The 221,280-nt window shown below is 36.5% G+C and overlaps 2 protein-coding genes and 1 non-coding gene across 9 annotated transcripts; all 3 read left to right on the forward strand.

Moving 5' to 3' along the window:
- Positions 1–45,380: 45,380 nt before the first annotated feature.
- Positions 45,381–150,281, forward strand: CNOT2 (CCR4-NOT transcription complex subunit 2). 7 transcript variants are annotated; one of them, XM_010986394.3, is made up of 16 exons: positions 45,381–45,496; positions 80,001–80,143; positions 106,770–106,892; positions 116,989–117,055; positions 127,397–127,544; positions 128,293–128,475; positions 130,788–130,867; positions 133,542–133,667; positions 135,395–135,519; positions 136,458–136,578; positions 136,673–136,829; positions 139,298–139,359; positions 139,449–139,498; positions 141,447–141,547; positions 143,281–143,425; positions 149,136–150,281. In XM_010986394.3, the coding sequence occupies exons 2-16, from the start codon at positions 80,096–80,098 to the stop codon at positions 149,220–149,222; spliced, it is 1,623 nt and encodes a 540-aa protein (XP_010984696.1). In that variant the 5' UTR covers positions 45,381–45,496; positions 80,001–80,095; the 3' UTR covers positions 149,223–150,281. The 7 variants fall into 7 exon arrangements, with proteins under 7 accessions (XP_010984696.1, XP_064347602.1, XP_010984695.1 ...); XM_010986393.3 differs by having other exon boundaries at positions 45,387–45,496; positions 80,071–80,143; XM_010986395.3 differs by lacking the exon at positions 45,381–45,496 and adding an exon at positions 97,031–97,088.
- An 11,913-nt stretch (positions 150,282–162,194) lies between these two features.
- KCNMB4 (potassium calcium-activated channel subfamily M regulatory beta subunit 4) lies at positions 162,195–216,293 on the forward strand. Its single transcript, XM_010986398.3, has 3 exons — positions 162,195–162,566; positions 187,665–187,792; positions 215,171–216,293. Exons 1-3 carry the CDS (start codon positions 162,231–162,233, stop codon positions 215,337–215,339), a joined length of 633 nt encoding a protein of 210 aa, XP_010984700.1. The 5' UTR covers positions 162,195–162,230; the 3' UTR covers positions 215,340–216,293.
- On the forward strand, positions 177,762–177,833 carry TRNAA-CGC (transfer RNA alanine (anticodon CGC)). The gene has a single exon. It is a non-coding gene; the product is annotated as a tRNA-Ala (tRNA).
- Positions 216,294–221,280: the final 4,987 nt, after the last annotated feature.

The following is a 221,280-nucleotide window of genomic DNA, read 5'->3' on the forward strand; positions in this document are numbered from 1 at the left end:
GTAACCTGCACAATGAACAACAATAATGCTAAATCCTATTTGTATAGTGTTTTACAACTGCATCAACAAAAATGATCTTATTCCTGGTAACAACCCTGTGTGGTAGGTAAAATAAGTAAAAGCTCAATTTTATGCATGAAGAAGTTGAGATTCAAAGGATTCAAAGAGATTAAATGAAATACAGTTAGTACATGACGGGAAGACAGGGAGGTGAAAGGGTTTCAATTCAGGTGACTATAACAATATTAGCAACCACCACCATTTATTAAATATTTACTATGTTCCAGTCATTATGTTAAGCATTTGTAAGGATAGTACTGCATTATAAAATCTTACTTCTCAAAGCCCCCAGATGAATATCTGCTAGCAAAAGGGAAATAAAAAGTAGACTTGCAAAAATGTTTAATTTAGCAAAACAATTTAAGGCAGATGATGATGATAACGATCATTTGCTGAACAGCTACTGTTTGCCAGACACTGTGCTAAACACTTAACCTATTTTTTATCTAATTCTCACGACTACCCAGCGAGATCCAGATTATTTATCTCATTTACACATGGGAAACGTGAGGCACAGAGTGATTAAGTGACTTTTCTAAGATCGCACAGCTGGTAAGGGATGAAACTTGCTAGTACACGTCAGGTGGTACCCAATATCTGGTTATATGTGATTCTTCACTCTTTCAATAATTTTTTAACTGCCATGAAAACTCACCTATCATAGATTTTCCTATATAACTGGCATTTAAAACTGTTTATTCTTGTTTCCCACTACTCTTTATAAGCTTTTCAATGAGAGTAGTCCTTCTTCTCTCTTTGGATTAAAACTCAGGTAGACCCCATATTTTTTTCTGGCCACCTTTGGGTAAAGTCCTATAATCACATTAGGTCACAAACACAGTCTGAGTACAATTATCATAAACGTCCAATAACAGATAATCATCAAAATGCCAAAATAGTTTTAACATTGGAATCTTCCCATGTCTTCCAACAAGGTCCCATTGCAGGCTGGACACATGCAAGTTGGGAGAGAGTGCAGTCTTCCTTTCTTTCCCTGATCTTCTTCCCCTGGTTTATTAACTATGGTTTCTGATTTTGTTTCTATCAGTTGAAGTTGGGATGGGGAGGAGAGATGACATAAAAGGAATGAGAAAGTTCTACATGGCTATTATTGCTATAAGGTGGCTTTGCGTTCTCTGGGACTGGAAGATATGTAAGTTTGATTTTTCTTCCCATGAGACAGCTTTACTGGCACTTCGAAAATCTCCAACCCTGTTAAGCACCTCTCAACTTTAGTTCCCTTGATCTGCGTGAATGAATGTCATTCTGGCAGTAATTACTCTGTCCTAGCTCCTAGAATCCCGCAGCACACCTTCACTTCTCTGCCTCTGGTGTCATCAGCCCTCCAGGTAGCACTGGTGAGCAGAATCTAGCACAACTGTAATGCTGGCTGAGGCAGATGGCCTTTAAAGCTAGTTTTAACATTTACCCTTCATCCCGCTTCGTTTTTGCCATGTGTGTTTTCCACTCCTCCCTTGAAGAACTGAATTCTGTTTTCCTTCCTTTTGAAAGCAGGATGGTCCCAATAAAATGTGGCAGAAGTGATGCTATGTGACTTCCAGGACTAGACTTTAAGAAATGCTGCAGCTTCTGGTTTTTTGTTTTTGTTTTTTACCCTTTTGGAGTCTGAGTCATCATGTAAAATAGTCCAATGACTCTGCTGGAGAGAGAGGCTTAGCCAGACCTCAGGTGTTTCAGCCAAGCCAGATGAGGCACCAGATATGGGAGTAAAGTCAGAGCAGAGACACTCCAGCCAACACAACACAGACAAGCCAGACCTGAGTCCTGCCTACATTACAGAATTGTTAACAAATAAATTACTGTTTTTATTTTAAGCTCCTATATTTTGGGGTAGTTTTTGTTGTTGTTGTTGTTGTTGTTGTTTTAGCAGTAATTCATTACTGATACAAAGGCTATCTGGTTTACAGCAAAGATGCATGTATTCCTTATCCTGGCATATTTTGAGAGAGCAGACAGCTCTCCTTCATTCTACTGCTAAAGCTACTGATCAACCCATCCTGAAGATTTCCCAAGTGGAATCAAACAGCAATCCAATAAAATTAATCATATACTTAACATATTGCCCCAGAAGCCCAAGAGAAAAGAAGACATATTCACAAAACAGATCAAGCAAATGCTTGAAACAGCTTTATACATAATTGCCCCAAACTGGGAACAACCCCCAAACTTACCATCTTAGGAATAGAAAAAATTCATCCATAAAACGATTGATACATGCAACAACATGAATGAATCTCAAAAATAATGTGTTAATTGAAAGAAGGCAGACACGAAAAGCTGCATTCTATGTGATTCTGTTTATATGACATTTTGTAAAAGACAAAACTTTAGGGACAAAAGTCAAATCAGTATGTGTGTTAGTGACTGGGAGTATGGGGAGGGAATTGACTACAAAGGGACACCAGGGAACTGTTAGGTATAATGATGTGGTGTTATTTATATGACCGTATAAATTTGTCAAAGCTCATAAGACTGTTCACCTAAAAAAGGGAGGATATTATTGTATGTAAATCTCAATAAACATTAATTAATTAATTAATTAATTAATTAATTAATTAATTAAAGTAAGTCCACTGTGCCCTTCAACCATATCAAGCTATCCAAATGGGTGGTCCCATTGCAGCCCTTTTTATTGGAAATGAGTGCCAGAAACCCCTACTCCAATCCATTTGGGTGATACAGGTTGGTAATCACAGCACAGCATAGCTCTCTCTAAGTTAATCATCCTCAAAAATCTCTTCAATCTTCCAAAAATCCAAACTTTTTATACTCTTAACACGGGTGACTCATCTAACTTATTCTTAGCTATTTCCTTTGAAAACTTGCATCTGGATTACCATATCCTTTGAAATGTGCACTCTTTCCAAGACACCGTGTATCTTGGTGTCCAGTTGAAAGTTCTGATCTAACACGCTTTCATATATATTTATACAAATTATTGTAATGTAACATTGCATAGAGAAACCATTATTTTCATGTCAATTGCTAGGAAATACTCATCCACCCACACAGTTACCATTTGAAAAATTCTTCATTCTTTCCTAAAGATCTGAATTTTCATCTGCTATCATCTTCCATCTGCCTGCAGAACTTCCTTTTTCATTTTCTTGCAGCTCAGGTCTGCTGGCAATGAATTCTCTTGGTTTTCTTTTATTTGGAAACATGCTTATTTTGCCTTCATTACTGAAGGATTTTTTTTTTCTGAGTATAGAATTCTGGGTTTTCTCTTTTTTCCTTTTAGCACTTTAAAAATACTTTCCCTCTGTTTTCTAGCCTCACTGTCACTGAGGAGGAGTCAGCTGCCATTTAAATTGTTCCCCTATACACAATATATCACTTTTCTCTGCCCTCTCTCAAGATTTTCTCTTCAGCTTTTGTTTTCAGCTATTTGACTCTGATGTGACCAGATGTGGCTTTTCTTTGGATTTATCCTGCTTGAGGCTTTCTGAGATTTCAGGTGTGTAAATTTCTTTCTTTCACCAAATTGAGAAAATTTCAGCCATTACTTCTTCAAATATCTCATCCTGCTCCGTTTTCTCTCTTCTCTCCTTCTGGGATTCCAATTACACAGTCTTAGACCTTTGGATATTATTCCTCAGGCCTTTGAGGCTGTTGACGTTTTTCAATCTTTTCTCTCTGTTCTTCAAGTTGTATACTTTCTATTAATCTGTCTTTGAATGGCTTTATTTTTTTCTTCTATCATATTCATTCTGTGATAATCCCTTTCCTTGAATATTTTTATTTCAGATATTGTATCTTTTAGTTCTAGAATTTAAAAATTTTTTATAGTTTCTATTTCCCTGCTGAGATTTCTTATCTTTTCATTCATTGTAAGCATATTTTCTTTATATCCCTGAGCATAGTTATAATAGCTGCTTTAAAAACAGCTGTCTGGTAGTTTTCAGCACTGGTGATTTTTAGTGCTCAGGCTCTGATAATTGTCTTTTCTCTTTAGAATTGTTCATGTTTCCTGTTTTCTCATCAATAACTATGGATTATATTTCAGACATTGTGAATGATGAAGAGACGCTGAATTCTGTTATATTTCTCTGAAGGGAAGTGTTGACTGTTTTAATAGACACTTAAATTGGCTGGACACCAGCTACAATCTCTCTCTCTCTCTCTCTCTCCTGCAATAGGCAGCAGCTTAAATCTCAGTGCTGTTACTTTTTATTAGCCTGTTTGAGTCTGCCCTATGCAGCTGCGATTCAAGGGTCTGTCAAAACTTCGGGGAAAGTCTATGAATAGAATTTAGGGCTGTCTCTTTCAGGAACTCTCCTTTCTTGGGTTTCTTCCCTCAATTTCTGCTGGCTGTAGTTGCCCTAAATTCTGTCCTCAGGTTCTTAAGTCAGCAAGAATGCAGATTTTCAGCCTCCCCACCTCATGAAGACTGGGGTCTGTTCTCAGTCCAAAAGCTATAAAAATGAGAAACTCACCCAGCACTGTGCCCTTCATCCAAGTATTAACTCTCCTCCAGTATCTGCCTGCTTGGGGTTATTACCCAATTTCATCAAATAGTTGATTTTAAGATTTTTTCAGGAGTTTATAGTTGTTATCTATGTGAGATTTGATTTAATAGGCACTACTCAGCTATACCAGAGCTGGAAAAAAATTATTGACACAGTGTGCTAAGTATCAGTTCAAATGTTAGAGGCCCTCCCCACCACCACCATGATATCCATATATATGATAAAGAGTTACAAAAAATACAGGAGAGAGGTATTATTTTCCTCATTTTAGAAATAAAGAGATGCAGCTCAAAGAAGTTAAAGAGACTGGCTTTACTAACCAGGGTCCAGGGAGGAAACAGAATTTAACTCAGATGGTTCAAAAGAAGGTTACAGCAGACTACCTACAGAGATATAGGCACGATTAGGAAACCTGAAAGGAAGGATGAGGCACCCAGAGATTAGTAACAAAGGGAAGCCTTTGCTATTCCCAGAGCTGAGAAATCTACAGGAGGAAAAACTGTGACCAGAATCCTGGAGAGCTGAAGACATGCAGGAGGATCTGCCATGCATGAGTTGTAGATATAGAAGAATACTGCCACCGTCAGAGAAGCTTCTCTGAGGCAGGGAAGAGGCAAGGCCTCTCTCTCCTCCTGCTCCTCTCTACTCCCCTCTCAGTCTCTCCCACTGGCTGAAGTCAACAAGAAGCCAGCTGGCAAGGGAACACAGGAAACAGACCACAGGAGTCAACCTCCAGGAGGGAACCAGTAGGGCAGAAGAGGGTGGGTGAGTTTGGTAAACTATAAATAACCAGCCCACTTGCCCAAAATAGATTGCCAGATTTAGCAAATAATAACACAGGATGCCCTGTTAAATTTGAACTTCATACTTTTTAAAGTAATTTTTCAGTGTAAGTACGTTCCATGTGATGGGGTATACTTATAATGAAAAGTCACTCATTGCTTACTTAAAATTCAAATTTAACTAGGTGTCCTGTATTTTATGTGGCAACTTAGCCTAGACCAGTTAGTAAGAGAACCTTATTTTGAGTGCACACCTAAGATCCAATCCCAGTCGTCTTCTTTTTACAATCCCACAGCTTTTTTGTATCTTCCATGCTTACCTTGCACAAGTGTATCTGTCTCATTAGACTGGAAGTTCCTTGGGGAGAAAGACCATGTCTTATTCATCTACATATTTTATTATTTTTCATCTCCCTCAAACTCACTCTCAGAATTTTGCAATGTATTGTACATAGAAGGTGCTTAATAGATTTTTGTTGAGCATGCTGAACCCTTTATGAGTATCTCATTGAATTTGATTTTTCATTATACGTTTTTTAAAGATATATTTCTGCTAAACTCACATATTGACTGAGATGAAAGTCTGTTGTCAGGTCAATTGTCATAAGTATTCAGACTCCATTTTCTGCCTTTTCATCCCTTCCTCTTAGAACTCCATAGTGAGCATATAACAAAATCGTTATTCAGGCATCTTGCGATTCAGGTTTCATAAGGTTTCTCTGAATCAAGTGACTGAGCACTGGCTCAACACAGCCTAAATTGAAAAACAAAACAAAACAAAACAAAAAAACCTTTTAAAATGTATTTTGATCTTCATCAAAGCATTAGGGGGGAAAACACCCCTGCTCTACTATAAAATACTGAAAAAAGACTTCCAAATCCTAGTAAGACTACATTCCTGAAAATAAAAACTTACTTTCTCCCTGATTTTTAAAAATTCTATTGTTTATTCTCCAATGATGGAGCAAGTTATCAACAGATCATTTCTTTTAGGGTGATTTGCAGGATTCTAGTATTTATTATTAATGAGCTTTTGCACATTGTATATACACACACAAATTTAATGAACAATAATTTCTGAGTAGGTAAATAGTTGTCAATTACTTTATTTTACTTTTTTACAAAAAAAAATCCCTTTAACAGGATAAATGTTGCAATAATGTTGAAAATCGACAAACCTCAAATATGAAAAATATAAAAAGAACCCTGTTGCCTTCAGAGCTCCTAGAATTATATACTTTAACACTCAATTTCTATCTGCATTGAGAGAATTTTTTTTAAAATGAGATTAAAAGGAATACTGTGCAGAACTCAGGCCATAGTGAGCTAGTTCACTGGTTTTAGAAAAGTGATTTTGTGGCCTATGATCTTTAAAATATGAGCAGATTTGTCTGAATAATACATGCTAATTGAAATTTCTCAGACCACAATGAAACTCTAATCAGTATCTATCAGTGAAAGAAAAACTTTGAGTTTTGGCTTATTTTTCAAAAGGTTTCTACATGATCCTTCCACATGACCTTTTTCAGTCATACAAGTACCTAACATTTTTTTTTACTATAAACTACACACTAAGTGCTTCATATTCATCACTAAGTTTACTCTTCAAGCAACCCTATGAGATAGGTATTATATGATTATTACCATTCTACAGATGAGAACACTGAGGCATATAGAGGTTATATAACTTGCCTAAGAACGCATGCACTTACATAGCCAGTAAGTGCTCAAGGTAAGAATCAAATCTAAGTCTATCAGGCTGCCAAGCAAGCACTCTTAATCTTTACACTTTACACTTCTGGTTTCCTAACTTCTTTGACCTTACACCCTAGCAGTAAAAATTTTTTTACATGTATACACATGTTCTACTAGGTTATCATATTATGAAAGTACTATGTACATTATAAAACATGCAAAGATTGAAATTTTAAGACAGTAAAACATTCAAAGAAATAGAAGCACCAGTAGTTTTATCACATATCCCATGATCATGTTGCATAAACCCTGTGTGCTGATGTCTGTTCTAGAGAACGTTACTCTAAATTAGAATCTCTAGAAATTAATCTTTTTATATGAAAATATTATTCACAGCTTTTGCCAAATCTAGATATACTGTGTTTGAACTCATGATTTCTTGATTCATGACTTCCTGATTCAGCAGGAACAAGGAAACATACAGTGAGGACAGCAGCTGAAAGAGACGGCTATAGAGAGGGCAGGAGAGGATAAAACAGAGATGGAAGAACATTTGCTGGCGTTTAATAAATTAAGCTAATTAACATTTAAAAATTAATAGCTTAGAATCCTTTTTATAATAAGAACAAATAGTAATTATAAATATAAACATTGTTTATATAATATGTAAATAAATAATAAATATTATATGAGTACATATAATTATAATTTAAAAAAGAAAGCAAACCACATGATGACCAAAAATAGCCATTACTTAAAATTGAAAATATGGTTAGAAATAACACAGGTATATAAATGTTAACCCCAAATCAGCTAATACTGAATCTATAATTTACTGTAGGTTACCTATATGTTACTAGAAAGTGGATTAAGTGAAAGCACATATTTAAATTCATAAACTCTATCAAGATTATTTCACAAACATCTGCCTGGATTTCTTGCTCATTTATGTGGTCTGTTTTTCACAAGGTGACACAAATAAAACTTGCATATGTGATAAATGAAGTCTTAAAATTATTACACATACCTGAATGAAAAAAATGTTTAGTTCTTTCCCCTACTAACATTATTTTGTTATTCTTTGACTCTCAGTTGTATTTTTCCTTGGTCTTTTTTGGATTGTTTATTTTTGGGAAATGGGGCAGGGGAGGGATGGGGTGGAAAAGGGCTCTCTAAAACTTCTCAGGATCTTGAAATTCTTTTTAGCCTTTCTACTCAGACTTTTCCATTTCAGTCATCCTTAAACTCCAGATTCACACTTTGTGAGGTTCCTTTTCAATTTGAAGCTAGAAAATTCAGACCAAAGAAGGGCTTGACATCTCTCCGCAGGGGAGATAGATTCTCATAAACATACATCAGTAACAGCAGATTTTATGAGAAATTCCTAAGAAATACCAGCTAATATAATCACCTATCCCATTAACTAAAATCTCAGCTTCAGTGCCTAAAATCTAATCTTTTATGACAAAGAATAAGATACGAGCTATCTTTTCTCCAAACCTGAGTCTTATTATATGTTTTTCTTCTTATTTTCTGTTCTTACTATATATCTTTCTTCTTTCTAAATAATAATTTTTCAAAACATCAACTTTGAGCTCCCATGAGATATAATTTACTGTTTCTGCTCTAAATTTGCAAAGACTCTATTGATATAAAATGCCTTTTCTTTGCCAATCTTTGAAAGAAATCAGTCTTTGGAAAAAGTAATTGCTGCCATTACTTTATTTCTTTAACTGAACTGATCATAATCTCTTGTGCTAACGTGCAGAACATGCATTGACCATTCTCAGAACATCACAATAAACATTGTTTTGATCATGAACTTGGGCAATGAAAACTACCTTGATTTCATTAAGCTTTAACTTAATTGTACCCACTGCAAGGATTCCAGGTAAACCTGTCTTCTGCAAAGCCGTATCTGGAGGAGATTAATGAAGTATATAATCTATTGAATTACTGTTAATTGATATACACACATGCCATTATTTTATTTTTTGTTTGTTTGTTCTGTATTTCTTAATACCATTCACATTCATATAACATAAACTTGGAACACAAACACCAAAGTATATCATTTACAACTAAGAGAGCATTAGATAATTTATTTTATTATTCAGAATCAGTATGCTTATTTACTAATTTTTATTTATACTCTGACTTTTTCCACAAAGGATTTGACTAGTTAAGTAAAAAGTTTAGTATCTACAATACACGGTGCTCTTAAAAAGCAACTTCAATGCACTAAAGAATACAATGCTGATAGGTAACTTAATCAAAAATGTAAATTAGGTTAATAAATCCATGATGAAGCTGTGACTTAGCACAACTTAGTTGCAGGAGACATTTTTCAGATTGACATGTTGTTAGCTACTTAGAAGGTTAATTTTAGTATCAGCTGGAATACTAATTACTACATAATTATGTGAAAGAGCAGTCACGGGGCCAAGCGGAGGCTCTGTGGGAAATTTAGCTCCCTCCACTCCATGCATAATTTTCATCAGCCCCCAATTTCCCCAAAGAAATGTTCAATCTTAGTTACAAAGAGTCCTATGTAAACCTTGCTTTAGCACCTTCTTTCAACCAGATTGCCTCCCCAAGCTCTTCCTGTGTAGAAATTTTGAAGCTACCACTAGCAATCTGCAAAATCATGGGTTTAAAGTGACAGTTCAAATCTCCATTTGGTACTGAATCTCTGTTTTCAAAGAATAACCAAAAGAAAGTAGGCACTTCTAAGGTAAAAATAAATAAATAAATAAATAAATAAATAAATAAATAAATAAATAAAAATTCTGGTAAATTAATTGGAGTGGGAGCAGACAATGCTTATTAAAATATTTGATCAACATAAAGTCTAACTAAGAGAAGACATGAACTTAATGTAGATCCAAAACCATCACTGAAATAGATCTAACATTGTGCTGTTGGTGTTTTAAAATAGCAATCCGCGTTTATGGTTTGAGTTGACTCAAAGTTTTGAAGTTGATATACATGTAACACTTTTGTTAGAATTCCCCCTGGCTTCATTCCTTGGTCCATACTTTTAATTCTGCTTGTTCTTCCTGAGTGATTTTTAATATTGTCATAGTTTTAACTACATCTATATGCTGCTGACTACCAAACCAGGGTTTGTAACAGAAGCTTCACACATATCCATTTATCTCCCAAAATCTCCACTAGGTATGACACAGACTTCCTCAATCTCAACTTGCCCAAAACTAAACTCATGGTTATCTTCCCCAACCCTACTCCTCCTCTTATAATTACTTAATTGCTGGCACTCCATCCACCCGATCACCCGTGTTAGAAATTTTGCATATTTCTATCCCTCACTCTCTTAACATTCAATCAACGATCAGGTTCTGTCAATCTAACCTCCTAACCATTTTAAAAATCCTTGTCTTCCTTCTACTACCTAAGTGCAGATCCTCATTTTTGCTCCCCTACACTACTGCTGGAGAGTTCTGAAATGCTACCAGCATGCTCTAAAATGCAAATCTGTCCATATCACTGATCTATTTAAAACCCTTAATGATTGCCCAAAGTTTTGTGCATTGCATCCCAAAGTATGCTTCTCAGAACTCTCGTCCCCAAAGGTGATCTTTCATAAGTGCTTCATGGCCAGAAACTGTATAGTATATCCTTGTTTTAGAGAGTCACGATACACATTAGCACATTTAAGTTTCTAAGAAACTACATTAAAGAAGTCTTTTTGATCCAATGTTTTCCAAAGATTTTTCCCCCCACAGAATTCTCCTGCTAGGAATAAAATATTCAAATATCAAGTATCTGCTAGGATAGCTCCTTAACATGTGAGGAGTTAACACATGAGGCCTTGGATGAGCTGGACTCTGCCAAACTCTTCAGCCATCATACCCCCGCCTCTCCACATCCTACTCTATTTTCCAGTACCACTGAAGAATTGTTTCTCAGTCCTTGGCCCTAGCTCAAGCTGCTTCCTCTTTCTTCTAGTCTCCTTTGAGACTTGTTTCAGAAGTCACTTCTGCAAAAACCTTGTCTAGGTCCCACTGTGTGCTTCTACAGCCCTCCAGGCTTGCTTCTTTCATTACACTTACCATTTTGTTACTGAATGTAACTATCTATTCAGGAGTTTCTCTCCCCTGCTAGACTGCTAGCCTCCTGAAGGCGGTGATTACATTTTACTCAGCCTTGTGTCCCCAACACAAGCACAATACTTGGCATTTAGTAAGACTGAAATGAAATTAATAGTGCCTGGCCCAGGCAGCAGGTACCCAGAAACCAATCCCATAGATGATAGTTGTATCAGAAACAGGTTTCCTCAACCATAAAGTACTTATTTGAAAGTCTTTGAATATAAATCAGTTCTTTTGAGTGATGACTTTCATCCGATGCATTCAATAAATTCTTTATAATCACCTCTGTGCTTGCACAGACATGGATGCCCCTTTTACTGATCTGACAGCACATATGATATTTTTCTAGAAATCTGAGGAGTTGTGGCCTTTCATTGAGTTTCTTTTTAAGCTAAATCTTTCAGACACAGAACTGAGTAGGCAAAGGAAAGTGGATGCAGCTTAGGAGTCCCTGAATCGGTTCATGAAAGGACACAGTGAGGTACAGTAACGCTGACACAGTGCCCTCGTGTCAGAATAGTGTGCTGGTCTAAGAAAATGATCACAAGCAGCACGTGAGCTGGTTGGGGAAGAGCAGAGCATTTCGGATGGCTATGCTACAGCTGAAATTTTTAAATGGCCAGACTTCCAGAATAGAGAAGGGGGAAATGTGGTATACAGGTCAGGCCTAACACTTCCTCAGGGAGATCATCTGAAGCTGCCTTTAAGCCCCCAGCAATCCTGAGGGGTAAATAATGACTACTTAGTTGTAAGGCAGATTGTCCTCTTAGAACAGGAAGTTGGATGGATGTTTACTAAAAATCATGCTGAAGTATCTTTTTTTTCCATCTAATTCTGTTCCCTTTTTAACTTATCATACATCACTTATCACTTCTCTTATACTTTTGTGAATAACTAAACCCCTACATACCTGCAGCTTAGTGAGAATTTGTGTATTTGGATCCTTTAATATTTCTGGGTAAGTCAGCCTTTAATTTAAATCTCTTATAATCTTAATGGAGTCCTTCTACCATGAAATAGAGGTAACTGCCAAAACGGCACCTCAGTACTCCATCCAGCTGTGCAGGGAGGATCCCTCTCTGGTCCAATGGCATATGATTTCTGAAAGAATCTCGTTACATAGCAGTGATATGTGCTGAATTTCATTATGACATTACTGTACAGTGGGAAACAGACTACAATATGTTTAGATAAGGAACTTTGAAAGGATTCTAACCCTACAAATTCCAAAAATGTGGGAGGATGATAAAAGTTGAACAGAACTGGCTCTGGTCCCCTAAGACATCAAGAATGCTCCTAGGAAAAAAAAAAAAAAATGCTCCTAGGATCACAGAGGGAGCGTCAGCGTCACCAGCTTGCCACAGTTACAGCTGTGGCCGGCTGCTCTTCTCTAGACCTAGAAACTGGCAGAGATTTATCAATTTAAAACTTCTCTTTATTTCTTCTCAGTGAAGCAGCAGAGAAAAAAGATAACAGACAAGAGAAGGCAGAAATAGCAATTTTCTTCTTTTTCTCTTTGTTTCAATTCTTCCTCCATTTCAATTTAAATGGGGTCCTGAGGATACTACCAGCACCTCCACATTGTACTCACAGTCCCTTTTATATGCAGCTCATTCCTTCACTAGGTCATTTTGATACCATCTCCAAGTCTACATCAAAAATGCTTATATCTCTAATAACAAATATTTTTACTCATAGGTTTTGAGATGAAAGAGTTATGTAAAAATATGTAAGTGCATGGTCGCACCTTTTTGTCTGGGGTATTTTTTCCCTCTATTCCCTATTATAATCTTGTCTCGTTTTGCAAACTATTATAATTCTCCTTTTTCAGTCATTATCCTTTTCTATGACTTTCCTATCTCTAGCGTTTCTGGACCCCATTTCCATTCCAAGCTTTTAGGTTTCTTCTGAAGTGAAGTCCCAGTGTGTCTTCCCTGGCATGTATGTCTGTACTTGTATTTCTTTTATTTTACTTCTCTGTCCTCATTCACACTGACAATGTCTACCAATTTAGGTCACCGAATGGACTTCATTATCATGTTCTTTGCCTTCTTAGAGTCTAGATAAGGAATAAAATGTCCACTAGAATAAACATGACCTTATTCTGACTCCTTTGGCACTTAGCCAGGCATCTTGACACAACAGGCTCATTCCTACCCTTTGTCTTTTGGGCTAAAAACTATTGCCCAGATTAGCTGAAGCCAGACTTCAAATGATACACATCATTTCGCATCAAAAAACGTTTCAGGGCCCAAATAAGTTTGCAACCTATATTCCCTTCTTTTGTTTAGTAGTTACAGGAGGAAAAAACTCATTTAGTACAGTGGATATAATTCACTTTTATAAAAGGCAACATGACTTGAGATTCCATTCCACTTAATGTTTATACATTTTCTCCCAGGGTTTGATATCAGACTTTCAGGATCTTGCCTTTGGCTTTTTGCCTTGCTCTGCTTGGTATTTTTGTGGGCTTTGAAGGTATGTAGCTAATACCTGGAGTTGAGGTAACTTGATACCGTGGGAAACCCATTAGATTAGCAGTTAAGAGACCTGGGTTCTAATTCTGGCTCTGTTTATTAACTAGTTATAATCTTGGGTAGGACAATCAAGTTGTTGAGACTTGAATTTTTTCATCAGCACCATGAAAGAGTTAGATTTAAAATGATTACATCTCTATGTATTCTGAATCTCTGACTGTGTGTTTAAGACTTTCTTCTTTTGGACTGGTCCTATGGAAGACTGAACAGAGGCTGCCAACACAACTTGACTTACAAGCCTCTGAAAGGTTCATCTAACACAATCATCCACAGAACTCTGTCTTTTCTTTCATGTGGCGTTAGATTCCATCGTAAGAAGTTGTCAGTATGTGTGACAACCAAGGAAGGAGAGGTACTGTCCAGAAGGCCCTGATTAACTAGTATATATATTTTGGGTATAGTTCACTCATTATGTCCCTTTATTGGGTATTAATTCCTTTAACTACTGAGGCAACTCTTGGGAATTTGAAGGTGTGAAGGGCAAAATTATAAACGTGTTGCCTAGGTAAAGGACTGTAAATTTTACAAAGGACTTTGATGTCTCTCTCAGTGAAGGGGCAAGCAGCAAGGGATCATGGGAGTAAATGGTCACTGGTAAGTGCCACTTAAAGGAGAATACAAGCTTATGAACTGGAACACAAGCTCACTGAATACATTTTGAATGATTCTTGCGTCCATATTATTTTGTATTCTCTCTCCTTTTTCTCTCCCTTCCACCCCCTTACCAACCCTACGAAGTACCCACTGCTGTCACCCTGAACTTCCCAGGACATCCTGCCACAGAATTCTGCCCAGAATTGCCCTGCTCTTGTCATCTCTATAGCTGTAGGTCTTTACGAAAACTGCCAACATAGCTTTCAGAATGTGCTGGGTCTGACACAGTAACCCACGGTTATGTCTCAGTGGATGCTATCTTTCTAAATAAAATAAGGTAGATTTCATAGGAAGAAAGATAAAGGAACTTTAAACAAAAGAAGTTGCTCTATAGGCATTTTAAGGGCTGATGCAACCAGTTAAGGAGATACTTTAAGACACCTAGGGGCCTGTAACAATCTTTAAATCACACCAGAAAAGGAAAGCCTACCGATAGAATAAGTTTTAATATATTGAATAATATAACAATTTGTCTTCTTACATTCTATGCTCCAAACTTGTCAAACTAGACATGTTATTCTGAATTCAAGTTGATAAATGTATTTATGAAAATAATTTATTATTAATACTATGATTAATTAGCTCAAAGATCCTGACCTGTGTTTATATAACATGACCTCCCTAATCTTGAATTCTTTCTCATTGCGCTTTTCTTTTGATTACAAAATGTATATATATGTACACATGCAGTAACAGCACTAAGGACAAAGGGTAAATGGAATTACACTACTGCAAGATTTCTATATTTTATATGGAGTAATTCAATATAGCTCTAAGTAGATTGGGATAAATTAAAGATGCATTTTTTAAACCTTAGAGAAACTAAAAAATAATGAAAAGAATGGTAGTTAGGAAGTCAATGGAGGAATTGGAATTAAAATATTTAAAAACACTCAGTTAACACAAAAGAAGGAAGGAAATGAGGAACAGAATAACAAAAAAAATCAATCAGATAAATAGAAAACAGCAAAAATGCAGACTTACATATAGCCATATGAACAATTATATTAAAGCAAACAAACTAAACACTCCAATCAGAAGAAAGAAACTTTAATTAAAAGTGGTAAAAAAGCAAGTACTAAATATATGAGATGCACTTTAAATACAAATAGACTAAAAGTTTAAAAAAAAAAAAAGATGCCCCATGCAAACAGTAAACACAAGAAAGCAGGAGTTGTTAATTAATATCAGACAAAATAGACTTCAAGAAAAGGAGTATTACTAGGGACAAGAAGGGATAACTTCAATAATGATATAGGATGAGTATATTAGGAAGATATGAGAGTTATGGATACCTATGTAGTCTGTGATGAATAGTAAATTCTCCATGAAAATGCCATTCTAGGGAAGAAGCATGAATTTTGGGTAGACCACTAGCTCTTTCTGCCACAGGCAGATTACTTATCCTCTCTGTAAAATAGCGTAATACTTCATAGGACTGTTGCGAGAATGAAGCGATTGTCCATTGTAAGCACTGAATCACGTGGCTTGTTGGTGCTATCATTATTATCAACTTGTGGCAGATTGCAAAATACTCAAAGCCTCACTGAGCGAAGGCTCAGGTTAAATAACTGTCCCTCTGCCAGGGAAAAGAATCCCTGAAGAAGAGCTGAAGCAAGTAGAATGCCCACCCAAGTGTCATTATAGGATCAGAGATATGGAAGTGAGACTCCAAGAGAAGAAAAAAAAAATGTTACAGATGGTTGGGGTGAGCAGAGAGGGTCTTAAGAGAATTTGGGTCTGGGAAGAGACTACAGAGAGGACTTGTATAATGAAAAGATTGTTTGCTGTGTGGTGTGAAGTGTTGCCTTCTCCGTCACAAAAACATCAGCAAAATCTACATTACTCACCAAATTGGTTAGGATAAAGTTCAGCAGAGTTAACAGAAACTCCAAAGAGCAGTATCATAAACAAAACAGATGCTTCTTTCTCTCTCATGTAAGAGAATTCTAGAGACAGTCAGTCCAGGGCTGGAAGACTAGCTCTACACCATAAAAGGTTCCTTCTAGTTTTCTGCTCTGTTTCGTCTTAGGTATAGCCCTTGTCTTTTTGGTCCAGTAAGAATTTTGGAGCACCAGTCTCAGCTGTACTCCAAGCAGCAAGATGGAAGAAGGAAAAGAGCTTCTCCCTCAAGATTTTCCATAAATACCACACAATACTTCCTTCTAAATCTCACTGGCAAATATACAACATAAAGCCACTCCTAGCAGAGCTCTAGGCTAGGAAATGCAGCCTTTTAGCTGGACCATAATGTGCCCAACTAAAATTCAGGGTTTTCTTATTGAAAAAGGATGAATCAATACTTACCGATTGTATTTGTAGGTGTGTTATTTGTGTACGTTTATGTGTGGAAAAAAGATGTGCATGATAGGTGGGACTGAATGCAAAGTGAAAGGCTAACAATGGGAGTTTCACAAGAGTTAGGTCTTAAAAAAGATGTTTCTTTCCCTTCCTTCTCATTAAACACTTATTACAGTTGTAAGCTAGCACTTAATTATTCCATGTAAGCTCGCTTCTCACTCTTAGCTCTCCAGTTAGATTTAACTTCACTGAAGATTTGGAAGGCCTACAGGTCTAGTGTAGGGTAGATAACGTAGTAGGAAACAAACTGCATAAAGATATTACTTAGTGCAACAAATTTTTTTATGGTAATGGAATAGATCCTTAAGCATGACCCCTTACCTTGTCTAATGTTATGAACGTATGCAGTTCTGAAACTTTTTTTTATTGAAGTATAGCATGTTGTGTTATTTTCCATACAGTACAGTGGTTCAGTTATATATATTCTTTTTTGTTATAGGTCGCTACAAGATATTGAATATAGTTCCCTGTGCTGTACAGTAGAACCTTGTTGTTTCTCATTTTATCTATATTAATTTGTATTTGCTAATCTCAAGCTCCCAGTTTATCCCTCCCTTACTTCCCCCTTTGGTAAGCATAGGTTTATTTTCTATGTCTTTGAGTCTCTGTTTTGTAAGTAAGTTCATTTCTGTCATTTATTTTTTAGATTCCATATATAAGTGATATCATATCTGTATTTGTCTTTCTCTGTCTGACTTCCTTCACTTAGTATGATAATCATCCATGTTGCTGCAAATGGCATTATTTCATTCTTCTTTATGGCTGAGCAATATTCCATTGCATATATATATATATATATATATATATATATCCCCCATCTTCTTTATCCATTCATCTGTCGATGGACATTTAGGTTGCTTCCATATCTTGGCTATTACAAATATGCTGCTATGAACATTTGGGGTGCATTTATCTTTTTGAATTAGTTTTCTTTGGATCATATGGTAAGTCTATTTTTAGTTTTTTGAGGAATTTCCATACTGTTTTCCATAGCGGCTGCATCAAATTACATTTTCACCAACATTATAGGAGGGTTCCCTCTTCTCCACACCCTCTCCAGCATTTATTGTTTGTGGACAAATTTTAAATGATGGCCATTCTGACAGATGTGAGGCGATACCTCATTGTAGTTCTGATTTGCATTTCTTTAATAATTAGCAATACTGAGCATCTTTTCATGTGCCTATTGGCCATCTGTATGTCTTTGTTGGAGAAACGTCTGTTTAGGTCTTCAGTTCATTTTTTGATTGGATTGTTTGGGTTTTTGTTACTGAGTTGTATGAGCTATTTGTATGAAACTCTTTGATCTGATTCCTCATAGGCTGAACCTGGGCATGTGTGAGGTACAAGGAAGGCATCAGGGGGTGGCATCCACACATTTGTATCCTTATTAGGTGTGCAGATCCCTAGCGCTTCTTGTTTAGTAGTTCAGCCATAAACTTAAGTGAAAGTAGTTTTGAACTGAGTCATCATTCTCATCAATCTTTGAATCTGGATTGTATTTTATAAACTGGCCCAACTCAAAAGGAAAAAGATTATGCTATATACATTTTCAGTAGTTTTCCTGCACTCTCTTTCCTACCATATTTTTGTATCATTAGGCCAGCCTGACTCATGTACATATGACCAGAACAAAAAGAAGAGCTAATGATGTTTCAGCTCTGTTCAGATGCCTCTGTTCAAGGTTATCACCCATCATCATCCACCCTTTTACTCAACAAATGTTTACTGAACATTGACTACGTACCAAACATTGTGTCTGGTGCTGGGAATATAGCAAAGAACAAGTGCTTAAAGGTCTTAACAGAAATGTCTTTCCTGAAAGTCCCACCCAAAGTCGTTTCCCTCAGCCTCCCAGTACACACTCTGTCTCTGTGCTCCTTATTTGTTTTATTCATATCCTCCTTCAGCAATCTGTTTGTCATTTTATTTCTTTTTAGTCTATTACGTCTAAGTTCCAAGAAGGCAGGGCGAGTCTATCTGCTCCTTTCACCACTGCATCACGTCTAGTACAGTATGATCCTTCAACACTTAAATATTTCACTAGTCAACTAACATAATGGACCCTCAATACATATTTTTGGTTTTTCTGATTAGCATTCAGAATTTAGAATAAACTCCCCCCTAAAAAGCTTTGATAAAAATCTCTTTAATAATTGAATTATTCAGTTAGTAAATCAAATCAGCATTTTCCACAATGATTCTAATAGCTAGTACATGCTTTATAGAAAACAAGCTGATTGTTCTAATCTCCCAGCATAATTCTTGTTTTTGTTAGCCAAAAATTATTGGATTTAATTTACCAGCAGGTGGCACCCCAAAATAAAGCTGAACATGCTGTAACTACCCACCCTCTCCTACCCAACCCCATCTCCACAATTTTTTTCCATTGGTTATGGAGTGATTAGTAAGTGGTTATCAGTGAAAAAAGTCTTCCACATTTTTCTTTGTAATAAATTCGTCACACTTTTGCATGGCATGTAGATAATTTCTGTCAAAGGAAAATCCCTAGACAAATGTATGTGACATGCAAGAAATTCTAAGGAAAGAGTTAAAAGTAAAAAATTGTGTGTTGCAATCCAATAAAATTTAGAACCAAGGAGAGGTAAAATGTAAAAACAAAATTAAGAAAATAAAAAAGCAAACTGTTGTTATGTCTTGCCAAATCAATTCATTTAGAGATCTGACAAACTTGAAGCAAGTAATTGGCAATTGGGATTATTAAATTAAAAGTTCTTCAAAAACAATCACTATGACTTCCTATTACATCAGACGGTCAGAATATTCAAGTTTACATATATCCATGATTATATTAGCTGATTTATGGAAGTGTCATTGCAAAGTTTTATATACACATGGCAAGTATCATATGAGACTTTATGAAGCACTTATTAAAGTATAAAGTATGTATATTAATACATTAGCTAATTTCATATTTAATCTTCACACCAATCCTGTCAGGCATGGTAAATGTTTTTATGCTCATATTAAAGTTGACTCAGAGAGATTCGATAATTTAAGTGAGCTAATTTAAGTGAGCTGGTAAACTGCAGAGCAGGGAATAGAACCCAAAACTTTTGACAATCTCAAAGCTCATTTTTCTATATCGTATTAATTTTTCTTTTTATTCATCTAAGATTTCTTCTGTAGTATTTCAATTACAATCACAGACACAACATCAACATTTTAGAACAAAGTTTGATAGGTACAGAATTAATGTACTAGTTAAAAATTTATGTGGTCTGATTTAAGCAAAAACACAATCTTCTATTTCCCCTCCAAAAAGTCTCTCTGACTCTGCTTAGAATTTCCATAATAGCCATTCTTCTAGGCTTAAGGTCAGTTATAACACTAATTAAGTTATCTGAAAAAAAATTAAACACTTTCACTCACTAATATTTCAGCAAGAATTAGTTTACTATATCATCAGCATTAATTATTTCGCAAAGGCCTAGGGGAATAAGACACAGAATCTGGCCATTTTGTTGGAGGATATTTAACAAGGTCATTAAAAGTGAAGAGTCTAGAAAGAAATAAGACACCAGAGTATATACTGTATGATTCCACTTTAGGAGGTTCAAGAATAGGTAAAAAGCTAGTTCATGATAAGAGATAGTGGTGTTTACCTTTGGAGGATTATCTACTAAGAAGGGGCATAAGAGAGCCTTTCCAGCTGAGAATGATCTGGTGATTATTACATAGGTGTATAACTTCTCAGAATTCATAGAATTATCTATTTAAGCATTATGCACTTTACCATATATAAGTTATACCTTGTTTTTTTAAAAATAAAATAAAATAAAAAAGCAAGAGGTCTGAAATCAGACAGATCTGACCAACCCACCCAAGGTCTGTCATTTATTAGTTTTAAGATTCTACACGTTACTTAACTTTTCTAAGTCATAGAAACTTCATCTGGAAAATTGGGATGACAACAATAATAAATATCTACCTCGTGGGGTTGCTGCTGACATTAAGAGAGCTGGCACATTTAGCACTCCATAAATTTAGCTGTCGTGATTATCATCATTACTATTGCCTCAGTAGTTAAAGGAATTACTATCCAATAAAGGGACATAGTGAGTGAACTATACCCAAAATACACATACTAGTTAATCAGGGCCTTCTGGACAGTACCTCTCCTTCCTTGGTTGTCACACATACTGACAACTTCTTGCGATGGAATCTAAAGCCAGATGAAAGAAAAGATAGAGGTCTGGGATGATTGTGTTAGATGAATATATATATATACACATATACATATATATAAACATATATACATATATATATATATATATATATATATACTCTCCTGTGTGTCTGTGTCTTCTCCATTTTCTCACTTTATAAAGACGCTAACTAGCCCCCTCTAATCCAATACGATTTCATCTTAACTAATTACATCTTCAAAGACCCTATTTCCAAAACACCACATTCTGAGGTTCTAGGTGCATGTGAACTTTTGGGGAACACATTCAACCCAATAAAAATAACTTTTACCAATAAGACAAAAAATAAAGTCGTCCAATAGACCACTGACACTCTTTATTAAAAACAGGTATTTTCTTTACAGCACAAGTTGAGTTTTTTCACTTCTTTATTATCTGTCTCTCCCAATTAGAATCCAAGCTTTTTGAAGGTAGAAACCAGGTTAGAGCCTGGCATTACCATTGGGGTTCAAAAAATATTTGAAAGATTAATTAATTATTTGATTCTGACTGGGAGAAATAAAGAAAATTATGTATAAAATAAAAAGTTCTTAGCCATTGCTCCAGGAACTTTTTCACCATTTTCAAGTCACATTTTAAAAAAATCGTGATCAGTAGGTAACCAAATCAGGTAAATACTGAAAAACTAAGCCATTTAACCAAGTACTCCAGACACAACATGGGCTTTAAGTGACATTCTGAACCCTGGGGTTTGTAAGTACTCCATCAGAGGTTACCAGGGAAGTGGGGGAGGGAGCCGGGCAGGGAGCACACAGCCTCCGCCCCCCACTTGCGTCCTCGCTTCAGTCATCCTCATTTGTTTGATACAGTTTTGTGTGGGAAAAAGAAATCTTTTTTTTTTTTAAGTTTGAAAGTTACTGAGCTGCAAACAAGCAAACAGCTCATCCGATTTTTTCTCTCTTAAATATTTTGTCTAAGTAAGTATTCTCTTACAGTAAAAATAATTAATTGCTGTTTGGTATTGCCCTCCTGATAATGAGAGCTATTTACATCATCATACTTACCTTGGAATGTTCAGTTGAGTTTTAAGAATAAAGCAATCATTTGTTTGGTTATTTTTTTTTTTAAATTTTAACTCCTAAAAACTATCAACGTCATAGATTTGTGAATTCACCATAATATTTGGATCCTAATCATTTACGTAGTGTGGTAGAGCTGAAAGAACATGAGTTTAGGAGTCAGAACTGGCTTGGAATGACCTTGGTATTTCCTATGTGTGATCCTAGGTAAACCATTTCTTTCAGTTTCTTATCTGTAAAATATGGATAATGACACCCATTTCACAGGATTATTATGAGAGTTACATACAAATTATGTCAAAGCACTTGGCACATAGGAGATACCAAACAAATGTTTGTTTCTTTCCCTCAGAGAGTATATTTAAAACTTTTTTCAAGGATTTGTTATAACACTTTTTCTAATTTCAACTTTTTCATGCTGAAGAAGCCTAGTGTTCTATTTATTAATTATTAGTAAAGTTAAATTTTTGGTTCTATTTTGCTTTCTATACATGCCTAATTGAATGTTACTTCAAATCAGTAATTAGCTGAAGTTCTTTCTAAAAACATAATTCAAAGAAATTAAGTAATAGATGATTTATATCTCAAAAATACATATTGCCTATCTTGATTTACACATGACTTTTTGAAACTGGCATAAATCTCATGAATGGGCATAGTGCCCTGTAAACAGATGGATGTGCACGCTCAGGTGCCAGAAATCCATCCTGGCCACAGTTCGTGTAGAATGTTAACATGGTGACAGTTCTTGTAACTGGGTCATCTGTTCCTAGTAATAATTAAGGCTATCAGTAACAGGAAACAAATTCTGAAATACAACAACGTTTATTCAGTCTTGAGCACGAATTTATAAATATTTCATATTGAAATATTTTTGGTGTCCTTTAAACTCTATCAACGTGCATCTGATGTGGATAATCTTCCTATGGTTATAGCTGAAAAAAATACCAATCTAGGTTGTTGGTTTATAGTAATAGCTCTGCTTTCCTAGTTTCTGCCTTTCTAGTTCAATATCAGCAGAGCCATTCTGAAAATCAATAGAGATTCCTACATTATGTTGTAATTATATTAGCAAAGATATAACAATGAAGATGTTCATTTTAGTGGTATTTATAAGAGAAAAAGTAGAAAATGCTTAGATGGTCAACAACATAGGAGTGGTTAAATAAACTGTTCTATCTATACAATGGCTAAATTATGCTATATCCAAACTGTACTATGCAGCCACTAATATTTGTGGTAGGAAGATATTTAAAGAAATGGGAGATGGGGTATATTTAAAAATTGGAAATGGGTAGTAGAGAGCATGCTTAGCATACATGAGGTCCTGGGTTCAATCCTCAATACCTCCTCCAAAAATAGATAAAATAAATAAACTTAGTTACCCCCCCAAAAAAATTTAAAATAAAAAAAATTTTTAATTAAAGAAATGGGAAATGATCATAATATTCTACCATGAAAATGTATAACACAAATGATTATAAAAAATACTTCAATCAATGATAAACTAAATAGATTTGGGAGCTCTTTATTCTATATTTAGAATCTATTTATCACCTCCTGTGCTATTGCTCTGGTCCAAGTCCTCATTCCTTTCACCTGGACTCTTGCTAGTGCATCCTAACTGGCCCTCCTGCTTCTGCTTCTTGCCCCACTTCTATCAGATCTTAACAAAAGACATCATGTGACCACTCTGCTCCAAATCCTCTGATGGACCGTTGGCTTACTTAGAGTGAAAGTTACCAAAATAGCTTACAGGGACCTATGTGATTGAAACCCGAACCCTTCTACACAGGACTTTCTCAACTCCCCCCTCATTCGCTCTCTTACCTTGTCTCCTCTCATACTTCCACCTGCTCGCTCCTGTTTAGCCTTCTGGTTTTCTTGCTGGACCTTGAACACACCAGGACTTTGCATTTGCAGTTCCCTCTTGCCTGGAAGCCTCTTCCCCTGGATATTCAATGGTCCATATTCTTTCTTCCTTCAGGTATCCCTTTAGTCATCTTTTCAGAGAGGACTTCTTTTCATCTTGTTTAGCATTACAATCCTCCCTCATCCCCAACCCTACTCTAGACTTCCTAGACTCCTTCTCTGACTTCTCTTTCTCTCTAGTACTTAACTACATCTTATATACCCATATTTTACTTATGTATTTTTGTCTACTGCCTGCTTCACCCTCTCTAGAGTCTAAGTTCCATGAGACAGGGGTTTTAGTCTGCTTTGCTAACCGTGTTATCTACATCTGGCACACAGACTGCTAGAGAGAGGGTAGTGTGAGAAGAGATTCCATTCATTCAATTTCTCAAGGCCAAGAATAAGTTGTAAAATTCAAGAGAGCAATTTAGGAGGGTTGAAACTTAAGTTTTGTATTTATATAGCCATTAATTTGTTTTATAAAGAATTGTCATAGTGAGAATTAATAATGTCTGTTTATTAATTTCATCCACTATAATCGGGCAGCCATCCTAAAAATTCAAGTCAGAAATTTTTTTAAAAATCGAGTTAGCTTGACTTTCTCAACTGTCGCAAAGTTTTTAAGGAGAGAAAGGGTATTAAATCTATTGTAATAGGTTAAGTTGAAAGATTCTTGGTCAAATTCCACCTTCTACATTATAAGAATATGTAAACTAAGCAAGTTTGATTATACACATTGCAATTTAACTGCTATACTTTTCAAGTTCTCAAGTCATAAGCTTGTCTAATAAATGTGTAATTTTCTCCTCTAGCTATTTGTCTAGTGATTATTAATGATAAAGCCAATGAAGAAGTTATTTGGCATAATACTAGTGAGACAGGAGGGAAGAGGGTAGGGCACAACCATTAAAAGAATGAAACAGCAACTGAGGACAGGACATAAACCGGTTAGAGCCAACCAGGCCTGAGACGGCAGACGATCTGACTCCCAGTGGACCTTGAGCCTTGTTACAGGCTCCCTGCAATACATCAGCTGCTGAATGGCACATCCACAAGTGCTATGACAGTTCTGAGGCAGACCAAAAAAGGCCAAAAAAGCTGTCAATGGCCCAATTCTGGGAGATACCCCTCCTTCCTCAAAATAGTTGAAACATTCCCCCCACTTGTTAGCATAAGAAATTACTGAGCCCATAAAAACTAACCACCTCCACACCCCAAGGCCTCTCAGCTTTTGAGACGGCCCACATTCGGCCTAAGGGAATGTTATCTCCTAGGCTGCTCTCACTTTCCAAGACCACTCCATCTCCAGGGCCCTTCTTGCCTTCTGAAATGGCCCACACTATGAATATGTCTATGTCAATGTCAATGTGTTATCTCCCTGAATAAATAAACTTGCTTTTGCTTTGTCTAACTCTTGAATTCCTTCCTGTACAGAGCCAAGGATCTTAATTTGGCCAAGCAAGTCCCAGGGACTTGCCCCAGACCTGGGACATGACCATCCTCTTGCACCCCACTATTCTGCAACACATTTTCCTTCACTAAAGCACAACTTTTTATTAACGAGGCCAAGAGAATGTTCTACTGAAACTATAATTCAAGCTGATGTCATTAACTTACAGAAAATAAGACCTAAGACTGCTTATTAAATTTTCAACCTTTATCAGAACTGAAAAATTACTTTTTTCTTCTTAGAAAATCTGAATTTTATGTTTAGAAAAATAACAAAAATTATGGTTTAAGTAGTACTGATTTCTAACATTTTAAATAGCTAAAGATTTTAATTTGGACTATGAGAAAATATGCTAATGACAACTCTTTACAATAATAATATCAAATAATTTTCCAAATAAAAGCTTAATGAGCACAGGTTATTCTCTTATTACTCTTAAGACGTCTTGTAGAAGACAAGATCAGAAGTTGTGTTAGCTGCAGCAGACTTCTAGGACTTTCATCATGTATCTTGCACTGGTATAGAGAGCCAGCTTCATGGGTATGCATTCTGTGCAGGAGCATAGGGTTCTGTGCTTGGTTGTATTATCAGATTAACTACTGGACACCCTTTTTAAAGGAGAGCTCTCTTGACTTTGAGACAATCACATATAGCACAAGTAAATTTCTGTGAAGAATGGGTATAATTAGAGGGAAGGTAGGCTGAGGAGTAATATGGCAGCAAAAAGTTATGGGGAACTGAAGTCAGTGTGGACTGCTCGATTTCTCCACTACCTACAGCTGTGAACTTGAAAGTTCACATGATGCTTCAGCTCTGCCAAAAGCTAGTGGGTCAATACTGCCCTTTGTCAGGAAAAACTCAGGGAGCACCACGTCTTTAGCTCACCTTACTCTGCATCAGGTTAATCAGCGAATCCTTCTGCAACCTTCTAGTAAAAGCAGTTGGGTTCCTAGGCCTTGATAACCTGTGCAGTACCAGATTTCTCTAAACTTGGAATCTGTCTTCCCCTACTCTCAATCTACTCTGGAACTGGAGCACCCCTGCGGAGAGAAAAAGTACTCAGGGATAAGGACCTAAAGTGAGTAAGGGCTAAGTGTCAAAGATTAACTTGTTTTCCCAAGGACATTTCAGACAAAACGGATTCTGACACATGATCTAGTTTAGCATCAGTAGCTGAGGGCATGTATAGTTGGGTAGAACCACGGAACATGTTACCTTAGTTATCTAAGGGTTAAGTTTATCAGACAGCAGGATTCTTATGGCTGGTTTTAAAATACAGTGCTCATATTTTAATGGTCAGAATGTTTCCACTGCTGTATTTAACATTTTGTGCAGATTAGAGGAGAAAAAAAAAATGGAACACTGTCTTCCCATTTGCTTATCTTTTTATATCTTCACATTGTGTTGTTATAAAAGAAAGACATTTTGGTGTCAATATAAAACAAAAACATTTGGGGGGCTAAACCTTATTTCTAGCTAATACTGCTCATGACCAACTTTTTATATCTGAAAGTTAGTGATTGCCAGTTTGGCTACACAATTTTTTGGTAACAGAATTTCAACTGCCCCAGAGAAAGGAGGAAAAGTGGAAAGTCTGGCTCCTTCCCTAGCTTAGGGAGGCATACTACATAAACACTTTTGAACTCAAAGAGACTCCAATTTGAGTATAATATAACTTTGTATGCTACTGTATTCATACATTTTCACTCACAATTCATTTCTGACAATTCTACTCACCAAACGTGTGGGTTTTCCCCCCAACACCAAGCAATTCTCCTGTTCTCTGCGAATATAAGCTGGGTATCTTACCATTCAATTCAATTCAATTCTTTTTTTTTTTTTTACAGTTATAATATTTTAATGTTATTTGTCTTTAAAAAATAGTGTGTATGTTAGAGCAGGGAGCCTATGGAAAACAGTTTGTTCTTACAGAAATTTCTATGTTTCTGTGTTTCTGGCTTTCACTCACATTATCCTCTCTTAAAAGTCGATCCAAATATCTGTTAACTCAATCTCCCAATTCAATTCAATTCTGAGACTATCCACCTGGACACATCAGATCCCACAGGCTCAGTCACATAACGCTGCCTCTAGTTTAGATGCCAATCATAAGTCCAGGTTGTTCCCAGCTGGCTTTAAATTGGGGGGGGGGCCCTCACGACCCCTTCCTCAGGTTTGATTAATCTGCCAGAATGGCTCACAAAACTCAGGAAAACAGTATACTTAATAGACTACTGCTTTATCAGAAAAGAATGTAAGACTCAGGAACAGCGAGACAGGAGAGTTACACAGGGTAAGGTATGGGAGAAGAAGCATGGAGCCTCCAAGCCCCTCCAGGTGCACCACCTTCTCAGCACCTCCTCGTTTACCAACCTGAAAGCTTTCCAAACCCTATCTTTTGAGTTTTATGGAGGTTTCATTACGGTAGGCATGGCTGATCGAATCACTGGACGTTGGTGACTGATTCAACCTCCAGCCCCTCTCCTCTCCCTGGAGGTTGGGTGGTGGGTCTGAAAGCTTCAATCCCCTAATAATGTGGTTGGTTCCCTTGGCAACCAGTCTTTCGGGGCCTCCCAAAAGTCATCTCATTAGCATAAACTCAGGTGTGGATGACCAGGGCTTGCTATGAATTACAAGACATCTTCATCTCTCTTATCACTTAGGAAAGTCCAAAGGTTTTAGAAGATCTGTGCCAGGAATGAGGATGAAAACCAAATTATATTTCTTATTAAAAATCACAGTATCACAATAGTATAGTATAACTTTGAGTTACACAAGTTATAATTGTATCTACTGAGCAAAAAATGTTAGTGAAACAGTTACTTGGTGAAAAATCATTATGCTAAATAACTGCTAAGGACTGAATATTTGTCCTTGGAAAATAAATGGTCTAAATATATGGAAGCTAAAACAGACACAGGACAGCTTGTATTAAGTGTTAAATAAGTGATATATAAATCATTTCTGAAGAGTGAGAGAAATACTGCAGACTGGACTGAAAAGGAAGGATTTTATGGGAAAAAAAACTTGGTTAAAAATTTTAGCAAATCAAACTATTACTTTCATTAGTAAAAGAAGTATATAAAAATTTTTAAGTTTACAAAACATCTGCAACCTTTTCATTAAGATACTGAATCTAAAGTTATAAAAAGTTGCCCCTTATTCAATACTTATTCAAAAGAACCAAGGAGGTGAAACATAATTTTGTCCTTACAAAATTAAAATAGAAAGCAATTTTAAAATGGAATATAAATTTAGTTACTATATCTCTATAGCTAGTTGTAATTGTCTAGTTATTTTTTTAAAAAGCCATGTCTTAAAAACAAAGATTAGAGTTACTTAACTCTGCAGAGTAACAGATATTTTATGTAAATTGATGAAGGTTGGCTTTAAACAAATTTATAATAAAGTTAGCAATAACTGGAAAACAGATGAAGCAAAAATAAGGTGGAAGAATCTAAATTATTCTAATTTTATTGAAAGAACTCATAAAAATCATTTTTCTAACTACTCATATCAACAAATCATTTTCCTTGTTAGTCCTGCACTCAATTTATAGCATGAAGTAAGTAATCTACTGTTTTTCCAATTTAAATTATTTTAGATTTCTAACATAACATTGAGAACACCATTATCCTTAAACAAGAAAGGAAGGATACAGTAGCGTAGCCACTATTACAGTCTGGAGGTGCCTCAAAAAATTGAAAACAGAACTACCATACCATCCAGCAATTCCACTTCTGGGTATTTATCTGATGAAAACAAAAACACTAATTTGAAAAGATATTTGTACCTTTATGTTCATTGCAGCATTATTTGCAATAGCCAAGATATGGAAGCAATCTTAGTGTTCACAGATAGATAAATGGATAAAGAAGATGTGGCATGCATAAATATGCATGTATATGTGGTGTGTACACACACACACACACACACACACACACACACACACACGATGGAATATTACCTAGTCATGAAAAAGAATGAAATCTTGCCATTAGTGACAGCATGGATGGATCTAGAGGGTATTATACCAAGTGAAATAAGTCAGACAGGGAAAGACAAACACTGTATCATCTCATCTAAAAAAACAAACAAAAGGACAAAATAATGAAAACAAATGACAAATACAGAGAACAGGTGACTGCCAGAGGGGAAGGGGACAGCAGGTTGGGTAAAATAGGTGAAGGGGATTAAGAGGTACAAAATTCTACTCATAAAGTAAGTCACAGGGATATATCATACAGCATAAGGAATATGGTCAATAATTCTATAATAACTATATGAGGACAGATGATTACTAGGTTTATTTATCATTTTGTGATGTATTTAAATGTTGAATCACTATGTTGTATACCTGAAACATAATAGTGTACACCAACTATACTTCAATTACAAAAATAAAATATAGTATGTTTGCTGTGTGACCTACACATGCCAGTATATAAAAATATACATTTTAAATCATGTGATTTTCAGTGCTTTTTAAAGTGGTAGTGACTCATAATCTGGTGATAAAAATTTTATCTATCTATCCACATGTCTATCTGTCTATAATAGTGGCTATCTTTTAAGTAAATAAAACACCTTCAAGTAAATACATTTAGTGATGGTATACCATATCCACTCTATTTCTATAAGCTAAAAAGTCTTGAAGATAGTAACTTCCTCGAAGGCAAAAAGCATATGTATGTGTATACATAATACGTGCATAAATATGTATACACCATGCATGTATGCAGCACACGTCATAGGTGTACATGTCATGTGTGTACACATGTGTAACGTGTGCAGATGTACATACATGTCGTGTGTAGGTTATGTGTATACACACGTTATGTGTTGAGGACAGCTGTTCCCTCAAACAGGTACGTCGCTAACTCCCTCATCTTCAGATGTTTGCTCTGATCTAACCTTACTGAGATTCAACCTAACTAGCCTATTTACTAATAGAACCTATCCTTCTCCCAGTATTTATAATTGCCCTTTTTCTGGTCTACCTTTTCCTCCTATATCACAAATCACTTTCTATCACTGTATATAAGTTTTTAGTAAATTCATTATTTATTGTCTGTCTTTTCTTGCTAGAATATAATCTTCACGTAGTCAGGGATCTTTATTTCATTCACTGGCTGTGGCAGAGCCTAGAATACAACCTGAACATAGCAATCATGCAATAAAGATCTGTTGAATTAAAGTGAAATGAAATGAATGAGACCAGAAGTAACAAAAAAAATCAAAGTTTCTATGAATATATAACTGTACATAGCAATATGCTACTTTTTGTAAGAGCAAGTTAACTGTGTTTCTTGAATGGGGTTGCTGGTAAAAAAAAAAAAAAACTCTGTCTCTAGGAGATATAAAATTCATAGCCTGACACCTAATTTACATCTATCAAATAAACTTGATGCAACTTCATTTCCTGCAGAATTCTTGCTGAAATGTTACCTCCTTAGAGAAGTCACCACTGACCACTTTATCTAAAAGAGCACTCCATCCCCCTGTCACTCTCTAGCCCTTATCTTGCTGCATTTCCTTCATAATTCTTATCATTGTGTAATATTACGCTGAATATTTATTTGTTTGTTTACTGTCTATCTCCTCCAGGAAAACAGGGACCTGATCTGCCTTCCTTACTGCTCTATTTCCCTGTGTTTGGATCAGTGCCTGGCACATAGTAAATACTTGTCAGTATTGACACTGGAATTTGTATGCATTCATGTTGTTTTTCATACGAGAATGATCCAATTGTTTGTCTCCAGATCTAAAGTTGCTCAGCAATCACTTGTATTGTATTATTCTGTCACTAATAACAAACTAACAAACAGCAATTGTTCTTCACGCTTCATACCCTAGTAAGATGGTTAAAAGGTTTGAGTAGGTATATGCTAGACATTATTCCACCAAATATCAATGAAATTTCATACAATCTGGAAGCTTAAATCATATTAGATAGAAGTTTTAGATTTATTCTTTGCTCTTTTCTGAGTGAAACTAAAATTTTATTGAATTTGAAGTAAAGATACATATAAGATTCTGTGAAATTCATTCGATTTAAAAACTTAAGCAAGGCCAATATGAAAGTAAGAGGTAGTTTAGACTCCTTTGTTCTTAAATTCTGCTTTTCTGTTTAAAATCTGTATTGGGTGACAATATTAGGATTGGATGACATAGCTGCCGGTCATTGTAATGGGTGACAAAAGCAAAAAGGAAGACTTGAAAAACATTCTTCTGTAATGGGTGTTGCTTACTTCATTTAGGCTGCAGAATATTCATCAAAACTTGTCAGTTATGCATATATCTCTAAAATATTGCAAGGATGTTTTAAATTTCAGAACTTCATAAAGTTCACAAAAGAAATTGATGAATTATGGAAACCACACTTTGAAATGAACTAGATAATTTAAGCATAAATGTTTTTAAGCATTTGTCTTCTTTACTGTTTCAACTTGTTGAGAATATAAACAAGAAATATCCTTATTTTTTTCAATAAGTATCTCCAATAATACGAGGTAGAACGTCCCCTTTTTCAGAATGGTGGCTCCTTTAATGATATCTTATATAGTCTCATGATTTTCAGCCACTTTATTAGAACAAACACAAGCTAAGTTTAAAGAATCAGTCTTAACTCGGAAGCTTCAATCTCTAGCTCAGTCCAAAATGTTTTCCCCATACTTCTCCCACCTACCCAACCCCAGGGCAAGTAAAGCTCTAGCACTTGGAGGTGGGGAAAATCTGCCCCTCAGACAACTGCTTCTCCTCTCTCTTCCAGGCTTAGTGCCCAAGGTTTGTGGCAGAGGGAAGGCAGAGAGAAAAGGGTTAATGCTTCCTTACTCGAAAGAGAAAAGGGCAAATGTTTCCTTACTTTGACTGGGTGAGGATGAGGATGCAGTCTTCATTGATTGTATACTCATAACCTCTATGTGACAGTGTCCAAAAGCTGGATCGCCAGTAAGGCTTCTTTGAGGGATCCTGCAGGGGTTTACCATTACCTACTTTCCTGATGGTGGTCGTCTAGCTTCAGCTTACTGAACCTCTTTCATTTCTCTTGCTGCGGCACCCCCCTCTTGCTGTGGTCAGCCCTCATACTGACAATACGGCTCAAGCCCACTTACATTCCCTGGTATCCACACCACCCACAGGAACTCCATTATTCTTGCCACACTCAATGATAGGCATGAAGGCTATTTCCCTGTGGTCCTGGCCTCTCTCAGCCTACCATCGTTCAAATTCTCTTTGCCCTACTCAGCTTCAGGAGATCAGCAAGTCCCATGGCCAAGCAAATGTCCAACTGAGAAAAGAAATGTCTCCTCTTCTTTTATGAATCCAGTCTTCAGAAGTGATTCTCTTTGAGCATCCTCCACTTCAAATACATATTTGAAATAGCGTGTCCATGAACATTGCTTTCTCTAACAGGCCTCCTGTTTATCTCTCATTTTTTTTGACTACAAAAGGACAGAAGTGGCGGCTGGTGATTATAGGGCTGGTTGCGACACTGCTCATTTATAACTGTGCGTTTAAGTTAATGTGGGGTATTTCATATATTTTATTTTCAGCTTGGGGGCATAATCACAATTATAGGGCAATGGGGAAACTCCCATTCAATATGCTGTAAGTGTATCTACAAAAATCCAAACTGCATCCTCCCTGTCTCCCTTCTTTCCCTTTTTTGTAATTTTTGTTTTCAGAAGGAATGACACAGATTCATGCAAGTTCTTCAGCTTAAAGAGTTTAATAAATATATCTGCCATTGGTTTATTCAAAATAGAGGCTTTCTCTTCCCTCTGCTGCTATGGTTAAGAGGTTTTGTTTTTGTTCTGTTTATTCTTTTAAAAAATAAGATTCCTTGCCTTTTAGCAAGAAAAACAAGCTTTTGAGATGAGGCTACCAGAAAAGGTCTTAATTATGACTAAAGGTTCTAACTACTTCATGTAGTTGGACGTCGTATTAAAAATGTAGTTGTTTGAGAATTATTGTAAATATTTAGTAACTATCTTTTGTAAACAATGTCTTTAAAAAGTGATGGGTCTTTTAAAATTCTGTTAGTAACTGTGGAAGGGATGGTACCACAAGAACTGAAAAAGATGAGTTAATGGTTTATTTTTAAAAACTCACTATTAAAAAATATTCTTACAATAGCAAAATAAAACATACTAACTAGTTGATGCTATGATATGTAATCATTTTATGAATGTTTCACTTTCCTACTTACCTGATTTATTTTTATTTCTTAACAGAAAACATATACCAGCTACCTAGCACATTTACATTTGTGTTGTTTTTTAAATGGTCATTTTTATAACCTATTATATTCTTGCATTTTCCCCTTTCAAAAGCTCCCTTAATAATTGTTACTCTATTTAAAATTCTTAGATTACACACAGTATTTCACATAAAAATATTATCATTATCATCATAGCAACTACTATTTTTTGAGTGGTTCATTCCATATATTATGCTAAATAGTGACAAAGATCATCTTACAAAATTTTTATCAACTCTGAAAAGCATGATGGTATTTCTACATAAAATTTTCAGGTATCAAACGTGAAGCTTGCCCAAGGGCACTCAGCTTGCCTGTGTTTCAGTTGGACAAAATTCCAGATTTGAGCTATTCTAAAACCCTAAGCTCTTAACCTTTGCTTCTCAAATTCCTGGTGATTCACTAACGTATTCTTGACTATCTCTGATTTCTCATAAAAAAATCTTTAGTTTTGAAATTTCATTTCAAAAATAATTTAAAAATTAATAGCTATACTATGGATCACAGGGAAGCTGGTACATAAATAAATACTTTTGTCTCATTTGAATTCCATGTTTTTGTTTGTGTTTTTAAGTTGGAGCCAAGCTATAAAACTTAAATTGCCCTGGGCTACAGCACAGACTAGAAAAACAAAGAATGATGCATACCTGTCAAGTAAAGGCCAAAAATTGTGACTGCCTGCTTCTGAAACTAAGGTTTTTAAAAAATTAGAGAAAACTGGTGAGAAAACTGAGTTATCATGAAGCAATATAGGTATCTCCAATTAAAACAAATTTGTGCTGCATTAATCTCCAATGATGCCTTAGGCTCAGCAAAACAATATTCTTTGTTACATTAAAATTGATGTTATTGAAGTATTTTAGTTTAATTTCTATCTTTTCCAGATTAATAGTTTAAAAAAGCTATCAGCATAGGTTTACATCAAGTTTTCTACTGTATAATAAAAATAATTTATCACATTGGGTATACACAACAATTCCTACAAAGTGTTCCTATATATTCAAGCGTGAGAAAAAGTACTACATAATCTGTATGGTGGGTGCACAATAGAACCTCAGTAAGTGTTAGTTGAACCAGAATTTTAAAGGTATATCTAGCTTCTCCACGCTTATTCATTCAAATGACTCGGCCAAACTATCTCAGTGTTACTGTCTTCCTCACAGTAAGTGCACTGAACTCACAGTAAGTTTTAGTGGTTCTTAGACTTGTTTTGTACTAGGGACACCTTGGAGAATCTTATGAAATCAATGAACCCTCACTCCACAAAAATGGACATATACAAATATTATACACCATATAAAAACTTACATATATTAACAACAACAACAAAAGGAGAACAGGTTTTTAAGTTAGAAACAATCTGTATAATCTAAGGTCTCTCTTGAAATCTCCCTTAAAGCCTCCATTTCCCCAGCTGTAAGGTGCAAATCCATGTTATGCAGATTGAGTGAAATTATGTAATTATGGTGCTTGCAATTTAGTAGATGCCAAATTAAGTCATAGCTGTAATTACTATCAGGCCAACGTTGACCTCCTATTTTATCTCTAATTACTGTTGTTTGAGGATTTCTTGTGCTGATTGGTTTGTTGCAGCCACTCTTGAGTTTCCAAGGTCCTTATATTTTTCTCACTGGTTACCTCCTCAATTTGGCTTTTCCTTTCAGGATACATATTTTTACACGATAGTAACTTATGAAAGCACTGGAGAGTAAAAACGTCTTTAATGTTCGGCTGAGACTATTAAGTGGCTTTAGTATCAGTGATCAGTTTCAAAGGTGGTTAAGTAATAGAGAGAAATTCAATGTAAGAACAAGATACTTGAAGGGAAAAACATGGCTCACTAGTTTAAACTGGAGATCTGCTACATATATGGGGCACACAAGAATATGGGAGAAATTATACTATTATATCTATATCACACAGCTTTCTTGAGAACCAAACAACGATAATACACAACTGGCGCACAAAACTGAGATTAAGCCATATTTAAATAATGAATGATAAATGGAAACTACGTCAGAACAGAACATTGTATTAAGATGAGGAATAATTTATTCTATTATTCCCAAAACTAGTTATATTAAAAACTTACTTTTATGTTCATATCTGGAAAACAATTAGAAAAGGACACAGAACATTTACAGAGTTTGGGGAAAGTGCCATGAAAATAACACAAACCTTTGGAAACTCACAATTATTCAGAAATCCTTATATGACAAACTCCAAGGGACTGTCCAAATTTTCTTATTTTATTTTCATTGTCACTTGGGTATTTTTAAGCATCAATTATTGCATGAAATGTATAGGTGATACACATTGAAGATAAAAGTATTTTGGATTTGTGTTTGATATAGTGTCATCACTGGCTTTATGAGATTAAACAAAATGCTGAAGTTTAATATTCTCAAGCATTATAAAATGCTTTTATAAGTCAACAGTAACCTCAATCTGAATGGAAGATCATAAAGAAGTGATATTAAGAAGAAGATATACAACGGAACATGTCCTGCTCCCCAAAATGATAGCATTATTAAAGATGCTGGTCACTTACCATCATAAAGACTCTCATTTTAGAATGGTGAATGCTTCATTTTAGAATGGTGAATGCTTCATTTAAAGTACAGTATCCTATTTTTTTTTAAATTTTTGTTTTAGATCTTATGCTCTTATGAGTCTACAAAATTTCTAAAAATATGGGTACAAGCTGAGCCTGTGATCCAATAGCACTTTTTATTAGTTCTACTGAATTTGTCATAGACTGGGAAGGCAAGCTCAAGGCTTTATTCCCTTCTTTGTATTTTGAAGGACTTCAGAGTTGAACACTAGTATATTTAACCTGTTACTGACTTTTCTTAAAACTCGGCAACTTAAGGCATCTTGGCATATTACTAGTGAAATATTTGTCACTCTCACCACACAGACTTTTTTTGTGATCATAACTGTTTTGTTTAAATGAAACTGGTATCATGTGTCCTCACAGACTATTACCTACGCAGTCTTTGCCAACTAAATTAACTATTCATCTTTAATCAGATAATTGACAGAGGGTTCCTTTTTTAAACAAAATGCTTACTTTTGATTTCAAAAGCTGCAGTTTCTAATGCATACTGAACAAGTGTGTGAAACTTCTGTGTCAAGAGTTTTGACTATTATTAAGCACTAAATGTGAGGGGATGGTTAGAAACAATAATGTTAAAATTTATATTTCACCCTTTCAGGGTTGAATTGTATCTCTTTAAAAATTTTTCCCCTGGGTTATGACAATGTTTGCCAGCATTCAGTACTGTACTGGTCTGGATGTAGGTGCATATGCTCATTTTTAGCTTATTTCTTGTACCTTGCAGCACGCTCTGTACATTCAGTCCCTAGGGGGTTTATTTCACAAACTGTCTGCTGTAAGGTTTATTAGCAATCAGAGAGAAAACTGAGTACGTTTATACCATAGTTTTGTAGAAGAAAAATCTGTTCAGGTATGTATTTCATCCATGAACAATCTGTACTGTGGACAGTTTCAAGGAATAAATAAAAATAAAATGTAAAAACAAAAAAAGCAATGTCAAAACTTTAAGTTAAACATAAAAACAGTCCCTGAAAGCAAGATTTATTGAATAGGAGGAATTTAATTTGAAGTAGGGAGTTTTTAAGATTGTTTCTTTTAGGCCGAAGGTTTTCTTGGGATCTATACACTTAATCTGTATTGCTACATCGTCTTTGTAATTTTCATTTTCTTTTATTCTGAATGTATTTTCATTTTAAGTATAAATTCCTCAGTTAAAGAACAGGTTAACATGCAGCATCTGAATGGCTATCACTAAGGCCAATACTATGTAAGAAGCACAGATAAGTATTTCATCAATCTATTATGTGATTGTGGTTATTTTCATGTAGGATTTAATCCATGTTTCCCTTTTGAACAGATTTCAGTTAATTTTTCATTGCAAGCAAAAATGTATTGACTGATGACACGTGAGTCTTAAAGTGGTTTACTATTAAATATCCATTGAATCTGGTAACTTTGGGAGAGTAATTTTACTTTTTTAAACTGGAAGATACCTTATAATTCATGCATAGGATAGAATAATTGGTGCTTTTATTAAGGAAGCAGCTTAACCATGGTATTTAAAATTCAACAAAGTTGATGCAGTTGAGAAAACAGAGTAAAAAGTTACAGTTGACCCTTGAACAATGTGCGAGTTAGGGGCACTGACCCCCCCTCCCACACCCACCCCATTAATAATCCGAGTATCACTTACAGTTGGCCCTCTATATCCGCAGTTCTGCGCTCTTGGATTCAACCAACCTTGGACTGTGCAGTGCTGCAGTAGTCACTGAAAAAGATCCATGCTTAAGTGGACCTGCAAAGTTCAAACTCACGTTGTTCACGGGTCAACTACATTTTGTTGATTCTTTCACATGTGGGGAAATAAGAATTTTTTTTATTGTATGAAACTGATTTGAATGGGTTAAAAACTTATATCAAAATTAGTTTTGAAGGAGGCTATAGCTCAGTGGTAGAGTGCCTGCTTAGCATGCATGAGGTCCTAGGTTCAATCCCCAGTACCTCCATTAAAAATAAAAATAAATAAATAAATAAACCTAATTACCTCCCCCTAACAACAACAAAAAATCAGTTTTGAGATGATCCACAGATAATTTAATTATCCTGGCAAGATAACAGCAGTGATGTTAGGTGATAAAAGTGAATATGATAAAACAAGTACTATGTATGATTCTATTTAATTTTTTTTCTTTTCTTTTCATGCTAAAACCTTGGGAATGGATTGATTAGCAAACTTACTGAAAACCATCCATATCAACTTTTCCACCTGGCATTTAAAACAACCCCAAATCCTGCGACCTATTCTACATAATTCCACTAGCCCCCGCTGCCTGGGTTGGTTCTAGTCTCTGGACCGAGCTCATTTCTGCTTCTGAGTTGGCTTGAATTGTGCCCCCCCCCCCAAATTTATGCGGTATTTATCCCCAGTATCTCAGAATGGGACTGTATTTGGAGACAGGATATTTAAAAATTAGGGTTAAATAAGGTCATACGGGTACGCCCCAACCCAATATGACTGGTCTTCCTATGAAAATGGGAAATCTGGAGACAGGCTCACCTACTGGGAGAATACCACGTGAACATGAAACAGGTATCTATAAGCCAAAGACAGAGGCCCTTGGAAGAAACCAACCCTGTCTTGGACTTCTAGCCTCCAGAACTGGGAGGAAATAAATTTGTTTAAGCCATCCAGTTGGTGGTACTTTGTTATGGCAGTCCTAACAAACGAACACAACCTGCCTTTCCTCACGTTACCCACCTCACTGAAAATGTCCCTTCCTTTCATCCGTATCTATCCAGACTATGTCACTGAACATGGAATGTAAAGAGCCACGTGGTGAAGTTACCCCTGACACACCAGTCCAATCTCACTTCCCTTTCTGATCTAGCAGAGAATTTACATCCTGTATCACAGGTTTTAGCAATTCCTAGCACATAAAGTAGATGTATGGATTTCACAAGTTAATACAGGTAGAATGGTTAAAACAATACCTGGCATGTAGTGAGTCTAGGTGTTTGCTGTATCTGTTGCTGTTATTATTATTTCCTAGTTGTATTTTTCTCTAATCAAATCATGTTACTCATGACTCTTTTTAGTACAATGTTGGGCATATTAGTGCTAAAAACGCTTGCTGGTGCATAAAACACTTAGGTCTACCCTTATTCATCACACAGATCTCTCTGGAGCATCTGCTTATCTGCTTTCCTATTCTGTGTAAAGGAGGATAAATAAAAATACATGGTCTCTACCCTCAAGTTGCTTATAATTGATCAAAGAATTTTTCACTTTCTTCTGGCAAAATATTTTTGAGGACTCAACATTTATTATGCTAGAAATAGGGAAAACAGATAAATGACACACACAGTTCTTGCCTCTAAGAAGCTCACTGTCTAATAGGACAAAACCCAATTCTATAGGAAGGTCAGGTGAAGAAAAGTGGGTTCAGAAAAATGTCACACAAGATGAGTCCTGAAGGAAGACATATTGGTTCCACTGCTCCACGACAAATCAACCCAAACCACAGTAGCTTAAAACAACAAGAATTATCTCAGATTCCAGAGGGGCTTAGCTAGGTGGTTCCGGCTCAGGGTCTCTTATGAGGTTGCAGGCAAGCTGTTGGCTGGGGCTGGAGTCATCTCAAGGGGGCTCAAGGATTTGCTTCTAAGTTCACTCACACAGTTGTCGGCAGGCTTTGGTTCCTTGTTGCTGTTAGATTTCATTTCCTTGGCGCATAGGCTTCTGACTGTCCTATGACATGGCAGCTGCCTTCTCTCACAGTGACTCAAGAGAATGTGCATGACGAAGAAGTCTTAAAGCCTTTTATGACCTAGTCTCAGGGTCATAGTCACTTCTACTTTATTCTATTTATTAGAAGAAAGTCACAAAGTTCAACCCACACTCAGAGGGAGATGAATTAAGTAGTTCTACCTCTTGAAGAACAAAATATCAAAGAATTTGTGGACGTATTTTTAAAACCAGCTTAGAAGACTAAAGAGAAATTTAAGACATTTTGTGAGGAGGAGGAAGTCACTCAAGGCAGAGGGGAAAAAACTGCCAAGGTTTGAAGAACGAAGGAGCATGGAGTATCGGGACAGAACCACAAGCAGTACCCAAGGCTGCAAATGCAGGAAGGTGTCACATCAGGAAGGGCTTTATACCTCATGGAAGGGAATTTGCACTTTTATCTTGTAGTGGATGAGATATCATTATAAAGATCTTATGCAAGGGGATCTCCTAAGATGTGCACTACAGAATCTGGTGGTAGTCTGGAAGACTGGAGAGAGGTAAAAATTAAGAAAGACCAGTTTAAAAACATCTCTTTTAAAATTCAAATGAGAGATTATGAGGGAATGATTAAGGGAATGGCAGAAGGAAAGAAGGGTAGACCTTACACATATTCAGAAGGTAAAACATATAAGAATTGGTAATTAGTTGTGGGGCATGAGAAGAAGAAAGAATAAAAGTTATCAGGTTTGACAAACCTATCTCCCCAAATTATCCACATTTTTCTTTAAAGATAAAGATAGACTCTTAACCAATATTATAAAAAAATGTATTCCATGAAAAATTTAAAAACTATGAAACAGAAATAATGAAACAAAAATAACTGTAATAGTTACTTCTGTGGGACTGAATTAACACCTTGCACATATCCTGTTAGACCTTTGAGATTTACAAATTTTTACAAAATTGGACTTACATTTGAAAACTTTCTCTTCACACTTAATGTATCATGTCAATAAAATTTCTTTCACATTATTTTTAATGGCTGAATCCTGTTCTGCTGTATGGATGTAGCTAAACTTATTTAACCAATATCCTAATAAACAATGCAGTAATGAACATATTTGCAATCAAATTGTTACACATATTCTATTTCCTATGATACATTTGCAGAAGAGGAATTGCAGGGTCAAATGCATAGGCTCAAGGCTTTTGATACATATTGCCAAACTGCATTCTAGAAATGTGCCAATTTACACTCTCAGCAGTATAAGAGGCCCTGTTTCGCTGAATCCTTGCCATTATTATCAAGACATAATCACTTGTTAAAATAACACCTGAAGGCCAAATTAAGGTGTATCTCTTACATCATGCATAAGTTGGACTTACTATTAAACTTTTATAGTATTACCACTCAAAGCTTGAGTCTTACACGTATTTTAGGTGAAGAAGCCAAGGTCCACTAAGTTACATAAATCAGACCGCTATTTAGTAAGGGTTTCTGCCTTCAATATTATTTTGCAGTGCTTTTTGGCTTGCCAGTTTGCCTCATCAATTAAGCTTTTTCCTGTACTATCTTGGTATACATCTTCGTCATCAAGGGCAGGATGTTAGGTATATTCCATTAGATTAACACTATTTTTCCTAGCTGCTTCCTAGCTTGGATTTTATATATTATGTGTTGAAGGAAACGTTTTAAGACATTTATTTTTAAAAAGTCTACCTAATCTTGGATAAGGATCTATTTCATTCATTCAATGGTTCATTAATCCACTGTCTCATTCATTCAACAATATCTATTTAATGTATATAATGTGTGGAGGATAAGGCAACGAACAAAACAGATGCAGTCTGTTCTTATGTAACTTACATTTTAAGTAGGGTGAAGGGAAAAAGATAATCAATAATAAAGAAGATAATGACACAATTATAAATGCTACTAAGACAACAGAAGGTCATGTGAGAGAGAATAAATGGGAAAAAGAGCTCCTTTAGATATGGTGGCCAGGGAAGACCGGTCAGAAATGATACCTGAATCAAGACTTGAGGGATGACAATGAGTCAGCCAAACAGACACAGAGGAAGTACATCCCAGGCAGGAAAAACATTGCAAGTGCAAAGGTCCTGAGGTAGAGTATTAGTTAAGTTCAGCTGAGAACAAGACACCCTAAATAGTGGCTTTAGCAGGATAGAAGTTTACATTTTCCTCACATCAAAATACGTACGTAACAACTGCAGGGCTGATATGGTGCTCCACAAAGGTCTCCAGGACCCACATTTTCACCAGCTTGAGGTTCTACCATCCCTACGATGGGAAGCTTGCATATGACCCAAACTGGCAGCGAGGGTTCCAGGCCATCACATCTGTATTCCAGGGTGCAGGATATAAGAGAAGAAGAAGCAAAGGACTAAAGGTGTGCACCAGCTATCTTTTAAGGATAGTTCTGGAAGGGAGCCACATATCTGCTTATATTCCATTGGCCAGAATACCAAATGGCTACAGGGAGGCTGGAAAATATAGTCTTTATTCTGGTCAGCCATACATCCATGTCTATTACTATGAAAAAAATGGAGAAATTTTAGGGGCAACTAACAGTTTTTGCTACAGACTGGAAAAAGTTTGGTATATGACAGAAACAGAAAGGAGGCAATGAGAAGGGTGAGAATAAGATGAGTTTGGAGAGGTAGGCAGGAGCCAGATTATACAGTTTTAAGGCCGTGGTAAAGAAATTGGATTTTATTCTATTTCAAGGAAGCCATTAGAGGTTTTTAAATAAGTAAGTAACGTAACCTAACCCAGTTTTTAAAATGATCACTCTGACTGGTATGTAGAGAATGGTTTAAAGGAGTGCAGGGAAAAGTGGAAGCAGAGATAGTATGGATATTGCTGTGCAAGTGATCATGATGGCCTGGACAGGGTGGTAGCAACAGAGGTGATGAGAAGTGGCTGAGCTCAGAATATACATAAGGAACAGCTGATGGTACCGGCTCATGAGTTGGACCTAGAGTGTAAGGAATCACAGAAGAGTCCTAGTTTTTTAGCTTGAGCAAGTGAGTGAACTGTTGGTGGTACTGTTTATGGAAATCAGAAAGGCTACAAGAAGACAGTTTGGATTCAAATGTTCTGTTTCAGCACATGTTAATTTCGAGATGCCTGCCCTTTTTATTCCTTGTCATGGTTAAGATTTTCAACACTGTCTATACCTTTTAAATAAGGAGGTCTCTTTTCTCTACAACTAGTTATATACAAATTCATTCTTTCCTTGATAAGGAAATTTTTTCTCAATCATTTTAAGTTGGTAATTTTTCTATTAAGATGCACAAGGAATTTACCTTAATACACTTCAAAAACACACAAAACACATACTCAGTATAAATTGTTTTTCAAGGAAAAGACAATCCACTAGAGTGAATAGTTAAAAAAAACAAACAAACCCACAACCTACCAAATAGGCAAATTTGACAAGTATTAGCAACAAAGATGAACTTTTGGATGCAATAGGACAGTTTTTTAAATGTTCCACTTAGAGTGCTTATTAGAAAGCCATAAATATAAGCCCTTGCTCAAGAATGCTTAAAGTAAATTTATCCTAAACAGTGTTCTCAAGAAAACAATAGTATCAGTGTGTTCTTCCCTAACTGCTATGCTACAGTTATCATGAAAATGTTTGTTGTTCTTTTTCAGTAAAATGTCCAAGGTAACCCTCAAATTAGACCTGTCTCCTTTTGGAAGTGATTTTTACAATTTTACCAATGTTTATACTATTTAAAATTTGTGCTTTGAGTAAATGTGTGGATGCTAAGAATAAGGGTCACCTTTTGGCTTGAACAAAGTCCTAGGCTCTATATAAACCAAACTAATAGATTAGAATGGTAAGTAATACTTGATTACTATACATCTATAAACATACCCCATTTTTAACAATTCTTCTTACAACCCCAAATATTAGTCATCAAAATACATTATTTAATGTATTACAATGCTCAATAATACATAGATACATGTATTCATATACCTATATGTATCACAGATACTGAGAGGTATATTCAGTCTTTTAACACTCCATCTTACATAGTAGAAGAGAAAGCTCAAGAGGCAGGAAGGAACTTTTAGGGGAAGGGGAGGAAAAGGGCTGGAAGCACACAGAGAAGTGTTGCTCCTTTTTGAATTTTCCTTAAGTGAAAAAACACAGTGAAGGAGAATGTGCAATAAAATGAATAATAGGGCAAAACATTTTGTACTGGCTACATCAGCATCATTTGGAATTTAAACAAATTCAGAGTATCTATTAACACACCAAAATATCTTGTATTCTGTAAATACGGCAAAACCACCTATTATTTTATAGTATGCTTATTTTTCTTGCTATTTACAACTGACAGATGTCCCTTGCCCTTCAGCAATCAATTTTAAATTGGATTACAGTGAGTTTTTGGAAAGAGTGACTTTATAAAAGAAACAAAACAAGGGAAATAGGAATTTTATTTACTGCAAATGAACTGTACTTTACATTAGCAAATTCTGTCACTCTAACAGAGAAGAAGTAACAATGTTCATTTCATAAAACCACACAATTCCTGAACACACGTGCAGAGGCTCTTTTTAGGTTCAAAAATACCGGGTAAAACGGTGAGAGTTTATCGGTATACAAAAGAATAAAGCGAGATTTCTTATTTCAAAGAAGGTAAAATTAATTTCACTTTGACAATTATTTTTCTGGGAAGCAAGAGACTTCACTCCCCTGAAGTTTCCACTAAAGCCACCATAATTTCAAACGGTCTTGCTGACAGCTAGCCCAGGCAGTCACTCCAGCTTACGTGGGGATTGGGGAGTGGGAGCAAGAAAAGTGCTATAAATCCAGCTCGGCAAACCTCAACTCAATAGTGCTTTAAAAACCTGCTCCCCAATATGCTCCCTCTCAAGGAGTTTAAAAAAAAAAAAAAAAAAAAGGAAGAGTGGTGAGTAGAAAATACCAGTGGTTTCGGCTGAGGGGCACTCACTTCTCAAGAGGTGATGCTGACGCGCTGCGGGTCCCTGGAAGTGCGTGCACCAGTACCGGAGGTTTCCGGGGCTGAGGGAAGAAGAGGGGACAGCGATGAGATTTGCAGGCGGTGGAGTGACGGGGCCCGGTACGTGGCGGACGTGGGGGGAGGCGGGGTGTGCGACACGAACACAAACACAAACACAAACACGCTCCGCGTCCCCGGGGAGGGCGGGCCGACGCCACCTCACCATTCCCCGCCCCTGGACCCCGCGGCCCGCCTCGGACCTAGAGCCCGCGGCCGGTGCGAAGCAACCCGGCCACAGGGGAGCCGTAGCGGCCGCAGAGGCCCTGCTCGCTGTAACGTCTCGGAGAAACAACGAGCCTCCCCGTGAGTCGGTGAGAGAGACAGTGTTGGCCGCGGAAAGCAAGGTGAGGAAGTGAAGAGCCTCTTCCAACCCTCGGTCTAACGCGAGGGAAGCGGCCTACCCACCCCAAACTCTGTCCCGTCGGCAATCGCCGCTCCCACCTTCCGCCGCCGCCTTGAGGGAAGCCGGAACGACGGGGGTCACGGCGGAGGTCAGAGGGTAAAGGTCTTGCTCCCAGCAGCCTCCGCGGTGGATACGTCGCCATCTTGGATCCGCGGGACAAGAAAATTCATGCGGTGAGTTTTTGGCAAATTTTCGGAAGTCTGGCAGCGGGGCGCGCGGCGGGGGCGGCGGATTCGGGGCCCCGGCAAGGCGGGGGAATGCCTCGGGGCCGGTCCGGTCGCTCCAGGGGTCCGCGGGCAGCGTCCCGGCCCGCCGCTTCCCGTTGCTTTTGTCTCGGCTCCAATCGAGAGAGGGAGAGCGGAGCGGGCGGGGAGGGGGGGTGGCGGCGGTGGAGGGAGGGAGGGGGTGTGTATGAGGAGGGTGGTGGACGGGACGTAAAGCGTCGCTGTACTCGGGTCGCTGCAGCGGCAGCTGTGGATCCTAGGCCCGGTTCTTTCGGCTGACGCTGGGGCTTTCCCCAGACTCCTCTCCCCCGGGCTCCCGCCAGCGCGGAGGAGCCTCCGCCGCGCTGCTTCCTGGGGAAGAAGAGAAGGCGGCAGCGACGGTGGCCAAGGAGCCCGGGCCCGCTTTGGACGGCGCTGCCGCTTTCCCAGCAGCTGCCGCGGTCTCTGGCTGTTCATATTTTCTCAATACACGCACATCACCTGCAACTTGTCTGTTTCTGTGTATGTATATGTAAAAGATGGGGGACACTGGACTGGCTAACGGGCCTCAGGAGCTTCCAGGCCCTGGGGTACCGAAGGCTGTGGATGGTGGAAGGAGAAGGAGTGTTAACAGTGATGCTTTCTCTGCTTCCGCACCCGGAGGGTGAAGCTTCCGTGGTCTGGTAGAGACAGTCCGGAGAGTCCTGGGGCGGTGGAGGAACCCGAGACGCCTCTGTCTGTGAAGTTGCTAGCCCTAGGTTTCTACTTCCGCCGGGGCCTCTCCACCTTTTGCTGTTTTGGGTCTAACTTAAAAGTTTCACGGAAGAAGGGAGTGGGGTTAAAAGAGACGCTCCTAGTTCTTAGTTCAGGCTCTGATCCGTCTAGGAGATTTCTCTAACTCTTGATAACTATGGTCCTTGCGAATGCGAGTTGTTTTCTTTTATGAGAACATTTCCAAGGTCTTAGGATTTGCATTTATTCCAGGCCCTGTGGGTACGGTATTACAACCACAAAAGTCTTACATACGGGTACCACCCTCTTGGAAGGAACTTAAAAACATCTACTTTTTTCGAATCCTAGGAGATGCTTTCACTTTTCAACATCCAGAACACCGACTGCAACACATTTTTGTTTCATTTTCATAAAACTCTTAGTCAAAGAATCCTACTCCTTTCTTAATCTTATGGAAAGTTTCTAATAATTAAGTACACTGATATAAACCCTTAGATTCTTGGCGAAATGACAGAAAGTATCTAAGTTGGAATCTGTTCACAAGGGAGGCCATGCATGAATTTAGAGCTCAAAATCGAACAACTTTTCTGTCATGCTTGATGTTAGGACTCTAGACCTCTAGAATCGTAAGTACAGCTTTTGATTTGCCTTTTGAAACAACGTAAGTGAAAGTAATGAAGTATAGGGGCAGGAGATAGAAATTAGAAAATATCTATTTACATACCAAGTTTATGTTGTTTGGGAATGCTTGGTATATTTGACAAGTTATTTTCCAAGCGCCAATGTACACGTCTCTTTTGCAGTTTTGGAACTTTATCTCATTAAAGAGTTGATTAAGAATCACAGTGGACTGAAATGGCTAAATGGCTGGATGTGTACAGTCAGATCTCTTTTCGTTCAGGTACTTCTTAATGGACCAAGGTCTGCAGTAAACTTTGTATGTTGAACTCTTTAGTTTGTAGTTCTTTTGTAAATATTAAATCTAAAGGAAAAATACAAAATACATGTTAAAAAAGACAAAATTCCTTCTGCTCCATTTCTTTCTTGACTTTGTAAGGTCCTTATGTAATTTTAAAAAGGTACGTTTCTCTCTTTTTTTCCTGAGGGCTTGAATTGCAGTGACTTCTATGAATACTTTGTATTTTAGATAGGAATTGAGAAACTTTCACATTTTTGGCATCCTAATTAATACTGCATCAATAAAAATAAATTAATGTAAGTATCGTTTGTTGGTAGAACGCTTTTATTCTGTGTATACTGTGTAGAGATATCTGTAACTTAATCTGATACTCTTGGGGAATTAGAATTGCCTATATGTTTAACCAAGCAACAAATACAGCGTCTTAGAAAGGTTTTCAGTTTCTATAGTATTTTATTTTAAAGTAAATTTGTATGGCAGAAAATTGAAGGCAAAAGGCATGAGTTTGAGTGATTTATATCTTCTTCCATTCCATTGATCTTTAAGGTAAAGTAAACCTCAGAATGATACTCCTCCCCACAAGAACTTGTTACCTGTATTTTTACTTAATAACATTGGATGTTAAATTTACTTTTTGATTTTTCAGAGATACTTTACAGTTAGTTATAGCCTGAAAATCCTCTTTGTTCAAAGGTAAATACTTAGATTTATGAGTAGATTTCATTAGAAGTTCTTCTAACTCAATTGTTTTGGTTGTTATTTCTTCAGTAGATATTGGTATTAAAAATATTCGTATTTTAAAACACCCAGATTTTTTTGCAACGTGTGGGAAGTTACAGTTTTACCCTGTTTAGTCATAATATTTTCTGATAATATAGAAAAATAAAGAAAAGGTACACTGGTGTACATATGAAATAATGACTAGACATTACTGGATTGGTAAAAATAAGAACGGTTTTTTGCTCTTTAAAAGCGGTGTTAAACAGTGTTTTTAAATTGTCTTAAAATTTTTAACTGTATAAAGTTTGTTCTATTATGATTACATATTTAAAAGCAAACTTCTCATGTGCTTGCTTACTAGGCATTTGAGGACAAACTTACGCAAATAGTGATACAATCTTAGGAAAAGATACTACTAAGTAAAATTTTATTTGTAACCTAGACTTCTAGTGGATTTTGTAGCACAAAGAAATAAAAGAAACTAAGGTCCCAACCAGGTAGGGCAGTTTTAGAGTGAGAGTTAATCTGAGTTGCACTGTAATGTTTGAATCAAATTGCATACAATATTGATTTCAAGGGATCTGGTGCTATGATAGGAATCATTCTGGTTGATGGTACAGGTGACTGTTCTTCCTTACTTTGGGTGATTTCTACCTGTGATACTTAAAGGAGTTGAATTTCATAGTGACTTTTACTAGGTATTTTTGCAAAGATCTATACTGAAGTTGGTGTCTGCTATAGAAAGTCTGCCTTTGAAAAGAAATAGAATGAACATTAGGGTTTTAAGTTTTTTAAATTATTTTATAATTTTTAACCTTGGTTTTTTCATTGAACCTTTCCTTCTTCAACTTAAATACTATATATATAGTTGCTTTAGTTCTGTTTGACATCCTTTTTTAAACTCTTAAAACTCCTGTCTTATGACAAGTCATGCTGATATGGCTTGTTTATTTACTTTGTCTCTACTATTAGAAATAACCTGGAAAAAGAATTCCTAATTTTTTTTTCTGACAGCTTGTTCTCTGAAATACAGATGATAATTTCTTGGTATTATCACTTGGGGGTATGCTACATTATGAATTAATGAAATGGTTTACAATATTTTATTTTTTGATAAGCCCTCATGGCTTACATAATCATGAAATGCAAAATAAATTACCTAAGAGGAAAAACCCCAAATTTTCCTTTTCTGGAGACACTTTGATGTTTTGTATATGTCTATTTAGATATAGCTAGATATTTTGGACATATTTGCCACTTACTCTGAAAATTTCTCCCTTTGTTTGCTTTCATTCGTATGTTATTATATGGAGTTTGTGTGCGACAGTGGTGGTGGTGGTCTTTACTATCGTTTCTCTGTTTGACAAACTTCTTACTGTTCAAAACTACTCTGGTGTCACTTTCTTAATGAAACTTTTCCCGACTCTCCAAATCCCTTTGCTGTACTGCTTTTATTCTTCAAACTTCTACTACTGAATGTGTCACACTTTATTATAATTTACTGTCTATGCCCCCCCCCCATGCACCATAACCCTCCTGGACTGTAAGCACCTGAGAGGTGGGGCTGTGTCTTATTTATGTTTACATTTCTAATGCCTTCTATAGTGCATAGTACTTAGTAGGTTATCAGTAAATATGCAGTAAATTGTACTGGAGCCAGATTGTCATTTCACACTTAGTGCTGTCAGGGCGCTCAGTTTCCTAATCCACAAATCAGAAGCAACAGATTAAAAAAAGGAATGCGGAGAAGGGCATCCTGTGTTCCTTTATTTTCCTGAATCCTTTCTTACAGTTTTGCTTCTTAACTACCTCTGGGAAACTAGATAACCAGCTTCTTAGAGAAATGTGTGTGGAGTGAGTACAGGACTGAGGGAAGGATGTTAGTTACAAAGTGCTCTGGCAATGTTCAGGTCTATATGCTTGCTGTATTTTGTATGACTAAGGTCATTGGTTGAAGGAGATATTTTGTAACTACTCGGGAACTTAATATTTACTGTTGCTTAACCATGAAGCCCTATTAGATTTGGGCTTTCTTAAGTCAGATTCAGTGTTTTTTTCCTCCCCTCTACCCACCTTTTTACTCTTAATACCTGGCCCAATGCCTAGTACAAGGTAGAAATTCTCTAGTTTTTGAGTACCATTCTCCTTATGAAAATAGAGTGGGATGATTTGATGTATCTTTATGGGCAGTCCAAATTTCAGAAAGCTCTAAAAAGGGATTTTTTTTAAAGCAAGCATGATGGCAAATTCCTACTGCAATTGGTAACCTAATCACAGTCTATCTGTCTTAACTTAATTTTCTATTTTAATGCAGAAATATTAATGCATTTGATTGCAGGTGCTGCCTAGGGCACCCTGGGAGGTGTTAGGTCATGTATGATAAATACGCTACTTTACCTTTCTAAAATCTGACAAATTCCAATTCTGAGAGATGTCTGGCCTTTGAGGATTTGAATAAGAGATTGTGCACCAGTTTTGTGTACTTTTTTGAGACAATAGGAATCAAAACAGAGTAAATGACTCCCAGAGTTGCATTTAGTGGAGATGATAACATATGACTTAAGATTTTAAAAATGTCCCATTTTTCTATGTATTTTTCAGAGACTTTTTAATGACTAAAAAGCTAGTAAAGATACAGAGAGAATTTTTTTTTTAAAAGAGAATTTGTTCTAGAACTCAGGACACCAGTTTTTCTCTGCTTTTATTGAATTGAAGTATCTTTCCTTATGTGAAAGCAGATGAGAGAGAAGCAGATGAGAGAGAATATTTAGTACATACTTACTTTGCCAAGGAATGATAAACAAGAGGAAATTCTGTGTTTTGGCAATTTAAGTAACAGTGAGTAGACTTGCCTTTTTTCAAATGTATTGATTTACCATTGTTTCCATTTATATATTTGGATGTTGAAAGGTAACTCCATTTTGTATCAGCATCTGGACAAAATGTAATGACTAATTATGTAATACAGTGTGTTTGGGAGAGGAACATTTGGTTTTATGTCATATCTGGCAGGAATGTGTTTTTGTGTTGTTTTGCATTGTAAATTAGTGCTTATTCACACAAGTTTTGTACTTAATTTTCCATTTTAAAAGAGTCTTTCATAGATTGGTAAAATAATAATAATTCAGTAAATTTACCCTGCCTTTCAAAGGACCTGATACCTTTCGGCTTAATTTTACTGCTTAATACCTAGAAAATACTTTACAGCTTGCAGAGCACTTTCATATACACTGTCATAATTTTATATGGTTGTCATTTTGATATTTAGTTTTAAAATAAGGTTAAATTTTAACATTAACATAAAGATAGAACAATCAAATTTTTTTATTAGTATGAAAAATAGTAATTGGGAATTTTGAAGACCATTTTATCCTTAGACTGGACTCGGCATTTAATGTCTTTCTCACTTAATATTACTCTTTAGGAAAAATCCTGATTTATCAAATTAAGTAGGTGTAAGTGGAAGGTTTGTTTTTGTTTTTAACTGATCATCTTGAAGATTCAGTATCATTGAATTAAGTTTATGTGGAAGTTTGAAAGAGAAGTAGTGGGAAATTTTTGTTTCAAGCTTAACTTTCTGGAAAAATACAATAGCTGCTCACATTTTAAAAAGTTATAAACATATTCATCAAGAAACACCAAAACTTTAAGTAAAAATACTGTTATGATGAGAGTAAGTAATAAAATATCACACAGATGCCACATTTTACAAATTTACTTGCTATTGCATAATTATTTTTTGAGATCATGTCCTAACTTTGCCTTGATTTAATAGTGCATGAAATAGTGTTTTAGGGGTGTCATTTGTATTATTATGTGAGTGAGCAAGTCTGACCTTAGATCGGAGAAAAATCAGAGCTATAGAACCTTTCTCATCTATGTATACTTATGAGAAATTGTACATATGTTCATAGACACATGAGGCCAAGCTTTGAGGTCTGTAGCAGAACTGTTTAACCTGACAGCAGAGATAGCAGCCTTCAAAGTGTAAATATGATATATGAAGCACTTTTGTGTTCTGTATGTTTGTGAATCACACAACCTAAAATAGATATATGTGTATAAAACAATTGTCCAGGACTTCAGGGAATTTGACCTCTAACTGCTCTTAAGATGTTTCATAGCATAGTTTAAAAACTACTGTACTTTTGGTCTCTAAAATCACTTCCAACCTAAAATTCTATGTTTTTACAAAGTCAGGACTTTTTCTTCTCTCTGCAAATGCAAATTTCATACAGTTTACTTGTTTTTGAGTAGCATTTGGGTAGAAATTGTTTAAATTTAAATTTTAGACTACTGGTTGAATGTTAGCACTTGAGACATTTTCAACTAAATCCTTTAATAATCTGAGTATGTATTCTTTTCTAGACATTTGCCTTAATGGAACTAACTTCTTAGAGGGGGAGACAGAAAATAAACCAGTGAACATAATTTCAGAAGATGGCAATTGTAATGAAAAAATTAAGGGGTAAGGGATGGAAGGAGGAGACTATTTTAAGAAAGTAGGGTGATGATGAGAGGAAGACCCTTCTCTGGAGGTAGCTTTTGAGCAGAAACTGAAAAAGAAGAAAGCCATGCAAAAATCTGGGTGAATGTTTTTCTGGCCAGAAAGAAGACCCTGAGGTGGAGTCAGATTTTTTATGTTTGATGGAAACAAGGAATTTAATCAGTAGTTACTTTGTGCTTTCTACATAAATAGGGGTGAATTCTAATGGGAAAAAGAGATGATTAAGACATAAATCTTTGTCTTTCAACTGCTAAAAATGTTGTGATGGACCTAGTAACTTGTAATACATTTTATGAATAGCTATAGGGAAGAGGGATTATTTTTCATTTAAGAGGCCATGATAATGTTTTCCAGGTCAGGTGGAATTGGAGAGGGGGTTCCTGTCTGTTAGTGGAAAATTATAAAGGAGAGCAAACTTAAAACTTTGTGTTTGCATAGGATAATCAAAACCTTTAAAGATGTTGGCTTTGCAAAATTTTTGATAGATTTTTCTTAGCAATTAGTCAGTAATGATTTTCACATTTAATTAATTACCTGCTATAGTTCCATAATATTGCTGTGCACTTTGCACTGTGCAATGAATGATTCTTCAAGTTCAGTTTTTATAGTGCATGTGATGGATACATGGTAGTGTAGAGGAACCTTGTTTGAGGGCGTTAGAGTTGGTTTCAGGCAGGTGATGTTTGAACTGGGTTCTGAAGGGTGATTTAGAGTTCATCTAGGTGGGGCAGGGTACACAATCCACCTTGCAAATGCACAAAGTCTGAGAGAATAGACTGGATTTAGAGAGTGGCAAAGCGATCTGCTATATAGTCTTGATGGAGTTTTGGGACCTCTTGAGAAGTTGGGTGAAGGAATGGATTTGCCATAGTGTGAGAGACTTTTTTTACATGACAAAGAATAAGTAACTTTTTTTTTTTTTAAACAATGTGAGTGATAATTAGATATGTGCTTCAGGAGGAAATTGTTAGATTCCACAGTTGATTTATAATTAAACTTACAAGCTTGATGGTTTTGTGCATTTGTGAAATTTTTGAAGGATTTTTTAATCTGTATTAGTCAAATTGAGTATTCTGTATTCATACTGGCAGGAATTTTTAATTATTAACAACTGACTTTGAAATTCTGTAGTTTCTTATCTTCCAGAGAACCTGTTATAATACATATAAACCAATGCCTATAATGAAAAGTATTACATTAATGGATGGGATTTTTCATGTAAGTTTCTAGGGCAGGCAAAGTTTGAAAGTTCTTATTTGGCATTATTGGTCGGCATAAGATTTAACATTGCTTCAATATATTAGAATGATACCCAAAAAATCCAAATTAGCAATATAATCATTGATAGGAACTTATACCTATATTACTAGAAGTTCATATTTTGTAATGCTAAGATGTGTGTGTTATTCAGAATATGTAACAGTTATGCATTTATTTTAGGTTGCTAGGATAGTTAATTTTGACATGCAAAATAAAAAAAAGAGCCCAAATGAATGTTTTTAAATAAAAAGAATTGATACCCTAAGAATGCAGTTTGAGCAAATTACTACTTTGATAGGTATGCATTATATACCATTTTTTCATAGCAAAAGTAAGTGATTCTACCGTGGTGACTTGGAACTGCCAAGTTGCTTAATTGTCTAGTTCGTTTTTTGACTGAATAAAATGGAACTGATTCTAACTGTTTCCTATTAAAGAGAGTTATATTGTGCTGGAATTTTATATGATGCTATAGTCTCTAGCCAGCCTGAAATGGAATCACCAGTTCTGCTTTTAATGAGCTGTGTGACTTACCCTTTCTAAACTTCAGTTTTCACGTTCAGAAAATGAAGGTAAGTAACAATATTTACCTCATAAGGTTGACATAAGGAATAAAGGCTCTTGTGTGCTTTTTTTTGGTTTTTTGTTTTTTGGTTTTTTTTGTAGTGGGAATTGGCACTTAAGATAAGCTTCTGAGACAAATGAGAATTAGCCACAGTTTATTTCATACAGTGCACTATGCTCTTTTTTTTTTTGTATCAAATTTGTAAATGTAAACAAGAAGAATGCAGTTTGTTCTTAAAGTGTAGACATGTTTTTCCTACCAGGAATTTCATTTAGATACTGTGTTAAGTATTGTGTAATATTTTGAGTAACAAAAATACATCTTAGTACTGCTCTATCTGAAAGCATTTGGCATGGTGCGTGGCACATAAATGGCACTTAATAATTCCTTTGGTAAATGGGATAAATCTAATGGGGAGATCATTGATTTAGGACTCAACTGTGTCTACCACTTACAACTTGCAAGTTTCTTCCCTATGCATTTTTCCATTTCCTTAGAATGAATAAAATATCTTCTCTTAGGCTTACTTAGATTTTAGTTAAATAAAATTGTGCCAAACACCTGACCATAGGTTCTTAGCAATGTTGGTTCCTAGGTCTTTTCCTTTATGCGTTGTAAATATTCCAGAATTCTGGAGGAAGTTTAGAAGAAATACTTAACATAGCACCTGTCATTATTTTTTGGAAGTTGAGAAAGTTCGTTTATTTGCCTTTGAGTATATGTCCATGCTTAATGGACAGGACTACCACACTTGGATTCAGACAATGGGTTCTACTCTGGGCTCCATGAATGTATTAGCTATGTGCTTCGGCAAAATAGTATTAGAGAAACTCAGCTTTTTAGCCATTTATACCTCCTAATGTTGCTGAGGAGAACTGAGATAAAAAGCAGAAATATTTGGCTAACTGTAAAGCATGTGAAAAGTATCATGGTAGAGTCTTGATTGTTAGCGGTTATTATGAAACTAGGAGTTTCTTAAGTTTGTGTGGTTCATTTATTCATTCATTCTACCTTATGATACTGCTACATTCATGTGGTTTGCCCTTTATTTCTGTTTAATTAAATATTTGGCAGTTGGAGGGGGAAGTGTGGAGAGTAGGGAAAAAATGATTCTGCTATGTTTCAGAGTGGGCCATTTAATACTTGGATGTTTTTGCGTGCTGAAGTCCTGATACTTTCTGTATGTAAATACATATAACAGGAAGTCTGCCTCATCTTCATTCCCTCTTCATTAAGGATGAAAGATCGTGAATATTCTCTGGGTTTTTTCTAGTTTGGGGAACTTGTGTGCTTGCTTTTTATCATTGTTAGCCAAATATGTTTTTGTGAGCATCATGCCTGTTTTCCCCTACAAATAAAATTGAATTGTAATTTATAATTAGAGCATTGAGAATGTCAGTGCAGTAGTTTGAAAATGTTGTATATTCTTTGTGTTATATAATGTGTATGAATAACTTTAAAGATCTGTTAGGTACTGGCCTTTTGAAGCATTAAAATAAACACCATATAAGGAAAACAGAATAGTACTAAGTAGCTCCAGTAGCAAAGTAAGGAAAGTGAATCAGAGTAATGAATTTGGAAAATGATTATGTGTTGAAGAAAAAGGCATTGCTTTTTCTGTCACTCTTCTGAAAACCTAGGTAATGATTTTATGTACTTGTGAGTTCTGCTGATTGTGATTATTTATTTATTTATTGAGGTGTAGTCGGTTTACAATGTTGTGTCAATTTCTGGTGTAGGGATTATTTTTAATCTCATATTATAAAAAAAGCTACTTTCAAGTAGAATATTTTTTCCTTGAAACTTGATACCCCAAATTCTCAGGTTGCACCTCCATTTTTTCATATTGTCTAAGGCAAATAATTTAAAATGGAGCAAAGTCAACTCATATCTAAAACTTACATGTATAACTTATATTTATAGTATATAACCTATAAATTTCTGCAGATCTGCAGGTCCTGTTCGAGATATGCCCCTTTATAATTTTTAATAGTTTTAATAATTATTATGAGGCACAGCAGTATGCTTGGGCATTAGATACTGATTTATGTTTATTCTAAGAAAGAGATGATTTATTAGTGCATTTTTAGAAAAGTTTTCAATACCAAAGGCTTTTTGCTTAATTTGCTGCAATTAACTAGAACTAATTGAAGAATTCGTTCTTCAGAGTAGTCTACATTCTAAATGGTATGGTTAAGTGAATTTTATTTTTATTGTATATGCCAGCCTTAGGCAAATAATGTAGATGCTAAAACCCCAAGACATGGTAAAGATATGTATTTTTGCTTTTACAAAGTTAGACTGTCAGTTTTATCTTTATTTCTGATTTATCAGTTACAGAAAAAGGACAGTTAAGTTTCTTTGATTTCTAACATTCAAATTAATGTCTTGAGATTTGAATTTTTTTAAAAGGAAGACTTGTAATAGAGACAATTTTCTTATAACTATATATTTTGTAATTTTGGATTCTTGAATATAGGTATATATTATTGAAGCATACCAAGGAAGTAATACTATTATTTATTGATTTTTAAATTTTTATGTGAAGCAAATGTCAGGTTATTTGCTGAAGTAGCCTGAGGTAAAACAGTAATAATAATGACATACACTTATAGAAAAAGTGGAAAATAAAGATGAGGAAAAGAAGGAAATAAAAGCCACTTGCAATTCTGCAGACTAGAAAACTGTTAACCTGGGCAGACATAATTTGTTGTTTCCTGTGTGTGTGTGTGTGTGTGTGTGTGTGTGTGTGTGTATTTGAAAGCACTCTAATCTCTTTTGCTTTTTCTCCCTGATTATTAAAGTAACAAAAGTGAATGTGGAAAATTTTAAATTTAGAACAGTATAAAAAAAGAGGAAAAACATCCAGAGATAACACTATCCATTTTTGTAATACAGAAATTGGGCTATGCTTACTGATTTGTAATCTCTATTTTTTTTAAACTTAGGTCATAAGCGATTTCCAGTGTGATTTCATACTAATCCAAACAGGACGTATTAGATACTTTTTGTGTGTCACTCATTTATTCATTCATTTGGCAAATATTAATTTAACTCCTATGTGCCAGGCACTGTTCTAAGAGAATTATACTACACAAAATCAAAAAACATGTTCTGGCAATTGGTGTTAAGAGTATGGAGAAAAAGAGACCAAAGGCGTGTGGCGTATGTATGGGCTGCAGATTTAAATTGGCTGGTCATGGAAGTCTTCCCCTAGAAAGTGATTGAGTGCGCCTGTGGTGAGGGAGCAATCTTGTGCGTATCTAGGAGGAAAGAGTTCCAGAAAGGGACGAAAAACAAGAGCAAATGCCTTAAGAGAGGATGTTTTATGGTTTGATGTCTTATGATTGAAAAATTGCAAAAAGTCTGTGTGGCTGGAGTTTGGTGGGAAAGGAAGGGAATGGTAGATTGGTGCAGAAAAGGTAGGGGACCAGAGGTATGTCAGGAAAGATTGTGTAAAGCCGTCATAAGGATTTTAGCTTTTACTTTAAGTGAAATAATTTCACATATATACTCTTCACAGTTGTTACACAAAGTTAGTTGAATACTTCTCATTTTACAGTTGAATAAATAAAGGTTCTTAGGATAGCCTATAGTTAGCTCCTCTGGGGTCGTATCACTAATAAGTGGCAGCAATGAAGATAAAAAAAACTTAGGTCTTTGACTTCAAATTTTATGACTTTTCATTGCACTCTTACTCCTCTTGCTCTAGCATATTCCTAGAGGCATTCACTTTTTTTCCTTAAACTAGGATCCATAGTGTGGATTCAGGTGAGTGTTGATGCACATGTGTGTGACTGAAAGAAAAACAAAAGGCAAACCTCAGAAAAGAGTTTCCCTACTGCAAGATGCATTCAGATGTTTTCTCTTAAAGTATATATCATGTTTTTAAACAGGCTACTTTTGCCTCACTGAATTGATTTCATGGCCCATTATTGGAGTCTATAGTTTGAACATTTCTGCACTGTTTCTTTTGGAATACTAGAAATTCCATATTTATCTCTGGCTCTGAAGTATGCCAAGAGTGGCTGCTTTGTTTACTTTAAAATCGTTTCTTGTATCTATAGAACTGGCTCTTAAATTGGGAAGCAAGATGTAATGCAATTAGTAGATTATAAAAATATATATGTGTAACATTTGAAAGTTTATATATGATTTAAATTCCCTGCAGAAAAAGTGTAATTTAGTAAGGAAACTTAAGTTGGCTGAATTAAATCTTGTAGTAAGAGGACAGGGCAGTTAAGACCAAAGAGGCTAATGCTGTTACTACTACTATTACTGATTTCTGTCATGTTTAATATACTAAAATTTTCTGAGAGCACATTAATGTGCTACTTAAATATTTTAGAAACATTTTAAATATATATGTATATCATGTATTTCCTATTAAGATTTTGCTCTTTCTCAGGGAAGGGCCCATTTTCATTTTGATATCTATAGGAACTAATACCATTCTTTTTCTTTTCTTCAAGGGATTTTCTTACCATTCTTCTTTTTAATGAACTTTGTCAAGAAAGTTTACATATAATTCATAGTACCCATTTAAGGGTTTTTTTTCACAATGAGTTTTGACAAATTTATTTACCTGTATAACCATCACCACAATCCAGATACAAACATTGCCATCATACCCAGAGTTCATTATTCCAGGCCGTCCTCATTTGTAGCCACAGGCAAACCACTGATCTGCTTTCTGTTACTATAGATGAGAATTTTTTTTAGAGGTTTGAATGAATGAAATTGTACAGTATGCATTCTTTTGTGTCTAACATCCTTTGCTCAACATAATTTTGACTCATCAGTCTTGTTTCATGTATCAATCACTCATTTCTTCTGGTAGTTTTTTGTTGTGCTATTCTAAATGATGCCTAAAACTGTGTTGGTTGAATGAATGCATATTTGGTACAGTGAGTATTCCTCCATCCTGTTTTACTGCATTTCTTTTCCTATCATGAGGGTGCTAAAACCTCTTCTAGATTTTGTGTGTTGCTAGAGTTAAATTTGTGTATAGATTATGTGAAGGTGTGATTTCATAGTGAAAAATACACAAGATTTAGAGCTAAGTGACCATGACATGAAACCTTGTCATGCCTGCCACTGTATACATATAGGCATGTTACTTAACCTTTCTGAAGCTTTGTTTCCTTTTTTTCTAAAATGGAGGTAATTATATTTAAATATTATTGATACAAAGATATTGTATGTAAACATTGTGTGTAAAGCAAACCTATTACGCTCTTGTAAAAATGGTAGTGTAATTCATTGGTGATTTTTGGGCAGCGGTGTCTAGTGACTGCTTTTTTGTTTACTAACAAAATAGTGCCCACCCTTAGAGTTGCAGTTTTATATTTTTTATTAGTATTCGTTAGTGGTTTGAAGAAACATGTTTATGCTTACTAAAAGTTTTATCTAGTGAAATTGATTACTTTTAGATCTTGATGAGTTTACTTTTAGGTCATAAAATTGTAGGTTTCTGCTAATTAAAATTATAAGAAAAATATAATTTATAAAGCTTTTTTTTATAGCAACTTGGAAGGCTTAGTAAAATATAAAGAAGGGATAAAAACAAATAATACCAACTCTTCATTACTGGTGGATAATTATTTCAAAGAGTAATAATGGTAGTGGGGAGTAAGCACCCAGGAAACTAATACTTATTTCAGTCATGTTCTGTAATAGGTGCTTTCTAAATACCATTTATTCTCAGCAAATTTTAATTAGTACCTAGTAGGTACTAGATACTTTTCTAGGACATGCCTCACTTTTGTGGGCTTTTGAGATTTGTAGTGCTTTTTTTTTTTTTTTAATCTCCTGTATGTTTCTTTAGTACATTAATATTTTTATTTGGCCTTGGAGCTGAGGAGAGTTAATGTGGATTTTAGCAGATTGAATCAATAGGTTGTGCTTTTGACCAAAAGATCGTTTTTAACTTACATAAATAATTTAAAGTTTATTAAAATTTGTATTTTGATCATAAACATTGATTATGCTTGTATCAAATTAGACTTGATCTTTGGAAAGAAAAACTGAAAATGTTGGGGGAACAGTACTAGGTCTTGCAGCTGGTACATGGTATATAGAAAATTTAGAATAAGAACACCAAATTTCGAAGGATATCTTTTCGTGGTTCTTTCACTACAAAATTTTAGTTTGCTAATATGTCACTTTTTTTTCTCAAATTTTACAGGCTAAGTCTTAATGGTTTATTGTCTTACTGAAAATTTTAAACCAAATATTGATAACAGTTTAACCACACATTCAATAGGAAAAGTTATTAGATGGAAACAGGAAGAAGGATGGTTAAGTCTGAAAATGTGTAATGTGGAAGAAAAGAGAGAAGTTAGAACAAGTACAAGGGGAAGTTAAATGGGGTTATATGTGAGAGAATGAAAGTGCGACAGATAATAGACTGAATTGTGCCTTTGAAGATAGAAAAAAATGAGTCAAAATAAGATCCTTAAAAACTAGTATTCAGTTGTTAAGCATTCAGCTAGTCTAGAAATATTTTCATTTAGGCTTTTGGTTCTTAATCCTGAGTGTTTTAGACCCCAGGGGGTCATTGAAGATAGGAGTATGTTCATTATTTCAGTATTTCAAAAAATTAAACCTAATGAAAGTTGTTAATTTATTTTAAATGAGACTGATCAGATTATTAAAATTAGTATTCTTGGCTTTTCATAAACAATATATCAATTTGTGGTAATAGTGGTCATTTTCTGTAGATTAAAAATCCCTTGGTTAGTTACGTGTGTTTAATAAAGAGAAAAACCATTTTATTTAATAAAATGATAAATAGAAAAATACTTCTGAGTCCTTATTGAACAGATGAGCCTTTTTACACTCACACACACACCCCATCTCATCCTTTGAATGACTTACCAGCTATAATCTCAGAAAGGTCATTTCTCCTTACTTTATCTAGTATACCTCTTGCCATCCCTCATTGCAGTATCATAATACCCTCTGTCTGGCTTAATGTTTATCACTATCACAATCATTTCTGTTAATTATTTGTTAGATAGATGAAAATTCCATGAGAACAGGTGTCTTGCCTGCTTTAGTTTTACTTAGTATCTTGTCTGTATTTCCAGCACTTAGAGCAATGTTCCATTCCTACCAGCAATGTATGAGGAATCCATCTTTTCCGTTCCCTCTCCAACACTTGTCTATTTTTTGTGAATATAGCCATTCTTGTGTGTTAGATCTCATTGTGGTTTTCCTTTGAATTTCCCTAATGACTAATGGAAATCTGTTTCTCTTTATCTGTAAAAGAATCCTGTTGGGATTTTTATTGGCATTGTATTAATTGTTCTGTAGATCAGTAAGAGGAGAGTTGACATCTTAATTATATTGCTTTCTAATCCTTGGGCATGGTATGTCTTTCTATTTAGTTCTTTGATGTAATCATCAGTTGTTGTTTTCAGCAAGCAGAACCTGCACATGTTAGATTTACAACTATGTATCTCATATTTATACCTAAATAACTAATTTGGGAGGAACTATTTGGAGCTCTACTGGCTATTACTAACATACAAAAGTAGGATTTTGTTCATCTTGATCTTGCTTGTGACATTACAAAACTTACATAGTAGTTCTAGGAGCTTTGTTGTAGGCAGTTTTGCATATTTTATGCAGGCAATCCATGTCACTTGCAAATAGGGAAGATATCTATCTATATAGATAGATATATTTTTTCCAGTCTATATATTTTTTGTTTCTTTTTCTTGCATTATTTCACTGCCTGGGATATCCTTGCGTGATTTGCAGTCTTAAAGTGTTAATAGCTTTTTTAAGTTACAATTCGCATACCATACATTAACTCACCCATTTAAGATATGCAGTTCAGTGGTTTTTAGTATTTTCACAGAGCTTTGCAACCATCACCACAATTAATTTTGGAACATTTTTCTCACCCCCAAAAGAACTCTCATATACTTTGTAGCAGGCCCTTCCCATTTCCTTCCAGCTGCCACCTCCAGTGTGGGGTTAGGCAACCACAGATGTACTTTCTGTCTCTATATGTTTGTTTCTCTACCCTACATATCTCATATAAGTGGAATATGTGGTTTTTTGTGACTGGCTCCTTACACTTGGCATGTTTTCAAAAATCATACATGTTGAAACATTTATCAATATGTTAATCCTTTTATTGCTGAGAAATATTCCACAATATGGATAATACTCCATTTTATTTATGCGCTTATCAGTTGATGGACATTTTGGTTGTTTCTACTTTTTGGCTTATGAATAATGGTACTATGAATGTTGTATGCAAGTTTTTGTGTAGATGTATGTTTTCAACTGTTGGATTGCATACATAAGTAGAATTGTTTGGTCAAATGATAGCACTATGTTTAGCCTCTTGAATTGCCAGACTATTGTCCAAAACAGCTGTACCATTTTATATTTCCACCAGCAGTATATGAGCGTTTCAGTTTCTCCAAATCTTGGCAATGCTTGTTACTGTTTTGTCTTTTTTATTGTTGTCATCTTCCTGTGTATGACGTAGATAACAATTGTGGTTTTGATGTACATTACCCTGGTGGTTAGTGACATTAACATTTTTTTGTGTACATATTTGGCCATTTGTGTATCTTCTTTGGAGAAATATCTGTTCAGATCCAGATCCTTTGTCTATTTTTAAACTAGTTTATTTTTTTATTAATGAGTTGTCAAGAGTTTTGTTTATATATTCTAGGTATGAATTCCTAACTAGATAAGTGACTTTCAAAGATTTTCTCCCATTCTCTAGTTTTTATTTTCACTTTTTTATGATATTTTCATCACAAAAGTCTTTAATTTTGATGAAATCCAACATATTATCTTGTTGCTCATGCTGTCATAGTGAAGAAAGCATTGCCTAACCTAAGGTCATAAAGATTTATCCTTAAGTTTTCTAAGAGCTTTATAGTTTTAGCTCATACATATATGTTTCTGAGCCATTTGAATTAATTTTTTATATGATGTGAGAAAAGGGGTCCTGCTTGATTCTTTTACATGTAGGTTTTAAGTTGTCTCCACACCATTTGTTGAAAAGACTATGCTTTCCCCCATTGAATTATCTTGACATCCTGTGTAAAATGAAGTGACCATAAAGTGAGGGTTAATTTCTAGACTCTGAGTTCTTTTTTGTTGATATATATGTATCTGTCCTTATGCCAGTATGTCTTTATTGCAGTGTGAAATTTTCAAATGTGGAAGAATGAATCCTTCAACTTCCTTCTTCTTTTTCAAGATTGTTTTTATTAGTCTGAGTCCCTTCAATTTCCATGTGTATTTTTGGAAGAGCTTGTTAATTTCTTTAAAGAAGCCAAGTGGAATTTTTTGAAAGATTGTTTTGAATTAATAGATAAGTTTGGGGAGCCATCTTAAATCTTCTGATCTATATTTACGAGCTGTCTTTCCATTTATATAATTGATCCTTAACTTCTTTCAACACTGTTTTGTAGTTTTCAGAATATAAGTTTTGTAGTTCCTATGTTAAACTTATTTCCAAGTATTCTCTTTGAAGCTTCATAAATGGAATTACTTTCTTAATTTCATTTTTGGATTGTCCATTATTAGTATTTAGGAATGCAGTTGGTTTTTGCATACTTATTTTGTACTCTGCAAACTTGCTGAACTCCTTTATTAAACTATTACAAAATCTATTACAGACAGTCCCCAAATTACATATTGTGGTTTTGATGTACGTTAGTTACCCTGGTGGTTCACTTTACAAGTTTTCAACTTTACAATGGTGCAGAAGTGATATACATTCAGTGGAAACCGTATTTAGGATTTTGAATTTTGATCTTTCCCTGGGCTAGTGATAATCTGGTAGGAAACTCTCTAATGATGCTGGGGCATAGCTCCCAGGCAGCCAGGTGGTCATGAGGGTAAACAACCAATACAGGCATAACTTGTTCTACTGAGTTTTGACGATACTTTGTTTTTTTTTACAAATTGAAGAGTTGTTGTAACTTCACGTTGCACAAATCTGTCTGTTCGTGCCAGTTTTTTCAACAACATTTGCTCACTTTTTGTTTCTGTGTCACATTTTGGTAATTCTTGCAATATTTTAAACTTTTTCATTGTTACTGTATTTGTTATGGTGATCTATGGTGAGTGATCTTTGATGTTACTATTGCAGAAAGATTATGACTTGCTGAAGACTCTGATGATACTTAGCACTTTTTAGCAATAAAATATTTTTTAAATTCCTTGTTTTAGTTGAAGTATTGTTAATTTACAATGTTGTGTTAGTTTCAGGTGTACAGCAAAGTAATTCAGTTATACATATAAATATATTAAACTATTCTTTTCCAGATTCTTTTCCATCATGGATTATTTTAAGATACTGAATATAGTTCCCTGTGCCATACAGTAGGTCTTTGTTTATCTGTTTATATATATTAGTATGTATCAATCCCAAACCCCTAATGTATCCCTCCCCCTCTTTCCCTTTGGTAACTGTAAGTTTGTTTTCTATGTCTGTGAGTCTATTTTTGTTTTGTAAATAAGTTTATTTGTATCATTTTTTTAATTCCACATGTAAGTGATATCATATGATACTTGTCTTTCTCTGACTTACTTCACTTAGTATATTACTCTCTAGGTCCATCCATGTTGCTGCCAATGACATTACTTCATTCTTTTTTAATGGCTAAGTAAACCCATTGTATGTATATACATACATCTTTATCCAGTCATCTGTTGATGGACATTTAGGTCCTGTGTTTTTTTTTTAATTTTTGCAGTTGGTCGCTCTGCCTTTTGATTGGATTCTTTAATTATTTACATTTAATGTTATTGATGTAGTGGGATATGTGTCTGCCATTTTGACTTTGTTTTCTGTATGGTTTCATGTCTTGTTTTGTTCTTCCTTTACTGCTTTCTTTTGCATCAAGTGATGTTTTTCTAGTGTAACATTTTAATTCCTTTAATGCTATTTTCACTGTTTTTTGGCATTTTCTTAGTTGTTGCCCAAGGGCTTACCATATTCTTACTAGAATCTACTTCAGACATACTAATTTAATTCCAGTGAAATATAGAGCTCTTATTCTCTTGTAGCTCTGTTTGCTCTTCTCCCTTTTTGTGCTGTTATTGTTGTACATATAGCAGCTGTATATTTTGCAAATGCAACAATATATTGTTATTTCATATGATTTTATCTTAAAGAAACTGAGAGAAAGAGAGCAAGTATATTCCCAGAATGAGGATTATTTGTTCATCATTTACTAATTTTTCCTTATCTTGTTGAATTTGATTTACTGATACTTTGTTGAGGATGTTTGCATCTATGTTTATGAGGAATATTGATCTTGTAAGTTTTTTGTTGTATTGTCTTTGGTTTTGGTACCAATGTAATGTTAGCTTCATAAAAGTGACTTAGGAAATAATCCCTCACATTCTATTTTCTGGAAGACATTCTGTCAAATTGGCATTATTCTTTAAATGTTTGGGAGAATTCACTGGTGAACCTGTCTGAGGCCTGGAACGTTTTAACTGCAAATTCAATTTTTTTCGGTAGATGTAAGACTGTTCATGTTTTGTCTTGGTTCTGGAGGTTAGAAGTCTGAAATCAAGGTACCAACAGGGCCATGTTTTTTTGAAGGCTTTCGGGAAGAATCCTTTATTGCCTCTTCTACCTTTTCTGGTTGTTGTCAGCAGTCCTTGGTGTTCCCTGATTTTTTGCTGTATCACTCCTATTTCTGCCTTCACTTTCACTTGGTTGTCTTTCCCCTGTGTGTGTCTCTATGTCTCGCTCTCCTTTTCCTTTAAGATACTATTCATCAGATTTGGGCCCACCCAAATCAAATATTACTTCTCCTTAATTTGACCGAATCTGAAAAAGACTTTATTTCCAAATATGGTTACATTCAGAGATGCCAAGGATTAGAACTTGAATATATCTTTACCAGGTACACAGACCAAGCCACTACACTTATTACAATTTATATTTTACCACTTAAAGTGGAATGTGGAAATCCAATCAGTGTGTAGTTCCTTTTCCTCACACTCATCTATACTGTAGTCTGTTATATCTGCATGGTTCAAATACCCCTTCAGACAGTGATGTAAATTTTGCTTTAAAATATCATGCATATTTTAAAGAATTTAAGAAGAAAAGAAGAGTGTGTTACGGGGATTGACAAATTATGACTGCGTACCAAATCCAGCCTGCCACCTGCTTTTAAAAATAAAATTGTATTGGAATACAGCCACACTTGTTAGTTTGTGTATTGTTTATGGCTCCTCTTGTGCTACAGTGCAAAATTCATGAATTACAACAGAGACCATTTGGCCTGCAAAGGCTGAAATATTTATCATCAGGCTGGCCCTTTACAGAAAATTTTGCCATCTCCTAGTCTGTTATACATTCCCACCTATTTGCCATTTTTGTTGCTTTTCATTCATGAAATTCTATTTCATTATTTACCTTTGTCCAAAGAAACCTGTTTTTAAAGCAGGTCAGCTCATGATGAATTATCTTAGTTTGTTTCATCTGAAATTTTATTTATTTCACCTTTACTTTTGAAAGATAACTCTTGTTCCATCTAGAATTCTGAGTTGACAGTTCTTTTCTTGGTAGCATTTAGCTAGAGTTGAGAAGTAGCGACTACCTTCTTTAGATGGCTCACAGACACCAGGTTGCCACGGTCTCTGCTTTCTGTTGTTTCCTTAATACTGATACCAGCTGTTATTTGATATTTACTATTGTCCTTATGCTGCTGTACTTCTTATAGATCAGGAGGAAAGTAAAATTTTCATTCTAACTATAAAGTGGGAAAACAAACCGAGAAGTACATGTTTCAGGAAAAGTGGGAAAGACAATGTATTTTATAACATTTGGGATATTTAGATATTTGGACTGTTTCTACAGGTTCAGTGCAGAGTGTCTCAGCTATTTGTTTTCTAACTATCTTTTTCAACATTTAAGTTAGCATGTTGTGTTGTGTAATTTATTTTGTAAATGCTTTAACACTTTGACCCATCCTTTTTCAGACTGGCTCTTCTTCCTGTATAATTTCTTCCTTTCTGTAATAATTTTTTGGTATGTATTTGCTGAGTTGTCTTTGCCCTGTCTTGCTTTCTACTTTCTTATAGCCAGATCACATCAAAATTGATTTAGCATTGGATCCTGAGTCAGAAAACCTGGATTCTAGTTTTCTCTAGCTCTGTCACTAATTAGCTGTGTGTGTGTGACCTTGAACAAGGTGCTACTCTCACCAGACCACAATTTCTTTATCTCTAAAACAACGAGTTTCAACTAAATATGCTCTGAGGCTTTTTCTTGTTCTTAAATTGCTGTGCTTTCTGTTTTCCTCTGCAAACAACCTCATCCTTGCTCCAATATTCTGATCCAGGTGGTGTTCTTGTTTTTTTGGTCCATGAACCTCTTTGGCTCTCTGGTGACACATGTGGACCTTTTCTCAAAATAATATTTTAATTGTGCAAAATTAAATACATATGCTTACAAGGACACCAATTATATTAGGGTATGGTTTTTTAAATATCAAATATTCAATAATGTGCATATCAACGATGTCCAGTGGTAGTAATGTTTAGGCTAGTAATGAGCATAAATGAGAATTTGAGATTTGAAGCAACTGAAGTGTTTTGAAAATACCTATAGTTTCTAATGGCAACAGAATCACTGGTGCAGGTAATACCACTATGGGTTGCTGCTTACTTTTTTTTCACATTGTTTCTTTCAATCGGAGTATAGGTGATTTATAATATATTGGTTTCAGTTGTACAACATAATGATTCAAATTTTTTATAGGTAATACTGCTTTAAAGTTACTATAAAATATTGGCTATATTCCCTGTGCTTTACAACATACTATTATAGTTTATTTTATACATGGTAGTTTGTACCTTTTAATCTCCTACCATTATCTTGCCCCTCTCCTCTGCCTCTCTTCATAGAATTACATGGTAACCACTAGTTTCTTCTCTGTATCTGAGATTCTGTTTCTGTTTTGTTGTATTCATTCCTTTGTTTTATTTTTAGATTTCACAATAAGTAATAACATACAGTATTTGTCTTTCTCTGACTTACTTCATTAAGCATAGTCCAAGCCCATGCTGTTGCCAGTGGCAAAATTTCATTCTTTTTTATAGCTGAGTAGTAGTTTAGTGTGTGTGTGTGTGTAATTATATATTTATATATATTTTATATATATATATATATATATATATATATATATATATATATATATAAACATAACGCATCTTCTTTATCGGTTAATCTGTGATAGACACTTAGGTTTCTTCCATATCTTGGCTGTTGTAAATAATGCTACTGTGAACATTGGGGTCCATGTATCTTTCTGGGTTAGTGTTTTCATTTTCTTTGGATAAATACCCAGGAGTGGAATTGCTGAATCACGTGGTAGTTCTGTTTTTAGTTTTTTGAGGAACCTCCATACTGTTTTCCACAGTGGCTGCTTAATTTACATTCCCATGAACAGAATACAAGAATACAAGGGTTCCCTTTTCTCTACATCCTTGCCATCATTTGTTATTTGTGGTCCTTTTGATGATTGTTACTTATATTTTTAATTAAAGATATACTAAATTTCAATTAGAGGTTAGTAAAATAAAGATGTAACATTTTTCCATCCAAGTTCATACTCTGCATTTAATCAACTGACTGAGGATTTTTAGAACCCAGGTTAAAAACTCCTGCTCTTATCGGTCTGCCAAGATACTTGATTTAGTGTCTCCTGTGTATTAGATAAACATAAATTGTGTTTAATAAATATTAAATAAATTTCTTAATGAATGAATCTACTATTAAAGATGTGGATATTGTTGCTGTTTGTGTTGCCATGGAGCATAATTTGGAAACATGGTTTCTGATCCCAGGATCTGTACAAATGGAGTTTTTATTCCAGAAATAAATTCTCCAGTTCTGTGTTTCTTATGTGCATTTCTAATTGAGTCTCCTTAATTTACTGTCTGGTATATAGTAAAGCTTAATAAGTATTTTTGGCAGGAAGTTAGAAAACAATATGATTATTAGTTCAAGGATCTTTGGCTGCTTTTAATACTGAATAGTTGTTCCAAGATCTTTAGTAAGTTTCTGTTTGAAATAATTTGGCTAGCATTTCTTAAAAAGGAATACAAATATCACTTATAAATGGCACACTACTATAGTTATCCTTATGACATATGTTACAATGGACCTTGGCTGTTATGCAGATTAAGCAAATAATATATTATGTCTTCATTGCCTAAAATTTTTTAATTTTGAGATTTTTGTCTATCTTCTTAATTTATTAGCGGTAAAACAGTATATTGGGTGCAGGTTCTTTATAGTTTTCTGTGTTCTCTTACTGCAGTGCTGCTTGGTTAGAGTTGAGACTGAATAGACTCATACTCCTACTTCTTTGACTCTAGGCTTACTCTTATTTTCTCTCCTGGAAACATATGTCCTAAGTTTTATAGGACATATGCCTCCCTCCGCAACCCCCACCTCCCATAAAGAGATATATATACAGAGTCTACCATATACAGAAATATGTTTGTGGCTGATGTCCTTAACAACTCTCCACTTAACTGACATGCTCCTAAACCACTGCTTTCAATTCCTGTAGTCCAGAGTATTCTGAGCACTTACAGCTAGTGAACTACTCCAGTTTTACTCATGCACCTGTCCTCCTACTGGGTTAGTTATGTGCCCAAGAATCAGCTGTTTTTATACCAATGTTAATACAATTTTTAGTTTAACTATGGTCTAGGCAAATAAAATATGAGTGTAGAAAGAACTGTTGTTTGAAGTTGTTTGTAATTGCTTTGGAAAAGTAAGGTGGAGGCTTTGGAAAGACTTTACATAAAATGCTTTTAAAAATGACTAAACGATTAGGTGTAGATAAGCCTAAAGGTTTAGGAAGCTTTTGGTTCAACAAGAAAATTTATTTTCTCACGTATCTGGAGGAATGGCCATATGTGTGTTGGCTAATGTGTTTCCCCTGCTTTCCTAAAATCCTACAGTCAGATTTCCCTTCATGTCTCACTAGCCAGAATTCATTCAAATATTCTTCCATAAATCATTTACTGACGGAGGTAGCATTATAATACTTGCTTTGATCAGCATTTCCTCTTAGTCGTGAGGGAAAGGTTGAACAACTGAACAGCTCGGGCAGTCACAGGGAAAAGGAGTGTCTGCTATAGTGAAACAATTTAAAAAGTAGGTAACACTTGCAGAAATTCAGAATGATGTAGGAAGTGGACTCCTGAAGGAATTTTGAAGCTCCTTTCTTAGAGAATTGTGTAAAGATAAAGTACATTGAATTTATTCATTACTGTGACTGAGATAGACACAAGGACCTTGGTTGACAAAATAGTAATCTGCCAGCCTTAAAACTAGTCAGAATGGCCATCATTAAAAAGTCCACAAATGATAAATGCTGGAGAGGATGTGGAGAAAAGGGAACCCTCTTACGCTGTTGGTGGGAATGTAGATTGGTGCAGCCACTAGGGAGAACAGTATGGAGGTTCCTTAAAAAACTAAAAATGACTTACCATATGATCCAGCAATCCCACTCCTGGGCATATATCTGGAGAAAAATATAATTCAAAAAGACACATGCACCCCAGTGTTTATAGCAGTACTACTTACACTAACCAAGGCATGGAAACAACCCAAATGTCCATCAACAGATGACTGGATAAAGAAGATGTGGTGTATATACATACATGCAATGGAATACTACTCAGCCATAAAAAAGAATAAAATAATGCTATTTGCAGCAACATGGATGGACCTGGAGATCATCATTCTAAGTGAAGTAAGCCAGAAAGAGAGAAAAAAATGCTTATATGTGGAATCTTTGGGAAAAAAAAAAAAGGACAGAAATGAACTTATCTACAAAACAGAAACACTCACAGACGTAGAGAACAAACTTATGGTTACCAGGGGTTGAAGAGGGTGGGAAGGGATAAATTGGGAGTTTGAAAATTACACCTTTTGGGGTGTGATGGAAATGCTAGCTATCATGATTGTGGTAGTGGTTTCATTGCTGTATACATCTATCAGAATTCATCAAAGTGTACATCTGAAATATGTGTAGTTTACTGTAGAGGAACCATACCACAATAAAGGTTTTTTTTTTTAAAGACAATGTTATTTAAAAAAATTTTTTTAGGTGTTTGCCATATGACACAGTGCCTGTTTTCTCTACTACAGTTCTAAAACTTGTGTCTGAAAGGATATTGTGGGAACTTTATTGCCTGATAGGGGTCTGTCTGAACTTTGAATCTCCAGCTAGTTAGTATCTATTCCTTGTCACTCCATTGCTGATTTCCTCTTTGTTGAAAATGTGAGAAATGTGTGTGTGTGTGTGTGTAGTTGTAAAGACTGAATTTAAGTCAGGTGAACATGAGCTCAAATTCTGGCCATGTTATTTTTAGCTTACTACCTCTTGATCTTGTGTGATTTCCTATGTATAATTTCTTTCCATCTTCAAAATAATTCTATAAGGTAGATATTACTGTCCACTTTTTACAGATGAGAAAAGTTAATTATACATAAAATATTTAGTGCACAGTGCTTAATGCTTGGCAAATGATAATTAATATAACATTTCTATAGTGAAATGTTAAGATAGTGGATGTTTTTAAAACATAAGTACTGAATATTATAACAGCGACTTTTTTATTAAAAATTTCTTATAATAAAGAAATTTTACTGTAATATTTTCATCTACTTCTGATTATTCATTTCTAAACTTACGATGTTTGTATTTCAACAAAAGAAATCTTATGCTTAAAAAAGTTTAAAAGTTAATGTTTAGTGGAGAGGGTATAGCTCAGTGGTAGAGTGTGTGCTTAGCATGCATGGGGTCCTGGGTTCAGTCCCTAGTACCTCCATTTAAAAACAAACAAACAAATAAACCTAATTACCACCACCCCCAAAAAATTAATGTTTAAAGCCCAGCATTATATTGCAGAGGTAAAGTGAATAAGAGGCAAGGAGAGGGCACATTGGCACATAGGAAATGTACCATGCTCTTATACACTACCTTCAATTTATATAGTGTTTCTTTTTGCTCACATCTTACACTGAAATGAAAACATTTTTGAATTTCACTTTCTTATAAATTCCTAACTCTTAACAATCTTAACCTTGGCTGTGCATTAGAATCATCTGGAGCACTTTAAAAAGCACCCAATGACCAGGTTCCATCACTGACAAAATAATTTAAGTAGGGACAAAGAAGGGGAACATCAGTGTCTTCTTTTTTAAAAAAAACCCATAGGCGATTCTAATGTGCATCCTGTGATTAAAAACAGTGTAAATCCTTTAGCCTATTTCTGTCCTCTATGAATATGCCTATTGTCTCTTCCTCTCTGTGTTAGTGGTCCAGACAGTCATGTACCAGTGCTCTGCAGAGCATCTGTTTCTGTTCCCTTGTCTGTCATGAAGGAAATAGTATACCAGTAGTTGCACCTTTGTCTTTTATAAAAAATAAACTTTGAGGAGCTGGGGAAATGTTTGTTTAGTTAGTGTTCACTGACTATTATGTTATCTTCTTTAAATAGAGAGCTATGATTATTCTTTTTTGCTTTTTACTTACGGTTTATTTTAATACTCTTGTGAAAACTGGAAAAAAAATAGTTTTGAGATTTTAGGAAAGAAAAGCCTGTAATTTATACAAGTTACTTAACCTCTGTGTGATTCAGTTTCTTCATACTAAGATAGTTATATCTACATAGTCAAGCTAATGGCTAAGATCAAATAAGTTTGTGAACTAGATTTGTAATCTATAAAACCTCATTTAAGTTAACAGTTTTTGTTTGCATTCATTAGACTAACAGATGTGAACAAAGTGAATGTGTAAATGGCCAAACTATTAGTATTTATTTATTTTCTGCAAGTTTAGAGATACTAAAGAAATATTAAAATTAATGAAATGTTTTCAAACCTTTCATTACAATTAGCTGAAAATCCAGAAAGGTTTCCAAGGACTGCAGTAGCTATTGCCAAAGCAATCCCTTTAAAATAAGACTAAGTAATATTAGCCTCAATATTCTGCAGAAGGGACATACTATACGGGTTCTATTAATTCAGCAAAGGAACTTGTGTAAATTATAATCTGTAAGTCAAATTCTTTACAATATATAACAGCTTCTTTCTTACTCTGCCTAGTAAAATGGCTGCAAGGTTATTCAATATACTGAATTTACCACATGGAACTGAATATACTACATGGGACAACCAGAAATCTGAAAATAGCAACTTTAATTCTAACAATTTTTGTAGGTAATACATATATATTTTTTCTCAATTTATATAAGTTCGTCCTACTGATAGGGTGATATTAAAAACTGACTAGTTCATATCAACTACTTAGACTTAATTATCAAATTCATAACTGATTGGGCTTACCAAATTACCTCAAAAATGATAATCAAGTACTGAGGAAAATTACATGGCTGTTTCTTATAAAAGTTAATTAAAAAGTTATTCTTAACATAAATCTAATAAGTCAATTATTTGCTTGTCAGATTTTAAGCTGATAGCCTGACTAAATCTATTTAAAGGGTTTTCAGCACAGAAAAGAAGGTGTAAAATGTTTATTCTTTATCATTTATACTAGTATATTCAGTTATTCTAAAAGTATCTTGAATTTGAGAGAAATTACTGCATGAGTAGACAATAGTGACACATGTGTTACATGAATTACTTGGCACTCTTGAAATTTAGTTCTGCTACCAATCTGTTAAAAAGATTAGAGATAAATTTAGTTATTTGCAAATATTCAATACAATTTGAAGACTTTAAAAAATTGCTTCATTTACATTGTTAAAGAATCTTTTAAATATTATGTCATTAAGCTTGTCTTTTAAAATATAATTTTGATGTACATGTTAATAACCTAGCATTTTATAAACTTTTATTTTCAAGTAACATACAACATGAGTCAAATGATCTATTCTCTAATAATAATCTGAATGATTACTGTATTTAAAATGTTTTATAGTTGAGAAGAAGCTTATACAATGGAGATCTCTCTCTGACTCTAATCCAGTACTACATAGTTCATTCTAGCCTTCCCTCCTTGATTACCTGGAGGTGGGAAATCTGGCTTCCACCAACCATCTGTTTTGCTTATTGTTTATCTCCAGTAGACATGGATAGTTGTTTCAGAATTATTAATCCATAGCCCTGTAAAGTACCACTTTACCAACCAGAACACAGTGTTTATGTAGAGTTCTTTTTTTTTCTGTTACAATTACCAGTCAAAATACCATCTTCTGAAGTTAGTAAGGAACTCCACACTGTTTTTCATACCCCCTTCAGTGTGCCTGTGTCCTATGTTCGTAATATGGTTACTCTTTTGCCACTTGTGCATTTCTAACCTCGTGGTTGGTTTTTTTTTTTTTTAATTGCATACATTCAGCTTTACTCTTCATATTGTGAAGTTCTGTGGAGTTTGGACATGCATAGCATCATGCAGCCACCATTAAATACCATATGGAGTAATTCCACCTCTTTAAAAGTTCCTGTTTTCCCTTTGTCACTCCCCCATACTTCTCCAGTCCCCTGGCAACCACTCATCTATTTTCTGTCTCTATAATGTCGCCTTTCCAGGATGTCATATTAATGGAAGCATTTAATATATGGCCTTTCTGGTCTGGATTCTTTGCCTTAGCAAATGCATCCATGTTGCATGAATTAATAGCTTGTTTTTGTTGTTGTTGAATAGAATTATATTTATAGAGGTACTATTTTATTTATCCATTCACCTATTGAAGGACATCTTCTTGGGATAAACATTCACATATAGTTTTTGGTATGAACATAAGTTTTTAGTTCACTTCGGTAAACACCCGAGGGCACAATTGCTGGGTCTATGTTTAACTGTATTTAAAAAAAAAAAAAAAAAAAACCTGCCAAACTCCTCCGAAGTGACTCTATGTACTTTCATTTTTGAAAGATATTTTAGCTAATTTAGAGTTCTTGTTTGATAGTTTTTTGCTTTCTGTAATTTAAAAATGTTGATCTCCTTTCCCCTGATTTGCATTGTTTCTGATAAGTCCGCCATCATTCCTATCTGTGTTTGGCAGTGTATTCTTTTCCCCCCTTTTACAGCTTTATGATTTCTCACTGTTTTTTAGCAGTTTGACTCTAAAATGAACAGGTGTGGTTTTTTTGTTCTCCCTAGAGGTTGTTGAAGTTATTGGATCTGTGAGTTTATAATTCTCATCAAATTTAGGAAAAATTTGGCCATTGTTTTCTGTTTTTCCTGCTCTTCTGCTCTTTCTGGGATACTAGTTACATTAATTTTAGACTGCTTGATTTTGCCCAGTAGTTCTCTGTCCTGCTTAATATTCTTTCACAGCTCATTGTCCTACAGTTCCTTTTTTTCTAGTCTCTTTTCTCCCTCTGTGTTTAATTTTGGATTTTTTTCTTTTGCTATGTCTTCACATTCATGAAGTTTTTCTTTTGACATATCTAATCTGATGTTAATCCTATCCAATGCATGTTTAATTATAGATATTGGATTTTTATCTTTAGATGATCAATTTGAGTCTCTTAAAAATCTTTTAACTTTCAAATAGTTAACAAACTCATAAGATGGAAAAATAGTACAGAGAGGTCCCATATTAACATCACGTATCTTCCTCCAGTGATGTCATCTTACACAACTATAGTGCATTATCGAAACCAGACATTGGTATAATATAACTGATTAGACTGCAAGTCTAACTCAGATTTTAACTCATTTCACCAATTTCTGCAATTTTTTGAATGTTTTTATCATTTTGTGGCATTTTTCACATGTGTAGTCATATAACCAACACCACAACAAGCAAGATACAGAACTTTCTGTCACCAAAAATAAAAATTCCTCTATGCTGTCAACTTAGATCTTTTAGATATCTTGCATTTTTGGTATTACGTGTATAGTTTTCTTTATTTTCTTGAATGTATAGGATATATTTATAATACCTATTTTAACCTCCATATCCACTAATTGTTGTCTTTATTATATCTGGTTCTATTTCCGTTTATTATATTTCACATTGTTGTAGGTTGTGTTTCCAACTTCTTTGCATGGATAAGATTTCTGATTGGATGCTAGACATTTGATTTTATAATATTTAATGCAGGTGTTCATTGTATTATTTTAAATATTGTTGGACTTTGGTTGGGGGTACAGTTATGGTACTTAGAATTAGTTTGATCTTTTTGCTGCTTGGTTTTAAGCTCTGTTGGTCTGGTCAAGAATATCCTTTTAGTTTTAAGCTTATTTGGTTTCATTGCTGAGGCATTTATTACCTTTTGGTCTCTATTTAGTACCCCATGTGTTAATAGGCCCTACTCTTGTTGATGGGAACATGAGCTCTGGGGATTGTTTTGACTACTTCTTTTCAGAGACTTTTTCTTCAGACCCAGTAGTTTTTTCACATGTGTGCACAGATCATTACTTAGCTAAAACCTTGAGAGGAATCTCCCTCTAGATCTTTGGAGCTCTTTGTCTGCAGTTTCCTTCTCTCCATTTGCCCTGCAAATTCTAGCTGTGTTGGTGTTTCTCCTAACCCTGAAGTTTTTCCATAACGCAGTTAAGATTGTTAGGCTCTGATTGGGTTCCACTCGCTAACTCCCTCCCTGTGTTTCAGCCCCTCATAACTCTACGGGCAATAGAGGTTACTTCATTTGTTCTTTTTCTCTTGATGATCTCTGTCCTGAGATGACATTTAGTGTTTGAAAAATCGTTTCATATAGTTTGTCTCGTTCTTTAAGGCAGAAAGGTAAATATAGTCTGTTTTTTTTTTATCTTGGAAAGCATCCCTCCCTGCCTTATAGAAAATCTCATTTTAGTTTTAAAAACATTTGTCTTTTCCAATTTTTAAAATATTTATAGGACTTTGTGGGAAAACCAGTGCATAAACTTCAATAAATTGTAGGCAACTAGGGTGCATGTTCTCTCTCATGCTTGCTTTTTTCACGTATTCTCTGTTTCACGTGTATAGTCATATCCTCTTTTATCTATTCACTATCCTTTCATTCCTAATATGATGAATGTCGATACAATCTATTATTGAACATTTTTATTTCATATAAGATAGTAGCAACAAATGTTAGCTCTTCCTGTTTATCCAGAAGAAAATAGAGTGTGCCTTCATTTTTCCCCCCTTGTTTACTAAAAGGAGATAATAATTCTTCATTATTGTTCAGTATAGAGTATTGATTCCTGTATTGGTTAGAGCATATACAGGCATACCTGCTGTTTCATTGCACTTTACTTTATTGTACTTTGTCTATGTTGAGTTTTTTGCAAATTGAAGATTTGTAGTTATCCTGCATGGAACACCTCTCTTGGTGCTGGTTTTCCAACAGCATTTGCTCACTTCATGTCTCTATCACATTTTGGTAATTTTCAACAATATTTCAAACTTTTTCATTATTGTGTATTTGTTATGGTGATCTGTGTTCAGTGATCTCTGATGTTAATATTGCAAAAAGACTGATTCATTCACTTAAGCCTCCAGTGATGGTCTGCATTTTTTAGCAATAAAGTTAAAGTATGTACATTGTGTTTTTAGACATAATACTGTTGCACACTTAATAGACTACATTATAGTATAAACATAACTTATATGCATTGGGAAACCAAAAAGTTTGTGTGATTTGCCTTATTGTGATATTTATTTTGTTGCTATGATCTGGAACCAAACCTACAATATAATGGAGATATGCCTGTAGTGGCTGTTGTTTGAAACTCTAAGCCACGAAATAGTTGAATTTATCCCAAAATGTAGAAACAGAAGAAATTTAAAAAGTTTTACCTTCGTACTAAATCCAAAGTTATTACAAAGTTAATATCCTTTTATCTGGTAAATTTACAGATTAAATACTAACTTTTGTTTTAATTACAATATTATTTAGCATATAAAGTCTTGATTATCTTTTCACATAGTTAGATTATAGTGTTGAAAATAAAATAGCCTTGCCTGATTTTAGACGTCTAACCTATCTTTTGATGAAACTAGTACAAATTGAAGATAGTGCATGGACTTTAAATATAACTTATTGAAGAAGGAAAATATTCTCTAAGACAAAACTGAAATTTTACATTTACTGTCCATTGAATTCAGAGTTGTCATAAATATGTTAATAGTAAGGCAAGTACCAATTTAAACTCTTAATATTATAAAACATATTGAAAAAGGGATAATATTGTTTAGAGGATGCATAATAAAATAATTTTGTTCTCATTTTGTGACAATCATGAACATTTAAGTTGGAGCTGAATGGTTGTCCCTAAACTGTTCTCAAACATCCAGTTCACTTGATAGTTTTTCTTCATGATTAACCTAATTCCTTGCTAGATGGTAAGGATTATGTTTATGATAGTAAATATACTTATGGTTTAAAAGACCTTTCTTCTTTGTTACTTTTGAGAGAGACATTTAATTCCAGTAGTACACATAAATTGGTAATGCACAATTACATTTTTGCCATAGAGCCAGGCATCTTGAAGAATTTCAACTAAACATACACCAAGTAAGATGGTAAAAATTAAGTAAAATTATATAGCACCCATTAACTTGTGATCAAACATAAAACAAGAGGTGGAGAGGTGGAGTGTAGGTTTTCATTACATGAATTCTTTTTAAAAATTTAAATTATTAATTTTTAATGTTTTATTTTCCTTGAGAAATGTTCTGCCCTTCTTACTAGATTGCTTTTTAGAGGTAATCCATGTGTATGAGTATGTGCGTGTTTATTGGTTTTAATAAAATTAGATGTTTTTACTATCTTCTCTCAGAGTAAAATTTTTTTCTGATGTTAAATAACTGGTCTAAATTTGAATATAATTTTTAGTGGTTAACAACTATTATTAGTTCAGTAGGTATACTATTTACTACTTTCCTAGGGTAAACGTTTTACTAAAAGTCAGGTAAGAGACATTTATTGTAAAAACAACTATTTACAAATTCTTTGTAGATACCACTTTTGAATTTTTGATTTTTCATTTTTGATTTACACTTTTAAGTTAGCATCTCTAGCAACTATTACCTCTGCTTCAATGAATTTTTGGTACCTGAGGTGTACAGTGCCTAGTCATTTTAAATTTGTTTATCTCTGTCCAGATTAAGAAATAAGCTCCATTATTTTCCTGCCCTGATGTAAAAAAGCAAATTCTGTTACCCAGTGTTTGAAATTGGAGGATTGAAAGACAGAGGCATCCAGAAAGTTGACATCTGTTGCTGCTCTTCATTGGAGTAAATTTTAATAGAATATTGAGTTAGGTTTGCATCTATTAATCATCCTAAGAATATATGATGTATTCCCATCTTGTGGCATAGGAATTAACCTCATAAACTGAATGAATAGTAGCTATATGAATAAGCATTTGAAGGAGAGGGGTTTGAAATTAAATGACTGAATCTGAATTAATTGGGTGTTTCTGAGACTAAACAGGAGAATATTTATTTAAAAGAAAAAAATATGTCACTTGAGGGCTGTAGTTTTTTGTCCACTCCGTTTTTATTTACTGTAAGTTTCTTCCTATATGTGAGGTCTGGCAGACAGGTTTAATTGGAGAGAGTACAAATGAAAGGGAAGAGTTTTTCGTATTTAATAATTTGTCTCAAATAAAGTATGCTTGCCAGTTTAGCCCTACTTAGATGGTTAAGATGAAGATCAGTTAGGACAAGAGTATTTTTTGTTTTTGTTTTCTGTGTATCGTATTGGATATTTTTGCTACTGTTCCTATATTTACATGTTAGTAATTTTGACGGCTTTTGGATAATTCCACTCTAGAGGGAGAACTGGTGGGCGGTCCTTCCTGTGACACGACCCTTGAGTGACAGTTCTATTTGATTGCCTCCAGTACTGTGAGGAAAGGACACGACTCTATGGTGAGGACTGATGGACATACATTATCTGAGAAAAGAAACTACCAGGTAAGATCTTTTTTTTTTTTTCCCTTTTTTCAGTTGGTCATATAGTTACATTGAACTGTTAAATATGTTGTATTTAATTGGAACCAGCAGTTTGGATACACCTCAACTGAAAAATCTGAGTTGTAATTTAACATATATGTATGTTGGGTTTGACAATTGAAATAGTTGGGAACATTTTTCAGGATAAAGCATGCTTATAATAAATGTGTATTGTTTTAGCATCAGAACGTAAATTTTCGGTATGTGTATATATTTCACAACTTAAATTATCTGATATACAGTGTATGACTTTGTGGCTGGATTCGGAGCTAGTTTTCCATAAAACAAAATGTTGATTGCTTTTGTACTATTATTCCTGGAAGACTAAACCTGAAGTCTTAGGCTATGCTCAGGGTACTAGAGCATCACAGGAATGTAGACAGAATTGGTTAGCGTGTAGAAGAAAGAGAAATGAAAATCCCAGGGTGCTCAGAGACCCAAATTCTACTGAATTTGTCATTAGGTTGCTGTCCTTGTAATACTAGATTCTTACTTTATTTTTTTTTTGTTAAGTTAATTAATAATATCCATCATTTGTGTAGTATGTAAGGGTGCTGAAACTATGGTTGGAGTGTAATATTCCTTTTTCTTTTTGAGCTTTTTAAAAAAGGTGAATTTTAAAGATAGTGCTATTAGATAGTGATTTTTTTAAAAAATTGAATTTAATTTTTTCAAAGAAAATCTGCTTTATTCATTTGATAATCATTTAATATCAAATAATGTAGTGATTCAGAATACAAAATAGTTCATCACTCAAGTAGGAGTAAGCTTTAGGCTTCCTTCACAGGTACCTATCCAGCCTCCCTTTTCCCCTTCCACCTGCCAATGTTATTCTCTGTAGGCTGTGAAGGGAACTAGTATGATAGCAACAGCTTTTGTAACTAACCATTTATCTTCTAACCATTTATTTTAGCCCAGTTAGTCTTCTCTTCCCCCAGATTATAAAAGTGAACAGTGGAGAAAATTGTAAATGGGTCTTCATGGTGACATAGCAAAGAGCCTTTGAACATAAGACTTAGGTTCTGGCTTGGGCACTGCCCCTGATAAGAAATAGTGTCATATTTAACCTTTCTAGAATTGGACCTAATTTGATATCTGATGTTTCTTGCCAGATTTTTGTAGTTTCAGTAAGCCAGAGTAAGCTGTGGCTATGCAGAATCAGTTCTCCTGTAACTTTTCTGTTCTGAGTTGTTTTTATAGACTAGACCAACATGGCCTTTGCTCATTACTTGATACAGCTCCCCTGCCTCACAACCACTTCCAACTACCTTGACTCAGAAGATTTTAATTGGTTACAATACCTACAATACCTGGACTGTTGTATCTTTTGATAGATTCTGCTAAATTATTTTAAGAATATCATGGTTCTAGATTGTGTGACTTTTCAGTGTTTATAAATCCAGTTTGTAAAGTGTAAGTATAGAACTTTTGTATGCTTGCACAATATGATTAATTTACCTTATGGAAACAATAATAATTCCAAATTTAACACTGAAGAAAAGAAATAAAATGAGATTATGTTTCACATATGAAGAGATTTCCTAATTCCTGTTCATTCTACTCTAAAAAAATTGTTTAGAGTCACACTGTGTTAGTCACATTATTTACAAATAGTCCACATTTTTGGACTTACCTGAAAATGTATTCTTGGTTAGGGTTATCTGCCTGAAAAGCTTTTCCCTTCTCTCTTTTGTTCTTACTTAGTGATAATTAATGCATGTTGAAATATTCTTGAAAACAGTTGTTTAAATTTCCATTGTAAAGTTATTTTTGAAAGCCTCTTCTGAAAAGTACATGTATAGGAATGTAATTTCATATCTAATAATTTTTAACTATAATAAGAACATACGGGAAATTCAAAGGAATATGCGATAAATTACTAGTACTTGCATTGGTAGCACTAAGAGTGTATATCCTGAGATGAAATGACTTGGATTTTTAAAAATTCCATTTTGGAGGAATTTTATTTGTTTTTCATGGATAAAATAGGATTTCTTTGTATCTGTGTTTATACTCATTTTAATTTATCTTTGAGGCCTTTTATTTTTGGAGGGCACTTGATGTCTTACAGTGATATTTAAGCATTCTGATAATATGCTAATCCAGAATTTAGTATATTTCTCCAATTCTCATTTTGTTGTGGACTTAATTAAAGACTTAGAAATTTAGTTTCAGAAGGTCCATTCCCTCAGCTTTCTGCTAAAAGCTAGTGACTTTTAAATGGGTGTTCGTTGAAGTATTCATTTTTATATTGGAAACTACTTTGTGTGTTTCAGTTTTTACTACAAATTTAAGCCCGATTAAGGTTTTTGAGTTTGAATAGAGTAGTTGAAGTTTATTTGCATAGACAGATGGGTATATTAGTTCAGGCAAGATAATTTAATTAAGTAAATGCTTCGTAGTTTATTTTTGGGGGCAGGATTGTCAAGCTTTTTCCAAGGAAATGTAACTCTGATTTTTGGCTAGAATTTTATCTTCCTCTAATTTATACTAATTTACTTTAGCTATGAGCATGCAGAATCTAACCATATTTATTACCAGTTTAACTCATCAGTGCCTTCTTCCCCTCCCTTATATAATAAAGACAAGCTCCTAAACATTACATATAATCGTTCCACTTTCTGAATCCACATGCTTTTATTTCTGTTGTCTCCTGTTTTCCTATAGTGAGTTTTTCCATTTAGTAATACAAAAATGCTTTTAAATCTCCCTGCTATGCACTTTTACACTTTTAAGCTTTACTTGTTTTGGTTTCTCTTAATGCCTCACCTTTCTTCACATGATTCAAGAATTAGGTATCAATACTTTCGGAAGCCATTCCATGATGGGCTTCAGCATTCCTTTTCCTTGCTTTCATAGCCTTTGTACATACTTCTAGTTTAGTGTGTACCGTGATACACTGTAGTTACCTGTTTATTTTTCCTTGTCTTGCTGTGGACCTGTGCTGTCCACTGCTATAGGCACTAGCCACAAGTGGTATTTAAATTTATTCAAGTAAAATAAAATAATTTAATTTCTCAGTCACATTATCCACATTTCAAATGCTCAGTAGTTACATGCTGCCAATGGTGACCATTATCGAACAGTGCAGGTGTAGAACTTTCCATCATTGCAGAAAGTTGTGTTGGACAGTGCCATTGTATGTTACAAGCATCTTGAAAACTGGAGCCATATTTATTTAGGTACTGCCTGTTCCTAGCATGGTTTTAGTTACATAATAGCTGTTCAAATGCATGTTGTTTTAATAAAATTAAATGAAACAATGAAAGAAGTGAAAGGAAGACATTGCAAAGTGTGCTATGGGAAATCCTACTGATATTTCCAAGATTTTTAGGTGTTACTCTGAGTGGAACTTTTAAAAAGTTAGAAATTAAACTTGAGGTCATTGGTCACATCATATGCTGGCTACTTCAGTATATGTGTGATGCATCCCATTCTGTATGTTCCTTAGGAATACCTCATTATCTGAAACACCACGTGAACTTTGTGGAATGTAGAGTGTCAGGGAATGACGGCAGTGATTGTATTGCTGTTTCCTCCTCTCTCCCCCTGCTGTGAAATATTTTATTGCCTTTTTATTTTTCAAATAGGAGATATAGAATGTCAAAGTTTACCTGCACAATTTTAATCTTAACAGTTTAGGGTATATCTTTTCAGATCTTTTCTAGTGATGATATAGGTACAGATATGATTTGTTGTCTTTGTTTTTAACAAGCATCCATTTTTCTGCAGTTTGCTTATAGTACTTAATGGAAATGCTTCCATGGCCCAACCCTTCCAGTGCCTCCTTCCCCAGAAGTACTCACTAGTTTGAATTTTGTGTTTCATTCTTTTTGTTTTTATATTTTTACTACATACACATTTTAATATGTGAAGATAAAGGTACATCTTTATGTATTGTGTGGCAGGTTTTTAAAAAATGGTACCCTATATTCTATTATTTTAAATAGGAAAAATGTAATGAATTTTCAGCCCACCCAAAATTAAACAATTTCACAGATATTGCTAAAACACTCAACACCTATCTGACAATTTAAATAGTTCAGATATCGGACAATTCTGCATAATGTAAAGCATTTAAAACACAAGTTACCTAATTATTTAACAATTAATGATGCACATACAAATGCATCTGGTAGGTGTGTTTCCATTCGGTATGCAAGAGTGTTATACAATACTGTATAGAAATTAATTTTTTTCTTTTTACACTGCAAAAAAATTAAATAAGCGATGAATTACTCCATTTCTTTTATTATGTTATACATTATTGAAAATTTTTATCTTTCTGCTGTTAACAATGCGTCTTATAACTGATGGTATCTTAGTCATAATTGTAACCTAGTAGCTTACAACTTTCTTTTGATACCTTCCAGTATCATTGAAAACAGCACCACCATCAAAGTATTTTAGAATCTGATATATTAAAGTATGTTACAGATACATAGTATAAGGAACACTTAAAATGAAAAAGAATTTTTGAAAAATGAATACTTAGCAATTCAGGAGTTCTCAGAATGGGTCTAGTACCTAGATTAGAAAGATGGAGGCCTTAGTTTTTGTCACTGTTTGGCGTTGGGTTTAAGGTTAACAAGAGTGAGCTGAGGAAGGCATTCATTCAAAAATAAGTACCTGAAACCAATGAGCTGGTTCACAGTTGGTTGCTCTTCAAACTCTTGCAAACATAGCTGTAGTGAAGCACGGGGATTAAAAAAACTCAAATTGGATACTGTTAAGTTCCCTTCTCTTGCAGTTCCTGCTACAATGAGGTCACTTTTTATAACTGCACTTTAATGTGATGCTTCTGCTCATGTCATGATCATATTATCAGCAGCAAAATTTATTTTGACTCTGACCTAAATATTTGTTTAAAATAAATTTTGACATTTATTGTCATTCATGGCTCCTCTTTTTCTTCTTCCTCTGACCAACAAAAAACATCAAGTTAAATGACTTCCCAGGTTCCTTGCTGGCTGGCTAATTATTACATGATGCTAACAATAGTAGTCTTTCTTTGAATGCATTATATGTGCTGATACCTTTTTCCCTCGTTTTCTGAAATTATCAAATGAGGTGACATTTATTTTCCAAAAAGCAGGTTTCACTAAGATACATGGTTTTATGGCCCCTTTGTGTCTTGGTTTTTGTTTTTTCCAGTGTCCCTGGGCCAACAGAAATGCTAACTGTTCTGTTAGATTAAGTAATTAAGTCTAAACCACTTATGCAGTTCAGATGGTATCTGACAGATAGTGCCATGTGTTCCAAAGACGATTTAAAATATCTGGCAGCACCCCTGTGTTTTCACTGTGGTGCTCCTTTGGGAACTTAGGCTCTAGGCTTTTACACATGAAATACTGTGTTCTCCTTCAGGAATGTATTTTATATTTAAGCAGTTTGCCCCAGTCATGAGTATGTAATGTGTTCATCATTAAATAGAAAGTTAAAACACTAATGCACATATTTCTATCAATCAGATAATAAATAGAAGCAAAGTTATCTTTTAAAATATAATTTTAACCCTTACTTAGATTTTGGGATGATTGCACTGATGGTGGCAGCTTAGGTGTTTTTTGTTGTTGTTGTTTTTCAAATCTTTCTGATTTCCCCCATAAAAGTAGAACAGCTGGATAGCAAAACCAGAACCCATATTTGTAATGGAAACTAGTAATGAGATATCCTCATGAAGCCTAAAATGTAAGCAGGTGAGAACTAACAAAATCCTAAATTTATCCGTTTTTGTGCATAAGAAAGTACAGAGAAACTTTGGGACGTCCGGACCTTAGAGTAGAAGCACCTCAAAGTGGTGAAGAGCCAGTTTGAAAGTGATAAGTGTTATTACCCAATTTGAAATTGGGGAGGTTTTGTCCACTTTATTAGATTACTGTAAGGGACCTGTGGTGAGGTCTAAAGTGACTTGAACAGCCTAGCTCTGTGAACTCTCAAGACTGACCCACCAGTGCTCCCTTCCAGGACCCTGTTGAGAAGTTTCTGGGAGTAGAATCAAAATTGAACAGGATAGGGACAACAGAGACAGAGGAAAGAGGACTAGATAAAAGTGGGAGGGGGGAAAAGAACCAAGAAAACCTCAGAAAACATGCCATTGTACTTGTAAAGACTGCATGAAAACACTAAAGAGAGAGTTTTATGAAGTTAGAGAAGTTTTCTGAACCACGCCATAGTCTCAAATTTTACAAAAATTAAATTCACAAAAGGTCTTCCAGGAATATGTTTAGATGTGTTTGTACTAATTTTGAGTCTCATCAACAGTGTTCATATTGATTTGACATTTGATAATGTCAAATTTTTAATTTTTCTTATTTACTGAGGTTGTGTTTAAGAGATATTTTCCTATTGAAATTAAGTAAATGAAGATATTCTCTTATCTTTTTAAAGATTTAATATTTTGTCTTTCATATTTAAATCCATTTGAAATTGATCCTTATATGTGGTGTGAGTTAGGAATCCAATTTCTTTTCCTTGGCATAGAAATAATTATATTAGCATCATGTATTGATTTGTTCTGCCTTCCTCAGCTAATCAGCAGTGCTCTGTTGTGTATCAGTTTCTTTTTAATTCATGGGTTTGTTTCTTATGTCTTTATTTTGTTACTTTGATTGTGTCTGTGCCTGGACCAGTATCACATTTTCTTACCTACTATGGCTTTGTGTTAATCTTCATGTCTGTCTGTCCACGCTGGTCTTTATGAATGTCTTGACTCTCTTGGCCTTTCGTTCAATGGCAAATTTAGAATACTAAGAAAGTATTGTGTTTTTAAGTGAAACTTTATTGACTTCATTTCTTTGTGGGGAAAAATTGATACTCTTCCTTGACTTCATACACTGAGGTCTTCTGTATTTTCTCTCAATAAAGTTTTATTATCATTTTTTTAAGTAATAGACTTACTTAGAAATCTTTAGTCAGAGTTATACATAAGTACTTCTTGTTGCCTTTTTTGGCAAATTGTATTTTTAAAATTATATTTGATAGCTATTACCATTATATTGACATACAATGGACTTTTTTAATTGAAGTCCAGTCAGTTACAGTGTATCAATTTCTGGTGTGCATCAGTGTCCCAGCCAATGCATATACATGCATATATTCGTTTTCATATTCTTTTTCATTTAAGGTTATTATAAGATTGTGAGTATAGTTCCCTGTGCTATACAAAAGAAACTTTTATATATATATAAATATTTTTTATATATAAGACTTTTATATATATATATAGTGGCTAACATTTGCATATCTCAAACTCTGAAATTTATCCCTTCCCACCCCCTTTCCCCTAGTAACCATAAGATTGTTTACTATGTCTGCAAGTCTGTTTTGTAGATGAGTTCATTGGTGTCCTCTTTTATTCCTTTCCTTTTTTTTTTTAGATTCCACATATGAATGACATCATATGGTATTTTTCTTTCTCTTTCTGGCTTACTTGACTTAGAATGACAATCTCTAGGTCCATCCATGTTGTTGCAAATGGCATTTTATTCTTTTTTATGGCTGAGTAGTATTCCATTGTATAAATACACCACAATTTCTTTATCCAGTCATCTGTTGATGGACATTTAGGTTGTTTCCATGTCTTGGCTATTGTATATAGTGCTGCTGTGAACATTAGGGTGCATGTATCTTTTTGAATTAGAGTTCCCCCAGGATATATGTCCAGGAATGGAATTGCTGGATCATATGGTAAGTCTATTTTTAGTTTTTTGAGGGCTCTCCATACTGTTTTTGACAATGGCTGCACCAAACAACATTCCCACCAACAATGTAGGAGGGTTCCCTTTTCTCCAAACCCTCTCCAGCATTTATCATTTGGGGACTTTTGAATGATGGCCATTCCGACTGGTATGAGGTGATATCTCATTGTAGTTTTGAGTTGCATTCCTCTGATAATTAGCAGTACTGAGTATTTTTCATGTGCCTATTGGCCATTTGTGTGTATTCATTGTAGAATTGCTTGTTTAGGTCCTTTGCCCATTTTTGGGTTGGTTTTTTTTTTTTTTTTTTTTTTATAAGTCGTATGAGTGACATACAGTTGACTTTTAAAATTGATTATTGTATCCATTGATATTACTAAATTTTTACTCTTAATTTATTTGTAGGTTCTTTGTGGGAGGAGGGTTTCTTGTAAATAAATACATCATCTGGAATGTACAGTTTTGTTCTTTATAATTTTTATAACTTGCATTTCTTTTCTGAACTCACTAGTATTCCTCGTGCTATGTTGAATAGAAGTGTTAATCATAAAAATCTTCCTCTCATTAGTTATCTTACCAGCTTTAAGTTGTCACCAGTAAATATGACATTTGATAGAGGATATTCTTTTTGTAGATATACTTTATCGGGAGTAAGAAATTATTCATAATGCTACCTTCTTAAATATTTTTTTCCCCTTTAACACCTTTTTCATCCTTAATGTTGTTTTCTGTGTGCCTTTTCTTCCTGTCAGCCTTGCTAGAGATTTGTCAGTTTTACTAGGAATCAACTTGAGCTTGATTCACTTATTTTTTAAATTTATTTTTTCTTTTATATTCATCAGTTTATACTGTTTGTTTAGTTCCTTTTACTTCTTAGGATTTGTTCACTGTTCTTTAATCTTAAGTGTTTTTACTATTCCAAACTTAGGAGGTTTTTCTAGTTATCGTTCTATTGCTGATTTCTCATATATTGCACTGTAGCTGGAGAATGTGGTTAGTAAAATACAAATTATTTTTTAATGTGCTTGAACAAAATGCATATTGACCAGTTAGCGGATGTATTGCTCTGTTTCTCTCCATTAGATCAAGTTTGTTCTCTGTATCTTCTGTACCCACATACTTATCATTCGTATTCACATTTTTACCATTATTTATTCCTTTGTTTAGATTTTGACCCCCATGTATTCTTTTTTTTAAATCATTTTATACATTCTTATGTTTAGTATGTGATAAATCCAGCAATTGGAAGTTGCCATATATTATTCTAATGCCTTTTGTTTCTACTGGTTCTCACTTATGGTACCCTGTTTTCTTGTATGTGTGTGTTAACAACTTTATGCTTCTTAGAAATCGATGGCACTTCTTTGAGGATTATTAGATGGAAAGACACTTTTCCCAAGGGGATTTGCATTTGATTTTGCCAGTGCCTGAGACACTACCATTCTAGGCCCAATTAAAAAATCAAATGTTGTTTTGAGGTTGTAGTTCACACAGGTAATGTGAATTTGAGCTGGTTTATGACTGTAGATTCTCAGAAGAGATTTCCTTCACCTCTTTCTACCTAGCGTCAAATTCAAGACCATCAAGAATTTTTTATGCCTTCTTCACTACGGGGTCATTAAAATTACGATGTACCCTTTTAAGGACCTGCTGTATGAGAACGTCTTTTAATAGATTTCTGCTTTGGGCAAATTCCTCTTTGGGGATGTAAGCATTTTGTTTTGGCCTGCTGGATTTCCCTCCTTCCCCACCTTCCAGTCTCAGCAATTCATTTAAAAATCAAAATATAATCTCTGTGTTAGTTCACTGATTTTTTTTGTTCACACTGCATAGCCAAGAATAATGCCTGGCATATGCTAAATATATATTCGTTGCCTGGCTGAATCAGTATTTCATTGAACATTTTTAGTTGGTTTTGAGTGGAGCATTTTTTTTTAATAGTCTGCCATACTACCAGAAACATGTATCGTTATTATTCTCTAGGCTCAGTAGAAATTTCATTTCTTAAGAGAAGCACTTCCTTCTTAGATTTCTGTTAAATATTCTAATTGTTCATTGTAATTTGGTGGCGAGGGGAGGGTTAGTGTTATTTCTACTTTTTATTATTACCAGTAGTTGAAGATGTTTGATGACTCTTTTTTATCCCAGTCTTTCTTTTCTTTTTCCATTCCTTTTATTCCTTTCCTTCCTTCACTTCCTTATCTTTTTCCTTCTTTCTCTTCTTTCTTTATAGTATCATAGTATCATTTTCTTTCTGCCTGAAAGACTTTAAAAATGTTTTAAAGCTTTTTAAATTAGTGCAACATAGATAAAATTATTTAGTTATTGCATTTTTATTTAAGAATTTTACATGTGCTTTCTTCCACTGCCTATCAATTTACCTTATTAGATCCTCTGAAGTTGAAGTCATGGTCTTCAGCATAGCCTCTTTAAAAAGAACTGCTTACCTCACAATTGTCATGTCAGTCAGTGCACAATTCTTCTAGTTTGATAAGGCTTCTTAGATTTCCACTTGATCTCCACTTGAATATGGACATACTGATGACATAGTTTTAAAAAAAACTCCTTACCTATTACAGTCTTTGGGATCCAGTTTTTTCAAGCAGTTTACTTTAGGGTCACTTTTAGGGTCAGAGTAGATGGAGCTACCTGGTTCTCAATTTCACACACCCTCTAAACAAAAAGTTCAACTGTACTGTCACATTCTAGAATAGTACAGATCTTTGGGATATACTAATACCTGAAATTTAAAAATTTGACCATTAGATCTTTTATACTTTCAGTAGCATCTCTGTCTTAGACAGAAATCTAACAAATAGTTCTGTGAGTAAAGCAAAACACGTGTTTATTCTATGAGGAGTTTCCAATGATGTCGTTCTGCAGAAAAGCTCCATCGGGATAACTTTGACCAAAAATTTTTTTTGTAATACGTTCTGATAGTGATGAATTCTTTTAGATTTTGGATGTCTGAAAAAGTATTTCAAAAAAGTCTTCTGAAAAAGTCTTTTATTTTTGATAAAGATTTTTGCTGGATATGGAATTCAGAATTGACAGATTTTTGTTTTTAGTGCTTTGAAGATTTTGCTCCCCTAGACCATTTCCAGTAAAAGGTCTGCTGTCATTCTATCTTTAGTCCTTTTTACATAATGTAACTTTTTCTCTCTGGCTACTATAAATTTTTTAAAAAAAATTTTATTGAGGTATAGTTGATGTACAATATTAATATGTTTCAGGTGTACAACATAGTGATTCACAGTTTTTATGGGTTATACCTCATTTATAGTTACATAAAATATTGGCTATATTCTCTGTGTTGTAGAATATATCCTTGTAATCTATTTATTTTATACGTAATTGTTTGTACCTCTTAACCATCCACCCCATCTTGCTCCTCCCCCCTTCTCCTGCCCCTCCTCTTTTCTCTCTCCCCCTCCTCCCTTCTCTCTCCCCGCTGGTAATGACTGGTTTGTTCTCTGTGAGTCTGTTCTTTTTTTGGTTATATTCACTAACTATATTCATTTTTGTTTGCTTTTTAGATTCCACATAATAAGTGTACTATTAACATTATTTGGTCATTGGTTTTACACATTTTTGGTTTTACACATGATGTATCTTGGTATAGTTTTCTTTTTCTCTCTTGTGCTTGAGATTTATTGAGCTTATTGAATTTGTGTGTGTTTAAGTTTTTTTTGAAATCCTATTGGAATTTTCTGTACATTATTTCTGTAAATGTTCTTTTGTTTTTGTTTTTGTTTTTGTTTTTGTTTACTCTGTTCTCGTTCTGTCTTGGGGACTACAATCACATATTTGGTTACCAGAAGTTATCCCTCAGCTTACTGGTACTCTCTTCATTTTTTAAAAACTTTTTGATCTCCATGTAGTTAGAATAATTTATAGCTGTGTTTTTAAGTTCACCAGTCTTTCCTTCATCATGTCAATTATTCTTCCCTTTACATACAAAACATATTTATAATAACAATTTTATAATATCATTGTCTTTTCTATCGTCTGCATCATTTTTTTGGATCTGTTTCTATTGATTATTAGTTCCCCATTATGTGTTTTATTTTACTGCTTCTTTGCATGGCTGCAAACTTTTGCTTGGATGCCAGTCCTTGGAATTTTTACCTATTCAGTGCTATACTTTTTGTTGTTGTTGTTGTATTTCTGTCAGTATTCTTGAGCTTTCTTGGAGACACGGTTAAATTACTTAGAAGCTGTTGGAGCTCTTTGAGACTCTCCTCCCCGCCTTTTTTTAATTGTAAGTTTGTTACAAGGAACCACAGCAGCCTTTAGTCTAAGGTTAATTTTTCCCAGCCACTAAGGCTGTAATTGTTTGCTTACTCTATCTGATGCCCTGCAAAGTATTGCGTTTTTCTGCTCTGGCCTGGGGAACAGTTGTGTGAGCCCTGGATGTGATTTCTGCTGTCTCTTTTCCCAGTCTCTGGTAGTTTCTTCACATGTGAGTGCTGATCCATACTTAGCTGAAGACTCGCGAGAGACCCTTCCCAGATGTCTAGAACTGGTTCTCTTATAGCTCTATCCTGTGTGGGGCTCAGGCCTTGTCACTCTGGCTGCCTTGGTCCCCGCAGATTCCGTACACTTCTCAGTTCACAGAGATCTCTGACCTCCAGCAGGGCCCCTCCTCCTTGGTTTGCAACCTGGCAACTCCTCCATTTGATAAGCAAGGTCAGCTGTAGAGCTCACATCGGTTCTTCCTCTTCTCTCAGGGATTATTATCTTGTACTGCCTGATGTCCTATGTCTGGAAGCCATTGTTTAATACATTTTGTCTATTTTCAAAGTTGTTTCGGTCAGGTAAGGCAGGAGAGGAGGGAGTTTCTACTCCTCTCTCTTGGCTGGAAGTACAGGTTCTAAGATTTCATTTTAAAAATTATATTTTGGTTGAGAAGATGGGTGAAAAATCATTCCTGATAGAATTAGCTTTTGTGTCAGTGTTCAGTCAAGGTTTGAATACTCCCTGCTGTGTAAGACACTATGTGGTATGCCATACACAGAAATATCAGACCTGTTTTCAGCACCTCAGTTCATTTGCAAAGAAACATCAAACAGTACAAATCACTAAGTCATTTCCAATTCATATATGGAATCATCATAGTTGTGATTCTGTTTTACCTAAAGCAAAAAATTGGACAATTTCCCTTGAATTTCCTAAGGTTCTCTGGAATCTAACAGACCCATAAATAACAGTGGCCATTTATGTTCTCATCAGAAGTAATAACTTTACTAACAACTATTCCTCACTCCAAAAATGTGTGTTCTGTCACAGAGAATAGTATATTACCTGTTCTTTAACCTGACTGAGTAAATTAAAGACATTATAGTACATGTGCTAATGAAAAATAGGATACTTTTTCAAAGGAAAAGAAAAGTAAAGGTCTTTCTTATTTCGGACTAGAAGTGCTAATAAGAGAGACTGCTTGGGACATACGAAATTTTAAACCTGTTCTTTTCTACTGGAATAAAGGCAGTGTAATAAAGCTGAAAGATTCCAAGTAAGGGATTCTGGTTTTGAGACATTATTCTTTACTTTCTGCCTATTATCACTTGGGGCTAGTTAGGTAAAGCCTTTGACACTCTATATTTGAGAGTGAGATCTTTAAAAGATGGTTTGTCTACTTGTAGAAGCATTTTGACTAACAAATACAGCATAGAAGAAATGAAGAAAATAGAAAATTATCTTTAGAACATCATAGTAATAGATGCTGTAGGCAGTACCCTTGGATGAATGCTATAATTAGTGGGTAATTAATTTAAGGACAAACAGGTGTTTGCATGCTCTCAAAGTGCTTCTTTCAAAATATTGTTTTGAAAAGGATTAAATAGTAATTTACAAAGGAGAAAACTGGCATATATACCATCTTAATCAAGATCAAGGTTAATGTCACCTGTAATAGGACATTATCATCACGTGCACTCATATATTAGAATATACCCATCGTGTATGATGTGCTTGAGGACACATCACCCCTGTGGTGATGGGGCTTTTAAAATACATAACCTCAGTCTAGTCATGAGAAAACATCAGACGTACCTAAATTACAGGACGTTCTGCAGTGCAGTTACATTGGTATAACTCATGACATCAGTGCTGTGAAAGACTGAGGTAAAGTCTGAGGTTGCAGAAGACTGAGGAAGCATAAAACTAAGTAAAATGTGGGTCCTGGAACTGAAAAAGGACATTAGTGGAAAATTGGTGAAATCTATGTAAAGTTGTTAGTTAATAGCTAATTTTTCTTAGTTTTGATACTTGTACTAATAAGATGTTACCACAAGGGGAAGATGGAGTATATGGGAACTCTGTCCTGTTTTTGCAGGTCTTCTGTCAGTCTAAAATTATTTCCAAATAAGTTTTTAAGAAGTGATAACAGTGTTTGTGGACAGAGTGTTAACATGTAGTTGAGTTAGCTTTTTCTTTGGGGAGGGCCTCATTCTGATAGTGTGACATTCTTATCTCTGGAGCAGTTCAGTTTTTCCACAATTAGAATCAAGGTCGGGTAGAGAGGTAGTTGTTACATCTGATTGATAGTGTTCTGAAAGCAGGTTAAGGAAAGAAAGCTGAGGATCCCACAGTTCAGAATGTAAGGCTTTACTTTATCTCTCAGTTTTCAAGATACCTCACCCCTCACCTATGCTTTGGTTTTGTTCCAAAATTTGGAGCCTGTCCACTTGGGTTTTCCTGGAGAATGAACCTTTGGTGTCTTATTGGGGTTCCAGGGGCTAGAGAAATATTTTTGATCTAATGAATCTGTAGACCATATCCTTCTGTGCCTCAATTTGAGGTAAAAGTACATCTTACAAAGGTTTTGTTATGATTAAGTGACATTGTAAGTGCTTTGAGCAGTACTTAATTTGGTAAACACTCGGTACATATTAGTGCTTATGTATACCAGGCCCACTGTGTTAGACTGCTCCAGCAGTATGCTGTTCAGCTAACTCCAAGGAGTGCGTTTTCCCATGGACTACAGTGCAACCCAGTGGCTCTAAGTAGTATAATTCTTCCAGTGGGATTTTTTTTTTTTTTGTAGAAAAATAGCATGTGTGTTGTCGCATCATATTAAACTGTTAAGTCTGAAACAACTTTTTAAGAGTAATCTAACTTGAGAAAGAGCTTGGAAAATAGAAAAAACAAATTTTAATCTCCAAATTCTTATCTAATATTTCTCATGGTAGAGCATTCTAATCACTGAAGATGTCTGGTAGTCTATTAGGTATTTTGGAAGTGGTTGTCAATTTCAGTGAAAAAGGCATAAAACAACTTTATTCATATATGTTTCAGAAATACTAAATTTAACATTAATTTTTGACATAATGCCATTACTTTTAACAATAAATGTTGTTGCTCATAAAATTTCCGCACATGCCGTGAGTGCTGCATTGATGGATTACTGTCAGATAACCCTTAGGTAACAGTTTGCATGGAGTAAGTGGAGGACATATTCATGTCATGTGCCTGCTCTGTGCCAGGCACTGTTCCAGATTCTGTGTGAGCAAAGAGACCAAAAAAAATTCTATTCTCATGGAGCTGATGTTTTTAGAGCATAGGAAGACATTAAACAAAATAAAATGCATTGTGTATTATATGTTGATACATGCTATGGAGAAAAAATTAAAGTAGGGAAGGGGATAGAGAGTGCCTAAGGGGTTGGGGTAAAGAATAGTGTACTTTTAAATAGAATAGACAGGGAAGTCCTCACTAGGCTGGCTCAGTACCTGAAGTATGGTGAAGTGAAGCGTAGATACCCAGGGGAAGAGCACTCCTGGAGGGTACAAGAAGTATAAAGGCCTAGAGGCAGGAGTATGCCTCCTGTGTTTGAAGAACAAGAAGGCAAGGGGGCAGTGTGGCAGGAACATTCTAAGAGAAGGAGCAAATGGTAAGAGATTGGAGGTAATGAAGGGTAAGTTCACTAAGGCCTTGGAGGCCAGAGTAATGGTTCAGGAGCATTGTAAATGTGTTTCCAACTTGACCCTCTTTGATTTGTGATGTTCTTTATTCTGAGCATCAAATGGATGAAGTATATAAAGGTATAAATGTAAATATTTAGCACATTACATGGTAGATGCTGAGTGAGTATTTGTTGGATTAATTTATATGGCAAGGTGTTTAGAGGTATTTGAAGTGTCCTGTGTTCCCTTGCTGAAAGACTACTTCTCATTTTTAATTGCTTCATATAACATAATTCAGTATTCTGATATTCCTCTATATTTAGTTTACTGTTTTAAAACATTTGTCACTTTCAATAATATGTTACTGAATATTGTCTTTAAATAACTTAAATGAGAATCTGTGTTTATTAGCCTTAGTCATAATAGTCAGAATCTAGTTTCTTCTGAATCAGTAATTTGCTTTTTATATTATAAAAGAAGGATTCAAATTCTCATAAAACTATAAGTCTCATTTAGTGAAAGTCCTGTATTTAGATTGATTTCCGTAAAAGTGTTTTTTTATCATCTAGTTTGATTAAAGTTGTTTTAATTGAGAGGTCCTTCTTTGCTTTTATCAAAGTGGAACACTTTTAAGAAATTAGATTTTTCCCAAGGCATATACGTATACCAAAAGTTACCCCTGGGTATTTAAAAGCTCCCTGGTCCACTTTTAGGAATTTAAATACATCCAGGTAGTCCACCTGTCATTCTGCTGCTTGATGGTGTTAATGTGTATGAGAGCCTTAGATTTCATGTTTAGGAGAGCAAGAAAGTATACAAGGGGCAGATAGGCAGAGTCTAGACACTTTTATGATGGCCAGGTAAGCCCCATCCTTTTCATTTTTTGTGTGCAGGTTTATAGAAAGCTCTGCCTAAGCACCATGCCCCCCACCCCCTTTGTTTTGATTAGTACTTTGACTCAGTCTGAGAGGTGAACCTGGGGTTGGGGAATAATGAAGATGTGAACAGGGAGTCATAATGTTTAAATTGGACGTTCAGATCTTTATAGCATGATTTCCTTATTTTTCAAAGAGCAGAAGAATCCCATCGTTTATCATGTTCTGGTTGGACTCCTTTCTTATCGTTTGCTGGAGTTTGAACTTCAGAGCTATGGTGTCAACCCTGCTGTAGTATCTCAGGGGAGCTCCTAGTGTGGGGCTGGTGCCATGGCTCACCCTCCAACCTTTCCTTCTTCACTTCAGCCTCCAGCTCTGAGCTTTCCAACCCCCAGAATAGCAAATGTTGAAAGAAGTTTCACAGGTAAGTATGTGGTGGGAGAGGCTGGGGAAAAAAATGGTACTGTCATCAGTGTTTTAAGGGTGGATGTTGGGCCATTTTGCCAGTGAGTCATTTTGTTTAAAAATATGATGTTTCTTATCAAATTTTTTTTGATAAAATTACCTCATGAATTGTCAAATGAAGTCCTAGTAATCTAGGAAATAATTCTATTTCTTATTGGTTAGATGTGAAACAGGGGAAACTGAATAAACCATTAATGTTATAATGCAGAAGCGAGTTGTTAGGTTTTTTAAAGAATATGAATTCTCCACAGAGTATAGCAGCACTAGAAAACTCATTTTCAGAAAAGTAGCTAAGAGAAAAACTCAGGGAAAGCAAAAATCCATAGACCTAAAATTTTGCCACATGTAGCTTGGTATCAGAAGGAGGCAAGCTTTTGCTTCCTTCTGCTAGCTTTAGACATACTGTTCTTGCCTTTCCCATAGTTTTAGGCAGGTAGCTATATTTTTAATATTTGCAGAAATGGAAACTTCAAACATCTTTTTCTTTGAAATCTAGGTGGGAAGACTGAAACACTTTTACCCATCTCTAGATTTGAGGTTAACAAAAATAAGTATAGAAGCAGTGAAGGCACAATATCTGGTACAAAGTTCAGCAAACATTTGTTGAGTGGACACGTTCACCAGATTTTATGTGTGTGGAGTGTGTGTGTGTATAAAATGCCAACACTCCTGGCATTTTCTACTTGTCTTCCTTGTCCCCCAAATCATGATCTGACAATACAGAGTTTTTTTTCCTTAATGCATAATAAATACTATCGTTTTAGGCTCTTGCTTCTCAGAAAGCCCTTAACGATTGTTTCTTTAGTTCTCCCTGATCTATCCTGTATAATTCTTATTTACAGTCTTAGACTCTTTTGCACATAGCAAGACATTCAAAATTATACCCAGGAAAAATAAAATTAATGTGGCCTATGATTTATTTAGTTTTTAGTGGAGGTAGTGTGGATTGAACCCAGAGCCATGTTAGGCATGCACTCTACTGCTGCTATACCCATCCCCTAATATGGCCTATGATTGCTAACATTTCTTCAGAGAAATGTTCTTCAGAATTTAAATTTTTTTTTTTTTCTGAAACGAAGAAAGCCAAAAGGATTAAAGAGATTGGGTCACAAGTATTTGGTATTGCAGGTCTCAGAGTAGGTTCTCAAAGTATGGAATCCTCAGCAGTTTCTCTCTCCTTTTCCTCTAAGTTCTAGGGATTTTTAAAATCTATTGGGAGCTGTGTAGAAATCCATATCCCCCAGCACAGCAGACCATACTTCCAGTTTCTTTTGGATTCCCTTCCTCTCTCCTTTATTAAAGAGATCTCATACCCCCACCCCCACCTTTAAGCATTAGTTTAAGATATTCACCCTTATTAAAAAACTTACCTTCATGTTTAGAGGATTTGTTTTATATTCAAAATTTAAGGGTGTTTTTACTGTTATTATTATTCTGCTTGTATTTTATAAATTTATGTTTTAATATTTAAGGTAAAATATTCCTTATTTTAATTTTAGATCCTGTTATGTGAGTTCTCAACTCCAACTTACTGCTTACAAGGCATACTAATTATAGTTGGTTCTTTAGTTGATATATGATTGTGTGCTTTTTTTTATGGTTAGCACTGTTTGAGTTACTAAAGTTTTTATTTTAAGATGATGCACTTTTAAAGCTGGTATGTTGGTGGTTCAAGTTTGAATCTGTATAAGGTATGTTGATACAGGTGACTTCAAGATTTTGGAAAACCACAGAATCTGTTTCTTCAAGTCGAATTGTGCACAACATATTCTCCCTAGGTCAAAGTCAGATGGATAGAGGCATTTATAGGCTTTTTGGTAATACTCTTTAGAGAATTTTAGATTTCGGGGGCACTTGTTAACACATGGTGTGTGTGGTTTTGGGACTATCATCTGAGTAAAGCAGCTTCGGACACCAGCTTCCAGTAGACAGTCTTTGGATCAGGGTTTTCTTCTGTCTCTTTGCACGCCCTCTCCATCTTTTCCTCCAATATGAGCTACCCCATGTTTTTGTTGTGTTTTGTTTTTTGATGAGACCATTTATACAATAGTCCTATAATCCCCGGAAAGGACTCTGTGCCTGCCCTTCGAAATAATGATTGTGGATATGTTCACATAGGCCCCTAGTTTTCTGCTGAATCACATTTCCAACCAGAGTTTCCTGTGCAACTGTTAACTGCCTTTTAAGTATTCATGAAGGCTTTTGTTGCTCATTTATTGCATTCTGCATGTGCTGAAACTGAAATGAATGGCGTTTATTTATTTCCATGATACCAATTTAAGTTGATGAATTTAGGAAATCTCACTTTAAAATTTATCTAAAACTTCACTTTTCTTAGATCCATCCTAAGCAGATTAAAAAACTATTCATTATACATTTATCATATTATAGGTATCAAGCCGTGGTATTCTAGAACTGGTAGGACTTCAAAAGTAGTATTTTTTTTAATACGAGGAAAGATTGTTCCTTTCCTGAAGACTTCCAGATATTAAATTCTTTGTTCTTTGAGAAGCTAGATCTTTTTTCCAGTGTAAGTACCCTTCTCTCCTTTACTTAATCCCATTTCGCTTTTTTAGTGTTTTTCAGGAATGAAGTAAAATTAGGATTATTTATAACAGTTGTGAAGTAGGATTGGTAGCTCAGAAGTCCTATTAACAAAAAACACTGCTAAAACAAAAATTCCTTGGGTTATAAATATTTCTAGGTTGTAGTATATATCATGTTTGATATGTGTATTCTAGTTCCATAGAATTTGGGCAGTATTTCAGTGAGATTTGATCTATCAGCTTTTCCCTCTAAAGGCTATTAATAAAGGTACCAGACTGTCTTCAGATATTATGGCTTCTCATGATTGGTTTCAATTTTGATTGACTACATCTTGTTAAAGGCAGATAAATGTTAATTTCAGTTGGCTGTGATTTTTATTTTATTTTCTGCCTACTTTGTAGACAACAGAGAACTTGTGTGTATATGTATTTGTGTGAATTATTTGCTGATAATGAATATGAAATTGGGAGAGAGAAGTAAGCAAGAAATCAAATTCTGTATTCAACATTCATAGTTAGTAAATTCTCCATTATGGAAATGGGGGTAAAAGAATAGTCTCACACCCCACATCCCACCTGCAGTTGGTGCTCTTTATCCTTTTAATACAGGATGAGTGCAAACTATTGCTAAAGGTGAAAAGTTGTTGGCTGTAGAAAGTCTTTATACTTTAATGTTGTGAAATAGTTGATTTTATGATGGAACACATGTATCATCATGTTAACAGTAAAACTCTTAGCTACTATAGAAATAGAATCCACAAAAACAAGTTGCCATTAGGGCTTTATTCTTGTTTTAACCAGGTCTGTAAATATATCCTACTTGTTTAATGCTACAATGTCTATTTCAGTAGCTTATAATAAATTTAGAGTTTTTATTCCTAATTCCTTCCTTGAATGATTAAATTATATTTACTATTTTGAAAGTAAAAATATTAGTTCACTAGAAATATGGAAACTAATTACTTTTTAATTGGTGTAATAGTGTTCTTTTAAGCATAATTTTATTCTAAAATTAATGTCAATTTCTCTAAAATAGATACACTCAGTCTGGTAGAGACTGGCTTTTATTTCACATACCTCTAGTCAGTTCATTCTCATTCTTCTGCTAAAGAAATCTTTTTGACATGCACAAATATTTCATGTGGTACCCTTTACTTACCATTATTTACTACAAAATTAGCCCTTCCATTTTTTTTCCCCCTTACTGCTTCTCCCATCATGAAGCTTACAGCTTGGGGAGAATAAGCACATTAAACTGTATGTCTGAGAGTCAGTGTACTGCAGTGGTAAAAAGGGGGGGACTCTAGCAGATTGTCTGGGTTCATATTCCATCTCTGTCACTTATCAGGTTTGGAACCTTAGACACATCAGATATATTTCCTTGGGCAAGTTACCCTGCTTCTCTAGTTCTCAGTATTCTCATCTAAAGGTGAGGACTAAATAACTAAATACATGAGGATTACATACATAAATTACGTAGTTATACTAAGTCAATTATGAAGATTATATAAATAAATACGTTTTAAAGCATTTAGAATATATTGCCTGGCATTTAGTACATGGTCAATAAAAGTTATTTCTTATTATTGTATAGTTATAGTTATGATAAGGTATTTTCAATGATTCTTTAAGTCAGGGGTCCTGATTTACTGTGAAAGTTTCAAAGAATGGGAGAAAGTATTCTTAGTAGCGGTGTCAGCACATACAAAGGCCCAGAGGTAGAAAACTTGTGTTTGAGTAACTGAAGTTGTGGCAACAGTTTAGTGGTGGCAGGGTATCTGGGAAGGGAGTTAAGGCCAGATTACATAGGGCCTTATAAGTCTTACTGATTTAGGAGGCTGTTGAGGCATTTCAGTCAGCAGGGCTATGATAATTAAATTTTTATTTTAAAAATTCACTTGGCTGATATAGGAGAGTAGACTTGAGAAGAATGAGAATGGATTAGTTAAGATTTGTTTGAGGGTATTGGAAATGCTTATGCTCAGAAATGACAGAGTTGGAAAGATATGGATGATTTCAATAAATATTTAAAGTTAATCTGATCAGCTTGAGTTTTAATTGTTGAAGATGGCAGGTGTTACAGATGGCATTTTTCAGAGATTATGAATAGGAACAACTGTGAATAACCCAAATTAAGATGAGGCATAAGGTTTGTGTTGGGTTTTGAGCTAATTACTGCGGCAAAATTATGTTCAAGTCATGATCTAAGGAATCTTGGTCTGTATCCTTTAGGTGGATACAGGTGGATAATTTCCCCCTTTAGCTGGGGGAAATTAACAAGAGAGATGAGAGCAGGAGAGTGAGATTCAGCATAGTGGTTATGAATATGACACCATAATAAAATGTTGGTTGATGGAAGTCTTCATCCTGATTTTTGTACCTGATTTTCCTACCCATATCCTTGCCCTCTTGACCTGGTGCTGAAATTTGTCCTACTTTTCCTTACCACCCATCGCTGTCCTTCCAGATGTCCTCCTTGTTGGTTATATTAAAAGTTCTGTGTCCTTTGAGCTTTCTCTCTTCTGAGCACTTAAGTATGCTATTTCTTATGTCAAAGTTTTCTTCATCTCCCACTGACATACTTCTACTTTTTTTTTAAATCAAGGCTTTGTTCAGATATTACTTACTATATAAGATCTTTCAGTCTCTCCCTCAGATAAAGTTAAATATTCCCTTATTTGTGTAGACCTGGGACTGCTACTTACTCATTTTTGTCTTCATTAGCACAATTTTTGGCATAACTGATGGTAAACCCTCAGCATGTTTATTGAAATGTAAAGAGAGATCAGTCAGGAGGCTGAAAAAAAACACTAGTCCAGGGCTTAAACTAAGATGATAATAGGAAGAATGGCAAGAAACAAATGTGAAGGCCACTGTGAAGAAAGGGTGTAGTGTGATGATGTGCAGAATGAAGCAGGAGAAAATAACTTGAAAATCAGTTTTAAATATTACCGATTTAGTTTATTAAAGTGTACTTCTCGGATAGAAGTGTCTAGCAGCACTTTAAAATGTGCTGCTGGAACCTTGAGTTAAGACTGGAGATGGATTTCAAAATCAACCTACATTTGTTAATTATCAGGAAAAGGACCACTCTGCCATGGGATGTGTTCTGTTCCCTGGAAATAGGATTCCATGCCTGGACCAGACTTTGCCAGCTTGTAGACAATAAATGATCTTAGAGTTAAGTTCCTCTCCAGAGGCCTTGCTAAAAGAAATTTGTGAAGATTAAATGATGTCCATCCTGCCTTGGCTGTGATCTGAGTCTGTTTTTCACCTTTTCCTGTTTATCTTTCTATCTTTTCTATCTCTCAACCTAAATTTTGTTTTTGCAGTTTCACTTGTAAAGTGTCCTAGTTTTGTTTCCATGACCATTTAAAAAGCCCCAGTCTTGTGTCTTGTCTCTTCGTTCTGTAGTTACTATTCATCACACTTGGATCAGGGGCCACTTTACTAGTCTTTGAAGTTGTTGGTTAAGAATCTCTCAAGGCTGAAGTTTTGTGAATTCTTCGGTAATTATTCTGATTTATTGCATTTGACTTTGAAATATTGTATGTACATGTTAAAAGTTAGGAATTCACAGCTAGTCCCAATTAAATAATAAAGACATTTACTAGGAACATCCAGCCAACTTAGTGCTTCCATTCTGCTTCTCAGTTTAATTCCTCTCTGTGTTACATTTTGAGGCCAACTCTTTTTTTGGGGGAGGGAGAGAGTTTGTAGGGCTGACAGAATTAGTGTAAGCACACATACACACACTTTCTAATTAGTTCTTAAGAAGTCAATGCAGACATAAAATGCCTTAGTTAAACGTTTTAGATCTGTGTTCATAAAAGCCTTGAGAAATTCTGCTTTTAGTACATACATATTTCATATTTTTTCTTGGTAAAATCTGTTTTTACTTCTCCTTTGTTAAAACATCTGGTATGAGAGTTGAGAGAGAAGGTGGTCAGCTAACAAAGTAGATGTAAGCCTTTTTACATGTTTGCTTGAAAAAAGCTAATAAATCGTATATATCAAATATTTGAACAGATTTTATATGTATGTAAAATGACGTATGATTTTGATTTTAAATTAGTTTTTAAAATTTCTATTTACCAATTGACTTTATGGCATAACTGTGATTTCAGTATATTTCGATTGTGTATTGACGTACCCTCCTTGATAAAAATTGACTTCTAGTTTCCTTTGATTCCTACTTATTCTCTTCTAGGGGGTAGTATGAATACTTTACCCTTTTATATCATTCATCCATCCTTATATTCATTAGTGTCAGCTCTCCCTCAAAATATGTTCTTAAACTGCTTCACCGCTTCTGCCACTACCACTGTAATCTGAGCCACCATCATCTCTCACTAACTTGTTTTTGCTTCCACTCTGTCCCCTCTTTTATCCATTCCTTACAGAGTAGCTACAATCATATCTATATGTATATCTACATGTATACATATATATGTCATATATATATGATTGTATGGCATATATATGTGTGTACACCCACATATATATATACACATATACCTGTGCCAAATTATGTCACTCTTAAACTGCCCCCAAATTCTCTCTTAACTTCTCATTTCACATAAGATAAAGTCCAAAGTCCCCCAGGCCTGCAAGGTGCAACGTGATCTGCTCCCACCAGTATCTCTGACTTGAGTCCCTACCCTCCTCCACTGAACTGATTCTGCTTGAGCCACACCACTGAGGACCTTGCTGTTCCCTTTGCACTGAATGCTCTTTATGCCAGTCTTTGCCTAGCTGGTTCCTTTACTTCTCGGTTTGATTGTTTTCTTCCCAGTTTCACTCTTCCTGGCTATTCTAAAATACTTTTGTACTCAATTCTATCATTCTGATATGGAATAAAGGACACACCCTTTAAAATTAAATAAAGCTAGTTTTTTTTTGAAAAATTTACTGTGTTGTCTTTTTTCTTTCTGACTTTGCCATGGATCAGAGAATTCTTTGTTTGATCCCAGTACCCATCCCTGGAAGTAGGGTTTACTGTTGAAGGTCCTGTTGTTACACTCTATTTTTTTTGTCTGAAGTCATGTAAAAGTAATTAGTATTTTCACTGATGTATAATTTCTGTGTTGAAGTACACAAAACAAAAATGAAATTCTACATATTTGTGTTTTCTCCCTCCTTCCTACACGTACACAGTGAATCTTGGGAAACTTTTGTATTGATGGAAGAGAAATATTGCTATTTTTCTCTGTCTTAGGCATTTCACGTGTTTGGTGTTGTGTTCAAAACAGTAAAACCTGTTTGCACAGTATTAGCATGAAGTCTTTTTTTATTTTGTACAATTAATTTCAATTTTGGAATTCTAAGTGTCTGTAATTGGTTCTGTTGACAAATGTTTATACAAAAATTGTTAAAAGAAGAGTTCGCTTTGTATCTATTTGAGCTAATTTATGTGTGTAAAATTTGATGAGAGATATGCTGCTTCTCTCCTGAAATTTTGTTGAATTCTGCAAGTTTCATGCCATTTTCCTATGTTTATTATCCTTTTTTAGATTTAGAACTCTGTCGTAATGATCCTTTAAAGAGAATTAAATGTATCTTTAACTTTTAAAAAACAAATGTAAAGAGTCTTAATTTGCAGACTATTAAAGTACTTTTTTTCCACTGTTACTTTTTTGAGATAAAACTCACTAAAACACACTTCTTTTTCCTGCTAGGGACTACTTAGGGGGTTGGTGGATAGACATGTGGGATCCTGGTCCCTGAAATTACATTCAGAGTTATAGAGTAGTTTGCCTGAGATTGACCAGGGAGTCCATTGCCCGAAGAAGATTAAATATGCTTTAACAAATCAGTAGACCCTTAAAAACGTCTTTCTAATTGCACACCTAAAGAGGTTTATAGTCTAAAAACATTCAGCAAAGCAGTGGTTAAGCTGTCCTCAGACTTCTTCATATTTAACTGAATAGCTTTTTCTCAGACCTCAACAGGAATATTTGAGTTTCCTACAAATTTAACAAGGAACTTAAGAAATAAAGTAATTATTAAATAGCATGGGTGCTTTTAACAAACTTGCACATCCAATTTGGCCTTTAAAGTCTGCAACGTATTAGTGCACCATGTCTACTGATACACAGTAGTAAGCTACAGTGTTTCATTTTGAAATGAGAAGTAAAAGAAATTGTTCATTCTTGCTTACAATGGAAGAAAACACCCTTATTCATAATGAATGTACCAGACAGATGTCCATTTGATGTGAGTTTTTCCCCAAATTGTTTGTGTAAAGATGTAGTCACCATGTATTTAAGTCTTCAAAAATCTCTCCTATCATAACATTTCAGTTTACTTTGAACTACAGAGTACTCTCAGGGATAAGACACATTGACTGTCAATAACTTGTCAGTTGATAATTTTTGAAACTTTAGAGGTCACCCTAAGGGAAAAAAAGAAAAATTAGCACAGATTTAGTAATTATTTATCTTGATGTGGGCTCAAAATTATTACTGTTAGATGTGGTAAAGACTTCTTTTAAAAAAGCAAAAGAGTAAGCAGATTGTATAGTGGAGATCATAAATTTACAACAGGATGATGAATGAAAAACTGGTCCTACTGTTACATGAGTAAGAACCTGTGGCCTGAGATAAAACTTCTGGTATGCTGTTGTACACGGACTCAGAGAGTGCTGTATCTCAATACACTTTGATTGTAAGTGAAGATGATATACTCAGGAAGACAGTTTAGAAATCAGATGTAGCGATGACAAAGACACTGATGCTGAAGATGCATTTGAAGATTTTGAGTAATTAAACCCAGACTTAATTTTTAAAAAATCTTTGTATGAGAAAATTATATTGGGTTGCCATTTTTCAAGAATAAGTGATATTTTTCTTTTAAAGTAATTGGAATCATTGCATAATACCAGCTTTAAGTTTCTCCTCTTACTTTCAGAGCTTGAAAGTGAACATTTAATACTGTATTATTACAGCTTTTTCACACATCCCACTAATCCTTAGTTGATCTGTTTCTTTATCTTAGCAAATGTGCCCTTCATTTTATGTTTTCCACATAGGAATAAGGTAAAGCTTGACATTTTCCAAAATACTATTCTTGACAAAAGTACTGTTTTTGTTTAGGTGACAAACAGCATGTTTGGTGCTTCAAGAAAGAAGTTTGTAGAGGGGGTCGACAGTGACTACCATGACGAAAACATGTACTACAGCCAGTCTTCTATGTTTCCGCATCGGTCAGAAAAAGATGTAAGTTAACCAGTTAAGTTGTGTTCTCTCGTTATCGTATGTCTTTTTCTTATTCCTGAAGAACAGTGTATGAACTGCAGAGAACCATCCCTGGTTGAGTGACTACGTTTTAGGCACAGTGCTAGGCCCTGGGGATACAAAGATGATGAGCTGGGAGACAAAATGTCCTGTGATTCTCAAGTTGGGATATGGTGATACTGTGGTAGGAAGTACTCAAAAGACATGGGGAAACGTTGTATTACTTCTAGATTATCAATTGTTTATTGAACTTAAGTAACCTGTTTTTATATTAAAACAGCACATAAAGAGCAGAAAGCCGATTGCACAGATTTAACAATAAAACAGCAGGCTTCGATGAAACTTTTCCTTTGCTTTGTAATATTCTGGTTACAATCCTAGACCTCAGGTAGGAGGAGCGTCTCTCCTGTTAGCTTTAGGGATGCTACAATAGATAAATTTTAAAGAACTGTATTCAGAACATGGGAGATGATATAGAAGTGTGTATTAAGTACTTTGGAAGGCTAGTAGTTCAGTAATCCCATTTGGAGTTAAAGGATTTAGGACGCAGCCAAGTCATAATTAGCAAATTGATAAAATATTTTAAAATAAACTCCATTGTTATTTTCAAATTCTGGTAAGCTACTTTAAATTATATACTATATAATATAGGCAAACCAGTTGCGTTCCTGTACTTTGTACCTGCCTAACTTTTTTCCCCTTTCAAACTTCTATCAACTTGCTATTCCTAATTTCTGTATCCGTATAACAATCTACTCTAGACATCGATGTAATGAGATTCTTACTGATGTTTTAAAACACTTACACAATTCTAAGATATGTAACAAATGCCCTCATTTTTCATTTAAGTTGATCATTAGCTAAATCATTTCCTGTGTCTTTTTAGAATTTCACAGATAGGCTTACTCAAGATTTAAGTTAGAATTTTGGTTTTATTTTGTTTTTCTGTTTTGATGTTATTCCCCTTTATTTTTATTTGAAAATTCTGTCATTTTGGCAACAGACTATCAAGTGCATTATTAGGACTCTTCAAATTTTTGTATGGTGGCTTTGTTTATAGTGTGCAGTTGAACGGCTCAGAGAATGTCATCTAGTTAGTTTTCTGTTATCTTACTGCACTTTTAGTTATTTCTTATCTGATGAAAATTATAATTGAATTATTTTTTTCATAAATTTCTATGTTTAAGTGTTGATCTTACAGCTAAATAATTTGAGGTATCTTTCTGTTAGCATCACCACAGAACTACTAATCTGCGTGTGTGTTACTCTTGTATATAGTGCAAGTTAAGTTTGATGGAAAAGTGGTAGTGTGGAATATTACTTACTGATGAAAAGCATTCATTCTGACTAGGAAGATATGAAGCTTTCAGACTGAAATTCTTGATAAAGTATGTGCAGAGAACGAGTGACAGAGATGTTTGTCTTCTAGAGGGCAGAAATAGTACATGTCAGTTTTTTAGTCAGAATTACTACACACACTCACATACGTGTGTTGGTTACCATTCCAGTTTAGTTGTCATAGAAATAACAGAATGATTTGCTTCATGAAACTTTTTTTTTTTAAATTTAAGAAGGTTGTAAGACAGAGAGATTAAGAATTTGGGCTCTAAAACAGCACTCATATGGGTTTGGATCTTGGGTTTGCCTATTAGCAAGAACTCCTCCAAGCTTCAGTTTTCTCATCTGAAAATGGGAATAATAATATAGTAGCTACTTATAAATTTCTGCTGCTGTTGCTGAAACCTTTTTTCATTACCAAATAGTATATGGGTATTATACAAATTTTTTAAGATATGCGTGGAGAGGGTAGAGGAAAAATTACCTGTAGTATTGCCAACTGGGAATAATTTACTGCTAAAATTTTGACTTTATGTTTCAGATATTTTTATTAAAAAGTGTATTACTATTTAAATCTCTGGGACATATTGACATTTTTCACTAGAAAATTTGTACCAATTTTTACTCTTATCAGCATTCTCTGTGCCCTTGGGAATACCAGCTATTATGTTTAAGTTTTTGCCAGTAGACAAAAGAAACTTACTGTTTTTATGGGCATTAAAACATTGCTAAATTTGCACACACACGTTGATGTGGCTTCCATGTAGTTGCCGGCCATTTGTATTTCTTCCTTTGTGTAATACCTGTTTTTGTGCCATTTTCTATTACTCTATTGAGACAGTAAGTCTTGTTTGTTAGTATTTTCCATATATTACAATTAATAACCTCTTGTCATTTGTTACAAATATTTTTCCAGTTTTTTACTCTGTTTTTTTTTAAATACAAATACCGTTTTTATTGAATTTGACTCATCTGTTTTGTTTGTTTGTTTGTTTTTAGTGGTTTCTGGTTTTGAGATCATACCTAGGAAGGCTTTCCCCACCTGCTTTCTTCTAGCACTTTTGTACTTAATTCTTCACATATAATTTACGTCCATTAGAAGTGTATTTTGGTTTAAGCTGTGAATTTTATGGTGCCAGATTACCCTCCCTCTCCATGCCCCATCCCATGATGTTATCTGGTGTCCAGTTGTCCCAACACTTTTTATGGTTTAGATCACAGGTTAGAAGACTTCTCTATGAAAAATCAGATAGTAAATATTTAGGTTTTGTGGGTCAAGAGGATATTATGTAGGTACTTATATAACCATTTAAAATGGGAAAAACCATTCTTATTTTATGTACCTCTGCAAAACAGTGTGCTGAATTTGGCCTGTGGTCAGGAAATTGGCCTCCCCTGAGTTGGCCCATTTATTTATGGCTAATTAGAGTTCTCTCTTAATACATGCTAAATGTCTTGATGTGTTTGGCCTATTTCTAAACTCCTTTGTTCTGATTATCATACTGATTCTGTGGGAGAACTACAACACAGTTAAATTGCTGTAGCTTTATTGTTTTTACATCTTAGTCAGGTTGGGTCTTTCACATCTTTTACAAAAATGTTTTTGGCTATTGCACATTTATACTGATGTTTACCTTTCAGCAGAGTATGTCTCTTATTCCTGTTCTTCATGCCCTTTAATAAGTAGGGTTTTATGGTTGCCATTTTCATTACATTTTTCTGATTGATTTTTTACTGGTATATAGGATAGTTTGTGTGTGTATATATATTTATTTTATAACCAACTACTTTACAAATCTCTTTTATTCGTTTTTATTGATTGGGGATGTGGGCTCTACTTTGTGTTTATCTCTCAGTCACATGACTTACTAGCTATGTCCTTGTGCAGATTACTCAGTCTCTGAGTGTCTTAGTTGTCTCATCTATAAAATAAGAATAATAGTACATGACTCATGGATGGTGGTTGTAAGGACTGAATGAATAACTATATGCAAAACTTACAGAAGACCAAATAGTAAATGTTAAATGTTGCTACTAATATGAAAAATAATAATTTTCATTCCATTTGATTCTTTTGGGTTTTTTTAGGTAGCTGTGTATATCATCTGCAGATAATGATGATTTTGTGCTTCATAAGGCTTTTGAAGAGGAAAAACTGAAGCATAATAAATAAATGACTGGATAATTTTGTAGTTTTTTTCTCTCAGAGGACTGAGAAAATAATTTTGAATTGAAATTTATGATAAAGGAAAACTGACAAGCAGCTGAGTGAATCTTTAAGCCAGTTATCCCACAAAACCCAAAAAACAAACAAAACCCCCTCCAAAACCCAATCAATTGATTTACCCTAGCCATAGACCATAAAACGTAATTGTTTTCTCCTCATATGCATGGTTGTAGAAGTATTTGGGAAACATTCTTTATAGGATTGTGTGCTAATTAAATTGCCAAGTATTTCTTTAGGACTACTACTTATTTTCCAAGGCCTTGTATTTCAAGAGATATCTGTACATGTATGTGTCTTTCTGTTGAATGCTAAATTTGCTGTTTTTCAAGTATAAAAGTAATTTTATAAATATTACAGACATGTCGCTTAAATGTTTTCACAAGATTAAGTAGATCATAGGCAGATGTGGGCTTGATTTCTCCCTTTTCTTTTCCCTTTTTTAAATCTTGGTGTTGGTACTTATTAGCCCTGTGGTTTTGGGCAAGTCACATGAGCTCTCCTATGCCTTGGTTTCCCTTCTGTATGTAGAACTTAGATACTAATAGTACCTGAATCATATAATTGTGTGAATTTTGTTTATTTGTTATTAATTATTATTTTCTTTTTGGAGACCTTATAGAAAATGAAAAGCACTCATGTAAGACATAATAGACAACTCTTTGGAGGTAATATAATCTAGGCAGTTTAGAGTTTTCTTTAATAGTACGTTTGTATTTTAGTTGCTAACGTATTTTCTAATCTTTGTTGCACTCATTTGATGATTGTTAAGCATAATCATTTTAGAAGCACAAGCTTGTGGGAATTGCTTATCTTGTTCTAATATGTGCTGTGAAGACATGAGATAGAGCACCTATTCCTTACTTAAAAAAAAAAAAAAAAAAAAAAAAAAAAACTCTTAAACCTAATTAGAGTAGGCTACTTCCTGGTTTTGACAAATGGTTCCCAGTTGGAGCTCATACCTCACTTTGGTACTTGTGTTAGCCTGCAGCAGTTATGGCAAGTAGGATTTTCCTCAGGCTAATGAATGATCAATATTTCATTAAAATCTAGTATAAAATAAGAATACATTCTGTCACCGTTATCATTGTCATCCTCAGGATTAGTATTTAACCTGACACTGGAGTCATGCTGGCTGACTCTTCGAAGCTCATTGAATTTATTTCTGTCTCAGGACCTTGGCACTTTGTTTTTTCAGATCTTCACATAGTTTTCTGTCTCACTGCATCCATTGTCTGCTAAAATCTCTTAACCTGAGAAGCCGTCTCTCTGAGCATTCTGTGTATATGGTGTCACTACTACTACTATATATCCTTCTAAATTCTTCCTTGCATTTTAACAGTTGTAGCTCCTAACTCCACCTGAAGTACAGATTTATTAATTGTTTATTATCCTGTCTACTCCACTAGAACTTAAGTTTAACAAAGGCAAGGACCTTGGCTCTCTAGTTTACTACTGTGTTCTTAGAACCTATAATAACATGTAGGAGATAGTAGACACTCACTGAGTATTTGTTAGAGAAAGGGAGGGAAAAGAGTTGATATTGAAAATAACAAAATTAACATTATTTGCAGATGATATGATTATTTACCTAAAAACTCAAAAATAACCTTTAAAACTTGTACTAGAAAATTTGCATATATATAAATATGTCAGATTTTTATATGCAAATAACCTAATAGATTTAAATACAAATAAATCAGACCATGCCTTAAAGAAATTGAAATTAAATGTCAAATCATTTGAAGGGAATATTCATTAAAATCTCTTAAATTCATTGACATTCTCATAATCTTCAAACTAAGTATTTTAAAGATAAAAGGGAGTTAAAATGATATACTTAAAATATATAACAAATTTTGATACATCTACAAAAATAATTACAAAGTGTTTCATCCAGTAATAACAGTAATAAAAATTCATAGTCAGAAAATACCACTTTGTTCCTATCATACCAGCAAGGAGGGTTTTGTTTTTTGTTTTCTGGGTTTTTTTTAAGTGGAAGAGTAACCAGTGTCTGTGAGAGAACACTGAAGTAACTGCTGTGGAAGCGCAATAAAATTTGTAGAAAACAGTTTAGAGTGCACATTAAGGGCCTTTAATATATGTTGCTGTTAATTCGTGCTTTGATTCTATCCTAAAACTCAGATGATGTAATATAAAGATGTTCATTGCCAAACTCTTCATAGCAAAGAATTTGAATTAGGAGTTAATCACTTTGACTGTTTCAGCATATATTATCCTGTTTAAAATGACTTTTTTTAAAACTTAAATGTTTTCATCAAAATTACTTACAGTACCTGGTAAACTCATAATTTGTTGTTGGTTTCTGATTTATAAGCTGCCAGGTCCTATGACTGACTTATTTTGGTTTTTTGCCTTCTTCCTTGTCCCTTTTCTTCTTTTGATCTTCTTAATGTATTATCTTTTTGTAGTCTTTCTTTTTGTGCCTGTTTGCTAGATTTCATTCTGACTTCAGTGATTTCTTATTTTTTTAATCATACTATTTTTAACTTTAAAATGTTCTTCAGATTCTGTCTAGATTTAAACTTTATTTCCCTTTGTTTCTTTTTCTGTTGGTAGATATGATATAGTCAAAGTCATATTCCTTTGTTGTTTTTGTCCTTATAAAAATAATAGAATGCTAAAAATTGTATTATCACCAAACCTTTAAGTATATTATACAATGAACATTTAAGGAACGCTTAAAAACTTACTTATTTTTAAATTGTTTTTGTGGTCAGGGAATTTTTATTTAATAAAACTTTGTTGCATTTTGAAGTAATTTGTTATGTAGAAAATTATTTCTTCACCAAAGTGATTTTTAATGTTTCTTAATATAGATTTTGTAGTTGAAGGTACATTTATTAGAGGGAATAATTGTAAGAACTGATCCCTATTGGGAAGCATGAGGGAATAGAATAATTAACACTTCTGGCTGCTGTGGCTTGCTGGAGGGAGCCAGATTTGCCTATTATTAAGTTTTTAAAGACGCATTTTGTAAAACAAAATAATTTTAGACTTTGGTCATAAATTTCAGAAATGTATCTAGTAACAGTGGAAATAATTTACAAAATACAGTTTCTAATTTGTTGATTTCCTTGACATTCTATATATTAAAAGGATAAGGGAGCTCTTTGTTGAGTCACGGAAATGATTTGAATTACGTTACTATTTTTTCTAGTTGCTTCCTGGTATTTATTGTTATTTGACTGAATTATGTATTGCACACAGAAATGAGGAAGAATATCATTGTTATGATGGTTTTAGGTTGGGACACAGTAACCTTCTTACTGGTTTCAGCATTCTACTGATTGTGTGACATTTAATCTTTTCCTGCTGTTTTCCCCCTCTGAGAACACATGTTCTGCTCCTTATTTTACCTAGAATTCATGTTGATAAGCTTCTTTACTTTCTTAGGCAAAAATGAATATCAAATTAGGGTACTATTCAAGAAATTACCCAAAGGCTGCCCCTTTGACTCTGTTAGTGAGAGTCTGCATCGGGAGGAAGGTTAGGTTGCTAGCAGCTGCTACGACCCTTTATTGAGCACTGAATGTGTGCAAGTCTTACCTCATTTCATCTTCACTTCAGCCCTGTGAGGTAGGTGGTGCTACTTCCATCTTACAGGAAAGAAGCAGGCTTGGCTCTCCCGTAGGTAAGTGGCAGAATTAAGAGTTCAAACCCAGATTTTTTTCTCACTCCAAAGTGGGGCTCTTTGCACTTAGCTACGTTCGCTAATCCAATATGGCTCTTGATTTAAAGTTCCAAATTTTTCAAAGAAATTTAACTTCATATAGTTAAGTTTCAGCATTTGAAAAAATATGTAACTCTTCTGTGGTCTGTTAACTGTAGCTATTGCTGTGCCAGGGTACACTTCCTGTACCTTTTCTTCGCCCTCATCGGTAGCATTTCTACCCCATATTCCTTCCTTGTGTGTTACATCCAATTTCAAATCCATTTTTAGCAGTGATATATTTTATGAAGCATGCTTTCAGAGTTTAAAAATTCATACCATTAGGGACTATTTGCATTTTTGATACATTTTGAGGCAGTCATTTTAACATCCGTTTGTATAGCTTTTCAATGCTTATTTTACTTGGATGGTTTGTAGGTTATAAACTGTTAAATTTAACAAACTACTTTCATATTCCTGTAAGGCAGTGTTTGCTAACCTTCTTCATGTACTTACACATAAAAAATGATGCTGTTTAATATGTCACACTGGTCAAGGGGTTACCCTGCTGCTCTTTGTCTCAAGTGTTTGGCACCGGGAGCCAAGCCCCCTTTGCCCTCATGCTGTGTCTCCTCTCCTGAATCTCCCGGTGCTGAGAGGGGTGATGTGTTGGCACACCTATAACTCACTTGTAAATGTATAACTTTTGTGAGAAAGTGGGCTAAAATGTCTGTTCTTTTGAGTTTATGTATTCAATAAACAAATACACTTCTGGGGAAAGTAAAATTTTTAGTGGTTCATTCAGAATATTCATATTATGGACCGTTCTAAAGCGTAAATCCACGTTGGCCAACAGCTTATATTTGAAGCCTTTGCAAACTATATTCTTTTACTTTCTTTTGTAGCTGATAATGATAACAAAATATAGTTGTTAAGGCATTTTGTAGAAAGATTTTACTTTCTGTCACCAACTAAAAGCATCATTATGTGTTATACATTTTCTTTGATCTTTTTCCTGCAATTTGGAAATGAACCTTTAATGTGCTTGAAATTAAAATATTTATGGTTATGTGGCGATAGTAACCACCATTGTACCTAACAGAAGAACATGATCAGGCATAAAGTGCGTGTTCTTTGAGTTTAACTGTTTACATTGTATACCCTCTCGATTTCCCAAGGAATATTTATAAGATTTGTTGCTTTTTTTTTAAAGAAAAGTTGTTACTATATTTAAATATTGTTGTTTTTAGAGTAGTGTGTAATTCAGCCCTACCTCCACTGGAAACCACGGTGGCCTCGGAGAGTTCCCTGTCTAGTGATTCTTCACGCATCTCCTTTCCCCTGTACCTCAGCCATTTCAGCAGACATCAGACACTGTTGCTTTTACCACAAGAATACCTCTCCTTCGTGGTTTCACTTCTGCTGTTCTAGCTTACCATTCCCATCCATTTTTGCTATTGGAATTATCTTCCCAAAGCACAATTTGATCATGTCACTTCCTGACATAAATTTTTTCTCTTTATCGCCATAGTTAGTAGCCATCTTTGTATAAAATTTAAGAAAACCTTTTACATCTGGCTCCCATCATAATCTTCTATTTCCCATTCTTGTGTACCCCAGTGTACAGAGAGTGGGCCTTATCTCCTTTCCCTAATTACTCTATTGTCCAGACACTAACGTTTCTTATTTTGTTTGTATTCTAATCATGTCACTAACTTTTATCACAGTCACACTCCTGGAGGAGCCCTCATCTGCACCCACATCAGATGTTAACACTCTACAAAGTATTCCTGTTACCTCACCCTTGTTTACAGTTATTTCTCTGGTGCTACTTTATACTTTGTCTGGAGCACTTAGAACACTGTACCTTGGAATATAATTAGTTGTATAATTCATTCTGTTCTTACACTAGATTATAACCCTCTTGATAACTTGGCTCATGTCTTATTTAATTAAGGTGTTTTGATGGTTGCTTAATAGAAGGCAGGGAATACACAAACATACACTTAAACATACACATTTTCATTTACTCAGTTTAAATATCTAGTTTTGTGTATAGTACTGCCACATGCAGTGCTAGTCTCTGTGAGAAAATAAAAAATGAATATATCATGTTCCATGAATATAAATACCCTGAAAGAACTTGTTCTAAAGGAAAAAAAGATGACGCAATAAATTGAAAGGCATTGTACACAAATGCTGTGAATGTACATACAGTGTACATGCAATGTACGTTGTGTACCATGTCTTACATGTTTGTAAGTATTTGTGGCTTATCCTTTGGTATTGTACCGTCTGTTTATTATATGGTCATGTGTACGTTTGTTAGATTTTTCTACCTATTTGATACACATTTCTATATAAAAATCAGGAACTATTATAAAATATAAAATTCTATTTAGACAATTTTATTTTTAACTTCAATAAACTGAATTTAGAATTTAGCTTAATATATTATTTAAGAATCAAGAAACTTCACTTATAAATTTATAGAAAGACTGACTTTTTGAGGTATTGTGTTCATGTATTTGTTAGCCAAGTTTGTTTTTAAGTGAAGACATGATGCTGTTGTAGTTTCATTTAGAGTAAATTGAAGAAAAAAAAAACTTTGTAGTAATCGGAATTAATTTTATTTGCACAGTTTGATATCGCCCAATTGTGATATGCTCTTAATAAGTAACATGGATTTTATTATGCAGTGTTTGTTTTATATTTTTCTGAAGATTGAGAACTGTGGATTTGACTCTCATGTATTATGATGTGTTCTACAGATTTGTAAAGTGTAAATGCAATGCTCTGTGTACTTTCTTTATGCTCTAATATAATTAATTTGTTTCTAGATGCTGGCATCACCATCTACATCAGGTCAGCTGTCTCAGTTTGGGGCAAGTTTATACGGGCAACAAAGTAAGAATTTTGTATTTATTTTGGAATACTTTATTTAAAGGAAAAAAAAAAACTACCAAATAAAGAACAACCAATGCTGCCCTCGTGGGTTTATTCTAAGGCTTAAAAGGAAGGATACTTAATTTTCAGTTCTCCTTATTTCACTTACATAGCAAAACCTCATTGTATCAGACATTTCTAATTCAAAATTATTTGGGTGTAGGGTAGATTGAAGTTTATTTTTGCATCTTTTGTATCAGTATGTTCCTTTGCAGTATTTTTGAAGAAGATTTGCTAAACAAATTAAAAAGTTGACATCCTCTGTGTTTCAGTTAGGGGAAGTTAAAGGTTTTTTGTTTGGTCAGTTAAGTAGGTTGTTTTGTTTGTTTGTGTTTTTTGGCCTTTTATTATTGTAAGCCCATTACCTAGCAGTTTGTGAACTGTTCCCTTTGTTTAGCAAATACTTCTTCTTTTACTATAGCTCAGTCTGGGTATAGAGTCTATGTTTTTGACTCACAGTTCAATGCTTTTTCCATATATAAGGTTTTATTTCTTTTTATATATTGTCATACTTTTATAGCGCTTAGCACAGTGCCTGGCGCATAGTAAGCGCTCAATAAATGTTATCTATTATTATGACATAAAATTTTTATAAAACTAAATGATAAAATCTTCCCATTTTTCAAATTAATTTTCCAAGCTGTTATATATCAATAAAATTTTGTCATCTCTGTTAATGTCAGAGACTGCTGATCTCATCTCTGTGGTGGAAGGGGAGTGTTAAAAGGGGTGTAAGTTCCCATCAGAGATTACAGAATAAGAAGATACCTGAAGGAAACAATTTGATGACCAAGTAATTTAACCAGCTTCAAATAAAAATCGGTTATTTGATTCGGAACTCTTTCCCAGCATAACAAAAAGCAAGGTTTTGATAGGTATCAGAATAGTTTGTCATACCACTTTACCCTTCAATTTTATTTTGAAGTTTAGTAGGGGGAGAAAACTTATTTTATTAGACAAATATAGTTACCATCTGTTTTTTTCCTCACCATCTTTGTGATCTTCCTCTTTTGCTATGAAACACAGTTTTGTTACTGTAGATTTAGTAAATAAAATTAATTGCTTATAGATATTAGCAATTTTCCTCTAGTTAAGTAGACATTTTTAAAGCATTTTATTACATAAAAAAATGCATTGCTTATTCATCCACAAATACTTACCCTACTTATTGAGGGAGTTTTATTAGCTAAAGATTTGTTTTGTTTGGACTGTTTTAGTTTAAAACCTATTGTTTTCACCTTTCTTGTAACCTTTACTTTGGAAATACCTAGTTATTTTAAAGCTGTCCTTTACTTCTGTAGAGTAACTGCCAAGAACTTAACTTTGTTTTCTTTTTAAAGCCCATTATAGCAGAAAGTGAATAATGGAATGGAGAAAAATTATATTTGAGAAGCCAGTGTTATTTAATGAAGGAGAATGGAATTATCTCACAATATAATCAGCTATATGGACTTTAAAAAAACTGATCGAATTTTTTTAACCTACAAATGTAAAATTATAATTGGGCTAAGATACAGAATGGGTTAGATTTGAAATAGGAGTTATTTTGTTGGTATGGTAGACATTTATTGACTTTTTAATTTGTGTAAATGATTGTGCTAATGGTTAAGGATATACAGAGATTAATAAATGAGCAAAGTTATTTCCATTAGAAATAGTATTTTAAGGTACTTATTAGTTTAAAAAGAAGTCATATATGACATATGTTTCCTGTTGGAGTTTATTATATTAAATGGCTGTATTACTGTAGCATTGGTGAACCAGTATTTTTAATGCATGGCTCACTCTTTTAACTGACATTGTAAGTGTTAGCTTACAGAAAAAGGAACCTTAGATCAACTGGAACTGAAATATCTCAAGTCAGAGTACAGTTATTCCTTTCCAGGGTACAGATCTAGAAGCCACAGCTAGTGGCAGAGGGGTGACAGTGAGGGGGTAGGGGCAGAGTCTGAATTTCTAGTCCCTGTTAGGATAGACCCGACGGGGCCAAGTAGGTCTTTTAGTTGCTGAGTAGTTTGAACACACACCTTGGGCCAGAGAGAACACTGGCTGCCATGTGGGACTTGAGGCTCAGGGTTTCAGTAGTAGAAGTAAGTAGAAAGATAAAACTTGAGGGGCTGACCTTAATAAAGGGTGGGGAGATAGAAGGAATAAGTAGATGGGTATAGATTAATGATGTTATTCTTGTGGCAACTAGTCGTAATTGTGCATTGGGTTTGATGTAACTAAAAGTTCTTTTGCCTCCGAAGTGTATTGAATACCACCATGAACTCTGCATTCAGATTGGCAAAGTTCGGTAGAAATTTGAGCCATTAAGATGAAGATATGCTATTGTTTTGTGTTCTTGGTGATTAGAGAGAAAATGCTGGACTAGGGGCTTGTGTGATCATGGGTTCTAATATCGTAAAGTTGTATCCAGATATGTAAGTAACTTTTCATCCAAGGGTTTATGTGACTCCTGTGCTTCAAGTGAGAACTGTAGAAGCCAGTGAATGGAATCTTGCATTCAAGTTGCTTGGTGTTCTCTACTTGTCTTCTTTGAATGTGTGTGTGAGATTTTAGGTATATCATCTAGGTTTAAAGACCCCTGGGCTCCTTGAACCTGTGTGCTAGATTGGAATGTACAGGGAACCAGGAATTAATTCCCCTGGGTATTTAATGCGTTGAAATTAAGTGGTAGTATAGTTGTTGTTGACTTTTTCTTACCAACAGGATTTAGGGCCCTGGGTTATTTGTGAAAAAGGAAACTACTGTTTTACTGAGTGCTTCTTATATGCCTATTACCAAGGGCCATAGGTTCACTAGCTGCCTGGATGAATCCATTATACACATTTGTATCTGAATTCTCAGAGGACCCAGACATTTAGCTAGGAAAGGAAATAAACTTTTCTGGAATCTGGATTCCTGGCTTGAGAGCAGTGGCATAGTCTTACGCTTTCAACATCTTTTTGGCCTCCTATTTGAAGAATACCTAAATGAAGGCTACTTGTTTTGCGGAAGATCAGAAGACAGTTGGAGTGGTTCAGAAGTAATGCTGTTGACAGTATAGTTAGACACGTGACACATTTTGGTGACTTTCAGCGAGTAGTAGGATCGTTTAACAAATACTTGAATGAATACTGAATGCCCTGGGAGTTCTTGCTCTCTAGAAGCACACGTTATATAGTTGGAGAGATCAAGACATATCTGTATGCAAAATATTAAATAACAGGTTAAATGTTGAATGGTATGGACAGGCTTGTTGATGGGAGATAAAAGCACAGGGAGCTACAGTGGTATGGGGAAGCTTCAAAAAGGAGGTAGGAATTGAGTTTAGCAGATAGTTACTGAGTGCCTGCCATATACATTGCATCATGCTGGATACGGCAGATGTGTGGTAGAAGAGCTCATTGTCTCTCATGCCATCTCTGTACAGTGCACATACTCCTGTAGTGTTACTGTATTTATTACATGTCTTCATTGTACTCTGTACATGGCAGTACACTCTGTACTCAGTAAATATTTGTTGAATGCATGGTAAGAAAGGTTACAATCCTTATATATAATCAAGTAGGATAAATACACAGGTTATTTTACTACAAAGTAGAGGAAGAAGTACAGCGTTTTCTGGATATTTCAGATGCGGGAGTAATAATGTACCTAGAAGAATGGTCAGGATAGGATTTATAAATGAGGTCGTGTTTGACATTGGTCTTGAAGAGACTCTGGGTAAGGTGGTTTCAGTAGTGGGAATGACATCTACAGTGTGGGATAGATTTGGGAGCGATCTAGTTTATCAAAGCAAAGGAAACCTCTTAGGCTATAAACATTGGCTTTGGCCAAGAGGAACAAATCTTCACAAGTTTGTGGGATATCTCTCAAGGTCTTTGCTACTTTCCAAGTTCAAGAACACAGCTGTAGCATACAGTTTTCCCCAGAAAACAACTATTTACAAGTGAATACCATTACTTCATTACTATTTTGTTTTATCTTCACTTTTAGGACCACCTGTTGACTTTCTTTTCCTAGGCAAGTTTCACCATCCTCATCCCCATAAGTTACTAGTTATTCACTATTTACTGTGTGTCAGGTGCTATTTTAAATACTTTATATGAATATGAACTCATTTAATCTTCACAATAACCCCATAAAGGTTAAGGGACTTGCCCAAGATAGTAAGTAGTAGAGCCAGGATTGTATTACTTTGTAAGTTTAACTATGTGAATGAACGTGAGTTGAGAACAGCAGTTTCTTTGAAACTTTGATGCTGCGTATTACTTACTGAATGTCATGGCCCTAGGGGGCCATTTGCACATAATAGAAACTACAAATGTTAAATCCTCTGATTCCTAGAGCCTGCTGACTAAAGCATTATGATAGGATTTATTCACTATTGTATTATATATTGAATACCTACCATGAGTGAAGACTTACTCCAGGATTGAAGAGTATGGCAAACAACAAAGTTCCTGCTTTCATGGAACTTATGTTTTAATGAAAGAAGACAGAATAAGCATGCAGACATTTAGCAAATAAATAATGTAATTCTGGTAATAAGAACTATAAAAATTGTCAGATTAATGGATGAGTGGGTGGGATTTAATAGTTTTGGAGCAGGCAGAGAGACTGTCTCTGAGGAGGTAGTATTTGAATGGAAACCAGAATGTTGGGAAGTACAAGTTCTTGAAAATATCTAGGGGAGAGCTCTTCAGGTACAGACGATAGCAATTGCAAACATCGTTACTCATGAGAATAAAGGAATGCACTTAATGTGTTAAGGGACAAATGAGAAGGCCAGATAATGTAGTAGCAAGTGTCAGATTGTGGAGTCCTGTGAAGATTTGGAAAAGAATTTGGATTTATTCTAAGTTTAATGGGAAGGATTTTAAAATACAGTTTCATTGTTAAAAGATCACTTTGCTATGTAGAAAATGGACTGGGTGGGGAAGGGGACAAGTGACAAGAAAGAAAGACAAGACTCCTGGACTACTGCAGTGGTCCAGGCAAGAAAACAGGATCACTTGGACTAGTGGTGGAAGTATTGAGAAGTGGTTAGATTTGGGGTATTTTAGACATACAGCTGATATGATCTGGGGATGTGGGATATGACAGAAAGAAAGGGATCAAGGATGATCTCTAAGGTTTGAGACCTGCATAACTTTGTGAAAGGGTGCCACTAATCTATCATGCAAACTTAGGTTGAGGAGAAGGATTACAAAGTATACGTAGGAGATTCACACAGCTATTCGACAGGTAGAGTGCCAGCTGCTGTAAAGATGCAGCCAGATGTTCCAAACTCTCAACTGGTTCTAACATAGCAGCAGCTTCTCATAGTTGAGGATGTTGAAGCCACATTCATCATCATCCTTAGTTCCCAGAAGCAAGCCCACTCCTCCTCCAGGCATATCACTTGTTCTCCTTTTCGTATATCTTGCTTTTTTCTCAGACTGAACTGTTGTGGCATTTTTTACCCACCTGACTTCTCATCACCACCACCAAATGTCTGGCTAGATCTCTTTCATTATTCAGTTCATATACAGTATCCTCCAGGAAACATTTTCTGATCCCAAATTCTTTCTCCTTTCATGTTTGAGTTAATAATCCCTCCCACATACACCCAAATATGCTATACATAAACTATGAAAACACCTTGATCTTAGCAGTTCTGTTTTAGTTTTGTTTTTGTTTCTGTTTTTTGGTTTTTGTTTTTATTAATAGTCTTGTGTATCTCTGTAGAACAAGAGGAGGAAAGTATTCTAGGTGGGGAGAAGGATATGATTAAAGATGCAGGGGCAGATACTGGGAAAGGGTCTGGGGAAAGAATAAAGAAAATTGTAAGTCAAATATGTGATATGTAAAAAGAGTTTGTGTTGGGGTGAGTAAAATATTAAGATTGACTAGAAGAGTTATATGTCAGTTACATCTCAATAAAATGGGAAAGATAAAGATTAGAAGAATCTTTTGCATTCTAACAGATCATATGAAAGACTAAAACTGTGATTGGATTTAACCACAGATCAATGGTTCTCAACCCTGGCTACCCGACTAGAAACACCTGAAGAGTTTGAAAAATCCCATTGCCCATGAGTTGTCCAGACCCAGACTAAGTCACAATTTCTGGGCATGGGACCCAGATATTAAAGTATCCCAGGTAATGCAAAAGTCAGCAACTAGGGTAAGAGGTGGAAAGTGTGACTGATTGAAGAAAGGGATTGAAATGAGTCAAGAAATTTGATCCTTGTTTTTATTCTTCATTATTTGTGATCTTGGGCAAGTCATTTAATGCCTGATGTTAGTTCATCTATAATTAAGTTGGATGATCTTCATCTGTAACTTAGTTGGATGATCTCTGGAGACTTTTCTATCTCTAAAATCCTTTGTTTTTAATGAAGGAAATTGCATAATGAAATAGTGTTACAGTAAAGATTAACCAGCTAAGTGCAGGACAGGTTGGAGGTAAGAAGACATGAGGACAGGTTGGAGGTTAGAAGATGGTTGCCCTTTAAGTGTGGGCAGGACAGTGAGTTTAGGAAAAGCTATTTGGTTTGGGAATGGAAAAGGGGATACTTGAAGCTTTCTTACAACAATTAGGAATTTTCTCCCTTCTCCTTAAAGATTTCAGGAGACTTAATTTAAGTATGAGTATTCAAGAATTTGGTTGCTGTTTTTTTCTTTTTTTCTTATAACTTCTATTATTAATACTGTTTATCTTTATCAAAAGACTGAATAAAGGAAGGCATATCATGCTATAAGTCTTTAAGGGATGTGCTGTTAATCATTTTGTGCAATGGAAATAATTCATGGAAACATTTCTTAGGTCATTTTTTTTGGATTTCTGAAAAATGATCAATAAAGAATTCATTCTTTGTTCAGCACCCTGCCAAATAAGAAATAGGAATCTACTTAGGATGTGTTCATGTATTCCTTCTAATATTACATTATCCTTTACTATCATTTTGTCCAATTGAAGGAAAAATTTGCTTCAGAGCTATAACCTTTTTTACTGCTTTTAAACTGCTTTTTGTTCATTTTTTAATCCTTGTCTGTAAAAAGTGGATAAATACCTTCTCTAAAATATTTTATAAGGAGATGAAGTATGATAGTGCTTGACATATAGTTCTTAAGTGCTTGATAAATGTTAATTCTTCTGCCCTTACAATATACAAGTTCATGCATTCATATTTATATTTTTTACTTGTTATTTCATGCCAGATTTTTTTTAAATGAGCTGGCTTTTTATTCCCCCTTTTTTTCTGTTCAGCTTAACGTGTTTTCTTTTTGACATAGTATTTTAGAGGTGATTTTCTGTGGTATTTCTAATTATACTAGTAAAAGTAAGTTTTTCCCTCCCTTGACCCTACCTAGTTGTAATAATTTGATTCAGGCAACTCTGATTTAACGACTTACTGTACTTTCTTTCCTAAATAAATCTTTTTCTGTTCCTGTTCAAAGGTATTATGTCTACACATTCTAAAGGAATTCAGTTTTTAAACTGAATTTGAAATAACTTGATTTTTAAGTATTCAGGGGGTTGATGATCCAGTTTGAAATTGATGCATTTTTCTCTCCTTTTGATTTTTTTCATATCCACCTAGTTCAACAAAATTCAACTCAGACCTCTAGAATTTATTAGCTGTTTTTATGAAAACAAAAGTATTAAAGGAAAAATAGAAGTAAATGTGAACCCTTGAGTTCTTTGTTTCATACTGTCTTTCTCTACTCTTCACTATATAAATTAATTCAAGTGTGCCAATCCCTAATCGACTAAATAAACTACCTTACGCATTCTTGTTTCCTTCTCCAAAAATTTTTTGCTAATGTTCAGATAATCTCCAATCTCAAATATTTCTGAAGTTATAAATTTTCATTATACATCACAGAATAATAGATATATGAAGGGTTGGAGTAAACAAATCCCATGAGTCTTTAGAAGGGCTTATTGATTATTAGAAAAGAGCTGAAATGTACTAGGTTTTCGGAACATGTATGTTTATTTATAATGATGAGAGTGTAGAGAGAGTGGGATAGGAAGGAAACGTAAATCTGGAGAAGAAAACTTGACAGGTATAGAGAAGAGAAGAAAGAAAATGGAGGGAAGAGAAGAAATGTTGGTTTAGAAGTTCAAAGAGAAGTAAACATTCAGAAAAAGAAAGCAAGAGAAAGAATAGATAAAAGGTATTACAGCTCACCCTTGAGTACTCACAGGGGTGCTCATTTAGTGTTTCATTGGGCGGCCATAGAGCTGCTGTTAAGAACACTAAGAGTTAAGAAATCTAAATTCTAGTCTTGGTTCTTTGTGTCACCTTGGAGAAGTCAGTTAACTTATTTGAGGCTCAGATTCCTCATCTGTAAAATGAGAACACTGAATTGGGTGATTTTTTAAGGTCCCTTCTGGTTCTAAAATTGTATAATGTTTCTTGGTCAGTAACTGTGAGAAACACATTCCAGTGGGAAATTTGCAGCTGTAGGTGACTTTAGGACAGCATATTGAGGGAGAAGTATGTAAGCTCCCTGAGGGTAGAAGCTTTTTCTGTGTTGATCAGTGCTGTATCCCCAGCAACTAGCACCGTGCTTGACATGGTAGGCACTCAATAAATGTTTGTTGAATAAGTGATGTGAAAAGTATCACGTTGGTGGTTCATAATGGGAGCATCTGGAGGGCCTTAGGAGAACACCAGGGTGTTTGAGAAAAGGAAAAGACTGATACCTTCTGAAGAAATCTATATAGGCTGATTTTTAATTCCTTATTCTTCCTTATTTTGCCGCAAATTCAGAGAAAGTGGCTGCAGCTAGTGGTATATTCATAGTCTCAAAACTTGTAGTGACCAGGCATACATATAATGACTAAATCAACATAGAATCTAAGCCAGTTCCCTTTATATAACTTAAAAGAAATGCAGAACCAAGCTCAAGTCTTCATGGAACATGAGTGAAAAGGGGTATACATAGAATATGGTAGCTATATTGAGTTTGATTTATTGGCTTTATTCAGGCTGGCAGATTCCAGTGAAATCTTTGTGATCCACTGGTATCCCTATGTTAGAAGGTGGTACACTGTTATGCGAAAAGAGAAATTTGCAAGGATATTTGAAGGGAAACATTCAGCGCATATGTAGATGCCAGTTTTTTGGAGGTCATAGTTTCAGAATATTCAGGTCTTTGTAATTCTTGGACCCCAGATTAGACCCAAAATGGGGGAGGGAGTCACTTTAAAACCCTAGTGCTAAAGTCCTCTACTTACTCATTAACTCTCATTCCATATTATCACTTTTATTTAACTTCCAATTCAGAATAAGTTTGGTTGACCGGTGTGCCATTACACAGACTAGAAACAGAAAGCACCAAAAAGTGTGGTTAAGGAAGGTGGGGCCAGGAGGCATATTGGCTTCCATAGGCAGTTATGACAACATAAGTTATAGCTGGACATCCTCACCTTGCAGGATACAAAGGGGAAAACTGTATCTAGAACATTAAATATCCATGATAATTATTCTGAATCATTAAGAAAATAATAATATATGTTTCATATTAATGCAGGGCAAGAAATAATGTTTACCCCAACTGGTTATGTTTTTTTTAAATGTTTTATTTCTGAGTGGTAAACTCCTCAGTAGTCTTTAAGAAATACACATATTGGAACACATCCATCCCCACATCTGGCCCCAGAAGTACTAGTTAAATAGAAGCTCATTGTACTTTGAATTTAAAATGTTATATATTCTTGTCTCTTATATCAGGTTGAGTTTTTAACAGTTGCTAACATTTTATGTTGGGTTTGTAAAAATTGTAATGTTCAGAAGTATGTATGTGTAAATAATAGTAAAGAGACTTTCTTTAAAGTGCATTTTAAAAGGATCATATAAAAACTAAAACTACTTAGCAAAGTGGGGCTAAACGTCTGTATACCTCAGTTATGATTTAAAACATAAAAACACACAAGATTGCAAATTTCTTAAAGGCATATTTGTACAAAATGTTTTTTATTGAAACATAAGTCATCTAATTTGTTACAGTCATTGGCAGATGTAGTTTATTGTAAAATAGAAATATGAAAAGATAGAAATATGAAAGCAAAGAAGAAATAGGAAAGATAGAAATAATGGAAGCAGTATGAAAATTCATAATATTAAATTTCAGACTAAAACATATTTTTGTTAATAAAATCAGAGTCCATTTGGAGCGAATTGAATATTTCCATTTAAAATTTGCATACTATATTACGTTAGGTCATTTTTAAATGTTTTAAATTGCCAACTCCAGAAGATGGATGACAATTTCATTCCTGATGGCAATGAATTTCCTTCTTCTGAATTTTTTTAATAGGTGCACTAGGCCTTCCAATGAGGGGGATGAGCAACAATACCCCTCAGTTAAATCGCAGCTTATCACAAGGCACTCAGTTACCGAGCCACGTCACGCCAACAACAGGGGTACCAACAATGTCACTTCACACGCCTCCATCTCCAAGCAGGTATTTATTGATGGACCAGAATATTTCTCAAAATGTATCTTTGTAGAGTAAGCAAGCTTTTTTAGGTTTTTAATAAGGTTAACTAATTATTTGATTTTCTGGTTCAGTGCCTTTTACTGAGGAAAAGAAAGTTGATACCCTATGCTCATTTTATTTCATTGCAAATTGATAAGTATAGTGTAAGATGTTTTTATCTTGCAGCTAGCATACTGGTTATCAGCTGGGGTGGGAATCTAGGGTTAATCACCACCTGGGAAGTTTTTTTCAAAAGGCAGCTCTCTTTCTCTGAGGAGGATGTGCAATTTCAAAACACTCCTCAGATAATTCTGATGATTGCTCCCTCACCACACATCCATTGCTCTAGTGAGAATAAAATAAAACAGATTACAAAATGATGCATATTTATGTGAAGATGATAGAATGACGTACATTTGGAATGAAATTCTTCTAGATATGTGTGAAATACATGTTTTATGTCGTAGTCCCACCAGTAGTTCTCTCATCTTCGATACCGCCTTATATTAAGTTCCTCTATAATTAGCCCGTTCTTGTTGGTTTGCTTACTTTGACTTTTCAGAGAGCTTTTTTTCTTTTCAAATGACCAGACAAAATAATTAAATGAATAAAAATTAGGAATGCAATTTGAAAGTATATTTGAGGTTCTAGGGTTAGGCAAATTGATTATTTACAGAGAATTTTAATGAGTGATTGTAGAGAGCTTATTTAGTATAATGGACTTCTTTTTCAGGGGTATTTTGCCTATGAATCCTAGGAATATGATGAACCACTCCCAGGTTGGTCAGGGCATTGGAATTCCTAGCAGGACAAATAGCATGAGCAGTTCAGGGTTAGGTAGCCCCAACAGAAGCTCGCCAAGCATAATATGTATGCCAAAGCAGCAGCCTTCTCGACAGCCTTTTACTGTGAACAGGTAAGATGTTTATTGATACTGTGTATAATTGTTCTCTCTGGATATTTTCAAATTTGCCTTTTCATGTTCAACGTTCTGTTCCTTGAGTCTTGGCTTCTGTTTCATAAGTGTGTTTCATCATATATTTTGAACAAAGCTTCTCTTTCTGTTACACATCAAAACTTTAAACCTCCCTCCCTCCCCCAAACTAAAGACATGTTCTTTTGAAAACCAGTTTGCTTTTTGTTGCTGTTGTTAGAAAAGGATTGTTCTTAGGTTGCCACCTGGCAAATTTTTGTTGATATGTCCTTCGTCTATTAAATGAGGCTGGTCACCTGTGTGATAAGAGCTCCGTACTTATGAATAGGACTCAAGACATGTTTGACCATTACTGCCTTGCTTCATTTATGCTTTAGTTAAGTTATTTTTCAACCGAAATTCAGTTTTGGTCTTTGGAGACTTACTGACCAAAGACTTTTTAAAAGACTTCATATTTAGTATTTGAAAATAACGTTATGTCCTCGGATTTAAAACCAGAAGATGAACTGTTGTGCTTTTTCACTTCTTTTTGTACCGTTCATTGCATAGATTACTATGCAAATTACAGTAACAATATGAAGAACAGTTATCCATTTTACTAGGATTTTAAAGCTGTTCAGATAATTTACATGAGGGTTAATGTCTATAATATAGGACTTTCTTTACTGTAAAAACAGCATTTTAGTTTACTAATTTTTCTTTAATGGAGAATGTAAGGTGAAATGATCTAGTTGCTGTCGTCATTCCCACTTAATCCACTTTCTTTTTATCTAGTTCTGTAAAATCTGAATTAAAATAAGTTACTAGCACATTTCCTGTTTTAATCTTCATCCCATAACCTCCAGTTCTTGCTTTTATTTAGACTTATTAGTATTTCTTTTATGATTTTACTGCTCTTTTGATTTTTACAAGTTATTTTTGTAAAAAGTTATCAAAATTCTCATCTCCTTGAGAGTTTCCTAATCATATAATACTTCTTGGCTTTGACACATCTTTCTGCATTCTTGTAGTATTGTTCATTGAATATATATTTAAATTTTTCACTTTCCGTATTGTTTCACATTCTAATTGTTTTTAACAAATACTTTGTGTATAAATTGTCAATGAAGTATGGGTCTCTAAAACCCTGCTTATTACTATTGACAAGTTGTATTTATGGTGGAATGTTTTCCTCTCTTAGTACTTATTCAGTGTTTGAGGGTTCCTGTGTCATCAGTAATTCTAAAATGCTATTAAACAAAAATTTCTATTGGCTTTTGTACTCTTCTCTAGAGTATTGTTTCACCAGCTGCATAGTTTATGAAAATATTGTTTGGCCATAGTTAGTTTTACAGATCTTTGCAAAAAACAAAAATCTGTCATCTTCAAAGTTTAACCTTACTCATAACAGTGATAATACTATCTTTTATCAGACTATTTGATGTTAAAGATGCATACTTTCATTGTAGAATTTGTGTTAACAATTCTTTTTGACATGCTTAATTAATTCTTGCCTTGCTTTAAGTTCAGCCTTACTATTTTTTCTATTTTTATTTTGTTTTCCCATGTTTAGGCTTGTGCAAAAAAGGGAGGCTTTGATAGCTATCTGGTAACTACTTATCAAGTACCAATTGTGCATTAATTTAGAGTTGAGGGCACTTAGGAGAGATTTTTTTTAAGTTGCTAAAAGATAAACTAGGTAAGAACAATGTGTTTTAGAACGCTGAATTGAGTTAAAAGCACCATTTAATTCAGGTCAACTAAACATTTATTGAGTGCCTCTTATATCCTCCTGACTGCTAAGGACAGAAGATGCAAAGATGAATATGATATGAACCCTGTCCATGAGGAGTTTATATTCTAGTTGGGGAAGACAGTCTGTATGAAAGAAGATTTTTAATGAAAAGTAATAATAGCACATTTTACCAGTAGTGGAAGAAAAATAAGTATTCAGGAACAATAGTCTTAGACTGAATTGCCTGTTTTTGAGGTTACTTCTTCCAGTATATACGATAAGTTGGCTCTTCAACTACACAAAATGGTACCTTTAATCTCTGTTTTCCTCAAAGCTTAAATAAATTCTTTGTTTTTTTTTTTTAATTCACCTGTTAAAGACATTTTGGTTCTCAATTGTTCATGGAAAGACTTTAGGGAAGCTTTAAATAAAAATAGATTCAACTCAGAAAAATAAAATTAGTATTTGTTTTTATACATGTTGTTTTATATGAGGAGATCAAAAGTATACACTTTTGTTTTTCTTCATCTGAAAGTTAGTGTTCTTACTGTATATCTAAAATTATTTTCTATGTACCCAGTATGTCTGGATTTGGAATGAACAGGAATCAGGCATTTGGAATGAATAACTCCTTATCAAGTAACATTTTTAATGGAACAGGTAAGCTTATTCTGGAGCTAGTACCCTATAAAAATATGATAGATCTTGAAATATAAAGCAGTTCAACATACTGGTCTTAAAATATTAACGGATTCTTTTGTGTTAGAATAATAGAACTTAATTTAGGGAGAATTTGACAGGAAGTAGGATTTAATTCAGTGAACAGTTGAGAGATAGTTAAATAAATACATTTTTTCACTTGACATGGTAGTAGCAGAGTGTTTATAACATTGAGTTTATTTCTTTAACACCTGGAAAAAAGCCTAAACATTAACTTAGTCTACACTTGTGCCTCAGTATCTTTTTTGCTTCAAGAGCTTTTCTTGTCCTCAGTCCCGTCACTACAGTCTAAACTAGGTTGAGTGGTATGGCATTCTGGCTACAGAAACCCAGATTGATGAAACCTTTCAAATTACCTGGAGCACTTGCAAGTTTTTCCTAATAGTCTTAATAATACTAATTTGGGCATTTAACTCTTGACACATTTTTAATCCATTTTTATGTGTAAAATTCAAAATTTAATTACAAGGAAAACCAGTTTCTGATTTTGACAGTAAAGAATTCCTTCAGTCTGTTGGTTTATTTCTTTTATCACCTGCTTCAGACAGAAGAGAACAGGAGGCTTTGTTGCTGTTCTGCTTCAGGTTTCATGTTCTTCCACCCTCGCCTCCAGATCCTTTCCTGAGAAAGGGAATAAAGGGTGTTGTTATGGTCATAGGAACAAAAATAATTGATTGTTGAGAGAGAAATACATGTAAAGGAAGTGGAAGGTGAAAGAAAGATTAGTGCAATGGAGCGAGGGGAAGCAAGAGAAGATTTAGTAATGAAATGTCATTTGTGGCTATCGGCTTTTAATTTTTAAATGTTTTTTAAATGTGTAGCAACATAGAGTGACCAAATGAGACTTTTAAATTTAAAATTTTAGCAGTTAACGTTTTGTGTTCTAATATGAAGGACCATATTCCATTGTTTCTCAGGTGCATGTTTTTTCATATTTTAATCTCTCTGAAAAATTAGGCTGCATATCATATAGTTTAATTGACGAGTTGATTCTTTCCCCTAAATGAACCATGAATTAACAGTGTGTCTCACAATGCCATCTTATATTCTGAATTACAGTTTTATACACCTCTATAAATTTTAGAATTATTTTTTAAAGTCATTTTTAACTAAGTATATCTTACTTAGTTAAATAGGAAAATTAAATAGGAAAATTGTTTTCAGGTCTTACCCTAAAAATGACAGTTTGTGAGTTAACACTACTCTTAGGTTAAAATTATTCTCAAATAACATATGATAATTTTAAACTCCATCTTAGAGAACCTGGAGATGTAATTTAAAGTTAATACATATCCAAAGTTTATAGTTAATTCGTAATTAATTCAAAAGAGATTACTTTGTAAATTAAAGCACTATATAAATTGTTAATTTCTATTTTTTATATAATATTATCTTTAAAATTCAAAGTTCATAAATTGCAATTTGTTTAAAAACAATGGGTATGAATGATTTTATCTTTTACCCTTCATAATTTTAAGTTGTCACCTGACTTGGAATGTTAATAGAGTATATAAATTATTTTTCTATCAACAAAGTAATCTTGAGTTAACAGTTTCTTTTCTCAGATTCTTCTAATTATGAAACTTAGAGAAAAAATAAACTGGAAAGGGGGTCAAAGTAAATTGAAAATGGTTATAATATACTAGGTGAAACAAAGATTAATGAAAAAACTAATGCAGGCTAAAGCTAAGGTAGAAAATTAAATTCCTCAAAAATTAAGATTCTGAGATTTTAAGAGTAATAGAATAAACATTGAGAAGAGATCAAGGTGATTAAAATAGGCAAAGTAGAAATGGGTTAAATTTTATTTTTCAAGAGAAGCTGATTTTTTTTTATTTAAAATGAACAAAAATAAATTTTATTCATTCAGTATGTATTTATTGAGCGCCTACTGTGTAATAGGTAGTGTAAACCTCTGGGCTTTGTGTCATATTCCCATACAATTCAAACCCTCACCAGACATGGGAACCCTTCGTATGCCCTGCGTTCTCCACCCTGCTTATACCCTCAGCTGCAAAATACACACACACACACACACACACACACACTCACTCACTCACTCACTCACTCACTCACATGCATACACATTTGTGTATGGGACCTGTAGGCCATGGACAGAAGTCATCCTTAGGGCTTCTGCTTCTGTTGCCTGTGCCTCAGAAATGAATCAGGCCCTTTGCAGGAGGCACTGTTATTATCATACCTGTGTTACAGATGAAGCTTCCAAGCATTCCAGATACAGGCTCTGCTTTTGGATATAGTGAAAGAACAGTTATATCACAGCAGTCTCCATTCTTGCTAGCTAACAAGCCAAAACTTTAGAGTGTCGTCTTTCACAGGGCAGATGATGTACCACCTTACTCCCTATTCTCTAATTAGGTTTGTAGGATTTGGGATTTTTATTATGCTGTTAGATACATACTGCTATGCTGAGTTCATTAAGTCTTCCACATGAAGTCAGTCCACAAATATTGTACGCCTTCATATACCAAGCACAGTGCTATGCTTTGTGTAGGAAGAAGGCACTGTCATTTCTAATTATGTTATAGTTGGTCTTTAATAATCTCTTTAAAATGTTTGTAGAATCATTAACTAGTGTTTTCTTATTGTTTAGATGGAAGTGAAAATGTGACAGGATTGGACCTTTCAGATTTCCCAGCATTAGCAGACCGAAACAGAAGGGAAGGAAGTGGTAACCCAACTCCATTAATAAACCCCTTGGCTGGAAGAGCTCCTTATGGTAATTAATTCGGCTTTTTAATGCTGGCCAGTGGAAACTTTCTGTTGCGCGCACACACACACATACATATATGCATGCCTATACATGTGAGTGCACATTGTACACACATATATTTATGTGTTTTCTAATCAGAGTAGTGTAATTTTGTCAGTGTTGATAAATGCAAAGTGCTTTTTCCTCTCAGAATACTGTGATAGCCAAGTTAAATGGGAAAACTTAGTTTGTATAGAAGCCCCAAAAGGAAGTCTTCATTGGTGTCCAGAAGTTATTTTCTTCTGGTACTTTCTGCCTTAATACACCTAAGTGATTATTTTGTAGTCTGCCATTTCTCAATTCATCATACCTTTTTTCAAAAACTATATTCCCACATTCCTAGTGATTAATAATGACAAACTAGACTTTGACAATTTTTTCTAAGCCCATTTCTCAACCTCCACGCTACTGACATTTGAGTCAGATAGTTTTTTGTAAATGGGGAACTGTCCCGTGCATTGTAGAATGCATTGTAGAATGTTTAGCAACGTCCCTGGCCTCTGCCTACTTGACGCCAACTGCACATCCCTCGTCAGTGTCTCCAGATGGGAGAAAAAATTGTCTCCTCTTGAGAACTGCTCATGGGTCATATGTAGTTTATGGAGACTCTTGGTCACCATTAATACCCTTTTTCACTGTCTTTAATAAATAAGAGATTTGGCTAATAGAGGCTAAATGGACTAGACAGGAAAATTATGTAACAACAATGTAACCATATTCTTTTTATCCTTTGCTCATAGTTGTTTCCTTTTAGGAGAATCTGATAAAGACCAGTAGCAGAAACAATGAACTTAGTGGGATCATTTCATAACTTTTCTAAGATAACTGTTTTTCCCGTTTTCAACCGAGAAGGATTTCTGTACCTTTCAGAATATGAATACAAATAACAGTATGTGAAGAAGGAAAACATTTATTTATTTACATTCTATAGTTTCTTAATTAGTCTTCCCTCAGAAAACCCCCAAAATGACCTGCCCTGGAAGTTGAGTACCTAGCTGCTTGATTCTCAGTTCAGACTCTAATGTTTTTAACCTTTCCTCATAGGTCCATTTTTTCATCCCTTTAATCATTCCCGTTGCTCTCCTTGGACCATCTCTAGTTTCTCCATATCGTTCTTGAATTGTGGAGCCCCAAACTGGATATTGTTCTCCAATAAGGGCCTGACTAATGCCAAGTATAGTGGGAGGATTACTTCCCAGTTCTTGCATGTTTTACATCTATTACATGGAGTCCAAGAAAATCTGAAATGATATGGAGTTGTTTTATAATTGATTGCAATTTGCTCACTCTGTAAGTCACTTTCAAGTAGAATACTGACATTTTTTTTTAATTTATTTTGTTCATTTGTATTTGACAATTAACTGGTATTTATAATAGCTAATGCTTTTAAACCAAGAGTTTTAATAATTATTACCAATATCAAATTATGTTTTTTAAGCATCTATATATAACATTAGGTAGAATTATAGGATTGCCAGTATTTCCCTTGTATTTTGTCATATATTTAGTTATTAATCAGTATGTAGAAATTGAGTTATTCATTGTTATGCTGAATACTGATTTTTTGAAGTGTGCTTTCATAGCATAGTAAGAAAATCCTTTTGGTATATTATGAAGAAAGTTAGCTTCTTATAATTTGTAGCAAAATGCCATAAATATCAATTGCAACTCTCTGGATTATTTTCCTTGCATAGTTGGAATGGTAACAAAACCAGCAAATGAGCAATCCCAGGACTTCTCAATACACAATGAAGATTTTCCAGCATTACCTGGTTCCAGTTACAAAGATCCAACATCAAGTAATGATGACAGTAAATCTGTAAGTAACTGAGAATTACGTATGTGAGGGATGTAGTTTTTTTCCCTTCAGAGTTCTTTTATATTAACAGTTCCATAGACCATATTAAAGACTTACTAAATACTATTACAAAATTGTTTATCTTGAATATCTGTAATAATCTAACTTCTGAAGAATGTGGAAAACTTTTATAACTTAGAAGATAGCCTATTTTTTTCCTATTTCATATAGGTTTGCAAATTTCTGTTGAACTTCTCAGAGTTAATTTAGACTTTTATTGTAGTCCCTGTCAGCTGGATCCCATGAAGTTTGATATTATAGCCTTCTAAGGAGCTGTGTTTTTCTTGAGTAAGTTTTCTCCTTGAAGAATCTTTATACACATTTTTATTCCTGTGTTGATTCAGCCAACTCAGCTTCCTCTTTCTGACTTAACGAATGTGTTTATTTCTTCCACATTTCACTGAAAGTAGACTTCTTTTGTGTGTGATGAGAGTTTGTATGTTGTTAAAATAATTCATAAAGAAGATTACTGGGTAAGAATTAAATATGAATTTTTAAAGTATACTGACTTATCTTGGAAGTGTTTATGGTGATATTTTAGGTAATGTACTATATTTAGTCTGTCTTCTAAATGAAAATATTAAAGAGTAGCTTCAAGTGTTTCCCAAAACATAAAGTTCTGAGATAGACAGATTTTTTTTTGTGACTGAAGATCTGAGATAAGTAAAAATATTTTCCATATATTTCTTGTCCTCTGTATAATGTGTATAATACAGGATTTATTTGTATACCATGGGACAGTTGTGGAAACAAAAAATTTCATGTAGAACTTGAACAACAGGTAATAATTTAGTACCAATTTAAATACACTAAAAATGAATAAAAAGGTACTAATATATGAACTTGAAATATTTACACTTAACAGATTTTAATGTCACATTATTTTTTTTTCATGTTAGAATTTGAATACATCTGGCAAGACAACTTCAAGTACAGATGGACCCAAATTCCCTGGAGATAAAAGTTCAACAACACAAAATAATAACCAGCAGAAAAAAGGGATCCAGGTGTTACCTGATGGTGAGACTCTATAAAGTATATTAAAGATATTATAGAATTCTTTTTTTTTTACTTTTTCCTCAAAGCTAAAAATAACTGTGTTTTTCTTATCCAGGTCGGGTTACTAACATTCCTCAAGGGATGGTGACGGACCAATTTGGAATGATTGGCTTGTTAACATTTATCAGGGCAGCAGAGACAGACCCAGGAATGGTACATCTTGCATTAGGAAGTGACTTGACAACATTAGGCCTCAATCTGAACTCTCCTGAGTAAGTTTTTTTCTTTTCTTCTACATTTGTATATAATAACCTTCCTGCAGTTTTTAATTTCATGTCATCAAATTGTATCATCTGCTGCCACTCAATTGTTGCTGGTATCTACTGACTTTTTGGGTCATTCCCTCTCACATGAGCTCCTGGATCACTGTCACTTTGTAGTAATATTCCTCTTTTTAATTTGGCAGTTTCAATATACACAGATCTGATCCTTCCCAAATCCTGAAATCCCAGCTCCTTGAATTTCTTTCCTCCTGAAATCTTACCCTTTACCATGCCTCAGTTGCTCACTTCTTTAGTCATCCCTTTGACTTTGCCATTATTGGTAACCTCGGTTTCTCTGTAAGTGTAGGTCTGCACTCCCACGCCACTTCCTCTTCTCCCTCTAGGACTGACTCCTGTAATCATCAGATTCCACTGGGACCTTCAAGCCGTTGATTCTTCTACCTTGTCACTGTTCCTCAGCATCCCTGTCTCTCTTCCCCTTCGATGAACTCACTTCCTTCTTCTCCAGTTAAATTCTGTGGTCAGTCATAATTGCTCATTTATAATATAACCCTGACTGCTTTGCCCCTCTCTTGCTTTGTCATACTTGCATCACAAAAACTCTAACCCTAGTGATACCTGCCTATTTCATTCTTGACCTATTCCATTTTTGTGATGCTGGGCCTGGCTAGAGAAAATACACAATTTCACTTCCTGGTCTCATTTCAGATTCATGGCCAGGGAACCTCAAGACGGGGCCCTTTTTTCTGTTAACCAGAGTCATAGCTGGCCTGCCTAATCCACTCATTCTTTGGTTCCCCTGTGTAACCATGTAACACTTGCCTCTTCAGATGCCTAATATCTTTTCCTCTGTGCTTCTGTCAGATGATGACCTTGCTCTTTATTTCTACTTAATAAGAAAGATGAAAGCAATCAGAAGAGTGTCAGCATAGTCCTGCCACAGAATGTCCCCTACAACCATGTGCACCCACCTTACTCTTGTCTTACACCCCGTTGCCATAGTTGATCCATGCTTTCTACTTAAACTTTCCTTGAAAACTCAAAAATACGGATCTAACAATTTTTTGCACTTTGTTGGATCATTTCCATCAGCATACAGCTATGCTCTTCCTTCTTGCATTTTAAATACCTTCTCTTGACCCAGTTTATTCTGTAAGTTATTGCTCCCCATTTCTTTATTCTCCTTTGAAGCAGAACTTTTTCAAAAGAGCCATCTCTGTATCTCCTATTTGTCCTTTTCTCTCTTAAACCTATTTCAGTTAGGATTTTGCCCTCACCACTTTACTAAAAGTGCTGTCTTCAGAGTCATCAAATGATCTCTGTGTTACTAAATTCAGTGGTCACTTCTGGGAACTCAACCTTCTTGACCGACCAGTAATATTTGACATAGTTCAGTCACTGCTGCATTATTTCTCACTACTTTTAACTACTCCCACCCAGGTTTGAATCACCATCTTCTCTTGCCTGGATTACACCATTAGCCAATCACCAGGTGTCCCTGATTCTCCCTTTGCCCCTTATAATCTTTTGTTCATATGGCAGCCAGGACAGTTCTCTTTGAATATGTTATTTTTCAGCTCAGTACTCAGTAAGGGTTTGTGGTTTTATTTTAATTAAAAACCCAGAATCTTGATAGGCCTACTAATCTTTATAGGCATGATCTCTCCTCTACCCACCCCTCAAAAGCTTCTCCCTTTGCTCACGGCTCCACCTACCCACTGGCCCTTTTGCTGTACCTCAGACATGTCAGTCCTAACTCTGCACTGGTTGACCTAGCACTTCCCTCTGACTGGCATAGTCTTCTGCTGGGTAACTAGTGAAGTTACACTCCCTCATACCCTTCAAATCTTTGTTCAGACGTGGCCTAAGTGCAATTACCCTATTTAATTGTGCAGCTCATCTTCCCTCCCTACCCCACCACTAACATGGAATGTTGTTTGTTTATTATGCAAATTATTTTTGTCTGCCTCCCTCCCAATCCACCATCCTCAACCAGAAAGTAAGTTTCATGTTGTCACTGAGCTTTGTTATGTTCGCTAATGTATAAGCACCTAGAACAATGCCAGCCGTACAATAGTGGACACTCAGTAAATATTTGCTGAGTGTGAACTTTTGTTTTTAATAATTGTTTTTAATAATTACTGATTTTTTTTTCTGGCCATGTAAGTGGGAAAGTAATTTTACTTGGGGGCATGTTATTAATAAATTTAAAGCTTTCTGAGTTAAAGTAATAATTTTTATATATGTGTGTGTATATATACATGCATGTGTGTGTATATTTTTAACCTTGTTTCAGTTTCCTGCTGTATAAATCATAGTACAACCAATAAAAGAAATAGAAGTAAAGTTGTTCACTTTACATTTGAAGTCATTGTTTTTCCTGATTTCCTGAAATAAAATTAGAAATCTTTTTTTCTACTTTGGACTTCAGAATGGTTTTTTTTCCCCTTATTCAGAAATCTCTACCCCAAATTTGCATCACCCTGGGCATCTTCACCTTGTCGACCTCAAGACATAGGTAGGAGAATCTGTTTGTGTTTAGACCTTTTAAAAATATATTTGTAACTGAGAATCAGTTAATAAGGCTTTTTTCATTTTATTATCCAGACTTCCATGTTCCATCTGAGTACTTAACGAACATTCACATTAGGGATAAGGTGAGTGTAGTTTATTATTCTACTCAGTCAGTATGAATCTGTCTGTTTTCAGGTGCTGTTTTTCAGTTCAGACAGCGTTATATTTTTGAAATAATTAGCAGTAGTCTCAAAGGTATGCTTTTTGTATATCCATTCAGTTATAAATAATAATTTTATTTCTATTTTTGTTTATAATCCTGTGTTTTGATGAGGTCTGGGTTATGTTTTAAAAATATTTTTAAAACACTATTAGGACTGGTAAAATGTTGTATTTATTAATAACAGGGTACAACTATAACCACAGTTGATAAGAATAAACTAACTTGGAAAATTTGATAAATTTCCTTCTGATATTCTAATTTTATGCACTTACCGGTAAGAAGGATTTTTCTTTACAAATATTAGATACGGTGTTTTTTAATGAAAAAACTGTACATATATTTTAAAACTGTTTCTAGCCTTTAACTTTTTTTCTGTAATTTTTTCCATTTTTTAATTACATAAATTTCTAATTATAAAGTAACTGTTAATGGATTGCAGCTTCAATCTTTTCCTTTTTTAATTCTAAGAAAGAAAATAACACTTTTGCTTTAGGGGAAAGTGCTGAGAGTTCATTTCTGTTAGAAATGGTATTGAGATTATGGTCTTGTGAAAGGGTAGATATAATTTGTTAAAATATATGTTTGTGTCATACACATTCATGTATAAATATGTGTATGACACAAAAATACATATGTGTGTACAAGCATGTATAATAACAAATATAGATAAATGACAGTATTTTATATCTGTACCATGTAGTTGTATAGTCAAATAGCTGTTGATGATGTTGACAGGCAAGTAAAGACAACTGTATTTCTCAATATTTTTCAATACTGGAGTAGATGGAAGACAAGAAGTATGAGAGAAAGAGCGAGCTAGTGTTTTCTGTCTGTGGATTATGTGATTTGCTGCCACCTCCACAATGACACTCTTTTTTGTGCTCCAATTACCTGAGGGTTCCAGAACTTTTTCTTATGCCAGGTTAAGAAATACTAATTTAGGAGTGAGTACTTGTCACATTTAAGACTGCTGCCTGAATGGGAGTAATATGATTGGAGAGAAAAATAACATTCAGAGAATGAGTAGCAATAGTTAAATAAACATTTAGATACAGGATTAGGTAAAGAGGTAAAAATGTTTCCAATTTAAGTGAACTTTTAATAAAGATTTATCTTAATGCAAGAATTTGAGGCTGCTGAACTTGCATTTGATAGTTTAGTGGGCAGTTATGTTTCTGCACTGTGGAGGGACAGGTAAAGCATCATCTTTTAGTCATCCATTTAAACAAAATAAAGAACTATCCCTTTTTGATTTTTGTACTTATCTGTGATTTACTAAAAATACACAACTGACTTGTGAATTGCTATCAGGTGTAGATTCAGTTAATACTTCCTTTAAGTTTTCTGTGTATCAGGCGCTCTACAAGATGCATTCACTGTGTCACTTACTTAATTTTACTTACATTTTTAGTAATCCTTAGAGGTATTATTGACTACGTTTTATAATTGGAAGTTCAGAGACATCAAATAACTTGGACATGGTCGTATTAGTAAGTGATGAAGCTAGGACTTGAATGTAAGCCCTGCATCTGTGAGAACAGTGTTCGACTATTGTTGTCACATTAAGTATTAATGCACATCTTGAGTAAGAGTCAGCATTAGGTCTTGCTTAGATATTTTTATTTAGCTTTTTTTCCCTGTTAGTACATAAAATAGAGTACTAGAAATAATTAAGTGACTTTAGTCATTTAAATGATGAAAACTCCCCTTTAGAATTATAACTACCTGTGTAATCACGTAATAACTGTTATCTGCTACAAAGAGGATTTTTTGTTTTATCTTTCTATTTTTACTTTAGTGGAAGTAATTATATGTTAGGATTTTCAAACTTGTGTTACATGTCAGAATAATTTATTTTCCTTTTCCAGCTGGCTGCAATAAAACTTGGCCGATACGGAGAAGACCTTCTCTTCTATCTCTATTACATGAATGGAGGAGACGTATTACAACTTTTAGCTGCAGTAGAGCTGTATGTTCAAAGCATTTTTAAACACTTTTGTATTATAGTGGATCTTGTTTATTCTAAAAGCTTTTTTTAATGATGATGGCTGTAGTTTTTGTCTTGTTTTTAAAGTGGAAATATTTCTCCATCAAGAAATTTAAGTTGTTTATTTTTATATTTAGTAAAATTAAGTTAATTAAGGTTGAAACCTTATTATTACCATGTCTTCATAATCATTGTATACATAAACAGAATTTCAAACTTAAATAATCCTGAATTTGTAAGAATACAGAATCAGCTTGATTCATTGATTCGGTGAATCTAATTTTTATAAATATATAAAAGTGTAAGATATGGCTCACAACTGTGGCTCATCTTACTCCTTGTGGAATCACATATGTTAATAGCAGTGAATTTCATCATTTAATAAATATTTATGGGCATTATATGGGCAAAGCATTGTGCATATTTGTTTTGTGTTTTGAAGTATTGATAAAATAAAGTCCACGTTCATTATCAGAAGCCTATTGGCCAACTTAAATTAGTGTTAAGAAATTTGTACATTGAATACATTGTTTTTCTGAGCATTTCTATTTTTGCCTGATGCTCTAAGAATAAAAATTTTGTGTCATTTCTTTTATGTCCATTTGGTAACATTTTGTTACCAATAGACTATATTAATCACATTTACTAAAATGAATTGTTACTAAAAACTTATGATGTAATGATTGGGAGACCTTTTTATAGACTTACGTTTTTATAGTATTCCTAATAACATTTCTATAAATGGCCTTGGATCAGATACTTTAAAATTTTTGTAAAATTCACTGTGTTGATAATAAATTGTTTTTTATTTCTCAGTTGAGAATTTGTTTTTTTCCATGTTTTTCCTCATTTTTTGTAAGAAAGCAATTGTTACCTGTTCCTTTTAGTTTATTCGTAAGTAAATAAATTCATCAGTCATTCATTTATCCATCACTGGCAGTTCTGTCTCATATCTTATTTATGTCTAGAAAAATATAAACATATATAAAATATGTCTTTAAAAAAACTCTCATTGTATTGGTAGGAAGGTGTTTGCATGGAGGTTTGTTCTGCTAGAGGTGTTTTTTGTGGTATGTTTACCTCCTTTAAACGTTACTCCCCTAGTTTACAAGTGGTATAAATTCTCATTGATTCTTGCATGAATTCTAACGGATATCCCTTTGGCTTTTGAGAATTTAGGCTCAATGAGATTTGAATAAAAAATAAAAGTAATACATTAAGAATTTTCAAAATGGATTTTTAATTTTCAGCACAGTTTAAGAATTTTTGTGAATTTAAGTAGTTAATTCAAATAGACCTTGTATTTATTTTCTTACAAAATAATGCAAATAGTTGGAGGTTTTGTTTGTTTTAATAGATACCTCAATTTCTTTTGAATGTTAAGAATAAGAAGTGAAGTTTCTGGAACACAATGTATCTATTTCATTACATTGCTCATAGAGCTTTTAAGATCTTGTTTTTTCTTTGCATAAAAAATTTCTTTAGTTAAAGTTGTGTATGTAATTAAGGAGTATGGTTTTGAGGCAAGTTAAGAAAGTATTTCTTTATAGTTATCTTACTAGGGTCGTATTTAATAATAGTAAAAATCAGGGTAAAGAAGCATCAAATTTTTTTAATGTGTAATTATTTTCTGAAAAATATTTTACAAAATGTAGAAAATGTTTGCTGTGAGCCACAGGAAAAAATTAATTGTCTTTTTCTCTTAAAAATTGAAGTTTTAACCGTGATTGGAGATACCACAAAGAAGAACGAGTATGGATTACCAGGGCACCAGGCATGGAGCCAACAATGAAAACCAATACATATGAGAGGGGAACATATTACTTCTTTGACTGTCTTAACTGGAGGAAAGTAGCTAAGGTATATTTTTTTCCATGTGCAAATGTGTAAATGTATAAATCTAGATTTTAAAAAGAAGTGTCCTCTTTTATCTGTTGTATGTAGCAATACATCCGTTCCAATAATGTGCCAGATATTTGCTGAGTCGTCTGTCTCCACCTCCTTGGCTTGATTGAAACTAGGAGAGTATCCAGAAATAGTTCATTTTACCTGTAGTTAGGAAAATGATTGAACTTGGTAAGAAATTTTGTAATTTTTCATAAGCATTGATAACATATGAAATATTTTTGTGTCTACTCGGTTGTAAAATAAAGATACCCTCTTTGCAATCCCAGTCATGTATTCTTATATTATTACTTTAAGTTAAGTAAATATGAGATTACCCTAAAACCAGTTTTTAAGTAGATACAGGCTTTTTAAAACACTTGCACTCATTGCAGGAAAGATGCTTGAGTAAAAACTGTCCCTTGTGCAGTTTTTGTCAGTGTCATAGCATATTTCACATTTGTTTGGTTCCTTATGTAAAAACTTAGTCTACCTAATAGAAAATAGAACTCACGTTATCTGATTTCATAACTCCAGGATTTCTCTGAATGCTTTTTCCATTGATTAGTCTTAGGATTAAAAACTAGAGAGTTATTTTTGTTTGTTTTAAATAAATTTAAACAGATATTGACAGTTCATTGGACAACTTTTTAGTTTTTGGTTTAGGCTTTTTTTTTTCTTTTGAGTCAGCTTTACTAAACTGATAAAAAGGTAAAACATTTTAAAAAGACAGTGTAAAATGCTTACCAGAGAATTATTACAAAATTTAACATCACAAGAAGACTTCATATAAAACATGAAAAATAGAAAAGATAGAAGAAACCCCAAACAAGACATACACAAGACTTGGCTAAATCTTTTTTTATTACTATTTTTGGGTGTTTCTCAATGGTCAATGTCATTTCGCCTCAGACCAAGTCTGTATATCACCATGCATTATATTTGAGTTATTTTTAACAATTCTTAATTAATATACAGCTCGTGACTTCAAAAGAAGATGCATGACCTAACCTTTTAGTTAAATAGAAATAAGTACATTATTTACAGATAGTACATGGGACATTCTGTGTGTTACCTGTTCTTTAAGAAATACAGTGTAGTAGAAAGCCTTAATTTTTTGTATCAGGATTTGAATTTAACTCCTGTGTTCTGCTACTTATACTTTAACCTTGTGCAGGTATCCTTTCCATGCCTGTTTCCTTATCTTTTAAGTCAAAATGATTTTTGCCTCTAGATTTTCACGAGAAGTAATTGAGGTTACACAGACACGTATGCACTGAGTATAGTGCTTGGCATATATTGGGTATTTGATACAGGAAAGTAGTGGTAGTTTGTTGCTGTTGTTTTTATCATCGTTACCATCGTAGCTTGTTTCTGTTCTTCCAAGATGGAAAAACTGTGAGTGTTGTTCAGTTAGGTCAGTGGCTTGAGCTTGCATCAGAATTACCTGGAGGCCTTGTTAGAACACAAAGTGCTGGGCCACACCTTTGTTGCTTCTGGTTCAGTAAGTCTGTGGATGGGGCTTGAGGATTTGCATTTCCAGCAAGTTCCCAAGTGATGCCAATGATAATGCTGGTCTTTGTCTGGAGCCATAGTTTGAGAACCTTAGTTGGTTCTACAGGAGAGAAAAAGTATCTTTGGAGAGGGGAAATTAATAGCAAATAATTGAAGTTTTTTTCTTTTCACTTAAAACTTTTTGCTCAATATCATCGTAAATTATTCCAATCATTACTCAGTGGTAGAGCACGTTCTTAGCATGCACAAGGTCTTGGGTTCAGTCCCCGGTACCGTCATATATGTAAATAATATGTAAATACCTAATTACCCCCCCAAAGGAAATGGATATTTACATTAGATAGATGTATACTTTTAGTAGAATTTTAGTTTGATATATGTGAAGGAATCAACTTATGTGAAAAAATCAGTTTTCCAGAACTAAGTTCTCCCCATAAAGTTAAATATTCAGAAACAACTTGAACATTAATAAGGCCCCTATTTTCCCACAAAAGCAATTCCTCAATCAGGTAAATGTTATTTTAAAGAAAATTATTTTTATACGTGTGTGTGTATATATAAAGTAATAATTTTGCCCAGTTTTATCTTTTCTTTCCTATGTACAGTTGAGCTTTTGTCTTAACTTTTACCTTTAAAAATTTTAGCTTTGAAGCTGGAAAATAAAATTTGAGAAATATCATTATTAAACTATTTTTGAGAACTCTCTCTCAAGGTAATTTGCTGGCCACTTGGCACTGATACTTTTCAAACTTGTTTTCATAGTGATGAAAGCAAAAGCAAAATTATTGGTTTCTATCAAGTTTTAATATGCAGTGCACTTTTGATTATATTAAAAAGCAGATTCATGGACTTAAAACTTCTAAGTTGTGTTATATTCACAGAATAAAATTTTCACAAAGGCTTTTGGGTTTTTTTGGTTTTGTTTAAGGGTGTTTTCAGTGTTTTACCAGAAACTGGATTAGGAATTAAGAAATTTAGTTCCATAGTATATGTATGAACAGACTTCATCAAACTATAGAAAATCCATTGAAGTGCCATGTCTCAAGTCAAAGTCCCCATCTGTAAAGTAGGTGTGGTTTATTATTCACAGGTAAAAACATGCCTTATCTAGCTTCAACTCATAAGAAGTCTTCAGTATGAATTAGTATTTTAAGTAATAGTTTAATGTTGTCATGGCATTTTTGAAAAGAATTGACCTGATCTAGACCATAAGCATGTCTGTATTCACAATATCTTGTATGAGGTTCTTTCTTTCCCTTTTGCAAATCACTTAACATTTTCAAAGAATTGAAGAACTGTACGATAAATAAGGGATTAGATTATTTAAATCAGAAATATTTCTTACCCCTAAAAATTCTGTGAGTTCTAGGATTCAGCCCATTATTTATTTAAAGAATTGCCTATATGTCAATAATATATGTACATAACAATTTTGATACCACATTTGCTTATTCTTCTCTTTTAGATAATCTTGATTTGTTGTAGAATTATTCAGTATCTCATTAATTTAAAATTTTGTGGTAATTTAGATAGTATATAAAATCTCAGTGAGTAAGCTTTTTAAAATAATTTCACCCACAGAGAATTTTTAGGTAATAGACGTTCTCCTGTCATCAGTAGCTTTCTGAAGACTTTAAAGTTTCAGAATTCTTTCAGCCTGACTTCATCTTGTGGATCCAACACTGAATAGGATTTCTACTGCTTAGGATTCTTTGTCATATCATAGCCTGCTATAAATGTGATGTGATTTTTAGTACCTAGAACTCTTTCTAGCCTTTAAACCATTAAACTGTAATCTAAAAGTCCTTTTTCCATTAGAGCAAATGTATACATAGACCTTCTAATACCTAATATTTGAGTATTTAAAAAATTTAACTCTTCTGTTCCTAAAACAAATGAAGAAAACTTGTGTTCATTGGCTCATCAGCCATTAATTACATACCCACTGGGGGCTCAGCTCAGTGGTTCTCAATATTCTAGGCAGTAGGTAGTGATACACAAAACAGACATACTTTCTGCCCCTATGGATTATATAGGTGTGTGTGTGTACACAAAACATGAATACGTTAAAAAAAGATACTACAATAATAAAGTTAAGGAACAAAGAGATTGTAAGCTTTATGTTTTTTAAGAGTAAAAATACATAGAAGTCAAAGATTTTAAAAATTGGAAGACAAAATTTGACCTATTCAATTTCTAAAACTCTGATACAAGGTCTTTGAGATTTTTGCCCCCTAAATTTAAACTGATCTTTTTTTCAATATGTGTGGAGGAGGGGAAATGTATGCATTAATGAAGTTACTCTAGTTTAAATTCTGATAATACAATGTAGTTCACCAGTGTACAGTGATGAGGACAGGACAGTTGAACAAAATTTTAATTTATATAACTTAGTGGAGTGTGTGATTTGTCAGATACAAACAGACTTTTTACCCAGTAACTACACATATTTTGGAACAAAAATACCAATTTTAATTTCTAAAGAATGATACAAGAAGATACTTTCTTCACTAATTTGGATATTCACCTTCAGCCAGGCAATAAAATTCTTTTAAAGCCTAGATGGGATAGGGAGAAGGTGGTGCCTACACAATGCATGAGAGAGGCAGTGGGATTGTGGTGGTGATTTTGGAGTTTACTAGTTTTTACTGATAAGTGAATAACTTCTGTGCTGCAGTTAAGTCTATGAAATGAACCTTCATAATGTGCCATCTTTAAATAAACATTTGTCAGTGGACTGGATTATTTCAACAGTATTTCTGGACGGGGTGTCATTAAGTAATTTTGGTTTTAGACTTGGGCTAAAAATATTAAAAAATAATGTGTTACACTAGAAAAATCGTGGGCTTTGGTGGTCACATGGGTCTGGATCCTATTCTTAGATCTGCCACTTCTTGTATGACTTGGGCAGTTACTTGTAAGCCTCATTTTCCTCCAATGCAAAATGAAGATAATGATATCTACTTTTCAGAGTTATCATAAAGATGAGAATAAAATTAGCTGTGTCTCTAGTTTTGACACATTTTAAGCTTTTGCGTGCTAAATTATACCTGCTATTTCTGTAATTGTTAATGTAATATCCTTAAATTTTAAATACTTGGTTTTATATCTCAAAATTTAATCATTATGACCTAAGTTTCATCTTAATTTAATAATGAAGTTTTCACTTAATTTAATAATGGAAACATCTATCATGGAATTAATTTGAAATAAGGCAGCTGAGGCAAAATATGTTAAGCCATGGTGCTAACATTACTTGTTGGCGTTCTTTAGTACATAATACATATTAAGGTTCATAATGTTTTAAATAGGAGGTAGCTTATGCCACTTGAATTCAGGTTGTAGAATTAGAAATTTTAGAGCCTCTACCTTTTTGGATTTACAAAGATATGTTTTTTGTTTATTTTTTTTAATAAACAAAGTTGTATTCTGCATCTCTCTTCTTCATCTTGGGTCATATCATGAAAAACTGCTTCACCATTCTTAAACTTTAAAACTCGTAGTGTTTTGAAAGTTTAATTAAAGTAAGCTATATAGTTCATCTTCAGCTGTGCCTACAGCAAAACCACTGTCTAGTTTGGGGTGGCAGTTACGTCTCATCAGGGTTTGGGATTTGTGAAATGGGAAGTCTGGAGATGTGTGAGTTTTAAGTTGTTTTCCCCAGATAATGAGTTAGAGTAACTTTAACATTTGCTTCCTTTTTTAAAAATATGTGATAAGACAAATAGGAAAATCCTTTATTTCTAAACTTTTTTCATGGAAAAGAAGTAAATTTTTAAGTTTTATACTTCATTGAAGGCAGCTTCACTTTAAATGTCCTGTAATTTTCAGTGCTTCTTATTAGTGAGAGAGTCATTGTTCCCTTCAAGCTTTCATTTTTGAGAAAAAATAAAAAGCCTAGAATTTCAGTGTCATAAAACATTCCATGCTCATGACTAGTCTCTGACTTTTATGCAGAAAGTCTACATTTTTGTACTTACCAGAAACTACAGCACATTATTTTCCTTCAAGCTGTATTTTACTTAGGAAAAAAAAGAGTTGGTGTATCTCTGTTCATTCTCATCCATGTAGGTATTTTTATTTGTTCATATAGTAAATAAAATATATTTTGACAAAAATCTGAGATCAAAGGGAGAGGAAATCATCTAAATTTTTAAATTTGGTTTTATAGGAGTTCCATCTGGAATATGACAAATTAGAAGAACGGCCTCACCTGCCATCCACCTTCAACTACAACCCTGCTCAGCAAGCCTTCTAAAAAAAGACTTCCCTTTTCTCGGGGTATGGCTGTCTCAGCACAATACTCAACATAACCGCAGAACTGATGTGGCTCAGGCACCCTGGTTCTCATTCCTTGAGGATCTGGCAATTGGCTTACGCAAAGGGTCACCATTTGAGGTCCTGCCTTACTAATTATGTGCTGCCCAACAACTAAATTTATAATTTGTTTTTCTCTAGTTCGAGCAGGGTCTGAATTTTTTCATTTATTTTCTTTTTTTGCCAGCAGACAGACTTGGGTCTGCAAAGACAAGCAAGTACACTGACAGAAGTTTGCCATTTAGTTTCTAAAATGTAAAAAAGAAAACCCACAAAGGACTCAACAAAATTAGACCACAAAATTTGCATTGTTCATTGTAGCACTATTGGTAATAAAATAACAAATGTTTGTGCATTTTTATGTGAAGATCCTTCTCGTATTTCATTTGGAAAGATGAGCAAGGTCTGCTTCCTTCATTTTACTTCCCCCTTCTGTTTTCGAAAGGCAGTTTAGCCAAGCTTAATGCAAGAATATCTGACTGTTTAGAAGAAAGATATTGCCACAATCTCTGGATGGTTTCCAGGGTTGTGTTATTACTGAGCTTCATCTTTCCAGAATGAGCAAAACACTGTCCAGTCTTTGTTACGATTTTGTAATAAATGTGTACATTTTTTTTAAATTTTTGGACATCACATGAATAAAGGTATGTATGTACGAATGTGTATATATTATATATATGACATCTATTTTGGAAAATGTTTGCCCTGCTGTACCTCATTTTTAGGAGGTGTGCATGGATGCAATATATGAAAATGGGACATTCTGGAACTGCTGGTCAGGGGACTTTGTCGCCCTGTGCACTAAAGGGCCAGATTTTCAGCAGCCAAGGACATCCATACCCAAGTGAATGTGATGGGACTTAAAGAAGTGAACTGAGACAATTCACTCTGGCTGTTTGAACAGCAGCGTTTCATAGGAAGAGAAAAAAAGATCAATCTTGTATTTTCTGACCACATAAAGGCTTCTTCTCTTTGTAATAAAGTAGAAAAGCTCTCCTCACTGCAGTGTTGACTTTGATTTGAAATTGTGAAATTATTTCTTCAACATGAAAAGAGGAAAAAAACCTAAAGTTTTATAACTGAATGGTGTGACTGAACAATTTAAAATCTAGTCTTTTTTTTCCCCCCAGCTTTTGACAAGTCATTTAATGGAACCATATACCATTTTACTTCTAAGTTAAAAATGTAGACCTTCTTAGCATTAACCAAGTTCAAAATGGAGGAAACTATTTTTTAAATGAATTATGGCAGCATTACAAGTAAAAACTTCCTGAACACTCTTGAGACACGATACTGTGCTTTTGTGGGAAGTGTATGAGAAATTTCTTGACAGACCTTTGAGATATATCTTGAAGTAATGTGCAAATGAAGGTAAGCCAAAGAGGAGTGGGGTAGACTTTCCCTTCAGTTCGCTGGCCTGGGTATTTCACATACAAGTTGATGGACTCTTTTCCATCTAAAGATAAATATTTGTTTGAAGGCTGATGCTATAAAAGAACTAGAGATATAAGTAAAAAAAAAAAATCAGTTTTGATTCTTAAAATTTTCATTTTTAACCTATTTTGTTATGAAGAGAAAGTTTGTTGACATTTACCAAACCATGTTTGAAAATGAAACATTTATGACATTGCTGTGTTTGTGTATCAGGCATATAAAGTGACTTACAATTTACCTTTTTTTCTGTGTATTCTGAGATATGAGAAACTGACATACAAATACCAGGATTTTTTAATCTTTCAGATTTAAACCAAAGCATCTGTAGGAAAAATGGCACTTACGTAATTATATTTTAACTTTTGTGCAAAAAAACCCTTCACAGAACACATACCATATTTGATGTAAACGAGAGTCAAATCCTAGAAACTGATTTCTTTAAAAAGATTACATTTTTTCATAATGACTTTGTAAAATGTAACTTTTCCTACATAATCATAAGAAACAGGTGGAAAGAATAAGAGAAAGTGGAAAGGGATCTTTATTCTTATGAGTATAAACATAACAGTTCGAAGTATCACCACCATCATGATTGATGCTGTGTGAATGCCTCAGAAAAACAAGAGTAGCTCATATCATGTGGTTTGTTGTTTCAACTCTAGTTGTTTAACTGCCATATACCAAGTTTTAAGTAAATACTTTTCCAGTTTTCTGAATTCTTTGTACCCTGAATCATCAAAATGAGAAAACTCTTGCATGTAAACTAACCGCTTATAACTTGTTACTATCAGAAACTACCATGCTCTCAACTTCAAGTTTTAAAATTATATTTCACATATTTAAAATACTATATTAAACTTTAATATAACACAGTTAATATTCCTTGGTTTAATAACTTGTAGTTATACATGTACAGAAGTTGACCTAAACTAATATTTCACATTTTATTTAGATTTAGTTGTTAATTTTTCCCTATATAACTAGACACAGATGTGTACATTATGTTATATAATTTTTGTGATTATGCTATAGTTGGCTTTCTGGAAACAAAAGCTATTTAATTGCAAAGGAAAGTCCTTTTAGTTAATTAGTTTCAAATATATTCTGTGCTGCTTGTAATAATATAATAATAATATGATAAAACTCCATCTTCAGGGATTTTTTCACTATACAGACAGTCTTCCTTAGATATAACAAATCTTAATTAACTGAAAATTTAAATTCTTAACCGTATATAAACCATTTAACTGGTCTTTTCCGTTTTGCCACTGAATTTGGGACACAGTAGGTGCTGATAAATACATGTTGATTAAATGGTATAAATTGACAATTTCAATTTGAAAATAAAATGTACAAATTAAAGCACTGGGCTTTGAAGTAATTTACTATTTTTTTTACTGTAATTTCATTTTCAAAAGAATCTTTTTAAGCATTTTCAATTTACTTCCAAAACTTTCAAATTTTTCCCACTCTACCCTTTCTGGATGATCCTTCCTTTGAATCCTCCTTCATTCCAAAATCATAGATCTTCCATTTTTTGGCATCTGAGCATGGCTGCAAAGGATTCAGTTACTTTAACTTAAATGTGCTTTATAGCATCAATTTTGCAATGAAGTTGCTGAAAGCCTAAATGTGCATGTGTGCAAAGAAAGGGGCTGTCCATATTTAACTTTCTCTTGACTGTGTGTGTAGTTTACAAAAAGACATAGAAATACCTAGTAACGGGTTCTATTAAAACAGTCTCTGAAAAATGAGATAAGCAGATAAGTATATCAATGTTTTTTAAAACCTAGAACCTAATGTCATGTCACAAGGTTCTCTCCTGGCCACTAACATTACGAGTGTTAGATCATACCATGAATAAATGACAAATCTAGGAGATGAAGCAAACATGTTGAAAATCAAAATTGGAATCTAAATCTAACCTAGTAATTTTTAAGTTGCGTTGGGTAGGAGGAGGGTATATCTCGTGCTTAGCACGCACAAGTCCTGGGTTCAATCCCTAGTACCTCCATTAAATAAATAAATAAATAAACAAGCCTAATTGCCTCCCCCCCTCCCCCCAAAAATAAATAAATAGGATACATTGCATCAGAATACTTAAGTTTTGCACTTTGGTTGCTAAAAGAATAAATAAAGGATGGTGGAATATATATACCATGGCTTAAGAGTGGTCCATATGTAGATGAATGTAAATTGAGATTTTATTGCCAAAAATACTAATTCAGCTACAATAACTAAAGTATGAGTGCTCAGAACAAGGTGGAAGTCTGCTGTGTTGTAAGAGCTGCCATGGCCTGGGAAGGCAGAAGAAGAGAATGTGGCACTCCTTATGGCTACCAAGGCAACATACCAAGTGTTTTACATGCATGTTATTCTATCTTAAGCATAGCATCACAAAGTAGGTTTTGAGTACCCCCACTGTACATTAAATTTAAAATATCATTTAAAAATAACCACCTAAGAAGAAGGAATGTTTAGCATTAGAGAATAGACTTTGGAAACATGTTACCTATCAGTCTCGAAGTATCAGACTCAAGAGCTGTCAATGAAGGACAAGTTTGTGTAACCGAAGGGCAGAACTACAACCAATAAGAAAGATTTCAGCACCGTATTAAGTTGTAACTGAGGTAACAGATTTTGAAATTAGTTGGGTTGTAAGGCATTAGATTCAACCTCATGCAACATAACTAAGGAAGGACTGGCTGGACAGCGTTCTGGGTATAAGGTAAGGAGTTGAACTGGATATTAAAAGTTCTGTCATTGATTGAAGAAGTGTTTAAGTGGGATAATTACTGCATTTCAGCAAACCTAACTGCCAGCAATTTTAAGGCAAACCATTATTTTGTGTACCACTAAGGAAGGAAAAAGTAGCTCAAGCTGTGACAAGCCACCGACTACAAAATGCATACCAGTTTCAAAGATGTCATGCAGGGGAAGAATTGAATTGATGAGTTTTAGACTTTGGAGAAGAGACAATGGACAGCGAAGGAGAAACATGACCGCTGTCTGCAGATGCGTAGGAAGGACTTCAGTGAAGAGGACGAGTCTGAAACCAGCAGGTGGAAGTTGAGACTGATTTTGCTTCTCTATGTTAAGGCACTACCCTACAGTATTAAATGCTTCATAAAGTGAGGGTTCCATCAAAAATGTTCAAGCAGAAACTAGGTGACTATCAGAATTGCTATTGAGAGGACTTTTTTTTTTTTTTTTTTGAGTGAAATGTTGGATTTGATACCTTCTAGGCCTCTTCAGCTCTTCTGAGATGTTGATACCTTTTTCTTGATCTAAAGTTATGGAACACGATGTCATCAGGGTTAAACATATACTTGAAACACTAACCTAGTTTAAAAGGTGCCCTTTGAGTCGTAGGTAAAGTTTACTTTAAATTACTACAATATCTTTGGAAAGTAATCAAAACAGAGTTAAGAAGGCAACTCTACCCAGCTTACCTTTTTTTTTTTTTTTTAATTTTTGGATAGGAACATGAACAGTACTAAGCACAACAAATAATAAATCATATGTATGTGCATATTCACCAGATTTATGTATGTATTTAGTTCTACACTCAAACGTGGTTTTTAAATTTTAAGGTGAATTTCAGCCTGAAACTATACATTGTAATAGTGTGCAATCTGTTTTCTGCCACAGTAGTGATCACAAAATTTAGATGAAGCAATACTCATTTCTTAATCATAAAATGGACCATTAAAGTTGATTATAAAAAGCTCAGTTTGGATTGAGATAGCTGAAGGAACTCACCAGAGTCAAAGTAAGCCTCAAGTTAGGTAATTCTCAAATGTAATGTGCATGACAGCCAACTGGGGAGCATGTTAAAAGTGTCGATTTTAAGCCTCAGATTGATTTTCAAATGTCTAGGGTGAGGCCAGGAATACACACTTCAGTTAAGTACCACATGTCTTTTCTGAAAGCGAACCACCAATTAACACTTGAACTATACTTCGCCTGCTGCTAACTAGAATCAAGTCTTAAGATTCTGGTGAAACCCAACTAAGCTGATCTGGGGATAATGCATTCCTGTGTTTCAGGGACACTCATTTACTTTTTACTCTATCAACCAGGGTTCAGTGCAGGCAGCAACTGCATTGTAACAACAGTATTTACCCGAGCAGGATGCAAGGAACGCTAAGTCCATTTCCAAGTGTAACACAGCAAAGATGCCTTTTTTTTTTTTTTTCCCCAAACCTTAGCTATTTCTTAGGGATATTTTTGCTAGATCTTAGATTTCTACTTCAGTTTGTATGCATAAAAAACTGCTAAGGGCAACAATGTGCATTATCAGTATTCTGTCCAACAACTTAAAGTTTCTTTTTTTCTTTTAAATCCAGTCATCCTATTGTATAAACACTAAGACCTGACAAGATTTTCATGATATATTTATCGTAAGAATTCAATATTCAGTTTAAAAAGCTAATCATTTTCAGATGTTAGCCATACAATTTTCCCCCAGTCATTTAAATGACTTCTTGAAAATGTACGATGATAGTCTTCATTGTCATAATTTCCTGTCTCTGTTGAAAACCCAAATTATTGCTGTCTAATAGCTTATGAGCACCACTTGACACATGCCAAAAAAAATACCTTGGCTAATCAACTACTCATCTTTTCTGTAGCAAACTAATTTTTCATTCTTCATGAGATTTATCTTGGTTTTCATTTCCAAGGCCTAATAGGCATCTACCACACCACAAATAAATGTTTTGGCATTTTTGTTATAGAAGGCGAAGTAAAACACCTTGTTTATACCCAAAGCGCTAGTTCCTTTAAGCAACAATTGAGAATACTAACTGAGGAAAACAAACAGAATTTTTCCCTATGAAACAAAGCTAGTCTCTAATTTTCATGAGCATATCCTGAAACAATGTTCTGGTAACCTGCACTTGTATTTAGCCTAAGTAACATTTTGACCACATAATACGGTTTTTAAAACTTTCAGTAAGTGATTTTTTTTCTTCCAGACCAATCTATTCTCTAGTATATACTGAAGATAATTTTAGGAATAACGCATCAGTTTTTTTTTTAAACATTCTGGAAGAAATGCATCAAATTTCAAGGGTGTTATGATGTTAACAAATTGCTGGGTATACTTCATTATTCTTAGAACCAGCCCTATTGATGCTCATTTATAATGAAAAACCTTTAAAACTGAACACTGATGGTTATTCAAAAATATACAGCTCAATGAGAAGAAATTACATGCAGGAATGACATAAATAGTTTTATCCTTTGTATAAAAATAAAGATTTGGGGCAGCCAGGCTGTTTTGAAGGTCCCTTTAAATCTGTTACATACTGAACATTTATTTTAAGATGTAGTTTTAATTATCATATGTAACAGTTGCATGAAAAATGGTCTGTCTTAAGAGAAAATTTGAGCTGTTAAATATTCCCCCTCTTAAGAGTCAGACATGTTTATTTTTAATGTTTTAAGTAATTGATTATCTTCAAATGGTTAATATTCTTCAAATACAAAACAAGTCATGTTCCTTTATTTAGTGAAAAATTGTACCTCAGTTTTTAAAAATCAAGTCATATGTTACTCCTCTGCTCAAAAAAGCTTATTTCCAGATTTCCGGTTTTTTAATCTAGTTTTATATAATTTTTTTCAGCTCACTCTAAATGATTTAATATTTGAATATTCAATTAGTTGACTTGCACATAACGTTTTGGAATTCCAATTCTGTCTAATGATGAGCCAAAATCATTTTACAATGATATGGTTAATTAATGAGCAGCAAAATCCACCATCCCAGAAGTGTTTGTAGGCTGCATAACGTGGAAAAGAAAGCTGCAGACTTTGGTTTTAGAGAACGTTACAGCAATACCCTTTCAGTTACCTATTTTTCTTAGCATTTGGGGGTAAGGATATGACATTCGTCTCCTAAACCACATCAAAAGAGAATACTGAAGAAACTGAAGATCAGCCTAAGAAGAAGAGGCCTGAGGACATGGTAATTGTCCTTCCACGTCTGAAATGAAGTCATTTGTAAGGCATTTTACCTTTAACCTACACAACACCAAAGCACAGAACAAGGACATTTACAAGGATGTCAGGGCAGGGCAGATTTCAATTTACAAGCATTACGTCATAATTTTTTTTAAAGGTTCAGCAATCAAATGAGTAGCATTAGCAGTCATCACTAGAAGTGTCCAATCAAAAGCAAGAAAATCATTATTGGAAGTATTAGGTGATTCCCTGCATTAACAGCATGGGCTTCTCTTCGACCCTAGAACTATTTAATGACTTGTGTTAACATCTAGTTGTTCCCTGTGTTTACTTCTACTTTGAATCTAGCTTGAATTTCTAACAAGCCTCTCTGAAACCTAAATACTACACTTAATCTCCCTCTCCTGCATAAAACAGTACTACTTAGATTTGCTGTGCATCTGAAAAAGAGCTATTTTCAACACAAGTGATTCAGAGTAAAATTAAACAGGAGGACCAGATTAAATCACCAGCTCCTTCATTCTCTACCCACTGTCCCCCTTCAGAGTCAGGTTTCACAATATCCATTTTGATCAAACCTGACCATACTTGAACCATATGATTTTAAATCCATATGTATTACCTACACTTCTTTTTCACTAAATACAGACATTTCTTAGAGATGGCACAGTATAGCAGAAAAAGAATGGCCTTGTAAAATCCGGCGTGGTCAGTATAGGCAGAATCTGGGGAAAATTACTTTATCTTGTTCCTCATCATCTCATGGGAAGATTAAATTAGGACATTTGCTTATAGTGGGTGTTCAGCTGATGTAGGTCCATTTCTCCAAAGACAAACCCTCTCCCTGTTAGTCACCGTACCAGGAGGTGCTCTCCGTATTTTGAAAGACCTTTTAACAGGACTGGGCGCTATTAGAGAGTAGTACCCAAGTTTTTTGAAGAATACGGGAAGAACGGAATCAACCTGGAATAAAAATCGTAAAATGTTAAAACCATCTTCTAGTCCAACCCTTTTGTATGAGGAGGAGGAAACTAAGAAACGTCAAGTATCTTGTGTCAAACTATTTACTGTTAATGTTGAGACCAAAACCTCTTAGCTTCTTGCTTTCTAATTCCAAGGCTGCTTTTCCTTTTACTACATACGTGTACATATACCTCCCATAGAAGTTCACTTCTATTAACATGAAAGACAGGTGGCGAGAAGTTAGGAATTTCAGCTGCACTTCCGGTACAGAATTATGAATTTACTAATATGAAATGACTACCTGTGATTTTTGCTTTTCTTTCTCAAGTGCAAAGATAAAGGCCATATGGAAACAAATTTGAACTTTTGAGAAAATATTTTTAATAATCATTCTTCACTATTTCAAGCAAAATGCAAAGTCTTTGGGAGCTTCCTTTCCTGCTTAATATTTAATTAGGTGATATTTAAAATCCCTTCCTGTCATGATTATAAATACCTAGAAGTAGTTAAGTAGTGTTCTCAATAATAATTATCTGCTCAGTATAATAGGTAAAGTTTATGGACAGGAAAATATAAAAATAATTAGAAAAGATAGTGGCCATATAGGAAATTTATTTCGAATTTAAAATTCTGACTGTAATAACAAATATTTAACATTCACAATGAAGCATGGCAAGAAAGTATCAGCAAGCTGGAAACAATTTAGTACAACTGTAAGCACTTTTTAAGACCAAATAAAAAGGAAACTTAATTTTCTGTGACAATAACAAAAATCTAAATTTATATAAGCTGAATGAAAAAGAAAAGATAAAATTTGTCAATTTTTTTGCTGTTGGATCCCTCATGCTTTCATTTATATTTATTCTTATCTAATAATTCTAAAACCTATCCAGAAGGTGAATTTTAATGAGAAAAGGTGGTAATACAATATTAATTTTCTCTCTTATGTATTTTAGCTATTCAAGTGTCCAGTAGCAGTTGGTTACTGAAAAACTACACCATGTGCCAATTTTTAAAACCATGTTATAAACACCTTTCCCAACATACTCCAAATTCCCGTCTATTAAGATACCAAAGCCCTACTGATGAGAATCCTTTTTAGAATCTTTCAATAAAAGTATATATAGATATGAAATTGTATACTGCAACTTTAGCAGCAGTCATGGGACGTCTTGAAAAACACTATCAGAGGGTAGGGTATAGCTTAAGTGGTAGAGTGTGTGCTTAGCATGCACGAGGTCCTGGGTTCAATTCCCAGTACCTCCTGTAAAGTAAATATACAAATAAAGCTGATTACCTCCCCCACCAAAAAAAGAAAAGAAAAGAAAAATACTGATCATAAGAACAAGTTATAGACAATGGTTTTTATGTCCTTGTTTAGACAGGCTTTTTCCTTTAAAAAGAACGTCGTCGAGGCTTGGCCATGATTCTCCTGAAAACATTGCTGCAGACAATGATGTACATCAAATAAGACAGTCTGGTTCTGAGTATTGCATTTTTAATCTTAATTTTAATTGGTGAACAACTATGCAAAGAAAGGACTAACTTTTTTTCTTCTGTGTTGCTTCTGCCTTCCACAGGAAACAAGATCCTCAGTGACCTCAGAGCTTAGCATCCCTGACGTCCCAAGGTGTCTTCCTACTATTCCAACTTAAGAGAGTCAATGGTGATCTGTTTTCAGAAACTGCACAGCTGACATATGCAGTCTTCCTTGGAAATGTGAAAAGGCAGCATCAGCTCCAACAAATGAAACTAATAATACGCACAGTGTTCAAGGACAAAACAGAAATTTGGGGAGTCTTTTGATATGTTTGACTTTCAATAAAAAAAACACATGAAATAATGAAAGGTTCAGAAGAGAAACAAGCTAATTTAAAAAAGAGGAAATAAGAGGAGAAAAGTAAATGTTTAAAGAACAAGAAGGCTAGAAAGCAACAGTTTCTTCCACTACTTTGAGAATAATTATAAGAAAGGAAAGTGACTAACTGCAGAACTTGAAAAAATGGATTTAAAAGTCCTTAAGCATTTAGGTTAAATTAAGACAGAACTTTCTGATATTTTTCTTCTCTATGCTTAGAAGACCATCTTGCTTCTAACTTTTGAGGCAAAAGATTCATTCACAGAACTCTTTGGGCTCTGGAATCATTGAAAAATGAATCACATTCATTAAACTATTTTTAGGCACCCCCATCCCTGTGTTTTATGAGCACTATAGGAATTAATTCTGCCTCAAGGTTAAGTTGCTCAGCATACCGGAGCTAGAATGAGTGGATCTGATTTGCTGGCCACTGCCTCAGATCTTAGATTGGCTTTAGCGTTCTTCAAAAAGAAGATTATGATAACCTGCCGTAGAAAAAAAGATTTAGATTCACACTGAAAATCTGTGATCTCAGGTTAAGCTGCTTCAACTATTAAACTCACTTTCTTTTCAGGCAGTGCATGTAATCAATTGTCTTTATGCCAACAGAAAAGGAAGAAAATAACATAATTTCTAGGTAAAGAAGGAAAGAAGTCTAGTCCCTCAAAATTTGAAAGGAACTAAAGTACAGTGTCTTCCTGATTTGGAAGTTTTCCAAACCCTACACCTTCCCAGTTTATTCAGAAAAACACTCAAGGTCTTCCTGTAATTAAACTTGCTTTGGAAATACTGTTACCTACAACATAATGAAGTAATGCGAACTCAGGACTGCAGTTGAAAGGTACTATACTATTCAGTAACATTTGAAGTCCAAGAAAGAGAAGTCAAGAATTCCATGATTTGATTTTTTCATACTCATCAGGAACATAACTGAACTTAATTTAAGAGTACATTCATTGGGACTTGCAAGTCAAGAAAAAGATGTGTTTTACTTATTTTGCAAAGAAGTTAATATTCTGATTCTTCAAAATGTAGGTCGAAATAGTTCTCCAAGTTTGGTATTTTGATAGAAGTGTGGTTTGGAAAAAGATCATCTTAACTTTAGAAAGGAAAAGGTCACGGAAAGAAGAGAGGCCGAAGGTTGCCTGGGCGAGGTGGGGAGGTGAGAGTGGAGGGAGCATGGGGAAGAATTAAGAGAGCAGAACGCAGCTCTAGAAACAGTACCTGTCCCAAAGTGGGTCTGCACACCGCTACCACCTTGCACAGCGCTCCTGGAAAGCTCGCCTACAAATTCCGCGGTGGCCAAGAGTGGGTAGGCTCCCAGGGAGGGAGACAGAACAGAGAGGATTCCGTTCTCGGGAGGCCGGGAGCGAGGGGACGGTCCTGATGGGGAAGTGGTGTCTCCTTCCAGGACTGCAGGTCTCTGCATATGTTTCCTTCGGGTCCTATTCAGTCGTCCCAGCCTTGGGACAAACTGAGTTGGGGTCGACCAGGCTGTCAGAGACCGAACTTGCCGCGAGGTTCTCCCAGGACCCAGGATGCGAGTTTCCCGGGTCTCGCCAGTCGCAGGCTCCTGCCCCCACGTGCGTCGCCTCCACAGCACACTCCGTCTGACTCAGCTCGTTACACTCCTCTCCGCCGCCCTCGGGGCCGGGCTGGGGCCGGGGGGCGCGGGCTGCGCCGGGAAGGTTGGGAGCGCGGGGACCCCGCGGCCGGGCCGTTAGCGCGCTCACTGTGCGGGAGGCAGTGGGGAGGGGGCGGCGGCGGGGCCCCGCCTCCCGCCCCGCTGTGCGCCCGGCCGTGGCGTGGGCACTGGCTCCCCCGGGCGCCCCCCGGCGCACGCCGCTCGCGCGGGGGCTTCCACCCCAGTCGCCGGGTCCGGCGGCGCGCTTTCCCCGGAGCGCCCTCCGCCTGGCCGCGGGCTCGCTCTGCCTGCTGGCCGACCAATCCTCGTTTGGAGTTCAAAATTCCCGCCGCTCCACTAGCGCTGCCCCCCTCCCTCCCTCGCTCTCTCGTTTTGTTGTTGTTTTTAAACTTTCACTCCGGCTAAACTATATTGATCTTAAGCTTTCATCTCAGACGTCCCTCCAAAGGGTTTAACAGGGCTCCAGCCGCCCTACCCTCGGGGCTCGCCCGGCCGGCGCCCACGGCAGACGCCCCGGGGCGGGGCGCGGCGGGAGGGCCCGGGTCGGCGGCGGGTGGGGCCGGGCGGAGCCGGCTTCCGCACCGCGGAGCCCCCGTGCTCGCCCCGGATCAGCCGCTCCAGTCCTTGGGGCAGCTGCCCGGCGAGTCCGCGGAGCGGCAGCAGTTGGGCATGGGGACGGGGAGACGCCGGCCGGGAGGAGGCGGGGTGGGGGAGGCGGGGAGAGCGCGGGGGCGGAGGCTGGCAGGGGGCGCTGGAGGCAGGAGCCGCCCGTGCGCTCCTCGCGCCCGAGGGTGCGGGAGGCTCTGAAGCCGCGGCTGCACTGTGAGCCTCCGGGACCCGGGCGGCGGCGGGCGGGGTGGGGGGCGGGGGGGCGCTGCCGCCGCCGCCGCCGGGGGCGTCGCCGGCCTCGGCCCCTTTGTTCTCGCGCGCTCCCCCGCGCCGCCCACTCCCCTGCTGCCGCGCGGCGGCGGCGGCGGCGGCGGCGGCGGCGGCGGCGGCTCCTCCCGCCCGAGGCAGTCGTGCTCGGCGCCGGGGGCGGGAGGGGGCGGGGGGAGCGCGCCCGCCGCCGGGAGTGGGGGGCGATGGCGAAGCTCCGGGTGGCTTACGAGTACACGGAAGCCGAAGACAAGAGCATCCGGCTCGGCTTGTTTCTCATCATCTCCGGCGTCGTGTCGCTCTTTATCTTCGGCTTCTGCTGGCTCAGTCCCGCGCTGCAGGACCTGCAAGCCACGGCGGCCAACTGCACGGTGCTGTCGGTGCAGCAGATCGGCGAGGTGTTCGAGTGCACCTTCACCTGTGGCGCCGACTGCAGGGGCACCTCGCAGTACCCCTGCGTCCAGGTCTACGTGAACAACTCTGAGTCCAACTCCAGGGCGCTGCTGCACAGCGACGAGCACCAGCTCCTGACCAACCCCAAGGTAAGGGCGCCCGCGAGGGATGCCGCGCTCCCGCGGAGGTCTTGAGGTTTGGGGGAGCACAGCTAGACCCTGCGCGGGGTGGCTCGGAGTCTGCTCGCGTGACCGGGAGGCTGTACTCAAACCGGGACTAAGTACCACTGTCCTTCCGGAGGGTTTGTTTGCGACGACCCATGGTGCCTGGAGGCTTTCTTCACAGATTTTTTTATTCCCTCACGGATTTCTCAGATTTTGAGGCCTTGGCTCAGCTTAGGTCTGGCGCCTACAGGATGGGTTTTGGAGAAATGCAAGGATCCAAAAGTTAACTTTTCCTCCGATTAAAGCCAGTGTGGTAGCGGGGATCCATGTACTCCCGCGCGTGGTCAAGTTCTGGACTCCCACTGGCCGCGTCCAGAACTCGCCTTGGGAGGTCCAGGGGGTCCAAAGCCCCTTGAAGGGTGTTAGAGGTTTCCTTGCCTTTTAGCTTTAGACAGTCGTTTTTAACTTGGGGTCCAAAGATGAGCTTTTCTGGGTCGACAAAAGACGTGGAATCAGATGCGAAATTCTGTATAGGTTCCTTTTGGGCGGGTGCAGACGACTTCTAGTTTTCGTGAAATTGATGCTCAGAAGGGTCTAGAGGGAGCCTAGGGACAATTGGGAGCCATCTGGAGAACGGTAAAACTTACTGAAAATAGAAAACCCTCCTTGAAATGTACCGAATATTCCTTTCTTGGCAACTTTTTTCTTTCTCACAAGCAAAAAAGAAAAAACCTGGTTAGGACTCGAGGGATGGAGAGCAGAGAAGGGGAGACTCAGAAAACTGTTCCCAATGGAGAAAAAACTTATAAAAAGCAGTGTCCTCAGTCTGTGAACTAATTGCGCTTTGTAGTACACCTGGTTTTGCCAGAAGGGTCCGTTCGTTCGTTCGTTCTTTCTTTCTTCTCGGTCCTTTTTGCTGTTCTTGTTTCTTAACTGTCAGAGAATGTATCTTCTTTAAAGTTGTTGATATTTTCCCCATTTGTGAGGGCAGGGCTTGAAAATCAAGCCAGAAAATAATCCAAAAAGGAATGAATCTTATGTACACAGGAAAACTTTCTGTTCAATGTGGTATAATTATATCAATCCAAAAGAAAAAAATTCTGTTAATATTTTAAATGTATTTAAGACAAGCTTCTCATTTCTGTGCAGTAAAACTCCCGATCTTGTCTCCTAAACAGTAAATTCTTGAATTGCGGAAATTTTTAAAAAGGAATCCCTTTTTGAAAAATATGCCTTCTCAAAAAAAAAAAAAAAAAAGATGCTCCTGCTGACAAAGGAATATTCATCTACCTTAAAAATAATACTATATAAGCAGTAAATATAGAAATACAGAGTTTAGGTAGAGTATAATGTTCAAAGTCTTGAAGAAGCAATAGTGTCTCAAAGACAGATGTTAAGTTAATCGAATCCACGCTCAGGAATTTCAAAATAGATCACAGGGTTTCAGAATCGACACTTTTTTTTTTCCAGAATTAAGCCATTAAAATAAAAGAAGGTGCCGGGCAGTAATAGTGATTTAGAAATTATATGGTAGTTCATCATTTAGGTGTTGTTCTAATTGTTGAAACGTTGCTAATTAGTTTAAGATCATGGTTCAGGCACTAATAAATTACATACACATATACCAGTAAAAAGCTAATGTTTACTCAAGACACTGAGAAGATAGAATTTACTACAAAAAGGCTGTTTTGCAATTTCCAGGCAATTCTGAAGGATCTGGCGGAAAAAGTTAATTGAGATAATTAGGACATAGGTTTTTAAATCACTTGGAAGGAGTGGTAAATGCTTTATGTAATCCTGGGATTTGATCTCTCTCTCCCTCTCTCTGTTGCAAATAATCTTTTTTTTTTTTTTAAACCAGTGCCAGTTTGGATCCTGGCAGCAATCATTTTAAAGAAGTATCAGAACAAAATAAGATTTTATAAAGTTAAGTATTCAAGAAATGACAACTGAAGAAAGATGTGTCAGTGTTACAGAAAATGAGGAATAACATCCCATGCAATTTAGTTAAGGTCTCCTCAGCCAAAGCAATGTATGTCTTTTTATACAAATTATGATTGCATTGTAGCATTTACAGAACGTTAGCATGTTCTTTTGCAGTCACCTTTCTACTTTTGAGCAATTAAATGCTCAATTTGGAAATTCTCATAATTAGTGATGGAAAAATTCCGCGTAACTAAAATATTGTGCCAGAGTCCAGTACATCAGCAGAAGTTTTCCACAGTGCTCTTGCAATTAGGCAATACCCATTGCTGTTGCATCTTGCCTCACCTCTTTTTTTTTTTTTTTTAATTGAAGTACAATCAGTTATAATGTGTCAGTTTCTGGTGTATAGCACACTGTCCCAGTCATGCATATACATACATATATTTGTTTTCATATTCTTTTTTCATTAAAGGTTATTTCAAGATATTGAATATAGTTCCCTGGGCTATGCAGAAGAAAGGCCTGGGCTCCCCACCCTTTGTAGAATGCCTGCATTCCCTACAGTGTCACAGACCCTAATCACTGTCAACCATCTCTTCCACAAGAAACCATTTGAGAAATCTCTTCTTAGAAAAAGAGCAAGGACATTCTCCCCTCCCTTGAGTTGGCTGCATTAGTTACAGTAAAAGGCAGGGAAAGAATGTTGCAAGCATATAACTTCTTAAGCCATAGACTAGAGTGTGAATAAATTTGACCCTTGACTAATGACTTCATTAAAATACCTTTAAGTCCTATTCAACTTATTTATGTTTTGAATCATATCCTGTTCCTAAAGCAATCGCTGTCTCCAGGCATGTAATGTAGCTTTCAAGTCAGTTACCCTAATTATCCTAATTATCAAGTCAGATCTTAATTCTCCACAGGGCAGTGATCTGCTCTGTGAAGTGACCATAGCCAAAACTGAAATTTGGGATCAGCTTCCTCTGGCTCACGTTCTCATTGCTGCGTTACCTCTTTGTGCCTTGCAGTTGTGTGTGCGCTAAGAGTTTTGGTTCTCAACCATGGCCGCACGTTGGAATCACTGGGTGGGACTTTAAAAAGAAATTCTGATGCGTGGGTCCAGCCTTCAGAGATTCAGATGTGGCCTTGAGTAGGTCCTGGGCATTGGTGTTTTTAAAAAAAAGTTCTTCAAGTGATTCTAATCTTAGAATAGACAGAGTCAAAAAATAAATAAGTAACTGGCTTAACTGGCTTAGAAGATGTATTCATCTATTGTGCAGGAGAAGTCAAATAAGTCAAATAAGAACCCCGAGGGTGATTAGTATTTATGTGACTAAGCTGAAAGAATGTTACCGATGCTACTGAATACAGGTGGCTGGTATGACAGGAAAGACTCTAAGGAATTCTGAAGGAAAAGAAGAGAATCATTTAAAGTTAGTGTGGAGATGATCATTTAAAACTGTTCTCTGGCAAATGAAATGAACACATGCAGTTCCAAGCATCTGCTTTTGCTTCATGTACATCAGATGGCAAAAAAAAAAAAAAAAAGGTGAATTTTTAGAACCGGCCTCTTGTCTGTGGAATGAGAGAGTTCATGATTTAAGTCTGTATGTTTTATTTTTGCTTTGAGTTTTTTTTCTCTGATATTAAAAACCTAGAAACAGGACAGAAGTGTGTTTCTAAGAAACCACTACTATTATAAAAGTAAGAGAAATGCATTGAAGAGAAGAGAAACTTAGGCAAGAACCAGAAAAGGGCTCACTCAGGCTTTGTGTATCCCTGGAAACTGGATGTAACTAAGGACTGTGGCTTAGCCATCTTGTTAATATCGCTCACATCCACCCGGTGGCCCCGCCCCACCAGCACGCACGCCCTCACTGTGCAGACAGTATGGTCTGCTGTGAGCTCCATCCTTGAATTAAATGTTCAGTGTGATGTACTTTGTGCTCTAGGGAGAGCCCTCGTATCGAAACTAAGTACCAAAAGGCTGATCTGAATTGTGACAACTTTTCTACAATCTTTATTTCTCCATGAAAAAGTGGCTTACCGTGGTGGTTTTTTCTCTGGTGGTTCTATGAAGTAATTTTGAGGGTGTATGTAACATTTAATTCTGCAAATACTTCTTCAGCATCTGTTATGATCAAAGAACTGGGCAAGAAACAGGAGGACATACAGAGATGAGTTCATTTAAGAAATACTTATTAAGTGTCCACTTTGTGCTGTGCGTGTTGCTCGGTTCTAAGACTAGAATACAGAGCAAAACAAAGTGTCTGCCCTACATTTTAGTGGAGTGACCAACAAGAAGTAGATTTATAACATAATGTCCTATAATGATAAGTATGTAGAGAAAATTCAAGCAGCATCAATGTATAGACTGTGGTAGGAGGAACGAGGGGCTGCTCTTTTGCATGGGGTGGTCGGGAAGATGGCTCTGGTGAAGTGATGTTTCCACAAAGGCCCAAAGAACATGAGAGGATGATCAGAAGCCTAAGGGACATACAGGAGTGAATCATGTGGCTATCTGGAGTAAGAGTATTCCACTGGCTAAGGGGACAGCAGGTGCAAAGGCCCTCAGGCAAAGTGATTACCACGCCCGTGTGAGGACCAGTGAGGATGACGTTGAGGTTGGACCATGATGAGCCAGCAGAGATGAGTGTCAAATGAGGCTGGGGCCTTGTAGAACATTATAAGGATTTTACAGACACACATTGCTATATATAAAATAGTTAAACAACCAGGACCTACTGTATAGCACAGGGAACTATATTCAATCTCTTGTAATAATATATAATGGAAAAGAATCTGGAAAGAAAATATATATGTATGTATATGTATAAGTGAATCACCTTGCTGTACACCTGAAACTAACATTGTAAATCGGCTACACTTCAATACAAAAATAAAATTTAAAAAAAAAAAGAGCATTATGTGGACTTTGGATTCTAGCCTAAACATGATGCTAAGCTATCTGACATTTAGCAGGACCAAGATATAATCACACTTAGATTTTCAAAAATGGAAACGATCCCTCTGGCTGCTGAGATGAGAATAAAATGTGTGTGTGTGCGTGTGCGCGCACGTGTGCACATGCTCACTTGTGCGAGGTGACAGCATCAGAGGCAGGATTGGAAACAGAGAGTCCAGTAGGACAGGTGATGGTGACTTAGATCAGGAGGTAGCATTGATAAGGTCCAAGGCAGTGATGGACTGGATATGAGGAATGAGGGAAAGAAAAGGCGAGGGTGACTCGAAGGTTTGTGGCAAGCACATCTGGGTGAAGGGGGATGATTTTATTAGCTAGGAAGACTGAAGGCAGAGTAATTTTGGAGGAGTGTGCATGAACAGCAAGGGTTCTGTTTTAGACATGCCTAACTGACATACCGGTGAGGGTGAATCCACAGTTCTGCCCCACCAAGAGATCATTACCTAGCAGAGGCAATAAGAACACAAGTAAGCGTCAAGTCAAGCCAAACACCAAGTTCTACAGGGAAGTCCAAACAACAGGACCTGCGTGTCTACAGAGGAGAAAGGTTAAGGGAAAAGCTTCCTGGAGAATGAAACATTTGCCCTGAAATTCTGAGAATGAATAAAATTTTCAACCTGGACAGAAAGGTGAAGAAGGAGGAGAATGTCAAGAAAGAAAAAACGCAGGAGCAGAGGTGTGGAGCTGCGCCAGTATGGCGTGTGTTGGGGGATCAGCAGATAGACTGGTATGGCTGGAACGCGAGGCACAAAGAGCAGAGCCCTGGGGGGAAGGTAGGAGAGTGAATAGGGCCAGTAATGAAGAGGACCTGACAGACAGGGTGGGTTTGCAGACATCAGGACGCATGGTAGGAAGAACGATGCCCCTCCCAACAATGTCCACATCATAATCCCCAGACCCTGTGACTACCTTCTGTTACACAGCAAAAGGGCATTAAGATTGCTACTCAGCTGACCTTAAATTAGGGAGATTATCCTGGTGGTCTAGTGTAATCACAAGGGTCCTTAAATGTGGAAGAGTAGGTCAGAGCAATGCAATTTGAGAAGGACTCAACTGACTGTTGTCAGATTTGAAAACAGAGGGGGCCACAAGCCAAAGAAGGCAGGCAGCCCCCTTTTCCAAAGAAGTGGGAAAAGGCAAGAAAATGGGCTCTCCCTTAGAGCCTCCAGAAAGAAATGCAGCCCAGCTGGTGCCTTGATTTTAGCCTAGTGAGACCCACTTTGGAATTCTGACCTCCAGAATTGTAGAATAATACTTCTGTGTTGTTTTAAGCTACTAAGTTTATGTTTTAGCAGCAATAGGATATTGAGACAGAAGCCAGGGAAAGCTTTTGAGTAGGTGACTAATATGACTAGATATTTACAAACTTGGTCAGATAATATCCACCTGTATTACAGTTCTTCAGAAACAGTCTAATCTGCAGGCTGCTAGGGTCTTCCTGTCTGAGGGTATTTATCACGATCCATCTCTCACTTCCGTGTGTGGATGCTGTCTATGAAAATGTCAGTTATTTGTAAACTTGCAAAGTTATGTATCTCAACTACTAATCAAAACTTTTTTCTTTTACAAGAGAGATTTGTTACGTTACAGTACGTTTTATAGTTTGGGGGGGAAATGCATCTATTTTATCACAAACTTGCCTTAGAATTATAAAGCCTTTTACGAGTTGTCAGTTTTTTCTCTATAAAATGTTTTTGGTCCTCATTTATCAATGAAGTTTTCAAGTTTTATTTACCTTGGGTTTAATTTTTTTTTTCAGTCTTCAGCAGAATTTCATGTTCAGTTGAGTTCCTGAATAAACAGTACGTTCACATTACAATTACCATAAATATTCACAGTAAAATACTGAACATAATGGTTCTTAATATTACATATGTTTCCAACTATTCTCATGCTGTGCTTTTGGTATTCTCTAGGGTACGTAAATCAATGTGTAAAAATTTGTACTTTTGAGTTATAGTAATACCCTCTTTTCTTTTAAAATAACCATTGTTATAAAGTTGAAAACCATGTGTTTATTAATTATTTAAATTTGTGAACATTTTTGTAAGTAAACTAATTCAAGCAAATTTATTTTCTGTATTTGCTTGGTTGAGCAACAGAATTCAGATTAGGGCACTAGAAGATCTCTATATACTAAAGCACATGTGAAGAAATATCCTTTCATCCAATTTTTCTGTACCATTCATCTAATTGATGCAGTAAATCAAATGGACTTTGAAACCTTATCCATCCAATTTACTAGTTATAATCTAACAGTATTGCAGCAGCATAGATTGATGTTTGTATCTCATTAGAGGAAATTAAATCCTAGAAAATTAAATCCTAAATCCTAGAAGTGTAATCTAGTTTTTCCTGTGTAACAAATATAATTGTCTTAATTGGTACAACTTTATTTTAAAATAGTTCTAAAACATGGAAAACCAGACAATAATGCTGCTTAGTGAGAGTTAAATCTTCTATTCTGATTTTAGTTACTTTCTGTTTTCTCTATTTAAAGGATAATAATGACAAAAAAAAATCATCTTTATCTCTCTAAAACCTACTTCTATTTTGGAATCTTTTGTTTCCATCAATGGTATCATTTTCTCTGTTATAATACTTTGTTAATGATACTTTTAATAATGTATCAAGTAATACTTTTTTTCAGTTTTCACTGCCACCATCCTAGTCAAAGCCATTGTTTTCTTTGATTGTTACAGTATGTCTTCACTATCTTCTTATACCTAGTCAATTTCTTCCTCCAAACCAGTGGTTCTCAAAGTGTAATCTATGGACAAGAAGCATCAGCATCATCTGTGAGCTTCTTAGAAATGCACATTCTCAAGTCCCATCCTAAACCCACTGAAGTAGAAACTCCATCCCCATTTCTGATTTAGTAGTTCTGTGTTGAAATTCAAGAACTTATATAGTAAAAAAGTGTATAACTACCAAGCTAATAAGTGGGGGAAATGAAATAATATAAAGCAAACAGTTTAAAAGAATGCAAGGAAAGAGAAAAAAGAAAAAAAAAGAATGTAGACAGGTGGAACAAATGAAAAAAAAAAAAAAGACAGTGGATTTAAACCCAAATGTATAATTATATTAAATATAAATGGACTAACTCTTCCAATTAAAAGACAGAGATTATAGACTGGAACATATACACCATAAAAACATCAACCCAAGAAAATGAAGAAAGAAAAGCTGGAGTACTTGTATTATATGAAACATAATAGATTTTGAGGCAAAACTGTTATTAGAGATCAAAAAGGACATTTTATAATTATAAATGTTAATTCAGCAAAATGTAACAATCCTATATTGGGATATACCTAAAAATATATCCTCAAAATACATAAAAACAAAGAAATTAAAGAAGAAATACATAGAAATAGCTCAAGAGAGAAATATACAAGGCTATCATGATGAGAAATTTTAACACATTTCTGTTTGTGACTGATAAACAGTTAGACAAAAGTAATATCAATACATACCTAGCAGATTTGAGTAACGTTTAACAACTGACCCAATTGACATATATAAAATAACGTAGCAAGTGCCCATGTAACATCTCCCAAAATTGATCATGTTCTGGGCCATAAAGCAAGCCTCAACATATTTCAAAGGGGAGAAATAATTAAGATTATAGACTCAGAGAAATTAAACTAGAAATGATTAAATTTTACTGACAGACATAGAAGATGTGGGAAATTCATCAGGGAAAAAATGAGCTTATGAAAAATGATGCTTGAACAATTAGCTCTACATAAGAAAGAAATGAAATTTGTGTATACTTCACATAACAATAAATTCCAAATGGAATAAAATCTGAATGTGCAAAGAAAACTATAGAACTTCCAGGAGATGGAATAGGAAAATATCTTCATGATACAAGCCTAAGAAGTATTTTCTTAAATGAGGCTGAAAAAACAAATCGTAAAAGGAAAATATTGATACATTTGAGCACATTAAACTAATGACTGTCATAAGACTAAAATCATAAACAAAGTGATCATGTAAGCCACAGACTAGTAGAAGTTAATGGCAAAACAGGTAATCATCAAGATTATCCAGCATTTATGAAAATGTCTACAAATCATTAACAAAATGACATATGACATAATGGGAAAATGAGTGACGGTAATGTACGGTCAATTCATGAAAGAAATTTAAGTGGCCAATAAATGTGAAAAAATGCTCAATTCCAATAATCTCAGGGAAATTCAAGTGACAACAATAATGGAATACCATTTCACACCTATGATACTGGCAAAACTTAGTATGTTTCATGAGACCAGATGTTGGTGAGGATTTGAGAAAATGTTAAGTCTTCTCATTCCTGGAAAATTGGTTCAGCCAGTTAAGAAAATAATCAAGCATGCTAAGGTGTAACTAAATTGTGCGTACCGGACAACCATTGTGACAACCAAGTAAAATGACAAAGATTTCACTTCACGGTGTTTACCTTAAAAAAAACTGTAGCACGCATCCGAGGAAATATATATGAGGATTTCATTGCAGAACTGTTTGTGGTAGTGAAAAAGTAGAAACAATCTAATTGAATTAATTAGGATCGGATGGGGTACTTTAGTAGGAACCTAATAATAGTGACCTATACAGAGCAGGTACTAGTTTTTTCTTTTGTAAATGTCTGAGCTTGTAGGTAGTCTGTGGTGCTGTGCCGTTCTGATCTGGAAGGTCATCTGAACACCCAGTTTCTCACTATCTCATTGCGCTACCATCTCTTAACATGTTTTTACTAACTTGCATAATGTCTGCCTTTTATGCAGTAAGAAGAGTGAAAGAGAAAATAAAGGGCAGGCAGCTTCCTTTTTTAAAAGAATAAGATATAATACAAGTTTTGTAATATTTGCTCTTTTAATCTGCACGTACTTTTGTATACTCATAAAGCTGTGCAAACATCATTGCTAATTCCAGAATATTTTCATCACTCCCAAAAGAAATCTCATACACATTACTGCTCATTCCCCATTCCCCCAACTTGGTCATGGTATGTATAATCCTTTTTATATGTTCCTAGATTTGGTTTGCTAGCATTATGTTGAAGATTTTTGCATCTGTATTTGTAAGATATATTGGTCTGTAGTTTTCTTGTGGCAGCTTTGCCTGCTTTTGGTATCATAGTAATAGAATGAGTTGGTATGTATTCCCTCCTCTTCTTGTTTTGTGGGAAGAGTTTATAATTACGCACCATCGTCAGGTAGGATATATTTCAGGAATGCAAGTTTGGTTAAACAGAATGGAAGACAAAAAATCATGTATATATGTATACAGAAAAAATTGACAAAAATCGTTTCATGACTTAAAAAAATCAACGAACTAGGAATAGAAGGGAACTTCCTTAACCTGATAAAGGGCAACTAAGAAAAACCCACAACTAATATCACACTTAATGATGAAAGACTGAAAAGCTTTCCCCCTAAAATTAAGAACAAGACAAGGATGTCTGCTTTTGCCACTCCTGTTCAACATTGTACTGGAGGTTCTAGTCAGGGAAATTAGGCAAGAAAAAGAAACAAAAGACAGCCAGGTTGGAAAGGAAGAAATAAAAGGATCCTTATTCACAAATCGTACGATCCAGAAACTCCTGAAGAATACACACACACACACACACACACACATATACATACACACAAAGCTATTGGACCTAATAAATTCAGCAAGGTTGCAGGACACAAGATCAATATACAAAAATCAATTATATTTTTATACACTGGTAGTGAACAATCCAAAAGTGAAATGAAGAACACAATTCTATTTACAGGAACATCAAATAATAAAATGCTTAGGAATATATTTCACAACTTTAATGGAAGAATATCAGACTTTTACCCTGAAAACGACAAAATACTGTTGAAAGAAATGAAAGAAGACCTAAATAAAGATATCCTTTGTTCATGGATTGAAAGACTTAATGCTGTAATGATGGCAGCACTCCCCGAATTAGTGTACAGATTCATTACAATCCCTATCAAAACCTCAGCTGAGTTTTCTTTTGGAGAAATTGACAAGCTGATCGTAAAATTCAGATGCAAGTGCACGGGACCCAGGGTAGCCAAAACAGTCTCGAAAAGGAGAACAAAGTTGGAAGACTCACACTTTTCCAATTTTAAACCTTACTAGAAAGCTGCAGGATTCAAGACTGTGTGGTACTGGCATAAAGATAGACATTCATGGAATAGATTCTAAATCCAGAGAACAGGATTGAGAGTCCAGAAATGAATGCAAACATTTATAAGTAATTGATTTTTGCCAAGGGTGTCAGCATTCTACAGAAAAAAAAAGAAAAAAGTTTTTTCAACCAATAGTGCTGAAACAAAGAGCTGTATATCCACATACAAAGGAACGAAGATGGACTTCTGTTTCACACCATGTACAAAAATTAATTCAAATCCATGGGAGACCTGACTGTAAGAGCTAAAACTGTAGAGCTCTTAGAAGAAAACAGGTGTAAATCTCTATGACTTTGAATTAGGCACCGTTTCTTGAATATGACACAAAAAGCACAAGCACCCAAAAGAAAAAGGATAATTGGACATAAATAAAATTAAAAAAACATTTGTGCTTTTGAAGGGCAGCATCAAGAAAGTGAAAAAGACAACCACAGAATGAGAGGAAATACTTGCAAATCATAGCGTCTGATAAGGGTTGAATATCCAGGAGATATAAAGAGCCTTTACAACTCAATAACAATAACAGAAAGGCAAATAGCCTAATTTAAAAATAGGCAAAAGATGGGAACAGATATTTTTCCAAAGAAGGTAAGCACATGGAAATATGTTCAGCATCGTCAGTCATTAGGGAAATGCAAACCAAAACCACAACAGGGTTCCATTTTCAACTCACTAGGTGACTATTGAAAAATGAAAGACAGTAAGTATTGATGAGCGTGTGGAGAATTTAGAACCCACATATATTGTTGATAAGAATGTAAAAGATTTCCAGCCACATGGAAAACAGTTAGACAGTTCCTCAAAAAGTTAAACAGAATGACTATGTGACCCAGCGGCTCCATTCCAAGGTATATACCCAGGAGAAATGAAAACACTATTCATAGCAGCATTATTCAGAATAGCCAAAAAGTGGAACCAAATCAGATGTCCATCAACTGGTGAATGGACAATCAAAATGTGCTACATCTGTACAAGGGACCTTATTTGGCCATGAGAAGGAATCAAGTGTTGATACATGCAGGCAACGTGAATGAACCTTGAAAATATGCTAAGTGTGGAAAGTCAGACATGGAAGATCACATGTGATTCCGCTTACATGCAATGTCTAGAACAGGGAAATTTATAGGAGGATTCAGAATGACAGCTAAAGGGTGCAGACAGGGTGTCTTCCCAGGGTGATAAGAACATTCTAAAATTGATTGTGATTGTGGTTGCACACCTCTGTGAATCTACTTCAAACACCACTGAATTATCCTTTTTAAAGGGGTCAGCTGAATGGTATGTCAGTATATTGCAGTAAAGCTGTTACCAAAAAATAATGTTGATGGAAGATTTCCTCTGCAAATTTGGCATTTCAAATAACATGCAAAGAGGTTAAAACTTCCCTATTATTTGGAAAAATATGTGTTTAAAAATATTAATTTTCCAAATAAAATTTATTTTGCAAAACACTTAAAAATTATTTAGAAAAATATTTAATGAAAATAAAATATACATTTAATTAAAATGAAATTATAATTTTGATGGAGTAAAATTTCAATGTACAAAAATAAACTATGAAAATGTTAAAAAATAGGTAAATGATTAGACGGTAGATAAAGCCTTTCTAAGCATGATAACAAGAATGGAAATCTTAAAAGAGTACATTGATTTATTTCATGACATAATAAGAAAAAACTTAAATATATTTTTTTAAACGTTGAAATTGAGAGAAAAATGACTAACTTGAGAGAATATTTGCACCATGGTAGAGAAATGATTCAAAACTCATTATGTGAAGCGCTCTTAGCAGTAAATGATCATCTCTTCAGTAGAACACCAAGTGTGATGGTTAATTTTCTGTGTCATCTTGACTGGGCTGAGGGATGCCCGGATAGCTGGCAGAACATTATTTCTGGGTTTGCCTGTTTCTGGAAGAGATCAGCATTGGACACAATAGGCTTAGTAAAGGATCACCCTTACCAAAGTGTGTGGGCATTAGCCAATCTCCTGAGAGCCTGAATGGAACAAAAAGAGGAAGAGCAAATTTGCTCTCTGCTTGAACTGAGCCGTGACACTGGCTCTCTTCTTTCGCAAGCCTTTGGACTCAGACTGAATTACACCATCGGCTTTCCCAGGTCTCACATCGTGGGACTTCTCAGCTTCCACTAGCTCCTGAGCCACGTCCTCAGAATAAGTCTTTCTGTATGTCTAAATATACGCTACTGGTTCTGTTTCTCTGTGGAACCCTGAGTAATACACCAGCCAAGAGCATGGACAGGCAGTTCAGTGAAGAATGACAACTAACCAGACACATGGAAAACCTGTGTAATCTACTAACAGTCAAAGAAATATTAATCAATGCAATGTTGAGATACTTTCCCTGCCTATCAAGATGGCACATATTACACTAGTAAGGCTGTGAGGGTGTGGCAGTCTTGCACACTGCTGGGGACAGCACTCTGCCAGGGAGCAAATGGAAAAACATACCAGAATCCGGGAAAATCCATGTGTTGTTTTCCTAGGGCTGCTGTAACCAAGTACTGTAAACTGGGTGGCTTAAAACAACAGAAACTGATTCTTCCACAGTCCTGGAGGATAGAAATCTAAAATCAACATGTCAGCAGGGTCCTTCTTCCCCTGAAGGCTCCAGGAAAAAAAATCCTCCCTTGCCTCATCCTGGCTAATGGTGGTTCCCTGCGGTGCTGGGCATCCTCGGGCTTGCGGCTGCATCACTCCCATGATTTCTGCCTCCGTCTCCCCAGGGCTGTCTTCCCTCTGTGTGTATATTTTGTAGCTCACTCTCCTTTCTTTTCTAGAGACAGCAGTCACTGGATTTAGGGCCCACCATAAGTTACTGCAACTTCATCTTAATTATATCCGCAAAGACTGTATTTCTGAATAAGGTCACATTCCGAGGTTCTGAGTGGACATGAATTTGGGGGAAGACACTGTTCATCCTGGTACAATACGTGTACTCTTTGACCCAGTACTATTATTTCTAGCAATACACGGTACAGGAAAAAAATTGTAGAGTTGTTGAAAGATACAGCTGTGAATGTATTATTTGCAACATCGTTAAAAATGGTAAACCATCTGAGACCTAAATGTCAGATAATATGGTACTGGTTGAAGGCATTGACATAGATTTACATTCATATGATGAAATATAATGCACTCAATTATATATATATATATATATATACATATAAACCAAAAGATGTATATGGCATGTTATTGACAAAAAGGTACTTTTTGAAACAGCATGATTCCATATTTAAGAAAGTAAAACATGTTTGTGTTTATGTATTCATTACCTATACACATACACACAGCATTAGTTTTCTTTTTGACTACTTCCAGTTTCTAAATTTCCTCCAGTAAAGATGGCTTACGTTTGTAATGAGAGAGAACCCAGAAACGTTACTTTAAAATGAGTGCTCTGTGAAACACATGGGGAGGGAACAGATAATATGACTGAGAGGATCAGTGTATTGAAGATGAAGCTACTTCCTTGAGAAGCGTGGTGTGTTGTCTTGAGTACCCATCTCGCCTGTACCATTGCGTCGGCACAATGTTGGAGGAATGAGAAGCCTTTCCTACAGTCCCCACTTCAGGGACCGCCTTGGGCTTCACCAGCAGTGTCCAGGGCAGAGCTGCACACATAGCAAGCATTTAAAAACTGCCCGATTTAATGGAAAAGGCCAAGGTGTCCACATCCAGGTGCCCACACCCGAATCTAGGTGGGTACCTGTAGGCCAGTCACTCAGCAACCTCTTGCGCCTCAGTTTCTTCACAGACTGAGGATTGTAGATAACATACAAAATGATCCAAGAAGGTGTAATTGGCCAACGCTTGTGGAATAAATAAACTTTGCCTTTTGCACGGGTAATGACTGAGGCATCTAGTAGGAGGAATTTCACGGATGAGGAAAGAGTTTGGAGACTTTGTCACAAACTTTATTGGTAATACTGAGGCAACAGCCCGGTTTCTGGTACCTCAGTATCTCTGACTCTCCATTCCTTGATCTTCATAGCTGGTGGGAAGATGCCTACTTGACAAATCTTCCACAGGTTGCATCATTTAAAAGTATCTATTGACTGGGGTGGGGGGGGTGGAGGTATAGCTCAGTGGTAGAGCGTGTGCTTCGCATGCACAAGGTTCTGGGTTCAATCCCCAGTACCTCCATTAAAATAAATAAATAAATACATAAACCTAATTACCTGCCCCCACCCAGATATAGCTGTAGAATCATTAATTCAACAGACGTCTCTGGGGTTCTTGCATGTGGCAGGTTCTCTTCCCCATTCTGGGGATGCAGTGGTGAAGGAAATGCCTGCTGGGTTCAGGCTTACTTCCTGGTGCAGTTGTCAGAGGGCTTCACACAGTATTGGGGAACGGGGTGCACTTACTGCTTAGACCTGAGGGGGCCTCTCCTTCCTCCATCCACTGAGCTTTCCTTCACCCAGCTCTGTCTCCCACCCCCATGGGAAGTACTGATGTCTGTTTTCTTCTGATTGATGTCAACCACTTCGCCCTTCAGTGTTTTTCAACTGAAACTTAATTTGATTTTTGCAGAACCAATTGGTGGAAAATCAGCAACACAAATTTATGGCGTTAAAATTTTGCAGCGTTTCAGAATTTCCATTGGAGATAATGTTGAACATTTTCAAGGAGTGCAGGATCGTCTTTTTTTTTTTTTTCCCCAGAAAGATAAGTGCAGACATGAATTCTCAGCTAGTTACCAAAGAAATGCTTTCCAAAAACACAAAATTAGAAACAAGAATGAGGGGATAACCACAAATATAGGAAAAGTTAAAATGATTTCAAGTGAATACTCTCATCAATACTGTGCCAATAAATGTCAAACCATAGGAAGATATGATGATTCTCTAATAATGAATTTTTTTAAAAAATAGACCAATTACCATGGTTTGATTTATGCTACCAGGACTCTCTTTAAACTCCATATATCACACCTTCTCCCCCACTCGCCAGGCTGTCACAGACCCCATTGGAGGCCAAGTCAATCAAGAGAACTTTCTGCAGCTGGAGTAACTGGAGGGGGCTCTTCTCTGGCCACCACTGCAAACTGGCAGGGTTACAAGCTTCTTAGTAAGGGGTCAGAGGAGCAATCCCAAATGTGGGTTAATGTTTCCTCCAAAATAAAAGGAGTCCATCAAGCATTGTGCCTGTTCCTTAGTTTTAAGGAGCGAAAGGCACTGCAGCCTGCCTTTCACTTTGGAGGGGACAGCCCGAAGTTCCCGGCACCCCCAGGCCCCCAGACTCACCACCGAAGCAACGGGCCACTGCATTTTCCTCCCCCCGGCACACTTCTGCTTTGCCAAGTAATCTAGGGCACTTTGTGCTCCCTGATTTCCGATCAGCGTGACATCATCAGTGTACGGGCAGTGTGATGTCCTGTGGGAGGGTGAGGGGGTCAAGGTCCCTGTGCACTAGAGCGTGACGTCCAGAGAGAGCTGAGGTAGACCTGAGGAAGACAGCGAAGCCTACACCGTCTCTGCCAGGTAAAATCAGTCTCTGGGCTCTCTGTCCCCAAGGATGGAGAAGGTAGCTTTGGCCAGATCAGTTGCCATAGAATTAGAATTGACTGGAGCAAATGAATGAGTTTATTTGCTTCAGTAAAGAGACTGTATCTGAAGCAGCATCTAAAAGTGGGGTCACCGCTGATTCACTGAACGATGCAGTCATTCTCCAGGACTTGCATAAGTCTTCTTCAAGAGCCAAATAGGCAAGGCAGATGGGAATGTGGTAGGAAAGAGTTTGGGGAATCCCCACTCCTATAAGCTCTGTGACTTCCCTACGGATGCAGTAGTGACTACTTGGGGAAGAAGGAGGTTGGTTCAGAGTTACCCACTATAATAGCCTTCTCTCTATGGATAAGAGGTCAAGGTAGGAATTAGGACCAGTGTTTTAAGCATGTGTATTGCATCTGGACATTCAGAATCTCAATCACAGGAGAGTTCATGGACTCACCGGACCAACTTGGGTCAAAACTCCATTTTGCCCCTGACCCCATGAGCCCGCAGTCTGAGCAGTCATACTTAGGGGCCCCAGGGGTTAGGGTAAGCACAGAGCCAGTGTCCAATGATACACTCGGCGTCTGCCCCTTCCCCACTGCACAGCTGTGAATGGCTGCGTGTTCTCTTGGGGGAGGGTGGGAGAAGGGCATTACTTGAGGTTCTTTTTCAAGGATAAACAGCCTCCCCTTCATTCAAGGAGCTTGAGGGCTGGGGATTTGATAAGGAGTCCTGTCTTCCATCACAGTGACTCACTGGACTCCCATGTACCAAGCCTCAAGTTTTTTTCAGGTATGTGGATGAAGGAAAACCTTAAGGGATTCCCACCTTTTTAGTCCAAGGGGTCCTATGATCTCTTAGCCACTGTCAGAGATTATCGTGTGGGTCAAATCATTTTTATTATGTGCACAAAGTCTGTGGGTCGTAAGTACAGGGCACAGTGGGGACCGTTGACCTCTGCCCCATGATGTCTGAGGTCCCAGACTCGAAGGCTGAGGCTAGATTCATCTGAAGGCGCACTTAATCCCATGCCAGGGAGTTGATGTTGGCTGTTGACTGGGGGACCTTGGTTCCTCTGCACATGGGCATCTCCGTGTGCTCTCTCTGCATGTGCTGCTTTGGGGTTCCTCACAGCACAGCGACAGAGTGCCAAGGGCAAGCATCCCCAAAAGAGAGATGCAGGTGAAGCTATGTCACCTTTTCTGAGTTAGCCTTGGAAGTCCCGTAGCATCACTTCGTCTGTAATCAGTCACAAACTCATCCATGTTCTAGGGAAGGGAAACCCACAGCCCTGAAAAGAGGAGTGTCAGTGTCACATTGTAGGGGTGTGGACATTGGGATGGATATTGGTACAGCCATCTTTGGAAAATAAATTCCACCACAAATAGGAAGCATCGATTTTGCATCACCACCGTCTATCAGTCCTGGTTCTAGGGGACTTACCAGGGGCAGGGCTTGTTGGCCTCATTCATGCAGAAATGATTGTTATATTTTATTGAATATTTGTCTACATATATATACACATTGAACTTGTGTACCTTACAATACACAATACAGTTCACAAATAATGCCATCAGTGAGGCATATCTGAAGGCATGCATGAGCGTTTAAGAAGTTTTATTTCATTTCAATGTTGTGTACGTTCGTAAGAGGATTGGCCATCTCCTCAAGGATTTTAAGTTATCATAAGCCATTGACCAAATTGCTAAGTGTACTCCCATGCTTGTTATAAATAATCACTGTTGAGTTTCTTCCAGATTAAAACTTCCTATTTTGATCTGCCTCCTTCTATTTAGAATTGACCTCTATTTTTGGCAAAGACACTATTTTTCTTTTCTTTTCTTTCTTTTTTTTACTGTTTTGACCACATTTTATTTTCTAATTCTAAAGTGGAATGAAATGTTTTCTCTTGAAAGTGGAATGTCATTCCAAACTTTTCTCAGTTTTAATAAGATCACCAGCTTTAGCAGTCTACTTGAATCCAGGAGTTAAACGGATATTGTTAAATCACAAAACTGCAGATGTTGTGTTAACGCATAATAATTACATTCTGAGTGAAGGAGCGTTGTGGGGGGCGGGGTGGGTGGGGATACCCTGCGGAAGGGAGGGAGTGGCTTGTCACAGAAGCACCTAAGGATAGAGGGACAGTTCTTCGTAAGTGGTAGCTCAGATAACTTGGGCATTTTGTGTCATCTCCCACGCCCACTAGCCTTCAGGTGCGTTAGGTGATTCGATCTTTCTGGAACATCCATACACAGAATCTTTCCCATTCTATTTTCTGCTTTTTGGAATGTCACTTTCCCAACGCATTCTCTGAGAAGCAAAACCCCGTTGGCCCCTAAAGACACAATCACGTCGTCTCTTGTGTGAAGCCTCCTCTCATACCCCTAGCCGAAATTTTCGAAATCTTCACTTCCTCCTTTGTAATCACAAAGCACTTTGTAAACCCACTGTCCTTGCTGTACATGCTCCTGGGGAGGGAGGAAGAAGCGGGGCAGGAAGCAGCAGCTCATCTTTGTTTCCTGTCCAGTGCTCAGCAATCAAGCATTGCTTGCTGCGTGAACTATCAACTCCAAAAAATCTGTCATTCCAAGGCAGAAAGGGAGCTGTTAAAAGTGCAGATTCCTAGTCCAACTGAATCAGATGCTCAGTAGGTTGGGGGGGGGGTGGCTTTTTGACAGACAGTCCAGTGGCCCATGGAACATACTTCCACAAACACTGCTCTAGTCCGGGCACCACTCTGTGCCCGCCCAGCCTGCTCTCTCTGAAGAGCTCATTTAGCATCTCCTAGTCTTTTTTTTTTTTTTTTCTTTAAGATATTTATTTAGTAGTCTTTTTACAACGCCTTTTATTGACTATTTTGAAAGATTAACGTGTTTGAGTCTGTGGTGATGGGGAGTGAGCATACTGAGAGTTTGAATTTTAATAGGAAACAAACATTTAGATACAGATGTGTATTATTTCACGCTGTTATCTATGAAGTTTTTGAGATTGATAATGAAAAGAGATCGTTCTCTAATATCAAGAATGATGTTGATTTGGTTCATACCTAAAGACAGTATGAGTTTAGCATAAAATAAATGATAGCATCTCCTAGTCTTAGTTAGCCTTACTTTTCACATTTTCTGAGCCTTTATTTGACCTTCAGATTTTTCCATAAGATTATTTTCATTTAGCTTTCAGATGTGGGTGCCTGTTCTGGAACCACCTTGCCCTAGAATTTTAATTTTTTAGCTGATGTATAATTTTGTATGTGTTTGTTCAATTAACCTACATTCATAAGGAATGTGTGTGTGTGTGTGTGTGTGTGTGTGTGTGCCCACGCGTGTGGCATATGCACACAATGAATTCTTGAGGCATGTGAAATGTTGTGGAGTTTATAAATGACTCAGTTACACTTTTTATTCCATGATGCTTTTCTGGTTATATGTTTATATTGTCAGAAATGTCATTAAAGTTACAAATCATAGCTGACACAGAGATGTCTTACAGGATTTCATAAAATGTGGGATTATGGTATTCAATATATAATTACACCTGTGTTCCAGTGGATAATGTTTTAAGAATTTGTTTTCTAATGAAATTTACCTTGGAAATTATTTAGTCTGTATGTAGCCCACTAAACCCATTCCAGTAGTATGTCTTTCAATACTCCCCTCCCTAACCAAGTCACGAAGGAAGCTGGAACCCCAAAAGTTTCTTCATTTCTCTTTCTTAGATAATGCCTAACATAGAACCTGGTCCCCAGTGTTTAGTTAAATAGACCACGTGTTTTGTGCAGTAATTTTTGTTAATGACTCAGTTAAGGAACAAAGTGAATTTTGCCTGCTCTGCCCACCTGACTGAAGTGTAGTCCTCAAGACACTTATCACAAAGAACCCATTCAAAAAGGGTTCTATTAAAACACAAATTCATTGTGGTGGGCTGGAAAAGAATGCTGTTACCAATCTTAACGAGCCCTAAAATGAGATGATGGAGAAGAAATGGCAATATGTACGTAATCAAATATTTCAAGTCAAATGGTGATAGTGCCGTCCCCAAATAAACTCACTAGAAGGCTTTCCGTTCATATATTCAGAATAGCCCCCTCGATTCTGTCAACTTTCGTCATGAATGCAAAAGTCGAATTTTCTTTCTAGATGGTAGGCGTTAAACAAATATATTTCATCACATGCCTCTTTCTCCTGAGTTATTAAAGGAAAGTGTTTTCATGCAAGTTTAGGCAGCAAATGACACAGACTCTAGTGAAGGTTATTTGGGTGATAATGATATTAGACGCTGCCTTTGCAGATGAAAAACCAAAGAGGTCAGCACTGTATGAAGAAGTTTCTCCAAGGGAATGCTTATTGTCCTCCATCACCAAAGACATTGTGTCTATAAATTCCCCTAAGTGAAATTACATCTATGGCACCAAAAACCAACCCTGAAGCCAAATTGAGACAGGAGGGAACAAACAAAGACTTCCAATGCATTTCTCTTGCAATGTACCGGAAAACAAAGGGCTGCAACAGATTGCTTATCAGTCCTCAGGAGGACTACACCAATTCCAGTCCCAAAGAAACATTACCCTGGTTCTCCAAGAGAGGGTTGCAGAAGTCAGGACATCTCCCTTACCCCCAAATCAGTGGACTCCAAGGCGAGAAAACTGGGAAGCCCTAAAGATAGAGACATAGGAGGCAGTGAGGTGCAGTGGTTGAGAATATTCTGGGGTTTGAATCCCAGCTATTCCTTTTGCTGTTGTAACCTAAGGAAAGTGTTCTTAAACCCTTTTGTCCCTCGGTTTCCTCATCTGTAAAATGGGGATGATTTTAATAGTTGTTCATTTGAATTAAGTGAGACTTGGATTAATGTGATGTCTAATAAATGTTGGCCATGATGATGATAATGATGATCATCATCATATGATGTGCATTATTATTTGTGCCCTTCCCCCAAAGGAGGGACATTCATGGAAGAGCCATTATGGTGCCTGGAAACCATCAGGCTTGAACAACCTGGAAAGGAAAGTTTCTATGATTGATAGCTTTTGTTGGAGAACACTGCTTTGAATTTTCATTTATAGCTTATTTGAAAATTCTAACAATCTACACTGATCTACTACAAGTAAAATTGAGAAGGAATCTAGGGAGAATCTGAGTTAGGCTTCACAGAAATTTTAAAGACAAACTAAGTGGACAATCAAGATATAACATACCACAATAAAGGAGTTAAAAAAATTAAAAATAAAAACAAAACAAAACAAAACAAAAAAGGACATTGGAGGAAGCCCAAACTTTTGCCAGAACTTTAATATAACAAAATGATGTGCTTAATTTCTTATTTTAATCTTTGTTACATGCTGAATTATACATTTTAGGAATTTTAAAAATCTCTAATAAATTATTAAGCATTTGTCAAAAAATGGTATAAACAATAATGATTTTTAAGCGCATAAAGTTTAGCCTTTTAACAATTTTCCTTTCAAGCCGATGTGTTTTAGAAGTTGCTGGAGTGTCATAAGCTCATTATTTAATCTATGATCCTCTTTGGAAAGAATGCAGTGCATGAAAAACACTTGAATTTGGATCACAGGTTATTTTGCCCAATGTGAAAGGGTACTTTGCTTCCAAAAATCCGTCCATGGCAGCTCAGAGTTTCCTAAAGGCAAGAAACATTCCTTGTGTCCAACACAAAATCACAGCATACCTAGTACAAAACTTTGTACACTCAGTGAAAGTTTTTGTCTGTCTTTTTCAGACCCATATAGGTGTGATTCCCCTGGTCAGATCATATGGGTGTCATTCAGTAGAGACATTTCTTTTAAATCCATTTCTCCACTACCCCCACCCCCAAACTGAATAGTAAAGAATTCGAACTGGTTGACTTGCCGCATTTTAAAATCTCCTTTAATTACACCTGGTTGTAGGTTGTTAACTCCCTAAAATGTTGAGTACACCTCTTGTATGTTTCGCGAACCTTTTGTATGCCCATTGTAAAAAGAGCTCTGATGAATTTTTCAGATTTCACACCTCACGGCTTCTGCCTGCAAATCTAGAAATTTCTCCTTCCTACAAAGAGCCCATTCATTTGGCACCAACTCTCGCTTTATAAACTAATTGACCATGATACAGAAAAAGAATATTTAATAGAAGGAAAGGAAATGTCCAGCACATTAGAGGAAATAAGCAAAAGGAAAATCAGAAGCCCCTTATGAACATTTTCCTAATGCAGATACAGGTCCCCAGGTCAAGACCTACCACACGCATCCTTCTTGCTGCCTGCAATGGTGGTGTCTTCAGCCTCCCCAGCCATCTCTCCAGGGATCACTCCTGGGAAAAATACTGCAGCAAGGTTTGTAGTCCTGCCTTCTGCTGAGTCCTTTCTTGGCAGACCTCTGAGAAAAGAATCATAGAGATGTGGAGCTAGAAATTAGTTTGGAGATTTAACAGATTAGAAAAAATGAAATCCAGAAAAAGGAAATAATTTACTCAAGCTCAAACATATAACAAATACCACGACGGTAGCCTGGTCTAATGGTCTCCATTGCTTCTAAGCCCAACCGCTACTTTGGAAGAACTCAAAATTCGTAACGTCACAGAGTTTTTTAGCTTTGTGTTATTGTTATTAATAGAAGTGAAACTATAGGCAGAGGATAAATATGCAGTGATTCCGTCATTGAGACAATATTTGCATAACATGTTTTGAGTTTCTTACATATAATAGAAAATAACCAAATTCACTAAAATTTAAAATGTGTTTATATTGGTTTATTAAGATGTTTACCCTCATATGAGATGCGGAAATAGCTTCATCATCTTGAATAAAAATCTATCTAAGTGTGTTGTTATTAATTAATTCTACCGACATTTTTGGAACTTCACTGTTAGCAGGCATAGCCCTAAGAGTAAAGATACAGAAGAGAGAAAAATAGTGTTTGTCCCAGCTTGCCAGCAAACCGAGGAGGCTGACATTAAACAGAGAAATAGGGTACTGGGTGATTCCAGCTGTGTTAGTGCCGGGTGCAACATCTGTGGCAACGCAAGTGCAGGGGACTAAACTGTGGAGTAAGAAAGAGAAGGCTCCCCCAGACAGACGCCCAGAACTGCAACTTGGAAGAAGGGGACCAGGTGGGAGGGTACAGCTCAGTGGTTAGTGCGTGCTTAGCATGCATGAGGTCCTGGGTTCAGTCCCCAGTACCTCCATTAAATAAACAAACAAACAAATAAATAAATAAACCTAATTATCTCTCTCCGCCCACCCACCACCACCAAAAAAAAAAAGAAAGAAGGGGACTAAGGGCATTAAAAGAAGACAGAACAGCACGAGGTAGGTGAGGCAGCATGTGGCAGAGCTGGGAACAGAGGCTTTTGTACGACCACATCCAAGACTTAAGTGAGGACGAGGACAGGCAAGGACCAGATCACGAAGAGCTTTGTCCATCACGCTAAAAAGTTTGTACTTTACCAGAAAATAGTGAGAAGGTACTGACAAGTTATATTCTGTAAAATAACGCAGCTCAAATTATACTATAAAGCTAATGAATTTTTTCCCTGCTCCTTAATAGCAGACACCTCGGTTAAACATCTGAGATTGGAATGTGATGAATCAGCAGACTCTAGTCCCAGTCGTAGAGCTGACCAAAGTCTCAGTTTCCTCCCCTGTAAAATGGGGCTCACTAAAGGCTTGTTGTCGGAAGTGCAGGAGGTCAGGCCTGTTAAACACTTATCACCGTGTCTGGCATCGTGAGTGCTCAGTGACCGGGAGCCGGCCTCGTCTCCGTGATCATCATCATTATCAAAGACCAACCTGGAGGAAATGGATTAGAATGCTAAGGGGTAATTTTCACGTCTAGGGTTAAGGGCAGTTTTCTGATTCTGCTGAGTGTATATTGCTTAGGGTAATAAATTCTCTTCAGAGAGAACTGCTCTGTCAGAGGCAGGGCCAGGAAAGGTCATCCATTAGCCAAATGCATCAATTTTATATACGTGAGAAGAACTTTTCTGTTGATTTTGTTTGTGCAAAAGAATGTAAGAGAAGGAGCCTGGAGTGTTTTAGTGGTTGAGAGCAGTGTCAGAGGAGAGCTCTCTGCTTGATCTGTTAGGTAAAAGTGGAAGAGGAAAAATACCAAGGTCCATTAGAAACGGGGGACAAATAAACTTTTTCTTTAAGCCCATTTGGTTGATCAGCAAGCCCTCATGCTTTCAGAGTATAGCATACGTTCAATTCACTGATACATTATAACTGTTTATAAAATATCTTTATACTGTAATGACTGAAAGTTATTTCTGGCTGTATTTTTATTACTGGAATACTTTCTATAAGTGCACCAAATTTGATATCTGAAAATACAAGTTTAGCAGTTTCAGTTTGATTGTGTTAAAAATTAAGTAGGTCAGAATTAGATTTACTATCCACGTAATGCCATCTCTCTGTTTAAAAAGGACTATATTTCAATATTCTATAGAATAATAGGTTTGCTTTCTGTGTTCTGTTTTGTTAGTGCTCCTATATCCCTCCCTGTAAGAGAGAAAATCAGAAGAACTTGGAAAGTGTGATGAACTGGCAACAGTACTGGAAGGATGAGATTGGTTCCCAGCCGTTTACTTGCTATTTTAATCAGTTTCAAAGGTAAGCCAATATTTACATCTGCATATTTTAATTATTTGTAGCCTCTGTAGCGTATTCTATTCGTAAATCATAGATGGTGCTCAGTTGATGAAATATACAGCCTGGAGATGGACTCAACTCTGTCCAGCATGGAGTGAGGGAAACCCCTTCTTTGCAGGATGGGAGTCGTGTGAAAAAAATCTGTCGGCCAAAAAGAAAAAAGGGAGAACTTGTGTCATGGAGTTTACCCTCTGGATACACTAAGAAAGTGCCTTTAGGCAGGAACATTGTATACTAATAACGTTCCCTGCAAATTACAGATTGATGCACGTACACTGAACAGTGTGCAGATTTATCAGCATTTTGGACAATGTCAAATCTTACCTTTTCTTTTCCTTTTATTCTGACCAAGTATCCATAAAATGAGTTCACACCATGAAAACTCGACTTAGAGAGAACTCAGATTATGCCCAATAACAATGGCTCCTGGAGTAGAGTATTTCAGTAGGCACCCAGATTAATGATAGGGATTTATTCATCAGACATTCAGAGTTTTCACAGCTCCATGCTGTACATCTCATCTTGGCTGTTACACTACCGTGTCTCACCTTTCTCCCCCCATAGTCCCTCTCTTAGTGAATGGCCTATTGTCCACTCATCTAGCTAGTCCAGAAACTCTGAGTAATTCTTAATTCACTTTTCTGCTTTATACTCTACGACTGGTACTCACCATCATGTTGATTTTACCCCTGGATTAACTCTTCCTCACCTTCCCTCTGCCACACTTTTAGTTCACACTCACATTCTTTCTCAGCGCAATAGACACAGTAGTCTTCTGCCTCCACCCTGTGCCCCACTCCAGTACATTCTTGGTGTTGCTGCCAAAGCGATCGTCCTACACGTGAGCCTGATCAGGTTACCCCTCACAGTTTTCAGAGTAAAGTCATCAGATGTATTTGTTGTGTACCAAGCCACCCTAAATCTCATGGCTGACTAACAGTCCTTGATTACTTCTTATGATTTTGTGGGTTGGCTGGAAGTCCACCTGCTGGTCCCTCCGGGGCTCATGTGCCGTCAGATGATGGCTGGACGAGCTGCCTGGTCCGGGGTGGCCTCCTCCCTCACATGCCCAGCACTTGGTACTGGCTCAGCTGAAGCACCTCAGCTCTCCTCCACCGGCCTCTCATCCTCCAGCAGGCTAGACTGCCTTCCTTACAGCATGGCAGCCCCAAGACAGCATTTAAGGAGAGCCAGCCCCCAGCTGTGGAACTCACATAACATCACTTTTGACATGTTCTGTTGGTCAAAGCAAGTCATGAAGCCAGCCAGATTCATGGGTGTTGAAATAGACCCTATTCCTCCTTCTTCTTCCTCTTTAAAAAAATTTTTTTTTTATTATTGAAGTGTTGTTGATTTACAATGTTAGTTTCAGGTACAGCAAAGTGATTGTTATACATACACATATGTACATATTTTTTTTCTTTTCAGATTCCTTTCCACTATATGTTATTACAAGATATTGAATATATTTCCCTGTGCTATACAGTAGGACCTTGTTGTTTATCTATTTTATGTATAGGAATGTGTGTCTGTTAATCCCCAACCCTTAATTTATCCCTCCCCACCCCTTCCCCTTTGATAACCAGAGTTTGTTTTCTGTGTCCATGAGTCTGTTTTTGGTTTGTAAATAGAATTTGTACCATTTTTTTAGATTCCACATATAAGCGATATCATATAATATTTGTCTTTCTCTGTTTGACTTATTTCATTTAGTATGATAATCTCTATGTCCATCCATGTTGCTACAAATGGCATTATTTCATTCTTTTTTATGGCTAAGTAGTATTCCATTGTATATATATACCACATCTTCTTTATCCAGTCATCTGTTGATGGACATTTAACTTGTTTCCATGTCTTGGCTATTGTAAATAGTGCTGCTGTGAACATTGGGGTGCATGTGTCTTTTAGAATTACAGTTTTCTATGGATATATGGCCAGGAGTGGGATTGCTGGATCATATGGTAATAGACTGCTTCTTTTTTTCTTTTTTGGGGGGGGGGCGGTGGAGGGGCGGCAATTAGGTTATTTATTTATTTATTTATTTATTTATTTATTTATTTATTTATTTATTTATTTATTTATTTAATAGTACTAGGGATCGAACCCAGGACCTCGTGCATGCTATACACATGCTCTACCACTGAGTTTACCCTCCCCCCTAGACTCTGCTTCTTAATAGAAGGAGCTGCAAAGGTTTGGTGGCCGTATTCTAATTCACAGCATCCAAGCCTCCTCAGATTCTCGCCTCAGACTCCCTCCCCTCCAGCCGCACCTTCATACTCATATTCTTTGCCATAGCCATTCTGAACTGTGTGAAATTCCAAGAATCTCTAACACTTTTATACCCATGCCTTTATATTTGCTCCTCCTGCTTCATGACTGCCTTGCTGAAGACTCTTCTCGGATGTCACCTTTGCTGGGCTGCTTTCCTTGATCTCCAAGTTTCATTTATTTGTGTATTATTTAGGATGCTATCTGCTCTAGGTCAACCGAAAACTGACTCCAAGTAGCATAAGCAATTAGGAAATTTATTATTTCATCCATCCGAAAATGCACAGGTAGATCAACAGTGGAGTAGCTTGAGACAACAGCTTAACAGTGTCAGCAAGAATGCCACTCCTTTCTAGATCTCAGTTTTACCTCCAGATGGTTCCCCTCATGGATACATTATGGTTGCTGTGGTTCCAGATGTCACAGCCAGACACAGCAGTGTCCAAAGGCCGAAAGAAACCTGTCTCTCCTGGTATGTTTGAGATGGAGATAGGCAATGTCTCCAAAGTCATGTGGAGGAACCGTGTATGGAAAGGGGGCAGAATCTGTGGAACAACTTAAAGTGCCAGCTACAACGTATATCTCTCGTGTTCGGTATAAGGCCCTTTCTCAGAGACTTGCAATCCTTGCACTCGTAACTATGCCAAAAGAGTTTTTTAAAAAATGCACCACAGACCAATTAAATTAGAATCTTTGGTGGTTGAACCTAGGCAATATTAACATTGTAAAAAAGTGATTCCAGGGATTCTAATATATGACCGGGATGGAGAGCCGGTGCTCTGTCCTCTCACCCGTCACCCTCGGCTGGACTTGCTGGTGTGCCCGTCTCCCCAGCCAGACTGTCTATGGTTAATGGTGCGCACCATGTCTTCTTTGGCTTTGTATCCCTGGTACTTAGCACCACGCCTGGTTCTCAGTTTAAACAGTGCTTGGTGAATGAATGAATCAGCGACTGCAGTGTGCCAGGACAATAAGGAGGGGCTTTTGTTTCCAAGGAATTAGACTCTATTGGGGGAAACAGATGCTTATGCAAATGTGAGTACGACTTCATCAGCTAGAAATGAGAGGGAGGAAGACCTTGAAGGTGGGGGTGGCTGCCGTAAAGAAGCCAAGCTTGACGGTGTAAGGTACGTTAGGTGTACAGGTTATATAATCAAGAACGGTAAGTCTGTAAGCTGGAAAGGTAGCCTGGGGTTAGGTTTCTAAAGGATCATAAATGCCATACTCAGGAAATGGTCTTTGTCATACGGGCAATGAAAATTGGTGGAAAGTTTTGTTTTTTGTTTTTTTGTTTTTTGGAACCAAAGACTGACCTGAGTAGACTCTGATTTAGAAAGTAACTGGGCTGCGAGCTGCGTGTGCACGGGAGCGGACCGGTGGGGTGAAGGCAGGGAGCTCCAGCTCAGAGGTGGGAGGAGGAGAGGACTGAGTGAAAAAAAATATTTTTGAGTGGCTAGCATGTGCCAACCATTGTGAATAATGTTTTGTTTCGAGCACCAAATTTCTTACAATAGTTCTAAATACCTGCCCCATTTGACAGATGAGAAAACTGCATCTTTTTTTTTTAACATTTTTTATTGATTTATATGCAGAAAACTGCATCTTAAAGACACCTTTTGACATATTTAAGTGAAACGGACACTTTTCATATAAAGTAAAACCCCTCTCTTAACCATTTGCTTGCCCTCTCTTATATTGATGTGAAATGTAATGATGATAATAATGTTGCCAGTGACATTTACTTCTTAGCTTAAATAGCCTGAAAGTGTGGTTCCTGTTGACACCATTGTACTGTGCGGGTGATCAGGGTGACCCTGGGATGGGTACAGTGCAGTGGGGTGGGGAGGGGCTTCCACCCCCATCACCCCTTTTAGTGCTCCCAAGTCAGAGATGGTCATCCCCATTTCACAGATGAAGAAACTGAGGCTCAGAGAGGTGGAGAGTCTGCCCAGATCAAGAACTCAGAAAGGTCCGTCCTGGTAAAGCATTTTGAGGGTAGTAGTAGTAACAGAAGTAGCGCACGGAAGGGTCTATCAGAAAGACATTTAGAGCTGCAGTCAACAGAGCTTAACGACCATGTGAGTGATGAGGAAAAGGGATGTGTCAAATGTGGCTGAGTGTGCGAAGAGGATAGTGCAGCTCTGACTGTGCTGAATTTGAGGGTCTCACACGATATCCAGAAGACGCGTGAAAGAGTTAGAAGTACAGACCGGTAGTTCAGGAGCAAGAGGTCAAGGTCTGTGCTACACAGATCTGGGAAACACGAGCACACCAGCTGCAGATGAGGGAAAGAGAAAGAACGCATCCTGGGAACACGTGGAGTGAGAACCGTGGGCAGAATCTTGGGATCCCCTGTGTTGAAGGTGCAGGGGAAGGAGATGGAGAATGAAAGGCCAGGTATTGAGAGGAAAGTCCAAAGACTTGGAAGGGGGGGTGTTTTTGTTGTTGTTTGTTTGTTTGTTTGTTTGATGTTTAGTTGATTTACAGTGTGTTTGTTTCTGGAGTACAGCATAGTGTTTTTCTTTTTTTCATGAGAATTAAAGTAACTTAATTCATTCTTATAATCTCAGCCAATATTTCTCTTTTTTTCTTTTTAACCCTGTTTTTAATTGAAGTATAGTCAGTTTACAGTGTTGTGTCAGTTTCCGGTGTGCAGCATAGTGTTTTCAGTCACAGGAGAAAGGCGTGATCAGGATGGACTGCTGAGAAGTCAGTTTTGACAGTTAGGAGTCTGTAAAGGATCTTTGTGGGAAGAGTTTAGTTGCTGTCTTGTTAAAGCACAGGGTTTGAAATCATTTTCTATCAGGCCATGAAGGCTTGAATAAGGGCAGACTACTTTTTCAAGAAGTTTTGCCTTGACTGGAAAAAGAGTTTGGGGAGGAGCTGAGTAATTGAAAGGGAAGCAGGGATGGGTACGGAGAAATGAGACTGGAACGGACTCAAACTGCTGGGGAAGAAGGAAACATTGAATCCAGAGGGTAAATGAGGCAAAAGGGAACACGCCCTGCAGAAAGTGAGATGGGATGAAATAAAAAGGTTGAGAAGTGGGGGTATGTTTTTCTGGGAGATGGTAGCGCAGCCGCAGGGAATAGGCACCAGCAGTCGGGACAGTTCGATACTGAACCCACCACTGCTGGAACCACGTGATCCTTTATGCTTCCAGCCCTGGACCAGGAGCTGGTTTCAGAATGTGAGTGACCGACCTTGAGTTTGCAGGTACAGGCAGACAGGCGCCCCCTGCCGCATCCTGCCCAGCTGGTGGTCATCTTAATGACTTCCCCCTCCCTCCCAACTCAGGCACTGAGTCTTGTAAAGCTAACTCCCCCAAGTAGGGTTGCCTCCCGTCAGGACGTGAACTCTGAATAGCCTCAGTACCCAATCAAGAAGGACAACTCCCTGAAACAGTGAGAAGTATCTGAAAAGAGCTCACCCTAGGTATACGTAACGACTTTGTCAGCTTTAGCCTAGCGGTACCTTTAAGCCATCAGTCCTACTTCAGAATGGATACCCAATTACTATCCATCATCTCGCTGTCCTGTTTGCAAACTACTGAGGTGTCCATAGAAGTGGGGGTGTCCTGTCACAACTCAGAAGAGCTCAAGACAGGATTTTAGTGCCTTTGGTAAAACAGAAGTTTGGAGTTTGACTCTGTTACCATGACATTTGCAAGAGGAAACAAGAGTGCTGGTTGGAGGTGTGAAAAGTGGCAGCTCCTCGGTGCCATCTACGCTGAGGACACGTTTTACTACTGCTAAAGAGGATATAAAAATAGACCTACTGTAGAGCTGCCCAGAGGCTCTTGATAAGATGAACTTCATATTTGAAGTAACCTTTCCGTTTCACTCAAACGCAGGAAATTGGGGAGGACAGGTACCAAGAGGTTTCCATTTTTAAGAAAAGGGTGTTATTTAAAACGTCAAAGACAAAGACGATTGGAGTCTCAGCTTTGTTGAGGCCTTATCGAGTGGAGTTATGCTCAGGAAGAGAACGTGCAGGGGCCAGAGCAGCCACCAGCAGCCACACCTGCCACGGAGGGGCTGTCCCCATGCAGCCACCACTCCCTCTGCACCCAAGAAGGATGCCATGGAGGTGCTGCTGTGGTGACTTCACGCCACGGGCTCAGGGAACCTGGCCTGGCTGCTATGAGTCGCAGCCTTCCCGCCCGGCCTTCCGGCTCTGTGTCTCCCGCCCCGGACGCTCCCAGTCTCGGCACAGTGTGTAGATTTCCATTCCACACTTGTCAGTCTAGGAAAGGTCACACTCACCCTCCCTCTACCATTTTGTCTCTCAGCCTCTCCTGGGCTGATCCTTTCCCAGCAAACCCTGAGTTATGCCCCCTTCCCGAGGATGTTTTGAAATCCCCATTCCACTCCTGGAAAACTTCTCTGTGGTCTGTCTTTTCATCCAGCTGTCCTTCATCTTCGCCTTCACTGGCTTTTCCTGGAAGAGGACGTGTCCCTGGGAAATGCTTATGTTTTCTTTGATTCCCTTTGGGTCCAAAGGCTGGGAGGAGTGGTCAGTCTTTACTGTTAGAATTTTTCCTCTTCTGGAGAGTAAAGTGCTTTTCTGTACAGGTTTACTTTTTAATACTTTATTTTATTGTCCTGAGTGGCTAAGAGTTCACAGAGCAGGCTACACACACACACGCACACACACACACGATCGTCTAATGAATAAATCCAGCCACACCACCTGTGATGTCTTGAGTTCGTTCCTCTGGTTGGAGGCCCTCACTGCTTCTCACCCCGATTGTTGACGTGACCCTCAGCTGGTCTGTCAGCCTTGGCCTTTCTCTCATACATCACCTACCCTCCACTAGGTCTTGTTTCACTTGAAGTCTCTATTTGATTTTGTCACAATCCTTGATTAAATGTCTCTACCTCCTTATTGCCCATAGGATAAAGACCATGCCTTTCCAATTCCAGCTTTGACTTCTGCTATTTTTACCCAAAGAGCTAGGGTAAAAAGACAGACACGACCCATGCCTTCAGGGAGCACACAGTCTGTTGTCACACCATCAGATGGATAGTTACGCAGTGAGGTAAATGCTACAAAGAACAGCCGGGGAAGCCACTATGAGATACTTTAACAAGGTGGGGCGTTTCGAAGTCCTGTATGAGTAAGTCACAATGAGGTGGAGACCAGAGGACATTCCAGAGTTAGCTGGGTAAAAAGGGAGGGGAACAGAGTTTCAGAATGAGACACCACCACGTGCATAGGTTCTGAGGCAAGAAAGAGGTTGGTGAGTTGGAGAAACTGAAAGGCCAGCCAGTGTGGCAGGGCGCTGGGCAGAGGAGGAGAGCGGTGTGTGTTGATGCCGGAGAGAGTGAGCAGGCTTTACATTTCTCGTAAATTCACCAAGCAGCCAGTGATGGAGGGGTGGTGGTGACTTGACTTGATTTAAGTGTTTTCACTTCTGGTCCAGCTGCTTCAGTCACCTCAGGTTACTCTCTGCTTCTCAGACATGTCCCTGCCTCTGCCCCGTCTCTCTCCTCTTCTCTCACCTGGGGACACCTTCACCTTTGCCCACTTCTAGGAGTTCGCACACCACAGTGGTTCAAGAAGCAAGCCTGGAACTAGCCACTTCCTAGCATGTGTGGTCCTGGCTGTGTCGCTCTGAGCTATGTGCCTCAGTTCCCTTTGTAGAAGGGAGAAATAATGAGGCTACTGTGAGGTTAGCAATGACCTGGCATGTGCCTTCCCCACAGTAATTCCTATAAAAGTATTTGTTCTTACTATCTTTATGACTGTTAGTAAGATTTGCCTCAAAGGCCGCTGGGTAAGCTTCTCTCACCTTTGCAGGGAGAATCAGTTACTTCCTGTTCGGAACCATGGCTCTGGTTCCTCTTATCACACTGTTAGAGTTAGTTGAATGTGTACCTTTCTCCTTTTATAGATAATGAATTCCTTAAAGCAGCAACCAGGTGGCATCGGGCATCAGAGGTCCATCTTTCCTCTGCCACTTACTGACTACGTGACGGTACATTGTGGAACTGCTTCCTCTTGGTTTCCTCATCTGTAAAATGAGGAAAACGTTATCTGTCTTCAGGATTTTTTTGATAAGGATCATATCTGCATAATTGTGCATCCTTAGTAAATGTATGTGTTCTTCTTTCTTTGTTATTTTCTATAAATTAATTTATTAGTTAATTATTTAATTTAATAATAAATCAATTTAATCAACTTATTATTTATTCAATTTTAATTAGTAAATCAATTTAATTTGTTATTTAATTATTTAATTTACTAACAAATTAATTTAATTCATTAATTATTTTCTAATTTTCTATAAATTTCTAACAACCTAGGTAGAAACAGCTAATCAGCGAATAACCTGGTTATTCACTGATTGGAAGCTGAGTCAGGTGTTGAATGAATAAACACTAGAGATCTGATTAATGAGTAAAGCAGTGGAACACAAAAGTAACTAAAAAGAAGGGATTTTATTGTTAAATAAAATAAATATGTTGTACTTCTGATACTGAACAAGTATATCCACATTTTAAGTTCAAAGTATGTTTGTCCTGTAGTACGTATTTTTTTGAGGAGGAGGTAATTTATGTATTTTATTTGTGTCTTCATTTTTAGAGGAGGTGCTGGAGATTGAAGCCAGGGCCTCGTTCATGCTAAGCGCACACTCTACCCCTTGAGCTATACCCTCCCCTCTCTGTGGCATGTATTTCCAAATCAAATTGGCCCTTATTAGCATTTTAGAGAAAGGTGGACACGATGGCCAGAACTAAAACTCAGTAAGTGCTCTTTGGAACACAGTGTGAGAGCCATTAAAACAGAAGTCAAAAGCAATCGATTAGGAAAGGAATGCTCACTGACTGAGAGGCTCAGTTTTCTCATCTGTACAATTCAGTAGATTGATAGATGAAATGATGTCGAAGATTCCTTTAAGCTCTCAAGTTTTATGCTTTTGTGATTCTCTGATTTTGAAGGCTTACACGGTTAGAACAGCTAAAGATGCTAGATTACATCCTAATGGTGAAAGAGAAAGGAAATTAGCGAAGAACTAAATGGTTAACAGTCTGGAACCATTTAGTGGAGGAGCAGACAGTCTTCCTACCCCAACAATAATTGAGTTTCATAATGGTGACACTGAGTCATCAAAAGAGCTAAATTTGGTTCGAGATAGTCTCCTTAAAAGGCGAGGAAATGTGTAATGAACTTTTAGGAAAATTTTACCAACTATATTTTAGTATTTGTATCAGTTTTTCACAACTTAAAAGGTAACAGTTCAATTACTTGGAGAATTCACTTATGTGACTACCTACCTCCTCTCCTTGAAATAAACAATATTGTTTGAGGGGCTGCAGAATCTTCCTGCCACAAAATTGCTTATCACTCTTCTATCGTGGTGTTACCCTTTTCAATGTCTTAGATTTCATCCATAAGATTACCACCATTTCAGTTATGTATTCTTTCATTTATTCAACAGGGATTTATTAATCACCAGCCATGTACTAAGCATGAGTGATCAAAGATAGTTACGTCTTTGTTTGTGCCTTCAGGCAACTCAGTGACTACTATGAAAGACCAATATGTGTGTAAATAATTGGATGTAACGTAGTAAGTGCCATGATGACACACACACACGCACCGTATGATGCTTGGACCTGTGGGAATGGAGATAAGACGTGGAGAGAGAAAAGCCTTCACAGAGGAAAGTTGGAGCTGAATTTTTAAAATAGGAGTAGGAATTGTCCAGATAAGTGAAGCCTAGGGAAAGAGATTTCAGAGAAAGTAAAGCATGTTCAGAGGCAGTAAGATTTGAAATGTTATGGCCAGCTGGAAGAAGTATAAGGAACTACATATACTTGGAGAATGCCTTTGGGGGAACAGGGGTAGGTAAAGTGGAAGAGGGGCAGTCAGATCATGCTGTGCTTTTGTAGCATGCTAGGTTTTAGACTTTCTTCTGTGTGCAGTGGAAGAGCAACCGTCACATTGGTGTTTTAAAAAGACCAGTTTCAGGACTGCGTGGGAGACTGACTGGATAAAAGCCAAAGATGGAGGAAGGGTTAGCAATTGGACATTACTGCATCCGTCTATACAAGGCATGGAAAGAGCTTGGGCAGCGGGAGAATTAGTGGAGAAGAGGGGAGGGAATGGACATGAGATTGTGGGGAAGGGGAACCCACAGACACAGAGAAATACCTGATGGATGATGGAGAATCAGATCAAGTTTAAGAGGAGGATGAAATTGCATGATTCTGACTTTACATCCTGGATGTTGGAGGCACTGTCAGCTGGCGGGTTCTGGGGAAACTTTTGCTTTCCTGATATAAGAACCACCTGCTCCTGTCTCCACGACTTTTGTCCTGGCAAAGAAGTGGATAGAGTGGATAGATGTGGCTTGATGTCAGGAGTGCAAAAGCTGTATTGCAACTTTGCAGTGAGATGCGTGAAGCGAGGCATCCACACGTTATGAAGAATAAGAGCAAAGAGTCCAGCTTTCCAGCAGCTGCTCCTGGTCTGGCCCACTTGCCTCTGGATTTCTTATTTTGTGGAACAGATGACACTTACATGCTCATATACATGTCTCTGTACATTTATAACCAATACAGTGAGAGATGACAGGTCAATTGTGATTGATTTTTGCTATGTCTTTGCATTTATTTTTGACTCATGAAACTCTAAAACCAGACTTCTTTTAATATATTTATAGGTTGAATTTAATTGTTCCATTGGCTTCTAAGCTTTCCTTTCATTTTTTTATAGGACAAATTACTGAAGAAAAAAACTTGTCTTTACTGGCAGACATCTTAGGATACAAATGGGGGTGGCGGTGCATGTAAATATGGGAAGTGGTATTTTGAATAAATTCCATAGGGAAATTTTATTGACCTTTGAATGAACTGCTAAATACTGGACTCGATATTTGGTAAAAATTTACTTTTTAGTAGAGCTTTTGACTTCTGTTTTCTGTTTACTCTGAAAAATATTTCTTATACTCTATAATTAAATAAGAGATTTGTTTTGTAGTCTGTTTTTAAAAGAACATATTGGCTTTCTCTTTAGGCGTTAAGTCCGATGATAAATCTGGAGTCTTAAAAAACAAAACAGTGAATCTGGAATCTTACCCCAGCTGAGTCTTTTCTGTATACATTTGTGTCTGGTTCCATATTAAGACAGATTACATCAGAATTTAAAGCTTTCTTAGGTTTCAAAATCTGTACTTTTTTTTTTTTTTTAAGAAGAAATGATGACTGTGGCTTCTCCAGTATGCTGAGGAATATGTGTGGAATTCATTTCAGTGTTCTTTCAAAGCCTGACGAGCAAATGGCCATACTTTATGATATAAACTTGAGGGTCTGTTCTCCAGTGGTCATTCACAGTGTTTTCATGCTTGCCAATTCATCTCCTAACAAACCTTTATGATCGTGGCAATAAAGTTAAGAATTTGATGTTATTAAATCACTTTTCATTGAAGACAGTTTATGCAGCCATCAAACAAAGCCCTGAGGGTATTTGGGAGGAAAACTACAGGGCCTGGAGGACAAGTAGGTCACAGAGTGCAGCCCCGTCAGGGGACAGAATGCAGGGCAGGGCTGTGCGTCAGGAGACTTGAGTTCTATGCATAGTTCTCGTCGTGACTTGGTGTATGACCTTGGGCTGCTTACTGAAGAGCTCTTGCCTCCGTTTCATGTGGGATAAAGCGGGGCCAGAACTAGCCCTTACGCATGGAAGGGGGAATCAAATCAGGGGTACATCTTCTCATCATTTACTCCAACCCAAAGTGAATCCCTGCCACATTTTTGGAAAGGATCTTCCGTTCTCTACTTCTCACAACTCTGGTGACCGTGGACATCATCCCCTCTGAAGCATCCCATTTCACTTCCAAACATGGTTGGTTGTCAGGAATTCATTTGAGGAAATCTCTAGCTTAGGCACATTCATAGAGTTGCAAGTAGATTAGAGGTTACTGGGGACTCGGGGGAGAGGGAAAGAGAGTCCTGGCTTAACGGTTACAGAGTTTCTGTTTGGGGTGATGGAAGAGTTTTGGAGATAGATAATGGCAGTGGCTGCACAAAACTGTCAATTTAATTAATGCCACTAAATTGTATACTTAACATGGCAAATTTTATCCTCTCTCTATATATCCTCTCTCTATATATATCCTCTCTCTCTCTCTCTATGTATATATATATATACACACACACACACATATATACATATATATGTGTATATATATATTTTTTACCATAGTAAAAACCAACTCATCTTGTTTAGCACTGTGGTCTCAGTAGGAAGGTAGACCATGTGATCTGAATTTTACAGAAGGAGAAAACAGTCTTTAAGGTCACACGGCCAGGGAGGAGCAGAGTTAGGACCTGAACCTGAGTCCTTCACCCTCAGACCGCAGGTATCTCCAGCCCACACTGCCTTCGCTGCTGGGAATAGACCTGCCCCCACTGCGTGTGCTGCTCATCTTCCTGTGACTTGAGCCGGCCTGAGCAGGGAGGCCCGAGCGTCTTTGCCCCTGTTGTTCAAGCTTGAGACTAAAACTCAATTAATGAGGCCTGACGTGGAATTATATTTTATTTTTTGGCAGCCACAACACACTGTTGATTCATACAGAGCTTATAATAATCAGACTTACTCACCCCATGTCTGTTTGATACTCCTAAAGTAGGTCTCCCCCCACTCCCACCCCTCATTTCTAACATTTCACTGTGAGAGTGAAGTTCTGGATTTAAAAGTGAGAATTTAACATTTATCCCTATATAAATACATACTGTTGCCTTTTGACTGATCGTTCTGTTCTCTTGTGATTATTTTGAGTCTTGATTCTGGCACGCATCCAATTTGTTATTTCCTCCATTGTAAAATGTTACCCTAATTGTAAATCAAAATGATTGCAATCTCCTCATCCAAGTTACTGATAAAAATGCTGAACAGGACTGAGTCATAGACAAGAGAGTTGACTCTTTCCCTGGTAATTCCTAGCTCTACTCAGTAACAGCCAACCCCTTCATATAGTGCTTATTTTCTCTGTTCCAGAAAACTGTTCAAGTGCTTTATACATTACATCTCATTAAGCCTGCCCCACATCCCTGCAAGGCGTTACTGTCCTAATTCTCATTTTATACATGAAGGAATGATGCCCAGAGAGGTTAAACAACTTGCACAGATCACACAGTCAGTCCTAAGTAGCAGAAGCAGGACCCACACCCATGCACTCAGCCTCCAAACCCAGGCTCTTAAGCTGTCTGCTGCGCTGCTGCTGACATCAGCCAGGATTCCAGCCCCGACTGGGACAGCATAACTTCCGGGACTCTGACATCTGATTAGTGAGATTGCAACTGCAGCATTCTTTACGTGTACCACTGGTGGCAAAATCATCAGAAGTGCGAGGTGAAAGGACTTGTGCCTCTGTGTGTGCTGTATCTCCTTCCAAGAAGCTTGGACTCTAGACTCCTTTTGTGTCTGCTCAAAGGATTATTTCCTTTTTATCTCCCCAGGCACACAGAAGTACTCCTTCTCTTTTATTACCTCTGCACTTTGTAGAAATGCATTTTGAAAGGTATTTCAACAATAAACAAACATTTACAGAGCACCGAGAGCGCGTGCCTGGCGCCATGCCCAGTGATGGGAAAACAGCACCAGACAGGGCTCGGCCCCCACGCTTGCTTGGCGCTGGCTCCTGAGAACCTTCACTCCCGCGCAGCCCTGGCACCTGCCCACTGGAGGTGTTCTGCAAACGCTGTTGAATGGCTGCACGGACGAGAACTGAGTACCAAAAAAGTCTTTTAAAATGCTCAGATGCACACCTGCCAACTGCCTTTGTGCTTTAGATGAACAGAGGATCCGTTTTAACCATCACGGCTGTTTACTTAGTTGAAATTGTCGGATTCCCAGCCTGTCTCTGTGCGTTTCAGCAGCTGCATCCAAATTGTGCTGTGATGACAGCCTGGAGATCTCAGTAGCTCGCTAACAATGAGAGTTTATTTTCTGCTTACAGTACACATCTGTCCTGGTTCATATGCAGCTTTGCCCCCTGTGGTTATCACTGCAGGACCCCGGCTGAAGGAGTGGCCCGGCTCTGGGACATTAATGTCAGTCTCATGGCAGAGGGGAAGAAAACAAATTTCCCTAGGCATGCTCATGCCCACAGTTTTTAGTGATTTTCAAACTCTTTATCAAGTTTAGCCCAACAATCTGATAGCTATTTATGTGTATTGTCTTTTTTATTATTTTTTAAATTGAAGTATAGTTGATTTACAATGTTCCGTTAATTTCTGGCGTACAGCATAGTGATTCAGTTATATATGTTTGTGTGTGTGTGTGTGTGTGTGTATTCCTTTTCATGTTCTTTTTCATCATAGGCCATTACAAGGTATTCAATATAGTTCCCTGTGCTCTACAGTAGGACCTTGTTGTTTATCTATTTTATATATAGTAGTGTGTATCTGCAAATCTCAAACTCCCAATTTATCCCTTCCCACTCCCTCTCCCACCAGTAACCGTAAGTTTGTTTTCTATGTCTGTGAGTCTATCTCTGCTTTATAAATAAGTTCATTTGTATCCTTTTTTTTTTTTAAGATTCCACATGTGAGTGATACTATATGGTATTTTTCTTTCTCTTTCTGGCTTACTTCATTTAGAATGACGATCTCTAGGTCCATCCATGTTGCTGCAAATGGCATTATTTTATTCTTTTTTATGGCTGAGTAGTATTTCATTGTATAAATTCACCACAACTTCTTTATTCAGCTGTTGATGGACATTTAGGTTGCTTCCGTGTGTTGGCTATTGTAAATACTGCTGCTACGAACATTGGGGTGCATGTATCTTTTCGAATTATAGTTTCCTCTGGATATATACCGACAAGTGAGATTGCTGGATCATAGGGTAAATCTATTTTCAGTTTTTTAAGGAATCTCCATACTGTTTTCCATAACAGTTACACCAAACTACATTCCCACCAGCAGTGTAGGAGGGCTCCCTTTTCCCCACATCCTCTCCAGCATTTATTGTTTGTGGAATTTATAACGATGGCCATTCTGACTGGTGTGAGGTGATGCCTCATTGTAGTTTAGATTTGCATTTCTCTGATAACTATTGATAGTGAGCATCTTTTCATGTGCCTCTTTTCTTGAATTTTGAATATCACATGCTACCAGAGTACAATTAAGTTACTGGCATATGTAAAAGAAACTGTGTGGCTGACTGACAGGGTCTTTTTAATTACTCAAGTTGTAAAAATTCCACTATTATACTGTAAGTCATCACTTTCATTGTTATGTGTATTTCTCTATAAAACTTTTGTTCTCCAAACAAATATATGTAAGCAACTTATCAATTAGACAAAGGGCTTCGCAATTAATTTAGGTCATTTTATTGGGGTGAAGTATTTCGATATCTGTTCAGTGCACGTTTACCAAGAGAAATAACTGCATTGCAAAGCAAACACAAACCAGAACACAAAACTGTCATTCATATACTCTTTACTGTATAATTTAGGGGTTAGATTGAAGAATTCACTGCCAGCCTTGAGTTTCTGTCTTCTAACATACAGCAGCAAAATACATATACTCTGCTAATTATTTAATTTAAAAAATGACTGCTTGGTGCATAATACATTTCAATGAAATGGGTTTGTAACAATTGGGAAGCTTCTAGAGTGACAACAGGAGGTAGTCCTGTTTCCTTCCCACTTTCACAATAATCAAAAAGATACACAATGCACTTTTCCCCCTGCCCAGGATACATTTTTTCAGATCCTCTCTTCAGAGCTGCCAAAAATGATGGAGCCATGCTGATGGGAGAGGAATAGAAAGGGAAAGACAACATGGGGACTGGCTGAGTTTTATTCCTGAGAATCTAATTCTACGGAATTGGGCTTGACCTAATCAGACATTAGGGGTGACTTCCCGAGAGTAAACTGTGGAATGAGTTACAGGATCTTTTTCAGAGGTTTGGAAAAAATATAGAATGTCTGTTCACCTGCTTGGGTTCAGCTGGTATCGACTTCCCTGGGTGCTGGCGGCATTTGCTAGCACGCAAGATCTGAAACAGCACCGGGTTAGGAACAGCGGTGTTGGAAGGCTTCTCGGGGAGGGTGAAGCAGTAAACAGGGGTGGGGCAGGTGAGCTGAAGAAACAGGAGCCCCCAGTGACAGTAGTTCCACGCCAGTGTGTTGGTTAGACAGGCTAGAGATAGATTTTAAAATAACCAGGCAGGAAGGAAAGAAAAGAAACTCTGTAATGACAAAAAGCATAGTAAACACGATCACTTCCTCTTGGAAATTATCTGAAAATAGTTGGCAGAATCTGTAAAAACACAAGCAAATACACCTAAACTGCTTCTGCAGCTGCATCTATGTATTTACGATTGCAAACAAGTGTATGTGGCCTTTGAAAGAATTCCTGTGAAATCTAAGATCCTGTCCCCCCCCCCTCCCCCCCCTCCCCCCAGTTTGCTTAACTGAAAGTCCACGTCGCTGGATTTTCATTCCCTTCTTACTCCACTGACATTTACTGAGCTCTCATTTTGAGCTTCCCACAGTGTCGTGCTCTTCTAGGTGTGGGAACCCCTGGGAAAAATCCAGGCTTTATAGAGTTGGGCAGACTCGTTAAGACCACTGTCATTTGTGTGTGGGGGGTGCATTTGCACTGGAACCAGGGGTGGGTGGGTGAGCCCTCGTTCCTCTGCCTCTACTTGAATTGTACTTGTTAAGGAACTCCTGGCATCTTGATTTTCTATCAAACATGGTGTTGAGAAAGGTTTCTTCACCTTCTTTTAAATACCACGTTGGAACTGCACACAATATGCCCAGCACTGTTCAGATGGGAAGAAGATACAGTGACATTTGGGGGGGATTCCTTCCCTGCCTCATTTCCTTGAGAACCGAATTCCAAAGCTCTTGCCAGCTTTACAGACGCCCAATGGAATCCCTGCTCATATGCATATTTCGGGTGCCTCAGTATGTTTGTCATCTTCTCCCTGGAAACCGTTTCTCACGCCCACGTTGCAAGTGTGTGATCTGTGATTCTCTCTCCTGCTCCTTTTCGGTGTCCTCTTTGCCTGGAGCGAGGGCTGAGAATATGATTCAGCTTAGAGAAATGATACAAAATGTGGCTGTTCAAGTGATCTTTAAAGAGTCCTTTTCCGTGTGTGCGGTTACTATGCTGGGTGCAGCCCAGGACTCCCTTCACCTGAAACAATGGAAGGAGGTTTGCACACTTGGATCCCAGAGTCACGATATTCGGGCACCTGGAAGACACCGGCTCAATTTTCAAGCCTTGGATGTTATCAGCTTATTTAATTTCAAAAGGGAGCCTCTACTCTGTTTTTGAAGGTTTTGAGAAAAAGGCACATAATAATTTTTCTCTGTGATTATTTTTCCAGCGTTTGCAGCCTTTCCTATAAGGAGAACATCTCTTTCTGCTTTGTTTCCAGCTTCACAAAACGACTCAGGGACCCTGTTATTTTGTCTTAATCAGTGATGGGAATACTGGGAGGTCCTGATTTAATCAGCACTGTGGTTTCCAGTCCCTCCCAGTCCCTGGCGTGTTAGGAAGTTTCCTTCGTATCACTGAATTCTCAGGCATGCTGGATCACAACAAGCATCTTTTGATGTTTAAGAATTAGTTACTCTAAATAAGGAATTGAAAAACAGAAGGGCCTCATGAGCATTAACATCACAAATCAACAGTTCTATTTTCTGAGGATGCTCCTCCAGGAATAGGCAGTACTGAGATAGAAGATGGGTTCTGACAGACTTCCTTTGGGAACACAATGGCCCACCCTTAAACTTCCCCGTTTCTGGTTAAAATCTGATTTAATAATACATTATTGATCTTCAAAAATGAGAAAAATAATTATCTGGAAGAACGCATGTTTTTAAATAGTAGAATGGGTTGGGTAGAAATTATAAAACTATTTTTATAAAATAGAAGTTAAAAAGGTCAGAAAGCAACAATATTCAAATGACACGATCAAACTATCCACTCATTCCGTCTGAATTTCCCTGTGTGGAAATTCTACCTCAGTTTTTAAATTCAGAATTTAAAAAAGATTTGAAGGATAGTGAATGGAGACAAAGTTCAGGAAGTTCAAATTTGTGATGTGGTGGAGGATTGTGGTTCAAATTAATATGGAGAATTACTGGTGACAGATTGTTTCATGGAAGATGGAGCAAAGAAGAATTAAGAAGAGGGGAGGGTATAGCTCGGTGGTAGAGCACATGCTTAGCATGCACGAGGTCCTGGGTTCAATCCCCAGTACCTCCATTAAAACAGACAAACAAACAAACAAACCTAATTACCTCCCCTCCAGCCAAAAAAATTTAAAACAAATAAAAATAAAATAAAATAAAAACTAAAGAAGACTCAAGAGTCTTTGGACACATTTGATAAGGAGTGAAGTTGAAAAGGAAATAGCAAAGATGTATTACTAAGGCAAAAGAAGTCTTATGGAAAATAAGGAGGCAATTCCTTAGAGGGGATTAGAGTGGAGAATTGTTTAAAAATTCTCAGAGCTCCACTAACGATGTGGTCAGGAAAGTGGCGGGTGGGGATGTGGCAGACCTCTAACTAGGCAAAGACACAGTGTAGGGGATGGTGTGGATGAAGGAAAAAGTGTTCCATAATACTGTCAAGCAGGTGTGTTTTATAGGTGAATGCCTATGTCCTAAAAGGACAAATGTTGGAAAAAAAGAATGAAAAAAGTCAATAACTTTTTATACCTCAAGTTGGGATAATAGAAAAGAGCTTTTTCTGTAGGTTTTTTTGTTGTTGTTGTCACTTCTGTTGAGGATTTAGTTCTGGATGACTAACGGGAGTGAGGCTTTCTATTCCGCCATCTTGGCCCACTGACACTCCTCTGCTTTTATTTTATTAAAGAACAAAATCGAGTATCTTTTCCTATGACTATTAGCTATTTGTTTTTATTTTTGCCTGTGGGTCTTTGTGGAGTTCTTTTTTTTAGCTATAACAAAAATGTATACATATATCCAAAAATGGATTCAAAAATGATTCAATTCGTAACTGGATCGTCCATATTTCCTTCATAGTTCCTGTGATCTGTAGACAGGTACCATCTGTGGAGCAAAGCCGAGATGTTGATAGAATACTTCCCAGGCTTCTAAAAGCTCTTATCACAGTATCATTGCTGAACTCAAGTGGGCAAAAATGGGCTCACCACGGAGCAAATCACCATGAAGAATACTGCCAAGGATCTCTGTGTTCTGGTCCCTGTTTCCCACCATAATTTATAACATAACTATGCGGCTTCTAGATTAGCTGTTCAGGTGCCTTCCTGTGATCACAGAGGAAGATAAACATACTTTTCTCCCCTCTTGGCAAGTTCTTGTGATTGCTTCAAACAGCAGCTAAACACATTAGTTAATTACTCTCCTATAAGGATAGCTCAATTATGCCAAAACCAAATTCAGTGTTTTCATAAGCCAATCATCAATATCTTTCAGTGGAAAATAAAATCTTTTATAAACCGTTAATCAGTAAATCAAGTCAGTTTCTTCATGAGATGCATTTTAATTCAGGCTCCTTCTAGAAAGCACATAGCATAGAGTTCTGCTAAAAACCAAAGCATATACGAATGAATACCCACATGAAGATTTTCTAGATTATATATCAATGATCAGCAGTTCCTACCTGAGACTCTTCAATGACATAGCCACTTCTCTCTCCTGTGGCATTTCAACTGAATATTTGTTTATGCACTAGAGAAAACTTTGAAAGGCTGCCTGAAACCCAACTCCAGGCAGACAGAGTTATCTGGGAATTAATACATGTTGGATTATTTAGTTTTCAGTATAAAATATTTTGTCACTTCCGCATCAGGAATCTAACTTGACAGAAGACTGTTCTTTTAACCAATGAACAGAGAGTGCCTCTCAGTGATTTCAGCCTGGAACCATTTGCTCTTCAGTTATTGTCAAAAACTGGGCTGATCCATACGATATTTAAAAAGCATTGTTGGTAGGGGGCGGGCATAAGTGACAGGGAGGGGTTACCAGGGAGCACCAAGAAACCTTTGAGGCGATGGGTATGTCCACCATGTTGATTACGGTGATGGCTTCCAAGTCTATACGTGTGTCAGGCTCATCAAATTGTGTACTTTCAGTACGTGCAGTTTGTTGTATGTAAATGACACATCAGTAAAGCTGGGGGGAAGAATTAAAAATCTTAGGTTGTTCAGGTCAGTTATTCCCAAATGTGAGGCGTCGTCAGCCTTGCCTGGAAACCCATTTAAAACCTCACGAGAGCTGAGGAGTCAGTATTGTGAAAACCCCCCACGTGGTTTCATGAACCAGCTTTGTAAAACCGCTATTTAAGGGCCTTTTAAATGTGTTGTACAGATTGCTTTCTGTAAAAATGCACGCAACGTGATTTATCGAGTTTAGCCCCAGCAAAAAGGTTGATCCGGCAAATCAGCACACTTCCTTTTTTCCTGCGTAACTCATCTCTGTTCCTTTTCCCTTGGGCGCTGGGACAGTCAGAGGTAGGTGCCCCTTATGCTGAAGGCAGGAGCTTTTCTTAGCTTGGGGTGTCTGTTTTTTCCCATCCTAATTACATTGCACTTGTTCTTTGCTGTCAATTTAAGACGTTTATTGCACTTAACGTTCTTTGTTTTTGTTGTTATCCATCTCAGATTCTTTTTAAAAGTAGGTCATATGATAAATAATAAACACGATTTAGAGCAGGACTAGATAGCACCGATTCAAAAGGTCTGGAGGAGGAAGTCATTACTTTCTTTGGTGTCATTTAGCTACGTTGCTACACCAGAGGCCTGGCACAGGGGACTGACATTATGCCAGGCAGAACTGTTTTATGACTGTGATAATGATGAGGCATTTGTAGACTTTAAGATGAGATTTCATCAAAATACGTAAGCGCAATTTCCAGTAATGATGCAGCATATTCTTGCTCGTGGAAACATGGGGAAAGCGTGACAACTAAAAACGTTTCCGGTGTTGATTGTCTGCCTGATAATTGACACACGCCTGTTCCAGGAAGGGTTTAATGAGTGCTCTGAAGGTTGATAGAATTTTGCAAGATGAAATACATTAGAAATGTGTGAAGAAAATAAGACAAAGCATGGGGGTCTGGTTGGCACGAAAAAGTCATTATAGTCTTGCTTAGAGATGGGCCCCAATTTTAACTTTCTGACAGCCTACATGAAGAGGAGATGTCTCTGCTCCGATAAGGAAGTACTTGTGATGATAAATCTAGAAAGATTTCTGCTTCCTATAGGATCTGCATGGAGAAAGCACTTTGAAGGAGATCATTTTGTCTCCTGATGGGTACAGTTGCCCTCATGGGATACTAGTCAATTAGAATGCTGTTCAGATTTTTACGTGAACTGGTTGAGTTTAAGAAATTTTCCAGTCCATTAAAAAAAAAGAGGTCGCCTTTTTCTCTGCCGATTAGCCAACAGAACAAGCATTGTGAGGGGGAGGGCATCTCCTTGGGTGAGAGAAAGTCAAAGAGAATCTATTTTTTATATTGAGGGTGATAGACACCAAATCTGTGTCTTCCCTTCTCATCTTCTGGTACGGCTAGGACTGCTGCTAGCCTAGGGGGTGCCTTTTTTGCCAGTCAGAACAAGATTTGCCCCCCTGGGCAAATTTAGCATTCAGATCTGGATTTCCACCCCCTTATCCCTACTCTCATTTCCAGCCCCCCTGCTGCCTCCTGTCTCATCCCTGGGTACCTTTATGCAGTGCACATTCTGCACAAATGGACATGGAGGTCAGGAAAATGACCTGAAACAGAGGATGAATTAGGCAGTTTCAGAAATAGCCAGCTGAACGGCCTCACGTTTCACACCCAATTTTTTTTTAACTATTAGAACATTTCACAGTGCTTATTAAACTTTATTGTTTATTAGGATCACCCAGGAGCGTCTCAAAAATGCAGATGTCTGGGTACACCACCTCAAATTCTGACAGAGCAGAACAGGGGGTTGAAACCCAGGAAGCTGCATTTCAGCAAACACCAGAGAGAATTTAAATTTGAGGAAAGCTGGCTGATGGGTAAATAGGGTTAAAAAGCATACAGTCAGGGTTTCAAATCATTGTGTCATTAAAGTTGTGTAATCTTGGGCAAACTAATCTTTCTTTGCTTTAGTTTCTTTTGTTGTAAAGGACAATTAAGCAGTCTTCCAGCACAGGGTTATTTTAAGGATCAAGCGAAATTAAATGCCCTACCGAAGTACCTGACCTGGAGGGTAGCAGGCACTTAATAAATGCTAGCTCCTGTTATCACCGTATACTTTCAAAGCTCAACTCAAAGTAGGTCCAACCCTTAGGAAAGCATTTCTAAGGGAACTCGCAGTACTTTTGTTTTATGATGTTTGTTCCCACCCCCCTCAGGGTTTAAAAGCACTTTCCATTAGTGTTTCTACAACAACCGCAAAGAAATCCCTTACTTACTTTTTTGAAGTCCTCAGACAATAAGTAATCATCTTTTTTTCTTTTCTTTTTTTTCTTTTTTTTTTTTTTTTTTTTTTTTGCTGATTGCTTACATCCTCATCACCGTCCTGATTTGAATACATCATATACAGATCTCATTAAGCTACTTACCTCGTTCGTCAAATGCTGAAAACACTGATTTTTCTTTTTTAAGTGCCACCATTATGGAATTGTGGAAAAAGTGAACTCTAAGCCCAAATCCCTTTGGAAATAATTTTTGCTAACTCATCTGTAATCTGCCTGATAAAACTGAAGGAAGCTGAGGCTGGTGCGGGAAAGAGGAGGGTCCCTTCAATTAAGGCACTAAAGGCCCAATTGGAAGGGGACAGACTTTAATTATGTCACAAGAATCAATTTAGAGATAACCTCAGTGAATCCTATAACAGAATCATGGACTTAAGTATTACTCTGCAGAGAAGTAAGTTTTTCCTATAGGGGAGGAAAAACTGTTTTTCCTTGTACCCATCTTTGGTTCGTTGCCCAGGGCCCTATAAGTTAGACTGACAAAAGGCTGATTAATAAGAGAAAAACAGAGATGTTGGTTAACATGTGCATCATGCCAAATGTGGGAGCAGTGAGTAATGAGTAACTCAAAGAGGTGGTTAGAACTTAGGCTGATAGCATCTTAAAAAAAAAAAAAAGCAATAAATTTTTAGAGAAGTGACAAGATGAGGGAAAAGCACCTTGAGTTTCTAGGGCAGCATATTGTAGGAAGATAAATATGTGTGGAACTCATGGGGGATAAGTGCTGAGTTAGTAAAGTTTGTTTAACAGATTTCTCTGGCACCATCTCTGGGCTGTAAGGATCTAGAGTTGTCTCCACTGATTAACTTCTGTCCTTCCTGGAAGAGAGGGGAAGGAGAACACCTTTACAAATTCAGGTCCTGCTTTTAGGCAAATGGGGGAGGGTGGAGAGCTTGCCTTGGATCTGCTTCATCTCAATTGTCTTCAGTTCAAAATAATCCTTATGCCAAAGTGGCATATGCTGTACCCTTCAGGAGACCATATGAAATGGAAACAGACAAATCACTTTTAAAGAAGCATGTACATTTTTATATATTATTTCTACCTCAGAGAAGGCTTTTGAAGTGATTACATGTACAGCATGGCTAACTCAAGTCAATTTGGTCTTTCGAAATATTAAATAAAGTTTTGCCCCAAGGGCTTTCAGAGGGGTGGGGTGCTAAGCAGTTTCTAAATAAGACAAATACCTGGGTCCAGCATTTTCTGCTTATTATTGTCTCTCCTGCTTTACTCACCTTCTTTTTCAGTAAACGTTCTTCAAACTGTGTTTCAGAAGATACGTGTAAGCGTTCCAACCACCTTCATCTGCGGCTCTTTTCCTGGCTCAGTTGTGCAGTACAGTAGTGCCCCCTTATCTGCAGGTGGGAGATATATTTCAAGACCCCCGGCTGATGGATGCCTGAAACTGTGAATAGTACCAAACTCCGTATATACTGTTTTTTCCTATACATACATACTTGTGATGTGAAGTTAAATTTACAAATGAGGCACAGCAAGAGAATATCCAAATTGCCAGTGTCACTACTCTTGTGCTTTGGGGCCAATACGAAACAAAATAAGGGTGACTTGAACACAAGCACTGCAGATCCATGACAGTGGATCTGACAGCCATGACTGCCACTGAGTGACTGACAGGTGGGGTGCGCTGGACAAAGGGATGGTTCACATCCTGGGTGGGACGAATCCGGGCAAATGGAGATTCCATCACAATACTCAGAGCGGCACACAATTTAAAACGTACGGATTGTTTATTTCTGGAATTTTCCATTTAATATTTTCAGACTTCGGTTGACTTCAAGGTAACTAAAAACCACTGAAAGCACAACCACAGAAAAGGGGGGACTCCTGTATTGTGGTCAACGATTCAACCTCAACCACAGTGACTAGAGAAGACATATAAAAGATGCTCACTGAAGCATTTTACTAGAAAATTAGCTGCAAAACACGTTAATTATGGAGATCACATCAGGTTAATTAAAATAGGGTTAAAAATTCGTCCCCCTCTACCAATTCGTCCCCTTTTTTTTACCATTGTAACCATGTGTTAGTGTACAGTCTAGTATTAAGTACATTCAAAGTATTGTACATTCTCCCCCTTTTGATGAAGAATCTAGCTCATCTTTGTACCAGTCAATTCTGGAGAAGTAGAACAATCCAAGAAAGAAGGTGGTAGGGGAAGTAAGAAGGAAGGTAGGTAGGAATGAAGTGGGAAGGAAGGGAGGGAGGGAGGCCACCCTGAGATAGCTCTTACCTAACCTCCCACACTTGGGAAGAGGCATTTACAGCTGCGAGCTCTCATAGTTGGAGAAAGCACCGTGGCAGTGCTGGGGGTGGGATTTCAAAGACTGTGAAATATAACTGCAACAATATTGTGCCTTGACTAGTGTTGGATCCAGGCTTCTCCTTTTTTACATTCAAGGCTTGAAGTTTGTTGAAATTTTGCGTGGATAACAGGGCTGCAGTTGGATTGGTTTCCCCTTATTTCATGGATAACAAGGGTGCAATTGGAATGCTTTCCCCTATTTAGCACCATCTGTGTGCAGAATAACAGGCAATGACAAAGTCAAGGGTCTTACAAGAGAAAAGGATGTGCACATTAATATATAGCCAAAATTAATGGTAGCACAAATCTTGAAGACAGTGCGTTGCTACAGGAATTCAGGAAAAAAAGGGGTAACTTTTGCAAGCTGGAATGATTTTTGCTTAATTGTTACAATGACTCTGCAGTCACTTAGTTCAAATTTTAATTGAAATCAAGTGTCAATAAAAATTGCACTTTATGTGCAGAATTTGAAGTGATACTATGCACAAAAAGGGCAAGGATGATGTAACTTCCAAGCCGAGCTGCAAAACCACTTTTATTAATGCTACACGATGTGCCTGCATTTTAGGGAGAAGAGAAATACCCAGCGTTCTTTGTCAGTCTTCTGGGAAGATGGGTCTTGAATTATGAGATCTGTGATTAGTGAGAACGCCTCTGGGAAGCATTTCTCAATGCCATTCTTGTACTCTAAAGCCTCTGATGTCCCTGAGGGCAATTGGACTGATTATTCTGCATTTTTTAATTTTCTGGTGGGAGCATTGCTTCTCTAGTGTAGTGGAACAAACCTTCCTGTGGATGAAATGGAAACATCTCGCAAAATGTAAACCTCTTGTACAAAAGCTCGGTTCCCAGGGTCTCTCTCCGGTGGCCAAGGATGAGAGACCACGGCTTGTGGAACGTGTCTCATCTTTATTTCGTGTGAATGAGACCAATGTTGGAATTGCAAACAGAAGCCCACATTGGTAAGATTGAAATATATTGCTGACTTGGCAAAATGTATCAAGAAAGTGGTCAGTGGTTTGAAATGATGGCTAGTCCTACCCAGAAGCATGGAAAAATGCAGTAAATCCAGTCATTCACTTGTTAAAAACCTTCACATAGTGAGGCTGAGTTGACCTGAAGACGACTCCATAGGTCTTTCTGACTAAATTAAAATAGTAGCTTTAACTGACTTTTTGTGTAAATTAAGATCGTTTGGCAGATGCATGAAAAGGTGTTCAACATCATTCACCATCAGGGAAACGCAAATCAAAACCACAATGAGAGGGGACCTCATACCTGGCAGAATGGCTATTATCAAAAAGACAGAAATACTAAGTGTTGGTGAAGATGTGGAGAAAAGGAAACTCTTGTGTATTGTGTACTCTTGAGGGGAATGTAACTTGTTGCAGCCAGTGTGGAAAACAGTATGAAGATTACCCCCCAAATTAAAAACAGAACTACCATATGATCCAACAATTTCGCTTCTGGGCATTTATCTAAAGAAAATGAAAGCACTAATTTGCAAAAATATCTGCACCCCCATGTTTATTGCAGCATTGTTTATAATAGCCAAGACATAGAAACAGCCCAGGTCCAACAATGGATGAATGGCTGAAAAAAAAAATATGGCATGTATATTATATATAATGGAACATTATTCATCCATAAGAGAGAACAAAATCTTGCCATTTGCAGCAATGTGGATGGACCTTGAGGGAATTATGCTAAGTGAAATAAGTCAGGAGAAAAAGACAAATACATGATTTCACTTATATGTGGCATCTCAACAGCAAGAACAACAAATAATCAAGTTATAGATACAGTTGCCGGAGGTAGAGGGTTGGGGGGCGGCCAGAATGGGGGAAAGAGGTAAAATCAAAACAAAACATTATTTGGGTTTGGGTTTGCTTGAGAATGCCAACCCATAGGTAAGTTTTAGACCAATTCAGCAGCCATGAAAGGATGAGTGAGAAGGAATGCGTTAAGCGATTTAGAATGGAGGAAAGTAATAGCGTTGGAGATTGCTACACTTTTGACATTTTGCATATAATGTACATTATAAGTAATATGCAAATTGGCACCGACTGCTCGATTTCGTAATGGATTTGAAGCGCCAAGCGCAGTAGTTGCAGTCAGCGTGAGGGGTTCACGTTCGGTGATGGGTACACCCTTCGGGCTGGAAGGCACGCTGAGCGCCAGCTGGTGGAGAGTCACGCCCGACCAAGGCGGCTGACCGCTCTCTCTCTCTCTCTCTCTCTCTCTCTCTCCCCTGTTCCCCGTCGCCTTGCAGACCAGACGACGTGCTACTGCATCGCACTCACGATGAGACGGTCCTCCTGCATTGCTTCCTCTGGCCCCTGGTGACCTTCGTGGTGGGCGTTCTCATCGTGGTCCTGACCATCTGTGCCAAGAGCCTGGCCGTCAAGGCAGAAGCCATGAAGAAGCGCAAATTCTCTTAGTGGGGAGCTGGCTCGTGGGAAGCAAAGCGCAGAAGCCACGCCCCTCGGCGCACGTCCACCCGCAGAGCCCGTTTCCTGGCGCAGGAGGTGGAAGGCGCTGTGAGAGGTCTCTGAGAGGCTCCCCGCTCAGTGGCAGCAGAAACGGGCACAACCGGAGACTTGGAACCTCATAGATTGCATTCCACGTGTCGTTGCGATGGCTCAAGGGTCAAGCTCTTAGCTGTGTGGAGTAACCGTTCCAGAAAATCCTATAAGAAGTTAATTTTCTTTGGGAAGTAACAGTATATAACTGTACAGTGTACGATACCAACCATTATGATTTATGCTACTTAAAACTATTAAAATAGCGTGGTCTGTGTTCTTTTCTATTTCTTTTTTAATGCTTAGAACACCAGGGTTTAAAAAAAAAAAAAAGGGTCTTAGTGGGTTCATTTGATTTTGCTAGGTTTTACTTGGGAGACAGGGATTTCTGCTCAAGTCTTGACCTCACCATAGAATCCCCGGTTTCCATTCTGAAACAGCACCTTTTGGCTCCTGCTTGAAAAGGGAAACTCTACTGTTAACTCAGTGTCTGGGCACTTCTGTAACTCCAACAAGGGGAACCCTCAAAGATTGGGAAAACCTATCCTCCAGCACCTGCCTTTGCCTCACCATTATTTTGCACCAGATTATTTCTTAAGACAGGGAAATGATTCTGCACAAGACTTGTCCTATCTTGAAGAGCCCTGTGCCTCTTCATTCATCTGTTCAGGATACTTTTGATGGATTTTATCTCTGTGCACTAGAACGTCCGTGATGTGAAGGACACTTTGCAGCTTAGTTAAGTGCTGTTTTCATTTCTTTTTTTTCTTTTAGGGTCAGAAAAAAATAGTCGAAATCAGCTCCAGCCTTGTATTTTTATTTTCTTCCTTCTTACCTTGATGTTTTCCGTATTAAAACAAGAATCTTGCTGTGGTTGTGTCGTTTGCTTGGACAAGCCTGGAGATGCGAGCCAGCTCACATCACTCTGCTGACGAGCTCTCTGTGCCTTTATCAAAAGTTCATTGAAGAGACCACCCTTTGGTCATAAACTTCAGATTCCAGATAACAAGCACAGGTCTCAGTGAATACCAAACCTACCCTGTTTGTTTATCATGTAGAACAAAACCTTCGTTTAGATGAAATGTACATTTTTAGTCGAGGAAAAACTGACATCACTGGCTTTTGCTTTCTTCTAATACTCTTCAGACGTGCTTCTATTAGAATAAAGGCAAACTGGAATTGAAGGAAAGCTCCCCACAGTTATCTGCTCAGGGTTCTAAGAAAGATACATAACAGTGGAATCATGATTTCCTGACTTTTAGTCCACACACCAACGTTTTCTTAACTTTAGAACACAAGTAATTGAGAGAGCCATCGTCTTCCGTGGAAGACTGATCCTGTTGGATCAGCAGGATCATTTTTTGTTTCTAAATCAAGTGTTACAGGTTTCACTGTGAAAAAGGCCTTGAACACACCAGTTATGACATCCTTTGAGGCAGCTACAGCGTCTTGACTTCAATCCCAGTTTTCTGTTGCAGCATCTGTGTTGTCTTAGCAACACAGTGAACCGCTCTGAAGCCCCGAGTAACAGGAAACTGGGAGTCAGAGAAAATCATCATCTTTGCATCACATTGTGGGAGACGAAGTCTCCTTTATCTGTTTTATTTTAATCTAATTAAATGTGATTAATGGACTACCAGGAGTAGATAAAAATAGTACATGGACGTATGTTATGTGTTGGTAAAAAGGGAAGGTGCTGTGTATGGGTCTGAGTTTTTATTTACCAGTTTGATACTCAGACATTTATATTAACTAAATGCTTCCACTTAGGCTCAAAGATGATATTCTGTAGGTCGATTTTTAGAAAAGAGGAGATGCACACTGCATCCCTGAGGTCACATACAGTTTTAAGGTCTTCCTTGCTTACGGCCAGTTAAATTTGAGGTTCTTATTGTTAAAGGTAAAATCCAAAGAAACAAAGAGAGGATATTTCAGGATCATAGAACAGAAGGGAGCTTAACTTCTTAATATTTTAATTCCCTTTCTTGTATGAGTGAGGAAATGGTTTAAGCTGCTGTATCAGAAATCCCCAAATATGGTGACTCATGTAAAATAGAAGTGTCTTTCTCATATAGCAATTCAGAGGTGGTTGAGAAGTCCGGGGTGGGGAGGGCAGCTCTGGTTCACAAGGTAATCGAGGGACCCAGAGTTCGCCTACATTGACGTCTTCTCGTTACCAAGGGTGTTGTTCATCCCATGGTCATGGTCAAAGCTGACTCAACAAAGCACATCCACTGTGCAGCCTGTGAAAAGAGCAGAAGTTGGGAGCAAGCAATTTCCTTTTAAGGAAGTTGTACCCATCACTATGCTCACAGTCCATTCACAAATACTGATGACATGACTGTCCCTAGCGCCAAGGAAGTTCCAGCTAGATGGACATCTGTCCTACTAAAACTCCAAGAGAAGTGTTTATTACCAAAAAGAAAAAGGATAGAGTGAATACTAGAGAAAGGTCAGGACTGATGGACAGCCAGTGGCCCCCGCCATGACAAAAATCTGAGCAGGGTGACAGAGCTCTCTTGCTTCAGCAGGATGTAAGGTCCTTGGTTAACCCTTGAGCCTGCTTTCTGGGAGAAACTCCTTTGTCCATTGTCCTCTGTGGCCCCTCGTTTGACTTCAAGGAAACTTGCCTGTTGTACTCCATAGCCACAGCTGAAACTTTTGGGAGACTTCGCAGCTTTTGCAGGCCCTCCCTGCTGGTGCAGATTTATAGACCGAGATTTCCTTAGAGACTGGACAAATGTAGGTTTTTATAGTTTGCAGGATTATGTTTTATTTGGCTGTGATAAGGGGCCTGCCTGCACTTTTGATGATGGACTGCTAACAGCTTTCCCTTTCTGTCTCCCATTCCCTTTCCCCTTCTGCTCCACACGTGCGCGATCCATCTAGAGAGCCTGGGTACCTCCTCCTTTGAACCCAGTGGGAAGTTCAAACCACACAAGCCCTGGCCTATTGGCGGGAACCCTTGCCCTGCCCGACACCCTAAGAACAAGAAAAGCCAAGCCAGTCAAGTCATTTTTGGATCTGCTTGGGGACGGCCCCACTCTCCCAGAAAGCCTCATTATGTGAATAATAATAAACCTTTTCATACCCTCTTGCTGTGTGTGTGGTTATCAGTTTCCACATTCAAACCAAATTTTGGGTAATGGGGTTCAGCTGGCCTTTATTGGTGGTAAGATTTCATCAAAACATGGTTTTGGGGGAGGAGAGCGTATAGCTCAGTGGTAGAGCATGTGCTTAGCACGTGTGAGGTCCTGGGTTCAATCCCCAGTAGCTCCATCAAAAAAAAAAAAAAAAAAGCAGAGAGAAGGAGAGGGAAAAGAAGGGAAGGGAAGAAAAAGTAGTTTGGGTCTGTTTTGCTTTTAGTTTCATTCATTCACATGGAAATAACCACAGCCAAAGGGCTACTCTCATTACAGTTCTTAATTCAGCAGCATCTTACTTATTCGTCTCTGTGCTTGGCCCAAATCTCCATCCCTCAGTCAAATGGCAGCCCCTTAGAAGCCTTCTGGAACGGCGAGTTTAAGTGAGAATGCAGCCCCCTTTAGCTGGGTCTGTCTGCTCAGCTGACTTCATTGTCTGGCCAGTAACACTTCGGGGAGACTTTTGAGAGAGACTGCATAATAATCTCCCGCTGTTTGGGGTGGAGAGGCGGCTGGGCTGCAGGGTGCAGACCTGGCTCCTGCAACAGCGCTGCGCTACCCCGCTTGTGAACTAGCTTTTCTTGCCACACTTGAGCTGTTTGTCATAGCACCTTACGAAAAAACACTGTGCACATCATCCCTCTGCTTTTTTCTCACTGCTTTCCCCAGACCTGCAGGTCTGCCTTCCAAGTTGCTAATGCCAGTTTTATCTAATGGTTACTCAAAGCCTAACAAGGGTCTCTAGTTTTCCATCCTGCAGTATCTGTTTCCTTGCTGCCTGGCAACAATGCCAAGCCACATATTTCAGATTTTTGTTATAACACGGATGTAAGTTACGTTGCCTTCTTCGGCATGGTCTCTCTCAGCTGGTGATCTCAGCTGGTGATGCCCAAATCTGTTATCTCCTACCCTTACCTGTTCTGAGCTCTGGATGTGCGTTGCGGTAACTCTGATGCAGTCTTGCTTCTCTGTCTCAAGCTCAGTGGTGAGCAGACCATGCAATGACAATAAATAATGGGACAAAATATACCAGACCACATGCATAGGGAACTGTTCACCTGGCTCAGATAACCTGTCCTTCTGCAAACTTACTGAACTATATCAACCCCTTGTAACAACCTTTTCCTAATATCTCAACATTCCTGTTACGTGCCCTACAGTTCAGATGCCCTGTGCTCTTCTGGGGCCTGTGCACACGTGGTCCCGTCTCACGGTTTGGACCTCTCTTTTCACCATATTGTAAATCTGGTTCTTTTTGTTTTAAAGTGTTCTCAGTGCGGTTTTGTTTGTTTGTTGAAGTCTAGTCAGTGACAATGTGTCAATTTCTGGTGTACAGCACACTGTCCCAATCATGCATATACATGCATATATTCATTTCCATATTCTTTATTCATTAAAGGTTATTACAAGATGTTGAATATAGTTCCCTGTGCTATACAGAAGAAACTTGCTTTCTATCTACTTTTATAGATAGCAGCTAACATTTGCAAATCTCAAACTCCCAAATTTATCTGATTCTTCTGACTCATCAGGTCTGAGCTTAAATATTGACTTTTCCTAGAAGCTTTCCCTAAACCCTAAGTAGGTTTCTCCTGTCTCCCTCTTCCTCTTCATCCTTCTTTCTTCCTCTGTAGTACCCGCTTGTATTTATTTGTTTATGTGTCTGTTATTTCTCTCTCCCGTTAGATGATAAGATTCATGAAGAATCGATAAGAACAAGGTTGGGGGAGTTTTTTGCGTCCACCGCTGGCACAGTGCCTGGGACAGTGAGGTGGTAAATAAATGCATAAGTGCTCCCCAGATCCATTATGTCCCTTATACATGTTGCTTCCGTATCCTTTCCAACAAGCAACTTATTGATCTTTTTATCCAGAATGACAATGATGATAATAACCCCCAATTAGCACTTATTAAGTGATTTCTGTGTGCATCTAAATGTCTTCCCAAACATCATTCTAAGTTCTTCATCAAAGCTGGGCAGAGGGAGACTGAACACAATACCTGGGGCAGAGTTAACCCTGGAAAAAAATTAAAATTAATGAATAAACAAATATATATTGCAATTTCAGCCTTAAAGTGAAAAGTTAGAAAACAGATAAGCTAATGCTTTTGTATTTAAACAGCATATGCTGCCCTTTAAACAAGTGAACAGCAGAATAATCACCCTATTCATTTGTAAATTGTCTCAAAACTTAGCAGCTTAAGACAACAGACAATTATTATCTCATACAGTTTCTCAGAGTTAGGAATCAGGAAGTGGCTTAGCTGTAATTCTAAATTATTCTTAGTAAAATTGTGCCACTTAAAAAGATAAGTGCATGGGTTAGGGTTATAGCGGAATACGTGTAAGAAACAAGAATCCAGCAGAATGATAGCGGGGGACTTTTGATAAGAACACAATTGCTCAGTTGACAGGCACCTTAGAACAAAAAGTGAGCTACGTCCAATTGTCTGCATGGTTTTTTGACTGATGTGAAGAAGGCTCCAAAATAAAAGTCCTTGGAGACCTCCGGAGTAGGCTTTTTGATAACTTCAGGTAGCTTTCGAGAGTAGGTACCGAAGCATATATGAAACTTGCTCTTTCCTCACTTTTTGTGAATAATCTTAAGCCAGAAAAAAAAGGGGTTTTAACATGTAAACAAAGAACTGAAACTGGAAATAGACCCACTGCCAGATCTCTAACATCTCAGGGAAATTTTTGAAAAAAACCCAGGGAC

This window comes from Camelus dromedarius, chromosome 11 (assembly GCF_036321535.1).
Source record: "Camelus dromedarius isolate mCamDro1 chromosome 11, mCamDro1.pat, whole genome shotgun sequence".
Classification (NCBI taxonomy): domain Eukaryota; kingdom Metazoa; phylum Chordata; class Mammalia; order Artiodactyla; family Camelidae; genus Camelus; species Camelus dromedarius.

Excerpts from the sequence above, each read along its gene's own strand:
- CNOT2 (XM_010986393.3), top strand. Across the intron at positions 117,056-127,396 it reads AAGTTTATACGGGCAACAAA|GTGCACTAGGCCTTCCAATG; the intron begins GTAAGAATTTTG and ends TTTTTTTAATAG. Across the intron at positions 133,668-135,394 it reads GGCTGGAAGAGCTCCTTATG|TTGGAATGGTAACAAAACCA; the intron begins GTAATTAATTCG and ends TTCCTTGCATAG.
- KCNMB4 (XM_010986398.3), top strand. The coding sequence starts at position 162,231 with ATGGCGAAGCTCCGGGTGGCTTACGAGTACACGGAAGCCGAAGACAAG. Across the intron at positions 162,567-187,664 it reads AGCTCCTGACCAACCCCAAG|TGCTCCTATATCCCTCCCTG; the intron begins GTAAGGGCGCCC and ends CTGTTTTGTTAG. Across the intron at positions 187,793-215,170 it reads TATTTTAATCAGTTTCAAAG|ACCAGACGACGTGCTACTGC; the intron begins GTAAGCCAATAT and ends GTCGCCTTGCAG.